The 235,662-nt window shown below is 40.0% G+C and overlaps 1 protein-coding gene and 1 long non-coding RNA gene across 4 annotated transcripts; one reads left to right on the top strand and one right to left on the bottom strand.

Annotated features, from left to right (window-relative positions):
- Window positions 1-55,151: 55,151 nt before the first annotated feature.
- On the bottom strand, window positions 55,152-177,580 carry ZEB1 (zinc finger E-box binding homeobox 1). 2 transcript variants are annotated; one of them, XM_032684047.1, is made up of 9 exons: window positions 177,451-177,574; window positions 79,589-79,789; window positions 74,295-74,357; window positions 72,482-72,643; window positions 69,346-69,548; window positions 64,193-64,298; window positions 61,312-63,122; window positions 59,735-59,915; window positions 55,152-57,624 (listed from the first exon to the last, which is right to left on the bottom strand). In XM_032684047.1, exons 1-9 carry the CDS (start codon window positions 177,506-177,508, stop codon window positions 57,083-57,085), a joined length of 3,327 nt encoding a protein of 1,108 aa, XP_032539938.1. In that variant the 5' UTR covers window positions 177,509-177,574; the 3' UTR covers window positions 55,152-57,082. The 2 variants fall into 2 exon arrangements, 1 of the variants encoding a protein (XP_032539938.1); XR_004356323.1 differs by having other exon boundaries at window positions 57,512-57,624; window positions 61,283-63,122; window positions 177,451-177,580.
- Window positions 177,222-178,235, top strand: LOC116784970. 2 transcript variants are annotated; one of them, XR_004356331.1, is made up of 3 exons: window positions 177,222-177,280; window positions 177,645-177,733; window positions 178,009-178,235. It is a non-coding gene; the product is annotated as an uncharacterized LOC116784970 (long non-coding RNA). The 2 variants fall into 2 exon arrangements; XR_004356327.1 differs by lacking the exon at window positions 177,222-177,280 and having other exon boundaries at window positions 177,389-177,733.
- The last annotated feature ends 57,427 nt before the right edge of the window (window positions 178,236-235,662 follow it).

Here is a 235,662-nt window from a genome sequence, read left to right as displayed (position 1 = left end):
GATCATGTGATGGACACAGCCACAGGGACAGAAGTCATCTGCTATCACAGGCCACACATCCCAGCATCTCTGCCTGCTCCTCATCCCTCCTCTAGAGCATCCCATGGTGCTCTTCCTCTGGGATTGGGGCACTTTGACAGGAAAGCACAGCCACATCTCTGGCCTGGGACAGTCCAGTGTTCAGGGGAGCAGTGGTAGCTACCCAAGATGGGGGGAATTATCATTCAAACTGCACTTCTACAACTGGTGCTACTTCTACAGGCAGCACGGGGCTGTGGCCATCCTCTCTTCCTTTGGCCAGGTCTGGAAAAGAAGCCTTTTATCTCAGCCCATCCTTAGTGACTACTTGAGGAACAGGTTCGCACGATGAATCCCCAAAATGGCAGGACCCATGGCCCTAAACAAAACACCTCCTGGGTGCCCAGTCATGCAACCCCCCTTGAATGATCCTTTTCTATGAGGGCCACAAGCCCATCATAGGGAAAGCAGAGCTAAACAAGGGCTTCACATTCCAAATGGCTAAAGACTGGGTGCTGCAAGAAGTGGCATTGCAGTACCTAAAAGGTTTTGAGTACTTAGGCTTTAGATTCTCGTGAAGAAGCAGGAGCAGAGGGGAATGAAACCCAGCCTGCCAGGCCTTCTTTGGTGGCTGGCAGGCAATGAGTCTCCAACCTCCTCTTTTCCCATCACAAGTTTATTGACTACTGTAATTGTGGCTGTACCCACTGACAAAGCAAAATGAACGTTCATGCCCAAATTGTTAACAGATGTTGGGAACTTCTCAGAAAACACACAAAGCCCTAAATTGGTCCTTCGCTGAGATTAATATTACAATGTCATCCCAGCATGGTGCAGCTCACAGTAATCTGCCAAGCCAAAGAAAGTCAATAACAAAGTTAAGACTGCACTGTAAGTCCAAATAAGGGAAGAGGAAAATAGAGGTTTATCTTAAGCTATCCTTGGCTCACCTTACTCTGCCTAGACATGGCAGGTTGTCAGAGAACTCTTAAGTGCCTTGGGAGCCTGTATGCAGAAGATCAAGTTTTTCAGCTCCCAGCTGAGTAAGACGTCGCTGGTGCTTGGGGGCTGAAACTCACTGGGAACCTCAGCAAAGCATGGTTGGATTTTAAGCCTGTGTTTTTCAGTCTCCTGATGTATTGATCCATGGGGTGAATTTACAAACAAACCCAACACTACAAGTCTTATGCACAAAGACTTTCGTTACTCTCATGCTGCCTTTTGGAAGGCATTTTGGAAGGGTCTGAAGAATGGCTCACTAGAGAGACCTCCATGGACTATCCTACCACCTGTTAGCTGATTTATAAAAGGAAGACAGTTAAGTATCAGCATAAAGGCAATACAAAAGCCATGAAGTTTTGCATTGACACTGCAAACTGCCTACTACACTTACACAAAACTCCCCCCCAAGAAGGAATATCACATCGGGTGCAAGGGCAAAGATGGGTAGTAGGGTTATGGATTCAGCAACTTTGAAAGGAAATGAACACATCCAAAGAAAAGGACCTGAGCTGTTCACAGAACAGTTCAGTCTTCTCCTACATGCTGGTGCTTTTTGAAGCTACTTTGGTGCAAAAGGGTTCTCTTTAAGCACAGGTTTTCAAAGAAAGGCTTTGAGATGTTTTGCCTTAGAAATTAGTACCTAATGCAGCAACAGAAGGAGATAACGATGGGCAAGAGCTGGTTACAAAGAAGGAAGAAGACAAAAGCCAAAGGGAGCTGGGAAGGTCAATAAGCACGAGTGGAGCACAAAGCAGACTATAGCAATTACAGCATCATTTTGCTCTTATGTACTTTAATGTACTTTGAAAACAAGGTGTTTTTCTGTTCTCTGCAACATAACCCACAAAGCCACAGGCTTGCTGTGCCAGAAACCTTCAAGTTAACATGCTGTATATTCATATCACTAAAGAAACAAGAGGCCACTTTATTCATGGTATTTAAGCCTATATATTTCAAGATGTAAACGTTTTGAGTGACAAGGTTTAGTAAGGTTATTCCTTAATTGCCTGCTATGAAATTCTTCAAAAGCTTCTGACTGACTGTTGCTACAGACTGGCACAGCCAGAACACTCACTATAGCAATGTCTCCATATTTGCACACATCCTTATGCTCCCCCTCTCCCTATCTGAGATCAAAGACACTGCTGTGTCCTGGTTCACAGTAGGGCAGGAGCTGAAACTGGAAGTGACATGTTTAGAGAGTGGTCATTTAGTGCTAGCACAGGCTTCATGAGTTTCCACTCGCCTTGACATTAAACAGGTGCTAAACAGTAGGCAATTTTATAAGTTTCTTTTAACTGGAAACTGTCTTGAAAGCCATGAAAACTTCCCAGAGAAGGTTTTGCGAAATGTCAGAGGGAAACATCTGTTATTCAAAAACCTAATAGGAGGAAAGCACTCCAGTTAGAAATTTCTCTTTTGCACGATTTTCCCATGCTGGGAAGTGCTCCACTGGGACTCTCACTCTCGCCTGCCTGCGGCGCTGCTTGTTGAAGGCTGGCCTGCAAGAGCAGTAGGATCTAGAGCTGCCAGAGGTTCAGTCAGGACCTGAGCTACCAGAGAGCAGGTGGGATGAAGCAGCTCAGCATCACACAACCCTTCCCAGGCACACAAGGCCACACAAGAGCTTAGCACCCTTTTGCCTTTCATTTGTTGCACTTCCAGCAAAACTTGTCTTTTAAGCACCGCTGGAGGTGTTGTTTGGCAGAAAAAAAAGATCTCAGAGCCCGTCCCTTAACTGAAGTTTACTGATGACATCAAGGAATATTCCAAATACAGGGCAGGGAATAACAGGTAAGAATGAATAAGGAGCATTTACAGTATAGACAGATCCATCACACTCCTCTCAGCATCTACTATCGGTCACCTGCCATAGGCCACCGGGCAACTCAGACACAGATTATCCTAAGGGATAGATTTGAGATGGCTCCTGAAAAGCTGTTGTTTCTGTCACAGTTTTAGCCCTGGATGCTTTTCTGAGGCTCAAGGAGGGAAAATGATACTTTTAGAGCATCATGTAGCTGGTGTTTCAGCCTCTCCTGACACGCTCTCCTTTTCTGCTCCAACCTCAGGCACAAGGATGCTGTGGGTCGCCAGTTTGTCACAACCTCAGAAACTCTTGACAAGAGCAGTTTGAGAGGACATACAGTGGATCCCAGGAGAGAGCAAAGAGGTTGCTTTTCTATCGAGACCTGAGGCTTGAGCTATGACCTGAGTCTGCTGTACACTTCAATATTACTATATACAAACTCAGGAGATCTAAAGTAGATCAGCAAGACAAGACATATTCAGGTTATTGTTTCTACAGTCATTTCTTTATTTTTCAACTCAGTCTCAGAGCAGCAGGGTTTGGTATCCTGCCACACTGTGGGAGAGAGGTTAGCAAAAGGACTTGCAAAGTTTTTCCTCTCTGTCCTATGAATAGGTGACAACCAAAGCAGAAAACAAATCCAGTCTTGGGGGACTTCTGTCAGCTCCGTTTGGCTTAGAGCAAACTCTCAGAGCCAAAGACACTGGTTGCTTACTACTGTGCTGTCAGCTTTAAACTGCTCAGTGTGACTGTTTTGGGTAGAACAAATAGCTTTTGTTTCACTCCTCTGCTGTCTTTGGCTCCTAAATGTATTGGTTTATTGGATTAAAACATGCAGATTAAGGGGGTAAGATAATCAACAAACAGGCACCGAACTCTGCAGGCTGGAGCAGATGGCGATGCAGTGCATAGTACCAGTTAAGCATCCACACCTGGGAGCATCACTCCTCCCAGTGCCTGCCACTGTTGGGATCACCTCAGCTATCGCTGGGGCATCACAGTCATGAGCAAGCACCACTACACACACCTCAATGAGAAGTCATGTCTGTGTCCTATTCTCCTGGACCCACCTTCTTGTAGGTTTGTGTGGGCCCATTTGGTCTGCACCTGCACATGTCTAGACATCTCCAGGCATAATTTTAGATCCTGACCAAGTACTTTCAATGTCTGTTCTGGAAAAAGCCTCAGGCAAACTCAGTCCAGGGCCCATGACACAAAACTCTATAAATAAGACATGAAGGTATTTGTTGGTCACACATTTTCATTTCATCTTCTTTAGCTAACAACAGACAAATGGCACAGGATAGAGCTAATGTGTAAGGCAAAACCTTACTAGACATCTCTGCACTGACTTTCATGGGCACAAAGATCATGTACTGGTGTGCAGGCTGCTGAGAGGATTGAAGCACTGGCTGACACAAATTTTTACAGCCCTCCAACCTTTAAACAGAAAAGAAAACCCAAAAAAACCTCCTTGTTTTTTTGGGGAAGGGGGAAAGCAACACATGTACACACATAATACACTTTCTTGCCCAGGCATGGTCTCAGCCAGATATGCTGCTTTTCCTCTGAGTAATCTCCAGAGACACTATATGGTTGAGTTATCCCAGCTCTTTGCACAGGCTGTTTGCTGCTGTGTTATATCCCCACGGTATTTGCTATAAGCCGGGCTTCAAAAAGGCTTAGCATGAAGTCCCTTATAGGAAAGTTATTTGACATTCATCTGCTGCTCAGATCCAGGGAAGGTTACCTCAGATAGGCTGCAAAATGATGATGTAAATATGTGTAGCTTTACATTACAGAGCTAGCTCAGCTCGGCTGGGGACCCAACTCTGTGCATGTGGGAGAAACCCAGCAAATGCCTCCACAACCTTCCTGCAAAGTGCTCTGCCCTCCCCAGCAGCAGCAAGGCTGCTGTGTTGGCAGACAGTCCAACCCCGTGCCTCAGGCTTCACAGCTGGTGCAGTGCCACAGTCTCCTCCTTCCTGCACCATAAGTGATCACAGCCATCCTGACTACATTTCCATGCGGCCATCAGAGTCACACTCTTCTCCCCCACACCTCACAGTCCTATTTCCCACATCCTCTCCTGAACCACTGTGGTTAGAGATATCATTGTACATTCATCCATAATTTGTCCACATGCTGGTTTTAAAAGGAGCACTTCTAATACACAGACATCAGCTCAGAGGGCAGGCAGTGCCCTTGAGCACAGAGGATTAACTTCATGAGTTAGTTAAGAATAACCACCCTGTCTTCATTATTATTCTAAAAATTCAGAATGTAGCAGGAAATCTGACCTCTGCAATTGCCATTTTCTCCCAGGCAGAAATCAAATGAAATAAAAAGGCTCCAGCTTCTCACCCAAGGTCACACTTTTAACCTCCTGCAAATACACAAAGGTGATGCACAATGCCCATATTTTTATTTCAAATGTTGCATTGGGCAGACAGTACAGGCTGAACCAGCTGGACACTGGTTCTAAAAGCAAATAACATGTCCTGAAACAGTATTTCAGCATGTGTTCCTATTAGAAACATGGCCAAAAGACAAATTGTAGGTGCACTGATGGACAACTGCAACGTCAAACCTGTGCTTTCCAGAGCCACAGCCACTGCTGCACAAACTAGAAAACCCCAACCCATTCCTATCTGTGCTGTGCAAGCCACTTTCTCCAGCCGCCACCCCTTTTGTCTCCTTTTGAGTGTCTTGATTTTGTGGACTGAAAGATATGGACACTTACTGTAGTAGCCTCTTCCCTTACAAAACCCCCGAGTTTTGAGCGAAGTCATGAGCTTTGTGTAAGCTTAACCTTCACTAATTAGGAGCCCTGTTTTTAAGGATATATTTTTTAGGCTATACTGACATCTGCAGGTGCACCATAATGGATTTTGAAAATTAGGCATGTTATCATCGAAAAATCAGCCTCCAGGTTTGCAATGAAAATGTTGATTGCACCATTCTGTCTGAAGGAGTGGAGGAGCAGGGCCAGTTCCCAGGAGAGGGTGCTATGCAGTGCAGTGGTCACGCTCTGCTGCCAAACCCTCACTGGTGCTGCAAGAGCAGGTTTATTCCTTGTTCACGAGATTGTTCTCAGGCCAGTAGATTCTGTAAGGTGCAGATCTTCAGGATTAGCAGAGAGTTGTGTTTGGGTACATTTTTCCTAGCATTCAAACCTGTATCAACCAGTGTTGATCTTAGTTTAAACAATAGGCACAAAAACCTACATTTAGAAAAATGCTAGAGATTGTAGGTGAGAATGAGGGTCAGATTAGCTTAAGACATCGTTACTTGAATACATAAAAACCCATTGAAATTCAGCCAGAACATAATATGCTTTGCAAATATTCCCAATTTTCTGCAGTTCTGGTGTTATAGTGAAGAAGTGAACACCTCTACTTGCTGCACATATCACTGCAGCAAGATGTCACATGTTCTTCAAAATCAAGAGGGGTTCAAAGTGCCTTGCCTTTAATGAAGCTGTAAACAAAAAATCCGTGAGAGATGCAACTTGAAGTAGTTGAATGACAGAGCAAAGCCCAGGTGCCAAGACAGGTGGCGTAATTCATGCTTGGAAGTTGCAGAACTGAAAGAAATTGCCTGGAGCTTAACTACCCATGTGTAGTAGTATACCATAACAATTTTTCAAGGGTGAGTTGTTCTTAGATAATTTCTTCATGAAGTAAACAAACACACAGAATTATCCTTATTTACCTTCCAAAGACTTTTCTGGCTTCTAAAGATATTATATTACCAATACGAGACTTTCTGTTTTATCTCATCCTGAAAGTATTTCAAGGTGTGAGGACTTGGACAGCTATTGTGTTGCTTCTGGGTATTCTTAAACTATTAAAAAAGAATAAATCAATGAAAACAAGACACAGTCCTTTTAGTTTAAACAGAGAAACTCCCAGTATTTAAGCTGTGATTTGTTTGTCTCACATCAAATTAAAATTCAGGCTCTTTGCCCACTGGTTAAAGGACCTCATGAGACCCCCAGGCCTGTCTAAGCACAGGGAACCCTGAAGCAGGGGCCTACAGGGAGACAATCCCTACTTTATCCCTGCAAACCATGCTCATGCAGTCTGTGCTCAAGACATGCACCTCTGAGCCCTCTAGACACCTTGTCACTCATGCCAGTGGCAGCAGGGACTAATCCTGGAAGCTGTTACTTTTTAAGATGAGATTGTCATGGTTTAGTACCAGAAATTAGGTGTCACACAAATGAAACCTATCAGCTAACACACAGAACAGCAGGAGAAAGTCCGGGATAAAGGCACCACTCTCTTATGCCAAAAGTCAACCTCTGCTCACTTTGGCTTTCCAGATAGCCCCACTGAAGTTAAAGCAGATACTGGAGAAGCTAAAGAGAAGGAAGTTGGACTGCAAGTACGCTAATGTTAGAAGACCTCCCCTCCTCCCCAGCCAAGGCACTGTATCTGTGTGTTGTTTCACTGTTCATGCAGGTGCAGAGCAGCCTTTGCACCATTTATGGGACCTGATTGATCTGGTTGGTGCGTGGAGAAGGAGATAAGCTGCCATTTCTGCTGTGAGCTGGACAGGGAAGGGGCTCAGGCACCTCCTCCTCTGCTGAGGACTAAGTGCCCCAAGTCACAGCATACACAAGGAGGCAAGTCAGCTAACACAGCTGTCCTCTGCACAGCACATGGGAGGACCGTCCCAGAGCTGGATTGAACAACTTTCAGAAGATTGCAGCAGAGCCCCAGTGTGCGTAGTGGTCAGCTGTGGATCAGGGGCGTGTGAGCATGAGAAAGGAACCTCTGCCAACACCACGCTCTCAGTACACATCTCTCAGGGCAAGATGAACGAAAGCAGTTTTTAAGACCTTATCTGCCAATGCCCTCAGTTATGTCCCTAAGCTCTCTGTACACTAAGATGCAGAGTGTTAAGGACTTCTGCATAAAAAATGATGAAAACCAAGCTGCAGGGTAAAGAGTAAACCAGCACAGCAAGTAGGAAACACTCAAGTCTGTCTTATGTACCTGCTTAAGTATCCAGAAAAGATATAGAAGTCCTGCAGCGAGAGCAGTGGCTAATCTCCATCTGAGATTCACACCCTTGGAGCTACAGAGTCTATATCCTTCCAGGCACAGCTGTCTGCAGCCTTTTATAAATTCTGCAATGGCACACTGCCTGGGGAGGCAGGAGGCAGAGATACAGCTCTCCCTGGCTGTAGTGGCTTCACACACATCCCTGGACAGTCCCAGCTGCTCTGGCAGTAAAGATCTGAGTTGAGGGCAATATGAGTCTTCTAGCCCTTGTAGCAGAATTCTTTTCTTTTGCAGCACGATATAGGACAAGGCTGGAGAGCTGGAGCCAAAGTGGACCAAAGAGACAAAATACTTAGCAAATTAGTATGACAGTGTGAGCTGAGCTTCTCTTCTCTATGCATTTAACCATCGCAATAAACTGCCTTACATGGGGAAAGCTGGTCCTTCTGACTTGGCTGCACTGGGGAGAGAGACTTTCAAACATCCTGTAGAGAGAACAGAGGCTAAAACTACTTGAATATCAGCAGATCTTCATTGTTTCCTCTGTTTATATTGGGCATAAGGACAAAGATCTCGCCCTACATGCGAGCTGTGGAGCAGCTCAACAACCCACCAGACATGTTCCAGAAGTCCTTGACAGCACAGAATCTCCTGAGAGTTCGTCACTTAGCCAAAGATTTGCCATATGGCTTCCTTGTGCTTTACATCCTCGTGTTTAAATTCAACAATGCAACAAGCACGCCTCCAAACTAAGCAAACTGGCCATGAACCCATTGTTTCCATGATACCTTTATACATCTGGAGAGAAAAAAAATCTCCTAATCTCTTTGTTTCCACAAGAAAAGCCCTGGGACAGGTAAACCCTGTAGTACATCTGTCACACATTTTGTGCAGCATAGCTGACAGCCATGAACATGGGGCAACCACGAAACAGATGAGGAGAAGATGGGTCCTCTTCCTATACTGCCATCCCAGCAATGGTAGAGACCTTGGAAAGTGGTGCACAGGAGGAACACAAGTACCAGCTGCTTACTTCTGGGTGCCAAGAGGATTGTAGTACAAATCACCTGACAGACAGAAGCATAAAAACCACGGCCCTAAAGGTCAGAACAAGCCTTCCTCCTCTTCTGCTATGAAGATGAAACATTTAATAAACCAGGGAAAATTAATTGCGTGCAAGACCTGCTGAAGCCCTTTGGCTGAGGACCTTACTCACTTGATGACATGACGCAGCTTTAGTTCAGCAAATAGGAACATGAGAGCAAGTAAAATCCTCATCCAAACCCTACTTGAAAGTGATGTGGAGAGAAGAAAGGAAAAAAAAAACCTGAGTCAAGAGCCAGAATGTATGTTTTGGTTTGTGTTTTGTGATGTTCTAAACCTGCAGTCTGATCTGAAAGCATCTAAAATGCAAGGAATTAAAATTCAGGTCCAGACTTTGTATTTGGATCCATTCCAAGCAAAACAAAAAACGGACTAAGTCTTCTGCTGTCTGAAGATTAGACACCTTTTTCTGCCAAACTGTCTGTTACCAAGCATGAATTTAGAACAATTTAAAAAAAAAAAAAAAAGGGAAAAAAAGTAGGGGGGCAGTAGACTACATTTACTCAATATTTAAGCAGAGATTAAATAACCTAGATATGAAAATGCCATTTATTAGGACATAAGACGCTAGCCCAGCTCTGAAACTGGGATTTTTCCAAGCTCTTAAAAAAACACCTAACACATTGTCAAAACAAACTACAGACAAACAAGCAAACAACAGGTGAAAAATGTGACTGCAAGGGCTGTGATGACAGTTCTGTTTGCACAATGCATTCATTTCAAGGTACTTGAGCATCTGTTATATATTTAGTTCCTTCCTGCTAAAGACAATAAAGCAGGTGAGCATCATTTACACCTAAGAGACCATATGCTTGCGGGATCCTGGGAGGTGCACTCAGCAGAGGGAAATGCATTCCCTTCAGGGGAGAGCAAAGTAGACCAAATTTCTTCTTTGCACTTTATTATCATGACGTTATTAATGCAAGCGATTTAAAATAATGTACACAGAATACAGCACCTGGGCTAAATGCTTCCTCTTCTTTTTTGCCAAGACATTAAAAAAGTATCTTGCTTTGGCTTTTGTGGACAAAAAAAATTATGGAAAAGAAAGTTAAGAGTGGCTACTTTCTTCTACCCTTCATAGTGAATCCTCTCCTAAATTGTCAGAAGGGAAAATTGGGCATGAATGGTGGTTTTTGAGCAGGTTTCTACTACTAAAGAGAAGCTCACAGGTGCTTAGCTTAAATATTCAGCTAAAGACAGAAAAGGAAGAGGTTACTTTGTTTTCAAAATTCCTGTTTATGATGTCCCCATTCCCAGTAACACAGCAATGGCTGCTTTTGTTCCCACTATTTGAGATGTTTTTTCATGTTTTGAGGAAGAAACAGACCAAGGAAAGCAGTGACTACATTTTATTCAGAATGTGTGAGGCCACGCTGGGAGTGCCATGTCCAGTTTTGGACTCTCCAGTACAAGACAGACCTTGATATACTGAATTATGCCCAGTGGAGGCCAGCAAGATGTTTGGAGGCTGGTGCCTGTGGATCTGGAGAGGCTGAGAGGGCAGGGCCTGCCCAGCCTGGTGAGGGATGCTTGTCAGGGTTCTTGCTGTTGTTTACAGCTACACAGGAGGTGGGAAGAAGGAAGATGAAGCCAGACTCTTTCCAGAGATGAACAGCAAAAGGCAATGGATCCAGACTGGAACATGGAAAGTTCCAGTTAGCTACTAAGTTGGACATTATCTGCTGTGAGTGGAGTTTGGGTGAGATCTCTCAAGGTGGCTTCCAGTTTACATCATTCTGTGATTCTAAAATTGGAGGAACAATCCACCTTCTTCACAGTTCAGGTTGTAATGGGAAGTGCAAAGAAAGGGAGAGAAATCATATGAAAATGACGATGTGTTTTTATTTGACTAATTCGTGTACAGGACAATTCAGCTAGAAGGATACAAGTAAAGAAAGTCCCCAATTTCTAACTTCTAATATAGTTCACACAGCTCAAAAAACTAACCAGGTGAATGTCTCTCCTCTTCATTGACCATGAGGTCTCAGTCTAGAGAGGAGTTACAAATTTAGAAATTAAATTTAGGTGTGTGCACTAATTGGCCAAATGATTTAATATTAGTGTAGGTGCAAAAGCAGAGCTTAAGACCAGTTTCACTGGAGCTGAAGAAGCTGGTCAAATCATAACAGCAAAATATTGCTAGCTATGAAGATACACAGACTGCTCGCTGAAAGTGTTTTGAAGTATTTAAAAACCAAATAAGATGATACTCTTCTTTTCCAAGTCTAAGAAATTCAGGTCTACACTACAAATCATAGTTATACTACAAATCATAGTTATACTACAAACACAGAAAAATTATCTCTAGAAGACATTCAGAGAGGACTGTGTTTATATGTGTGTACTGAAGTGCAGATGTGCAAGTGTTACGGTGTGACCTTGCACTACAAGTATGTGTAATGGTAACAAAGGGGATATTTTGTATGAGAAAAGCCAATGGATTTACTACCTGAATGGGTTTTGTTTAAACTAAAGCACTGGTATTCTAAATAATACTTATTGTGTGGTTTTTTTATGATGTATTAAATGTTTGTTTAGTAAGGAACCAAACAGTATTACCTCACTGATGTTAACAGGAACTACCGACACATTCAGTCAATAGCTGAGATCCCTGCAAAGCCTTCTTAAAGGACAGAAGTGAAGCCAATCTTTCAGGAAAGGGTTAAACAGACATCCCCTGTAAGGGAGAGCTGGATGGTTACAGTAGGGCTGGCACTGAAATGGGATTATACGGGCATGCAAATGGGGAGGACAATTCCTTTAGCTGAGCACTATCTCGCTGCCTCAGCTTCCTCTTATCAAATCAGGATAATGTCACCCGATCTGTGGTGATGTCCAGCCCACCAGATAAAGACCCTGCTGAGCTGTAGCAGTTGGTCAGGACAGAAATTTGCACTTGGGGGGGCAGCTGGCACAGGAGGAGAAGTGGGAACCACCAGCCAGTCCCATGTCTCATTCCATGAGAAGTGTTAGTGTAAACAGATCTGCCCCACAAACAATCCTGCTTCTCCATGGCCATTACTGGGGGGCAAGGGGGGTGTCCCACTGACAGAAAGGGCAGAGGAGCAACCTCTGGGAGCTAACCAAACCTGTCAGCACTGTAGGGCTATCGATTTCAGGATGCATCTTTGGCATTCCCAAGCCCTTTGGGACAACAGACAGGCAAGGGCTGAACACCATTTTGCTGGGCCAAGGGTTTGGCTGCCTGGGGTTCTGTGCTACTCCCCATACCAGAGTCCTCAGCAAGGCCGTGGTGGCAGAGGGGAAACAGCCCTGGGGGGAAAGTACAGCTACAGGACTGCTCTCATCAGGCGGGCTCCTGGGGCTGCTGGAGTAACACATTTCATTGGCCTGGAGCATTTAGTGGTGAGCAACTGAGCTGTAGAAACTCCCCAGTGCAAAGCCAGTGCTGACCTTCACTGTGCCCTCTCGCTCACCTGCCACCTCCTCCTCCAGGCCTCCAGCAGCCCAGAGCCTGCTGAGCCCTCTGCCTGCTATTTATTTATTTATCTTGTGAAGATGAGCCTGGGGCGTTTCATCTTTCAGCCCTTCCTGTGCCCTTGAGGGAGGAGATAATGGAAGACCTGGCAGGAGATGCACATGCTCATCAGCCCAGGGATCCCCCACACCTTTAGAGAGCTCCCTGGGAGGGGACCACACTGGTATCAATAAACATTTATCAGCACTACACCATTAGTCCATATGCTTTTTAAAATAAAGAACATGAACATAAATAAAGCCGGGGAAAGTGTATATATAAAATTTGCAGGAAGCACTGGAGATTTGGAGTAGCATCTTTCCTGTACTAGTGGGTTTCCTTCTGCATCAACACAACAATAAATAAGAAGTACTTCAACTAGCAGCTATAAATAGCATCTTGTGCGCACACTCAGATGATTTACATGCTTGTCCTGAAGTGATTGGACTGGAATGAGTTGCAGCCTGTTCCTCTTCCTACATGGCAGGAGTTCTCCATTACCTAAGCTTCATTGTTTTTTACACTTTTTATTCCAGGGCTTCAGGCATGGTTTGTTTGCTGCTCAGTTCCTTCCTGTGTCCAGCTTCCCTCCGTGCCAGCATTTCCAGCGGTGGAGATGACACCTGATGGTGAGTTGATCAATGGCTGGTTTCCTTCCTCTGAACTCACCCTGTCCCACACACACCACAGCCCATCGGCTTTGCAGATGTTCCCACTTGTTTTGTTTTCACAGAATATTTGAAAACATTTCAAATCCAACAGTGACTGGAAGAAAATAATTTGTGCCTGAAGCAACTGTGCTGATTTTAATCATATGCATCCTATTGTAGAGGGACACATACACACACATATACTGTACACACTCTTTTCACAATGTGCATGTGTACATGTTTTCTCATGCAAATAACACGTTTCTTCTATTGGTTTCTCTTGGTGTGAAGCACTATCTTTTGATCTACTGTTGCATAGTACCAACAAGAAAATTGTATTATTTGAATTGTTATGGAAAAGGCACTAATAGAAATTTCCCTTGAGAAAATACATGGCACCTGAGATTTCTCCCTACATTAATGAACATATATAAATGAGTCTTGACTGTATGAATTACTAATTGAAAAGATATTGTATAACTCCTCTTGCTATCATAGCCGTAGAATTGCATTTGCCTTCTTTAAAGCTTTCCTGACACCTCAACTAAACAGAGGCCAGAGAAATCAAACTACTTTAGTAAAATACACCTTTGTCCCAGAACAGGAGTTCACAGACTTTGTAATCTGATGTGCCAATTCTCACCTTTTTGAACTGCAGCTCCACAGATGAGTGCCATCTCCTCTGCAACCCACATGTTGCTGGAGGTGATTCAAAGACATATGGGGAGTGAGAGCCTGTTAAAAGGAGCAGACAGCACAGCTTCTGCTGAAGGCCAGACACAAGCCAAATGAGAGCTTATGATGTACCAAAATGTGCTCTCTTAGCCCGCTGCTCTGTCAGCCCTGGCAACTCCCACAGGCAACCACAGAGTCACAACCACTGAGTGAGAACTGGCCTAGGAGAATTCATCCGGTGCTTTGATATTTCCTGTAGGGAGATATGCAGGCAGACCTCCCAGTTTATCCCTGTGAAGCCCTGTGAAGATTCCCATTTCTCAAGCAGCAGTAACAATTGCAAAGAGGATGTGCCTGTGCTAAGGCTCCTCACAGCTGCAGGGTGCTGCAGAAGGGCTGGAGGCACTCCCACTCACAATGACTATTCGCCTGCAGCTGGATTATGCACATGGTTGCTTCCAATGTCCACAAAAGGTTGAAGAATGCAGAGAAAACAGCTCAGGCAATTGTTTATTTGTTTTCAAAAAAGGAAAAGAAAGAGACTCTCTCAGTGGAAAGCATCAATTCATGGCCAAGTACGTGTCTTTGGAACTAGAATAAATGGTGCCTCCACCAAAGGAGATGAATGCTGGTATGTCCTGCCAGACTGGGCCATGACACCACCTCGTGCTTCTGCCTCACCACAAGTGGCAGAACAGCCTCTCCCCGAGTTGAGTTCAGCAGAATTAGGGTCTCAACCTCTTTGTGCATCTGTCAGTAGAGGGCAATGTAGTTACAAATAACTGACCTGCTACAGGTCCACACCCAGAAGAAGGCATAGACCTTACCTAGTATTTTATATTGCCCTGTATGACCTAACAGTGCATCCTGCCTGCTTTGGTGTGTCGTGTTTAACATACCAGCAACACTGTGTCATGCAGCTGATACTAGAATTAAGGTCTAGGGTATTTGTTTATGAAGGCAGGTTCCCTTGTGATCTCTGCTATTTGTGGCAGGGGGAAAGGAGGGGACACAGCACTGGAATGGGTTTCCAGTGGGCGTTTGTTTACTGTACTTTAGATGCACTGGTTTATCAGCCCAGGGAATAAGTTATAGCTTCCCAGCCTGCCTGTCTGGTTACAAATTCCAGTCTGTTCCTCCAGGCTGAATATAGAGAGCAGCTGGCTGAAGCTAAATGAATAATACTGCCTCACAAAACAATAGTGCTGGGCTCAACATGTTGCACAGACATCTATTTTGAGTTTGGATATTTAAAGACTAAGGAGGCATGACAGGCACATTTATGGGGCAGCAATTACCAGCAGCCTGCAGACTGTGCCTTGGATGTGAACAGATTAACACCTTCTTCCCTGTGTGTGTCAAATGCTCCCATAAAGAGTTCACCTTTACAAAGAAAGTGTCTCTGAAGAGATGACAAGTCCTTCCACTTGTACATTCAGCATTTGCCTCTGTGGTAACCTTAAGCAGAAAGTTTCTGTGCTACAATCAATCTTATCTAGAATGAAGAGATGAAATGTGATGCTGTTATTTTACTCCATCCTGTACCTTTCATCAGTGGGAAACAGTAGAAAGATCTAACAAGTCTTTATAGCACATAATTTTCTAATTTCATTCTGGAATAGTGAAAGTACTGCTAAGAATATCCTTAGCACGTAAAGTGCCTCAGTACTCAAAAGCAATCATTGCTACTTGAAAGCTAATGGACAAGGAGGTTATTTTCTGCTTTTCAAGACAATCAGAGCTAGAACATAAAGAGACAGATAGGTTGCTTCTGGAGATACTTCAACTCTTTCTGTTTCATTATCTCACTATAGCTATGAATGTCTATATATACCTATAGTCCAGAAGGAGACTGAATTCCTGCTTTGGGCAGAACCTGCTAATCTCTATTCATTTCAGATCAAGCTGAATGTGTGCAGAAGAGTGATTTGTACAGCTTTGTGGCCTGAGCCAGCAAGTACGTACTGAAAAGCATAGCCCTCTGTCACGCCAGACTAAAACACTCTCATGCAGGGCAATGCAAGGATGAGGCTTTAAAATGCATTTGTTTTACAATTCTGTGTCATAAAATCATATACAAGCAGGCATAAAAACTTGCCTGAGGTTTTATAAGCTCATGGTAGCTTCAGGTACTTGGAAGTTCTAAACTTTGACTATTCTCTTCAGCAGAAAGGAAAAATACTCTCACTTAAATGATGCTTCAGGGAAAAATTCAGTCTTTTTTAACAAGCTCACTGGCCGTGGGTTTAGAGAAAGCTCTAGATCACAATGGGATGTTACAGTATAATCTAGGTTTAGGGGTTGAGATATAAATGAATATGGGATAAGAAGGCTCCTGGACTAGTCTCCAGCTAATTAGCAATGTGGACTGGCCTGCAGGTAGTTTATGCACTGATGCATTAGTAGCTTCATGACAAGTAACTAAAAATACCTAGTAAAAGATATTGAGATAAATTGATAAAAGAATGCTAGGAAATCCTAAACAGCTATTCATGCATGAGGAGACCAGCTCACCAGTTAGCCTGGACAGTGCCTTAGAAACACAGACTAACCTAGGTTGGAAGGGACCTCTGGAGATCATCTGGTCAACCTGCTGTTCAGAAGAGTCGACTACAGCAAGTTGCTCAGGGTTTTGACTATCTGGGTTTTGAACATCTACAAGGATGGAGACTTCACAACCTCCCTGGGAGAATTGTTGTAGTGTCATGACCCTCTTCTGCCCCACTGATGAAAAAGGTTTTCCCACTACCTAATTTGAATTTCCCATGTTCCAGCTTGTGGTTATTGCCTATTGCTGTGTACCACTGAAGAGTCTGACTCCATCTACCCTTTTGGGGAACCTGTCCTGAAACCTTCCCTTCTCCATGCTGAACAAGCCCAGCTCAGTCTCTCCCCATACATTGTCTGCTGCAACCTCCTCACTATCTCCTTGGCCTCCTCTGGACTCAATCCTGTTAGCTGATGTACTGCAGAGTCCAAAAGTGGATGCAGTGCTTCAGATACACTCTTATATCCCCTGGCCTACCATCTCTGTTTCATGCTCACACAGCTCAGTGTGGAGCTGGCTGCCTTTGCTGCGGGGCACACTGCTGCCTCACATCCCACATTTAGTTCACTGGGACTTTCAGATCCTTTTCTGCCAAACTGTTGTCTGTCTGCCTGACCCTCACCCGTCCTGCTATGCGGAGTTTTTCCACCCTAGGTAGCAGACTTAGTGTTTTTTTTGTTGAGTTTCATGAGATTATTCTCAATTCATTTATCCAGGTTGTTAAGTTAGCCCCGAACTGCAGCAGCTCTGTCCTCCAGCATGTAAATGATCCCTCCCATTTCTGTACCCTGCAGGGGATAGAAATAGGAAGTAATTAGTGGGACAACGTGTATCCAAAGCCTCCAAACAAGCCATGCTTGAGGTCTCCTCTGCACAACACAGTGTAGCAGCAGCCATGCACAGATCTCCTGCGAGTTAGCTGTGAGGACAGACAAAGCACCTGGCAGTGCCAGGTCTACTGCTACACAGTGTCCTGACACTTGCAGATGGCCTTTCTGGGTGTTCGTCATGTTTCAGACAGACAGAAGTGTAGGACCACAGTGACTGAATGTCTGGGGAATGCGTCCTGCTCTATCTGAAGGATTTATTGTTGCATTAATGTAATATTAGGACAGTAAGCAGGAGACAAAATGTCATTATATTTGTTATCAATCCTTTTACCATCAGACTGCATTGCAAAATTTTTAATAACCATGGGCATGGGAAATAAGAATCCTTAATTGAGCTGACAGTTTTCCCTCATTTCAGCAGTTCCCTATACCACTTTTTATCCTGATTTTGAGTGTTTTTGCTGGGACCAACTCTGTCCCCCACTGACGAAGTAGCAGCTGGTCCGAATCAGGCGGGTTAAAAGCTCTGTTCCTATCTCTGACAATGTTTTACTGCTCTGGAAACTTTGCCAGGGCCATGTCTCCAATTTGAATGTGATCTAATAAGAGTCACAGTATCTTGATAGTGAAGCAAACTGCGCGTGGAACACACTGAGCCCGAGATCTGCTCACCGCCTCCACAACTCGGCGGTGCCGCACAGCTCCTCACCACAGCCTCCTGCCCAGATGGCTGGGAATGGCTCTTTGTGTCCGGTGGAAGATACCAAACCTCTCCTTGTACCGGGGAGAGCCCTCAGGCAAGAACAAACCACTTGTCCTAAGCTCATGCAAATGTTACTCAGCACAAAAGGTTTCCCAGGGATGTGATTACAAAGCCGAGGAGACACACGCGGGCTACCTATCAGTAATCATTCTGCTAATTAGACAACTTAAGTCTTCTCCCTAAATGCTGAGTTTTGGCAGTGCCGGCCACATGGAGCTCGCAGCTTCGCCCTGCAGTGTGCACAGAACTCCCTGAATCCACAACTAACTCCTGCTGCAAGACCTGAGGAATCACTTGACACTGCTTGCTTATAAATAAGCATACACTTAATCCAAGTGCCAAATTACATTAAACTTAAAAGTATTCTCACAGTCTACACCTGGTTTCCTGTTAATGGCAGCTAACAGCTACATCAGTAAATATTCTTTTTCTCTACCCAAGGTGTCCCCTTCAGGGCAAATCTTACAGAACTCTTTGCTCCAAGCAAGCATGACTGGGATTGGGGATGTACTCTGTCTCTGCCTCACTCGTGCCAAGTCTGCCACCCAAGGAGGCCACCCCTAAAGCCTGCTGACTTTTTTATTTCCCCCAAAGAGGCATACTAAGTTTGGTATTTTTGCATCATGCACAAAGTACCAGCTTTTTCAGAGATGCTGGGAGAATTTATACTGGGCACTTTTGAAAACACAAACTGGTATTTATTGAAAACATCTAATAGGTCTCTAACTAAAATCTTTCATTTTCTCAGTGACACTCTGAAAACAGAGATTGATGACATGACATTGTAGTTTAAGAATTGCTGCATAACTGTTTCCATATAATAATATGACAAAAGATGTTGCTTTTTTTAGCACCTAACTTTGGTCTAAAAGGCCACTTGCTCTCCAAAGAACTGCTACAGGAGAAAACAGCTACTGCCATACATGTGGTTCAGTAGGTAGAGCCTTCAGCTGAGCAGTTTTGTTCAGCTCAGGCTGCCACAGCTTCCTTTGCCAAGTTGGATGGTCCAGAAATTTGCAGAACAATCAAAACTGTTAAAAGTGTGAACAGTGAACTACCTGGGCTGTATCCAAACAGGTTCCCTCAAAACAGGAAGAAAACTTTGAAACTTCTGAATAATTCATTTTTGTATTTAAAAAAAGTAATCATTTTTCATTTTTATTTAACCTTGAATTATGCTTACAATAATGGTAAGGGCAGGTAAGTCAGAAAAAACCTCAAAAAACCAACCAAACAAAAAAACACCAAAAAACAAAGCTTTATCTCTGGTCTGAGGAAATATTTGGGGGTTCACTCTTTTGTAACAGTTTTGTCTGCCAGATTAAAAAAAATCCATTATTCACACTGCTCTTTTCAGGATCTCTCAGCCTACATGGCCCATATGGCAAGGTTTAGGCTTTGAGATGCAGTAAATATCAAATATTTGATGCCATTTTGAGGTGGGGGGAGGAAAGAAAGACTAAACAAGTGTTTATTGTTCAGGTTCTGTTTAACTCGTGTTAAAAAAAAGACTTTGAAAACCACTGTGTAGGCAGCATTTAATGTGTCTAACTGAGAACTATATCTTCTAGCAAGTTGGAACTGAGTAAGAGGCACTAAAAACAACCTTCACAAGCTCTATAAAGCCCTTGTACAGTTCCTTTCTGCTGGTGGTTATGCAGCTTTTTCTCAGTGGTGTGGAAGCTGTGCCAAAAACTGCATCCCTGTAACCAGGACTTGACTTCATCACTTTGGAAATGATAAAATAGCAGTAACACTCGGGGCATACAAGGAAATGACAGGCAGAGTTATGAATAACAGGGATAAAATATTAATCACTTGCAAATTGCCTATTATTTGCTGAGCATTGTGTAAAAATAGAGAAGCTGCCTGTTCCTACAAGCACATGAACTTTGTTTATTTTAGCCAGTAGCTTGCAGCCAGACTGCTGTGGCTGAAGGGTGAACCACTGCTTTCATCTGCACTTCTACCAGCAGACCTACACATTAAAAGCTGCAGCCCAAACAGCAGAGCCACCCAGTAGGAAGGATGAAAGGGAAATTAGGATTTTGAAAATGTTCTTTCTGTTCCTTGCTTTACCTCAGAGACTGTGGGCAAGCTGAAGGCTCGTGTTCCTCATCTTCTAAAGACTGGTGACAACACTTTGCTACCCTGCAAGGATGATGAAGATACGTACATTTAATACTCTGAGACTCTCTGTCTCTAAAAAGAGAGAAGTGTCCTAAACGGATGCAGAGTAGACAGGCTGCCCGGGAAAGGAATGAGTGAGGAATGTGGCTCGGTATTTGCAAATTAGAGTTGACACTTTTTTAGGACTTAGTATTTTCTGGCAATGATAAAGTTCTCAAAGGAACAGACCTACAGTCTCTTGCAAATCACACACCGGAGCAGATGTCATATTTCTGATACTTTGGTCCATTACATTTATTTTTGGAACTCTAAAAATTCCTAAATCCTCCAAATCTAGACTGAACATCCTATCTGTGTTGTAGCATAAATATGCATACCTGAAACCCTGGTTATGACTGTCAATACTAACTAGAGAACCCTAATGTGCTTAAATTTAAGCCCACTTAATTTGCAGAAAGCTATTCAGGTGCTGTCAGTCAAGCTGGGAATTTGAAGAATATTTAAGTTGTTGATTAAGTACTTAACATTAGAGGTTAATGCAAAATCGTCTGTCCTACTTTTCTCGTGGTTATATGGTGACCTGTATAAATATTGGAGGTCTGTCTCATTCCTTCCACCACAATCAGATCCATGCCACTTCAAATTAGCTAGGACTAGAGGTGGTACAAATGTGCATTCCTATGCCAGACTGCCCATTATCAACTCCCTTGTGCTGCTCATTTACTCTCACCAATGAGATTCAGATACTCATTAGTTGTACATGTGAGACCCAAATAAGGCAGGAGCAAGAAGTAGAAAGTCCTCTGAGCTGTTCTTCTTTCCATACCTATAGTGAGGTTTTCTTGCATGGGAAGGGAAAAGGTCAGTGCCAGTGAAGGTATGAATGGGAACAGGAACACTTTTCCAGGAGCCTTGGAAGAGGGTTTTATTACACCTCTGAAGTGCTATGAGTCAAGGTGAAACTGGCAACACTAGATCCCTCCCTGCCCAAAACCACTTCCATCTGAGAAAATCCTGACCCTGTCATCATTTTGCACATGAAAGTGGGAAGGTGAAACCCTCTCCCCTCTGGAGACTGGGGATTTGTGTGCAGGACAGTGGGTCAACATCACAGAGCAGAACAGAGCACTTGTGCTGCCAGCACCAGAGCTTTCATGGTGAGGCTTTGATTTCTTTTTTCTTGAAGTCATACACTCTGCAACAAGGATGTTTTCAGCATAAAAACCCCTAAAATATATACAAAACTCCCCACTAACTTTCTAATCCTTCTTCTCATAGAGAAATGACAGAAAAGATGATCAAATGCCATGTAAAAGACTTCAAATTCAAAAGTCTCCCATCCTTGTTGTGGTCTATCGTAAAATCTTGTAATTCTAAGCAGATGGACAGGCTGAATCTTGAGGCTGCCAGCACTGCTTTGTTGAGCACAACATAGACCAGGGCAATTGTGTACTTCTGGAATTCCTCCAGCCGTTGTGTTAGCAGAACTGTGCTACAAAGCTTCTATGCAGGTGTGTTTCTTGTGAACTTCATGTGGGGAGGAAGAACTTAGATGCCCTTTGTCCTCCCAGGTCTCGCTTGATATGTTTGAGGCCAGGAACAGCTCACTTTTGCCTACTCCTGATACTGTTTCAAGAGACAAAAAAGATGCAGTGTGGTGGTTGAAACTCATCAACTGGTTGGAGCAGAGATCACCCATCCAGTGACAATGTTGTCCACCTCCTCATATGGTCACAGAACACATCTCATGTTCTTCAACTACTGACATGCCATTCCCATAGCTGCTGCAATTACTTGCTTTGATATGTGACACCAGGGAAGAATGTCATTGATTTCTTGCCTGTTTTAATGGAGTTTAGCAGCTAAAAGAGAGGTAGAACAAATTCTGCATCATCAGCCAGTTCTCACAGATAAGCACCAAATGGTCCTCAAACTGTAACTGGGAAAGCAGCTGATAAAGATGACATGCACAGACATATACATGGACTCGACATGATGGAGGAGTTCCTGGAACTATTTTGGGATTAGAATTTTTGGGGTTAGCTGCACAAACCCTGTGCTTTTACTGAGTTACTTTCTCTGCAGTTAAGGAAAACAGATTAGCACCTGCCTATTTGACTCCTGGACTGTTAGGATGCAGTAGGTGTTAAAGTAATATATTCTTTAAACCCTATATGCATGCTTATAATTGGCCTAAAAATGCAGGTCTAGCAGCAATGACACAAGGAGTATGTGCCTTTGTGCTGGTTTAGTCCTGAATGTACGTGGGAATTGAATCAAATGTTGTTCACTACAGTGTTAATGAAAAAAGCTCATGGCTTATCTCTAAGTGTTTTATTCTAGTATGTGTTCACTTCCCTAGGAGTTAGTTTTTTAACTGTATTCCCAGGGTAGTCAGGATGTTGGTAAATATTCATTGGCAAAAACATCCCCACATGACTGGAATTCACTCCCAGCAGGCATTAAATTGGAACAGAGGAACAAAGGATATGCCAAACTTGATCAGACCACTGGTCTGTCAAGCCTGGTACCCTGCCTCTAGCAGCGGCCCACTCTTTATGCTCTAGACAAAAGCAAAAAAAAAAATAAAATAAAAAAAAGATTAAAAAAAATGCACCTGTCTGAAAATGCATTCCAGATACTTAACTCAGACTTACTACCTCATGTTAAAGTAGCTGGGATTAGAGTAACAGAGAATAAAATAACTTAATACGGTATTGCAGAGAATTATTGTATTCACTTTATTTTTGCTGCACTTTATTGATCATTTCATTAGGAGAGACCTTACTTCAATATTTATGCAGTTCTGAGTTTCCCTGACACTGTTTAAACAGAGCTGAGGCTTCTCAGGATGGTTTTGGTGGGTGAATGTTTCAGAAATCAATCAGATTTCACTGGGGCAGTTTGATACACAAAAACTGCCTTTCACTTACGGCTCAACAGTCCCTGAAGTCACCAGCTTGGGTTGCCTTGGCAGAAATAGTTGGATTCCAACAGCTAGGTTATGCTTTTATCATTATAGTTTATCCTGTATTAAGGCTTCATCAGGCCACTCTGCCCAGGACCCACTGTGGTTGCCCATGCACAAGCCTATCTCGGTTCTGACACCCCTTGCCCTCAAAGGTTTTACTGTCAGAAGAGAATTTGTGGCAAGAGAATGAAACAGGTAAGCCAGCAGCGAAGGTGGAGGGTGGACTGGTACATTCATCAGGATAAAATTAACAGGTTTCTCCCATACTGGTACAATGACAGACCTGATATGCTCCTTAAATGTGTAGTTTTATTGGCAGTGCCAGGAGAAAAACTGAGGTTTCAATGACATGGAAGCTGAGTGATGACCTCAGGTATATGGCCTTCTGGAGAAGATGTGAGGCATACTGATGAAGAAGGTGCTCACTGCCCAGGATTGGGTGGAAAATAATAGAGGCTCTTAGCAAACCTTAGAGACCCGCAACTCTGTGTCCTTTATGGGGAACACACAAATAACACAAGTATGCTGTATCTTTGCATGCACCTGTGCAGGTCAGACCTCTTCAGATCTGTGAGCACGCAGAGCATCTCTGATTCCAGGTGAGCAAAAAGAGCATTTAGACATACTTCCTTCACATTTTGAATCCCCCTGCCTCAGACCAGTCTTAAGCACTTCAGCTGAGAAACCTTTGATCCCCACTGTGTTACATTACACAAAATATATGTGTCATGAAGCCCTTGCTTTTGTCCCTAATAAATTGTAACCACGGATGTCGTGTGCTCAGTGAAACTAGTGTGCGTGAAAAGCAATGCTCACAGAAGACTGCTGTGGTGAACGCCAGTGGCGGTGAGTGACTGACTGCTGAGGAAGGCAGGCATGATAAAGGACCAGTGCTTTGACCTTAAAAGCTGCTCTGAGACATCCAGTCTGTATGGAAAACTCAGTCAAGAATGGACATCTGTGTTTTCGGTCTGTTAACTTGTATTTGACAGCTTGGGTTTTGGCAGCCTGAAAAGATTTAAAAAAAAATGCAGCCCAGCCAAGGCTACCCTTGCACTAAAGCAGATAGCTGCGAGGGGATTAGAGGTGGGAGGGAGGCTGAGACGCCAGACACAGCGGTAGTGGTGGACCCAAAGCTCTGGAACAGCCACGCTGCTCACTTATCCTCAGCTGGTAGCTTTTTGAGGATTTGAGCTGCCTGCCCCTGGGTGAGGGTTTGCAAAGTGCCTGTGTGGAAAACATTTCCATCTGCGTTTCTGCACACAGCTGCCAGAGAAGAGGAGCATGGTCTGGTAGTCCAGCAGCGCTCTGCACATCCCATCTCCCTCTGGCATGCCTTGGGCTGAGCGATTTCACTGCCAGATCCAAGCTCTTCCCAGTGCTTTTGGAGCTGGCAGAGCTCTCGCCCTACCTCTAGGGAGCGCTCGTCCACTGAAGATAATTCAAAAGGGGAGGTCACATACCTGAACGGCAGGGGCTATAAAACTGTCTTAAAGAAAAATGTTGAGCCTCCAGCGGGCAACAAATGTTTGAGTCCGTACCTGTGGTCTTATTTGCTGGTAAAGTTTTTTTTATTTCATTGCCCTAAGAAGGGAATCAGGATTTTTGCCTGATTGACCCTGTAACAGGACAGCAGATTTAGAGAAAGACATTTGTCAACTTTTTGCTGCTAGGAAGCCAAACGCCAGGAGAGAGAGGTGCGTACAATACTCACGCCAAGACATTTATTAACGTTGCCACTCTTAGGGCTGTGTCAGACCAAAACACTCTGTATCACACTGAAGTATCTAATGGTGATACACTAATGTCAAAAGATTTTGCAGGCATTTTCCTCCCTCAAGGATCAAAAACCAATAAGCTGAGACCACTGTGTTGATTTTGGAAAGGCATATATCCTGGCAAAGAGGTACTTCCGTGCAACAAGATAGAACCTCAGAGTACTGCTAAATGTCACTCTGAAAAATGTTGATTTGATGGAGGGGGCAACTGTTGTAACACCCAGCAATGTTGTCTTCTGCTGGTGTGATGAAGGCAGCAGCCAGAAGGAAGGCAGGGATCTGCAGGCTGCACTGCTCCAGAAACTTACCCGGTAGCTGAGCAGCAGCACTAGCTGAACCTTCCAGACCTCTGAGAGCCTGTGACCATTCTAGCTCAAGGTCACTTAGCAATAACACCTGACAAAGAGGGTATTTCTTACAAGGTAACATGGTTGCAGATGTTTTGTGACCGAAAAATAATGCAGTCAGTAAAGAGCAATAGGAAATGCCAACTTAACTGGTCATTGCGATTAAACCATTTGTTGAAATTTGTGACTGGTAAGAGGGTAGGGTTACATTCCCAACATCTGTAATGCTTATAATGAAGTACGGAATAGAAAAGCACCATAACAGCCCAGTTCTATTCTCCAGCAAAGACAGTGAACGTTTGGAAGTATTTTTGATTACTTCTCTAGAACAGCATGCACAGCCCTTATGGAGCCCAAGCTGCCATGTGGCTTGTTCAGGGGAGTCGTGAGTGTCTGAGCAGACATATGGTGAGGCGAGGAACCAGCCGGTGTGGGTTGATGCAGACACTGCCAACTCACTTTCTGCCGCTGCTGGGCAATTAGGCACATCAGGAACTCAGCAATTTTTTTTTTTTCTCTCTACATGTTTATAAGTGAAAAGACATAAAGTGTCTGCAGGGCTCACACACACTTCCCCTGCCATTGTCTTCATCTGAGTCTCCCCCAGCAGTCACCAAAAAGTAAGACAAAAATAGCACTGTTTGAGCTGAATGTATCTCTGTGCAGAGGGATCATGTAATGCCCTCCGCAGCATTCAAGCCTTGCCTTGGGACTGCATATGGCTCCTGGGTGAAGCAGCTGCACAAAGGGGGCTGTTGTATTGAACAAGTTCCTTTGGCACAATAAAAGTCTCTGCCGTAAGAATAAAGCTGCTTTGTGCCAGGAGCGGAGCATTTCCAGTGTGTAGGAGTGGAAGGAACACCCCTAGAGACTGGGCAGCATCAGGCATCCTTTCCCAGCATGAGACATCTCTCTCTGATGCTGGAAAGCACGCAGCAGCATTTATTACAAAGAGACAGGCTACCAAAAAGGGCTTTCTTCTGCACCTGCCTCTGCCCCCCAGGCCACAGGCCAGCCAAGCAAGGCCCTTGGTAGTCACACTGCTGCATCAGGGAGCCCAGGGGTGCAGAGCTGAGGATTCGCTGCTGCGAGACTGTCGCTGAAAAGATGAGCTGCTGCTGTGGTGCATCCAGGCCATCCTGGGACCTCTGGCAAGAATACCAGTTATGTGCAGGACACCAGGAGTTGGTGGTCCCTTCTCCTGAGCCCTGTAAGGCCGGGGTTTCAGTTCACATGCAGGCTGGAGAGCTGGAAAGTCCCAAACAAGTGCTCACACCCTAGGCAGAGGTGCCTTTTCTTAAATGTTCTCCTGATGCTTGTCCAGACCCAAATCATGAGCTGAGGGAGCCCCTGCCACTCTTCCCAAATGAAAAGCTCTTTGTCCAGGCAGGAGCACTTGTGAGGCCGGTGCTTGAAACCACATCTGAAAACAGACCAGGTCAACAGAATATCAAACCAGACATCAGCTACCTCTGAAACCACATGCAAGGTCTGACTTCAGCTGAGTCTGCCAAATGTGCATGGCAAAATGGCTGGTGTGACCGACCACATTTCCTGTTGTCCTCAGGTCCGAGGTGCTGCAGCTCCATGAAGCAGAGCATTCATCCCAACAGCACTGTCCAGTGGATGGAGGAGCCTCCAGCACCTCAGTACGGATGCTCCCATTGCTGCCAGTGCTCCCCAGCCCCATGGCTGCTCTCCAGCACTACATGGGTTATCCAAGTGCTCAGTCACTGTGCAAGACCCGATTCTATCTACTGTCACTGGTACAGGGCACTTTGCTGGTGGGCAGGGTGGCCGCAAACAAGTACGGGCTGCTAGACAGGAAAAGCTGTTGGGTGGCTGATGTGGGCAGCAGGCTCTGTCACTGAGCAGCCCAGAGAAAGTTTTTTTTCTGGCTCTAGTTACAGCAGGAGCTGTGGTGGTTAGGAGGTTTCACAGAGGCTCAGGTGATGCAGGCAGAGTCTGTAGGTAAAAGGAAATATTTCTGAATTTCAGGCTTCTCCTTAGTTTGGGGAAGGGATGTTAATGGTGGGAAAGCTGGGCTGAAGAGAGTTCATGACCTGCTGCAATTACTGCTGTTCACACTGCACGAGATGGTCCAGTCTCCTCTCCTTGGCTGAGGCAAAGGCTGCCAGCAACCAGGTTCCTGTGATGGCAACTCCCAGGGCTTTATCTGTGAGCAGTGGCTGCTCTGCACCACTGGAATGCCTGGGGAATTTCTGCCTTAAAACCCATCCTGTCTTCAGAGCAATCAAATGCCAGGATGAGAAGGACCAATTAGAGGGACCCATGGAGACTGGGAGAGACTGCAATGTTATTCACTCCCTATCACTTCAAAAAGGTTTTATTTTCTGTATGTTTAATATGCAAATATTTAATGGGATGTATTAGAGCATTACAACCATAACTTGAAACCTTTCAGTCGAGAGTAAACAGGTGCTGAGTCTTTCTTTTCAAGGCCTAGCACAGCTGCAAGCCTGTCCTCCCCAGTATGTGATTATGGGATGCTGCTGGGACTTTTTCCACATCCCTCCCCCATGATGCTTCATGGGCTCCTGCAAAGACCCTTTTATTGTCTTTCTGCAAGAGACTGTCCTCGCTGTTCAAAAGGAGCAGGAAAAAAGAATCGTGATTTATTAGCTCTGGCATAGAGGGCAAGGTTTTGACCTCAGGTGTGAATCTGAGAAAAATACTATTTTCTTGACAGCCAGCCCTCTCGGAGTGAATTAAAACTGCTATTGTGAGGAAATGGATTAAAGCCATTTTGGTTTTTATGGTAATACAAGGTGGTTACTTTACAGAGCACCTAGAATGTAGACTCACCCCAAGGTGCTTTATAATCATTGGTTTAAAGGGAGAGAATTTGCCTGCAGAGATGAATCAATGGGTATATTTTATGAAACATTAATGACTGCTTTTGTAGATGTAAATTCGGGGGTATGTGCCTGCATCTCTCTGTGCTGTCCTGCAGCTGCAACTTAAGCTCTTTCGCTGTTAGTGAAGATCATAATCCAGCAGTGCAGTTTTGCTGGAGGAGCTTTACATCATCTTCTAATGTAAACAATATTGTAAGAGAGCCCGACAGCCCCACAGGATTTTCATTGAGCTATGATTGATGTGGAAAGGGATGGAGCTGCAGTGATTCTGCATCAGTCACAGCTCTCGCTTGGCTCTAAAACTGACCCTGTTAGCACAGTCTGACTTGGATCATTTGTCTCAGAAGTACCAAGGGATTTTAAAACAGCTGTGGATTCAACCATTTCAAATGGGAACATATTTTTGGTTTGTGGTAAGAACAACATAAACCGTATGTGTTTCAGAACTCAGGCCTCAGCATTCCTGGCTTGTTTTGTCAGCGCGTCTTTGCTCTCCTCGGCAGCATTCACACATATGGCTCCATGGAGGTTTTTTTTTGGTTCTGTTTTGTTTTTCCACTTCAAGTCTTCCTCCCTTATTTTTTCCTCCCATCCCCAAAGAAAGACAGAAAGAAAGAAAATGCATAACCTTTGTTTTTGCAGCCAGGCAAGGTTTAAACTGTGGGAATGCTTAAGCAAAGGAAGCATTTGTTTTTCAGCCTTTGATGTATCCCCCATCTGATGCGTTTTCTCCTAAATGCTGTTGACTACAGGAGTGCCCACTGGTAAAAGCGAGTACCAGGCATTGTGGCACTGCCAGCCCTCTTTCTGTGTCCAGATGGGTAACCTGTTTCATTAATGCAAAATTACTCAGATTTTCTGTTCCTCTCCCCAGCCCTTTCCATCACTCCTTCGACAGGTTCCTTCCCTGGTGACATTGTTCCAAGGAATGATGAACTGAGCTCTGAAGCAATTACCACAGTTTGTGTTTTCCGAACCAACTTACAACCTGTGTATTAAAAACACCAGCACTAAAAGTCAACAGGATGTAAAAGGTAACAGTGTCTCCCACCTCAAAGCTAATGATGTTTTACCATGTGAACAAGAGCTGTGCATCTTAATTTGCTGGCTCCTTTCTCATTTGTACAATTTTAATGAAGCCCGCCAGGTTCCCATGATGTGATATTATATTATCACAATGCTCATGTTAAAGGCCTTATATTTCACCCCAAGCACCTGTGGCTGCATAGCAAGGAGGAAAGATCTAATGTGCCAACTTGGATTCAGATTTTGAAGCAGGGAAAGTAGAATTTTGGAAATGCTCCTTTGCCTTCCTTGGGGCCAAGCGCAGCAGGGGTTGGGGAGCCAGTGAGCTGCTCGGGGTGCCTGCTGTCCGAGGCAGGCTCTGTGCTGCAGCCAGCAGCTGGGGATTAATATCACAGACAGAGTAAGAGCTGAGTTATTTCCGCAATCCGTTCACATAATGGATGTGAATGTCAAGATGTCGCCATCTGAAGTATGAACACCTTGGAACAAAACAAAAAATTACTGGCAGTGTCAGCTTTCAGGAATGCTTTTCAGGGGTGGTGGAAAGCTGCACATGCAGCACCGACTTTCTTCAGCATCTTCCTTTCTGAATAAAGGGTGACCTCAGGCCCTCTCCCCTTCCTCCACGGGCAGTCACGCACAGGTTTCTTATAAAGTAAACCCTGTGCACACTTACTACAACGTGAGCAGCTACTTGGCAGGCAGTTTCTCAGGCAGGCACCCTGCTCAGAGTGGTTTTGTGGCTCCAGTGTATGTTCAGACTCTGCCAAAGGGCTGTGAATAGACCTGAGCATCTACAAACCCTGTCTAAGGTTTTTATCCCCCACTTTGCTGCAGAGTGCCTGGAGCTCATGTCGAACATGTGACATGGGCTGATCTGGCAGTGTCCCATGTACAAAGACACTCTGAATCTGGGGCTCTAGGACCAAACAAGCTGGAGCAAGGTTTAGTGCTAACTAGGAGATGGCTGTAATCACACTGGTACTGACTTGAAGCACTCTGTGCTCACGAGCTTCCCGGCTGGAAGTTTAAGTACTGTCCACATCATCACCATCACTGCAGTTGGTTGGAATAATCTTATTCTGACTGTGAGCTCTGATTATACTGGAGAGCTGTCTACTTTGCAGCTGTTAAAATACATCTTTTTTGTTGTGGGGACACGGGTAGAGAAAGCTGCCTTGCTGGCCTTGGATGCTCAGCAAGCCTTAGCCCCCAAGACTGTAGTACTACTATACGGCATTAGTAGGAAATTTTGCCTCGTATTTTCTGTAGAAGAATGCTACTGACTTTTCTGTGGGTCAGAGTGTGGAAGAGTGCTTCTTCCCATTTAGAGGGATCCTGGCCCAAGCCCTAAAAGAGCTTTGTAATAGGACCATGGAGGACAGAAAGGGAGGTTTCCTGGGAACTCCTATATTTGGTGCCTAAACTGAACAGTTACTGATGTCTTGGAAATGAAATAGCCTGCCTGTTACATCAAAAGAGCTATGAAAATAATAATTTTCTTTCAAATAGACACTCCTACCCAAAAGTTTTGTCAAAGGTCGAGTATCACTCCTTCCCTGCCCCAAGTCAGTTGCAAGGAGATCACTGGTACTGAAAATATTAGATGCAAAGTATTAGATCCTTGGATCAGCCCCTGTCCATGGCCTCTCAGGATCCTTCAAGGGCTGAACACTGTTTCCTGTCTCCCACCCCATGTCGACAACTTTCCCACCATGTAATGAAGTTTCATTTCTAGGAGAATGGGAGTGCCTTGGCATTCAGACCTAATTGCCTGATTTGAATTTAGATTATTCCATCAAGGTAATAACAAGATCTGGGATCATAATCTGCTGGAATAATTTAGAAAACCATGTGAGGTCACTATTGCTTCTTACATATATGGCTTAGACATAATTTACCTGGCAGTAACTTGACCTGGAAGAGAGAGGTTTATCTTTTTGGCATGCTGTGTCTGAGTAGCTTGACAATCTCTACATAAATTTGAGATCTTTCATTCTCCAGCTGGTTGTTATTACTTATAATCTCTTAATGCAAAAAGTATTCCTTCCACAGGCCCCTTTCTTTGCCTTTGTTACCTTTGATTTAAAAAGAAAAAAAAAAGATATATTGCATACTGTTTTGCCTTCGGATCTCAGGCCCATGCCCTTGCAGTCATTGTAATTTGGTCATTGCAACAAAAACCTCTGTTATGCTTTTTGTTTTAAGTGCCTCTTCTCTTCTAAATGTTGCACTGTACTATAACATACAATTTTCAGGAAACATTAATTAAAAGACCTATGTTGAAAACTTTTCCTTGTGGACATATCCTGTAGTGTTGCTAAGAACCCTTTCTGTGGAAAGACTATAAGCAGAACAAGGGATTACAGTCGAAATCTGAAAAAGCTGTTGCAGGGATTCCTGAGGGAGGCCTGATCCTGACCTCTCCCAGGACAGCTACGGTGCAGTTCTTACACATCCCACTCCATTCCTCTCTGTGTGTTTGAGGCTGGCTGTGAGTCACTGTCTACCTGCACCGTACCCTTCTCAGTGTCTTGGGACACCCTTCCTGTCCCTTGTTCCCTTCCTTGGTGCCAGCAGGGACTAAGCGGCTCTTCATCACTTCCTCAGCTCCCTGCCAGCTGCTTCCTTCTGGTGTCTGCAGTGCTGCCCCTTCTCCCTCACCTACTGCTGCTGTTAGCTGACACATCGGGGGATTTCTGCTGCCCTTTAAACCTCTCTGGCTGCTGGAGCATGAAACACCTCCTCAGCATTTCCATGTTCTAGAAAGGGTGGTTTCACTTCCCTTTTGGGTTTTTGAGTTTTCTTAACCCTGGCCACTGGAGCTTCTGCTTGCTGCTGCTTTACCAGAAAGAGCCAGTGCAGAAGAGCTGCCCCATCCTCATGACCAAACACTGTGGGAAGCTCTGCACCACCTTCACCATCATACGGGGAACAAGGAAGAGACAAAGCCCAGCTGGAAGGGATTTGTGCCTCTGTTGTCTGCCCATCGCCGGCAAGACTCACTGTGAACTGACTGATGTGTCTCCTCTTGGTCACTGATGGTCCCATAAGCACATGGTGATTGCCCCATCTCTGTACCAGAGCTTCCTTGTGGGAATCCTGGAGGTATGTAGGGCACGTGCAGGGTGAGTCCCAAGGGACTGAGATATTGGGAAGCATGGTGAGGTCAGCCTGCCATGGTGCTGCACAAGACCCAGCTCCTGAGAGCTGGAAGGCAGCAGACCCTTGGTGTCTGGCCTCAGTTTCACTGTCAGAATAGAGTCAGTGCCTTGGCCTGTCTGGCACCACCACCAGGCTTAGAGGATGCTGACCAAAATGCAGTCATCCTAGAAGGAAAGAAGAAGTTCTCTGGAAACAGTTTTGCAGAACATATTTGCCTTCCATAAAATATACTGCAAACATTTGGTTTGATACAGCAATTATAATTGTTGTCTGGGCTAATACTGTTTCTCTCAGCAATCTTTTCTCTTTCCTGCTCTGAATATCTGGACCCCAATCATTACCAGTGTCTCCTTCCCATTATAATTGAACCTTATTTCAGTAACGTGACAAACAACAGCAACCTCAGAGATGCCAGTTTTACCATGACTAAACTCTCACCCACGCTTTTAAATTGGGACAGCTGAGAAAGAGCTTTTATATAAGATGAAGCAGAGCATTAGAGCTATTCCTCCCCTTCAGGTGTTGGGGTTTTTTTTCCTATTTCTTTCTCTTTGCCTCAAGATGTTGCAATTTTAGCTTGTATTTGCTTTTTTTCCAGCTCATGACTCTACTTCTGACTGGAAGGCAGAGCCTCCGAGCAGGGCTCTGCTGATGTCTGTAACATTAGTGCAAGGCTGTCAGGGAGCAGACGGCATGTGATCAGGAGAGGCTAAACTGGGACGCTGTGATTCAGATAACTGGCTTCCCTATTTCTGGCTCTGCTTTGAGGTTCAGGTTCTGGCACTCCTTATCTTGGAGGTGGGGGTGCAGTACCAGCATGGCCCACCACAGCCAGCAGCCAGTGCCCTGGTCTGCACGGGAGAAGCACAGGCATGAAGCAGAGCATTGGCTATGAAAGAAGAACCAGCAAGGGGACTGGGCTAGAAACACTCCAAGGAACACTAGTCCTATTGCAGAAGCTGAAGTATTTCCTGCTTCTCCAGCAAAAGGAATTGCTTGCCCTGCATGAGGGAGCTGCTCTGTGCCCTCTGGCTCCTCTCCCACTATTTCTGCTTTTGCAATGTGTTTCTCAGCAATTCTCCCAACACACCATCATCCCTAGTTCTTCCTCCCGTCATTCAGTCAAGTGATTCTGATGGATGGAAGGTAGAGGGACGCTCCCAGGGATTTTGTCCAGCAACCATTGAACTAATACAGAACTGTACAACTTCAGCAAAGTTTTAATTTGCCCCTGGAAATTGCAGGTTATTTTTTATTTGAAAAGAGTTTTAACTGAAAATTCAAGGCTATGTCTCCTGTTGGGTTACTACTTATGATGAGTGTAAACGCTTAAAGGGAATTTTACTTTTAAATTATGGGGCTGTGTCATAGAAAAGAGTCATGATTCCAATGCCTTGTCCACAGGCATCTGAGAGTGATGCTCTTCCTACACAATCTGCCAGAGGCCAGAGTCTAAAGTGCATAAATCTACAAGAGGCAGAAAGCAGAAATAAAACTCAGAAATTTTGCTCACCAATCTGCACTGCACAAACTGCTATGGAAAAAGGTTGCTCTACACAAAACATCTATTTAAGCACCATCTACTATTGCAAATATTACCAGGACACCTATTTAAGGTTGTTCTGACATTGCAGAAATTATGGCTGATGACAAAATGGAGTGGGATTAAAGCCACTCTCCTTCAATGTTTAGTAACTGACCCTGGAAGAAGCAGATGCTGCTCCAGTCCCAGAGGTACTTTGCAAAAGCATTAATAGGGCAACAAAGAGTGACAGTCCTGTGTGTCACAATGCTGGCTGCAGGCAGTGTTTCTCTGCCCCAGCCAGTGAGCCTGTAGCATAAGCAGACCATCAGGGCACCAATCTGCCTGAACTGCACTCCCTCTTTGTTTCAAACCCTTGGCTTAAAGCCCTTCATCAAAGGCCTCCACAGCCCTGTTCCCCTTTCTAGTCCCCTCTTGCTGCTGACCTCTGCCTGCGCCTAGCACAGGGTTAGTTTCTTTTTTTCCTCATCTTTGTTTCACAATGTCTGTATTTTCTTTCCTGTAAATCTCTTGCTGTCTGTGTCCTAACAGAGGTGTCTCCCCCACAGCCTCTCTTGCCTTTTCCTACATCTCCTCCCCAAATTTCTGTGCCCCCGGGGAAATGGCACTTCCTGAATATGGGCTGCTTTGTTCCCTCCCCATCAGGTCTGCCCAGCTTCTGCTGGGTCTTCCCTCTTCTGTCTCCTACACTGAAGTCCAGTTCCACTACTGCCTCCCTGTATCCACATTTGCCTCAGGGAAACCTCCTGCTGCCTGGAGGCAGCATTAGACTCAAGAGAACTCAAATGAAGTGGAGATTTGGGGATTCCTTCTCTATCAGCATATGGAAAGAATCTTCAGCTAGAAGATTCTGCTGGACAATTGCCCCAGCAGAAATGGCTTTCTTTCCTGACTGCCTCTCTCTCTCCCACCCTCTCCAGCTGTGCTCTTTGACCCTGATTTCTCATATTCTTCACCACCATCCTGCTACCCACTGTCCATTCCCCACTGACATCCTCTGTGGACTGTGAACGACTTGACAGTGACAGCATCAACTGCACCGTCACCTCTCACTGACAGTCGTGCTGTGCCCTGACTGTCCTCTGCACCTGCCCAGCAGCACCGCACACACATGTTTACACACACATTTACATCCTGCTGTTGCTCTTTAACTCAGACCAGCCATCCACCACGGTGGCAGGATACTGCCAAGAAACCGAGGGGAGAAGCTTATCCTCAATCCCCACCTGTTCTTCCTTTTGCCAGGTTTTTCTTTCCTTTTCCCCCACTGTCCCTCCCTCCATCATAGATTTTGTGTCTTAATATGCCCTGCTTTGGCTTTTCAGTTCACCCTGAGAGGTAGTTAGCTCAGTTTTCTTCTTGATCCAATGTGATTTTATTTTCTCAGGAATTTTTGTCACTTTTTCAGAAACCTTTTCTGCTCTCTCCACCTCGTGCTTTTCTGTCTGCCCCTGCCTCTCGAAGGACTCCTCCCATTTTTCTCCCCTCCCTCTTACATCTTATGCTCAAAGGCATATTAGATTAGATGAACTGGGGAAGCTCGTGCCTTTTGAGTTCCAACAATGCTCTGGTCTTGGCAGATTTCAGTGATGTTGTAACAGATGAATCTATTGCCTGGGAAACTGAAGCACCCCACCTGTGTCCTGCCCTGCCCTCAGCAATGACACACACTTGGACTCGGCTGGGTTTGATGAAATTATTCTTTCAATATGTCTCTCTGGGCTTATTATTTATCCCATGTAAGATTCACTCTTACCTTTTTATTTCTGACACTGACAACATCTCTCCTGCTATGCCATCTCCCTTACCCCCACAACAGCAGATCATTTCAGTTCATTTCTTAGCAAAAATTATGTGTCTTCATAAGTCCGTATCATTGTACTTCTCTTTCCAGTCAAAAGAAAAAAAAGGTGACATGAAATCGAATTACTTCGAGTGTTTTCCTCTGCATATTTGTAATCTCATCTGGAAGAGCACTTAGAAAAAGTTACAGAGGATCTTGCTATGACTAATACAATGCCATCGTGCAATTAGCACCATACTTATTTAACAATCTAGTCTTAGGAAAAAGCTTGCCATATCAAAAAAAACTATCAAACCCCCACAACACTAGCCATCCTGACATCATGATACAGCAATGCATCTTTTCTCTTCAGTCGCTTGGTGCTATATAACCTCAGTTATATGCAGCACATCTGCTTGTGTGAGCCCTTTTCTTCAGAAATAATGGTTTGCCACACAATTCATGAAGAACAGCCCAGCCCAGGAGCTATTCTCCAGCAATATTTGGTGTTGGAAGTTTCAGAGGAATGTCTAAGCTTCACTTGCATGATATAAGGCAAATTTTTTCCTGCCTCACAATAAGGTTATATGCTTAGGGAGAAAGCTCACCTCTCGTGTAGTGTTGCAGTCCCTGGCATAAGCACAGGTACAAATCTCATTGTTACCAGTATATGGACTTTATGTTTTTGGTTTGACTGTTGAAAAAAGCCACTGAAGCCCAACCTGAGCAAAAGCTTTCCTTTGTCCCTGTGGTTTCTGGTGCTGTCTGTCTTTCATCTCACTCCTTTTCCCTGTACAGAGTGAGCTGGGGGCGATCTGGGTGTGCTCTGCTGTGCCTGCAGCATGGAGAAACCATTATAATTTTTCATCTTTCACTGGCGGGGTGGTGAGGAGCCAGCTGAATTTGTATCAGGAATCAAAGCACTTTTATATGCCATGAATCTGGAGGAGAAACACATGCTGCAGCAAGTACAGGGTCTAAAATAATAGACACTAGGGGGAAATAAAAATCATGTCAGTTGGTGGATTGTTAAGCCCACACAGCCAAATCCTGAGAGGTCTTTAGCCCTCACAAACAACTCCTGTTCACTTCAAGAGGACTTCAGGTGCTCATAAGCTCTCAGGGTCTGTACACAGGTCTTAATGAAAAGGTCTTCACTGACTGGGTGGAGAGTGAAAAGGTTTTGAGCACAATGAAACGGTTTTCCTGAATTTGTGGAGCAGGCAGCATAGGCTGGGAATTGTAACAGCAGTACCTGTTCCCTTGGAAATGGTGGACACGACTCCTGGTTTTGGGAATACAGTACTGCTTCTCCACTTGCTATGGAGGAACAGTGCGTAAAATGGGGAACAAAAAGAGCTGCTGTCAGAAGGGCTGGTAGGAAGCAGATGCCAGAATGGCTCTCTGGAGGGAGGAAAATCTCTTAGTTCATATGACCTTGTGCTTCTGACTCTTCAATATGTTATAAAAACCGAAACTTAGATTAAAACAAAGACACTTATTTGTTTCCACGTGGTGTGGAGGGGGTCCCATATGACTCTTCCCAGGGATGTAAAGTGATTGCTTATAAAACAGCATTTCAGTGCTCATGCATCCCACAAAGGGCAAGTCTTTACCACAAGACTGCCTTAATATAATTATTATTATTATTATTTAAAGACAATGAACAGAAGAGCACTAACTCAGAGTATTATTTTCAGTAGTTTCAGTACTGTCTGCGGCACACCTGCTCTCCATGGTCATTTCAAGACAGCTCCTGCTCTGTTGTTATTGGCTCCATACCAAGAGCCAGCAAAGCAAAAAATTTTTCACTTAAGCCCAAACTTACTGTTCTCCTGTCAGCTTCCCCATAATGTATTACTTCACCATGTCCTTTGACTTCTTGCATTTCTTTGTAGAGAAACATTATTAATTGTGAAACATAGCTTAACTCTGGGGGTTCAAAACAGTTTCATGTGTTTACTCAAAACATTAATTTTTTTCTTTCTTTTTTAATTTCCAGGCAGAAAAGATGTAGAAGGATTAAACAAAGCATCACTCCTTCCAAGAGCTTCAAACCTCAGCATGGCTGGAAGGTGCTGATGAGAGGGAAGAGGGTGAGAGGGACAGAGATGGGTGTTTCCCAGTCAGAGCCCAGGAGTCAGAGCTGTGCCTCTTAGCTCAGGTGCAGGAAGGAAAGAGGGACACCTCTACTGCACAAATAGGCTCAGCCTCAGAGCAATAAAAATGAAAAGATGATGATGCACTAGAAAAAAACACAAACCAATCTCTGGTCACCTTATACCTAGGCTCTCAAAGGTATGGGTACAAGGCTGCACCCCCTCAAGAAGCTCTCACCATGCAGGATGAAGAGTGTGTTCTGAGGTCCCACTGAGGGAGCCATGGGGGGACCAGCCATGGTGTGCAGTTCAGGCAGCCCTGGCAGTTCACCCTTTGGAGTGTGGCAAACCTGTTACCTGGTGTTCAGTGCACAGCCTTTGCCTTCTGGCTCCAGAGGGCTGTGAGCAGGAGACCCACAACCAAGACTGTAATTCAATAACCTTGAATTTATACCATGCAGTTAGGCTGTAAATGTCATCAGCATTTTCTGTGCTGGTCTGGGGTGCTGGAAGTTGAGGGCTGGGGCAGCCGGGCGCTGGGGGAAGGCTGCTGCATCCAAGCTGCCACTTTTCCTTCTCTTAACATTATGGTGGTGGATCTATGAAGATTGTTCTGAGTTTTGAGGGAAGATTTGTTTACATGCTGACTGCACAAAAAGCTACTGCTGCCAGCATCATCACTTGCCCTTCCCATTCGGGCTCCTTCATGGGAAGAGCTCAGCTAATACAGTGAATGTCCCAGGTATCCAGGCAAACAGCAGTATCTTTGTTTCTCACTGAGAAATCAGGACACAGAGGGGGTGTTAAAGTGACCTGCCACCTTTCTTATTCACACATTAATTCATGAGGATTTGTCAAATGAATCATGACAAATGTTGTCACTGGAGGAAGGTCTTACTTGTCATACCAACATCATCTGCTTCATTTGTGGATTATTGACCAAAGACTGAGATGTTTCTTGAAGCCATGAAGGACCCAGTTAAGCCACTTTTCCCATCTTTTTTTTTCTGCAGCAGAATCGCTTATGTTGTGGACACACTCACAGTCCATCTGAGAGCAGCTGCTGCAAATCCGACACGTGGGTGCTGTTAATCCCACAGGAATTATTTTAGGAAATGAAGGGGGAAGAGAAGTTGCATATAGGTATGGGAATTAAAAAAAATCTTCATAAAACTTTAGCACACCTCTATTTCTCAGGCATCCAGAGCCACCCAACACTGCAAGCAACCAGTAACTGGAAAGTAATAACGAGAGATACACTTGGGATCATGCTTTCAAAGGGTTTCTAGTCCTTGCAAACTTAACCACAGTCCCATAGCTGATGCTCCACAGAAGATCCTGATAACCCTTTTCAAGTCCAGTCAGCACCTTTCAAGTCAATGACAATGTTGCCACAGTAATAGTTCTAAAAATCTGTGTTGCCTCTTATGTTGCTGAAAGACCATCTATTTCATACCATTCGGGTTCTTTGAACTAACACCACTCCCCAGGCTTTCAGCATCAGACACATCTGCCATCAAGCTTCTTTGTTTCTTCCTCACTGCTTTTCCAAAGTAAAGTCTCCTATAACATCATTTTTTATTGCTTTTAATAGAAAAAAACTTTGTTCCATAATAGCTCCATGTCTAACTTTACAGGAATGTTATACAAACAGCCCTGCTGGGATTGAAGCAGCAAGCATTTGCTGGATATTCGTGTTTGTACATCCTCTTACTTTAATTAATTTTCCTCAATGTCATCCTGAAAACACACTTGCATGGAAACTAGCAGGAAAAAGGTCTAGATTTAATATCAAGAAAGGTATAAAACTAGTTGGAAAACAGATTGTGGGTTGCTTTTTTAAAAAAAGTCAACATTTCATTGTCATATTGGGAGGATTAAATAATGTTCCAACAAGGTTTGTCACAAATCTGGCACAGACTAGGCAAAGGCAGTGGCCCAAAGCTATTTTAAAAGCCAAAGCTGGCATTTAACATCATGCATCAGCTAAGAAAACATGAAGACTCATAACACACTCTGATCTAATCATGATATGTTTGACAGTTGGATGCCAGGAAGTTCTTTGTAGGTTACTTAACGGCATGATGGAGTATCAAAGGAGTTAGAGTGACACCCTGCCCAGGCCTGGCCTGGTGATCTCAGCCTTAAGTTTGTGGAATGAACCAAAGGTTCAATGTTAACTCACAATGCTGTGCAGGAGCAGGATGTGCTAACCTATGAGACTGTATGCCTGAAGCAGATCTTACCCTGGGTCATTTTCAGAATTTTGGGCATAATGAGGAACAAACTGCTCAGTGCTGGACACTCATATAGATCCTACTGTGCCTTGGCAGCTGCTCACCACCTCCCATACTGCCCCAATAAACTGGATGGCAAACCCAGTACAGAACTGAGCTTCCAGGACACATCACATCTAGTTCTTGGCAGGGATGGAATAAAAACCAGTTCTGAAATAACTAGTTGTAGCCAGGGACGAGGGGGAGCAGCTCATGAGGCAGTGACCAACCTGTACATTTTTTTTTATCTGAGAATTGTCCGCTAAATATCCAAATCATTATGACATATAATGAAGAAAGGAAACCAATAGTAATTTATCTGAAGCCTTTTGAGTGAACTAATTCTCCTATCTCTCGAGCATGCAGATTGGCTACTCTTTTAGTACACAAACTAAGATAAATGATCATCTTGTCCACAAGCCATCTATATTGTTTCCCACAGGAAGACAAGGTTGGAATTCAAATTGATCCTGAAAACTCCCAAGGAATTGTCAGAAATCAAACAGATGTCAGTAAAAAGCACTTAAGAGGGAAATGTCAAAGGCAAAAGTTCCCAGGAAACAAGCCAAATCTGTGGTCCTCATGAAGAGTGACCTGCCAGGCAGCAGAGAGGGACCCCCAGCCTTTAGAGATCCAGCAACTATGAGAATTCTTGGTATGGTCTGCCCACAACAAAAGAAAAGGTAAATGTCATCCTGGGACACAGGTGTGTTTCATGCAAGACAGGGAAGAAATTATTGTGCTCTAATTGGCACTGGTGCTTTCTCTCCTGTAGTTTGGTGTCCAGTTCTCAGCATCATACATTAAGGAAAATGGAAGTTGGACAAGGGTCAAAGAAGCTCATGTGAAAGCCAAAAAATTTAGAAGATTCGGCCCAAGACAAAAGGCTGATGGACTGGGAATTTTCGTGTGGAAATGGGAAGATAAGGAAAACTTAACACGTAGCTATCATGCAGAAACCTGACATCTTTTTATTGATTATAAACTGTTGATGTGAAGTGTGATGTCTTCCAATCTCTGTTTTCGTTTGGTACAGCAGGACTGCTTTTTCAGTGCAAATTTAGACTACCTTTTAGAGAATTTTCAGACCTTTTATCTGTCCTTAGAGAAACCAGACCTTCCTCAGATCAAAGTCCCTCAAGATTCCCCTCAGGATCTGGTTTTGCAGCTGACATTCACCATGACCAACTGCTTTGGAACATATTCAGTTGTATGGTTTAGTCCTGAAATCATGCAATGAAGCTGAGACAACCTCTGAGAGATGATGGATCTTACTGCATAGCACCAGTCAGCCTACTCTTGGAGACATGACCTGGACACACAGGGCTGGAGTAATTTCCAACATGGGTATCTCCAGTGGTGTACCTGCCAGGAGTGGCAGGTAAAACACAGGACATACAGAAGACCTACATATTCCTGGACCAGCAGTTGGACTCAGGTGGCACTTCCTAGGGAAAAATGGCAACAAGTCTGTGTCCAAGCATCTAAAGAGTGCCTGCTGCCTAAACAGAGGAATAAGCGTTGGAACATCAGTGTGTTTATTAAAGCACATATAGCAGGGGCACCCAGTGCATAGATGAAGAATTACATCATGCTGCAGTGGCACTGCTGTGCAGGAGACAGGGTTTCTGTTTGTCCTACAACAGAGACTCCCCAGCTGAAGCCTGGGCCATCCTCAAGCACAACTAGTCAAAGGACCAAGAGCAGTGCAGTCCCCAGCAGGGCTGACAGCAGGATGCACATGTGAAACCCAAGGAAGACAGCAGGACAAGAGGAACAACTGGGATAGGGACTATTTCCCCAGCACGTTAGTGCAAGCACAAGTCCCTGCAGGCGCTGCCTCCTCATCCCTTGCTGGAGCCGCTACCACCAAACCCGCTGCTTACCAAGGGTGTGGAGCTGGCACAGCCCAACATCCACCCCAGATCCTGTTTCTGGGCCACACTGACCAAGAGTGCAATCATGCACACTTCCTTCCACATTTATGCAAAAAGTAGCCACCCCACACGTATTTCCACTGTATTTGAGGCCTTGTGTAATCTTGGCAGAAGTGGATGGATTTTGCCCAGAATACACAATTTAGTGCTAATTATCTCTTCCTGCTGGGCTTTAGAGCACAGAGCTTTCAGTTCAAGAACAACAGCTACAAGAGCTAATGGATTGCTCTGTTACCAGGAAGCAAACCCTTTGCAGAGTGTGGAGGATCCTGCCTTGCTGCAGGTCCCAGGGAAACTCCTCAACAATAGGAGGATGGAATTCATTAACTCTTCAGGGAAGGAGAGAACATCACCAGCATCATAATTGCCTTCCACTGGTGCTGCTGGAGAGAACACCCCAACACAAAAGAGCATCTCACCCCTGCCAGTGCATAGCAAATTATGTTGTAAAAGTAGAAGAGAAAAATTCCCGTGTTGGGTCAGTGAGACGCTATAGAAGAGAAAAGGATGGAAAAACTGTGGCTGAGACTCATTCCCTTCAATGTTACATATAGTACCAGTCCATATTTTCTGCTCTCAATAGTGTGAGTGTATAGGACATGGATTAAACTGTTGCTTTCCAAATCCCACTTCTCACTTGCACTTATCTCACATCTAGGATGGCCTATGGGCCTCTCTGCTAGGGCTCCACTGACAAATCACTTTTCTTTTGGTGATACTTCCTGAGACAAAGAAGAGACTTGCCTCACTGTGCTGGCAATTCAGCCCCAGGTAATGAATTAACAGCATATAGGAGTCACGCTGGGAGCCAATAATAATTTAATTCTCCTGCACTGGCAGTTACCCATCCAGCAGTAACCATCACAGAGCTGCTCTCTGCACAGCTAATTTCAGAGCTTTACAGACCTACATATGGTGATCATTTGATTCCAATGTTGACATGTAACCTGAAGGAGAGTCCAAATTACCTCCTAGCATAGCAAGTATTTTGGCTGGTGGCAACCACTTCTTAGCTTTCCTTTCATGTGCAGTCTTTTTGGTGTGGATACTCACCTTCTCGAATATCCTTACAAGTGTAAGAAATAAAATACTGAAATATAGAGCAGATGCTTCAGTCCCTTGGACTAGATCCATTATTGACATAGGACCAACATTACACTCTTCTCAAAGACACTTTCTCACTTGCTCATATGGTGCACAGATGTAGGTTGCTGGCAACGGTCTCTAAGGCAACATGGGCAACTTCTAGATTTTCAGCTACCCCTTGTCTCCATTTCTTGTGCAAGATTCTGGACAATTGATTCTCATTTGGGTCTTTGTAGTTATCACACTAAAATATCGTCATTGTTGCTGTACTTTGGCTCCCCCTTGAAAACAGGGCAAGGGAAACACAGCTGGATGAATGGAACATCACCACTGGAGGTGAGCAGTGGTGGCATTACCGTGGGCCACTAAGATAATCTGTGACCTTCCTGCCCAACATTCAGAGGTTTTAGTGGCAGTTCTTCCAAAGAGCCTGTTACTACCAGTGAAAAAGGTATTCACAGCTTGGAATCATGACAACCACCACCAAAAAGTAAAAGGCTATAAAGGAGTGAGAATATTTCTTCCTGAGTCAGCTGAGGAAACAGCTGTACAAAGCCTGACGCCCCTTTGCTGAGGTGGTTGCAAGCATCCACAATCATGTTCAGATGCAGTTTCCTGTCTCTAGAACAAGTTGTCCAGGAGTAGCTCACTGGGAAACACCAGAAGAAAAAAAAAAAACCAAAAACACCAAGGAAGATTTTCCTCTGTGAAATGAAGGTAAATAATTCTGCTGCTTTATGACTGACTATATGGTGGTTTTACTGTGAGGTATTGCAAAACAAGCTTAAATAATGGCCAAGTATGACTGCCTCCAGTTTTTATCTGGCTGTAGTATTTCTCCTTAGGTCATTGCATCTCAGAGAAGGTTGTTTATGAAGAACAAAAGCCTTTTTGGTCTGCAGTCTATTTGCACATGAACCCTTCTTGCCTGACTGCAGTAACAAGCAGGTGAAGCACATATTGAAGTAATCCTTCTGAGTGTTTTGTCTCATAACATTTAAAATTGAAGTAGGTTCTTTACTTTTACAAATAAATATTGAGCTAATTGCATTAATAAATAGAAAGAAAACCTACATATTTTGGTGAATAAAAGGCAGAACATATTCTTCCTACCCTGCGTGTGTACAGCCTCAGTGGACAGCATGAGCTGGAGGACAACCAGGGGCAAGGACCACAGGGTTAATCAAAGTAACTGGATACCCTGCCCCAAGTGCCCAGGAGCTCCAGCCTGGGCATGCAGAGGCCCATGACTCCCATCTCTCTGCCTGGTTGGTCTGCCCCTTCTTTCACATTTTTAGCAGGGTTTGCCATGCTCCTTTCTATCCAGGCAGCCTCTACCTTAGTACCATCCAAAAAGAAAGGAGAGATTTGACCTATACAAACCTGCTGCCCACCTACTCCAGTAGAAAAAGGAGCCATGACAATGCCATCTTTGAAAAAAAAGCATTGATTTGCCTCTTCTCACATTATACTGAAGATGCTCCACCAACACATTCACGACCCATCTTCTCAAAGGGCAGGATGCTTGTCTTCTCTCCTTTTTAAAGCAAAAAAAAAAAAAAAATTGAAAAAACCATCTGAGACCCGAGTCTCCACATGGAAAACAGAGCTTTTGCAAAAACTGATAAGGAGCTGGGGGAGAGTCAAGCAGGGTTGTCAGACTTTAAATATTGATCAGGCCCAGAGACATCCATCCATCTGCCTCAAGCCCAGTGCCCTGGGGCTGCTGTAGCCATGGGAGAGCTGTGTCATGCATGTGGGATTTCATGTGTTGCAGTAAAAGTGCAGGAAAGCCCCAGCCTGTGGATTCAGAGGAGACTTGGGATTTGAGCAGTAAGTACAGGACAGCCTATATTGCATAGGGCATCTGGCAACTGAGCATCAGGTGACCTCCATACCACAGGCAATACTCCAACCCCATACACACAGCAACAACTTCACTTTCCTAGAGCTCCTACGCTTCACCAGCTAGGTATTACTGCAATTAGATGCCACAGCATGCCTGTGGATAATAAGTTAATGATTAAGAGTTATCTTTCCTCTAAAGATACGAAAACTGGAGAAAAGACAGGTTCTTTTTCCTGCTGTAGAGATGGCTCAATTGTTACCATCCCTGAAAGGGATATTTGTGATCCAGGACTTTCGCCTTCCACCCCGTGTATTCCTGCACAGGGATAGGATGCAGGCACCTGGCTTGCCCCCTCAGCAGCTCTGCCACCTGGCTTTGACAGAAACAGACAATATAAGGCAGCAAGACCCACTTAGATGATCACAAAAATTGTTATGTTGGGGTTTTTTTCCAGTAGGGCAGCATACTGGTCACCTGGAGTCACAGGGAATGAGGCTGATCTTTGGGAATTTTTTAGAAGCTTTGTTGACCATCTGTTGGATAGCTATAAAACACTTATGTGGGGTCAGGTCTGAAAACACTGCAAGGCCATACTCTTGGCTGGAGAGATTTCACATGGAGAAAGCCAGTGAGGCAATGGACACGGATGCATTTTTTTGTTGTTGTTGTCATGGTTGTATGGTTCCGAATCATGGGTCATTTACCGCCACCACCTGCATCTCCTAGAATGCTTCCATCAATGCTGCCTCCGAACAATCCTAAACATCCACTGGTCAGATTATGTGACCAAGACATCTGTTCTAGACAAGCAGCAGTCACAAGTATTGAGGCCATGCTGCTGAGAACACAGTTGCGATGGGCAGGGCACGTCTCCAGGATGAAGGACCACCGCCTTCCTAAGATCCTGCTCTATGGTGAACTTGCTGCCGCATGAGAGAAGCCTCGAAGAAAAGATACAAGGACTCCCTGAAACAACACCTCAGCCTTGGCCATATTGATCATCATAACTGGTCTACTCTGGCCTCCAATTGGGAGGTCTGGAGACACACCATCTATAACGCAGCTGTCTCCTTTGAGAACACACGCAGGATCACCCTTGAGGAGAAAAGGCAACGCAGAAAGAACCGTGTCTTGCAGAATACACCATCTAAGGAGTCTTTCTGCTGCGCCTTTTGCAATCGGACATGTCTATCTTGTATTGGCCTCATAAGTCACCAGCGTGCCTGTAACAAATGTGGATAGAACCTTCCCAAATCTTCATTCGCAAAGCCTAGCCATGTTTAGCCTAGTCATGGTTGACAGAAACAGTTTATGTATTTGTTGACTTGATGTAGATAGCAAAAGCTAGACCTATTGCAAGTGCCTTGGCAGATACCCAGAGGTCCCTGTTGCCCAGATGATCGAGGCCACCTTGGTGCCAGTGGGTCATCACATCTTTCCTGCCCACAGTTACAAGGTGAGAGACTAGTTTCTGAGAGATCCCAAAATCTCCTAATGAGCCTGACCTGCTGGCTGTGCCCTGAGGCCATCTTATGTGTAGTAATGATTTCTGCTGCTTGTGAAGCACAGGCACAGGCTTGGGTGGAGGAGGTACCTGCTCCTTATGCAGCAGCTTGTACTGAGAGCACTCACCAAGGACTGGTGCTTGTCATGTGGCTGAACATGGATGGATGGACCCATCCTTGGGATACAGCAATAAGCACAGGGGCATATTCTCCGCCAAGGGACTGCTCTTGCCATGGGATCAGAGACAGGCTCCCTCTGGTGCCTGTGCTTGATTGTATGACTCTTGCCTCCTTTCTCCACCTTCTCCTCTCACTCAGGTTCTGAAATATTGTCTAAGAGGAAAACATCCGCAATAAAAGGAAAAGGAGCCACCCCAGTGGTGCTCTGAAATAGTCTGTGTCTGCTGGGTTAGAGTGATCAGAGGTGATAATGGATGGATTAATTAGGATGTTGTGTTCCTTCTCCTGACACAAATAGGACACCTTTTGGGCATGGGCAGGAGAAGGGTTTGAAAGAGTGCAGCGAGCCCTGTCCAGCCAGGTCCAGAAAAACACAGATTCTCTGAGAGAAATCCATTTTTTGGAGTGTGCATGGACAGAAGGACCCAAGTGCATCCCTGAGCCAAGGTAATGCCAGTTGGTTTGCATCTCATTTTGGTGCACTCAATTTTCCCTTTGCACTATGTAGCTTCCCAGCAGAGATCCCTGGATTTTATTCCAGGGTCAGCCCTCAAGTCCTTTGCTATGTCTAGACTGCAGTTTCAGCATGATGACATCCTGTTGCCAGTGCATCATTTATAAGCAAGGGAAAACCCAACTCATTCAGATTTTGAATCAGCAAAATGACTAATAGAGCTAATTGTGTCCTCTGCTCTTGTAACAGCTTGAAAGTGAAAAAGGGAGTTGATGCAATAGGGCAAAGGACATTTTCTAGCTCTGACAATAACTCAGCAGCCCAGATCAAAGCAGCCCTGTGACTTTGCAGAGAACGTGCCACACTGCCAGCAGCCCAGTCTTGCTGGGGTCTTGGTTATCTTCGTAATTTATTTCAGTTTTTGGCCTTCAGTGCAATCTTAAGCAACCCTGGTTTTGGCTTCACTTTGGTACCTACAAGAACATACAGAAATCCTGTGATGGGTGAAGCAAACCCAGAAGAGTACAATATCTGTAATCCAGACTCTACTTTGTATTTTTATCAAAAGCAGCAGAATGCAAAGCACAGACATAGGAGTGGGAGAGTGGGGAAGCACTATTTTAAGTCAACCAGCACAGGAAGGGGTTCTTAGCTCAAAACAAAAATGATCTGATTGCATCACAAAATAAATGAAGTTTTTAGCTGGAAGTCTGTGCAGTCACATATATACAAGCAACCAAGACATTCATTTACATGACACTGCTCACTTACATGGCACTTCAGAGTAACAAGTGTCAGTGCAGTAGTAAAAACAGAACAAATCCAGTAGTCTGGGTTTAACTGTGAGCTTTTACTGCTACTGATGGCAATGAGGGGATCCTTCCTAAAATGTCTTTCAATACCGATACTGGAACATGTCTGGGCCAAATAAACTGTACAAGTTGTTGCTTTTTGGCAAGTCAGCTTTAAATTAAAGGGGAGAACATTTTGGAACATGTTCAGTGCCTGCTTTGCATCAGTGTAAAAGGAAAAAATCCACATCCCAACATTCTTTTCTCTTGCTCTGGCAAAAAATTTGGTGTTACTTGGTGAACTGATTCAGCTGAAAAATGGCTGGTTACTTGTTACTTGTTAAGGATCAGACTTGATGGGGCTGTACCGGCCTGGGAAAGGACAGAGGATGAGAGTGGGATGGATTCTCCCTTCCAGCAGCAGCAACACTTGCTAATACTGACTGCAATGGTTGCTGAGTTGCAGGCTCAGAGTTTGGAAATACAGTTCTCGGGGATTTAAACATCTGCTTCTGGCATTCCCAGAAGTGCACCACCATCAGTGTGCTGAGTAATTCATTAGAGCCCACAGACCATCTCTTCCTTCACCTATATCACTTGGGGAGCATGGTGAAACAGGCTTAAACCCACTTAAACCATTTGGACTGAGCTACACACTGGTGTGAAAATAACAGGATAAACCATGACTACATCCATGTTACAGCACTCATGAGGGACGTACGAAACTTGCACTCAGTTTTTCCATTGAAACGAGGAGGTTTCAAGGCAACATGCTCCATTCTGGCCCTCCTGGAAGACAAAGACTCTATTGTTGGGCTAGTTCTATTTTGCATGACAGAATTTCGTATTTGTTTGGCTGGAGAGTGAACAAATAAACATGATTCTTAGTCTGTGATGGAGATGAGGGTGTGAGTCCTGTTGGCAGTGTCCCATATGGATAATGTCCAGACACTATAGTTTGTACCATAATTCAACTCTCCTATTTAAAGGCAGTGCAATACTAAATTACTAATTAGACATTCATACTTGCTCTTTCATGCTTTGGTTTTTTCTTTTACCTTTTGTCCTCTCAAATAACAGCATTAACAAGAGGGCAACTGAACTAATGGAAGCCATTATCACCTTCCCTACCTCTCTTGGCTGGACAAACAGTAGCACATGCTGGGGTTCTGGTTATGAAATATTTGAAATTCTTTGTATTAGATTCTCCAGCTAGTTTTGATTAGTTTTAGATGCAATGAACTGAACAGATTTCAATTTCACTGAACCGAATGTATTTCCATTATCAGAGAGTAAGCAATGCAGTACTGTCCTCACACAATGGTGAGGCAACAGTTATAAAGTAAATAATAAACTACAGTAAAGCAGGAATTAAGTTTCCATTTTCCTTAATGTTAAAAAAAATCAGAATACTTTAATACCAAAGGGGAAAAAGGTGATCCTACAATGGTTTTATTGACATAAGTAATCATGAGTTGAGCAATTTCTGGAAAGAAGGATGGGACAATTGGCAGTTATAAACATACATGTAATTTACTGCACTGAGGTCTTTTTTCCTCCCCCCTGAGGATTGCAGAAGGACCCTCCACTGGGGAGCCACTGGGACCCAAATAACATGTCCCTTACAGGTGGCCTTCACAAAAAACCCTACAAGGAACAAGATAATGTATTGTGCCAACAGCAGCCATAGAGAATCAGCAAAGCTTTTATTCTTTCCCTTCCATAAGAGCCACCAGCAGAATCTGAGCTCCTCGCAGACTGACAGCATCCTCAGCACTTACAGCAGTGATCCCAGCATCAGCCTGTGCAGGGAGCAACAAGGCACAAATATCACTGGTTTCTGGAAACATTTTTGGAAGTAAATTGCTAGTGGCAACTGATCACCTAGCCAAATGTCCCATTGGCCCTTTTTTCAGCATCTGCAAGCCCTGAACAAGACACTTTTACTGTATACAAAGTCTGAGACTGTTGGTTGAGCTGAAGAACTGCCCTCTGACTGCAGTGTAAGAGGATAAGTTTGCCAAGCAGTGTAGCTGCTAAAGGCTGAGCTTCCCTGTGCTGCTGAAAATCACAGAAATGTTCCATTTGCCATAATCCTTCAGAACAAGCTGCACGCTAAAGGCATAAGGCTTTCCCATGTTAGAGTCCTCAGTTCTGTTCCCAACTCTGCCTGAATAACCCTGTGCAAGTTATGCTATCATTCAGCATTTATTTCTATCTGTTTTTTGGTTTGGTTTGGTTTATTCTCCCAAGAGAGGAAAACTCATAATCAGGTTTGGAAAAGATACAAAAATGGTGATAATACTCATCATAGGTGGAAGTGATAGAATTCCTTCTTCCTTGGTTTATAGAGTGCCTTTCACTAAGCTTCAGGACCTTTTAAGAGCACTTGACACAACAGATTGTCTGAGACAAGAATGTCAATAAGAAGCAGCCCGATTAAAAAGATGAAAAGAGGATTCTAAAGACAATGTCATCTTTTGGGCACACACTTTCAAGAATTTGTAATTTACAGAGTGAAGGGTGGCTTTTCTCTGGGCTTGGGTGATGCAGGCCAGCAGGTCTTCCAAAGCATGGCTGTTGACTCCTGCCAGAGGCATTCTTTGGAGCCATCCAAATGGAGGAAAAAAAGCTCACTTGAGGTCAACTTAGTCAGCCTGCCTTGCTGGAAGCCCCTGTTACCTCTGCAATCACATCTGAGATCATTTGCCCTGGCTGGCTTGTGACCATGACCACTTCAAACATTGCCTGCCCTGTATAAGCAGCAGCAGCTCATGGAAAAGTGCTGCTGGTAGGACAACCAACTCTGATCCTTGGAAAGGTTAAACCTTCTTCCTCTTCACTCCAACATTTACTGCTCACAAGGACTCATATGGAGTCTGTCCAAGTCAAACAGCTGCTCAGCTTCTGGTTTGGAGGAGACCAGCAACAGCATTACACTCAGACAGAAGTAGTTGAGGACTACTGTCCACAGAGATGCTTTTCCATTACTGGATTGCTTTGACTGAGGAGGAGGCAGAATTCCAAGGACCCTTTTGTGTACAGCAACATGGCCTTTCAATGCTGTTGGAAGTCCTTGTTATTTTTTGCATGATTTTCCAATTAACTTATTTCTTGAACAATTTAGTTCAACAGATTCTGGACACTGAAAGAGTAAAATGCTCTCTCTATACCTTTGCCATAGCTTACCTGCCATAAAAAATGTATAAAGTTTCACAGAATTCAAGGGTTCTGGTGATATTCATCACCAGTCATGGCAGAATTTGGCCTAAAGAGAGAGCAGCTGAAGAGTAAGAGATGGAAACAGGACTCTCTTATACTAAGTGCTCTCACACTTGTGGCCTTTCTTTGGGCCCACAGTGTGCTAAAAGTGAGCAAGCTTTCCAAACAGAACAGGAACAGAAGCTCAGCAGGAATGATACCAAGTTAGTGTAGGCATGTTTCAGGGGTTTTTGTGTTTAATAATTTATCTCCTTAATTCCTGAATTAACATGCAACGCAAATCTTCTGATTATTACACAAACCCTTGTTTACACAAAGATGAGCGAAACCCAAGGACAGTCCCCAATACAGATATGTTAAACTCTAAAAGCAGAATCAGAGAACTTGAGACTCACCAAAAAACCAAAGGAAAGATAAAAATAGCATTCTCAATATATTTATTCTAAAGATCACTTCCCACTGTCCTCACAATTTTTAAAGATCTTTGGGGGATCTGCTAGTGTAGAGGTAAGGCCTTGGAGAACTTTACCTAGTTGTAGATTAATACTACATGATTTTCACATTTTGCAAGCTACTAGGAAAAGCTCTGTCACAAAAGTGCTCCTGACACCAGCACATTTCATGTTTAATCCCAACTGTCAGTATATATTCTAAATATAGTTAAAAAAAAAACCCAACAGATTATTTTTTGTGAAGCAATGAAATATATTCTTTTCCCTAGGAACAAATATACAATGTGTATGATAGGCATAATACATATATCTGACTCTGTGACAGATTAGTGACCAGGGGTCATGAAAGAGCAACAAAAGTTGTAAATATTTGATCACTTTTATGAGTTAATTTGATCGCCACACCCCTTTGTCATTTTTTTGGTGATAATTAGACTGTGCAAATATTGTTAGAACGACTGTCCAAGAAAAACATGAACAATAAATGACAAAGTCCAGACTTGAAATATACTCTAATATTGAATTTCCACTACGAAATTTAGAGATTATTGCAGGGACAATTAAACAAAATATTCTGCAAAGGAAAGAGAAAAAAAGTACTTTTTTGCTGAAGTACTAGAAAGTGAACTGCAAAACACTCAACAAAATCTCTATCCAAGCAGAGAATTGTGCACAGACTTATACACTGGTAGTTAATAAACTAAAAAGAACACACTTTGAAAAAGTGCTCAGGACAGTGCAGATTAAGCTTTTTCCTCTGTCTTTCTCTGCTCAAAAGCCATCACCTATCTTCACTACAGCCTCCAGGACCAAAATGAACTTTTCTCATCCTCAAATCATTATCTTCACCTCTAATGGTCTTCTAGAAAGTATTTTCATTTCTCTATTATAGATTTCTTTGTTGGTTTAGAGTGTGAACTCCTGATCTTTCATTGCTTTGATGATAAAAGCCACAGTGTAGCATTTTGCTGTGGCAAAAACTGTGTTTTTAGTAGCGCCACATTTTCTCTCTTGTAAATGGCTTAGCTTTCAAATTGCCACTCGGTCTGGTGGCCACCACCATTCCAGGCACCAGGTACACTTTGCCAGCACAAACACTGGTAAAGTGCTGCTTGTATAGACAGTGACTTTGGGTTTACTGTCAATAATTGTATTACAATAATTTTACTCAAGAGTGTGAACACAAAATTTGTTGCCAGTTTAAGCACATTTTACTCGGTCTGAACGATAGTGCTTTTCAGGGTAACTGTGTCATGTTCTGGGATGATATGCCATGGTGCATTATTCTTCTACTAAAATTTAGGACAGTTATGGAAATACACTGTCACTCTGAGATTAGCTACAGTAACAAAACTTTCTAATTTCTTTTTTGAGTATATATTAATTTCTTTGATTATTTGTAATTCAAAACAATTCATTTAAGCTCATGTATCCAGCATTGCTGAATATTGCTGTTACCAATTACACATATGGATAGGCTGCTCCAGAAAACCAGCAAGTAGACAGCAATGAGGCTATGGAGAATTTGAGAATGCCACCAGAATCACCACTGGCACTGGGATGCCACACAAATATTACTCAAAGAGAAGGAGCAGTTACTGCTCCTCAAGGTCTCTTCTACTTTTCTCAGCAGCCTTAAGTCCATCTTTCTACTCCTATTAGCTCAGGATCTCGGAAGGGATTCCACTTCCCAGGGCATTAAATTAGTATTTACTTTTGTAACATTCTTCCTATAGTTGTTCTGTAGTATTTTTCCTATTTTCATATTACTCAATAAAAGAGGACATAGCAACTGACACAATTTTGCAACTGCAAGTGATTTTGAAACAGTAACACATTATATTCTGGAGCCAATGGATGGGTCAGTAGCAGAAAAAGAGCCAGTACATCAGGCACAGCAGTGCTCTGTCCCACACTGCATCCAAAGGACACTTTTCTTTCTGTCAGGCTGGACTGATGCCTGTCCCTGATTGCTGTGCTAAGATGAGCCAGGCACGGTGAGCCTGAGGAAGAAGCAGGCACAGGCACCAGCCTGGGCTCACAGAGCAACTGATGAACTTATCATCTTCCAACCAAAGAACAGGTCACAGGACAGTGGAGTTTCATTAAAACTACACATTCCATGTTTGCTGCTCTTTCCCAACTTTTATTTATGTCTAAAGGACAGAGTGCAAAGGCTTTACACTTTTGCTTTCACTTTTTTTTTTTCCCATGTGTGACTTGCTGTCCTTTAAACTGCTTTGCCATTAATTTAGAGAAGGTCCATGTGGCAGCAGCTGGACTGCTGGTGCCCTGGAGTTTGGACTCCTTCACAACTGCCTGGCCATCTCTACACCACCAGGTATCTGCACTGCAGGCACCTCACTGACAGGGCTGGGAGCAGAGTCTGTGTCTCCTAAGCACCTCTGAGTTCCAGATGAGTTTACTCAGCTAAATGAAGATACATCAGAGTTTTTGCATTTTTCAAATGGATAATAAATGATGTTATAAGGTCACAAACACCAGAGACATCTCTGAGCTTAACAGATAGCAAATTCAATACACAGATCCATCTTGAAGATAAAAATGTTAATAATGGTTTCATAGTCTAAGTAATTAATACAAATTTCCTCCCCCAAACCAATGACATTTCCTGAAGCAAAATTGCTTGGACTTTATTCTCTATCCAAGTTACTGGCCTTTCACATTCAGCTGTCACTCACGTGAGTAACCTTGGGTTTATTAAAATTCTTTGTTCTAATACTAAAGCCAGCAAAATTTTCCCATTTCAACAAATGTCTCACTGGGTTTATTACCATAGACATCTTGGAATATGAAAAATAGGGAAAATCTTCAAATACTTTCAAAAAAGTGCATTTCATTACCTAGAACAGAGTAGAGACAGTTTTACCCGTAAGAAATTCTGAACCACCTGATTAACTCTGTTATGATAATAATTACAAGGCAATATTATTGATGCAATATAAATGGTCATATTTTTCAAAACTGCTTTCTCTTATTTACCTCAATGATACTACTGAGTTGGAACTTACTCCATTTAGAAGTGTAATATTGGAATACTGTACAGCAAAATGCAGACAAAGTAAAACAATTAATATATGGGGTAAATCCTTCCTATGTATTAATGCTGAAATGAAAAGATTGAGAATTATCCAACATTTAAGTATGTAAATATAAAAAAACCTTACATGATGTTCATATAAAATAACCCCCCAAATTAGCAACTGAGATTGAATTTTAGAGACCATTAAAGAACAGAACTTTGCTTAAAGACCGGTCTGTAAACTTTGCTTAAACTGCAAAGCACTGCAAACATGCATATGTAATACAACTTTCAAGGCTTTATACTTACACTGCTGAAATTCTATATCTGTAACGTTGTCACTATTTCTTTGGAAAGTTCAACAGCAATATATACATTAACCTTGTCACGGACAACTAGCTTATTGCTAAGTCAAGAAAACAGTCATAGACTTACCTCATTTAAAAGCAGTCTTATTGAAAGAGAGCATTAAACTGTGTATTAGACAGATACAGCAAGAAAAAACAAATCACAAAACCACACAGTTGGTTCTGAAAACTCAGTTGTTCTCCTAACGCTGGTAAATCAATAAACTAATGCAGCAATCCCTGTGCCTGCACACAGTCCAACCTTTCTTTCACTTCGTGCTCCTTACGTTCAACTGAAACTGAGTATCGACACTGAAGCAGGAACTGTGTCTGAGTAGCATCTCATAGAAATAGTTTAAACCCATTTTCTAAATTACCAGAATAATGACAGTAAGTCAGACTTGTTGACGCATTTTATTGTGAGATGGGGAGTCTGGTAAAAAACTAGAAAATGACCATGATGTAACAAGGAACTTAAAAATGAAGTTTCAGATTTGTAACATACATACATGAATACAGGAACAAATTGGCACGAAAATGTTAAACATTGTTCCCAACACTGTTTATAAGATTATTCTAATTTGGCTTACTAAGGAAATGAGAGTTTTATGGTTAGACTAATCTCTTAAGAAAACTGCAGAGCATCATGCTATTAGTCACACAGTGAATTTCAAAATTTAAGAGCTTTATATTAAAAACTGGGTAAAGGTAAAATGAATTAATTGCAATTGTAAAATTAATACATTCCCATTTTAATTCATCTGTTCTACAGTCCAAGGCAAGTATAAATGTTAACATAACACTGTTAAATCAAATCTCAATGCAAGAGAACCGATTGCATCTCTACTTTAAATCTTATCAACTTTCCAAATTTTCATACTAAAATATATTATTGTATTAATACAAACTACAGTATTATACACTACACTGTGTAATAAATAAAGAAATATAAAAATAAGACACATAAATATAAAAGTTTTCTAAAACTAAAAAGGTACATATGTCAGTAAGAAGGGTATTAATACTGCCAGGTTTGAAGACATACAGTACAAAATGTTGCACAGATCTATAAACTAAAAGAAATAAAATAATACTGATAGGTAAAAATCAGCTAACATTGTTAATAAATGGGGTCCATAATAACTAACATTTGAAAATACTTATGAGCCAGATAACATGTCATGTATGTGTCTGAAATTAAAGTAAACCAATAAAGCAATAAAGCAGATTAGAAAATTTCCCTTGTAATTATTGTAGAGAAATTCTGCAAGTCAGGTATTAACCCAAAATACCACCAAATAATTAAATAATGAAATATACCAGTGTTCTTACTTCTCTGATGGCTGAGTGTTTTTTTCCCCATGTATAGTTTAGAAGTTTGATACAAATCAACAAATGCTAGTTATTGTAGGCCACACATTGGATAAAGGCTGCTTAGAGCCTTCGTAATACTGATAAATGGCACTTACAGCACACAGGTCTTGCATAAGGCCAAAGGAGATACAAAGCTTCATATCATATCCTTCATATTGTTACTACATACTCAAAACACAATTACAAACACTGTTTTTGACGACTTTCCTGTCCTTACCAGTATTAACACTGTTAGTCCCTGCAATCAGAACTCAACGACAATCTTCTCAACTACATTTTTAACCACATGAGTAAGAAACTTCAGTTCTTCTATCATCTGCTTTCTTAAGGCTAACAATACACTTTAAATGATAATATGCTCTACTACAACATCTAATGTCATAAACTGCTACCTTCTAGGTTGAATTTACAAAGGTAGCCAAGCACTGTTTGCAACTGCATTACAGGTCTCTGCAAAAGGGAATTTTGTAGTGCAGAAGTTCTCACATTTTAAAACATAAGAAAATACTGAAGCGGATTTAGGAAATGTTTTACCATAAAAAAAAAATCATATAAATCTCTCCCAATTGTACAGTTTAAAAATTAATCAACTTAAGAATGAAAATTAATACTGATAAAACAAACAATGCCAGATGCTTGTCTACAAATCAGGTTTCCTACAACCTGTTAAATCTTTGCTTCCAGAGTCACTGTATTTTTCTAATCTGCTTCATGTTATAAACTTGTTCCTAACTTTGAAAACTGTGTGAAAAATTACTAAGTTTGAGGTTCAGGCACACCTGGATTTCTTTTTTTTTTCTTTTCATTTTTTTTTATATATATATATTTTTACACAGTAGTGAACAGAAATCACAGTATGCAGGCTACTGCGTTTCCATGAAAAGCATGTATAATATAGAACGAACTTCATTACCATTTTCTTTCCTTATAGAAAAAACCTAGCATTTAAGCTTTATTCATTATTTTCTTCTGACACCTGCCCATTATTTTGTATAACTTCTGGGTCTGCATTGCTTGCTTGATTTACAGCTTCATCGTTCTTGTTACCTTCGGTTTTCCCTTCTTCCTCTTCTACTTCTTCTTCCTCTACTTCTTGTAGTTCCCTACATTCTTTTTCTTCCTGAAGTCCTTCTACATCTTTTTCTTCTTCCTCCTCTTCCTCTTTTTCACTGTATTCCTCTTCTTCCCTGGTTAGACTCTCTCTCTCATCCGAGTCGATCTGCGAGGGAGATGCCCTGACAACCACATGCTCACTACTCAGGACCTCCTGGCCCGTCTCCTCCTGTTCCGTGCTGTCACGCTCCTCTGTCTCTCGTTTGCAATAGGAGTAGCGATGATTCATGTGCTGAGAGTAAGACCCCGAGTGCGAAAACCGCTTTCCACATTTGTCACATTGGTAGGGTTTTTCCCCAGAATGCAGTCGCATGTGTTCGATCAAATGGTGTTTGTGTTTAAATGCTTTTGTACAGATTCCACACTCGTGAGGTCTTTTACCTACAAAATAAAGCACAAACAATGGGCACCTTGTAGCTGAAGTTCTAAAAATTTACCCCGTTGTTTTCATTGTAAAATACTGGTGGTGAATGTGTTAGCAACAAGGATTAAACTTTATTTAACAAGATGTTCTGCTCTACACATTATCAGCCTGAGTTTCCCACCTGAGCCCAAAGGACGAGGGTGCAAGGTTACATTGTCACAATTACAAGGGTAATTTGTGAGTTTTTTCAGGAAATCTGATCATAGAAGGACAAACAGATTCTCGGATATAACTTTTAGCACAAAAAAGTGCAAATAAAAATTAAAAAAGGAAACATTTTTCTTGCAGTAAACTACTTCAACTCAAAACCATTTTAACTTTTATATATTGATGGTAATTTGAAATCAGTCAAGCTTTTATATTGTTTTTTGTGTATCAAGTCCTTCTTCCATGTTACAGGCAAAAGAAAAATCATTCTAAAATCTAGGTTGACACAGGTAAATGCTTTATGTACAAAACTTGCTGACTACATATGTATTGACAAGAAAAATCTGCTTTGTTTCACTCAGTTCATTTTCTGCTCTGTTTTCCAGCTTTCTACTTTGTCTTGTTTTTAGAGTCTCTCATAAATCTATCAGGAGCCTAGTAATGTTATTTTGATTTCAGCATCCAAAGTTGTTACACAAAACAAGTTCACAGTCGTAGCCCAGACATAAAAGTTGAAGACAATGAGACAGCAGCTTTTTGGTCACACTACAGAGATGATCAGCGCATCCATTATGCCAAACGAGCAGCAAGGTGGGTGTTGTTCTCCCTTCCAAAGTAACAAGTGATGGGACAAGAGGAAATGGCCTCAAATTGTGCCTGGGGAGATTTACATTGGATATTAAGAAAAATTCATTCACCGACGGGGTTATCAAGCATTGGAAGAGGCTGAACAGGGAAGTGGCTGAGTCACAATCCCTGGAGGGATTTAAAAGATATGTAAGATGTGACACTTTTGGGATATGGTTTAGTGGTGGGCTGGGCAGTGCTGGGTTAATGGTTGGAATCAAAGATCTTAAAGGTCTTTTCCAACCTAAATGATTCTATGATTTGAACACTTCATTATTAAAACTGGAATGGAAAGAACAATTGTGTTAGGAAAAGGAGGAGTTAAAAGAGTCTCAGGACAGGAAAGGTGTGAAATTAGATATGCCTAATGAATACAACTTGAGAAACTTGATCAAGTAGTAAAGAAAAAAGAGAATTTGTTATCTTTTTAATTCTATATGTGAGATGACAAAAAAACAATAATATGTAGAAATATAATTAATATAATATAATAAAATAATTCAGCTACTCTGCAAGCCAAGAAAGCAGAGCACCATGAAGAGAGCAGCCAAAAGTTCCAAAGAGTTTATTTTCTGGATGTGGGGAAAAAGGAAATATAGAGCCAGCAGGAAAGAAATATATAATACAAAATCCAATATATATTTGGCACCTAACCAGTAAAAAAAAGAATTTTTATTTTAAGACATCACAGAAGAAATAAGAGAGCAAGAGTTACTAATAAAATCCTAAAGATACCAGAACTGGAGCCAAAAGGAACAACTATGAAAAATTAAAAATAAAAATCAAAGTGAAAAGGGTGTTCTTTAGGGGTTAGATTTTATGTCCAATGAATAGCTGAAGCTATTAACTTCAGATCATTACAAATGTGGCTCAGTTTGAAAATCCTTCTTGCCAGACAGATACGCTGCCTTTCATGTAAAGTATCACACACATACAAGATACTTTTTTCCTAATTCATATTTTTAATTTTTAATTTTTCTTAACTTATAACCAGGTAAGGTAAATTAGAAGTAATACTTCCTCAATTACAGGTTGTGGCTTGAAGCTGATTATTCATAAGCCAGATGCAAAACCTCCCCTTTTTCTATTTAGGATTTAGGTCTTACAAATTTAAAGAAAGAAAGAACTGCTGTTCTGTCAAAAAATACACAAAACATGGGTTTCTAAAGAAAGCTGATCACAAGCAATAAGAAAGACTATTACACTTCCCTACAGTGTCTGAAAACTGGATTATAATTGAGATTATCAGTTACACAGAAATAATGGTCGGAAACATCTTTTCCTAGTACATACCTGTGTGTTCATACTTATGTCTCAATAATGAGCTGCTCTTCTGGAATATTTTGTCACATAAATCACATGCATACATCCCATTTTCTGTCTTTCTCATTTTTTTCTTTGGGGGTGTTGAATCAGAATCATTTTGATCTTCTACATTGGATACTCCTTCTGAGCTAGTGTCTTGCCTTTCATCCTTCAGAAAAATTACAAAAAAGGTTGAGTTCAATGAAAAACAATAACTCATGTAAACTGAAGCTGCACTGTTATTCGAGTTCATAAATAGCCAAACAAAATTGGTTAGACTTCCATAGTCAAAATGGACAGCTTTGAAGTCCCTGCCACCTTACAAATGCAGAATTCTCAATGGGACTGGTTTTAATCACATGCAAATCTGACTGTTGGCCAGGTCTAAGCTGCACTGGCACATAATATTTTAGCATCAATAAAATAAATGCATTGTGAGGATGGAAGAAGATTACAGACCTATAAAGTACCTCAGTAAGCTGGAAGAGCAAATTCATCATCTAATTGCATTTTTCAACTAATGTTGGTCACCCACCTTTTGCTGTCTCACAGATTTTATCAAGACTGTACTTTTTTACTGAAGTTTTCACAAATAGGTACTTAAGTTACCATTCGAATTTGCACATTTGACTATCCTCTTCCTCATGAAACTACCACAAATACTACTTAACCCAAAACTGGGGGACTTCAAATGCTTCATTAGTAAATAGTTTTAAAAATACTATAATTGTTGTCTATTTCTAAGCATTTCAATATTTTCTAGTGATATCAGCAGTACCACTACACACAGATTTTAGCATATGTTATCAAATCTGAATATAAAAGTGCACATGTTAGCTACCTCAAATGTCTGTCTCAGAAACTTTAATGTATAAGCAAACTTGTAACTCTTCAAGGCTCAGTCTTTACATGTGAGTCACTCTTCTGCTCTGTCCCTACCCCAGTGTGCACAGGTACTTCTCAGGAGGACTGACCCTGATTAGATCACATCTGGATGTACTCCAGGGAGGAGTAGGACCATATACAGGAATGGCAGATGAAGAAGATAAATACCTGCCTGACTTTCAATTGAGAATTGAAAGTCTGCATTTTGTTTAAAGTGCCATTATGGCATAGGATGAATTCAGTTGCTCTGTAAGCCAAGGAAGAAGGGTAGCATGAAAGGAGTAGCAAAAAGTTCCAAAGAGTTTATTTTCTGAATGTGGGAAAAGAGTAGATATGCAGTCAGCAAAAGACAGAAGCCATGGTTTTATTTTGCTTTTTGATCAGGAGAATTAGAAGAATTAGACTGTCCTTTAAACAGTGAGCACTAATGTCCTAGAAAATTAAATATAGTGAAAAACTGAGTAGTTCATGCACAATAGTTTCTGTTAGTCTGGACTCAAGCTGCCTGAGCTAACTAGCTTTGCAGAAGGCTTAACAGTAACATCTATTACCTATTTACAATCAGTAGCTTGTATTTATATTTTTATTTAATTTATCCTGATAGTTTTCTGTTAGTTCAGTATGGATACAGATTGAATACATAATACATACATCATAGAGGAATACGGGGACCGAAGTACCTGATTTCCATTGGCTTGGATCGGTTTTGGTGGTGTCTCATGAACTGCAGGACTAACTGTAGTAGAGTATGTGTAAGCCACCTGTGGAATCAAAATGGTTTGCTTATTGGCAGCGAGAGCTCTCAAGCATGGAACACTGTTCTGGTCAGCAATGGCAACAATTGTAGGTAACTGGGCAGTGACTGTAGGTATAGCAATATTTATGGGATTGGCACTTGGTGGGATTACATTTACAATAGGATCAGAGTCTGTAACACTGTTGTCCTTTTGTGGTTCTTTTTTTGCACAAGTTAAGTTCAAAGGTTCTTCTTGGACAGAATAAACACTGTTCTGGTAAACACTAGTTATGGTAGATCTTTCCAACAGTTCTCCATGTTGCTTTGGTAGCGAAAGGTCAAGAGGTTCGATTTGTGGCTCTTCTTGTACACCCTCTGCTGTGTACGTGAAACCCTGTGAATTTCTTGACGAAGAAAGGTTTAGTGGCGATGCAGATGGCGTGCTACTCTGTGAACCATTTGGAGTTGATCCCCCTGGTAAAGTCTGAGATTTCGTTGTACTGACAGGATTTTGTGAGTTATTTGTGCTGTTCTGCGGTTCGCTCACATCTGTAGTTGCTGCTTGATCATCATTATCTGCGGGACTGCTTAATTTAACTTGCTCAGGAGAAGATGGTCCAGAAGACGGCACAGAAATTTGTCCAGCCTGCATTTTTTCAAACCACTTTTTTACCACATCCAGTGGCAGGTTTACTGAATCTGCTATTTTTGAAAGCTCTTCTGCGCTTGGTTGTGCATTTAATGCATAATACGCTTTTAGGAGCGATAGAAGGTTCTTTAAAGGTGGCTGACCAGGAGATAAGTTGTTCTCCCCAGTTTCTGACAGGACAGGGGAGTCAGGTTTCTCAGCTTCTGTTCCACTGGGCTGGGGAAGCTGAGGAGGACTTTTTGTTTCATAGTGCTTTAGTTCTTGAAGTGCATTAAGATCCCCTGGACAGTCATCACACAGAAGACAAGTGCTATCATTGGTCTCTCCTTCAAAATTCTTATCTTTCTCAGACTTCACTGTAAGATCTTCTGGTAATTTTTCATTTTTGCAACTATTTGCAGGAACAGAGTTTTCTTTTTTTAGATTTTGTGGAACAACCTGAAGTTGACTTGGCTGCTCCAAGCTGTAGTTGATGATAATTTTGGTTGTCCCATCTTGGTCAACCAAAGGAAGACTGATAGCTGAAATGAGGGAATGGCCAGGTTGTTGTATAGATGCATTGTTGATTGTTTCTTGTTCTTTGGACGCAAGATTAACATGATTGTTTTCCAGTACTTGCCTTATTACATTACCATCCACTGCCACTTTAAGTACATTTTGAATGTCACTTAAATTGATGCTTATGGGAGACACCAGACCTACTGTTGGTAGAACAACAGCTTGCACCACACCCTGAGGAGAACTGGTTGCCTGCAATGGGCTACCACCACTAAAAACCCCATTCTGCAAAGGGGTTGAACAATTAATTCCTGAAGCAACCACTATGGGTTTGAATTCATAATCCACAGGTTCAGTTTTAATTTGGTTAAGAGGAAGCTGCTCTTGCAAAGGTTTATTTTCTATCTTTTGTCGTATCTGTGGTCTTGCTGGGCTACCTGGTGATGCAGAAAGGGAAGGGGAGGAGCACTGAGACATCTTGAGCCCTGTCCGGGCTCGACCATTCACGGGCATCAAACCAATACACTTCTTACTGCTTATGTGTGAACTGTATGAACCAGAATGGGAAAAACGTTTCTTGCAGTTTGGGCACTCATATGGCTTCTCTCCTAAAGACGAAAAAGAAAGAGGAAAAAAACCCAAGGCATATGCAACAGTTTGCTATGTTACAGTGTAAATTCATCAAACAATAGTAACCATAGAGAATACATCAAAGTGATCTCTCAAATAGTCCTAGGGAAAAAAAAATCTTATACAGTGAATTGAACAGTAAGAGTAATTGCATCATCTATAGCTCTGATCCAAGGCTCCCTTAATAAGTGTGTGATCCACTAGTAGATATAGGATGGAGCCCACATGATCATGTGTTCCAGTATTTCTCTGTCTATATGACAATTGCAGATTTCATTAAACTCCATTCAAGTAGTACCACTACTAATATCAGAAGCTGCATAAACTACTTCAGAATGGGAAAAAAGAAGAATATGATTATCTAAAGAAAAAACTACAATAAATGCAAATCATAACTGTATAACAAGCTAGGCATATTTTATTATAGTAAACTCAAGTACAATCTACCCATAGCTTCCTACAATACTTATCAGTTCAGTTAAAGACAGAAATTGAGAATCTCTTTTGAGTGGCCACATTTAACCTATTGGTATATTATATATTAAAATATATTATATATAACATTTTCTATACATTGGAACTTTTTTAATAAATTGTATGTCACTGTGTCCTGATTCTACTTTAATATGACTAGTCTTGAATGGTGACAATCACAGTCATGGTAGGAACACACAGATCTTATGTCCTGATCATTATCAGTTAAAATTCTCTAGCAAGGCTTATAACACACTGACTGATCTGCAAACATTGAATCAAAAACAGATATGTGAAAAAGGACCAGAAGGATGTCCCCATTTCTTCTGTCACAAGTCAAGTTTTCCTTAACTGTAAGAGCTTAAGTTGCAAATGTAAATCCTCTTGAGTTTTTCTACATATTCCCTGCACACAGCTGAAGGCTGCAGTCAGTGCTTTCAGTGTCCAAAAGAGAAAAAAAAATAAGGAAAACACTAGTACTTTAAACTTAGACGTACAAGACTGCTATCACATCAAAGTTATAAAGAATAAAAATGGCAACACTAGTACTCAATTCAATGCTTGATTTATTTACCACTGTGGATTCGTAGGTGCTCCTTTAGGTGATGTTTATATTTAAAAGCTTTTCCACATTCAGTGCACTTGAATTTTCGATTACCACTGGACTGCGTCACATGCCTCTGTAAGAAAGAATTCTTAATTATTGCACAGACCAGCATGTTGGAGAAACATCTTGTATTTTCACATTGTAACGGAAAAAATGCAATACAAAAATGAAAAGAATCAATCATAATTGTAAGAGATTGAAGGTGGTATGGGTAATGCATGAAAAAGAAACAAATTACAAATCAGGTAAAAACTGAGACACGTGTATTCTGAATAAATCTGGTACACTAAAAAGAAAAAACCAAAATAAACCCAAAATACAGTTGCCCCTTCTCCTCAGTTCAGATGGAGCTTACACTGGCAAGTTATGTGAGTAAGAAGCTCCAGGATGCATGCTAATTCTACTTGTGAAAGCAAAAACACCAAGAAAAACCCCAAGCCCACCACCCACAGAATATTTAATGCAGGACAGAAAAACATTAAAGCCTATAAAAGCCTGTTTAAAGTTTAATCAGTTGACTTGGTTTTTCCATTTACATGCTTCCAGTGCTTACTGTTGGCCTTGGATTCCTCTATATAATGATGTCACAGGATTGCTCAAGAGAAGGTAGCTCAGTGACAATAAAGGTACCCTGAGCCACAATTAATTCACAAAGTAAATGCAAAAAACTAAATAAAACTAAATAAAAATATGGAGGGATTTCCCAAGTACATAACATCAAATCTCTTCACTATTTGCTAGTTTAAAAAAAGCAAAAGACAGACATGTAAATACATGTAGTATATATGTGACAATTATATGTAAGATCTATAATTTTATCACAAACTGTACAACTTTATGAACACGTATATTTAAAGACAAAAATTACACGCACTTCAGAAGTCGAAGTAGCTGAATTACCAACATGAAATGAAGGAATTAGAAATTTTTCTGTTCATACAAATTGTTTATTAAAAAAAACCCAGCAGCTCCTTTCTAAGTAGAGTTCACTTGGCAAAAAGATACTCTACCACTATTTGGATGCAGCTGCAGATTTTTGGTAAGCAGAGCAAGTAATTTCATAAACTCATTAATGGAACTATTCACGTGCTGTGGGGACACAGCCTTCCCATGGGTAGCCACCACCAACAGGCTGGTGCAGATTAGCTTCCTCTGGTATGAAACCATGGTGGGGAGCTCCTACCTCTCACTCTGGTTCTGCTGTGGTTGGCAGTGCTGGGAGTAGATGCTCACTGAGTGCTAAGGATCTTCCCTGAGAGCAGACACGACAACTGTGGGCTGAAAACCGCACTGGAGAAACGTGGATGGATAAAAATACAGGATGATGATCCTGTTCTGACTTATGCCTGCAAATCTGAAGAACCCATGGCTGTGCAGGTTGCTGGATGAAAGTCTGAGCTCTCTGAGATATGAAGTCCAAATTATCAACCCTTCCCGTTCAACACCTTGTCCTCCTTTATATGTTACAAATGCTAACAGAAGACAAATTGAAGCAAGATAATCTAAATTACTTCCAAGTACTCTAATTTGACAGTTCCCTTGGGATAAGCGTTTGGTTAAGCTGCAGATTTTACCTCTCAGTAGATACTGCTCCCATCCTCCCCAGGGTGGGCTCCTTCCTGCCTCCTCCCAGGCTCTGCAGTGAGGTCTCCACTCTGACTTATCCTGATTAGCACTTGACCCTTATTCCTGGGTTTATCAGCTGTCTTTTGCTAGTCCATACAGCTTTTCAGCTCTGTTTAACTAAGTCCCTTGAAGATGATGTTTTAGATGATTGCAGCTGATTCACTGCATTTCACTTTAATGATCCAACTGCACTGAGTGTAGAGAACTGTATCAGGATTTACTTAAGCCTGCAGAGAATCAGTTACTACCGTTTGACTTGAGATTACGCAAGTTAACGGCTCTCAGGATATATACAGTTACTGCAGACGCTGGACTACATAAATATTCATACTAAATATCAGTGTGTGTATTCAATCTGTCAGAAACGTTTCTGCTCCAGTCTTTAAAATTTAATGTTCTGTTTCTATGGCATGGAAGTCCACATTTATCTTATCAAATTTTTAATGAGTTTTCCTGTTTTCCTGGTCATAGCTATAAGGTGCTTTGAGCTTTCTACTAGGTAGTGTTTCCAAATCTATTTTGCCTTACCTTCTTATATCTGTAATTCTTTATTCAGCTTTCTTGCTGTCCATACTATACTGTTTTACAAATCCGGGACTTTCTCAGAATTACCTTGAAGGATCTTCTTTAAAACTCAGAAATCATAACACTTCTCTAAAGTACCACCCGTGATATTCTTTCACCTTCATGTTTTCAGATTCAAACGGTTTTCCCTGTCTCAGCACTGTTAAAGCCAGTGATGTGTGATATTTTGTGTCTGTGATGTGTGATATATTTTTAATACACTGTACATAACTGCCATTTTCTGCTCATTAAGGAATTAACTGCAGCAGTCAAAGAATACTCGTCTGCACTCCTTCAAGGACTGAAAGAAGAAACATCAGCATTAAGGTCTGTAACTAGCAACTAATAAATCTCTGCATCAAATATTTACTGTGCTTAGGACTGAAGCAACTCTTTTCACACCAGAGAACCAAAACTAATTATAAGAATCCTCGAAAGCTTTTTGGAAGACAAAAATTACAGGTATATCAGGGTTTTTTCACAGATGGTTTTGACCCTGGTCTTCATAAACTGCCATTTCTCAGAAGTGTGCATGGCACTATGACATTTTGAAAGACTACCTACAGGTGCTTTGTAAATTGATGAGAAAAAAATTCAACCAAATTTAAGAAGCACTTTTTCATACTTCAAAATCTTTTCTGGTGCTTCACATGTCAAGGCAGGCCATACATATCCAGCATCACCTCCTACAAACTGCGAGAGGTGTAGGAGCAGCCAAGGGAGCTGTGAGGGACACGGCTTGGGGAGTAGGGAGCAGTGAAGGAGAAGGTGCAGGCTCTCTGCTGAAGCACAAGTAGCTGCAGTTTGGCATGGCTCAGAAGGAGGTCCAGTGTGCACATACTCCTTTCACTGCCTTCATTATATCAGATTTTATCTTTGCTCTTGCTTCCTCATACAGAACAATTACAAAATTGTCACATGCTGGACATTAACCAGCTAACAAAGCTACCAAAATAATCTACTTTCAGGTGAAGTTCTTTGACAATAAGGCATTATGTTTTAAACATGCAGCTGTTTAAGATCCACAACTATAGGTCTATACTTTACTAAGGACACAACTTCATTTTCCATTACACAAAAGATGTAACCATGTACATGCACATGAAGCCAATTCTGAAGATACGACAACTTTAGTGATAATAACAAAAACAAATACATATTTCAAATTTGCCAAATATCTAAACTTTTGTAGTTTTAATTCTGGCTAAGGCTCTAGAGAAAAGAACACACTTAAACAGGTATAGTATTGAGTTTCAGATACTTCATAGAAACAACATTAATCAAACAATTGTGCCTTCAAAAGTATAAATCCATTAAAATATATCTGCAGGAATACAATTTAAGCTTCCCTTTGTAGCAATTCTTCTGAGACTGCTTACTCACTTGCTATTTTTTATCTTTTCATTCAAACTACACGCAAATATGGGAAAAGCCTCTATCCCCCCCCAACTACTTTATTCTTCTGCTTTTAGGCTTGTAAATGGAAAAAATTTGAAAATAAACGTGGTAGCTCACAAAAAAGCATTGTTTAAATAGCATTCATAGATTTTATAGTTAGAAATATATGATGTATATAAGGTGACAGTAACTTTTAAAGTGGAAGCCAAGCCAAAAAGAGAGCAAGACAGAAATAGGAAATATATTCATAGGAAACATATTTGAATAGAAAAGAACTGCCACACTGGAATACACTGGTGAGGTTATTCCAAACCCTGTGAGACAGTAATATCCTTGCAGCACGATGGCCAATACTTCTTTTACCTCTTTAATTTACCCGTGAATGTGAAGGCTCAGGTATAAAAATGTATAATAAATTTTTAAGCCTGTTACATTCTTGGACTTAGTGATACTTTGTAGAATGGAAGTTAATAGATACTGTGTAAAAAAGCATCTCCCTTACCCTGGGATATAGCCTTTCAGTTTAACAAAATATATGTTGTTTGTGAGCTACCAGAAATGTTGAAGCACTTTTACCTTTACCTTCTGTTTTGTGTCTTTCTGTTATGTTTGTCTCCTGTTTCATCTCTGGAGATTATCAATTTTTCTAGTCTGTCCTCAGAAAGGAACATCTCCAAGCCCCTCTAACCTAGTGGTGGAAAATCTGTACAGTTTTTAATCTGGATAATTCCTGATTGTTTCAATTGGTTCCTGAGCCTCAGAGTGCCCTGATAATCTATGAAAGTATGTGCTGGGGATGGATAATGGGAGAGTGGGGGATACAAGAAGAAAAGAAAAAGAGGGATAGAAAAAGAAAATCTCAGGATCTTCCGTAGTGATCATATGGCTAACTCATGGAAGGCATTTCAGGGAATCATGCCCTCAGGTCAGCCCATGAACCAGAGAAAGCAAGCTCATAACATCCTTAGCCTTCTTTGTTCCTTCATTTAGTAGTGAAACACTGTATTTTATGCATTCATTATTTGTATATTGTCTTCTACCATGAATTGCATTTAAAAACTGTACCTCACAGTTCAAGCAACACAGTGATTTGTTTCTTAAGGGCAAAAATGCTACAGTAAGTTGTGAATCATCCAAACAGGATTTATGAAAGAAAAATGGAAGTGTTTCACAAAAGATTTGAAATTAGGTTTGAGTCCTAATTTTTATGCAATGTTAGCCAATGAACAGGAAAAAACTCCAACTAATTACCTATAAATGTAATAAAGAACTTCTGAAAACTAAAATATAAGCACAACCATACTGCACAGATGAATGAAAACATAGGAATTCAGATCTCAACTTTTGACAGCTACAAAGAAAGCCTGACTTGAGCAGCAAGCTGAAGTGTGCACTTTGGGACTGGAACTTCAGCACACAGATAATCTGGTGTGAACAGTTTACAGCTTACTTGCTCTCGACATTTTTGCCCACATAAGAAATCACAGTGTTGTTACAGAGAACAATAAATCCTTAATTCAAACGCCACTTACTGGATCTCTTCCTGATTTGTGTGATGTCATGTGGCGGTCGAGCTGCGTTCTGTACGCAAACGTGTAACTGCACAAGGAGCAACTAAAGTTATCTTCATTCTTTTCATGGCGATATTTGATGTGTTCCTTCAGGGAGGTAAAACGCTTGTACCCTCGGTCACAATATGGGCAAGTGAGCAGCTGGGAAAATGCATCGGGTGTTCCTACACAGGAGACAATACACCATATTTAAATAAATGTAAGTTCCAAATTTATTACCACCAACAAACAGGCTTTACATTTACATATGTAAATATGTAAGAAAACATGCAGCTGTTAGAATCTCCATTTGTTTTAGAAAAGGACTAATGATAATTTAGATTTTTTCCACAGGTATTATGCTACTAACTGCACTGTGGTATCGTTCCCCCAGTGTACACTGGAGAGAGTCAACACAATATGCTGAAAGGACAAGGGGGAATGGTTTTAAACTAAAAGAGGGTAGATTGAGACTAGATATAAGGAAAAAATTTTTTATGATGCGGGTGGTAAAACACTTGAACAGGTTGCCCAGAGGGATGGTAGAAGCCCCATCCCTAGAAACATTCAAGGTCAGGTTGGACAGGGCTCTGAGCAAACTGATCTAGTTGAAGATGTCCCTGCTCATTGCAGGACTACATGACCTTTAATGGTCCCATCCAACCCATTCTATGATTCTATGATATACAGATATGTATGTGTTAGTGGAATGCACTGCCTGCAGGATAGAAAGGTGAGAGATCAAACATGAAGCCATAAATATGATTCTAATGTGATCTATGGAATATATTTTTTTGGCTTTCATAAAGTTACTTCTGTATTAGTACAAGGAAAAGTGAAATCAGATTGAAGCTGAATAATAATTTCACAAGTCTCTTTCTGACATGTCACCATTTATGAAGTTTTAACTCCATCCCTTCTAATTAGCACACATTTACCCCCCATACATAGTAAATTATGAAAAATTACATGGTAAATTATGAAAAATTAATTTTTTAAAGAGTTGAAAAAATCTTCCTTTGTAAATTGGTAAAAGTATGTTTAAATAAATGTAGGGTTTGTGTATTTCATCAAACCATCAACTTATAGGTGTGATATCCTTGAATGACAATGCTACTCTTCCATGCTCCAAGACAAATAGGAAGCAAATGCTGCAAGGATGCACCTATGCACTGTGCTGAACATGAGCAGGAAGGAAAGGTGGAAAGTCTTTACTGATTAACATTTTATGCTCTGACGCACGAGGGACACATTTGTATGCACTGTCATTTAAAGTTTCAGAACTATAAGAATTATTAATACTCATAAAATTAACCAGTACTCTAGAAAGTACTTCTGAATTATTTACCTTCATGACCTCTTCCAGCAGTTATCACCATAGACTCATTATATGTTCTATGAAGTAGCAATTCATTCTGTTTGTGTGGAACTTACTGGGTTTATTTTTACTGAATGTGTCACTGCTCTTGCAACAGTGAAAAGGAAGAGTCAGACGAGTTTTTGTTATTACTAAAAACCACCACCTTTTCTGTCATATCTGTTCTTTTACACTTGTTACAGTAACAATCAAGTTACCACCCCTACTGCACTGGTTTTTGTTGTTCTATCCTTGCTGCTTTTCCTGGTTTAGCTGGGTTGTCCAAAAATGAATCCATCCCCACATATACAGACACAGTATGCTTCCCTTCAATTCTCTTTTTTCCATCTACAATTCAATTCACCTGACATAAAGAATACTCCATTTCAGCACAAATACAACTCAGCGAAAATGTCAGAAGCATGTTAACCTAAATTCTGTTTCCATTGGAGTAAATAGCAAAATGGCAGTTTCCCAAAAGTCACTAAAAACTCTGATTCTCTGTTGCTTCTCTTGTCCAATCCAGCAGTTTGGAAGCACGTATCTTTAGCAAATGTCACCATATTTTTGGCATTTTCTGTTCCCAAATGATTAAAACAATGAACATTATTGTTCAGCATTGTCATCTTCAGAATACTTCTCTGTGAAGTTATTGGGATAGGTCCACTTTAAAGTACTATTGCAAATGTGTATTTTTAATGACTACGTGGAAATCACATTGCAAAACTGATTTGACAATCTGTGCCACTGCAACCGCAAATTAAAATCGTAAATCAATCATGCACTTTTTTAAAAAAAATCTCTAATACATAAAATCTCTCGAGGAATAGAACAAAAGGTTAGCATTACCTCTTTCACTGTTCTTCCTCAGACTCCAGCACAGTACTACAGCTACAATGACATTTATCTGTTCAGTTATATATATTTTTGAAACTACTAGGACATGGCAACTCCTAACTGTTTATGCAGGATGTTACTTTCTTTCGAAAAATTGTAGATACTCCAATCAAGGAACACAATCTGGGTGAAACTGTAGTTGTCATAGATTATGAAAGCTGAACACTTCAGAAAGCAGCACAAAATGCAAAATCAATCAGAACAGTATTTGCCTTCAAATATTTCAAGATGAAGAAATGAACAAAGTATGACTCCCCATCTCACTTAGAACACCTTAAGCATTAAACTTCCTCAGAGAAAAAGTCCCACATCTACTTCTAAATAACAACAGGTCATTATTTTCCCATAAAGATTTTTGTATAAACAATGCTTCTTTTTTCTCCACTGTTGCCTTTTCAGGCGAAGAAACCCCAAAGCCTGTCATAGACTGGCTACCCAATAAAAGAAATCCTATCTAATAGATTCTTTTGGGAGCTTTGTTTAGAAATACAAAAAAGAAAAGAAACATAACTCCCCTTAAGTTATTCTTACATAAAACCACAATAGCTTGCTTTACTCCCATTATACTTCATAGATGTTTATTCTGTTATAATGATGTTGAATGGATTTATGAAAGCTTGAATTTTTTTTCCAGTTACTTGAGGTTATAACTTAGGTACTCATACAATTGAATACCAGTGCATGCTTTGTTTCACAAATCAAGTAGTAATGTTTTTTGCATGATGATCCCATCCTCTCATAATTATTGAACAAAGGGCTTTTTTCCCTTAAAGTTACATATTTGTCTTGTAAAATGCAACAGAACTTTTGGATGAAGTAGTTAGTAAATTGATTTCATGAGAACTGAACTGGTGACCTATTTACCATTTTCATCCTGACCACTAGCTTCTGGTGTGCCTTGTCTCTGGTCCTCCTCAGGTGCTTCAGGGTAGATAACAGCTGTATCTTCTTGTTGAAGGAATTCTTCAACATTAGGGTCATGATTTTGCTCATTTTCTGCATCAGAATCACATTCATCTTCTTTTACTAAGAGTGAAAAACAAGACACAAATGAAATGAAGAGATCAAAAAGAACATAAATGAGATTCAGTAATTCACACTGCCAGATCTCTCTCTATCCAAAGATTAAAAAACTCTTTACAAATACTAGAGTAGGTCAAGCCCTTTAAGATGCCAGATTATTCCAAGTTTTAAAACATATAACCAGTAGCATAATGATATTTAAAAACTTAACACAGTTTGCCCCTTCAACTCAGTGCATTTTTATCATTTTAGATTTAGCTGTTCCTCTGAACTTCCCTGCAAATCTTAAATGCAATACTAATTATGATTTAACCTTTGTAGTTTGAAGGCCAGTTTACCATCTTGGCTCCTACATTTGCAAAATGAAACGTGTTGCCTTCAAGACATAATTTTTAATGTTATTTATAACCGTTCATTAGCACAAGCTCAGAAGATATTTAAACTCTGAGTAACAAGGGTTGGCCAGATGAAATGCAGCAAACTTGAACTCCAAGTGGCTTGTTCTCTGGTGTTGAAAATGGCTACCAAAAAGGTTTCAGATCTAGTTAACAACCTGCAACATTTTCCAGTTAAAAACTTATGAAAAAAACCCAATGAACAACTGTATTACAAAGTTAGCAGATAATAAATATGTTACTTAATGCTTGTGTAATAAATATTTGCTACCAAGTATTTGCCTAAATACATTGTTCATAAAGGTTATTTTTACCACGGTAAAACATTCTGTGAGAGCTCTGCCTGCAGCACACTAAATCATGACAGATGTTCTCCACTATTAACGTGAGGTATCTTTTTAATAGGAAAAAATTTTATGATTCATCTCTCAGTGTGAAGTCACATATTCAATTTACAATTTGACACAATCCTTTTATGACATGAGGTAGTCTCTCACACACAGACTGTAATGCAATGCATAATGTAGCTCTCCATACTTGTGTGGAGAGGTCTGACTTCACAGAAACTAGAAGGAATGTGTGTATCTACAGTTTTAAACATATCAGTGTTTAGATGTAGGATTAGGTTCGTTAATTGCTTTTTTGTTTGTTTCTAAATAAGCTTACTCTGATAATATCTAGTAAGGGCATTTAAAAAAAAACCAACAACAAACCCAAACAACTTAAAAAAAGCTGGATGGGCTACATGATAACTTTTTGTCAAGAAGAGAAATAGAAAAAATAACAAAGTATCTGTTTTTGTTTGAGTCTGAAACTGAAGTACACATTTAATTTTGCTTTCTGAGTAATCATTACAAACAGGAGTTCGATTTTATTTGAGAATAAAATACAGTATTAGCTTAAGCTTATTTTTGTATAATCCTTACTAGTTTAAAATACTGTCTTTAGACTTGTACAGCTGCATGTTAATCATTGCTATTCCCTGTTTTGCCCTTCAGAGACACGGTGCTGCAGCAGCTCCATGGTCAGACCTGGGCAAGAGGTTGCTCTGTGACACTGGTCATCGACACCTCCAGGTCACAGACACACAAAAGGTGCCTGGATTACTTTTCCTCAGCTAAAACACTGTTTACAATTTAAGACCTCTAGCAATTTTATAAAGAGAGGTGTGGGAACTCCAAAGGTTTCAGAAGGTTACTCACCTAGCCAAAATTCAACAGAACTTTATGATTAAAGGACTCAGATTAATAAAGAAATACCTGTACATCCAATTACATCTGTCTGAGCTTCAGGCCCCAGGATTTCCTTTGTTTCTTTTCCAGCTGAAATAGCACATTTCACAAAAAGAAGAACAACTATTGAAAAAAGTCCACAAAAAACGCCCCAAAAAAAGCTCCCCCCCAACAACTTAATATATTTATTTTTTCAATGATGTTTTCAATGTATGTATTGCTTACATTTAAACACAATGTTGTTTCAAAAATACAGATTACACATTAGTTCAGCAATGTGTGATCAGCTGAACCACGAAGACATTTGATGGTTAAGGAAACAAAATCTTAAAAGGAAGCAGTACTAAACACTATTATTTCAAGAGAGATAAAGACATGGACAGTGCATTTCTCCAGCAAATACAGAATCAGCTACTTAAATGACCCTGTCTACAAATGTAGCTATCTGAAACACTGGAATATTATTTCCAGAAACCAGACTATCATAAAACAAATACATTTATAATATTTTCTCCAATTAGCAGTTTTCAGAAAGGATTGATAATTTGCTGGTAATGTCTGCAAACAGCAACCCAATGTGTTCTCTTTCTTGTAAATCCTCTAGAAACCACTTACAGCTGTGATTGCTTAAACAAAAAAAGGATTTTAAACATGTGCTGCCCACTTCAGAACAACTGTGCAAGGTTTCTGTGCATGCAGAAATCTTTCATATATTGATTCCAATACTCAGTATGAGTTTGCAGGTCCCAGACATCCTCAGAACTAACACTGCAGAGCCAACCTGCCACCCAAGCTCTGCCAGCTCTGCTGAGCTGCAGCATTCAAGGATGCAACGTGGAAGTTTTAACTCACTACAGGTTGTTGGTTCAAATCAATACACGGCCCAAGTTGCTCTTCATTTCGATTCACTGGGTACCCTGGACTGGGAAGTTCCCAAAGGAAAAGCCACTGTTGACTTTTCTATCAGTACCTGCCTTACAGCAGGAGTACATAAAGCTGTGTTGGTTGGTTTGCTCTTTATCAGTCGGATGCTACACTAACATATGTGAAATTAAAACATTATTTCATAGTTCCATTAGGGAAACCTTGGATGCTTCAGACCTATACTGCAGAAAAAGACTCCCAGGTGATCCAGGAGGTTAGACCACACAGCTGCTACGATCTGAAATGGCAACTGTTAGACTGTTATTTACCTTATTTCACTCTACCTCAGTGCAGGAAAAAAACCTTTGGTTTGGCAAGTCAAAAGCCCAGGACGTTCCAGCTTTTTAATTACAAGAGAAGGCAATTTCTCCTTTATGTGGAAGATGATAAATTCTAAAAGAACTTTAAGTTCTCAGATAGTACCAGTTTTCTCAAAGGAAAAGCTTGCTAATTCTGCATACTTTGACCAAATCCCACAAACCCAAAGTATCTGCAAATAGTGACAAACAAGAAATATGTTTAAAAGGAAACTGTAACTCTTTAAACTTACATTAATTTCAATTGTAATCTTAAAAAACCCAAATAGTCTGTATTTTATTGTTCAATATTGGATTGTGAACTAATTACATTTTTGGCTCACAATACCAGACTTGGTTCAGAATTTGTAAGATGGATAACTAGATGCAACGCAAACTTAAATCCAAAATTTAATTTCTTAAAATCAATCATGATGCAAACTCACAATTTTCCTCTAAAAAGGGTTTGTGATTTTTCTCCATTATGAAATAGGGTCTATGGAAGAGGGGTAATATCAATAAGTTATTACTCACAGAAATTTAAATTATAGTGTCTCTAGTAAATTCCACTGGCTTCAGTACTAATAAAAGCTATGCTTCCCAAGGGAACGTGAAGGAATTTATGGCATTATAGATTAATGTTAGTGAAGTTAAAATACCTCTCAATTCTAATAATCATAACCTCTCTTTGGTACTGTCTCTTCCCAACAGCTAAAAGTGGGGTATAAGACAGGGAGGAGCCCTTTTCCACAGCAGGTGATCTTCCCTAATGCCGTAGGAACAATTAATAATTTGAAAAATGTTAAGTAGAGCTCCTTCTTTATAGTTATGTATGGTCCAAAGAGAAAGGCAACTTTGCAGTTGTGCCCTCAATCCCAGTTATCAACCAGCAAATAGAGCTGCTGGGAAGCAACAGAATGGGATGTGAAGATGGGGGACACTGTTCCATCAAGCAGAAGTCAAAGCTCTGAGTTGCAGAGGAAACTCAAGCTACCTGCTGAATGACAGCTTAAATACAGGTCTCCACGAATAGCATCCAGGGCATGAATATCCATCTTGGCATTACATTTGGACATACCAAATAGCTGTAAAACAGGTTCTTGAGTTTCTATATCTCATCACTGCTTACGAACTGCTGCTTAGAGATATGGTGGGGCTTCCGAGGGTTAAACACTAATGATTTCCAGGTCAGAGGGAACAGTGTTAACTAGCAGCAAACATGCATGACAACTGCTGTCAGAGGCTGCCTGTAAAAATCTCAGCATGGCTAAGACAACTTATCAAATTTAAACCACTGGCAAAACGGAAATTTTGGTTGTAGGCTGAAAGACAAACTTCTCTGAAATTTCCACTGCAGTGTTTATCTGCAGAGAAGGGAATACATTCCAAAGCCCATCAAGACAGTTTCTAATTTAAATTCTTTAGAGTTAATTTTCTGATATGCATATAGCAAGCACTATTTGCAGCTTACAGTATTGACTGGTTGTTTGCTTTTTGATCAAAAATATGCCACACTTCTTTAACCTTCCTCCTGAAGACTTTTTTTTATCCCTCAACAACCAACCAAATGTTAGAATACACCCTTGGGCACATAGGCTCTACCTAAATTTTCATGAGTTAAAGGAATTTTTGAGTTCCAGGAAGAGCTTAAACATGAATATAACTTTGTTCATTTTCAAAGGTTATTTCAAAGTCTGGAATTTTTTAAAATTTTCAGTTTTTCAAAGATATTGTAGTTCTAGTTCTGAGACCTCCAGATTTGCTAAATACTTATAGTACATAATAATGCTTTTTTAAGTGTATTAATACAGGAAGTGTAATCCTTGTTTTTTTTTTTTTCCTTTTAATTGTAGCATAGGTTTTATTTCTAACTACAGCAAAGAAAAATCATATTACAGAATCATTGCACACACGAATGCTGGCACACTCTCAACAACTCGTGCAGGATACACGTGGTTCACTTTTTTAAAGCCATAGGACTGTTTCAGTTAAACCTCTTGAGAAACACACCTTATATATAAAACACCTGTTCTGAAGGTCTTTTAGAAATTCAGTTAGAATGACTGGAAACGGAAGGAAACCACTCTGATAAAGAGATGTTACGTGTGTTGTGTCTATTCTCGGTCATTTGCAAATAGAATAAATATGTAAAAAACTCATTCTGTTAAGTTCAGCTAAACTCAGAACTGCTCAGCACTACTTTAACACTGAAACACAACTTAGTAAAACTGCTGTAGTGTATGTTTTCTAAAAATAATTGCCAGTCCTGAAGACGATACTAGTGTTGCACAACACCTACCCCTGTACCTTTCCCTGTATGAGAGAGACCATGCATTGAGTACCTCTCTCTTCAGATTTCTAACAGGCAACCAAGACTGATGATATGATTTTCATCTCAGACATTTCCTTCTAGGAAAGCTATAAAAAGAGTAAATAGTGCTTTACCATAGCAAATCAAAGCTCCATAAAACCTAATGTAGCCTTCATTTTCTCATGTAAGCATTGCCAGAAATTCAAACAATTTATTTAAAAAAACCTTATTATCAAATAAAAAACCCTCCAGCCCACTACAAAAGAGGTTTCAGAATAGTTAATTTTTACAGAAGAAATTTATGGTAGCTGAGCAAGCCTGTATGGCAATTGATTAATTTTTTGTCTGTCTAAGCACCAATGAAATACCGTCTTCATCAGCGAAGACCAAAGCTCAGAGACATTTCCTACATTGTGAATCTACAATCACAGTAAAATTTAAAATTAAATAGAATTTAGAATTTTAGCAAACAAATTTTTAAAGGTTAAAAATGGTCATTTGAAATACTGAGTCAAAAAAAGATGCCTTCATGTGTCTAAAGCCCTGAAAACCCACAGAAGGCTGTCTGAGGCAAGAAACTGTATGATGGGTACATCTCCAGGAAACACTCAGGTCGAAAGGTCTTGACTCAGAACTTCTAGGAGCCGGTGCTCTTCTTCCCTCCCTATTTCAAGTTTCCTACACCTATGCTTGCAGAGTTCAAGTCTACACACAGCCCACTTTAATGTAACTGCAATTTCTGATTGATATAGCCTGCAGGAGAGCAAAAATATTACAGGAGAACTAAGAAAATTACCTACCTAATAATTTAGTTCCAAAATACTCATTTCCCGGCACAGCATACCTTGGCAATAACAGCTATGTAAAAACAGGCTGAGTTGATGCTATTCTTTGAACTCTCAGCTGCTCTCTCTCAGCTGGACTGCAGTTAGGGACCATATGACTGCTTTCTGTTTATTTAGATGTGAGGTCATGCACTGTGCATTAAACCATCAGTTTTAAAAGGTGGATACTAAGAATTGCGGTTGGAGTTCAGACACAAACAGGGATATGCTGGAAAACATTCTGCATCTTTCAGGGCATTAAGGCCAAATTCCACAATAAATTTCATTAATTTATGCATCCCAATTTGGCTCAAATGTAAGCATGCTGTGTGATATTATGAAACTCAGTATCTGATTCCACAGTAAAAAAAGGCCTATTTCCTTATTGCTTAGAATTTTCAGCTTCTAAAGCTGCTGCATAACATGCACAACATCTACCTCCTTCCAGTGTTTTCAAAATAGAGATTCATTATGATTTACATAGCCAATTCTAAAATGAATAATCAAAAATTTTTTTTTCTGTCTATATTTTACAAGGAAAAAGGCAGGAGCAGCTCATGAGGAGAAATTTACATCTGACTATTACTTCTTTTCATGATTTTGGCTTACTGCTTACTCCCCAAGCTGAGCAAATCCTCAAGCTTACAGGGAGCTATGTCAGAGACCTGCTAGGCAAAAAGACTTGGAAAAACTAAAAGCAAGTAGCTCTGATCACCCTTTGGAATGCTGCATCTACAGATCAGAAACTCCTGTTTAACAATGCCAATGGAATTAATGCACCTCTGAATCTGCTTCAAATACTAAATAAAGAATACAAAGTATGTTACAATAAATATGTCAGAAAACCTCCTTTTTGATTGTGAATATTACATGTTATTTCAGTAATAAAGTAATCAGAAAAGTTCTACTGAACCTTTGTTTTAGAAAACTTTCTCTACATGGCACTATCAGTGAAAATAAACATACCTTCATCTTCCCAGCAACTGTTTGTACTCCCTTCTCTTTCACTGTTTTCTGGTAACACTATATGGTCTGTTGGCAATTCATCTTCTGGCACACTAGCATCACAGTCTGCTGCATCCGTTACACTTTCTTCTTCCACTATATGCAATTTATCTTCATCATCCGAATCGGAGTTTGCTTCTACCACGTTATTATAATTGGTGACTGTGGACAGACAAAAACAAAATACTGATCAATATACTTTTAATTGACAGCTTGGAGGTCCAAAGCTTTCAGTACCCTGGCCAGATGGTATTATCTGGGGCATCTCCATGGAGTCATGTTGTTATTTCTTCTTTCCACATGGGGATGGCAGTGCCTTGTGAGCAACTGACAGCTGCTGGGCTTCCACCACTGTTAGGGACCACGGGACCTCTCACTCATGCACACTCAGCATAAGGCTGCACAAGGAAAAGCACTGCACAACTCCAGAGCTGGAGCCACAGTGGAGCAACAAAATTCCAACCAGATCATTCCAATTTGGATGCCAGCATTACTGTACGTCTCCTTTAAGATTATTGTGGTCTGGACAATAGTTTGTGAAACAGTACTGATAAACAACATTTTGTTACAGACAGATGTGTATAATGAGGATAGGCTATATGCACATAGCAATCAGTGGGGCATAGAAGGAACCAAATTGTAGGGAAACAACTGGCACTGAGGACCAAGTGACCTTAGGCTGAGCACCTCCAGAGAGGGCAACTCTGTCACTCTGCTCAGGTCCCAGAGAGCAGGTCCTGGCCTGCTGGTGCACATGCCAGCTGTGCTCACCCAGTCCAGCTTCTCGCTGGCTCCTCCTGCACCCAGTGCCACCCCATGCTCCCGCCGTGTGAATCAAGGAACAATAAGGAGATTTGATTCAGAAGAGCTTAAGTGCTCCTGATCCAAGCTAAAATACTCTTGTAGTTACATCCATTAAAGACTCAGCAGGATGAATGTGGAAGGAAAAATCACGGAGATCACTTCGAGAGGAAATCTCACATAACATTTGCCCAGCCACCAAGAACAGGGAAAAACTCTACTTTTTCAGTCTGGAGAACATACTGTGACAGTCTTGTGGACAAAGGATTATATGACAATATATAAGTTTCTGTCATTTGGGAGCAGATTATTATTAAAATAGTCTTCATTTGTAAGCACAAAAGATCAGTTGCAGTCATTTCAATTTCAAAAGTAAGGAACTGAAAGTAAACTGTATTAAGAAAAAATTACTTTCACAATCTGTTGAAATATCTTGTTACACTGAAGTTAAACTATGAAACATTTATATCTGTATGGGTATTACTTCTTTACTGTCAAGTTTGAACTTCTTACGGAAATGCTTCAAAATACAGTCTAAGAAAGAGAATAAATTTATAGATGAACAACACGTCTTGGCTGCAGCACTCCTTCAGTGGTTAGCAGGACTGTACCTGGAGGCACATAATTACAGTACTTTATGATACCTGCATCCTGTCACTGTTAGTCCACGAGAAGTCAGACTGATTCTTTCATGTGAAATACTGCCCATTAAGGTAGATAAGTAGCAAACTAGACTCCTGTTCTTCTGAAGCTAGCTCTTTTTAAGTAGATATTTTAGTCATTTAAAAATGTACGTAAGGAGGAAAAGCAAGTAACATTATGAATTGACAGGCTACTATCTCATTTCCTTCCAATTCAGGAGAAAAATGGCTCATCTAGAACATGCATGAGCATGACAAAAGAGCTTTTTGAATTTTAAACAATCATTCAATGTTTCCATAATTTACATAGTGTTATTTGAAAAATGTACTAACTCCCCACTATTCATGGTATTGACATCTTCTAAAACCAAAAATGAAGGTAAATTACCTAAAAATCTGGTCCATTTCTATCGATAAATTGTTATTCAATTAATTTTCTGTAACTGATTTTTCAATGTAAAATAGCTACTGTAAGTGATGCTGTAACAGAATGTTGTGTGAAATAGAAGGCATACATGTATTCCCTCACCAAAGCAGAAGAGATTTATGAATTTATTTTCCTGAGAAATGGCAAATGCAATTTAAAAAAAAAGTGTAACAACAGACATAAAACAGGAGGAAACAGAAAAATCATTTTAGCCTTTTGTTTTGACTGGGTTTTACTGTGATGCTTAGATGTAGAGGATTATTAATAAAAAATAACAATGTATTTACATTTGGCACATGTAGAGGAGATCAGTAAGATAAGGGATCAAAATTTGTAGGTATAAGTTCAGATTTCAGTGATATAGATAATGAATAGTTGGTTTTTTAAAAATAAATTTCCTGTTTAGTTTGGGAAAGTAAGTGGAATCCCTTATGTTATATTTGGATAGGTTTTATGGAAAACAAAAACATAATCAAAAAGTTTATCTAGAAGAATTACACTCATGGAGAAAAAACCCATCTTTTCCACATGACACATTTTGTGATTTCAGATATAATCTGTTCATTATGGCTCTCCTCACCATGAAACATTTTCATACATTCTCACTATACTCATGTGCCAACTCTACAAAACTTAAAAACTCCTCCTTCTCCATAAAAAGCAAGGAACAAATGGTCTTTGGGATTTCAGTTCCTTCCACTAAAAATCAATTGTCAACAAGGCAACACAATAAAACCAGCAAGAAATCTGGCCCTAACATTCCTGTTTTCCTCTTACAAAAAGCTTTGGGAAAAATAAAACAGCCAAACCTGGATTTAAAAGGCCTTGGCACACTTGGGATGGCCAGGCAAACCACCCCCAAACACAGTAGAGAGTTGAGCACTTAAAATGATGGAAACACTCATATACCTACATGTAACTCTAACTAAATTATTACATGTTGTTTTCCTACCACAGGATCCCTGCCTCATCTAGTGCTGTGACAGCAAATGTGAAGAGAATGCTCAGTTTTATAGAGTGAACTGAGTACTTGTAGCATCCTACCTCATTTGTTCAGATTGCAAAGTGATTGCTCATTCTTTTTATCCCCTTCAGCCAGCCGTGTTCCCAAAGCTTCACTAATAGGATGTTAGCCAGAATGGGAATACATATTACATATTATAATATACTGTATATGCTCATATACAATATATTATAACTATGTATTGTATCATTACATGATTATATATTCTATATTATATATAATTTCCTTACATGGCATTCAGCAGGAATGCTTCAAAACATATAATTAACTGAACTGCAGCAGGGTGAAGATGATATCTCCACTTTACAGAGAAGAAATTGTCAACTTAAAAACCAGAGGAGTCTTTTGGCAATCCTGGTATAGCCACGTCAGTGTAAGGCACTTCAGGCCTTACTTTTCAGAGGACTTTGCATTTATATAGCATTTCATATATTCAAAGCTCACTTGTTTTCATTCCAAATGCAGCTGTGCCCAGAGCCCAGGTACTTTGGCACAAGTGCCACAGCAACTAGAAACATATAGAGATCACCTCCAAATAAGTGACCTTCCAGAATCACATAAAAACTCTTTGAAAGACAGAGAATAAAATCTAGTCTTTCACAGGAGCTTTCAAACACCTTAGAGAGAGTGCTTTTGATTCCTGGATCCCTCTACTTAAATTACTACGCTTTCCAGCAATTAAGGTAAGGGTTCTGGAGGCAACAGCTTCCTTTAATAAACAGCCCTGATTCATTCTCTGGGCACCATTCCTCCTGTGAAAAAATTATGTGATCACATAATTAAAGATCTTATCATTATGCATACATGCAAGGGACAAATTAAAGCAGTTTGAACAATCTTCATTTTGACATTTTCCAACTTTTTTTGAATGCTCAGCTTTCAAAGTCAAGTGTTCAATTTCAAAGGATGTATTAATAGTCTTTAATAGAAATGATGGTTTAAAAAAACAATAAGCCTCTGTAATTTACTATATGTTTAGCTAATTAAAATTTAAATCTCATTATATGGTACCATACTGATCCCTGCACGGCTGCAAAGCTTAGCTTTAGCAATGTAAATTTGCTCCTGGTGCCCTACTAGACTAAGGGGCAGGAGTAGCAAGTTGCTACCTTAGTTTGGTCAGACAGGTTTTGGCTACATGTTTCACAGCTCTTTGCAGACTTTTAAGTAACCCTGAAACTATGGCATGTGGGATCCAATTCCAGGGGTAACTATCCTCCCCCTCTCCCTTCTTCAGTTCAGTCCTAGAGCCAAATGTAGACCTTCCCTATCTGCACATCATCTTGGGTGTTTTCTCCTCTCATCCTTGATGTTTCTTCAGAATAGTCACCACTGTAAGAAGCCCACAAGCCTTCCTCAATGCCTGGCGCCACTGCTGAAGTTAGGAGGAACACATTTAATTAAACCTTTTTGGATGGAGAATGAAATATACTCAATACAAAAGCAATATGTAGAGACTACTGCTTACAATCTCTGAAAGAAATTCAATTGAATATACATAAATGATGACTCCAAAGGGCTTCTAATTTGGCTAAATATTCCACGTAGAAAATAAAAACCAAATGTAAAACCTCACTTGGAACAGTTATGGCTTCCTGATGAAATAACTACAAATATTTCAGACTTCAGTGCTAGTTACTTTTAGTTAATGTAATTTAAAAGCAGTGACTAGTAAATAAAATAATTCAGCCTGGATCACAGAAAACTGGCACCACCAGCAGTCAGTGTGTCCATGATGAGATACTGCTCTGTGAAAAGCCAGGACAATTAGAGAGGTTACGTCACCCTCAGCCACCAGCACTCCAGGGACAGCTACCAGCCACAGGGGAGAAGAAGCAGACCACTGAAGGGTATCTTATCTTCAGCTGTAAAAGCTAAGTCAGACTCAGATCATGAACCATGGCTGTAAACCACTGAAAACAGGTCTCCAGACAAGCACATACGACTTATCACACACATACGGGCCTATTCCATTCATGGTATAGTATGCAACCTTAGCAAAAAAGTTTAAATTATTAAAGTTTAATTATTAATTTCAGCTTTACTTTCAAAGATTAATAGAAAGTCTCAACAAATGTATTACAAATGACAATGAAGACTATTTATCCTATAAAAACCAATTTTTATATAATTACTATATAACATCTGATATAATTACAAAATAGTAATTAAAAATACATGAAAAATACATTACTTATTCTCCTGTTGATCACTTTCTTGATACAGCATCCTTATTCTTAAAGAATAAATGACTATCTGTAGTTGAAGCTTTCATTGCTCTAAGAGTAAATGACTGTAAAATGAAATGCAGAAAATGAGCTCTGCTTTCTGAATTTTTACAGTCCTAGATGCACAGCAGATGTATGATGTTGTGCAATTCTAATTAAAAAAGAAACATGTTCAAATGGAAGTAGTGATTAAAGAGCTAAAAAAGACATATATATTATTTTGCTGGTTGAATGCAGCTAGGAAACTACGATACATATGTCTAGTCAAATTCAAACATGATATTTAAAAGGAAAAAAGTTGTTAGTTCTTTGATTTAAAACCAGCAGTTCTTTGATTTAAAACCAGGAAATTCAAAGCAAACACTCATATTGTAGAGATGAAAGACTACAGGACTCACTGCTTCCATAACATATACTATAATTGGTGAATCTCCAAAAAGACAAGTGACCTAGGTGCTAACAGAAGGAAGATGGTAGCAGGTACCCACTCACTGCTCCCCCATCCAGATCCGCCCTCAGAATCATTAGATGAAAGACAACATTTCCAACATGAAGAATGACCCCATCAAGTTCATGTCACTCAAATTCTGACAGAAATTTACTCATCTCAATCAGATAAAAACATGTGGTGGAATTTATTCTGATTTATGCATCAGAATAACTTGAGATCAGGTGGCAACAGGACAGAACTGAACTAAAAAGAGAACAGGATTCCACAGAACTAAGCCAAAATGTCTAACATGTAACACCAGGATCTGGAAGCACACAGAAGGGAAGGACGCTCTGAACCTATTGCAACCTGTTCTTCAATACCTGACAATGGTCACTGTCTTTTATGGAGAGTCTGGTCCAACATTCTTACTACCTGTCTCTTTTGAACCTTGCCATACTTAATGCAAGAATTCCACCTACTTCCACTGGGAAAAAACACAAACTTTTAGGAATTTGTGAGTAGATTTTAGGGTATACTATTAATTTCGTTACTACTCCTGAATGAAATGTCATATTTCTGCCTCTCCACTGATAAGCTGCCCAGTATCTTCAGTAAAGTTAGACCTTTACGTTCTTTTCCTATTTTTCCTCTCAGTTTAATATATACACTTGACATACAATAATATTACAGAATCATGTTACCATCTGAAGCAGAAACACAGGAAAGAGCTTAAGGAAAGAGAAGGCATATGTTGATGTTTCTACTAAAATTCCTGCCTGGAGTTTTTTGGCTTCTGGAATTGAGAAAACGATACATGTTGTCTTCATACCTAATAGCTTCATTTTCCATGAATTTGTCTGCTTGCTTCTTGAACTCATGAAAATTTTGGCATCCACATTATTCTGAGGCAAGTAGTTTCACAGCTCTGTGTTGTGGGAAGAGTAAATTTCTTCTGTTGCTTTTGACCCTGCTCTGCACTGTATTCACTGTATCCTCCTGACTTGTGTCCTCTATGCTGTTCATGATTTATGTGCTTCATCGCACTGCCCTCCCTTACAACGTGAAGAGTCTTTTGTCCACTTGTTACCTGTACAAAGGTTGTTCCACTGATCATTTTGGCTGCATCTCTCTAGACCGTCTTCTGTTCTGCTGCATTACTGTGTTTATAGAGGGAGAGGTGACAACCTAGAACTGCACTCAGCATTCATCTTGGATTAGACTGCAGCAACAATGCACTGTTTTCTTCTCGGTCACTTTTCTAATAATGCAGGCATATTCTAGAACTTTTCTTGACTTCCACAAGTAATTAAACTACCATTACTAAAGGTTTATTAACTGTAAACCCAGAAGTTCTGTTTTTGAATGGTAACAATCAGTTCAGAACACTCCCTCACATACATCGTTTCACTTTTATGCACCTAGAATTTTATCTGCCTACTACTGGCTTGACTATTTGGGAACACTTTATTTCCCTAACAAGTACAAGCAACCCTTAGTGAAAATATTTGCTGCTTCACAATCATGTCATTGCCTCCCTCAAGGTAGCAGGTTGACTTCCCATAGCATTGGAACAGCCAGCAGCATTACAGAGAAGAGTGGAGGCAGCAAAAAACATTCCATTAGGTAGCTTGTTGAATTCAGTAAAAATACACAATGAGACCTTGTTATATGCAAAGTGTGAGGAAACTGTATTATACTCTCAATTAAGTCATTCAAGAACAAAAATGCTGCTAGAGATTAGTTTCTGAAACAATCCATTTAAAAATTAATTTAAGAACATAGTTGCAATTTTCGGAAAAGTAATTCTGCTTTTAAGAACAGTATATGTGCTGTAACTGGAGAACAGAACTATATATACAAAAGGTTGTCTCGTTTATTTAGACATATACACAAGTGTGCTCACACAGGAAAAGGGAAACTGGATTCAGTCCTTCTTCTGTCTGAAGTCATCAAACTTACATCTCCCACTTGTGTTTATATAAATATATGAAGTTGAAAAAAATAAAAGTCTAAACATTTACATGTACTGAGCACATTTCTGATAATTTCGTTTAACTAGTAAAAACCTCTTTCAAAATGTTTTTACACCTTTTAACCGAATACTAATGTCCAGCCAAATGCATCTTGACATACACTTTAACTGAATATTCTGACACATTAAACCCCTTAAAATTCAAGAAACTTAAAGAAACTTAGTACTTAAAGTACTAAGGTATATAAATCATCTCAATACACATGTACTGGATTATTTGGTCTTCAGGTCAACTAAAAGAAACTTTGAGTTTAAAATAAATGCTTTGTAAGCACACTGAAGACTAAAAATGCTTTACCAAAAGGGAGACTGGATGTTTGGCTTGGCTTACCCAACACACATTAAATCAGTGGCGTAAATAGAATTTTTCTGCTTGTCAATTTTGAATCACAGTTTTAAAATCAATCAGTATCTGACACTAAAAACAAAGTGACCCTCAGTGTTGATGGCACAGTCTGGAGCAAAGCCTGATGATCTAAGTCGGGATCAGCTCCCCAGAATGAGGGTAATGGCTACAGCTCTGGCATTAGACTCTAAGATGACACAAGTGACACTTGGAGCAAATCTGGCAAATATTCCAGACTCAGCGATTAAATTTTCTGTTAGTTGCCTCTGTTCTTATCATTAGGTCAATTTAAAGTAACTTAGTCCTCTATGCAAAATTACACTGGGACAGGACAGTTTGGTAGTGTACTATTTAGAAACCCAGAAGGAGTTCAAGGCTTCTCAGTGGAGCAGACACAGTGGAGTTTCTGCCATCAATGGTGACTTAATGCTATTTGGTTACAAATTTATAGATCTTATAAAGGTGAGAAACAATTTCAAAAATTAATTCCAGTGCTCATATGAGAATTTAGTTGTGTGTAGAGCTGCCATGAGTTCAGAGAGGACAAGTAAAGAGTACACACACAAACATTTCAGGTATTTAGCCTTGGTCCAATAATAATTTTAAAATACAGGAAAACATATGTTTATGAATGTATACATACATACTTACATATGCATTGTCAGGTTTGATAGCCTAAAATTAGATTTGGAAACGTATACCTATATGATAATAAAAAAATCTGATTTTGAAATATTTCTCTTACTAGGGCTACTTCAGAAAAGTAACTTAAGAAAAGTAATTTTCAGCATGCTGCTTTGAGACTTTTCATTATTTTACAGCTCTTCTGTGCTAAAAATGGAAACTTTATAGCTTTGCAAAATGAAGACTTTCAGTCTTTCCGTGACACAAAGGGACTTGCAATAGTAAAATCTCTATTGGATTTGCAAATGATGCTCCTCTTTCTAATGAAAAAGCTAACTGTTGTCCAAATATTCTCTCCTTATAGTCTCTGGATTGATGAAAATTCTACATGCAAATACGAAAATTCTCAGTGGCAGCATAATTTGAAAAATGGTATTATTACAAGGTGCTTATTGGTTTGAAAATACTAAAAATGGCCCCATAATAAAGAAATTAACATTCAGAAACAAGATAGCCAAAGGTGTATGAAAAAATTAACTGTATCCTTCACCTGTTATCATAACTGTACAAGTCAAGAGCTTTCTACAAATGAGAACTTAACTCTGTGTAATTCTATGTCAACTGCTGCTGTCAGGAAGCTTTACAGAAACTTACAAGAAGTGTAATACTTTAAAGAAGGATTTATAAAAACTTAGAGCAGTGAACAAAAAGAACTATATCCCCTCCATGCATTTTTTAATATCTACTGGAAAAAAATAACTTCAATAATTTCATTGCAGCTTTAAACACTCAGCAGAGGAGAAGCTGTGTGCCTTCGTTCACTTTTCCCTCTCCCTGACTCTCCCATTTTACATGCTGTCCCTCAGATAGCCTCATAAAATGCAGAATAGTGTTAACTCATTATAGGTGACAAAACTTTTCTTCAACATGGAAGTTTTTACAAGTATTTATACTTGTAAATGCATGTGGACAAAACAAATATCAAACAAAAGGTGGGGATAGACATGTAATGCACAGGCTTTTGACTAAATCGCCTTCTCTCTTCCCATTTTTCACTTTCTAAAGAACATATAATTTTCCCATAAAGTTGAACGGGCATAAATAGAAAATCTTGATGTTTATGATTTTTTAAAACAATCTGCATTTTCAAAAATATACTGCAGGGACCAATCCTGGGCAGGCGGCAGCGATACAGGCACTCTCTGCTCCAAATTAAAGAGGAAAAAAGTAGAAACCTTTCCTTCATGTCCTATTTCATCGCTGGAAAGTTTGAATTTCTGTTATTAGAGTTTATCACTTTACTCAGAAGACTGGAAAAAAGAATTTACCCATCTGTATGGTGCCTCTCACAGCCAAGGACAGTCTGAGGGCTGCAGTGGTTTACTGCCTCCAAGACAACTGAGCGCGGTGATCATAAAAATTAAGCATAAGATGCATAAATATCTGAGAGGCCTTCATCTTTTAGTACCTCCAATTACTGAACAAATGGAAACAGTGAACTAAACTGAGGAAAGGCTAAAGGGAAGAAGTATTTCCATGTGTTACATAGTCTGTTTTACTCTTCAAAATCTACCTTTCCACTGATGACTACCACTCTGCTCTATGTTCAAAATGCTACTGCTCCAGATAGTTGACATTTCTTTCCATTATAAAATTTTTCACATATTAAAAAAAGTTAGCCAAAAGAAGCATTTAAGAGGTAAGACCATTACTTACTTTCTCAAAGACACATTTTTAAAAATAGATGATTTATTACTACAGTAAAAAATAACCCTTACAACACAGAAAAATGCCACCAATTAAAGATTAGCCATAGAAAATTGTCTCATCATTACTTGGCACTAGGTCTCAATGGGTTCCAATCACCTGGGAGAATATGCTTGGTAAGAGGAACTTACTTGATTGCAGCAAGATGGAGGTACTAATTCTAAGATATATACAGGCATAAACCACACACACCAAAGTCACATACAAGTTGCCTCATACTGACCAGCTTGCTAAAGAAGTGCAATATCCTATTTCTGTTCACAACTGTAGCATAAACTGAGGACAACTCTAACACAGTTTCTTTAGATTTATCCTCATTAAAGACTTAATCTCAATTACAGTTGGATAATTACCTTAATCCATACTGAAAAACTTGACAGCCACATTTCAGCATTGTACGTACAAAGTCAGGTTAGTAGGAATTATCACCTGTAAGCAAACTTCTCCATGGTGCTAACTCAATACCTTGACCAGTTCAGATACTATTAGGCCAGGTTAATTCTTCAGGAAGACACAGTTGACATGTCTATGCAAGCGTGCATTATATATTTCATAATATTGGTTATTTTACATAATTACCTAGGTTTATATACATTAAATATTTATTTCAGGGATAATAAAAAGACTGCAATTCAGGAGTACCAGTTGGCTTTTAAAGTTTTGAGACTCTCTTAGATACAAGGTGAAGAATGAATACTGCAATGGCACATTTTACATACAAGAATAGCTTATGACAGCAATTCTTTCTTGCCCTCCAAGTTTTATGACTATCATAAGGTGCCACCAGAAAAGTCTTCACTGTTAAGAAAATTATATACAAGGTAGAGATATCACTGTAATCAATCACATGCCTTATGAAGCCCTGACATTTTTTGTTATTCATACCTAAATTATTAGAACAATAAATTAGGCAATTTTAAACAGATGTCACGTAAATATAACCTAAATTATAAATTAGCAACATAAATTTCTTTAGAAAGTATAAATTTGTTTTCATTTCATATTTCACTACATTCTTTTTCCTAATCTTCAAGTAATTTCTTAAATATACCCACTTGAAAGAGAGTTAGTTTGTCAAATGCATAATGGTCACCTATTTATTCTGACTACAGGTTTAAACACTACAGTATTCAATAACTCCCCTGGTTGTTCCCTACTTATAACACAGTGAAGGAATTTTTTTTTTTACTTGCCTTTTAAGTTGACAAGCTACATTTTGGCTTCACTCTAATTTCAAATAGTAACAGAATAGCATTTTAATAGTGCTCAAGGTTTTAGTTTTCAAAATATCTGTCCTGACTTTTGGAGTCAGGTTACCTTATTTGTAGAGATCATATGTTATCATCATGACAGATTGTTATAGTAAACATTCCCAAGTCACTTTTTGTGAAAATAAAGATTATAAAGAGATGCTAGTATACCAGTGTAGGTGAACACAGATTCAGTATGTAATTTGGATGATCTGGTTTGCTATAGGTAGCTTTGCACCTTGAATAATATGAGTTTATTACGCATATTCATATATGATGTGTACATAATTTTTGCATTTATATTCACAGCTAATCAACCAAAACACTGGCAGCAGAAAATTACTGTCTGGGAGTGGTATGACAAGTTTGAAGTCTCTCCAATTTTTAATTATCTACTATATTTTTGCAATACTCCCTTTTAGATTACAGATTTTTCATGTTACTGATTTTCAATTCCTTTAAAATATTAAATCACTGGCTATTTATATAATTTATTTGTGTGAAGTGGGAAATAATGCACCATCTAAATTCTAAGTGTGGCTTGTTCGCTTTGCAAGATAATGAACAGCTATCATTCCCAGAAACCTATTGCAGTGTAGGAGCATGAATAAAGAGACAGTCAAAAAATATGCAATGGATTTACTCTGTTTTACTGCATTTCAAGGGTAGACAATCCCCAGTGTTCTATTTAAACAGGTGGCTACACGAGATTATGAAAGGTCTCATTTATCCTGTTTAAATGGAAGTATAAAGCTTAAAGAATAGTTTAATTTTCAAAAGAAGCATTCCAGGAGGATTACATTACATTGCTAAAATAATAATGGGAAATTTTATGTTAGTGAATTTTTATACATTTAAATAAAACTCTGTATATTTATACAAATCAGAATGAAACCTAATGGGTATTTCTGATATTATATGAAGGAAATAAACATGTTTTGCCATACTAACGTCTTCACTTCAAAAGACTGTGAATGTAGTCCACAGCACACTTTAGCAAGAGCTTATCTTTCTCTGAAAATCAAGTAATTTATGATAGGTGCTTCCAAAGGCAGGGTTAACTTCTTTAAAACTATATTCTGGATTTTTCATATACAGCTACTGAATCTCCCTGCAGAGGCAATTACACGCAGATTTTTGGACCAAAAAATGGACAAACCAACTCTTGGGCTCCCATGTTGAAGAATAACCCTTATCTATCCATTAAAATATTTTGCAGTCATTGTCAGCACATGCTTCAAAGGAAGTCAGGTTCACAAAGAAGGTACGAGAAGAGAATGCCATAAGCTTTCAGGATTTGCACAGCCATGCTGACGCTGGCCCTACAGCTGATCTCCATCAGAGACATGAAGATTCAAACAAGCATTGAGAAAGTGCTGCAAGAATGAAGAGGAACACATATAAGAGCCTCTTGCTGAAATACACTCACATATGCACTCTAGCACAAAGAAATACTAAATTTAGGCACTAGCCTAAATTAAAAAAAAAAACCATTCACTTCTCAATATAAACTACTTAGATGAACTAGCAAGCTATTAGATGTTCTAGCAAACTATTTCAGAATGTTTTCCTTAAAATGTGAAATAACATCTTGAGAAAACAGCACTGCTATCCTTGAAGAATGATAAGTCTATCTATCAAAACAGCCTTAATGAATAAGAAAATATCTTTCAAAGCCAGGAACTTCAGAGCAGACATAACATGATGACATGATATTATCTCTGTCTGAACTTATGTGGCAGAAAAAGCTTGGGAATGAGATGCTGGAGAGCAGTAAGGGAGGTGGGGGTCCTGGTTGACGGCAAGTTGAATAGGAGTCAGCAGTGTCCTGGCAGCCAGGAGGGCCAACCATGTCCTGGGGGGCATCAGGCAAAGCATCACCAGCCAGTCGAGGGAGGGGATTGTCCTGCTCTGCTCTGCACTAGGCCAACCTCACCTTGAATATTGTGTGCAGTTTGGGGTACTACAATGCAAAAAAGATATTAAGCTACTAGAGAGTGTCCAAAGGAGGGCCACAATGTTGGTGAAGGGTCTGGAGGGGATGCTGAATGAGGACTGGCTGAGGTCACTTGGTTTGTTCAGCCTGGAGAGGAGGAGACTGAGGGCAGACCTCACTGGGGTCTTCAACATCCTCACAGGGGGAAGTGGAGGGGCAGGTACTGATCTCTTCACTCTCATGATCAGTGGCAGAACTTGAGGAAATGGCCTGAAGCTGAGTCAGAGGAGGTTTAGGTTGGATATCAGGAAAAGGTTTTTGCCCACAGGGTGGTTGAGCACTGGAACAGGCTCCCCAGGGAAGTGGTCACAGCACCAACCTGTCTGAGTTCAAGAAGCATTTGGACAATGTTCTCAGGCACACGGTGTGATTTTTGGGGTGTCCTGCATAGGGCCAGGAGTTGGACTCGATGATCATGATGGGTACCTTCCAACTCAGCATATTCTATAATTCTATGATTATTCAGAAAAAAAAAAATTACAGTCTTAAATCTAACTGACTACTGAAAATATTGAGTCTATACAGGATCTCTACTAAAATATTCTTTGAACCACTTGTCTAATTCAATACATAGGCACAGAAAAAAGCATGGCACAGGAGAGCACACTGTTCTGCTCCAACATTGCTAACAACACTTGAGCACCTGCTCGGACTCCTCATTGCAGCTTTCTGTGGTCAAATCAAGTGTACCCCTTCCCCTCTCCTAACAGCCATAAGCATCGACAGACAGCAATAAAACACATTTTCATGTAGAAATTGATGACCTGTCAATGAATATGAGCTTGAAACGTGATAAATCCAATTCTTTGAGCTTAAGCCCTGTATGGGTGACCACTGGAGCTGGCAAACGAGGCCATTAGCCACCATTCCTGCAGTCCTGAAGGCAGCCAGCACCTCCAGGGAGGGCTCCTACTCTTCCTTTCCTGTGCATGAGGGTACTTTCCAAATGGTAATCCTTGCCTTTAAACCTTATATTACACAGATTACAGTTTCCTCTTGTATTTCTGAATTCCACCAGGAACAGAAACTCCTGCTAACTGCTGAAAATGTGTGTATTATTTAATGATTTTAGGAAAAAATCTGCCTCCCTCAAGAGAGATGTGGAATTCACAAATGAACACATCAGGAAGAAAGGGCTCTAACTGGCACAAGTGCAAGGATTTTCAATATTTTTATTTATTTTTTACCTAATTTAATGAATTTATCTAGCTTAAAGAAGGAATGGCCAAGAAAGCACTTTTCCAATCAGAAGAGAAATAGCTTTCCTTACTGAACAGAACTGAAGTAATTGGTTCTGTAATGTGACTGAGATCCAGATAAAGCTGTTCTGTCCCTTGTCCTCTGCTGCATCTCTGGAGAAGCTCCCTCAGCTGCTTTGCTTCATTCAGCCTCACATTTATTACTTCATAAACTCCAAAGTGAATTATTCCTTACACTATTTCCTATTTTCCAGTCACAGAAAAAAAAACCACAGGCAAAAATATTTCTAATTCTTTCATTTCGTTTTTTTTTTAATATGAAAGAGAGGTTGTAGGTTATCTATAATTATTTTTTGGAGGGTCAAATTAAGTGTTGGCACAAAACAGGGGAAGGGAGAAACAAGACCTTTTTGACGTTCTTCCATTAGTGTTAACTTGAGTGTAATATGAGCTGAATGAACAGGAGCTAATGAGCTAATGCTAAAACCTTTTTCAAATATTCATAATTACTTTTAATAGTATGCAACTAGATGATACACTGAATTTCCAAGAAAGCATGCACCAATGTTCATACAGGATCAACACATGGCAAAGTAAAGCTTGTAAAAGGTTCCAATAAATACTTTAAAAAACAGTCCAGCAAATGAAGATGATTTAAAATATCAGTCCATAAAAGAAAGCTAAGATTTAATTACGATATTGGAATTTACTGTACTGTACTGAATTTACTGTAATAAGAAGGTGTTCCAAGACTTGTTGATTGTGAGGAATAACTGTATTCGATTTAGTCCAACACCTCCAAATTCCCACTGTCTACACAAGGATGAAGTTAAACATTTTGAGACTTCAATTTAAAAGAGCTTATCTGTTTCATTTGACATTGAAATTCATATGTAAGGTGAATGAACAGCAATAAAGAACAATCTAACAAAGGATCAACTACAGGGTAGCTTAAACAAAGAGACCAGTTTACACCGAAAAGAAAAAATATCCAACCCTGTATTTATTCATGTAAATGACCTGACATGCATTAGAGGCATTCTTCAATTTTGCCAGCCTATTACAAACAAATGAAAAAGACAGTAGACTGAAGAGGACAATAAGAAACATCTGGCTGTCACTTCAAGACAGAGACTTTTCTTCATAAAGATTCTTTGTAAAGGCTACTACAAAAACAGCTGAGCCCTAACAAGCCTCAATGTATGTGGTTTACAAGTAAAGATGTTTTACTTTGGAAGTAAAGAAAAACTTCCAAATACCTTTTGAATTGTTTTTTAATTGTTTCACAGCCAGCGTCTCAGAGATTTCTCAAGACCTATCTGGTTAAAATTACAAAACAGAGAGCTACTGAAGATAGCAAAGGTATAGTGCAACCTGTAGCTACTTTAGAGTATGTAATACTTTAATTTTATAGACAGCATTTCTGTAACAGATTTTAGTTCATATTAATCTTATTTGCTCTATCAGAACAGTGCAACTACAATTCACTGACATACTCAAAAAGGAATAACAGCAATAATAACAATGCTAAAAAATATTAAATATTTTAACTTAGTTAATCCATTGGTGAGTCTTAATAATGGAGAGTTGGCTGTTAATATCTCAGATATTAGACATTTCTAGTCTTAAAACCTCTACTTTCCTAAGGGAAAAAGAGCAAGGAAACACAGAATTTGAAGAAGAATGAAGCATTCAAATGTCATCAGACCTGACTTTTGAATCTTGTGAAATAGGAAATACGTTTCCCAACCTATGAAGATTTTTCCAAGAATATATGCACCCCCATTTTTAAGATCTACCTAATCTTCTGTTTTTCCTAGGAGCAGTTGAGACACCGTTATGGTTACAGGAGTAATTAAAATAAACATGAGTTCCTAGAGCAATCAGGATCAGGGCAGGGGCTACGTCAACCCTGGACTACTTTGGTAGGGGAATTTAGATTTTTTTTGGAAGCTGTGATACCATCCAAGAAAGAGAAGTGCAGGGATTAGAGGATTAGAACACAAGCACAGTCAGTGAGCAGAAGGCTACTGAGAAGTCATCAATGGATAAGAAATCAATATACCCATGAGAGACAAACGGCCAAAATGAAGGTGGAAGGATGAAATGAGAGGTTTAAAAAGAAAAACTCACAAGTCTGTAAGGTTGCCTGACAGAAATAGCACTTCTGGGAAAGGCGGGAGGGAAAAAGATACATTTCCACTGTGCTAAGGAATTTATGGAAAAATTTTGCGCCCTAACTTTCCTTCACCATAGAGAGTACAATACTCAAAGGTGTTATGGCCAGCATGAAACACTGCCTGGTTAAAAGTCTAAAGAAATAGTTGAAAGTATTACACAAATCAGTAAGAGCCAAATACATCCATACTACTCTTGAGATCCAAAATCAGACCTACAACTTTTCTGAACTCCTAGACTGTTAAGAAAGAGAATTATTAGGATGAACCTTTGTAGTTGTGGGCTGGTAAAATCTGAGAGACACCTATGAAATCTCTTCCTATTTTTTTAAGTCCCACTTGAGACATGTGAGGTGAAATAAATATTCCTCCCTGAAAATATGAGTCAATAAATATACCCTTGCCTTCAGATCATCCATCTTTTTGCAAGCTGACATAAACGACACATTGGTTCTTTCTGGAGGACAAGGGAACTAGAGAGATAAAGAGCAAAGAATTTAGAACAGACCCACAAGGCTCCACATTACAGTTTAAATACAACATGACTTAAAAAACTCTTTAGTGTAAAAGCAAAAATCGACTTTGTTTTACCAGCTAAATTTAGATCAATTAGTAAACACTGTACTCTAATAGGAAGCAACTAGTTTTGGCCACTGCAGGGAATCGCTGTACTCCGGAAACCAGCAGCTGTAAAGGTGCTGTAACAATACATCATCTGGCTCACTTATGAGGTCTGTTGATTAACAAACTCAAGGCCACACAAGGAAAGAGAAAAAAATAAAGAGAGAGTAGAGTGGGTAATTAAACTTTTCCTTTACTACACAGTGCACAGAAACACATGTGAATATTCCCCACACTGGCTTCAGTCCAGGTTCCTTCTCTGACTTACTACAATGTTGTTTTACCATTCGTATCAACTTAAAGCCATTAAAAACCATAAAATTAACCAAACTTTCATAACGCAGAAATTATTTAAACTCTCTGTGACTAGAAGTCCTGAAGAATGGTAGTGACTTTTGAGACACAAGACTTTCAGAGTGGCCAGGATGATGAAGAATTTAAGAAAAAATTTCAGATAAATTTAAGAATTTGAGATAAATAGTCAAACTGTAATATGCCTGCTGTCCTGGAAGGACAGCATCACTGCATTTCCAAGTAACCCAGAAGTGAGGTTAAACATACAAGAGGAGATCAGAAAAGTTAGGAACTTTGAAAAAAAAAAAAAAAAAAAAGGCATGACTACATATTGAAGCCAATCCTATGATTTTCAGCTCAACAGCAAGTTCAGGTAATATGTTTTTAGATGACAAAGTAGAATCTTAGGGCATTTTTGTGAGAAGATGACAAAGTAGAATCTTAGGGCATTTTTGTGAGAATAAGCCACAAATATACAACATAAATGCAAGATAAAGCACTTTTAGCACTTAAAAAACCATGCATATTTCTAGAATTTTGATATTCCAAATAATATCTTTTTAAAATGAAATTTTGGGGTTTTTTTGAAAAGCTACATACTTTTGACACTTACTTGACATACATGCTTGAGGAAAATTCAAGCCGTATGATACCCAGATCCTTTTCTCTAGGAGAATTCCCAGGCATTTTGACTGACTACTTACAATTGAAACACTCAGTGCTACAACCCAGCCAACTCCTAGGTGGAACATCACATTCATTTTTGGCCAGCTAAAGCAGACACAGCATATTGAGGAAACTGAGTGAAAAATGTTATTATCAACCAGAATAGCTGAAAAAAATTTATTGTCATAATTTGAACACACCTAGGAAACAGCATCCCCTCTCTGTAAAAAGCACAATCTAGTTCTTGAGAACAGAAGTAATGAAGATTACTAGTACAATGTATATATTTAAACAATATCTAGATCTTATAGTAGTCCATTAACTTGGTGTACTCTGAATACTAATTTTGCACTATCTCATTTGAGTGCCTTAAGGGGTAAAACCTGTGAAACTGTGAGCTAGCACATAGAGAGAGGTATCCTGTATGACAGCATTTTGTTAGTAGCCACTATTAAGAATTCTTAAAGGATCTAGCAAAATTATAAAGTCTATAATTCTATTGTGCCTTGTACCATCAGACATGCAGTAATATCTGTAACATGTTCTTAGTAATAAGGCAATATGAAATTACTAATTTCTGCACCACTTATTAAATAATTTGAATCAACAGTTCTGATATGCACAGTAACATTTAAAGTATGGGCAGGTCACTGCTAAAAGAAGAAAATGAAGAAAATCGAGTACCAATTTTTGGTTGCGAGAAACTTAAAAAGCACATGGAAGTTGTTGCAATATTCTGACATACCTTCTCCAAAATAAGTTAAAAAGTTTCATGTTTTATACTGTTGCCATAGGGTGTACAGACCTACAAGAAACTACAAGAAACTTGGCCCATAGGCCAAGACACAAGAGTGAACAAAGGCTTTAATTACTGTTCACCTTTAAAATAGGTCCACTAGGTCAAATAAGATACCAGTGATGGCAGAACAGAAGCCAGAAAGTTATTTGTGCTTATGTGCTGTATGGATAAACACTGAGTATTATCTGATTATCAGTCTTATCTACAAACTCATCGGTATCTACATATGCTATTACAAAAAACTGAATTACTTCAACATGACATGTAAATAAATGAGTCATAGTTCTTTTTTCCTTGATTCTTATTTTTGAATAACAATGAAGAAGTACCTAGTTGCCTCCCTGGAGTTAGAGATATCTAGAATCCTAATCTCAGATCAAAAACATCAGAAAGACAGATGCCTGACTGCTTGATCAAATGTGTTTGGAGCTACTATTTCTATTCAGGATGAAAACCATCTGATTTTTCCAAGTAAAAATGGATTTGTTCACTCTTGTTTTATTAGCACACTACAGACAGATCATTAGACACAGAGTAAGCAATTAATTAACTTTATGCAGTTAAAGAAATAAACCCAAAATGTTTTCTTTAAATAATAAAAATGTCAGCCACATATACCTGTTCTATGCACTTGTCAAAACGCAGCTTCCTCTCAGAAAAATGAGGTACAACTGAGCAGCATAAACGTTCTAACAGCGGTTTAGCAAACAAGGAGCTGTCAACTTCCAATAAGCTATTATTCACACCTCTTTAATCACTGCCACAGAGTCGATTATAAATAGCCTCATACATTTTTAAATAAGGTCATTCTGAAATGAAACAACAAAGAGGGTAGTAAATATTCCAGTACATAAGCAATTTAAATTCTACAGCATAACAGAACTGTGTGTTCTCAAATACTCAGTTTAAAGAAAGCCAACAAAACCGTTTATTAACTGGTGCAGTGTCAGACACGTATCTCTGTGAGATCAATAAACCAGCCCAATTATGTGGTAGTTTGCAAACAGATCTGAAAGAAATGAAACTATTAAGACTTGCTTACAAAATCCAGCTCCAAAAACATTATTTACAAATATACAGTAATATGAATTAATACAATACACACACTGCATGAGTAAATGTACTATGCAAACATTTCATACGCATATGAAACAGCTTCTCTGTGCTTTCCCAGAACAATAACACAAAGAAACAACTTATGTTGAACCCTGATTCATACGAGACCCTGTTTTCTATTTTTCTTGAGATTTTAAATAATTAGAAATTATACATAAAAAAAAGAAGAAATGCACAGGTAGAAGTGAGTTCTAAGTTTCCCTTCTTCCCCAGATTTTCTCAGATGGAAGATTACTCAATAAAAGTATATGACAAATAAGCTCAGGGAAAAGATAAAAATTAGAAATATCTATAATTATGCAATTTTTTTTCTGAGAAACATTATAATAATTAACCTGACAGCAATTCAAAGAAGTTAATTTAGCACTACCAGGTAAAGAAAGAATTAGAAGAAAAAAAAAAATCAGATAGTTCTCATTTTACTGACCCCTTCCTGAGTTGTTACTGTGAGAAGTACTGGAACACTCCTTCCTATTACAAGTTGCATTTTTCTAACTTGATACTCAGAGAATCATAGAATATCCTGAGTTGGAAGGGACCCACGAGGATCATCAAAGTCCAGCTCCTGACTCTGCACAGGAGAGCCCCAAGGATCACACCATGAACACTGAGAGCATTGTTAAAATGCTTCTTGAACTATGGTAGGCAAGCGGTCACAGCACCAAGCCTGGGGAGCCTGTTCCAGTGTTCAGCTGCCCTCTGGATTAAGAATCTTTCGCCAATATCCAACCTAAAAATCTCACTTGACAACGCTTCATGCTGTTTCCTTGGGTCCTGTCACTGGCCACGAGAGAGAAGAGATCGGTGCCTGCCCCTCCACTTCCCCTCGTGAGGAAGCTGTAGACTGCCATGAGGTCCTCCCTCAGTCTCCTCCAGGCTGAACAAGCCCAGTGAACTCTGCCACTCCTCATACAGCTTCCCCTCTAGGCCCTTCACTATTTTCGAGCCGTTTTTCTAGACAGACACTTCTCTGTGGTTTTCAAGGCCTACTGATACATTGTGCTGTATCCGCCCAAATATTGATAGTCCTTATCTGCTCCACTGTGCCCAAACTATTTCAGAAAAAGGGTTCTGTAAGTTCCTCTCCCCTCCCCAAACCTTCCCGAGGTATTTAACCCAGTTTCAATTAAAGCCTCACTTATTTCTCAGATTTAGCTCAAAGGTATTTTGAACATGAGAGGAAGTTTATTTAGTTCACAGGCTGCTGTATACCTGATTCTAAAAAACCCTAATATTGCCCAGGAGCAGCACAACCATCTACATTTTCCTCCTAGATTGAAACATACCTTAATATTAAAATGTCACATTTAAGTATTCGTGCATCTGGGCAGACACAGGAGGCATAGTTAATTCTGCCTGCACTCGGAGTTGGCTGTGCCCAGAAACTGCATTCCCATGGCACCATGCCTAACCTATCCACCCTGCTTCATCTTGCCTTTTCATGGTCTCACCATAAAGCAACAGTGACTTTCCAGGTAAAGGGTATTCACATCAATTAAGAACTTTGTAACTATCAAAACCTCTACCTACATCCATAAACACCCTAGAAATCAGTGTAAAGGATCCACTGACGGTTGTTCTCAGTCTTTTCCCACAGTGAGGCAGTACTGGTATTCTATGCAGCTATACCTTCTAACTGGATTCCCATGTCTTAAATAAAGCATATTACAGCAGCTTACACAGTGAAGGGATAAAATTGCAGCTGACTACAGCAAGTTCTACATAAAAGCAAGGAGCAAGCTTTACTATTTCAGTTCCTATAGAATAAAGAACTAGAAAAGGTTCAGATGTCAACAGGCATCTCAGAATATGTTCATTTCTGCATTAGGAATGTTACTTTTTCATCTGGCTCAGTGTCATCTCCCTCACAACAACCTTTACTGAATACTTAGAAAACGAAATAGCTTATACAAAGAAATATCCCCTTTCAGCCTTAAAACCAACAAAGTTTGGTTCATGCTCCAAAGCTTTAAAACTTTGTTTTATTAGGTGTATGCCTTCCACCTACCTTAAATTCTGTAATTTGTTTATAAGGACTAGGACAGTATTTCAGATAGCTATAAGTTTTATTAATTGCATTTTTTTAAGCTGTATCAGGGAAACAGATGTATGTTTGAATACAAACTAATTATTTTCCTGCAAAAATATGCACTATCTTATATGCTTTAAGTGCATCATCATCTGTTATTCTACATTTATTGATAACCCACCCCTGATTTTCCCACGGTTTTTCTTTTTTTGTAGAAGATTCTTTATCCTAAAAATTTTTGGTAATGACAAAGCCTCTTACATGCTGTTTACAGCATGTTCACAATTAGAGTTTTCTGGAAGAAACACAGAATCAACTATACATGATTTCTTACTTTAGGAGCATTTTGAGAGGGAGGATTTCAAGCTTTTCTTAATATTAGAGAGGATATCTTCATTGAACTATCTTCAACAAAACAGAAACTTTTCTTCTCATTCAATATACAACTAGGTTTATAACCTGGCAACTGGGCAAAGTGTAGTGTGACAGTAGTTTCAGTGGTTGCTGTGAGTCTCATGATAGTTTGCTTTCAGCTGCTTCACGACCTTGTGGAAGCCATCAAGGAATATTAAATTCTGATAAACAAAAGAAAGATTTGCAATATGTTTCCTGCCACAGTGAGAAGAGCAGAGTTTTGATCCACAAAGCACAAAGAACTGGAGAGGTGACAGGTCTGAACTGTGAAGATGTTTGAGGACAAAGCTACTCAGCACTATCATTAAGAGATCAAGAAGGTTGCAACCTCACAGTGGTATTCCACAAACAAGTATGAAAGGATCATGCAAATGAAACTAGTCAAATCCCATCACCTTTGGGTACCAATAATGATGCTACATATTCCCAACACCAAAAAAGGCAAGTTCACCTCAAAGTATAGAAGGACCTAGTGCAAGATGAGCCCCAAACCCAATGAATAGCAGTAAAGTCATAGAACACAAAAAACTTATACCTGTTATTTGTATTCATTAGCATCAGATGTGACTTCTATGAAGAGTAAAAAAGAAAAAATATGGTTTGAGTTTTATAAAATATATAAAGAATACAGATACACATATATATTTACACACATATACATATAAATAACTATAATTATTTATGAAGTGCTTAATATCCTTGAAAATCATTGCAATCTATTTAACAGTCAACTAATCCTGCGAGGGAAACAATTTTATTATAATCCAGCAAGAGGGATTGCTGTGTTTGTACTCTAACCATCTGAGCTGAGAATAGAAGTGGGAATGGAAAAGGGAACAACGAAGCAGAAAGGATACAACTCAGCTATGAACTGAAAGACTTAAAAATAAACCCAATTCGCATGTGATAGAAGAATATTACTCAATATGTTCAGACTATGACACAGTAAATGAAGAATATGATACACAAATGCAGATGAAAGTAGCACAACAGCTATATGAGCTGTAAATGAGAATGAAAACCAATACTTAGGCAGTAAAAACTTTAAAAACTAGCAGGTGGGCAGCCCACATGGGATGAAATATCAGCTAACTAAATTCAAGTTTAGAGATAACATTCCAAAGAAGGTCTTTGGGCACACGCAAACAGGAATCTGCACATGAACATGAGTTCACTACAACAGGAACACTGACCAAAAGCACAGTCCTCCTTTTATCATGCCATAATAAAATTATCTGTAACTTTATAAATCAGTTATACTAAATTACCCTAACCTATTCAAGATAAACTTATAAAATACACAGTCTTGTGTGCTGACCTGCTTATGAAAAGCCCTGCTTCATTTCTCACTTCTGACTCTACTTTCTTGAAACACTTCCTAGTCATCCCACCTGCTGATAGCACAGTTCAAGCCAAGCTGTTATTATCAATAACATATATCAATGCTTTTCTAAATGCCTATCTACATTATTATAACTCATCTGGTACACAGTTTAATAGATACACTAATGCAAATTACATTGAATTAAATAGTTTAAGGACAGGTATATGTGTCCCAGTCATGATGTAATATCTGGATTGAGATACAGCATGTTATCAATTACACCTTAATAATACTCATGCTCCACTGGATATGGCATCAGGAAATGAGTAGTAAACAACATCTCAAATTATGTTTTGTTGTTTTATTTTCCTCTTTGATGACTATGCAAACAAAGAATGTCACACTTTTTTTATAGAATATATTTGGTGCTTCAAATGGATGCTTAATGTACCCTGACAGCCATCTGCCTCAGGAGAGGTGGGCTGCCCTGCAGGAGTGCTTATTTCTCTCCAAGACTAAGTAGAATGAATATAGCAGGAATATCCCAGATTTCAGCATCTAAAATGCTGACAACTCATTAGCCCAGGTGACTATAACAAGGTACCTAAGGAAGAACATACCTGGGGGAAGACACTGGCAAAAACCTGAAAGAAAACAGACACTTCTGGGTTAAGGTGTACTTGAACCTTCACCCAGGAGATAGACAATGTGTATCAGCAAACTGAGATAACTTCCCTTGTACAAAATCCACTTGGCTTTCAGTTTTATCCCCAGTCTTCTCTAACATTTCTATTTAAATATACTTGGGAAGAGATGCCTGAACTCCCTTAAATGTGCAAAAATTGTGAGTGACACCTGCAGAAAGTATGAGGGGGGGACGGCACCATGAGAGAGTAATCCTGGCCAAGTTTAACTCATTAGGAGATACTACAAAAGGCTGATGGTGTTACCATCACTAAACTAGCCTTGCAGAAAACTAAGGCATGCTGTATACTGCGCAGAAGGGCCTATCTTTGTATACAGGCTCTTCTGCGAGAAGTGAACTCCATCATGTTCCAACTTGCCCTGACAGAAGGCAACATCAAAGCAAAAACCCTCATAGGTGTCACAGCATTGTGCCAGGCCAAGCAAACCCATCCTGCTATTAAGCCTGGTTTATTAGTGCAGGGGTGTTGCCATAGAGAAACAGATCACCCATTTCAAACTCATTCAGAGCAGTAGTGCAGGCAAATGGGAATAAAAAAAAAAGAATACATAACTAAAAATAAGCTTAAGGGAGGAAAAAAGCAAAAGGCAGCAATTTTATTTAGGAGCTCCTAAAGCTTGCAAACAGCTTCACCCTTCTGCTTGTGGGTGTCGTACTCTGAGCAGAGAACTTTTTCATGAGTCAAGCTCTGCCACTCCAAGCCCTCTTCAGACCAATGTATAGACTTAGAGATTAAATGAATGTAAAGGGAGTGTTCAGTCTTATTTCTTTCAAAAAAATGCTTGTCATTGTAGGGAGCTTAATTTTGTCCCATGTTTCTACCTCCATATATTAATGCTTGGGTCTCTAATCCAGTCACAGACTGCTAGAAAACAGCAGTGGGAGAAGCAACAGAAGTTCTAAAACATATCGAAAAATTAAAGAAGTTTTGAGCATCCTAACATGAATGTAATACAGACACCACTTTTCTTATGCTTATTTGCTGCTGTTGTAGAAGAAGGAAGATTTTTAAAGAAAATTTTTATTTAGAAATTATGACACTGATCAAAAATAACAGCTTGTGAAGACATTTTCCTCAGTTTGATGAGATCACACAAATACAAGTTTTATGAACTTATTACACCTACTCAAACTGTAAATGTTTTCTTCAAAAACACAGGCTACAGTAAAAGCAGAAAACAGAAGTCTCAAAGTTTTAATCTAGACGAGTCTTTGTTCCAGGTATGACATGCAAGATCTCAAACAGACTTGCATGGCCCTGTGACCAGTTTAGTTTTTCCCACACACGTAAAATGTTTTCTTGATCACTGGACACTGCTGTGCAATGTTTCTCTTCAGGAAGCCTTCAGTGCTTTCTTATTGCATTTTGCAATAAGTGATTGCAGGAGCACACACACACAACAAGAACTGCCAATGTGCCCAGACAGAAATATACAGTGCCATATAGCTGACTAGTGCAGCACCAAAGGAAAAGGATCCTTCCCAAGCTCAAAATACCTTAATCACAGGTTTTGTTTTCTAAAGTTTAATTTGGTTGCTTTCAGTGTTCCCTACTGCATGTAACTAAGAAGTGTTCAAATTCATTCTGGAGTTAGAATGTGTTGCTTCCTTTGTTTTAATGTCTATGTCTACGCTGCTGCTGTCAGATAATATACCAGGTACAATGGATGTTTTATCAAATCCCTGGAGAAATGAATCAGGATAACTAAATGATATATTTATGATGACTTTAACTTGCCACTAGGTTCAACAAAACAAAAAGGTAGTACCTAATCTTCAGTTCTGAATTCTGGTCTTCTGTCCTCAGGCTAACCTGGGCTACTCAGAAGCCATCCTACACAACTGGCCTCATTGTGGACACATTAGCCCATATTCATCTGTCCTGTCACAAGGAGTACATCTTCACTCAGCTTACCAGCAAGGAATTTCCAAGAGAACATGTAGTTTACCCTGCTGAGCAAAGGAATTAGAACAATGAAAAACGGATCAGTGACAGAATAGCTTAATGTGGTTCTTGCCAATAACATGAAAAGATGAGCCAGTTGTCAGAAAGTATCTATAGGAGGGTTTACTTTGCTTTCTAAAGTCATTCTGAATTAGCTACACATTGGTGCAGCTGGTAGGTCTTCTGAGAAGGAATTTGACAGGAAAGCTTTTTCCTACTCTGTATCTTAGAAGTTATGTGTTCAGAATTATAGAATCACAGAATGGTTTGGTTTGGAAGGAACTTATAAGATCATCTAGTTCCAACTCCCCTGCCATGGGTGGGGACACCTTCCACCAGAACACACTGCTCAAATTCCCGTCCAGCCTGGTTTTGAATACTTTGAATGGGACCAATCAGCCAATTTCTCTCCAGTTTAGAGACAAGGATGTCATGTAGGACAGTGTTAAATGCTTTCCCCAAGTGTAGCTAGTTGACACCAGTTGCTCTTTCCTCATCCACCACCGCCATAACCCTGCACAGAAGGCCATCAAATTTGTCAGACATGATTTGCCCTTAGTGAAGCCATATTGGCTGTCATTAATCACTTCCTTATTTTCCATATGCCTTAGCATGGTCTTCAGGAGGATTTGCTCCATGATCTTGCTGGGCACTGAGGTGAGACTGACTGGCCTGTTGTTCCGCAAGTCTTCCTTTTTTCCCTTTTTAAAAATGTCAGTTTATGCTTTCCCTTTTCCAGGTCCATATTTAAATCATCCTCAAGAAGAAATTAGCTTAAGATGAAAATACATCGGAGTGATTTCTATACCAATTTCAATTTTTTAAACTCATTATTAACCTCATACACTGAAGACAGACTACACAAAGCTTATTATTGGTAGGAAATGCCACTGAATTAATATGATACTCTTGAATTTAATGTACTGCTTCCTGGAGAAAAACTGAACAACGTCATCAAGCGTTTTAGGATCCATATAACCTGATTGCATAAGGAACATAAAACATTCCATTGCTATGGACAAAAAAGCACTATAATATTTCAAGTAGTTCACTAGACGAAGTCTCAACTTAGCACCTATGCCAGAGCTTCAACTAACCTATCAACAAATATTTGTTTATTAAACCTAGTAAAATATTTTAGACAGTAAACCTGTAGCAACTACATTTGAAATTACTTTATATGAATAGAATTTCACGGGTTCCCTCTGTGTTAGGCTTGCAAGGTGCAATGATAAACTGCTTTTATTTTCAGAACATAGAAAAGCACATTTCAGAGAAAGATAATTTTTTCCATCTTTGCTTTTTAATAATTATTCTAAAATATAAAGATAGTCGTACTTGACTAATGACAAAGAAAAGCATGCATTTATAAGATAAGTGGTAAAGAGTCTCAAATTTCTTTTCTCAGCTGCTGAGAACCTTACACAGCACAAGGGAGCTGAGGGGTGCTGAGAGAGAACACAAAGTCCCCCAGATCTCTGCCAGCTTTATGAAAGGTCAAAGCCTGGGTCTCCAGCTTCCCAGAGCTCCTGGGTTTCTGCTGACCACATGAGAATGAGAAGTGAGAGTGGGAAGAAGGGAATTTTCCCCATTAAATGAATGGCTCAAGAAATCCCAGGACAGGTGGAGATGGCAGCTCTAAGACAGGCTTAAATTGAAGTCTGGAATCCACATCTGCAGGTGCCTATGTTTACTAATTAGCAGCTTAGAGTGTGTTTTGTACACATATGAGGACCTTGTCTTCTTCGACTAAAAATTTTTCTGAAGACTATCCTTTTATTTCCTCTAGTGGAATTTTTTCAGGATGTACTTACATGGCAACTCCCCCTCCCCTAGGTTAGTTAAGAAAAATCTCTGTACAAACAAACTTCATTTAAATTGTTCTCTAAAAGCAAATTTGAAATAGTCACATTTAAGCAAATGACAGACAGGTTTGAAGGCGAGAAAAAAAATTATCGTAACAAAAAGTCAACTTTAAACTTGAAACTATTAATTGATCTTAGAGATTACAAAAGAGGAAGTGGAAAGTTATTTTTCCATGGTACCATCTGAAATTAAAGGTTTTATTTAAGAAATGCTTATACATTAACTTTAGCTCTTAAAAAAACTATTTTCTAATTTCAGAAAGATTCTAAAAATAGATTTATAAGAAATGACGCCAAATAAATTCTACCTCCAGAATCAGTGACAAGCAGTTACCAGATCAACAGCCATCTGCCAGCTGTGCAAATTAATTTATTTCCAGTAATGTAATATCCTCTATATCCCAATCACAGATTACCTAGTTCCAACCTCCCCACTTGACTAGATTGCTCAGAACCCCATCCAACCTGGCCTTGAACACTTCCAGGGATGGGGCATCCACAAGCTCTCTAGGTAACCTGTTCAGTGCCTCACCATCCAGACAGTAAAGAATTTCTTCCTAATATCTAATCTAAACCTACTCTCTTTCAGTTTGAAGCCATTCTCCATTTTTTCTCACTATATGCTCTTTTTGTACAGAGTCTCTCTCCATTTCTCTTGTAGGCTCCCTTCAGGTACTTGGAGGTCACAATTAGGTCACCCCAAAGCCTTCTCTTTTCCAGGCTGAACACACCCAATTCTCTAAGCCTTTCCTCAGAGGAGAGGTGCTCCATCCCTCCAATCATCTTTGTAGCCCTCCTCTGGACTCGCCTCCTGTCCAGAAGGGAGAAACCAAGAGCTGGATGCAGCACTCCAGTGGGGTCTCACAAGAATGGAATAGAAGGACAGAATCACTTCTCTCATTAGAGCTTCCTTATTTAATCTAACTTTGGATAGTATCTCAATAACACATTATCATCACAAATCACCATCAACTCCACAGTTCAGAGCATCTCTGCAGGAGTGGCTGAATGTTGTACACTGCACACCCTCCCCTTGCTGTGCAGCCCACCTACTGAATACACAACACATGTGCCCATAAATTTAGAAAACAAATCATGACAACATTTACAATTTTGAAATCACAGGTAAGAGATACTTACACAAAATACTTAAATTTTAAACAGTAAGGAAAACAAACTTCTCCACAATACTGGTCTTTAGGTGTGATAGCAATTTCAAACCCATAAGTGAATTGTGTCTGTCACTTAAACAGACAGAGTCCTTATAGCCCTTGTTAGAAGCAGCTGTGCATTCAGTAACATTCATTTCAACACTGAAAAAATTATCTGCAAGGAGCGATTGAGAAATATAAGTGGTAAGTATTAGCACATGCATGACTAAATTAAGAAAATTCAACATTTTGTCAGAGGCATTTTTATCCTTTAAGCAGAACAGAAGACTGAGGAGGTATTTTGAGTCATGCAAAACTTCAAAAATGCAGCATTTATATAAATGTCTTCTAATTCTCACCATTTGTAGTTTCATTAGAAAACATATTCATGAGCTTCAAAGAAATTAATCACAGAATCAATAGGGTTGGAAAAGACCTCTGAGATCATCAAGTCCAACCTTTGACTGAATACCATCAAGTCAACCAGATCAGAGCACTTAGTGCCATTCTTTCTTAAATACCTCCACAGACAGTGACTCCACCATCTCTCTGGGCAGCCTATTCCAACGCTTGAAAACCCTTTCTGTGAAGAAATTCCTCCTAATGTTACAGAAATCTTACACCTTCTGTTCCAATGTTAATTGTGAGGGGCATTTTATTATTATACACACCAATTTTGGTTGTCCCACCACATTTGAAAGCAACATCCTTGAAATGATAATCTGACATCAGGTGGGAGGAAGATAAAAAAATGAAACACTTCAAGACTAAGCTCATTGACTGTCCTCCTCTGAAACATTTGGGAAGACACTGAAATAGTCTGTGGCTCTGGACGTGACAGTACAACCTCACATCAGCATATTTGGGAAAATTTAATGTTTTGACTGCATTGTTTGATCCCAACAAAAAAGATTCAAGTGCCACACGTAATAGCTAGAACTGTCGCCAGTTAGGGATTTCACTGATAAGAGAATTAAATTAGATCTAATTAAATTAAACAGTAAAAAGAAAAGCTGGTTGACTCTACATCCTACCCTCTCTCTGCACACCACCATTATGACAGCAAACCCTAACAGATTTGAGAAACTCTTAAAGCAATAGTTTCTGCTACTGCTCATGTTTAGTATCTTAAAGCTGAACTATAAAGCATCAGAAAACATACTTGAAAAATAATGTTGCATTAGATAATTGACAGGGAAACTGTTTGATCACCCAATGATCACACTGCAAAGCACCAAATTATAGGGTTCATTTCAGTGACAGGTGGATATTCACTGGAGGGCAAGAGCAGAAGGGGTTTCCTGTGGCACTGATTTGCCAGTTCCCTCACCCTCTTCCACAGGTCTGTCAGCCTCCCACCCCTGACAGCAAAGAACTGTTTTCCTCTCAGACCTTTACAGTTTAGGGTTTTCTTTGTTCCTAGATTTTGCTATAAGAATGGAAAATGAGTTCGGCCTGATTCAAGTCTACTTTCTCCTTCAAAGCAGAAAAAAATAGAGACCAAGGGTGAACAAGTAGCTGGACAAACTCCCCCAATAACAAGCAGGAGTAGGCAGTATGCTAGGATGAAAAAAGTAAAACATTCTTTACTCCTGCTTCTTCCAGGCCTCTGGCTAACTGTATATCTTCTCCAAGACATTAAGTGGCAGCAAGACGGGTATCAACTTGCAAGCAGCTTTTCCAGTGTTACACTGTTCATTCAAAGAAATCCATTCTGTCCTGCTCATTGATATTCTGTCCAATTTTTAAGTTTTTATTTACATTAAAAATTACTTTCAGAATCTATTACATTCAAAAACATCTGTTCAACAGCCTTTGCTGAGTCAACAAAATTGTGATAAATAAACGGGTCCTCATTTTTGCAATGAGGAGAGAGCTCCACATCAGCAAAAGAAGGAACTGCATGCCAGCTCCAAGGAGCCCAGACAGAAGTGCTCCTGGAGTTCTCAACATTATTAATATTCTGTTTTCAAAACTGCAAGACATGTTTCCCTTTTCATGTACAAAGCTACTTTAACACTTTCAGGTTTATTATAGCAATGTATTAACGTCCTAGATACTTAAAGTAAAATCCTGTTACCAGTTGCTATGCTGTAGCTATTAGGTGAGCAAGCTGCACCTCAGAAGGACATGAAAAGGTCTGAAATTTTAGAGGCTAAAAATAGTTGGCAACTTAAAGCAAATCCAAAATTAACAGTATTAAACAGTTTTTAGGCAGTGAAAAAATCCCTGTCAAATCTGGAAACGTGTATTCTAATTTTGATACTGTACTAAATTCCCAATTTTAAAAGACGTGTGACCAGGCATAACTGCTAGCTTTGAGATGAAAAGCAGAAAATCATGCACATTAAGGGAAAAGAAAGTTAAAACAGATCTAAGTTTTGTGTTTGGTTTTGGGGTACTTTTAAATTCTGATTCTACCTTGAATAATTTTTTTAGGTCAGTGCCTAACTTCCCTGACTTAATTAAGTCATCTTTAGAAGTTGATTTTTAAAATTTTTCTGCAGGACAGATTAAATTACTATTTTCAATAAAACTACATTGCTACAAGCATACTTCAGGGGTATGTAGGATGGAAACAGGACAATTAGGAGAAAACCCACTATTTTACAGGTAAGTAAGTTATTTTTAAGACTTGTGCTTACAGTATTCAAGAAAGCGCATTAAAAACTTGAATTCATCTGCAGTCATCATACAGCCATCTGCATCGTCCTCAGGAAAGTTTTAGGATGTACAAACCAAATGTTGAAAGCCACTGGCAGACACCCTCTGCACGGCATGTGATACATCAACATTCTGACTAGTACACAATTGTGGGGATTAATTTGAAAAGCATTGAGCATTGTAGAAGAGATAAGAGCAGACTCAGCATATAAAAATAACTCAGCATAGATTACATAAAACATAATCAGAAGTTAAGCAAGGAAGACAACTGCATAGCTGAGGGGAAAATAATGGCTCCTTCTGGAAATTCAGGTTGAGGCCCTACGACACTACACTACAGTTTTCACTCACATAACCACCTGCTATTTTTCCACAACTTCTGTCTCATCCCACATACAAGACAGGCAATGCTCTCTCGCTAGGCAGGTGGTCAGACTTAATTTGCATAGGTACCACTGAATGATCACTCAATCAATCCAAAATTTGCTGGAGGACCATGACTGCAAGAATGATCAACTCCCAGTTGACCCTGAACTTGCTCAGGATCTGATGAAACAGCTGGATCCCTACAAATCTATGGGACCTGATGGGATTAATCCAAGAATCTTTAAAGAGCTGGTTGATGTCATCACAAAACCTCTCTCGATTTTCAAGCGGTCTTGGGAATCCGGAGAGGTCCCAGCTGACTGGAAGCTGGAAAACTTTGTCTCGATTTGCAAGAAGGAGGATCCTGGAAAATACAGGCCTGTCAGTCTCACTTCAGTGCCCAGTAAAATCATGGAAAAGATTATTTTGGGAAGTACCGAAAAAAACCTCAAGGACAATGCTGTCATTTGTCACAGCCAACATGGCTTCATGAGAGGAAAGTCCTGCTTATCCAACCAGATTTCCTTCTATGACAAGGTAACCCACCTAGCTGATCAAGAGAACCCAGTTGATGTAATCTTTTCAAACTTCAGCAAAGCTTTTGATATTGCCTCTCATAGGATCCTTCTGGACAAAATGTCCAGTACACAGCTGGATAACCATGTTATGAGATGGGTGAGCAACTGGCTCACAGGTTGGGCACAAGGGGTTACAGGGAATGGGGTAATATCAGGACAGCGTCCAGTCACTAGTGGGATTCTGCAGGACTTCATTCTCAGCTCAGTTCTTTTCAACATCCTCACAAATAACTTGGATGTAGGACTCGTAGGAATACTAAGTTTGCCGACAACACTAAATTGGAAAGAGCTGCCAACTCCCTTGAGGGCAGAGAGGCCCTGCAGAGAGACTTTGACATATTAGAGAGATGGGCAATCACCAACCACATGAAGTTTAACTAGAGAAAGTGCCAAATTCTGCACCTGGGATGGGGCAACACTGGATGTTCGTATAGACTGGGGAATGAGAGGCTGGAAGGCAGTGCCATGGAAAAGGACCTGGGGGTTCTGGTCAATAGCAAGTTGAATAGGAGTCAGCAGTGCCCTGGCAGCCAGGAGGACCAACCATGTCCTGGGGGGCATCAGGCAAAGCATCACCAGCCAGTCGAGGGAGGGGATTGTCCTGCTCTGCTCTGCGCTGGGGTGGCCTCACCTTGAATATCGTGTGCAGTTTTGAGCACCACAATATAAGAAAGATATTAAGCTATTACGGAGTGTCCAAAGGAGGGCCACAAGGATAGTGAAGGGTCTGGAAGGGATGCTGAATGAGGACTGGCTGAGGTCACTTGGTTTGTTCAGCCTGGAGAGGAGGAGATTGAGGGCAGACCTCACTGGGGTCTTCAACATCCTCACAGGGGGAAGTGGAGGGGCAGGTACTGATCTCTTCACTCTCATGACCAGTGACAGGACTCGAGGAAATAGCCTGAAGCTGAGTCAAGGAAAGTTTAGGTTAGATATCAGGAAAAGGTTTTTCACCCACAGGGTGGTTGAGCACTGGAACAGGCTCCCCAGGGAAGTGGTCACAGCACCAAGCCTGTCTGAGTTCAAGAAGCATTTGGACAATGCTCTCAGGCACATGGTGTGATTGGGGTGTCCTGCAGAGGGCCAGGAGTTGGACGTGATGATCCTGATGGGTGCCTTCCAACTCAGCATATTCTGTGATCCTTTGTATCTGTGTATTTAAACATCTTCCCAACATCACTCTGAGAACAGGAAGATTAGGCTCCACCTGACAGAGAAAGTAAGACCAGCTTCAAAAAATACATAAAAAAGGTACCACCACAAAACAAAGCGCTCAATAATTTGGAAGTTAAATTTGAAGTACATAAGTCCAAGTTTTTAAAAGTATTTATCATTTTGACAGCCATGTATGTGTGCAGATGAGAAATTCAAGAGAGTGCAACTGCTCCTGTGAACAGCAAGTGCTTCTACTGAAGTAACCTGAGCAGCAGCTAGTCAGGTAGAGCAAACTCTGTTCATTGACCATTGAATGAGGAACAGATGTGATGAAAAGTACACAGACATAATTTCAGACCATTGTAACTGCTACCATTCCAAGTATGGAGTGGCTATACTTCACATTTTACATATATTCTTCTCCTTCAGCTGGTGTCTGAGCTGATTCCTTGGATCTTGTCTGCTCTGCATAACAATTGCGATAACTCAGTGCTCAGACTGGATCCCAGACTTACACCTTTCCTTTCTTCTTCAACACTGTGAGTAATGTTGGCAAATTTATTTTGGCTCTTGAGAGTCTCCAGCTGGAGATCTGAAATAACTTTGCAGGGACGTCTTCAAAAGATACTATTCATTAAATTCTGAAGAGACACATGAATGAAAGCAAAAGTTTGAAATATAAAGCTCTACCTGTACAGAATTCTCTAGTACCTTAAAAGGTACAAACATTTATACTCCTCATGTCCCTCTGCAAGTTCAGTCAATACCAACCCTGGCAAGGAGCTGCAGCTGCTCCTTGATTGTTTCCTCAGAGCCTTCTCTTCCCCATCAGTTAGTTTGCAGGTCACCTCTTTACAGTTCCTATTTACTTTAACCCCCAGAATTCAAAGAGGTTGACAAAATAATAAAGTAATGTGACAGGTGTGCAGAATTTAATTTCAAGTACAAAATACTACTCTCAGCCTTTTCTTAAGTGCATGCATGATTGGGCTAATTCAGATTTTGCAGGCAGTGTTTCCATACTTCTAAAAACCTTTGTTGTTTAATTATTTTTCTTTTTAGGTTACATCCCAAGATTATAAGCAGTTAAGGCAACCATGCTAAAGAGAACCACACTCATCTCTGAGGCCCAGTAGCAAAATCCTGTTGAACAGAGTAGTTTTGCAGCTAAGGATCCAGTTTGGGAGACATTAAGGGACACCTAAAAATAATCATTTTTACGACTCCTGAAATTATAAGATATTATGACTAGTAGTAAAAGAGTTGTATCATTTAACTACTTAAAAGGGAACACACCTTACTTAACAGATCTCTGACAAGAACTAGATCTTAACAATAGTACACATTTATAAACTGCACTTGAGGACCCTCAATTCCAAATAAAGTGTCATTAAAGGTACATTACTAGCCATATTAATACCTTCTTTCCTGACCTTCAATATGCCATCCTTTTGTAACATATAGATATCTTTTTTCAGGTAAAAAGCAAATGAAAAGTCTTAATGGAAACTTGCAGAACACTGCATTCAGAACTTAAGACAAATCATTTGCTAAAATTTCACTTCATAAACTTTGTGAAGTCATTCCACAGCAAAAAGGAATTTTTAATAGAGAAATGCACACTAAGGAAGAAACATAGCACAAACTCCAGCATAAAGACTGAAGTTTTCACAAAGCAATAAGCAACCAAAAATACCACAAAACAAACAAAAAATATTGCTTTCACAAGGTAAAGTGTTACTCAGGTGCTGCATACATTAAATATATATTTTAAGCAATCAGTCGGATGTCAGTTCTAAGATTAAATCTGAGAGTATGGAATTGCTGTTATGAGGAAAATCCGGTGAAGCAGATGTTTAAGAATTGAAAGGAAAAGAACAGATGAGGGCAGTATAGATTTTTGTCAATTAATACTTTAGAAGATAAGGAAATATTTACAGCTATTTTTAGCCACAGTTTCCTGCCGTTTTCCAGACTTACAATGTTTAAATCAAAGTGCTATTTGCAAAGTAAAACTGCAACTCTGACAACTTTCGCCAGCTGAAGCTGTTCCAAAGGGAAAAAAAAACAAAAACAAAAACAAAGAAACAAAAAACCAAACCAAACCAAACCAAAAAAAAAAAACAAACCCCAAATCCAAATGGGTTCCTTCTAACTCCTCTTGCCTAAGCAATCTGTGCCATATCAGCATATGCTAGTTAGGAAGGATCTCAAAGAGTCATGTTTTCAGCATTGTAATGTAAACACTGAAAAACAGGGGGGAGAGAGAGATTGATTCTTACAAGTTAAAGAGGCACAAACAGAAGGGAAGAAATAAGCAGTGCCAAGGAAATAAAAAATTAGCAAAATTTCCACGGAGAACAGATCAAGCTGACTAGTCACCACACCATTTAATTAAAGATGCTCTATATTTTCTCTAAGGAAGTGCACTAAAATGTATTCCTTTTCAGTTTTACAGGTGTACCTAATTTAAAACAGCATGAAACTTATAAATAGGAAAAATCAAATAATCTATTTCCTCAAGACTGTTTGCTGCTCCACTTGTCAGATTCAATTCCAGTTCATGTATCATGCTAGGAAATCCTCTGTTACTACCAGTAATATAAGTTGAGTTTTTTTCAGATTCACTGAAACCAGAAAGACAGAATATATATATATATGTGTATATACTAATATGTGTGCATATGTTTGGTTTTTTTTTGCACAGCCTTAATAAAGAGGCAGAGAAATACAGAAAAGGAACTATTCCTATATATCAAAGGCAGAAGATGTGAAGTTTTCCAAAGTATTTTTTATGTAAGGGCATGTTACTGGGTTTTTTTTCCCCTCTGTGTCACAGGATGGTTTTACTTTTAGAAATTAGATATTTAAAAAGCCATAATGAAAAAAAAAATACATACATACATACAAATGCCCTGCATCTAAGGGGATAAAACTAAAAATCAGTGCACTGAAATTCTAAACTAGTTTTACACATAGTGAAACTTAGGCAAAAGCAAGTGTAATTTCAATAAAGGCATATAGAAACAATCACATCAAAGGCCTTTCAACTACTGCTACAGGCTGTTGGTAAAAGGCAAAACTATGTTAATGAAGTTTCTAAAATAAGAAGTTAAATATCGAAATCAACTTTCATACAGCCATATTAATACAGAAAATTAAAATCTTTGTAAGCATCCACATATTGAGTGCTTAATTCATTGAGAATGCTTTCAGTGCCTTTCATAATAGCTGTTTCATGTTTACAGAGCTCAAACTCAAAACATGTAAAAATCATTGCCTACTTTAACACACTAAACAAAACAATTATGAAGTGTATGGCAGTTCAGGTAGAAACATCAGTTGTTATCCATTAAAAACTAAGTAAGTGGCATTTTAGGTAATTTACTACTATACAAAATAGAGGTTATTACCGTTGTTTTGTCACTGCAAAATCTCTCCCTATGAGCAAAACCCAACAATTTAGAAAAAGCAGAGTGAAATAAAGAGAAAAAAACCAGAAGATTTAAATAGAAAGGCAACACATACACAGGGATGATGAGAAAACTTTCTAGAGTAACCTACTACAGCATACTTGATCATATAGAAGACATTCCATAGAGCAGATATATATAAAACCCCCTAGCTTGAATTTTACTGTATGCAGAGATTCTGATTTGGGAATTTACAGGAACCACACTCTGCTCAATGTGGATGGTTTGCTGTTCTCCTTTTTTCACTCTATTCCCTTAGCATCTGCAGTTAGTAACTATCTTTCAAGTTTTTCTCCATTTATGTTGCAAAATCAAACACCTCATTGGTCAAAAAATTGACAGGGTTTGGAGTCTGAAAGATGGATTTTGAGGAGATGCCAAGCAGAGCAGCACTGCCAACACCCACTGATCCTTGAAGGTGTCCAAGGAGATGGTGAATGATACCCAGTGGTGCCCTGCCCAGAAATGCAAGGTTAGGAAGACTTGCCTGAGATAGAAGATTGCAAGATGTAAGGCAGTGCTTAACTTCTGCAGGAGGTGGGATAGACAAGAAGCATGGGATCCACCAAGGCTAGTTAAATATAGTCCATGGGCTCTTTAGCCTTGGCACTACCTGCCAGAACCAGCACGTGGCATGGTAAGGGGACCTTCAGGCCTCTGTGCAGGGGTGGGGATTGTGCAGCAGCTTCTCAGCAAGGTTTCTCCCCACTTTCTCAATGACTAAGGGGAATCCAGTCATTCTGAGAACCTTTCAGGTTCTGAGATGGTTTTGGTGAAATTGAAATACTGGTAGATCATAATAGTCTTGGAAAAGATCTTTTGATATGAGGATGAAAATCACTTGGTCACATTGGAGCCCTCAAACATGAAAGAGGAAAGGCCACAACAGAATGTTCCATGCAGGAAGCTTCCACCACACAGGAATCTTTGTGGAGCCTGGAAGTAGAAGGTATAAACCCACCCTCCATCCCTGAGGGACCTCAAAAACCATACAGAGAATCAGTGAAGGATATTCACCAGCTAGATCGTTAGTCCGATTCAGGGCACACAGTCCTCATAATCAGATTTGATGACTCAGTTGCAGAAAATGAGGCAATAATTTTTATCTTAAAAGACAACAAAAATCCGAATCCTAGGCCAGACTTCACTGGTTTGGCTCTGGTTGAATCGCACACTCTCACCATCAAGGGTGGGACAGCTGTGGTCAAGGGGCAGAAGAGAGGCTTTAATTACCTTGTCATTATGGTTGAGGCACAGCTCCGAACCAAGGCATTTATTGTTATTCCACAAGAGCTGTTTAAAATTATGCAGGCTAGAAGGAAATTTAAAGATTACTCAACACTCAAGTTGCTATTAGAACATTTTGTTTTCACTTGCTTATAAAAGGTAACATCAACCAATTCTGCTAGAGTTTTGACATACAATCTAATTTGAGGCAAATACTCAACATGTAGCTCATCTGTCACAAAACAGCTCCAATCATTACAAAAAATATTTTAAAACCTGAGCAAAATGCATGTGCACACACACAGAAACTTCATCTTTGAGCAGGGTGGCATCTCTATATTTAGTAGAAGGAACTTGATATGTTTAACAATGTGTAATTTATAGGGTAGGAATTTGCCTTTTACTGTTTTCGTCCCCTAGAGTTGGCCTAAAATACATCCTCAAGGTACTCTGGGAATAAGAAATTTGTACATACTAATGATAATAAAAAAGATGTGATCCACAACACCACATAGCAAGTCTCAGTAGGGTGGGTTTTTTTCAAATTTACCAGCTAAGCTTTCTAAAAATTGTGGACACCATCAGCATTGTCAGGGGTCTCCATGCTCCATTTTCCACAGAGTAAAAGTTTCCAAGTTACAGCATCCAAACAGTTTTATATACTACACAGACACAAGCCTCAGCAACTGAGTAACTTTTGTGCACTGACATTATCTGGAAGAGTGCTGCTACAGTGGCACTAGAAAAAGTTTTGGAACTTTATCAAGAAAGTTTTACAATTTTTCTTTAACAACCATGACTTCAAGGATAAAGTTGGTCTTTTAAAAATGGATTTTCGCCACAGTTTTAGCTCTTTGGTTAGGCAAACACTGAAAATACAATCCAGAAGACAGAAAGTTTCTCCTATGCTTTCAACTACTCTGTGCTGACACCTAGGCAACATAGAAAGGAAAATGTGACTAGAATGCAAAGGGCATGAATGAAGTGAGGAAAAGGAAAGAAGTAGATTGTAGCAGATCTGTGAGTGGGAAGCTGCAGGAAGCTGGCAAGGGAGGATTTGAGCCTCCTTGGCAAGGACAGTGGGAACTGGAGGGCGGGTCAATGGAAAGCCAGATCATTTGGGCAAAGATTATGGAAGACAGAAGAGGTGACTAAGAGTTAGTAAGATGGCAGATAAAGGACTAACAAGAAGTTGGATGAAGAGGGAGAATGAGGATGCCGAGAAAGTGGGAAAATTCTGGAAACAGAAGGAAAGGCACAAGCAGGGACTATCACATAGTTGGGAATGCAAAGGGAGGGACACGGAGACACCATCACTGGTGCTGAAAGGCAGTGGGAAGAAGACAGATTCATGTAGCTCTTTTCCATTTCTCCTGATGAGACACAGGTGAGGTGGAGGCACAAGAAGACAGAACATATCAAAAGGGAGAAATATTTTAAAAAAGAACAAAAGAAAAAAAAAAAGAGGTCCAAGGAAGGAAATAAAGAACCATAGTCAGGAAAAAGGGAGAAGGGAACCAGGTAAGCTTTCATGAAGATACTGGTACAGACTGATCAAAGAGAGTGTGTTTGACACAGGAACTCTGAATAACGCAGTTTGGTACCGTGAACAAGACTAAGACAAACATCCAAAGGTTGAGGAGGAGGAGGGGGTATGAAAGCAAGCTGGAAAAGAGAAATTAGAGCTGCAGAAAAAGAAGTAGAAGCATCTATGCTTTCCAAAAAGACTTTTCCAAAGCTTCTACTAGAATGTTTCTCCTAAGTGTTACCTGTCTTCTCTCTTGGCAAAGACTATACAGTTTGCTTGCAAAACATGCTTTCTCCTACAGCAGTCAATGTAACTAACAGCAACAGCCCAAACATGATAATTTTTTGTGGAATGTAAGGGTTTATAACCTGCTGATGAACTGCATACAGGCTGACAGAATGAAACTGAAAGTTGAGGCTACTGAACTCCACTTCTCCCACTCAACGTGAAAATAAAGTGATATGAAACCATTATTTATGTGGCTCTTCCCACCAAAACTATATTTCTATTCAATGTAGAGAATGCACCTCAACTGGGAAAGAACAAGGAACTGTCCATGACTGTAGAATCTATGGTTCATTAATTGTAGAACTTGCAATAAATGACACCAGGATTGTAGCAAGACAATCTCTTTCTGATATAACCACATGCTGTTCCTGTCTTTGCTACTGTCTCTGTTAAGACAGAGTAGGCCATTCAGATCAGATTTTTTAAACCTTATTAATCATGTTACTTTCTCTTTTTTTTTTTTCAGATATCCATCTGAATTTGCTTCTAAAGCAAACAAGTACTAAATAATCAGCTGCAGCTACCGCCACTGGGAGCTGTTCTTGGTATTGCATAGTATTTCTGTTATTAAGTCCCAAGTAAAGCATGTTTAAGTATTGAAGTATTTAAGAATGTAAAAAAGTCACCCAAAATTGATGGAAAACCTTCTCTTTACAATCACACCTCAAAGCAGCACTGTGAAAAGAGACAGTTGAGAGGTTTTAGGAACACCTATTTAGAAATATTTTTTATTTCAGAGTAGTATTGAACATTACACTGCAAGACATAAAGCAATATGCTAAGATAGAAAATCATCGTGACTAGCTTTCCATTAAATATACGCCCCACATCTGCACTGAAACCTGAGTCCCGTGGAAAAAAATGCAAGTGATCAGGAAACTAACTGCAATTACACACAGACGTGCACATACATTCAGTAATGAATATGTTTTTGGAATGAAAAGACGGAATGGAGGGGAAAAGTAGTGAGATACAAATTAACTACGTAACTTCCCATTTTTTAACCTCTGAATGTTCATTTAAAGCAAAAAAACCTAAAACCATTTAAGACATAAGAGCATGCAGATCAAGGATGGGAATTTAGAGGGGTCTCACTTCAAGGGTTCTTTCTTTCCTTTTAATAGAACAAGGCTCTCAAGTCCTAGACTACTATCTCCAGGTACTCCATTTGCTGTCGTGGTTCCTTCAAAGCAAATTACATTTGACAAGATTCAGATATCAACAATTAATTAAACTTAGAGTGGTAAATTATGTTCACAGCCCACTTAAAACATTAAAAGCTTCTTTTGCTGCTAAAGTTTAACAAGTAAAATTACCAGGAAAAAAACAACGAATTTTTAAAAATAATCCTTTTCTAGTCAGATGTAAGCATTTGTTTCTGGGTCAGAATACCCACAGATCTGCCAAAAGCTGCGAAGAAACTAATGTTATGCAGGAAACAGGTCATGTCCTCTACCTCTGCACTGTGAATAAAGAACAGGTGATGGTGACTCAGTTTATATGCATATCAATGGCATGACTAAGGATGAATTTCCCTGCAAAATATAGTAACTCTTTGTCCAAAATAAACTTCAACACCTGTCAATCACTTCTAGAGAATAAATATAAATTAGCAGAATTGCTGACACATCTTCTCCTTTGCTACATGCATCCGCTTGAGCTGTATTGGAAAAGCTTGGTCTTAAAGGTTTGAAAAAGGATAAAAAAGAAACACAAAGAAACACTGGAATCCAACACGTACTGCATATTTAGAGTGGGTGTGTTTCATCTGAAAGAAAAAATTCCATTCCTACAGCTGAAGACTGAACAGAGAATATATTTTAAAAGAAGTCATTTCATGAAGAGGTAACAGAAAAGAAAATGTTGAAGAATGGTATGTCTTGTACTTGTCTTGAAAAACAAAGAATTTACAGCAACTAGATGGACTCTCTGGAGTCTGCCACACTCTGGTTCAGATGGAGAGTTGCTAAAAATCCACTGTTCTCATTTTTAATGTTATATGTAGTCTCAAGGGGAAAATTGGATTTGACAGTGAATTAATCTGTTCTTCTGGTTCTTTGTAAAAGAGAAGTAATTCTGTGGTAGCAAGAACTGTGTAAAGCAACTATATTGCAGAATTTTTCTTCCTCTATGCATTACACTTTCCTCTTCAACTATAATTTTTCCTTTTATTGTTCTTTCCCATTCTGCATTGGTTTTTGTATCATACTCATTTTAAATTAGATTATGCTGGTTACAGACCACACGAAATGTTGTTGATATTTTTCTTTTATGTAATTTGATAAATATGATAATTTGATATATAATGAACTATAAAAACCTTTTTATTGTGCAGTATCACAATTTTGGTTTAGTTTCATGGTGTGTTATGGTATCTATTTCCTTGGAGACAGAAATTAATCATAACTGCAGTAATCAGGACCATTTGCCTCAAACAAATGCTTTAAATATAAATCAAGACTTCAAGAGAGTCTTAGAAGACTCTAGAGAAGTCAGGAGTTTTCCTACCAGAATATCTACCACATTAACTCCAGTTCCCTCTCTCCAATTCTCATTTCTATGTTTATAAAATTTTCCTTACCATTGGAAGCAGCTATATAGTTTACATCAGGTGATTTTGTACTTCAAAAAAAAATGGATTTTACACTCTTTTACAGTATATTATATTAATACAACTACATTCAATATTTATTTTCCTGTTCTAGCTGCTACAGTACAACTCCTTTTATTACATGAATGTTGAAAAATGTTATTTACTGTGTTATATTTTAGTCTCTCTGAAAGATGAGACAACTACCTGTTCTTTTGATGCATGCATTAGGAATCACAGATCAGCTACTTGTCCTTCATCATAGGACAAATACCCTGCTTCAGTATTAGAGTGTTTAAATACACTGAATTTCATTTGTCCTTTTTGCTACTCTAGTATGAACTCTCTCTGCAATTCCATGTCACCCTTATTTCCACAATCCTGAATAACTTCCTATCATTAGCAGAAGTTATTCTTTCTGCTATCCACTCTCTTTTCCAGATAATTTATAATATTAGCAGTGTATTGAACAGCACAGATTCCAGGAGGAATACTCATACAAATACAGAAAACTATTTTATCACCACTCCCTTTTTCTGGTACCCTCAATTTCAAATTAATTTCTCTGTTCAAAGATCTTCATTACCTTATTGTAGACTACAAGTTAAGAACCTTTAACAAGGGTTTTGTCTAACCACGTCAACTGCATAACCCTCTTGTCAATCTGTCCTGTGACTCTTTTGGAGAAATCAGGAGTGCACCATCAAGCCAGCAAGTTCTGGAGCTCTTGAGACTCATCCCAGAGTCACATCCTCCTTCCCAACTGCCCCATAAGGAAGCAGTCCCAGGTAGTATGTTATATGCCACAGACAGGCCACTGATTTCATTCTCATGTCATTCATGAGGAAGACCCCATTTGACCTGGGGGGTTGCTCACTCCCCTCACCCCCAAATTCTTAACAACCTCTTTTAAGGCACTTTCCTTTTGCAAGGGACCAGAGCTGGACTGAAATGAACTTGCCCCACTTCCTACATTATGAACAGTTACCTGGAAGTATCCCTCTTTTTGTTCTGCAACCTTATTTTCTTCAAGTGCCACTTTCATATATTAATCAGTTTCTAGTACTACAGAAAGCTTCTTGTTTCTGATGCTTGAAAAATAGGCTTTAATAGTTTTCAGGCACCTTGTAAATTGTTTCCAGACTCTTGGTTTGGCCTTTTCTTTGGTGTTTCCAGATTAAGCCTACCAAAACTTACCATACTTTCTATTCCCTATGGTGGGCACCATTTAAACTTTACGAGGGAAGGTTATCTTCCTTTTTCTGTACTTCCATTTATTGTACCATCTAATCACACAAACTCTCTTGATCTTTCATGGAAGTCAACCACTTGCAGGTTACATGACGGTTTCAAGATAAATCACACCACTCTCAGCTGCCCCTTTCCATTTCCTCTTAGAGTTAAGGAATACTCTTACAGACTTCCCAGTTGGGGGGGTGTGGTTTCAACACAACGGCAAAGGACTTGTTTTGGACAGATGAAACATCCCTGCAGGAATGAAATACAGTCTGACTACTCTTAGAGCAATTCCTCGATAGCTGCATTTCCCATATCTTAATTCAGGTTCAGTACATCATTTAGGACAAGTCAAAACCACTTTTCCTTGCAAGATCTCCAACAATCTGGTCCGTGATACTTTTGCTGTCTGATCAAAGTGTCATATTGTGTACTGGGATACCGACAACTTCTTATACAAACTTATCACCTTCTCTAAAAGGAGGACCAAACATTTCTTTGGTCCTTCTGGAATCTGTCAGTCTTACAGTGTAATTTAAAAGGCACCTCCAGATCCTTCAAATCATACTATTGATCAATAAAATCACTGTGGGGAATGATTTTATTGTGACCTTGACGGGACAACAAAGTTCAACTGGGGACGATGTGATTGTGTGTATGTGCATATATTTACATATTAAAGTAGTAGCCTGAAGTGAAAGCTCTATCACTCCCCTTCAGCAATCACAGCTTTTATTTTTGCACTTCTGCAGCTCACTTATGTGCTGCATTCTCCACTGTAAGTACCTAATTAAAAACGTAATAATTTTTCCCCACTATATACTGCATTAAAAGATTCTTCAGTTTGTGAGAACTCAGCAATGTTTACAAGAAACTAAACATTCCTTCTGAAAACAAATTCATTTGGGTTAAGTTTGGGCATTCATAAAATTAATTTATTCTTTTATTTAATAAAAGCACAAAAGACGTATGAATAAGATGACTCAGGTCTATTAATATTGTATTTTCTTTATTTTATTTTAAAAGCATGTCTCCTATTGACATATGCAACTAGAATTAGCTTTCATATCAGAAATACCTAGCTATGGGAAGGTCCACCTCCTTTCAGTGTTATCCAGGTCAGTATTGACTGATGGGAAATAACTACTGAAACAGGATGTTTGGAAGTAATAAGTTCCTCATACCAGCAACACTCGTATTATCACGTACATAACTAAGGGACTTCAAGATCAATACACAGCAAACATGTTTAACCTGAATCCTACAAGTATCAGACCGTACTGTCAGAAGGTCACGTCCCCCAGCAGAGACAATATGCAAGTCTCTATGTACACATAAAAAAATTCCTTAGGGACAGCTTTATAGAACAAAAAATCCTACCAATAGCCATAAGCCATAAAACATGAATTACTTTTATGCATCTCGATAGCGCTCACTGAGATTAAGCTGTAACTAAAATAGCCTGACAGCTCTTCTTAAAAAAAAGTTTTAAAAGTGAAAAAAATGTATTGTCTACTGACATTTTTACAGAATTTCATTTTTCAGACTTTGTTATTCACATGCATTTAATAATTTCCTCTGTTTCCTCAAGTCATGAGGTAAAATTTGAAGGGATTAGTTGCATCCTAAAAACAAACCAAAAAAACCCTACTCAAATCAAAGCTATTTTAAGTCAAATTGACACTAAAATTAAAGATATTCACAGCCAAATACTGACGTTTATTATGCATCAAAAGTAAAAAATATACAAATATTTTGACAGGATATCTTGAAGCTGAAGAAACTCCGAATTTCATATTTTCAAATATCTGAATCATCAAGGCTTGAATACTGTACTGAACTCTCAGATAGGTAAAAATTTTCAGTAGCTGTTTGAATGTATAAATGTGTAGAACTATAATATATTCATTAAACCCCATAATCCTCATCAGAACTACTATTCAGCAATCCATATTAGCAGCAGGAAGTGTTTGCTATACAGAAAATTTCAATATACTTTCCAGATTAAGAAAAATATGTTCTCAGTTGACTAATAAACAAGCTGGGAAAACATTATTCTATTAGATTTTTCAAGCTGCCTCAGTACTGCCAAGTTGCACTGCTTTTTTCCCCTCCTACTTCTGAAGTGCATATTTTCACTTTGAGCGTTCCTAAATTCCATATTGATTAAAATAAAATTCCATTAGATTTAAAGCTAAGTCACTCAATAAGCAAGCCAATTCGCTTGATGATAAACACAGGTATCAGCTTCAATGGAAACTACAGATGCTCTCTAGTCATGAAAATTAGAGTAGCTTTAAAGACAAAAAAAAAGTTCAAAAAAGTTTGAAAGTTGACCAAAGTTCACCTATTCCATTTTATGTCTTTAGTTGCTTTTGAAGAATTTTGCCATAAACGTATCTCTTTCTTACCCTATGGGGATAAAGATTTTTTCATTTTAGACAAATGTTTTAACCTGAGTTTACCACGCATTTTTCAAACAGGACACACAAAAGTTCACCAACTACTACAGGAAATAGAAAGGAAACAGAAAGGCTGCCAAAGGCTGGTTCACTGGAAATTACCAAGCATTCGTAGGAGTAAAGCTGTTGCAGAGCACAGGCCAGTGGGTGTGTGCTGTTCTGACACACCAAAGCAGTATCAGACCAAGAAGACAGCAGAGAACTTCTGGCCACATCCAAGGCCTTGACACAAGTCCCATACAAAATCATCCTGTGGTCTTTCTGTGCAGCTAATAGTAAGATCCCAGCTCTGAGGTTTTGAACGTAGGCCATGGGACATTTGATATGGTTCTAAGAATAGGTGAAACTATCCATTACACACACCCTCAAAAACCAAACCACAAAAAATCCAGACCTAAAAAAACTACAAGATTGTACCCATTCATGAACAAAATAGGGTTAGAGCTTGTAGTTCAGGACAGAAGACTGAAAGCATGTTGTTAATTTATGATGGGCTTAAGTCTGGAATTTAGCAAGAATATGAACTAAAATTTAACATACAGGAGTGAACACTACAGGCAATTTATGTTAACTTCACTCTGCTTCAGGGGCCAGCTAACCAGAAGACAGTGGAGGTGTAGGACAAAAGCTGAGATTTTCTGTTGGCAAGGAGTCAGAAGAACTCCTCTTATTCCCAAAGAGGCAATAAAAAGGTATTTTAGCCTATAATAATTCCTTCTGATTAAGATAGTATGATTAGATTCTATTAGCTTGCTTTTTTAATACAAAATATCCTAAATAGTTTGGCACTGAACCTTTGCTCATGCTGAGGTTCTTACTCAGAGATGCTTCAAACCCTCCTTGAAACTTCTGTCTCCATGTTCAGAGTAACAGGTCAGTTCTCTCAAATGTAATGTTTTTAAAACTTAAATTTGACTTTGCTATCTATTCTTCCTCCCCATTTATACTTCATTTTCATTACTAGTCACAATAATTGCGTACAGTCATATAATCAGAAAATTAAGGCAATATATGCCTCAGCTGTATTGTACTGTTCTTTACTATTCATTATAGTGCATATTTTGATACCTCTATCTATTTAAATAGATAGAGACAAATTTAGTAATACTTTATCTATTGCCATGGACACCTATTCTCTTTGATAATGGTTTCTTGAATGCTGTTGGTTCCTATCTAAACAGTTGGAACTCCTCAATATGACATAGCTGTGTAAAATTACTTTTTATCTTTAATCTGAAAGCACAAAGGAAATAAAATCACTGGGGTTAAAATCAAAATTCTTAGTTCTCGTGATTTGCTCTAAATTAATTCAAAGGAGGAGGAGGAGAATGAATGATCCCTTTTCAGGGGTTGGGGATTTTCCCTTTCAACTTGCATGGGAGAAATACAGAGATCTTTTGCAGTATCAAAGGTAGTAAGTGGGCCTTTTATAAAACTATTTTATGAAGATTTAAAAACAAGTTAATAATAGAACAATATTTTGCAACCAGAGGTCAGGAATGGTTTCACAAGGGGAACAGGAGGGAGGGGAAAGAGTAGGAAATAAAATAAGAAATGTTTTTTAAAAATGCATTTGGTTGAGGAGACAAAAAATAACCTGGATACTACAGTGGCATCTGCATCTTCATCAGTGTGTAACACGATTTTGAAAGGCTAGCATTCTTTACCTAGGAAGTATGGTAAGTCCCTTCTACCAGACCTTTCTGATTTCCATTGAAAAGCCTTATTTAACTTTCTGGAGCCCCTGCAAAAGTGTGCATGTAGGGTAAGTATGTGGGTCACAGAAGATACTGATGTGTAGCTTCAGTACTCAAACACTGAAGAACCTGAAGTACTAATTTTTTTACTTGCCTTTAATAATAAAAATGTAGGACAATATTTCATTAGAATAAAATCTGCTTGTGTTCATACTACACACAAGTATTGACAATTAAAATATGAGTACTGTGCCAAACTTTTCTCCAAACAGACTTTTTATTTGGTATGTGTAACACAAACCAAGCAAGAATTCCTATGAATAAACAGAATAAACAGTATTTTAAAGCAAATGCTGCCCATAGAGTTCTACATGACAATTCCAAAAATGCAATATTTACAAGTAGGCACTCGTTGCTGAAACGAGGGCATTAGTTATAACATGGCAATTGCAGTAGAACATCTGCATACCACCTCCAAAAGGCACATATACATTTGGTGTTGGCCTCAATAGCTCAGCATTGAACCTGTATTACACAATGTCATGTGCATTTCCAGATGGTGGAACTCTTACAAGAAACAAGAAGGTGTTTTACTTTTAATTTTTTAATATTAAACCTCAGCCAGGGCCTGAACAGCTAAAATGCTTCCCCAGTGTGACTATTACAGGTTGTTTAATTACCTAGGATAAACATCTGCTTAAAGAATTGCCTTACTTATACTTAATAAATAACACTGCTGCTTAAGTTTGTAATTCCCAGTTCTCAAGCACTTCACACTGCTCACAAATCCAAACCTGCAAAACAGTCCCATCACTGAAGTTCTCAAAGTAATAACCAGCATAAAAGATCCCGACTACTAGATCAAATTAACAAGGGGAGGCAAGTTTTTACTTTTAAACCCCATGCTAGTTACAAAAAGAAACTAAATGAATCTTAAACAAAATAATTTACTCAGCATGCAATTAAAAGGGCCAACGTGAGAAAGAGATGCTCTCAAGGGTGACAGTGGAATTCCCAGAAAGCAGCACCCCAAAACAGACACAGGGACATACAATGCCAAAGTTTGCTGCCTCTCTCTCAGCACAGGCTGAGGAAAGACTTGCATAAATATTTCCATACAATTCTCTAGGTCAAGACAGTACAGTTACATACAACTGCTCTTTGAAGGACATCCTAAAATGACATGTTTTCTGAGGTTTATTTTGTTTACTTAAGCTTAGAGATACCTTTTATTTAAAAACAAAAAAAAAAGTATCAAAAAGACTTTTTTATGGTTAAGCATTTGTGTGTGTGTGTGTGTGTGTGTGTGATTAACTAATAAACTAACTAAATAAAACCTATGTAGTGCAACCTCCACCAGTACAAATCACAAATAAGTTCTGTATCTCCTAATGCACCCCACAAGAAACATGCTTTCAGAAGTCTTCCTGGAAGACTGATGGCTAAGAAGAGACTTCAAAAAAAGGAATTCTGCCTGTACCTGTTTATTTGTTGGGTAGATTTTTCAGTTCACTTCTTACAGTCACAGAGACAGACAACAGCTGCAGGGAAAACTCTGCATGTATCTTGTTTTCAGCTTATGTCAATGAGGTGCCCACAAGATTCAGAGAGCTGGTAACTCATACATTAAAACCCCACACCCAGTAGACACAATTTTTTCACAAGGAAGTTGTTTCCAGAAAGAGAGGGCAGAAGGCTAATACTGTACTGGTCCTTTTCACCCTGCGTATTATGAAGTAGTATTTAGTGAAAATTGATATTCCCTTACAAGACATTACAGATGCAGTGACCAAAGGGGAAAAACAAGAAGTAATTAAAAAAAATTTACATAGACAGTTTGGAGCAATAAGACCTCCTCTGAACCTTTGAAAAGTTCATGATCTCTCAGAAGTCAATCCAAGCAAAATCATAGCACCCTCAACTAGAAAATACTCAGGGAAGAAAGGGATTTACACTAGTTGCTCCCAGTCCTGTCCCATCCCATCCCCCCACATCTTCTAGCTAATTGACACCAGCAGCCTTCTGGCAATTCTGTTTATTACATTTGCACATGAGCTTTATAAATTTCAAAGCTTCTTGTGTTCAGTAATATCACTCTATCCATGCATTCACCTACTGTTTTCTCTCCTAGTGAGGGTAAGCCCACCTCTCAAACTGTAAATCCATGAAAGATATATGCAAAGTTGAAACAACAGTTTCAGTTGAGGTTTTCTCATAAATACATTAGCCTTTGTAAGAGCATATTTACCCACAAATGCATATATATGTACAGTAAACCAGAAAGTGTACAGAGTTGTTGTTTAGGTTGCAAATTATTCTGTGAGGAAGCGTCAAATGACTTATTGCACACATTTCACACTATGATCCAAAACTCAGTAGAATCATCTGGGTTTTTTTACCTCTTCAGTGTAGCAGTAGAAAACTAGGAGACAAAAGACAAGGTGTGGTCCCATCATTCAGAAGTTACACATATTTTCTTCTGCCTGTCATGTCATGGCTGGGCTTTGCGAACGAAAATTTGGGGAGGGCTCTACCCATGTTTGTTGCATTGGTGGCTAATGAGGCCAATACCAGACAGGCATGTCCGGTTGCAAAAGGCACAGCAGAAAGACTCCTCAGGTGGTATTTTCTGCAAGGCATGATTCTTTCTGCATTGTCTTTTCTCCTCAAGGGTGATCCTGCGTGCGTTCTCAAAAGCATCAACAGCGTTGAAGATGGTGTGTCTCCAGACCTCCCGACTGGAGGCCAGAGTAGACCAGTTATGTTGATCAACATGGCCAAGGCTGAGATGTTGTTTCAGGGAGTCCTTGTACCTTCTCTTCGGGGCTCCTCTCTTGCGGCAGCCAGTGGCAAGTTCACCATAGAGCAAGATCTTAGGGAGGCGGTGGTCCTTCATCCTGGAGACGTGCCCTGCCCAACGCAGCTGTGTTCTAAGTAACATGGCCTCAATACTTGTGACTGCTGCTTGTTCTAGAACAGATGTCTTGGTCACATAATCTGACCAGTGGATGTTTAGGATTGTACGGAGTGGGGAGCTTTGGAGCACACAGAGGTTTGCCGTTCCAGGTTTGGGGGAGGGGAAGGGTGTTGAGCGGGCTTCTGCCTGTAGTGAAACAGGTATATCACTCCTCTTCAGATATTTATGAAATAACTATTTCTGTCTATGGTCAGAATCCACTCAATGTTTAACACTCTTAAGGAAATCTTTATGACTTAATATAACATAAGAGAAGGCCCCTGGACCTCACAGACTAGGGCACTGCTGCCACTGACATACTACCCCTAGACCAGAAATATTTATTTGAAGTTGTAAGATATAGCTGGAACACAACAAATAAAAGGAAAGAGGAGGAAGAAAGTTCAAGATCTGTATCATCTAACAACAATCCTGATGGTCTTCCTGAGTATTTTCCCTAGTCAAATCAAAAATTTTCATGTGAAATTATCTTGGTTCCAAGCCTTTTATAAATCCTTAAAATTACTAGTTAAGGATGCCGGGGGTGGGGAAAAATAAAGTCCTCAACAGCAGTGCTAACAGGAAAAAAAAACTTGTGGAGTTAAATGTAGCCTGTTTGGCTTACTTTTTGGTTTCAAGTGTTCAATATACGATATGAAGAGCCATTAGAATCATGAAACATGGAAGTTATCTTTCTGACCCACTTCTGTGTAACATTGCACTACACAATGGCATAAGGGCAACAAAAAGAGTCAAGCCCTCTCTTTGTCAAGGACTCTGGTTCATTTTGTATTTGTTAGTAGGCTCAATAAATATTTGAAACACGACTGGAAAACTATGCTATCAGTCTGACATTCTTCCCCACCCTTTTGTCCCGCCCAAACAGAGGAGACTGGCAGGGGTTATTGTTGCTTTGCACAGTAGAGCAATGGGAATTAATGCCATCATTGCACTGCACTTGGAACAACTTTATTTCAACTTTTTTTTTTCACACTCTTTAACATCAATATAACACCATTGTTGCAGACTCTCTACTTAGCATACAAAACTTTTGCCAAATATTCTCATTTATTACCATCATTTATTTTCAACCATGAACTGTTACAGCCACAGATATACAGCATAAACTTTTGCCTCTCTATTAACAGTGAACACACTTTACTTTCTGCAAGATTACGCATGTTAAATATTTCTACTTGCCAAACACAAATGCAATAATTGCATCCAAGCCTGTTCCATAGAATGGTTTGGACAAGTGTTCCCAAGTTCAATTGAAAACATGCAGGTTTTAAAAACACACTGCATGGATGGCATCATCTGGAGCAATAAGTGTTCAACCTGTACACTCGATCCATTCCCAGACAGTGACAACTAAGTATAAAGCAATAAAATTCCACAAGCAGGAATGCAACAACTTTGTCCTGCAGAAGTGCTGCAGCAACAGGAAGACTACAAAGAAACACCTATGAGCTGCTACACCAGGTTGTGCAGGGTAGAAACCATAATGCAGCAATTTCCATTAGCACCACTGCTTGCACACATCTTGCAAGAGCAGAGCCTCTCTCAGTAGCTCACAAGGACATTCTGTAACTTGTTCAGCAACTGAGATATGTCCAGCTTCCATTCCTCCCTCTTCCTGCTGCTATTCTACAAGTTGATGAGGGAGATGCAGGCAAAAAAGTGGAGGCTAGTACAAACTATGGTAGTTTACACTGAGAAATACAATGCATAGTCTGAAAGGACTTTTAAAGAACCCTCATAGTACAAAATGACAGTGAATATACATAGTGCAACTTACATCCTTAATCCAGAGCACTGTTCATCTGTAGTCTTTACCTGTGTTTCATAAGGAGGGAGGATGTTTATGGAAATAAGAATAACAATGCTTTAATCTGGCCCAGTAGCTTTACATTTTACAAACTAGGGGTACTTGCAGTAGACTGAAGAGGAAAAAACCTTTAAACCGACTACACTACTAGACTGCTTGTGCCCTTTAAATGAAGCATGGAAAGTTACATACAAACAAGTGCAATTTCTCTAGTTTTCTCTCAATTTCTTCAAAGCAGTTTTTCTTTAAACTTATTTGTTCTTCTAAATCTGTTTTGTTTCATGCAGATGCTAATTTGTAACTAGAAAGTATCTGGAAATGTTACAAATGAGCAAAAGCTTAGTTGAAAGCACCATAAACATAAGTGTGAGAAAAGATTATAATAGAGACAGCTGAAGAGTAAGGCAGGAGAACTAATTAAAATTTGCAGGAACAAAACCCCCAATAAAACCAAACACCCTAAATCTTACCACAGGAATACCTTCACAAGGTATGGGACTGCAAACTATTATACTAATATGAAATGTTTGCAAAGCTTAAGTACCTACTTCATCCATCCATCTTCTCCATGGCAAATAAATGTACAATTTAAGATTTAGTCAAACTGTGATTGTTTATGTTTTGCTGTTATAGTGGGAGCTAGTCATGCTTTTTTACAAATAGTCTTGAATAATTTCAACTTGTTCTCCACTCAAGTAAGTGCAAGAGCACTTAGTTGTGTATAAGTCCAAGTGCTCAGGAAGGATACTGAAATGTCTGTTCTGCATTGCTTTTTAAGTTTTTCCTTGAAATATAAACACTTTCTGTAGCTCATACTTTCTCCAGCAACCTGATTTGCAACTGTTATCTGAGATTAATATGTAGCTCTACACTTTTTTCTGCAAGGTCAACTGCCTTTTTAAGAGATAAAATTCCTGCAGCAGGCTACAGGAAACACACAGTCCTCATCATGATGCTCTTAATATCAAATGACTGCAAGAAGACACTTTCCAAGAGGATAAATGGAAAAACCTAAATAGTTAGAGATGCAAGAGTAGGTTACCTAAACCGAGAAGATGCCCAGGTAGATTACGAAAGACAACAAGCATTAGTACAACAAACCTGTACTAAAACACTTCCCTCTGCCTCCTAAATATGAACATCCTCCCAAATAATCACAGGGTATCCCGAGTTGAAAGGGACCCATAAAGATCACTGAAACTAATTCCTATAAAATGTATATTTAGCAATTCAACAAATTCAGTCACCAGCTGCCAATAAATACCATCACTTGAAGATCAAAATCCCATCCTGAATTGATTAGATGCTGGAAGAATCATATTTTATCCTGTTAATCTTCAACTTCCCTATGAACAATGCAGCTTAGCTAAATACAGAGGCGTGCATAGCAGGTTAAACGCTAATGCTCATGCATACTAACAGAAGTATCACAGACAGTGTTTGACAGATATTAACTGATAGGAGATTTTTACAGAGATTCCAGCATCAGTTCTATGGAAAGGCTCTCCTTTTCAATCTAAAGTCCACCAATCTCCAAAAACCCCCAAACCACCACAAAACTATGAAATATATTGATCTCCACTTTTTTACTGTTTTGAAGAGAGAAATAGAATGCTGCAGTTTAAAAAAAAAGAAAAAAAAAAGGTCAAATATCAGTCTGAATTTCAATTTAAGTATAAATTTTCTAAATTTAAGTATTAACCTTCATTCTGCCCTCTCATTCCTGCATCGCATCTAAATCAGGAGACACAGATCATCACTATATAAAATGGAGCTTCCGAGTCCAAAATCAGTTAATTATTTCAGACTGCAAAACACATAATCCACTATACGAATTAAATACTGTAAGGGCTCTTTTATTGGCATTTACACACAACCCTATTAGTTACCGCACCTCTCAGTTGAAAACCCAAGACAATGCAATTACAGACCAAGGCCATCTCCACACATAATCCCAACAGTGGCTCAACACCATTACACTTCTAAACCTCACATTTGAAACTTCTCTCACTTTCAGTGTGGTGTAAATACACATCACGCTGTCAACAAGCATGTAGGGTGACCATAAACAAAACAATTTCAGCAAAAGGGGCTGTTATTAATGCTCTTGGACAACTGGAAGGATGAGCCAAGCTAACAGGAGGCCACATTGGTTTTGCTGGGAGGCTTCTGCCTCAGCAGAATCCCTGCAACAGAATGAAAGTCTTGTCAATGTTGCTTAAAGTCAGGCTCCTCCTCTCTTCAAACTTTCCTCAAGGAACATCACAAGATAGAGGGGGATATCAGCTTTGCATTGCAAGGTGTTTGTAGTGGGGGGGCTACAGGGGTGGCTCCTGTGAGAGGATGCCAGAAGTTTCCCCTATGTCTGACAGAGCCAGTGCCAGCCAGCTCCAAGACAGACCCACCTTTGGCCAAGGCCAAGCCCATCAGTGACAGCAGTAGCACCTCTGGAATAAAGTATTTAAGAAAGAAGGAAGCTGCTTGGAATAACAGCAGTGAAGAGAGGAGTGAGAGTATGTGAGAGAAACTACTCTGCAGACATCAATGGCAGTGAAGAGGGAGGAAGTGCTTCAGGTACCAGAGAAGAGATTCCCCTGCAGCCTGCGGTGAAGACCATGGTGAGGCAGGCTGTGCCCCTGCAGCTCCACACTGGAGCAAATATTCACCTGCAGCCTGTGGAGAACCCCATGCCAGAGCAGGTGGATGCCCAAAAGAGGCTGTGACCCAGTAAGAAGCCCATGCTGGAGCTGTGGACTCTTGCAGAAAGGAGCCCATGCTGGAACAGGTCTGCTGGCAGGACTTGTGACCCCACAGAAGATCCACAAGGGGAATGCTATTTTAACTTAGTAGGGGACCTATCTTCCCAGAACACACAGATCCTCTAATACATCAGGACACAGACTAATGTAATTAACAGACTACTGTAATTAGTTCAGCAACCTCCTTACCCTTTCAGAATAAGGGACATGTCTAATTTGTCCTGCTTCCCAGATGTACTCCCATCCTAGGTGGATAATCACTCACATACTCTTTCTGCTTCTTGAGCCAATGAGACAATCCCTTACATTGTAGAAACTACTGCTTTGGCTGCTTTTCACACCAGAAGCAGGCTCCCAAGCACAACTGTGAGCTCAGTCAACAGACAACCAGCTGGTAGGGGAAAAATACGAATAACAGCTTCAAACCATCTTTGAAGACTGCTAGCATTAACTTCATTCATGAGCTGAAGCCTTAAGTACAAGCAGAAAGTGGGGGACACAATGGCCCGTGGAATCTCCGCAGGCACAGTTGGTAGCAGTTCATCAAGAGAGCACAGTTCTGCTGTGAGACTACAGGCTCCTGCAGAAGCATTTTTCTTCCATGTACTGAAGTGCCTTAAGATGGTACTTGAAAGCTTGACAAACACAAACTATTACAGCTTGAAGAACCTGGATAATCTGAGTATTTCTTTTAGCTTTCTGAACAACTACACTGCCTAGCTTTCCATGACCTTTACACGTTCCAAAAGCTTTATAGCTGACAGACTTCAAAGCACAAGTATCTAAGGGTATTCATCATTATTATTCCAATACTTTGTCTGTTTGGGTATGCTGTCACTATTTGTCATCCCGAACAGTGTGAGAAATAGTTATTAATACAAACAGACATCAAAAAAGGTTCACATTTCTGCACGTGCCCATTTTCATGTTACTCAAGCCAGAGTATTTCTGAATGTGGTCTCGCCATGAAGGTCCAGTTTTGAAATCATGACAGGTATGATTTAGATCTATTAATACCATAACAGCCCTTATTATACTAACAAAAGCTGCCTTTCAAATTTACTTCGTTCAAGAAATGTTGTAACATGTACCTCTGTAAATTATTATTTTCCTAATATAAGCTGAATTTAATTTAGAAACATCCTCAGTTATTAATAACACCACTTCTAGTTATGTCTCCCGTGTACAGTTGTTCTCCATCAAGAGCATTACTCTGAGTTACACAATACTTCACAAAATGTCTGTAAAACACTTAGAGGAACTCACTCCAGCTCAGGATTTACTCAAACCATGAGTAGTTTTGACTTACCTTCTGAAACTGCATTCATGGAGTTAGTTGATGTGTTCTGATAATTTGTGGTTTTGTTGTATTAGGCATCTCTTGTATCACAGATGGATTTAATACTAGTAAAACTATAATTCAAATTATAATTTTCTGCTTAATTTGGTAAATAACCTGGCTCAAATACTTTAATTTTTTAAAGTAAACAAAATAAAGAACAGCCTTGGCAAAAGCCTAAAATAATTATAATCAATTTTCAAAGTGGTTCTGCTGGAGGGATCGCTCTCAACAGCTCCAGTCCATCACAATCTTTAAAAAACCAGCAAAGTTTAATTTCCCCATCACTTTGTGGCATCTTGAGTTGAACTTAACCACACAATTATTGTAAGGAATTGGCATTTTCTCTACAGTCTGGGAAGATTTAACATCTTTTGCATATGCTTCCTCAAGTAGATTTAAGCTCTAACACATCCTACAACTTTTCTTTAAACTTACAACAAGGATATCATATCCATACGCTGAGAAAGAATCAGGGTAGCCTATGAAACACAGTTAAGCAAACCCAAGTTTTAACTTCTGACCATTTTATTTACCTAAAAGGAACCTGAAGTCAGAAACTAAAAGACATCAGGAGCTAAATACTGCGAGGAAGTTTCTAACAATTTCAAAAAGACTCTTGAAAGAACTTAATTTCTTTCCACTGCTTAAAATGGCCATCATAACTTTTGTTAAGCCATGGAATAAGCAGTATAGACAAAGCAATGACCTATTCATGCAGATAATAACCAAAATGCAAGTCAACGTGAAGAGACTAAAAACAGGTGAAGCCCCTTTGGATCAAGCCTTTGAAGAGCTCTCCATCTAATTCTAGAGAAAGTCTTTCAATTTGGCCTTAAATAGATACATGGAACTTCCTCAATTATCTATTCCACTGTGAGAAGCTGGTATCTTCACCAAAAAAAACCAAACAAGTAATTCCACATTAGCCTATGAAGTACTTCTAAAAATTATGTAAAAATGTCAATCAAAAGCAGCAAGTAATAACCTAAACATTAGATGGGTATGTTCTTGATAAGTACAGAAGGCAGATTATCATTATTGTATAGAATTTTTCAAAGTAACCTAATGCCTAACAGCAATTTGCTGTAAGGGGCTGGATGTTGCTGACAATATTCAGGGGCTACAAATTACCTAATTAGCTCTAAGTTATTGAGTTATATAAGAAGGCAGAGTAAGAGGGAGATGCTCTACATAAAGAATCAGTAAAATTTAAAAAAAAAACAAAAACAAATAAAACCTCACAAAAATGAAACCCCAAAAAACCCAAAACCAAACACATGCTCTTTATTCACTAAGAAACAACCTTAAAGCCAGTGCAGCACAGGAGTCAGACACCAGGAGAAAAATGAAGATGAGATTTATTTTTCCTGGACAGATTTTTACTTACTACTGTCCTTTCAGAGTAGCAAGGAAGAACAAGAGTGTAATTTGTGAGGAAAAGACAAGTGTTTACTATGAGGAGGACATACACCAAACCTCCAAATCCTTCAAAGCAGACAGTTCCAGCAAGGTTAAAAGCAGTCACCTGTTTCACTTTCTCAGCAAGTTCTTTTTCCACATTTGCACATTAGTGGAGGAAGAATAAAAAGACAGTGGAAAAATGACTAACAAAACCAGTAGTGAGATTCAGTGTGGAAATATTGAAGTGGTTAGGTAGAAAAAGCCAGGCTTCCTCACAGCTAGGTAAGTTGAGCTCAACTTCTGCACCTTGTGAAATTTCTTGAAGACTGTAATATGAGACAGGCATTCATTTCTCCAACCAGGCAGATCAAAGTGACTAAAGATAAGTTGGTTATGCTTATTTAAAAAGAATGCTTATTCTTTGATACCACATATCCTTCAATCCTCTGAGACAGGATTATACAAGAAAAGGAAAACCCCTAAGTCCTGCTGATGGTTTGACCATGCTTTCACAAAACTGGTTGTGGTATGCTTCATCCTTCAACTTCTCAGTTTCAATTGTTCAACATTATATACATCATGAATTAACCTTTTTCAACATCAAAAATATAACTTTTACTTTATTCAACATGACAACAAAGGTAACTTGATTGAGGATTTTCTGAGACATGGCCACAACTTTCATACCTACTCACTCAAGATGCAAAGGCTGCTCTGCTTAATGCATTTAAAAGAGCCATTGTAAACTTAAACTCAGGTTTAAGCTGCTGTAAACTCAGGTGTAAACGCTGCCTAGCTGAACTGAGACAGGTTTCTATCACAGCAGAAGCCAACAAGCAAAAAAAAGTGTTATCCTCCCTCCTCAGGAGCTGCTCAGGTGCAGCAACCAACTCACCAAGCTGAATGACTACAGGTAGCTCTGAGAAGCAGATATATTAAAGGAACACCATCCCTTCTTAAACAGACACACACAAATATTCACATAGTGCTTCACAACTTGCAGGCCCATACATTGAGACAGGTAACAAAACCCCCTCAAGCTACAATTATTCAGTCCCAGAAGCATCTGATTGACACAGCAGTATGTGAGGAACACAACCAAAAACTGCAGGGAAAAAAATATTAAATCTCATTTTATTCTGCCATAGAAAACCCAGATCTTCAGTGCACCTGGAACCAGCTTTCTAGAAAGTCTCAAATCTGCTTTAACAGGTATTAAAGCGTTTTATGTGCTACAGATCTCACATCTTGTAAATGCAAGCGATAAATAGAATGTGTATTACAAGTATTTACTGAAAACATCTCTCTAATCCAAAGACTCACTTAAACCATACTGCATGAGCAGCTTGCCTGATCACTTAAAATGTTTTACACCTTCCACAGCCTTCTAGGCTTCTAGATCTTGTGTGCTTTACTTTTAGATGCAAGAGAAGGTCTTGTACTATTCCGTAGAAGAGAATAAAGGCTTCAACATGAAGTCTATCACAAGCTGAACAGAAGGATTACAATAGTGAGGAGTCACAAGGGGTACAAATAACCCATATACTTAATTTTCCCATCATGATTTGTTTTGCTATACAAGGATTCTCAGTGTAACAGAAAATACAAAAGTCCTTTGTGCAGAGGGCAAGTGTAGCTGAAATAGTGCCAAAAAGACTGACATGCTTTTTGCTCCATCTGCCTGCTAAAAACCACAGGAGCAATCAGCCAGCTGTCTCTGCTGTTGATCTCTAATATACTGAAGTTCCTGAAAGACTCACAAAAGTCCCCAAACCCATACCCACATGCAAAACCACAGCAAAGATAATGTAATGCTGTTCTCCAGAAGAGACTGGAAGACAGAGAGATCAACAGGAAGATTGTAAGAAAATCAAGCAAATTTTTTTTCTTATCGTTTAGCAAGGATGAGACGGAGCCTTATATCCTGCTACAGTAGCAAGTTATGGTCCCAGCAGCAACTCAGTGTTTGACTTGCAGCGGCACTACTCTTACAATCAAGGAGATTCAGCGTGCCTATATCACCACATTAAGAAAACAACACATGCAAATCACTGTTTTAAGAAGCAGTTATCTCATGGGCTTTTGGTAAATGCTGCCACTTTATCAGCGAACTCTAAACCAAACAAAACCCAATATACAGGGTGTGGGGAGAGGGGGAGATGCCCACAACCTAAACGCTACTGTCACCTTTTCGTTTTGCAATAAAGGAGTGCATTAAACAGGATAAAGCCTAAACAGACATAAATGAAAAGGAAATCTTACAAATGTATTTAGTACCACCTCCATAAAACCATATTAGTCTACTCTGTTTTCATCTGCATAAGTGAGAGATATACTTAGCCACTGGAATGGGCTCTTAAATCTGAAGATGTACACATTGGTGTTCTACTCCAAGAATTTTTTTTCTTTCTCAGAACTGAGAAGAACAAACTGTGACCCTTCAACATTTAACACCTCTATCACACTTTGATCTCTAACCTATATACATGCTTTGCTTTTAAATACCCTACTCTCCCCAAAAATTCAGTTGTGTGTCCTGGTATCATGATAGGTGGGGCTTTTTTGTAATACAGTAGTAGAAGAGTGATCCCAGGTGCTTAATGTTAATGAAACTGGAATTATGTCTCAAGACTTGAAAGGAAAAAACACAACATGTATTTTTATCAAACATACACTCAGTTCCTGTAGAAAAATACTTAAAAGGGAACACCAAGATATAACCCAGTCAGTTTTCTTCATCCCCTCAGGTTCCTTATTTTTTAGCTGTAGTGGCTTCAGACTCTTTGCCACCCAGTTACTGGAAATCAAATTTCTTCTTGGCAGGATGTGCCACAATTACATGTTCCAACACAGAGGCTTGCTCACTCTACTAGTGATTAGAACTGACTCTCCGATATTTAATACAGACAGAGAGCTTGGGAAAGCCTCAGAAGGAGCTATATTTTAAATTATATGTTCTAAACACATATTGAGACAGAAGAAATAAGACATAAGACACCCTTGCCATTGATATTAAAAGCAATTTTCAGGCATTCTTTAGGCAAAGGATTGCCTGAAAGAATGACATGTTTTAGATAAAGAAACTGAAGATACCTATTTTGATACTGCTCCTGAAATGTTATACATGAGGTGCAAAAACTGGGTAAGAAATTAAAAGACAACATACAAGTTAAAAACCCACAACAAACGACCAAAGCAAACAAAACTGAATGCTATCAACTGTGATTTCAAGTTTGGTAGTAATACTTCATTTACTTTTTTGCTACAAATTATGTTTCTTTATACCACCAAATGTGACAAAAACCTTCTCTCAATTCAAGAACAGCCTGCCTCAACTAGCAGCACAATTAAAAGTACTTGATACTTTTTCCCTTTTCTAAGTTCTCTGCTTCATGGTAGGGTTTGGGGTTTCAGTTTTTTTGGTGGGTGTTTGGTTTTTCTTTTGTTTGGGTTTTTTGTTTGTTTGTTTTTGGGGTTGGGTGTCAGGCCCTGAATATGCTTCTGCCCTGAAACTTAGAATCATAGAACAGATTGGGTTGGAAGGGGCCTTTAAAGGTCAAACTTCCACATGTGCTGCTATTGCCATCCCTCCCATGGTAGAACAAAGTATTTTATTGTGTCTGGCTGCATATTAAAAAAAAAAAAAAAAAGCATGAATATAATAAGAGAGAAAAGTATGTATATATAATAAGAGAGAAAAGAGAAAATAAGAGAAAAGAGAGCATGTATGTCTCATACTTCTGATGCAGAGGAAATATTTCTTAAGTGGACTAAAGTCTAGCTGAAGGAGTTTAGCACTTGTTTAAGTTTTCAGTGGGTGCTTTTTTGCTCAAAGTCAAAACTCAGAACTTGCTTCAAGTAAGCACGGTGTGTTAATTAGTTTTAAGCAGGTCATAAAAGAGTCATAGTTCACATACAAAGTAATTTAACCATTCACTAAAATCCTATTCAACAGGCAATGAAGCCTAACAAACTGCTTCTTCCAGAGGTCTAGCAAAGACAAGTTCCAAACACTCTTGAAGTGAAAATGTATGCATTGACCTTTGTTAACAAAATTTGTCCAATATGCAACTTGCCAAACTGATTTCTCCACTTTGGCTGCCCCTCCAGCAAATGGAGCATTAAAAATCACTGTCAGAAAACTTGAGTGAACTTCTCCACAACTTGTCCAACCATAAAATGTATTTTCAGGAGGAGGAGGAAACCATCATTAACAGTTAACAATTACAAAGAATTACTGCTAATCTAAACGCATTAAGCCAGTCTTGAGTCCATAAAAGTCATCTAACATCTCTCTCCCCCAAAAGAGGGGAAGCAAATGAATTGAAGAGGAAAGGATGGGAGTAGAGAAGACACACAGGGAGAGACTCCCTTGAACATAATAAACAGTTCTTAGATTTTTGAATCATACAAATCCAGTCACTTTAATACTGTTGACTATGACAAGTGTTAAATCTTAAATTTGTCTACTTGCTAAAAATCTCATATTAATATTTTATTCTGTTACGTAATGCTTCCTTCACACAAAGCAAAGTTCCAAAATCTTATACCTTATGTAATACAGAGCTTACAATCCCTATCCTCAACCTTCCCCCACATTTCACAATGAATTAAGATGAAACTAATGTACTCATCCTACAGGACAGAGGCTGCCATGTCTCCTTTCATGCCTGCTTCCCTGTGCACTCTTTTCACTTAAGCCCATCTCCCTGCTCTAAAAGACAACTCAAGGCCATTTCTGGCTGAATCTACCCTGAAAAAAAAAATCTCCAAGGAAAATTTTCCTACTTTTCTTCTTCACCCACCATATGAGACAGGATATAAGCAGCTGAGGAGAAGATGAACTTACAACAAACTAATAGTTACACAGAAACATCTTCAGCCCAGGTAAGTGCAAGGTAAAATTGTTAAAAAGCACATAATAAATGTTTTTGGGAACATGGCTCCTTCTTCCACTGCTTTTCTGGTCACCCCCAATTAAATCACCTCTTCTGTTGCTCTTTGACTAGCATAATGCCAAACAAGGCTGTCAGAGGAACACTGATACTTCAATAAAGCCTAGAGCCTCTCAAGACAGTGTTTACTGACAGTTACATGAATACTTCCTTTAGAGTTTGATGCAGTCATAATGCCTAGCATCATTTCTTCAATGCATCATGGAAACAGGAGGTCCTTACATGACATACATGAGAGGAAAACATTTTGGTTTTTGTACATTAGTTAGACTTATTTCTTCTTTCAAAGGATATGATTGTTCTGATGTATTCTTGTTGCAATAGTGCATAACTCTCTTAAGAGACTTAAGAATATGAAAATGCTTGGCTTGAGATCAGCTTACTATTAGCTGAAAACAAATGACAGCATTCAAATATTAAACTGTGAGGTTTATTAGGGAAAAACACAAAACCAAGTTGGGCCAAAAATGTCTTATTCCAACACTATTAATTCTTGCTCAGGGTTGCTCTTTCACACTTAGGCTTTATAGCGTATGTTGAAACACTTTATGAGTCCCTGCATTTGTATGGAAGTCTTTTCATTCTGTTTTTGCCAGCTACTATTCCCTCAGAAAAAGCACCACACTAACCACCTGTATTTAAAGTACCATTTCTGATAATTCTTCCTGTTTTTCTTATGCTCCTTTTATAAAAAACAACTTATAAATCATTTTTTTCCCTTGAATTAAAGCACAGCCTTAAGTCATGTCATCTCTCCTGCAACTAGGCTGGTTCCCAGAAGCCTGAAGCTTCAGGCCTTGGACATCTCAACTCCATAAACTTCCCCATATTAGCTATGTCTGCCAGCTGCTCTTCTCTTTTCATATAGAAAATAATCTTTAGGCAGCATATGGCCTTGACTATGTGTGTATGTTCTGGCAGGTTCAGGCTAAAAGGGTTACAGGCCATTTGTCAAGCTGTATCACATTTCCTCCACGCCCTTCCTCTCGTGAGTAACCCAACGCCGCTCACAGCTTGACCCAGACGCCGAAGCACGGCCATGACCGAGTGAAGGCTATTACTTGAACTCGGTGTAATATGCCGGTGCACATACAGTGAGTCACGGCTATTAAAGTCAAGGGCATGACACAGCAGAAGTTAAATTGATAAGGAATTAACATTTAATCAGGCTTGAGGAGAAAAGCCTGGTTCTCCAAACTCACAAGAGGTTCAGCCTTCAGTTCTTGTGTTCGACAAATGCTGGAGCCACCATGCACCAGCACAAAAGTGGGGTCATGCTACACCATTCTTCAGATTCATGGGTAAGGAACCCCACACTCCATGTGCTCAAGAATCCCATTCCACTCTGCAGCACGAGATTTGTAACCAAAGGGCTTTGCCATTACGATACAACTAGCCAAGTGATGACCTGCACTGTCTGCCTAAGAAAAGGACAGATCTAATAACATTTACTGGCTTATCTTAGTATCTCCAAATGTGCTGCGGGAAAATCAGAGTTTTGTCCATATAAACTCCTAAGTGATTCAGGGAACTTTTACTGCCATAGCTATATCAGTCACAAGTCATACTGCCACACCTCTTGCCAACACCTTTGGAACCAATGCAGTCAGGATGAGTTTCCAGTACACTACAATCTTGCCTTTGGTGTCCTACTTTCTTGGAAGTACAGCAGTGCTCTGGGACAAGGTATCAATGGATGGCTGGAACATCAACTTCATTTCTCCCATCCACAGCTTCACAGACAATTTTCTGTACTTCACAGTTAAATCCTTTTATCAAGCCAAAATTTTCCCTTCTAAACAGTGCATTTAAAGTAAGTAAATTGCATATAACAGCAGACATCTCTTTTCTTATTCAAAACAAGCAAAATAAATCTTTATATTAACAGAGCAGGTATGACAATTGTGAAAAATCACACCAAAAGCTTTTCCAAGAGAATTCTTCCATTTCGCATAGGTCAGTGAAAATGTAATTTACAAGAAGTGCTTCAGTATCATGATAAGAACTTTGTCCACATCTTGGCCAGACACCTTTGGAGCAAAACAAAAAATTACTTCTTAATACATTTAATTATTGTTGAGAAAATTCTGTGGATGCTTCAATTGGCTTTTAAGTTTCAGAACTTGAAATGTACAGGAATTACACTACAAGATTGAGGAAAACCATTTTGTTTACTTAACGCCTCTAAATTTGATCATTCCTAGATGACTTACACGACCACTGACTGAAGTCATAACAATTAAGTACTACACAGTGTAAGAACATGCTGTATAAATCTGCTTCAATATCTACATGGGGAAATACGAAATAATTGGTTTCATAAAGCAATTTGTGAACAGGTGGCTGTGTTTCAAAGCTTTTTGTCCGAATACAGTGGCAGCCTGATGCTTGAGAAACAGCAAAAAGCCTTGTTTTCTAAACCTTCAGAACACTCCTTTTTGAGTCCACAGAGCATATGGCAATACACATGCTGAACAATGAGACATATCAACATGCAGCAACAGATTCAGGGTTTCATCCTTTTCTACCAGCTTGGTCCGGATTTGTTATTTCAAGTCACTACATAGCACTACTTGGACGATGATAATATAACACAGCATCTACCTTCCTGATCTTACTGACAGTTAGTTCTGAGATGCCCCAAAAGAAAAGTTTCCTCTCATGGCACAGGATCAAGCAGTTATCTGTAGAAAATACTCTTGCCTTGGGACATGCTATTCTTGGAATTGCTTACCCTTTTTCTAATGGAAAGCTATGAGCTTAAATAAAAGTCAGAAATTACAAAACTTGGCTTCTGAAGATACTTCTGTGCAGAAAGTTTGTCCAAATTATTAAGTATACCCTTAAAAGTATTTATAGCACAATAGAAGAACCAACCACAGGAATGCCCACTCAAGATAAGCCTAAGTATCATTCCTTACACCTCAAGAAGTTAAGAGTTCACCAGCTGAAGTACACATACCTGCACGTACTTGTGATCCTCTCTCTCCTCCATCCACTAACGTTCATTAAAATGGAGCAAGCTGGGGGAAGAGCAGAAAACATCTAGGAGGCCACCTATGTCCAGATTTGTACTGTCTGAAAAACAGTTCTTTGGTGCCTCTTGTGTATGACAAAGAGACATCCATACAAATGCTACAGAAGTGCCAAAACATAACCAGATCAACTTCTTGGGCTTGCAATTAGAACTGCAATAGACCTCTCTACTGAGACTACTGATGGCACAGCATCACAGAAGACAATTACTGATTTTGCCTGTCTCACTCCAGGGGTAGACTGGAAGGAAAGGATGAAGGTAGCACAACATATATTTAGTTAAATAGCATGGGAGAATTGCAACAGTTCAATAAGTCTGGTCATTTTAAACAGAACTTATTAGCAAGCTGCATTACAACCCCCAGAAAGCTGTTATCACAACAACATAACAACTTTCAGGTTTGGATCAGTGGAAATACAGCAGCAAAGTTGTGTTCTCATGTTCAAAACATAAATCGAAAATCGAGCTCTTCATTTACATCTCTCCATGGATAACAGTGGAAGCTTCAAACAGTGCCTCTGCCATATCTATACCCATATATTTTATTGGCTGTGCTATTTATCAATATAACAATAGCAGGTGGAACTTGGAATAAGAAATCGCAAAACTAATATCAGTAACATTTATTTCTAAATGTGAATACCTAGATTCTGAAACCCTGATTTACTGAATTGGAGCCTGAACAGCTTCTTACCACCAGCTAAATGCCACACATCTCACCTTGAAATGTGCTGCAAAATAAACTGCCAGACATCTCTGCATTAGTTTGCTTCACATTTAAATTCGGGCTTTTTTTTTTTTTTGGATCATTTAGGTTTTGTTTGTTTGTTTGTTTTTGGAGCTCAAAGATGTAGAAACACTCTTTGTGGGACGTTTTCCAAACTCGTACATATTGTAAGCTTGAGGTAAAAACTGCATTTGTTCCAGCTTCTCATGCTGGTTACACAGGGGGCTGGATCTATGGTAGTACTAACAGTTTTAGGATAAGAAAAGTCTCATCCAAACGAAGCTTTTGCTTGTCCCTCAGCAATCTTTAAGTTCCCAAACCTTGCCTCACAGTTGCCTGCTTTCTACACTGAAAATCTAGTACAGCTCAGGGTATCAAAACTATTGCTAAGCATTTAAAAGAAATTCCTTATGGGTCCTTTTTAGAAGTTACTCCTCAGAGAACACTTTGAACCTACCTAAAAAACTGTCGGGACTCATTTGTAGCTGCTTCACTTGACTAAACAGCTCTGCTAAAGTAAGTGCAGACCATACAGTTTGAAATGGTCCCTTATCATGTAACTGCTGCTTTGGTGGTTCAGAATAGCCACTGGAAAATAGTGACCAGCTGTCCAGATTCCAGTAGACATCACAGCAGGCATCTTTCGTTACAAAATCGGTTGATATACCTCAAAAGAAATCACTGACAGATACAATAATGTTGTTAACAATTAATTCACTCACAGGACAAGAGAGCCTATGAGTTACCAAGACTGTTATTATTTAATTTTTTATCTCAGCAGCAGGAACTTGCTGCTGTAAATTGGCAGCAAGGAAACTATCAAATTGCTGAAGTTGTAAACAACAGGTTTCCTTTTTACATTAAAAGAAACCATGCATTTTTCCGAACGCACGAACATTTACCTGCTCAAAGTAACAAGAAGGTACTCGACTAGTTCAAAGAAACTCCTATTACAAAAAAAATAGTTATTTAATACAGATGTCCCTGTCCCTATCCTTTCACACACAAATATTACACAATTCTACAAGATTGTTACAGGACTGTTCTAGGTCACTACTGACCTTACCAAAAACATTACAAGTTTAACTTCAGTGCACCATCCTAAATTTATACGATCTTCTACACTTGCATGGCTAGCAGAAGCCTTTTTCCTACTTCACCAGAAATTATGTTCAGAGCACTGCTAGAGCTAAACCTACACTAGTTAGGTGGGAGTAGGGGAAAGGGGCAGGGAGAAGAGGAAAGAAATGGGAAAAAAACCTCACACAGGTCTAGAAGCAGTAAGGTCCACTTGGACCCCAAATCCAAAAACCATCCATCTTTCATTACCTTTGGAATATAAACAGAAAATTGTAAAAGAGCATAGCAAGAATGCAAAAACTGAGAGAAAAGAAAAAAGGCACAAAGAAGTAGTAAGTTGACTCTGGAGAATGTTTGGATGAAATGGATACAGCCTGGTTTAAACGTGAGTTGAGTTCTTCTAGTACAGATCATGGGATTTTTCCCCTCCACATGATCAACATCTCAGTGCTGTAGTTATACCAACAGGGACTGATGGTATTGATTCAGTTCAACTACTGTTATGCACTACTACAACAAGAATACACCAGAACAATCATATCCTTCAAAAGAAGAAATAAGTCTAACCAATTTACAAAAAACAATGCTTTCCTGTCATGTATGTCCCTACACTTGGAACAGAACAATTACATTAAAATCCCTACAACATCCAGAATTTGAAGATATTTTTGCTTTATACTATTAAAAGCACAATTTTTTTAGCTGAGAACACCACTCTCCAAAACTAAAAAGAAAATGAAAGTAGCATACACTTCCTAGAGAGATTCTATCTTAAACAAGATGCAGTTGTGGAAAGCCTGTGATGTATGTTATGTGCACTGGATTAGACCTTAAATAAACCTGCTCTTTTCGAGAACTTAAGAACCAGATTTCCTGAACCATAGTAACTATAACACTGTTGCTTGCAACAAAGTAATTTGTGGAGGTGCAACCAATTATGAGATCGTAACTCTTCACTAAATTCTGCAAAAAGTTCTACCCCGAACAGAATTGCACTGCAGGTGGATATTCTTCATTGGATAACTCTCCCTCCCAAAAAACTCTGTTCCTTCATTTACAGGAGGATGTTATTAAGTAGAGTTATGAAATATTCATATCCAGTAAAGCAGATGCTGGTTGATCCATGGGGTGCAAACTCATTCAGTATTGCTGTTACCAAGTAGAGTCCCCCAGACAGCTCCTGCACAGTACAGAGAGCAGACAGTCTCCTGGGGCTGGCAGCATTTCAAAGCTGATCTTGGCCAACACTGGTGCCATTTGCCAGCTGTGCAGTAAAGGGTCACATTGGGCTGTGCTTCCAGAGGGCCAGGCACCTTAGATATGCTGAAGCACAGGGGACATAACCTAAGAGGACACACATTCAGCAGAAAACCAGCTCAGAGAAAAAGCAAACGTTGGATCGGCAGCACTGCAGGTTACAACCATTATATACTGGCTTCCAACTGCACTAGTAAGAGCCTACAGAAGAGTGTATTCAAGAGAGGAATGGGAAAAAGATGACTACTTCACATCATCACTTTGCAAAATAGCTGGCAATTAGAGTTGCAGGGATGCTGATGACCAGCGTAGTTCCTTTTTCCTTTCTGATCCGTTTGAAACACCACAACTACTTTTCTTCCCTTCTGGAGGATAAACCAAAAATACTAGGTATGTTCAGTGCTCTAAAAAGTGCAATCGTAGCCTTTCTTGGTAATGGCAGAGGTTTAAGGTGCATCAGCACATGAGCAAGGATCAAAACACTCACCTTCATCATTTATTCCACTCAATAAATAGCAGAAAAAATCACTGACAGTATTAGTAAGGCATCTTTTCCCCTTCCACACCACTCAACAGCATGTCTTGTTTAAAGCTGTCTTTAAAAAAAAAAACCTCAAACCTCTTCAGGGAAAACAATAAAATAAATCTTGTAACAGAAGATGTTAACAGTATACTCACTCTTTGCTGAGTTTTTTGAAGCCAACAGCAACTAATACATTGTACAGTGGAATTCTCTGTGTTTCTTCCCAATAAAACAACGTAGTTGAAAGAAATCTGGGATACCAGGTGTAGACCAAGAGCATCTCCAGCTTACTGTGGGCAGTCTGCTGCACATGTGACCAAGAAAGAACCTAGCACCATCCAGCCCCCAGAGAAAGTATGGTCAGGTGCATTATTCAAAAACTCAGAGGTCTGATACTTGAACAGATAAGTATCAAATAATTTATAGTTCTACCTGAGTGTAAGTTTTACTTGCTGTTCTCCTGGATTCCCCAAGAATCCAGACATCCTCCTACATATGTTTAGACAACATACAAAACTCAATAGTGGAGTTGGTGTAAGAATCAGCTATTGATTAACTTCCCAGTTTACCTATTGGGGCAAATAATAACTCCCAACATCTCCACTATCTGTGGAAAGCCATCGCAGACACCAACACTACCCACCAACTCTTTCCCTGCAATATACTTTTGCTATGGGAGAGGGATGCAGGCTCGATCATTTTAAACAAATTGTATAAGACATAAGACAAATTATCACATAAAAGAATATTTATGAAAAAGGCTGCATATATTCTCCGCACTTAAGAGATGCACTGCATGCATGTCAGCTTCACTAAACTGCATCTAAGTTTTTCTTAACTTTTCTTAAGCAACCAGTATTTGGAAACATTTCTCAGAACACAAATACTGAAATCCTGTATCTAGACTGTAATTCATTTACAAATGTGCAAAGATTTGTGTTGCCCCCAGCCCTGGTTTAAAAACAGATACCAGCATAATGATCTGGTCTGACATCTTGAGTAGCACAGAACAGAGAAGTTTCACCCATCAGCTCAAGAAGCCCATGATTTCTGGTTAATCTGGAACCTACTATTTAAAAAGGGCTTATGATTTAAAAATGGGCTTATTAAGCCCATTTAAAAAATTAATTTACGAACATCACAAGCCAACTTTTGGTAAATTCCCCAATTTTAACTGTCTTTAAGATCTGGCATGTAGAAGCAGAAACTCTGCTAAAAGTAACTACTGAGAAACAATGCACATCTCCCTTTGCCTGCTAGAACTACCCAACTTCAGCTTTCACATCTTCCTTTGGGCTATGACGCTTACCACAACACTTGCTACCCTTCCTTCAGGTAAACTGCTTCTTTATTCTCAGCAATAATAGTTTTGCTACAATTTTTTGTAAGTTTGGTGTTTTGTTCTGATGAGGTGGTTTTGTTTGGTTTGGCAGTGGTGGTGGTTGGGTTTTTTCGGTTTGGTTTTTTTTTTTTTTGTATTTGCTTGTCAGTTTGGTTTGATTTTTAATACAAACACAGAATCTTTGCTGCACATCACGCTATGCTGGCAACCATTCTGAAGAGCTGGCACAAGAAGTAGGCTTGATATTCTAGCTCTGGTCTTCAGTAGTGACATATACAACTGCAGCACCACCTCCTTAGCATTTTCCTGCAAACAAGGAGCCACTTCAGAGTCCTGGAAGCTTACAATCAGCTGGTCACCACGAACCTCAGGGTCTTTCAGGACCACTATTTCTAAGGTATGCACACATTAACAGCAGCGAGCAACTACAGTTTGAAGAACTTTCTAGTGTTTTCTGTAATTATACTCTAGCTGAAGCTATTCCAGACCAAAATCCCCAAAAGGTCAATTTGAAAAGTTAATGATTGAAGATTCCTTCTGAGTAGATAATCTCACTTACTGCTATATACTGGACAAATTATTTTCAGATCACCAGTTTCTTTCATATTACATTTCATAAGTTTAATTATCAAATGTGGATTTGAATTCTTCAAAAGGATATTTGCAAAAACAAAAAATATGTAGGGGTGTGGGGTTTTTTTGTTTGTTTTGTTGTTTTGTTGTTTTTTTTTAAAGGCATTTCCTAAAGACTTCCTACAATTTACGCTAAGGTAAAAGGATCAGAAGAGAACACTGCATAGACCATTTTCACTTAAATATCACATTTTCAGACTATTGAAGGAATGTGGTGACTAAATAGATTTTTGTGTATAGCTTCAAGAAGTTTTGATTTCTACGGAAATAGATTAGTATATTGCTTGGTTCTTGAAATTAAAGTAGTTCTTTTCAATGGAAATTTGGAAGAATTAATGTAAAACTTCTAATACAGTTGTGCATATAGACTTATCTCCGCTGTAATTTTTAATCGCCAGACAATTTTCAAGTAAAAGCCATGACACAAAAAAAGACCAGCTACATACTGATGTTTCAAAGCAGACAGATTCTACTCTGATACACTTATGGAGAGAAGAAAAGGAAGCAAATATACTTGTCAGGCTTCATGAATTTGTATCTGCAGAACAAGACACTGAAGAAAAAAAATCAATATGAAGTTTGAGAGAAGAGTGGTACAGTCCCCTCCTAGCCTCCTCTTGAAAAATCTGTACCTGAAGGGATGGTTCAAACAATCCCATCACTTAACCTCAGAATCTGAGATTTTAAAAAAAGACAGCTACAGGCTGAATTCCTATAGATTACTTAATCTGTGTTCCACCAGTCCACTAGTCTAATGCCATAGTGCAAACATACTCCTGTTCTAACATAAATCTCTCCATTTCCATAAATGAAGTAAAAAAGACTGTAAAACATCACTGTACAGCATGAAGATTAGAAGATGGAGCAATTTCAGCTAGAACTTTGCACAACGTGGGAGATTTAACTAAAACTATCTATTTGTTTAAGCACCATTCTTCAGGTTCTTGTCTATGTTGCCCCCCACAGTCACTTCACTCACTAAGTACAGACTGTATCTTGTGGTTAAGTGGGAATCAGCAAAATCCAAGCTGTCTGCATGTCCAGAGAGATGCACTCTGGCTATGAAGAAACCTTTAGAAAGCAACTATTAATTTAACAGGAAGAAAAACGGAGTAAAAAAAGACATTTTTCTGCCTAAGTTGCTCGGCTACAGAATTGACTCTTCCTTGATTTGAAACAACTAGCAATTACTCTAACCACATTGAACTCAAGGCCATTGCACTGAAAATTTCACTGTTATTGAAAAAAAAAAAAAATTAGTTCTTCATACAGCTCTCACAATTCAAAGCTTCGAAGCAGCTTTTCCTATTATCAAACCTCCCCGCTCAGATGCTCACAGTTTCACTTATCATCATCATTTCAGTACAAAAGCACTAGTTAGATAATCAACAGAAATTAATATTTTAAGTTAAAAGCTAGTTGTGACCAACTCTCATAGCACATGCAACTGAGCAAGGGACAACAGTACAATTTCATTGCAATTTCCTCATAACAGTTCGAGATAGTACACTGATTGCTCACTCGTTTCCCATTATGAGACAGGAAACCTCCCTTGAGTCAGGTGGGTCCAGCTACAACTTAACACTATGAAATTCTGAAGAGGGCTACATGGGGCAGGGGGAGGCAGGAAGTCTGTTTCCTGGCTGAACTAAGATACCAGTCTATGACCCCCAGAGAACTGAAAGATAAACCTAAGATTAGATCATTAGAGAAAGCTCTGAGACAGGTATCTTCAAGATGTAGCTTTTAGCACTCAGGACTTTCAACCATTATTATTATTTTCAAAAGGAAGTAACATAGGAGAGAACTCACTAAGGGAGCTTTAATAGCGAAATACCATAAGCCAGTTTTTCAACTGTTAGAGATAAAAAAAAAATCATGAGGGTAAGATACACCTCACGATAGTAAAACCTACATTTAGGCATTTCTAAGCCAAATAGCTGCTTAAATTCCCACTATAATAAATTACTTCTAAAGAACTATTCTGCTCACCCTAAAAGCAGATACCTGTGTTCAGTCAGCTGAACAGCTCTTCAGGTCCACTGACTAGGTCTCTGCAGACTATAACGGGAGTGCAGGCAATGAGCTCACACCCTGGCATCTAAATTTAGGAGCTCAAGTCTGTGAGCCAACCCTACAATTTATACAGCCAAAGTACATAGGCATGCTGATAGGCCAAACATACACATGCTGTAAAGCAACTGCTGGGAGAACAGTCCTTTAAAAAAAACCTTCTGTGAAAAAGGACTAGTGAGAAAATACAAGTCAATAAGAAAGCCTGCTAACAGAACAAGAGTTAAATTCCTGAATTACGTTCCATACAAGTTTCAGTCTGCATGAAAAGCAAATAGTTTCTAGATATACATAAGGAGGAGAGATTCTGCCCTACAAAAGTTGTCTTCAAAAATAGCAACACATCTGAATGACTTCCAGCACACAACTGCTCAGGGAAAATATCCCTCATTCATGAATAGGGAAGGGCTGACGTGGATTTATCTTTTTAATAAGTACGCATTATAGTCGTGCCACATTTTCCCCAGCTGCGATATGTACGTACCTAGTGCTGGACTTACAATCTAGAAAAGAAAGGTCAAGTGAAAGAAAATAATGTATACTAAACAAAAGCAAAAAAGAAAAACCTTAAAACTACAAAAGTCAGAATCTGAATTAGGGCATGCTCAGACACTACAATAAGACGACAAAGCACCACTTCCCTGAATTGCTGTAAATTGACCACTTGTTCTTAATCTGTCCCAATTGTGAGATAACAGATCCACTTGTTGACAGAGCCACAGATTGCATCAATTGGTTGCCCATAGAATAACACTGGGACCACTTGTTTGACAATTATGCAGGCTAACATCCTTTTCTCTCTCAGTCCCTCAGTATCACAGAGCCATAGGAAAGTACAGAAGCGGGAAAGCACAGGCTACATTCTTAACCCTTGAGATGCCAACAGTTGGCTTACCAAGGTGTTCATCTACGCCCAGCTTTCTTGGTGACCAGGATTCTCCATGGCAGAGTGGGACTGACACCTCTATCTACAATTCATCAGTTCCTTCTCCTTTGGGTTGCCTGTCACCTTGACCAGGAATGATTTTCAGCAAAGAATCAGAATGTAAAAGCATAGATTCAAGCAGCAGTTACAGGGATATTTGAACTAAATATTGCCATAACTAACATGACAGTGATCCTGCATTATTCTGTCATCTTGAAGTCTCACAAGAACTGTTCATTCCACACTTTCACTTTTTCAACATGACCACCAGAGCTAATACTTTCCCTAAACCTTTGTTTAGCTGAATGTTATTTCCTTCATCTAATACTTTGTCAAGTAATCCCCAGAAGCAAGCTCTCTGTTATTTTGCCCAATTTTGATTGCCTTGTATCCTCTCTTAGCAACTAGGACAGGACTGGCTTCAAGAAATAAGCCAAACCAGCCAACAAATAAAGACCCCGGAAAACAATTCCACAGTACTAATAGCGCAGAGCTGTCAGCTTGTTTCAGTCACTGATAGTTGCTACTTAAATAGGATCAGAGTCAGTTTTAAATGAGCAGCTGAGGTAACTTTTGGAATGAAGTACTCTGCAACATAACCAAATGAAAGTAGTTAACTAAAGCTCAGAGTAAGAAAAGCCTTGGGGCTGTCAGCAGTCAGACATGCTACAGGGCTCGATTCCAATGTTCCCAGGTAGAAAGAAAACTGGGGAGAAACCCACTTGTTTCAATTTTGAGATGAGGCTGTTCACATGCTCAACACACATTGTTTAAGACCTCAAAACTAAAGCAGGTAGCTTACTGAAATCATGGATTTCAGTCTAGTTTGAAGGAATGCTTCATGCCAGTGGGCTGCAGGCCTTGGAAGGCAGGCTTTCCAAATCAGCAAGAAGATTCTGCAGTGTGGCAAGTTGAAGGGGCAGATGAGCTGAAGGACCCCCACATGGCAGGCTTCTGGTCAGCTATTCCGCCAGGAACTGTGGCTTTGAATGCTTCTATCTGTGCCTTTATGATCTAAACTATTTCAAATTAGACAGCCTTTAAGGCATATTAGAGTTCATTTAATCCCCCAGGCACTTGCTTGGGACAGTAAGAGAAACTTAAAATCCAACAAGTCTACATTCCTGAATTGTCAGCTGTTGGTATGATTGAAGTATATAGCTGCCTCTTTGAACTAAACTGCATTTGAGATCAACTGTGAAATTAGATCAGCAGCACCCAGCTAGATTGTTTTGCTGCTTCTATGATGGATTTTCAGCATTGTATAAGTTCTAAAGAAAGAGAGCTGTTACCTCCTTAATATTCATACAACTTAAAAGAAATACTGCTTAATAGCAGGTTTGACCGGCTCTTCCTTGTCCTGCCACTAATTTATTCCCTTGTTTCACCTCTCTATTGCATGTCTTCCCACCTCAAGCTGGCAGAAGGAGAACAGTTATGCTGACCTTCTTGGAAGGCCCTAAGACTATTTCGCAACTAGGTACAAAACAGCAGGTTTGTTTCCTCTGTCATTTCCACTTCAGTTCAGCCTTTTCACTTCCCAGCTGATAGAGATGCTTCTTCAAATCCCACCCTCACTCCACAAAAAATGAGACAACACAGGTTTGGCAGCCAATAGAGAAGCCGCGGGAGCATCAGCTACTAGAAAACCTCCCTCAACATTTCAAGTTTGAAACAGTCTTGAAACAGAGAACATAAAGAAAAGAGAAATTCTTACACAGCATTTAGTTTCATAGCCTGACAGAAGAGGAGGGAGGCAGAAATAAATGAAATGCCATTACATAACAGTATAAGTAGCATTTGAAGAATGCAAGGTTTGATTTACCAATTAAAAAACCTGAAACTGCAAAAGTGAACATTCAACTGTTGCCTTTTCATTCTGATTAGTACAAGCAAAGGATTTTCTGGTATTATTTGCAAGTACCCAAGATAAGTAGATGAGAGCTCATAAACAGCTCTGAAAAACATGTATCAGTTTCACTCAGCTATGGTGGAATTGTTCAGAGTTTTGCTATACTGTGAAACGGCAAACATTGTGGCATATATTTGTAGGTGGATACTCTAGACATAAGTTGCTAATTTACAGCCTTACTCAAGGGAGTTTTAAGGTGCAAGTTCTTGCTGGCATTAATGTTACACAATTAAACTAAGCATGCAACAAAGACACTACATGCAGATTTGTAGGCTCCTCTATGCAGGCTATTGACAGGTATATAAAGTGCAACATCCAGAGAAGTAGCGGATGGCAGGCTGCGATGGGAAGGGTAAACCATCAGGGCAAGAACCACAGAAAAAAAGCACACCATGATGCTCAGCCTGAGATTCTGAGTAAAAATACGTTAATGGAGTCAAACAGAGGCACTAAACCTATTCCTTTAAGCAGTAAAAGACGATGATGAAGTAGGTTCCCCAGAATTACTCTACTAGAGCAGTTAGAGTAGCACCAAGCAGACTGGAGGCTGAAAACATCCCTCTCCAACACACACAAACCTTGAAAGGACGCAACTAACAAGGAATGAAAGCCATTACTCAAACCCTACCAGACCTCTTCCTAACTCTAAATACCTTTTCTGCCCTCCTGCCAGTGACTAGTGCTTCCATAGCCCAGACAGCTAACATAGGCATGGGTCCCGGCCTCCACTACTTTATTTTTAAATTACTCTGCTGGGCTGGAGCCTGTTTGTTCCAGCTCATGTGCAGGGCTGTGACCTGTGGGGCTGAGTACTCTTTCCATTTCTTCTGTGGAAGCAGGACCCAGCTCTGGGTATTCATGTCCTGCAAGAGCGTTGAGCAGCTGCCTGTCTTTAGCCACCCCTGCTTGCCTGGGTCGGGCAAGAGAAGCAGAGCCCTGCTCTCTCCAGAGCACTTGTTCTCTTCTCCAGGTGGACTGAAATAACTCAATTCCCCTTTAAAGAAAACAAACAACAAACCTCAAAAACATCCAGCTCATCAGCAATTCTTCATGTGAAAGTGTTTTAAATCTGAAAATTCAGTGCTGAGGGAAGCGTATCTGTTTTCAAGCAGAATGAACAGGTTTTTAAGTACTTATCCTCTAAGCTATGAAAAGAGAAAGTAAACAATAAAACACATGGAAGAAGCTGAAGGGAACTGGAGATTTAACACAGAGGACATCAAATTTTTAAGTTTAGTTTTAAAACTAAAAAAAGCACACGTTTTCAGAACGACTTTTACTAAGTTTAGTTATTAAAAAAAGAAAAGAGATCTCTCCTTGCTGCTTAATGTGCTTTTAATATCTGAAGTTAATGAAGGTGAATTATTTCTAGTCTGGAAGCCCTTACCCAAAGAAAACCCCTCCTTATTTAAAAATAAATTTTTCAAAATGTAATTAAAAAGTATACAAAAAAAACCCAAACAAGTGTGCATGTAAGGTGGAAAATACTGGCCAAAGCATCAGACTGGGAAGTGCTCACCCCATGAGGTGTGAGGGGCTCAGAGACACATTAAGTCGTTCCACAGAAAGCCTCAGAAGGTGCAGGCAAACCTACACAAGCTGAAACCCCACAAGCTGGAGAGAAATTTCCCACAAGCCTCGTGTGAAAGACTGCCTCCTTATCCTCAAGTCTTTGAATAGTGCTTTTCTTCTGAAACAAAGTGTATGAGGTACAGCGAACAAACTGTAAAGGTAACTAGGCCTTTTGTCATATAGTTCTCCACCCACTTGTACTTTACTGCACAATAGCTCGTTTACAGATTCAGACCACTCCAGCTCCACACAGAAACAATCCTGTATTGTGAAGTGAATCTACCACAGGAGTAAAAATCTAAAAATACTGCAAAAAGTCTATAACAATCATTTAGTAGAACTCTACGGTTCTTCCCTTAGAGACAAAGGCTTTCCCAATTTGAATGGGTAATAACAGACTTAATCACTCCTTTCTTTTGTGACTAATAGCCTGCAAAAGCAAAAAATACATATGAACCCTATGAAGCTGTTTATCTCTTAAAATAAAAAGATGATTTGCACTGAAGCAAAAGTAGCTGTAGTGCAAAAACCCACGTCATTTCCCCCCTGCCCCCACCCCCCATGTCCACTGGGGAGAATAAAGCACTGTGTAGCACAGTGATACCCATTTCTGCACGTGATACCCAAGACAAGCTATATGTGTTTGTTTACACCAGTGGATAAGCACAGCAGCTACAAAACAGTGATGGGCAGAAAAACTAGCAAATCACATGGATCAGCCAGCAATCTGCCTAGTCAGCCGCACATTAATGCAAGTAAATCATGAGAGACCAGTTAGGCTGTTGGGAAAGTCTGGAAGAAAAGGCGGATAGCCTACCTACACTCTACTTGCACTTTCACCTCACAGAGAATAGTTACTCCATCCCCCACAAGCCGCTATAATAGAATAAAGATAAACGCAGGGATTATGCCAAGTTGACCCCAGGCTTTGTTCTTTCCCTCCAAGCACATCCAGTGAAAAGGTCTAAACACACATCTGATTTGACAAGCATTCAGACTCACAAAGAACGTGGTGAAAGTGAAATCATACTTGGGGCATTCATGGGTCCCTATGTCAAAGGTCATTCAGCAGTGTTTCAGCTGCTGCTTGCTAGGATTTGAAGTGAACTAGTTTAAACCCCCATTGCCACAAACATCGACATAGAGTTTATGCCAGCCAAATATACGTCACAGCATGTTTAGCAAAATTTAGCTCAGTGATAATATAATTTTTGCACAAACACTTGATCCTCACAACTGGCACTGTCATCTAGAAAAGATAAATAATTTTCCTTTTTAGCCAGATTCCTCATGCCAACTCACATAACTCATCTGCAGAATATTGAATTATTATTAGAAAGAAGGTCGGAACAAAGCATTTATACACCTTCCCTCTTTAAATAAAAACCCCACATTTTTTTCTACCTAACTAAAGGTTAATCAGTTGATTCAAGCAGAAAAACATCACATTTAAATCACTTAGCTAAACCAGAGAGCTCAAAAAGCTTTATCAAATAACTTGTCATTGATTTTCTCAGTTTATCAAATATTATTCAAGTCTTCCAGCTGCCATTAAGGATGTTTAAAGAAGGTACGTTAGAAACTATGTTGAAACAGTAGCAGGCCAGGCAGCTTCAGGGCTACGAAAAGTGGGGGAGCAGCGACCGAAAACCTGCTGAGAAATAACAACAGTGCAGGAAAACAAATGTATTCTTCCAAAGCCTTTGTGAAGCTGCTCTCAGCTACGGGCAGCACAGTGGTAAGCCCAGCTGTCGATTCAGCAAGCTGCAAGACTGTCACTCCAATACAGGTCACAGTTCAGCAAGCAAGTTGTTATTTGTTTTTACTGCTGATGAAGAGGTCTGCTCTTTAAAAAGGGGCATTTCCGAGGCAATGTTTTCCTAGGAACAACTGTATGCCTTTATGTATTACATAAACTACAGCATTTTGCCACCAGTAGACATCTTTACTCGAGAAAATCTCAATCCTCGCTTTATTACAGGAGGTGGTTTCACATAAGGATGCTGGTTTGCCATAGCTGGCAATCAGAGGTGTTTCTGTCACTTTGTCAGCAACCCAGACTTCTCCAAAGCTGACGAGTAGGGCACCAACATCTCCTACTACTACCACCCCTGGCTCCTATGCCGAAGCATTGTGAGCGCATGTGCCAAAAAGCAGCCTCTATTCCTTATGGTTTTCACCAAAGGCATACGATTCAGTAACAGCAGACGTAGGATCCCCCCACCAACTACGTCTCAAGGAAGCAGCAAGACGGTCATGTTTAGTGGGACGCACGCCATTAAATGACAGGAATTAGTTGCATTACATGCTCTCATCTCATCCACTAGGGCATCGATTTAAATAACCTTTGGGCAGAAGACAGCCTTTATCCTTTTGACAAATGGGAAAAAAACACTCAAGGAAGCACAAAATACGCTTGTTCGTTTTGGCTAAGGAAATATGCCCTCTCAAACCTCTGGATGCTCAGTATGACTTATTCATTTGCACCCTTCCCTATTAATAACTAAGAATCCAGTTTAAGTAGAAGATTGGAACAAAATATTCAGTCTTTGAGGTTATGTCAGAGTCCTCATGCCTAAATGGAAACCCACATGTAATAGGCTTTTCATGAGTGTCACGCCTGCAGAAATGGAGAAAAACAAAAAAATAGGGACACACTTCTAAAGGGTTTGAGACAGGAGAGATGACTAAAAAACCCTTGTTCTTCCTCTGTGAGACTATAAGGATGACAACACAAACATCACAAGGCAATGCAGGCCTCACTTCTCTCCAAATCCCTTCTGTCCTCCTCTGGGAACAAAGCACATTGCTTCCCTAATGCTCGGCAGGTTGTGTTCAGGATGGTACAGAAATCCCTCCTATTCTATCATGCTGCATAAGCAAACAGATTTGTCATGTTGATGCATTTGCTTACTAGTTTTAGAATATTCTGAGTTTTGTAGATGGTTGTGATGGCCACCAGATAGTTTGGGAATTTGCAAGATACAGAGAAATAAGATTCAATTAGCAAAATTTAAAAAAAAAGAATCAGAGGTATTTATTAGGTATCATCAATAACACCCAAGGCAGTAATATCAACATGCTTTTGGCTGTATGGTTTTTCAGAACATGCTTACAAATCAAAAGGAAATCTAAGGGCAAGCACATGTGAATGAACCTGAAAGACTTTGAACACATGCTTCCTCCAAAACAGAACTTGACGCTCCTTGTTCTCATATGCTACAGGCTGATGAGCTGAGGATTACATTTCATTCTTTGCAAGTTACCTAAATTAAAGAGTTCCCAACTGTATCAGACAGTGTCCACTGAAGTACTTTGCAACAGTCACATGGGTTTTACATGATTTGCTCCAAGAAACCTCAACCACCTATTACTATAGCAATAATCATAAGCCTTATTTAAGCTCAAAAACATCAATTTGACTTTTCTAGTAGCATTTTTTTTCCATTCTCTAAAACAGTCTTGCTTGGAAGAGGAGGAGGGGGAAGAATGGAGGTGAAAATACACTGTAGCTCTGCATATCGTAAAATATTGCAGTTCTTAGTTAGATGAGAGAGCATAACAGAGTTCATTGCCTCATGCAAGAGCACTGACACATTTAACTTGTCTTAAGAACTACTCGACTCCAGGATAAGAAAAAAACATAAGGCTTTTTAACATCTGTTTCTGAAGTGCATCTAAAAGACTATTTTCAGAAAAGAAATCCCACAAAACTGGAGTCACCAGGATTCACACAGGGCCTACAACACACAGAAAGCTGGCAACAAGCGATATCTCAGTCATAAAAACACATACTCTAACTTGTCTACTGCAGAAACACAGTTCTGTTCTACCCATGGAAAACATCACACAAATAAAACTGAGATAAATTGCATGGTTCTAGGCTGGACTAGGGAGCAAAAGCAATTCACTGTAAAAACTATGAGTTTCCACATCTTCATAGCACTGTGTTTGTCAAAGAGGGAGGGTACAAGAATGCACCTTGCAGGCATCTCATTTTGTGACAAGCATTGCACTTTTGTTTATACAAGGCCTTCTGTAAATTCATACATTGGATACTTTACAGAGGAGACACTAAGCTTTTGCCACCTCCTCCTCACTCCAATCAGCAAACAAAAGACAATCTGTTCACAGAAAGTTTTAAAATATGTTGTAGCTTGAGTTAAATCTAGCAGTAAATATTCTGAACTGGCTACCTTTTAAGCCCGAAAATACAGATTTTCAGGTTTCTCCCCCATGCCACCTCAGGCACTCCACAGCTCTGCAGCTGGTGGCCTTAATTATCATCCTAAACTCAGGATTCCAAGTCTACTGCACTAGTATTTGCCAATAAAAAATTACAAAGCGATCTTAAGCATCAACACAAAGGCTGATAAAATTGAAAGCTAACCTTGTTTATTATTACTAGAACTACATTTTACTAGTGTATTTTTCAATAAAGAACTTCAATCAGACTAGTTAACTAAATGCCTATTTCCATACTAGCGGGGCCCAGCTAAAGTTCTGAGAAATTCCTGGTTGCATTGAATTTGTCTGAAAGGGACATTTGGAAATGGTCTACAGCTTAGTCAGACAGACTGACGTGTCATATCACTGGCCACTGATGAAGAGCAATCATACAACTCTAGGAAACAAGAACACTAAGTTCCACACCCCTCTCTCCCCACCCACAATGGTATATAACCCATCACAAGACTTCTTTTATGAATGTTTGGAATATTTTAGCACAGATCTTTTCATATCAGCAGACTTTCCTCATGCATGGTGTTTGAACCAGTTATGCCATTCTTGCAGCCTATACAACACAGAAAACAGTAAGTAAAACTATCTGCCAGAAGAATGTTTTTTCTATGTTACCTAAATACTTTTAAAGATAATGAAAGCCATATTTCCTACAGGACTTTTTGGTTAAGTGGAGTTTTCAACTGTTTTACCACTTTGTCTTTGGAATATTTTGCAATTTTCCAGATCTGTCCTGAAAACCAGCTATGGCACATCACTGTAGCCATATCGGGCTGGGTCAGTCCAAGGCAGTTAATACCCTTCTCTGGTTGATGTGCAATTATGAAAATGACATAAAAGATGGGAACAGTTTTAGATTTTTTTATTCATATTCATTAATGCAGCTTAGGAAAGTTGCATTTATGTGCAGCATACTGGTTTCAGTAGTGCCAATAAAGTTACAGATGTTGAAAGATTTGTGAAATAATGTAGCTACCTCCTTCCCCCGTAACACAGTTCACTTTCTTATTTTTACTCAGATGTCTTTACATGACCTACCCGTGAATACACCTCCCTTTCCAGCTATGACTGCAGAAACTAGTGGCTTCCTACTGTAAACCACAGCAATCACATGGGACAAGGAAAGAGGAGATGAGAAAAACCCCACAAATCTCTCTTAATAAACTAGTCTGGAACATATTTTATTTGTCACCAGCTACAGACTACCCACTGTTGGAGATAGTTAACTAAGCTTTAGTTTTATCACCAGCTTCCTTCCTAAGCAGCTACAGTCTTCAGCACCATAAAAAGCTCATATGATCATAGAAACAATTCTGAACTACACAATAAAAATGCATGTAAAGTGAATTGATACTGCCGTAAGGGAGCAGCATCTGGGGAGCTCTGTGATATAATCAGTCTCAAAATCATTCTCAGTTGTTTCCTTTTTCTTGGGGGGACATGCAGAGCTGGCAGACTTTATTGGAGGAGAGAAAGGGAGTATAACTTTTTAGGAACAGTTTTTGCTTAAGGCAAATCAATCCAAGAGCGTGGGGAAAAGTTGGTTTGTAAAGTATGGCTAAAAGGAGATCTTCAAGGGATGTCAACCTTACAGCAAATACCCTACATGTCCAGAACAGTCACAATGAGATCTGGTAGTGGCTAACAGAATGAAAAAAAAAAAAATAACACAAAGCTTGTTCAAACAGTATTCCCATTTTATTTATTAAAAGTTTCAATTCGTACATTTTGCTACTAAAGCACAGTTTTGCAGAGTACACTTAGGTTGTATCCACAGTGACCTATTGAACAGATTTCAACAGTGAGACAGACATTTAAGGGTTTTCTTTACAATTAGGAATTTTAGGACAAGCTTTGCATGTTTTAACATGCAAATGTTAAATTCATTTATACTCTATATAACAAATTGTTTTTATGCTGAATTGCCAGTTAAGTTTGGAAGCTAACATGTATCTGAAGCTGCCTTCATTTCCTGAGCAGATGCAACCCAGGAAGATCTTCCACTTAGCACAAATTAATGTAATGTACCTCTATTTTTTAGTGGGGAGAGCACCTTTTACAGCTTGAATGCCACAAAAACAAGCTAACAAAAAAGTCTTTTTGACAGCTATAACTAGAAGTTGGAAGTGCACAAGTAGCCACTACTACTTATGGATACAAACTGTAGACAATTGAGAGGGTTTTTTAAACACCAGATTCTTACAGTGGGTAAGAACAGCTGTCAAAAAAACTTAAAAGGATTCATAGTTATTTTTCCTGCTACTGTGCTTCTGCACACAGACTCGTGTGTTTGTTTGATCCAACTCTCTACAGCTTTATATTTTATATCTTCCTCCAACATCTGGATTCCCTCTGTTTCAGTCAACCATGTTTCTGGCCCAATTTCCTTCAAATCTGTAATAGCACATCTTCCAAAAGACTTAATAAACCTAACACTCCTGCAGGGGAGATTATGTAATCCTATAACTAAGCAAAACACTTGAAATAAAAAAATTGAAAAGAAAGAAAAAACCACACACACCTGCATAATGAAAATGAAACTGAGCCATCATGCTGTTACTCCCTTCCTTCCCCACACATATGCAGCAATCAGGAATAGCAAGTAGTACATCACCCATTTAGCTCATCAGTATTTTCCTGCTAGAAGCATCTTTATTACTCTGTAAAGCAAATAGGAATACTTTTGACAGTTGCAAAAAAAAAGTTTATTTTACATCAATTAACATGATCATAAGCCAAAGGCTACTCTCCATCTCCCCAATACAGATGTCCTCATTGCAGTCTTGTCACTTTTTGCTTTGTAACTGAATCATTTTATTGTATGCAAAAAGCCCCAGGCACTTTGTACAGCCCATTACTCTTCGCTGCCCGCATTCAGACGGCTAATCTGCTATCAGCCAGAAGCTTGACAGACAAAAGGAAAAGGCAGGAAAACAGCACATGCAGTTGCACATGCGCATATCCTCTTCAGCTACAAAATGTTTTGACAGTAGACCCAAGAATGAACAAGACACATTTGACTGACAGTCCTACTCAACACTTCTGTGGCTGAAGGAAGACACACAAGATCTTTCAAGGTAGATAGGCTGGGGAAATATTTAAAGGAAAAAAAGCTTAATTAGGATGCCCATTTAAGGTACACTACGGCACAAACCTGGAAGACTTTACTCAGTAAGCAAGCAACTTGGAACTTGAAAAGTCAAACATATTTTTGTTCTGAGAATTTGCTATACAAGACCTTCAAAATGCTTGAAAATATTGTCAAAATTAGAAAAATGAAAAAAAGGCTAAATAGGCAACTGTAAACTATTAGAACAAGACATTTGGCAAGTAATCAATTTCAGCACTTCTGTTTTCTTACCTGCTCAGAAAACAACTCAGATCTTTTAGAAAAGTTGTATTTTGCCTATGTGCCAAACTGTTGTGACACACATATATGCAAAAAGAAAATACAGTGAAATGATTTGCATACCATACTGCAACAAGGAGCTTTTTAATTACTTTTCTCAAGTGCTTGACATAAACAAATTGAGAAGGCTTGCAACTTCATACCAAAACAAAGAAGACACCCATGTTTCCTGAAGTTCTTAACTACCTTACTTATTTTGTTTCTGAAGGAAAGCACCTTAGCACTGTCACAGGCAGTACTGGCAAAAATATTTTTTTAAGCATCAGATCTACACACAACAGTTTTCATCAAATATCTTGTAAAAATTTTCTGTCGGGATTATAAACCTCTGTTGCGTGTCATGGTTTTTGTTCAAGTAAGTCTATTTGTGACCTTTAGAGCTGGAAAGACAAAATTCCCCTTGTGTGAACTGGCTTAGCTCACAGAAGCAAAGTCTGCCACTAGTTTTAGTCATTCACACGCTGAGGTAAAAACCCAGCTCATCTTTTTAAGGTGGCTGCCTCCATCATGTAACTACCACATCAGCTATGCAGGCTGATCCCCGAAGGTATGATTAATCAGGTGGTGAAAAAAACAGAACTATGGCACATTATACTGTGTTATGTGTCACTGGAACTATTTCTCTTTTCTATGCCACAACTACCAATTCAATTTTGTTTCTCATTTCTAAGTTATTCCACTTTTGTCCAGAAAGAGCTTCCCAGCATTTTGTTTGCAATATAGAACCAATTCTATCCACTATCGCTCTAAGTCATACTTAGGGTTCCAAGAATACAGTAGGTCTGTCCATTTCAAATACGGAAAAAGTACAAAGTAAGCCTTACCATGAAGGGCAGGAGTTGTCACAACAGTCTATTCCACAGAATTAGTCTTGGTGGTTTTAGTATCCTTACAACACTGTTATGAACAATAGTTTACCTTGTGTTATTACAAGGAGCATTCAAGCAAGCCTAATATATCCAATAATTTAATCTAACTACACATATAGAGATATATTTATGTCTGCAACACAAATATCTATTGCAATTGCAAATACACTTTCAGTAGCTAGAATGTATTAAAATAGGTTGTTATAACAAATTGCCAAAATCTGCTACTATCTGAAGGTTAAAGTTGGCAAGAATATTGCTTTTTTGTTGCCTTTGAGACCTGGAAGTTCTGAAATCCCCCACTGAGTCTTGTCCGGCAGGACAAGTTACTTCTCTCCTCCTGTGGCAGTCTGCAGCACCTCCTCAAAAACAGCACCATCCCCAAGTATTCTGCAACCTTATCTTCTTCTCCCACATGTACAAGGTAAGCAGGAAAAAAACCCCTACATTTGCATATGTAATTATGGCGTAGCTCAGCAGTGAGTAAAAAATTACTGGAAGTTGAGAACAGATATGCCCGATGACCACACCTTAGTTTTTCAAATGAAAATGCTTTGCAAGGAAGGGGAAGGGACAGCAGCAGGGAAGGAAGCCAGTCATTACAGCTCCAAATCTGCTTCAAAGTCCTTATTCACCACCTCATGCTCTTTGCGGGGCCAACTGTACCTAGGTCCTTCCTGTGAACAATAACACAAGAATGAATCCAGTAGTATGTAACTACTTCTATTTTGCCTCACTTTATCAAATAGCTTTACCGGGAATACTAGGAAGAAAAAAAAAAAAAAAGCTATGGAAAGACAAAGAAAACGGGATGGAAGACTAAACAGTCCAGTTCAGGACTTCACATGACTTACAGCAGATAGTTTACAGGAATTTAGGAGAAATAATAAAATGGACTAAAAGGCATGAAAAAGGAAAATCTGACGCATACCTGAAAGCTACACAAGGCAGAAATTCCTCAAGACATCGAGAAAGACTGTTTAAAGACAAGTGTATTTCAGCAATGGGACAGACAACTCATCTTTTGGACATGAAGAAAAATTATGTTAGATCAGGGGAGGGGAAAGGTGTTAGGAAAACAAACAAACAAAAAATATAACCTGCTTCTTTATGTCAAATCTGCCAGTTTAGCAAAAAGCAACTTAATCCCTGTAATTAAGGTCTGATTTTTCTGTTCCTTGGTTTGCCCTTTTTCAGATGGAATAGATTTCCCTAGGCCTTTTTTAAAATCATACCACATTTGTGGTGTTTTGTAACTTCATTTTGCTTTCTCCCATATACATGCTGTGGACAGATGTCTGCAAAATGGAACAGAAAACTGCCCTCAGTGTCTGTCAGTTGTCTATCAAAGAGAATTTGAAAAGGGATGTTTGCTGAAAACATTACATATCACAATAACTGAAGGTATTCCTAGCATCACTGGCCCAACCAGCATTTGATCCTAACAAGGACAGGCACACTAGTTCATAGGTAAAAATACTCTACCACATCAGACTCTCTTAACCCCTTTACTTCAAGTGTTGTCCATGAAAGTTACTCTCAGGCTCATGGTGAAAGGCCAGGTTTATAATCCATTTACCTCCAATGCTCTTGCCAGCCCCTTCAGTGTTCCTGATCTATGAGAAGCTAAAGAACAGAGAAGGTTGCAGAAAGAAGGATATCTGCATGAAATAAAACAAATATACTTAGAAGAAGTACAGAGTACTATGCAGTTAGTTAAGGAACAGTTGTTTCTTTTCCTTCTGATACACAAGTGATTTTACACGTCCTTTCATTGAACAAGGACTGCTACTCATACTCACAGATGCTAAGTGAACAGGATGGAATGTCATCTCAGCAGAGCCCAGAATTTCTCCTTTTTGGTTTTTTTTTTTTTTTTTTTTTTTTACTCTCTCTTCTCAGCCATAATTGAGCACCCCAACACATCCGGAAGGATACATTCATCATTAGATGTTCATTTGCTTTACATAGTTCTCCAAAAATAGGATCAATGGAACACATTGAAGACAGAGCAACGAGGAAGATGCTACCAAACAGAAAGCAAACATTTGTAAAGGAAGCAATAAAGGATGCCAGTTTTCAGGCTTTAACCTTTGGGTGACAGCAGCTGTTAACCAAACTGCTTTGAAACAACAGGGGTAAAGTCCTCACATCAAGGAGATTGTGACAGCTGGGAATGACAGCTGAAAAGGAGAGAACTGAAACAGGCTGCTTTTCAAACTTCTCAAAAATGAGAAAGCATATTTTTAGTTAACTTCTGTTGCTCTGAAAAAGAATGTTAAAATAAAAGATACAGTTACCTTACAGTAATGGCATCTGAGAAAATCACAGAGTGAGGCAAAGTAAAAAAGCCTTCTTTTTTCCCTATTGTCCCTTCTGGGAACAAATATTACAAGTCTAAAGAAACCTGGCTAATATGTTCAGCATTAACCAACTGAAACATCTGAATCACTGCCTAGCTGCTCCACACATAAAGATACAAACTTAGCAAGTTTCTGCTTTCCACTCTACCATCACCTATCCTCCTAACACGTGAATGTAAGCTGCCAGGTACTCACAGGGAGAACTGGATGTATAGGCCAAGATAAAGGAAGAGAAGACTCAGGACATATATTTTTACTGCCTGAAAAATGCTTACATACTGTGGTGATGGGGGTAGTATTTTTCTCAGGAGTAGAGATTTATAAAGCTATGCTGCATTTAACTATAATCAGTATTTTAACCATCAAGTCTCACTCCTCTTGACTGGGCTTCCCATTTTCCTCGACAGAAATATTACTTATCTACACAAGAAAGGAAAAAATGGGTTATTAAATAAACAAACTGTGGCTCAATACAATAGGAAAACTGAAAATAACTCTAATCTTTCTTTAAATGAGGATGTCATGCAAAGATTAAAAAGCTACAACTGTGAATAGTTTTTTAAAATACCCAACTTCTGTTACTCTTTCCAACAACTTAAAAATAAGATGCTAGGAACTGGACAACTAGAAAAGCAAACTAAGACTGAGAAACACACAAGTACATGATAATTAGCTCAAGAAATCAACTCAATCAGAATATTAGAGGCAGTGGTTTATAAGAGGTTTAAAAACCTTGCCAACATAACATGGAAGCAGAAAGCATTACAAAAACCTACACACATGAAACCCCCTATACAACTCAGTAACAATTCCAGTACTTACAGGCATCACTCAACCAGCTGAGGTCAAAGCTATTTACCACTGTGATCTTCTCAGGCAGCAACCAAATGCCACTCCCTGGAAGGCCACCAAGGAGGACCAGAAAGCAGGTATCAGCCCTTGAGTGAGAAGCAAACTACTCCCTTGTCCATTCCATCCTCTCTCCTTCCCCACACATGTTCTTTGCCTTGCCCATGCACTGCTCATACACACAGCCCTCTGTTCTTCATGCTGTGCTTGGAGGTTTGTTCTTTTTTTATTTTTTACTTTTAATTACTAAATACTTAAGACAGCATTTCCCTCCACAAGAAAGAATCCCTATCAAAACTGATCTATTGCAGCACCTCATGACTGGAGCTAACCACACATCTTCACTAAATGAAGATACCAGAATACTCTTCACACCCACCTTGTCTCATGCTGCCCAGGCCCTCCAGGCAGGAGCATCACCCACCTGCACCCACAGCCACTTCCCACATAACTCCATCTGTGACAAGCAGCTGTCATGCTAAAAAAGCTAGACTTGCATGTGTTTGTCCCAGCCAAGTAGACTTACCAGGCCAGACACTTAGTTACAAGTTTCTGGGAATTTTTTTTTATTTTTTTTTTTTTAAGGAGGACTTATGCTTTTTTATTTACCTAGCATTTTCAAGTATTAGAAATACCAGTCACATGCTGAGACTCTTCTTTAGTCACTACTGTCACAACAAAGCCAACATCTGATTAAATCATCTCTGCCCAGATGTTAAACCCCAAGAAAACAGTCCCCTTAACATCCTCCACATAGCAGTATACATGTTGATGTTAACTGCAGGTCTTAAGCTAATTCCCTCCTAATGTGTTTCACTTTTATCTATCCTCATATCATTGAATTTAAGATTTGGGAATACAGAAAGACACCAGAAGACAAAATTCTACTTCTCTGGTACATCATTACATCAACATTGACTATGAAAACAGGAAACATCACCAGAGAAGAAACTATCTTAATACCATCTAAAAATGACTAAACACAGAATTGAGTTTTGCATCTTGCCACTTGTTTGCTGAAAGTACAAATACTTCAATACAACAAATACAAAAGAACTTAAATACTTAAGCTGAAAGGAATAGTAACTGCTAAATGATAAAATTGTTCTTTCCCTTTAAGGCTCTAGATCAAGCTAAATGCAAGGGTAGTCCTGAGAATTAAAAATGGACTGAGACTCAGTCTTGCTATGGACTTCCTGTGCGACCTTGGGTAAGTCACTTGAGAATTCAGTTCTCAAAAATAACAGGCCTATTATAGCTGCCAGAATGAAGGACCAATGTTTCTGAGACCACAGATTAAAGTCAGGGTCCTGCTTACTTGCCCAAAAAAAAAAAAAAAAAAAAGATCCTACCTGGTGTGAGTCCTTTTGAAAGATGTGCGTAACAACCACCAAAACTTCAGGAATATTGATACTTGGCAGCTGAAAGTTCATCTGGAACTGTACTTTGAAATATAGTATGAAAACCTACATAAAACCAGAATTATTTTAATTTTTCAACCTCTTTGTTTTGTGTTTTTGTGTGAAACCTATAACGAATAGAATCTATCTCCAGAGATGCAGTATGTATATGTACTGTTAAACATTGGTTTTACAGTCAACAAAGCACATCATATTCCAATCAGTTTGCAGTGCCAATGAATTAGAGTTTTTGAAATGACTACAAACAGCTAATAAGTTGAAAGCAATAAGCTTATATTTTTGGTACATAATAATGACTAAATTTAGAAGTAGGGATTCTTAAGAGCCATTCAGCCAGATACTGTAGTTGCAGCAGTTTCTCTGAAATACAGAGCAGCTGCTCAAAAATCAGTTAAAAAACCAAACAAGCAAAAAACTGCAATCCAAGTTTCATGGAAGTTAGTTTTATGTCTATAACATAGTAATATAGAGTGCCACAAATATTAAAAGTGTCTGACATCCTTCGCTGGCATCTTAAACCCTATTAAAACATCTGGTTCCACATGAAAAAAGGCATTACAGTCATTTTTTGACTTTAGAATACTCCAGCCTCTCCCCTCACCACCAGAAAACTTCTATAAGAAGAAATGACAGGTTAATACCACAACCTGAGTCCCAGTGGGGAAGGAGGCAGGGGAGAAGTGTAGAATCCCTTCCCCCTGCACCACCAACAGATGAGCTCACACACAGCAAGGAGCTAACTGAAGTCAGTAACGCCAATTAACAGGGCCTGTAATGAAGCCCAAAGTCCACAAAAAGGCTCAGTGAGAAGGGGTATCTGGTATAACAGAAATTATTCAACAGAAAATTTGGACTATGTTCAAAGAAGTCAAAACCTCAGACTAGTAACTCAAATATTTAATTTCAATGACTTGTATGATAGGGAAGACCATGTCAGAAGGACAGTTTCATCGCCTTGCTACTTTTCATCAACCCCTTCAGCAGCACATTTACAGGGTCCTACAAGCAAGGAAAACTGTTTCAGGCAACTAGTCATCTTAAAAAAACCTGCCTCAGGTAGTTAATTGCCTTAAAATACTCTACTTCACAACTGTTAAAATAACAAGCACTGACTACTAAGAGAAAAATGAAGACATAATAACCTTTTAAAGAGTCTTTCCATCATATTTCAGTAGTTAACATTAAAACAGAAGTATTATTTGTTTATATGAGAGAAGATTTCCCTGGACTCAAACAGTTAATTCAGTTGTCCATGTAGACCTGCTCACTGTGCCTGGAATTTTAACTCGGGCTACATTCCACAAATCCCAAATTGCAAATTTGAATTAATGCTACAGTGAAAACATGATACCTAGTCAAAAAGAAAGGCAAGGGGGCAAGAGAAGACAGGCACAAAAAGGAATGTTGTATCCCAAGCGTCACCAACACCTGACATCCTGCCAGTAGTTAACACCTTGGAGCTAACAGAAATACACCATGCTTTTGCCTTGTTCAAAGGCACTTAAGATCTCCTTACAGTCCTTAGCTTTGTAACAAAACTTTATATGAAATTGTTATCTAATAGAAACAAAAAGAAAGGAGATCCAACTGTAAAGCAACTGAAACAGTACTCTAACAAGTCAATCTACATAACCTTTTAACACTGTTACCAGGGGGTAAAAAACCCCAGAAATTAAAAAAGCTGGCTCATACTCTCTCCTCTCATATACCTGACAGCATGCAGAACTTACTCAGATTCATACAGTCTTCCTTTTGCCATTAAATATGTATCTGAAAACCTGAATGCATACTCATATTATTTTCAGAACACCTACATAGAAGATGAATATCTTTTTAACCCTCTAGTAAGGAAAGTTTTAAATATTGTGCTTGTTTTATTTGTCTCACAGCATTGCTGAAGAACAGGATGTTTTGCTGTTTAACAAGAGCTAAGACAATCCTATAATGTATGAGAGAATCTAAGAAAGGAACTAATCGTCACCCTGCAAACCAACTTGGAATGAGAAAACTTTTGCTGAATCTATTTGAAACCTACAAAGAAGTCACATGGCACGGCTATGCAGATGACTAGCCAAAATAAATAAATAAATAAAATAAACCCTCTTTTCTCCTTTTCGTTTCTCTATCAAAAGAAGAAGAAAAGGGGAAGAAGCAGATAGAAACAGGGAATCCCAACCAGCACTACGTTTCTGCTTTATCATATGGCCTCAACACTTCGTTAACTCCTTGGCTGTAGCAGATGTTTTTGTGTATTGGCCAGAACTAAGGACAATGACACAGGATAGTTTTCTTCAGGTAGGAAGTGCCAGATTTCCTGGTAAGTGGAGGTTTTAATGGCAGAGCCAATCGCCTCTTTTGCTGATCTCCTGTAGGGGCCAATAAACAAGGTAGAAAAGGAACCAGCTCTAGAGGTAAGAAGATAAGACTGTCTTTCCAGCCAGAGTTAATGCACCAGGATGGCTCCCCAACAGAGAGAAAAAGCCGGGGGAGGGGAAAGAAAAAACACAAACCCCAAAACAACAACCAAACCTCCACAACAAAAGTTTACAGTACAAGAATAGTTGTGTTAAGTTTAACACTAGATAAACAGAAGAAAAGTTTACAGTATAACAACTCGATGCCATAGCCCAGTATTATTAACTAGCATGCCGGAAGTCAAGTGCAATCTCTCTTTAATAATCACATATTCTGTGGGAAAGCACAGCATAATTTTGTGCTTTTACTTTTTATACTACAGACAAGCCCATTGCTGATGCATCTCCTCTATGCTCATTTCTCATTAACAGACGATACTCACCTGTAAGAACCAAGTGCATTTAGACTCCTAGGAAAAAAAAAAGTCTCATACCTATTTCTTTTAAAGGTTAAAGGGTTAACATTTTTCTAGCCTTTTTCTTTAATAAATATTTGCAAGTCAAAAATAAACCCGCTGCTGAGAAATCTCTATTAACCAGAAGCTATTAGCTAACTGATCCTGATGCTTCAATGCACAATGACTTAAGTTGGTTTTAATTCCTAAAAAAAAAGGAACCGAAACCAGCCTAAAGCAAGACACACTACATTCTACATTGCAGAACTAGTTGATAAAGACTCAGAGGTTTTTTTAAAAGAAAATGAGTGCAGAAACGAGGTCCGAAAGTGATGAAGATGAAAGATACCTGGAATGATACCGCATCTTATACACCTTTTGTTTTCTGAGTGATACACGCTGCGGACAAAACATTTTGTGCTAAACAGCCTTAAATCTGGTTTTCTAATATTAAGCACAAAGGAAAAACACTGACAGCAAGCGTGGTAAATAAATCCCTCCCTTGAGAACGAAAGCAGCAGACAGGAGGGGGCTGACACGCATGCAGGAGAAAACTAAACACCATCTTTTTTTTTCTACCTGCACAAGTTGCCATTTGCTGCAGCGATCAAGAATCCCTTTTCCCCGTTGATTTCAAAAGCTAGGTTTTCAGAAAATTTCTCTCACAAGTCATCTGTTGATAGGCTCTAAGAGTATTATATTCATATCACTGGATCTTTAAGAGAAAAATCCATTTTCTTTCCTGTTCAGGTAAACATGTTTACAGCTCCTGCACAGACACTGGGTGGTTCAGACTCACATGTCACACACATGTCGTCAGCACCAAGAAAAGCCCCTTTCTCTGATCATCCACATTTTTAATAAGGTAAAGAGAAAAGCACTTTCCAAACTTACCTTTAGCACAGCCAAATCATGAGCTAAATATAAATATTTACACAAGGACAAGGAATTAATAACATGAGCGTGCAAACAAAAGTACTTGCTAGAAAACGCACTCAGAAAAAAAATAAGAAAACCCTTTTAAGTTCAACGCAATCAAGCCAACCCGTTAGCCCCTGGAAAGGCCATCATTTATCACCGTTACGCCCCGAACAGTCAGGATTAGAGAGGTGAAGCACCGATCGTGACTCTGATCTATTTCAGAGACCATTCACCGCGTATGAAAACATCTGAGATCGCAGGCAAAGCCTTCCTATTTGTGACCCTGCACAGGAAATGCCACATGAAACCTAAAATTGCCAAGGAGGGTTACAAAATCTCCTGCTTTACATCCTACTGCGAAGAGTCGTGCTACGAGAACCGAACTACTTCTCCATTTTCCAGAAAATAAGTAGAGTGGATGTTACGAGCGTTTATTCCCCCCGCCGTGTACCTTCCCAATGCATCTTAAAGTAACACACGTACCAAAAAGGGGGGGGGGGGAACCACCACCCCACAGCAGCCCTTAAGTCTGAAATGTAAATGTAATTCCTTATATAGACTGCAGCAGCTGGTCACACACGCACGGAGAGCAGAGAGCGGGGGCCCCCGGCCAAACCGTTACCACCCATTATTATACAAACAGGTACCTCCGAAGACAAGAGGGGAAGAAACTTCGCCGCCCGGGCGCAGCCCTCCCTCCCTGCCTGCCTTGCCCACGGCCCCGGCGGGGCGGCCGCGGGGCGCTGCGGGGACCAACTCTCGGCGGGGTGGAGAGGCGGGAGCGGGCGGGGGGGCGCCGGCCCAGGGCGGCCGCGCTGCCCCCGCGCGAATCGCTGCCCGGGGCGGCGGCGGAGCCTCCCCCGTGTGTGTGTGCTCCCTGCCGGGGCTGCCCCCGGCGTGCCCCCACCGCCGCCCCGCAGCGAGGAGCCGGCCCGCTGCCCCGGCGAGGGGGGCACTCCGGCGGGCGGCACGGGCGCTGCCGGGCGGGCGGCGATCCCCGCCCGCGGGGCCGGGGGGAGGCGCGGGGGAGGCCCCGCTCCGCCGGGGCAGCGCGCAGGTAACAAGTTTCGGAGTTGGGGCTGGCGCGGCCGGGCGGGCGGAGTGCGCTCCCCCGGCGCTCCCCGCGGGGCTCCCCGTCCCCACCCGGGCCGGAGGGCGGCGGCGCGGCCGGGGGGGCCCCGATCCCGCTGCCGGCGGCGGGGCGGGCGCGGGGCGTGCGGGGGAAGCGGCGTGTAACGGTCCCGGACAGCGGCGGAGTGCGGAGGCACCGCTAGGCGGAGGAGGGAGGCGGCGGCGAGGGAGGCTCCAGGTAGCGGATATAACGGTGCGGAGGGAGCCGCGCTCCCGGCGGAGCCGCGGCGGGGGGAATTACTTTGGCGCCCGCCCGCCCGACCTCCCCCCCTGCGCGCTCGGGACGGTCGTGCCCGGCCCCCGCCCCGGCCCCGCCACCGCCCCGGCGCTGCCCCGCGGGTGACTGACCGTTGTTGCGGCGCGGGTTCGGCTGCTTCCTGCGCTTACACCTGGGGCCATCCGCCATGATCCGCTCGCTGGTGTCTAAATGCTCCAGTCACCTCCTCCCCCGCCCGCCCCCCTCCCTCCCTCCCTCCCCTCCCCCCCGGACCTGGTTTACGACACTGGGTGGTTTTACTTTTACATCACCTTCCTACACCTAGTGCTCGCCCGGAACCTTGTTGCCAGGGGTGACCGGGCGCTTTACGGCAGCGCGTTTGAACGGCGGCGGGGGAAAAAGTTGCGCCCGCAGGTACCGGGGGCGGCGGCACCGCCCGGGCGGGCCCGGGCACACCGACCCCCGGCCGGGGCAGCGCGGGGGATCCTCGCCGGGCGTCGGTGGGCGCCAGCCCACGGAGGGGGGTTCCCGCGGGGGAGCATCGCCGCGCTGAGGGACCGGCGCGCCGCGGGAGCGCCTCCAGGTGCGACCCCCGCAGCGCCCCCAGGTGCGGCCGGGCCGGGCCGGGCGGGGCTGTCCCCGTCACCTGGAGGGGCTGGTTCGGCAGTGACGGGCGTTCTGCGTTACAGCTCCAATGGAGAGACAAACAGCTGGACGAGAGTGACGCTGTTCTTGCTGAACCTGCCGTTCTTGCGCTTTCCTGAGTCATACTTCCCGCTTTCGCGAAGAGGAGAAGAGGTATAAAATTCTATGCCCCTGAAAAAAAAAACAAAGGGAAAGGAGCAAATTTTCACGAATAATTAATAGAAGACCTCCTTTAGGCTTAATAAACTTATTAAATGTATTAAAAATTAAAGCATTACCACGAAACGCTTGTGCTATTTATTAACTCTTGCTTTTCACTTCAGGCAATAAAATAATTTAGTAAATTTGTTTCTAGGCTTCCTTATTTCTCTCTTTGTTTTTCCCTCCTTATCCTAGGATGATTCTGTAGAAACTGAAATTCTGTGCTTCTGGGGAATTCTTTTATCTAAACAGATGAAATTTCAGTGCAAGTGTTTCTGTTAATGGGATACTTTCAATAAGAACTTGATACAGTGCAGAACTTGAGGTCTTTAGCTATTCTACATCATTTCCACATGCTGTATGTTCACATTCTGTAACATATCACCTAATTTCATGGAAGCAGCATAGTGTGTCTCTAGAAAAGGAACTATTGAACACTGCCAGTTTGTGGGCATACCTTGCATCCTCCTAAAAGCCAGTACAATCAGAAATGCTTAGAAAAGAAGTATTGGTCTAAAATGGAGGCAGAATTAGGTAAAGATCCAAAGAGATATTTTCCAAATTAATGGTACCAGCAAAAGTGTACAAGAGTACACATGAGTGTACAAGTGTACAAGTTTTCACATGAAAACATTTTTGCAGGTAAAAATCGTTTGTCTGGTATATCTAAAAAAAATTGGTAAATTTAGGTGTATTGTTTTTACGTATGTATCTTTACTCAGTGTTGGTTGGCTGCTGACCTCAACATTTTAATAAGGATCTACTCGAGAGTCATTAAAAAAGGTTAACAAATCAAACAATACCATGTGTTCGATGGACTAATAGAAGTAATTTAAAAGCATTAGGAACCCCAAATACACGGATAGCTAAGAACCGTGACATGAAACCAACTGCAAGATAAAAGTGAAACTTGTCAGCAAGATTTTGAGTGAGTGGATTGCAAGGTTTAGGGCAGAATTTTGTTTGTACTTCAACCTCCTTTCTTGTCAAGTTTTTGTGCAGAAGATACCTGTCACTGTGAAGCTGTTTGCAAATGAGGGCTTAAGGTGCTTTGGAATTCTTGGATGCTTTTTATCATTCAGTGGATGAATTAAGCAAAATATCATGTGCAGGTTTTCATACTGAGTTTTTGGTTCCTTAAAATTAGTCATGGTTTTAGAAGGTAGTTGCAAATAAAAAATAATCTACAAATATATTTGTAGATTTGTAACAATATTCCCCTGCCTGCCCACACAAAATTCCAGGCCCTCTTTAAGCAACTTCGAAGACCTTATTTGCTTTGAGTTTTGTCACTTTCCACTTCTGGATAAGAATTCTTGTGTCTTCATTTTTGAGCAATTTCCTAACAGAATGAGGAAAGAGACCGTCTCCTGGTGTTTGTTTTGCTCTTTTTCCAATAGCCATAGTGTCTGTTTGAGCTCTAGTCTCTTGAGATTTCCAAGCAGCTGGGAGAAACTGGTGACAACTCCTGCTGGCCATTAGTTTCTGAAGAGCAGAACTGAAACTGGCAGGAGCCTTGGTAGCTCTACACTGCTATAGTTTCGATAAATGAGATAAGAAAACCAAAGCAATCTTTGTATATGTTATCTTTCATACCAAGGAGGTCTAGAAACCAAAAAAAACCAGAGGATAGTATTTTGCATCAAGTTATTGATGACCCCAATCACTATTCAGTGTGAAAGGTGTCTCATTCACAACTTGTAAATAGATGTGTGAATGGGTTGCTTTTTTGGGTTTTGGTTTTTAAACTTTGATATGTTTAATCCAAGCAACTGGGCGCTTCACGTCTTAGTATACGAAGTTCTCATTATTTACTGTGCTAAATTAAGGATGCAGCCACTGACAAACAATTTTGACCTAATACTTTCTTCTAATCCTGGATGCAAACACACTAGTTAAAGTTCCTGCTATTTTTGTCATGTTCTGCAGTGTCTGAACACACTGTATATGTAGTTTAAACTGGTTTGTGCTGCAAGAATGGAAAATCCTATTTTTCTTTATGGTGCACATCTTTCAATCTGACTTTTCAGTTAAGGATGCAGACATTAATTAATGTATTCCTTGGAAAATCTTAGCAAAGCAGTATATTTCTTCATCCTCCTAAATGTGGCAATCTTGAGAAGATGTCTCTTTAAAGGAGGAGTTCTGATACAGTGGTCATCCATGATAATTAGATGGCTTCTAGTAATTTGTATGGGAATTTAGGCAACCTAAATAGCCATATTGTAGTTGAAACCTGAGATTGCATAGCTGCTGTACTTCACCCTTTTTGAAATTTATTTCCATTGTCTGAAGATAGGAATTAAAATACTTCCATAGTCACACTGTTGTAAGGATGATCAAAAACTAACTAATGATTCTTATAGACAGCTTTTCCTGCTTAAAAATGCTCATGTATGTTGTGTTATGATCTATGATCTCTTAGGTATGTATCATTAAATAAAAGCAATCAGTCCTCTGTTTGTATGCCTACTCCTCATTCGTGTTCATGAAATGCAGTTTCACATCCTATCTTGAGTATTGTAGATTTAATGGTGTTCATTTAGTTTAATGAATTTAGAATTACAGTGGAAAATGACTCAGTATATTGTTTCTTGTTTCATTTCTAGTTTGTGGAGATTCTTTTTTTCTTTTTTTTTTTTTTTCTGATTTCCATTAGTGAAACTGTATTTTCAATTCTATGTATTTCTTGGAATGTCAGTTCCTAAAATTTATTTTTCAATTGATTATTTTTTCTTTTAGGTTTTTTTAAAATATGTTTTTACTCCTCTATAGAAACTGTAGTTGGAAGATTTACCAGGAGAACAATGACACAGAAATACGCAGCTTGACTGCAGCTAGCTGAGGAACTAATCTTGAATAAAATGTTGATTTTAGAGATATCAATATACAGGTTTAGTGCCCTTTCAGATGGTTTTCCAATTTCTGTTTAAGCTTCCAAATGAATCTAATCCATTTTGAAGGTGTGCCCTGGGATGCTGTACAGTCTCAAAAAATAGTAAATCTGCTTGAAATTTGCACATTCACTTAGAGCACAGTTTGTAAACATTTATCAAGAGAAATTATCTTTTCTCACTTTCCTCATCTTATAATCTTGGTTTCTGTTTCTGTACTTTACCATGAATTTATTTGTTAATTTAAAGCTTGAGGCTACGATGTCTAATAAATTGTCATGTCTCGCACAATTTGAGAAGACTGTACCTGCTTGAAAGATGTAAGTGTAAGGATGTAAACTGCCATAAGGCATCAATATGTACATAGCTATAGATAGCTACAATGACTTGCATATATGCAATTGACTTTTCTAACATCTTCCTTGTTAAGAAAAAGTGTTTATGAAGGTCACAAAGGCCTTCAAATCCATTTTGTTTCTCTTGCTCTCTTTTTTGCCCTACTTGTTGCGTACTGCTTTTCTCTTGAAAGCAATTAACCTGTGCTGATACCTGTGTCAAGTTGGTGTGCTGTATAAAACAAACGTTCTAAAACGTAACAAGGACCTACAGTTCCATTTTTATGCTAATTTTAACTTTCAGTGTGATCTCTGTTTCAGAGCCTTCACACATGCAAAAAATTATTTGAGAAAAGGAAAAAACTTGAAAAGGTCATTTCACATTCTTCATCCAAAAGACAAATCTTGCGTATTCAAAATGGAATTGGAATGCAAATTTGGGTATAAGTGGTGGATAGCGAGCAGTTGTGATTTTTTTGTTTGTTTTTAAAATACCTGAAACTTTAGCCGAGAATGTCTACTGTAATATTTTATTTTCTGCCACTAGATGCAGTAGCAAAATGCTGTATCAAATTACTACTTTTTGTTTTAAATTTCATCTGAATTTGTGACTGATCAAATTACCCTTGTAGTGCAGTTAGATTACCCAGCTTTATTAGTAGCACGTTTTCCATTTATCTTTGTTTATGATGACTCTGCATAAGTGTTCTTATCCTTTATATTATCTAATTAAACACTAATGGATTGTGAATACTTTCCCATAGGGTTCATGTTTGTTTCCTTCTGTAACTTCCACTCTATTTCTGATTTGGTTCTGCTCACCAGCCCCCTTGCTGTTTGCTGTCTCACAGTTTTGTGCAATTGCTCATTTGGCTCTCATTTGGGGTTATTCCCTTTGTTATGATGTCTGTACAGCTGGCTCATTCAGCTTTTTAAATCCCAACTTAAAATTGATTTCTTAATTATGTAATTGTATATTCTTCTCATTTATATTTGGGGGGTTTAGTTGCTGAAACACATTCTAATGTTAGGCATTATTCATTTGTTATCTCTCATTTGTCTTTTTTTTTCTCACTGTAAAATGCATAACACTTCTCTAGGGAATGTTTGTTAATACATAAAAGGAAAGCTGTTGTGTTGGAGCTTGCAGTGTGTCTTCTGAATATACAGAATTAACATAAAGAAAACAAGAAAAAAGTATGAGAGTCTATCAAAACAAACAAATAAATAGAGTTAAGAGTCTCATTTTTCTTAAGAGACCTCAGCAAAACGTCAGTCAATGCCATAAGGAGAAACACAGATATTGTAATGGTTATTTCTGGGATGTGAAGAGAAGCTTTGGTGCACTCAGCATAGTTGGTCTGATTTTCAGGTTTGGCAAGGTCTGTCTGGTAGTTAGAAACATATGGTGTTAAAATGCACAATAGTATGTTTGAAACTCGGATACATAGACCAAACTTGTTGGAACTAAAGAGCAGTGTAAAATTCTAGTATAATTATAGCAGAGTTTAGTTTATTGGAGCAGGGGACAGCAGTTCAGTGCAAGAACGATCATGTGTTGATACAGAATTGGAAAGGGATTATGATTTTCATGTGGGACTATGCATATCAAGAATTTTTGGTTACAATATCAAAAAGAAAAGCCTAGCTTGGATCCATCCAAACAGTAAAATTTTCTGTTTTCCCTTGTGGAAACAAAAGCCTAAAAAGATTTTGTGTGGGATCAAATAAAAATGTCTTTTTTTACCCAAGTATTAAAAGTCTAGATTAGAGCAATTGTTACAATCAGAGCAGGTGGTCCAGGGGTTTCTATGAACTAAATTATTTGAAAATTTCCTTTATTAGGTTCCTTGTTCTTACTGGGGAGGTTTGAGCAGAGATGTCTGTGGTGGGCAGTACCTTAAATCCCTGGACTTTAGCTTTTGTGAAGAACCTTCATTTTCTCTTATTGATGCTGACTAGGTACTGTAAGAAGGACGACAGCTCCTGTGTCATCTTAAGGACTTTAAAATACTCTCTACACCACTTAAATAAATGTTCTGGCCATTAGGTTATAGTCTTTCTTTAGTTCCACGGTTATTTTAAGTATTTTATAGAAACCAAAAGCATTCATTAGTACAGATGAAGACCGCCTGAATTATCTTTAGGAAGGTGACTTTAGATCATTGCTGACGGATGATGGAGGGGATATAATCAAACCTTGGTTTTTATTATCCTGGGGCATCTTGGTGACTACTGGGATTTCATATTAAAGATGGATTACACCCAGCATTTCATGCATACAGGGTGTGTTCTGAATAGTCCAAATTGGTTGCTGAAGAGTAGTCAGGTAGAGAAAAGCCAAGCCTCAAGACTGCAGGTGGTCAGGTAGAGTGAAGAGTTAGGCAGATTAGGGAGGACCAGAAGCAGATATTCACATGCCCGGAGAATTCAACTGAAAAATCCTGAGTGACTGGAATTAGGTAGAAGCTGAAAACAGTAAATGAGAGCTTCGTTTGAATTTAGATGTTTGTAGGATCTTGATTGACCACTGTTTTGCAAATGCTAAAAGCTGTCTTGAGTAATACAATTAAAATTTGATGTATTTCAGGTAATTTTATTTAAAGGATTCATGGCCTATTTCAGTAGCTGTTGGTAGATATTCAGTGAAGCAGTTGAGTTCTTGCAGGCAATGACTAATTCCTGTTTAGTTACTGTGGTAAGTGATCATATGTGGGACTTACCTGCCTCATGTGGTTTTACTTCTGGGCTAGTCCCTCCAGACTGCCTTTGCAGTTAGTGAGGATCTGGTCAGTGGAACCTGGGACACCTACAGGCACATAAGTGAAATGAGATGAATTCCAACTGATCTCTTACTCGTGACAACAGTCCAATCAGTGAGGTACATTTTCCTGTCATGAGGTGGTTGGGGGTTATGGAGATGACTTCATCCCTCTACTCTGATTTTTACTCCCAGTTTTGTAGGGTGAAAAGGCCTAGAATTTGTTGCCTCACCTGCAACTGGTGTCTTTTTTGCCAAATATATTTAGACACTGTATAATGACAAGGCCATACCAGCTCTGTGGATTTTCGCATAATTTATCATATATTGTACAACACCAAAGACAGCAAAAGCATTTGTTATGGCATTAAAAAAAAAGCTTTTTTTTTCTTAAATATTTGAAATCCAGACAAATGTTTATAAAACATCTGAGCAGTCTTAACATAGAGAGGATAATTATTCTGCAGAGATGTATAATTCTAAAGCTCAAAGTTTGTTCCTGCAGCCAGATGTACTTGTATTTGCATTTATCATTGCAGCATCTTGCAGAGAAGGGCAGAAGAAATTTGCTTAATTGTTATTAATAATAGTACTTTGGTGCCATGTCATTTATTCTAAATAATGTTAATAACATAATAGGATTCATTGCTAATATTTGTTGTGAGATTAATTTGCAATATGAAAAAGCTCTTCACTTCAATAGCATTCTTCACCATGAATCCAAGACTATACCTAACTTGCATGCTTCACCTTAGACTGCTTTATCTTTAGTAGCTGATTGCTTCATAAAGACTGCTCTGTTCCTAAACAGTGTTTATAGGTTCTGTAACGTTTTTATCTTAACATTGTTGCTTGCTTAAATGTTTATTCCAGAAGGTTTGAAAAATTTTTGCAACTGCTGTTAATTTCCCCTTTGAAAGGTACCTTATGCACAACTATTTTTCAGACTCTTTTTCAAGACATATTAACTACAGCCTAGGCTTAAACTGAGTCAAATCACAGTCACATTTTCTACTGAACAGCAACGCACTACATTAGTTTTACAGCCTCTGTAACTGCATTTTAAGGATATACGCATTGCTTGGGTCTTCATTCTCCTTAATGCATCTCCTGATGCATACTGGTATGAATCCTAAGCAAACTTTTTGGTGCTGTTTTCCCATCCTGTTTTTCCTGTGGAATAGTGACGGATAACCCTTTCTGTTGACTTGGGCAAGATCGAAGAAAAAAAAAGCAAACAGACAGACCTGTCTATGACTGTGACTACCTGGTGTGAAATGCCAAACTCAGCTAACAGGCTGTTCTTCATACATAAAAGAAAATACAGACACAGTATCCAGCCAGCCAGGAATCACCAAATATACCAGAGCAAAATCCATGGCTAAACGGAATGGAAATATTTTATGTAAATTCATCTATTTGTTCTTTTGCTTGCTTGCTACTCAATGCTGTCTCTCATGTCCTCCTACACAAGAGCTCAGGGTGCCTTTCTTCATTAGCTTTTCTAACCTTTCAGAATACTAAAAAATATGCAAAACAATTTTAGATAACGTTTATGGTGTATACCTGTAACTACATTGTATCTGCTTGTATACACACACACACATACAGAAAGCTATTTTTAAAGATTAGGAAGGTCACAAAGTCATGGGCTTGGCCTAGATTCATGATCCCTTGGTTATACCCACATCTGGCTGCCCCATCCCTCTGCAAGAGATTACTCCCACCACAGCTGAGGCTGCTGTTCAAATCCCCATGTATTAGCAAACTGAAAACAACAGTAGTTCAAATTAAAAATGCTACACTGGACCAGCAGCTGCAGACCCAGTCTTTCTCCCATTTACTTGAAATGGCTGAAGAGGCTACAGATTCCATTTGTAAGATCAATGTTCTTTTCAGCTGCTCCAGCTATATCCAGCAGCATTACAAATGGGAATTATGATGAATGTTTCTCTTTTCAGTCACAGAGTTTTAATTTTATGCCATATTATGTTAGCTACATTGCCCCATCTCTTCCTACAGCTTGAGAAGGTGTGTCGCTCAAGAATGTATTAATGTATCTTTCCTCCTTGTTCAAAATAGTTTCCAAATCCTAATCACACAGGTTATCCAAACCCCACTCTGAAGATAATCTTTGAATTTCCATGGAAGACAGTCCTGGGCAGATGCTTACATTTGATTTGGACTTATATGATATGCAGTATATGGAAGGTCATACATCATGTCAGGCACATTTCATTCATCAGAGTTGGCTTCCGAAATGCTTTGAGAAACTAGCCAAAATAGGAAATTCCATAACCAAGAAGGGTGTTTGAAAATTCATTTGGACTTTCTTGTTCCAACAGCTTCTACTATAATGATAACTACCAGCTATGGGTACACATTTCTACATCTCTAGGGGAGAGTAACATCAGGGAGTAGGTAACAGAGAAGTTCCAAATACTTTTTATTCTACTTATCTAATGGGAAAAGATTCATGTTTCTCCAACCTTTTGCTCTTCTCCATCAGAATCTCAACAAATTTATCAGGATGCTCTTTCTTCCTCAATTAAAAGAATGTCAAAAACATTTAATTTCCCTTTTGCAGTCCTACTTGGATCTAAATCTGCATTTGACATTTCATGCTACACCCAGTTCCAACAGATGTAGGCTCTGTGGCCTTGCAATTAGGTACTATGTTAAGTGATATCTAATTTTAGGACATGCCATATGGCTTCCCCTGTATTCTCTAGATCGTGTATGAAAGGTGAGCATGCTGTTTCATTGCAGAGATCCATCATTTCCTGAAGTCATGGGAAGGCTCATGCTTTCTCAGGAAGACACAGTGCTCCTTGGACTTCAATCCATCAGCAGGCTTTCTAGAGCCCTTCCTACCTCCTAGTTAAAGATATGATCTCAAAAAGAAAAAGGATCAATTAATATCAGGACACTGATCTGGAGCCTGAGACTATAAGTTTCAGGATGAGGATGTAGCAATCATTTTTCTATCTTTCGCTTTAGAAGATGCTATTTGATTTTAGGGACTTGTAATCTCCAGTTTTTAAGTTATTATTAATTTCAATGAACAGACTTGTCTTCTGTTACGTGTCTAGCCGGAATCCTTTTATAAGGAAAACATAATTCCAGTATTAGAAAGACTGATTCAGCTTGCCATATTTAATTGAAATATATTGAAGCAAGATGTAAATCAGTATCAGATGAAAGCTAAATTCCTCTGTTAGACGCTGAGTATAACCTTCCTGTCTAAAGAGAGTCAAAAAGTTTAAGAAATTACCTGCTCATTTTTATGCAGAAAATAATAAGGAGCAGTGGTTTAATAATGACACAGTTGAATATAATTATAATAATAAACCACAGAAATATTAAGATATGTTTATTATGATATATGCTAAGACATCTTAAGGGTTAAGATATACATGGAAGAGAGTGTCAGATGTGTCTCCATACCTTTCCCATTAGGTATTAGATCACATTCCACAAGGCTAAAGGTAATCACCTTGTTATCATTTTCCATTATAAAATTTTCTGTGCTGCTCTGTCAAGCTCTAACCATATGTTTCCTAAGCAGAGTTTATCTGACCAGTTGTGAGCTGCTCTGCTTGCTGGTGGTGCATCTGTCACTCGGAGTGTGTCCCCTCCTCACCTGACAGCACTGCTAATCCAACTGTTCCCAGAGTGGGAATCTAGGAGGCACTTGGAGAAGAGACAGAAGAGGCTGTTCCCTGGAAATCAGGGCTCTTTGACATGAACAGAAGAAGGATTTTGGCTGATGCCTCACCACATTTTGCTGAGTCAAGTTAGCATTAAGTGAATACAAATTATCCCTTGGGAGTCCTAATTACAGCTGAGAATCCTAGGAAGTTACAGAAAGAAACAGAAGAGCTGGAGTGCTTTCATAGCCTCTTCTTCTGAATATACAAGGAAAATACAAGGAGGGACCCATTACCCATGGCATCCAGGAATTACAATTGGAGGCCCTACTCAGCATCATTCCCATTGATTCCATGTAACTTGTTGGGGATAATTAGCCTGTAGCTGCCCTTCAAGGTCAGCAAAAAGTAAAAGGAAATTATGGTCCTTTCTTGGAGTGACACAGCTGAAATAAATCCATCACCCAAAACTGAATGGTAGGCAAATTTGTCCGGAGTCAGCCGTGCAGATGGATGGGTGGAAGTGGGTGTGACTGGCATACAGCTGGCAAAGCTGCTGATGTAAAGGCAGAGAGAACTAACAAGAGGAGAAGTTAAAACGGCCTTTGGGGAGAAAGTCCAGCAAAAGAACTTTTTTGGCAAAGTGCTGGCTAAAACCGGGCCTGAAATGGCAAGCAAAGCAACTGCATTCTAGTATTTAATTCCTGCTTCGTTAGCAGAGCCATAAGCGAGAGTTTTCTGAAAACTCTTCTGATGTGCATTTGGCAGCCAACAGCCTCAGGAGCAGCTCAGGGCTCGGAAAAGGATGGGGGGTGGGTGCCCCTGCCTGCCGCTGCTCCCCGGAGCCCCGGGACATCCCCTGCATCCCCGAGCCCTGAGCCTTGGGAAAGCACCATTAGAACCCTATTAGCATAACAAGGCAGCTGGATCACATTGGAAGACATCCTACAGCATCAGCCGGTAATTAAGGATCCTCAATTAGGAAGAGCCTTGAGGCAGGAGGATGACCTGTGTCCAGGAAGAACAAGTGGGGCTGTAAGTCAGTATCAGTGGCTTGAGAACTCTTGGGTTAGGTTTTGTTTGGGTTTGGGCTTTTTTGGGTTTGGAGGGGGTTTTTTTGTGGCTTTTTGTTTGTTTATGTGTTTATTTTCTCATTTTAATTAGATATATATCATTGTATTTATTACTTTATATTCCTAAGTGGTTTAGAATGAACTGCTCCAAAATAGTGAAGAACAGATAAAGAACAAGAGAATTGCCAAATATTCGACTTAGTAATCATTCCCAGAATTTTGAGTACAAATTCTTGATACACAGTGTTACAAAAAAATAACTAAGCTCTACCTGTTAGTGGGACATCAGGGAGACATCCCAGAAAATTCTCTGAAAATGAGCAGTGTCTTGAATCTCTTGAAGTGAAAGTCCAATGGAGTATGAGCTTCATTTTTTGGCATACACTGCCTTTCCTTCAGCCATTTTTTATGCTTCATTTTTGTCTGTCCAGTTTCAGATGTAACTAATCTCCCTTGGGTGGAGATTCCAGCATTGCTGCAGAAACCGTCCCACTGCACATTCCGTAATAAAAAATACACCACAACAGGTTATATTTAACAAGGAAAAGAGGAATAGAAAGTGGTACATCTGCACAATGAATATAATATAGCATTGACTTGGAATTTCCTGACTTCAGCAGTGCCTCCAAAATAATAATGCATTAATAGAATTACACTTAGCTTTCTGCTTTTAAAAGGAAAATATTTGAAAGCAAAAGTATTTTCATCTTCCAAGTTCTTCTGGCTCCGTGTGTGAGATAGTGGAAATAACACAGTACTGTGTAACCACAGCAAACAAGTGGGGTGGGAATTCTGTAGCTGCTCGGCTGGCCTGAAGCAGAGTGGCAGTGAAGCCTGGATTTTGAATTAAATAGGTGAAATAGTTTTCCCCCCTAAACTCCATTCATTTACATGGATGAAAATGAAATTACTCTTGTAGATAGAACTGGTGGTGACCTACAATTAAAGGTGTCTGACATTTCCATTATAAGAGGCAGGTTTTAGTTGGCTATAATTTCAGCTGTTGGTTTAAATTTTAACTGATCAAGCAGGAGTTTCCTTTGCTGGCTAAATCCTGCAGTCTGACTTTTTTGAGAGGGATAAAGTAGAGAAGGAATGGGAAGTTCAGCAAAATTGCTTATCAGTATCTATAAATCAAGTAAGCAAAAATGTATGATTTTGACCACATAGAGAAGCTCTATATTTTAAGCTTGCTTAAAATTTGTCAAAGAACTCACCATCCCATCACCATGGGATGTCTTTTCTGCTTTCTGTGGAATGCCTCAGCTGATATATAGACAATAGAAGTTTGTTCAAATTTAGCACATGGATGTCCAAAAAAAAAAAATAAAATCCATCCACTTGAGCGTGCTCCAAAACAGGGACAGAATTAGATCACTGAGAAACACTCGATTGATCCAGCAGTGAAAATGCTGAAAGGCAGCAGAAATATGTACATATTTAACCTCCCAGCAATTTTAATTTTAGTGGGGCTTAGCTGGTGGAATGTGTGCTTTTCTTCCACATTTTACCAGTAAAATTCCCTGATACAGACAAAACTTTAAAGCACAGATTTTGTTCTCCCTCTTTAAAATGAATATTGTCTTTAGCATCACTGTAAAACCAAAAACATGACCGCCTGACTCAATGACTTCTGCCTAAGTATTTCTCTGGAAGGCATTATCAGATGCTCTTTGGATACTGACATTTTTAACCATAATAATAAAAACATTGACGATTTATAAAGATGACATAATTTTGGGATCTTGGTCAGTGAAGGTTAATCAACATATAGCAGTAGTTCCATTCTCTGTTAAGTCTGTTTTTAATGTCCAGCTCGTTGATAACAAATAGGGATATTATTCATGTACTGTAGTAACAGGGTCTGGTTCTGAAGTTTCTGCAGTGCTCTGCCAAAGTGAAAATCTCTTCTGCTCTTCATTGTCCATGTATCCTTCCCCTGTTTTGTTTTTCTGACATCAGTAAGATCTAAGAAATAAAAAATTGTAGAACTTGAATTACTACTGTTAAAAAAATGGCCTTATTAATCTCCACAAAAGCAACGCCAAACTTTTGTTTCCATGATTAGAGAGATGTGTTTGTTTTCCTCCACAGGCAATAATTTTAGATATTGAGTTTTGACACTTCACTGTTTTCCTATGGGAGTATTTGGAAATAAGTTCAAAAACCAACAGGTTTTAAATAAGACATATTGCTCCTGGTTTGAAAACAGCTCTTAGGGCTGGGTGTACTGGACACCAAACACCAAGGGGCCTGACAGACAGGCTAATGCCATCATTGCCAAGTGCCCATGAGAGGCTGATGGATATCAGACCAGGCCCTAGAAGTTATCCATCTTCTTCTGTTTAACTGCAGGCTTAGAGCAAGCCTGAGCAGCTTTTCCTGTGGTGAGCTTAAGTGTGGGATCAGTGCAAACACATACGTTCTTGTGGCTTCATTGGACCTAGAAAATCTGGTGGGAATATGTATGAAACTTAGTCGTGATTGCTGCAAGCTGTGAGCCTGACCAGGGACACTGCAGAGCTTCAAAACCTTGCTGAAGACTATGTTAAGGTTAATGACATTGGATATTCAGCTGATTTACAGCACGCTGATAGCATCCTTCCTATATAAGATATGGAAGAAAAAGCAATGTGAATTGTGGCTTTTTTTGATGTGCAAGTTTGACACATTGCTGTATCCTAAAATCATCTACAAAGTTTTTTGTTTGGGTTTATTTTGGGGGGTTTTTTCAGACTGAAGATATAATACTGATTTTCAGTAACTAAAAATTGCAATGTGTAGGGCGTTTACAAGTTCTAGAAGCTAAATCAAGGTTTTGTCTACCACTTATGTGGCAGCTACCTACTCTTTGCCCTATTATTTAGCTTAAGGGGGAAAAAATGTGCTGGCATTATTTTCCCATCTGTTCCGTAACCTCTGATATTGAACTCCTAAAAAGCTCAAAGCAGACTAAACAGGTCACAGTCAAAACAGTAAGGTTGCTTTTCATGCATTCTTTAAATCAGATGTTTTAATTATAGCTTTTAGTTTGTTTGCTAATTAGAAAACAGGTCCACAATGTGGTATCTATCTTCTTCCATTTGAATCAATAAACAGAGAAGTCATGAGAAAGGGATCTCTTCCCTTCAGGGAGTCTTTTCTTGTTAATGTTGACTCAGGTTGTTAGTGCTTATTCTTGCCTTCTTTCCTCTTCTGCCTACTTCCCAGTCTTTTCTCTTTCAGTTCCCCCTCTTGTTTCCCAGTGTGAGATCTGTTGCCTTTCACATTAGCATGTGTGTGTTTGTCCTTCATATTTACCTGCTGTGTTGTGAGTGTGCTGAATTTTTCAGTCTGCATTGTGAAAGTAAGGTCTTTAACCAGGCTGAATGAAGCTTTTTAAGCCTAATAAAAATTTCAAATGCAAGTTTCATTGAAAGTTAAACAAGAGAAATACTTCAGCTGTAAATAATGGATATGCACGTTTAAATAACTTGTGAGACCTGTTTGGAATAGTCCCGCAGGTTTGCCTGCTATCTGAAAATCACAGTGCTGGCTGAGAAATGAGTATTTCATGTGCTTGCAACTTGATTAAATTAAGATAAATTAATAAATGGTCTCATTTTTTTGGTTTGCTCTGTTCTTTGGATGGCATAGTCAGATTTTATAACTTCTCTTTTATAGTTAGCTGAATCTGATTCCTGCAAGGACTAAATATGTATATTTAACTTTATTTTGGTTAACTGTCTGTGGAAAGATTTTTTTAGATTTGGGACCATGATTAGTTTCTTCCTTGCTGAACAGACCACTGTAAATTTCAATAGGGAAACAGAAAAGTCCCTTCACAGATTTTAAGGAAGCTTTTAAAACAATGATTTGAGGATGTACTATTTAAAATTAATGGCACCAGGTACTGGGTTATTTTGAAATAAAAGATGTCTGAATAACAGTGACCTGATTTTTGTGCATTCAGACTTGCTACTGCACACTAGGAAATTCAGAAACTAATTGTAGGGAGTGAATAATTAGAAATTCAAGTGTAGCCAAATGCCATGGTGTTCAAGGAGTGTAACTCCCACTTGTTTAACTGTGAGTGCAGGATACAGTGGGTCCCTGCAGACTCTAGATATACCTTGCTTGAACACCATATTGTTCCTGTGTGTCAACTCTGAAGGGCTTCTCCCAGGATCTGGAAATAAAGAAAGGTCAGTTAAAACATATACCATAAAAGGAAATGGTAAATTTTTTCAAATTTTAGAGACATTGTCTATCTTCAAATCCCCTCACTAGACCTACATTAAAATAATGATCACATCACAAATATAGAACATTTGAACTGTCCTTTTCCAGGCCAGATGTGCTATGTTACATAATTCCATTTTAGGGTGATTGCTGGAGCTTGTAGTAAAAGGAAAATGAACATATTGTAGGTATTGCTCCAAAGAGAAAACATCATAAAAAATGTTATAAAACTCAAGGCCTTGAGCAAAACATTTTAGCAAATGTAAGTTCTACACAGAGCCTTGCCTACAGATGGACTGAACTCTCCAGTAAGGTACAATCCAGGCCCCAGAGCTTACAATAAGACACAAATACACATCCCTACACCAGCCCACTTTACCTGGATACAAAAGCACTGTAACTCCTAAGAACTCATTCCTCCAGGCACGGCACACACAACAGAAATTTTCTCCATAGGCTTTTCAAGACTCTAAAAATAAAAACCATCCAAGCGAGTAGTTGATACATGTGTGCAACAGGCTTTCCAGAAATTCTTTGTAAATAGAGCATCAACATTTTCCACTGCTCGCAGGGAGAAAATCTGCTGAGTTCAGATGGCTGTGATCAATCCACATTGCAAAGTCACAAACAGAGAAACAAAGGACAATCGCTGTCCGGTTTTTGCACTGCAGATGCATTGATCAGACTCTGCTTTCTTCACTGCTTTGGACTGCATTCTTAGGGTGATGTACCAGCCTCCTGCCTCCATCAGTCATGTAGCTGTCCCCCCTGTCACTGCAGCCAGAGATGGGACAGCACACTCGCCGCTTGAAGCATTTCACAGTTGTGATCTCAAGCAGAAGACCAACGTCTACAGAGAGCGTTGGAGAGGCAGTTATACCAGGAAAGGCTTGGAGCATCTACATTAAGTGTCCGAACACATATAGGGAACATACCATAAGAGCCACTGAGCTCAGTTGGCTCAGGGAGCATTTCTTCTCTTTCAAATCTCTTTTCACTGTGAAGAAAATTTTCTTCCTTTTCAGGCATTCTGTAACAAGGGCAAAAATAGGAACCCAATTAGGCCTGGCCTCTCTGCAGGGATGAGAGAGCGGGCAAGGACAGAGGGGGCTGTGCTGTGGTTATGCCTAGGGCACAACCTGCACAGGAACTCGCTGTCCCCGATGAGAAATGTGACCTTTAGCTACTCACTTGTTCTCGGAGGGGATGGCAGAGCAGCTACACTCAGCAAGAGCAGCAGGGGAGTCTGTATCTGAGCCCTGTTCCCTGAAGTGCTAAGACTTGGGGTGTTTATATTTTAGGCAACCTTTACTTCCACCTCGTAGACTCATGATGCAAGACAGGATAAATAGTCTTTCTCCGAGCTATTTAAGAGAAACCTGCTTCCTTCTGGGAGAGAGACTCAGCAGTAAATGGGTAGCATTTGCAGGCTATGAAAGTGCCCCTATGACTTCAGACTCTAGACCTGACTAAGCGGTAGGAATAGGGAGGGATGGGTAGGTAGTTTGGGTACAACAGTTATCAGTAATCTGTCAACTCTTCTTGCCCCATGCTCCACCTCTGTGCTAACTGCGCCAGTCCAAGATCTCTGACTCTGCCTTGGGAAGGCTAATGTGCCTGCACAGCTCTCAAGTGTTGTTCAGAAAAGCCAGCATGGGTTTTCAAACCTATTTAGTTCTGCAAATGTGTTTCATTGCCACAGCATTTCTAGATCTGTACCCTCTTTTTTCCTTTAGCATCAATAACATTAATAGGAGAGATTTAAAGACAGCAACTCTATCTCCTATCTGGCTTTAGCTAGCAGATTTTTTTTTTTTGGTCTCATAAGGTAGTTTACTCATAAAATAAACTGCTTAACCTCATAGCCTTTCTCTGCACCTAGCCCAATTTGACTCTGTCTTTTCTAAAGAGCATCCCAGTTATTCAAAAGATGTCAAAAGAGGTATCACCAATGCCCTAGACAAGAACCTGATTTCTTCATGTGCTCTGTCAATACTTTTCTGTATCCCATGATCATGTTTTGCATCCTATATTCATGTTTGTAATTTCTCAGTACCATACTGACTCGGTTGGGCTAATCCTGTGATCAACCAGCAAGTTCATGCTAATCTCCCTCCTTTGTTGTTTCCATTTTGTTCTTGTTGTTAGCTAAAATTCTTGATCTCACACTTTCTACTTTTAAGTTTGTATTACCCGACTCTCCCTTCCTGACTTTTTCAAAAAAAAAAAAAAAAAGTTATGTTGATGATGCCACTTTATCCTCATTATTATCTATAGTTTTTCTGCAGGGCACCGATATTTTATGTAAAATAATACTTTAAGACTCTAGGTAGGAGAATCAGGAGGCCTTGCACTTTTTTGATTTGCATTAATTCGGGTAATCTTAGACAGCGTGTACCTGCTCGCTGCACCGGGGCTGGTAGCTTGTGGAAAACAAGTGTTGCACTGGCTGACAACACATGTAGAGTCTGCAGCTCACAGAGAATCACTTTAGGGAGTTTATGTAATTGATTAAATCATATTGTGCACAGTCATCACAAATGGAGCTTCATCATTACAATAGTTGTAATTATGTGCTTTGTCCTGATATTTGCTTGCATAATATCAGAGGAACATCTACTTCTACACAAAATAAATGTAAATGGATATAACTGAGCCTGACAAAGTTATCAGACTTTCCAAGCGCTGGAGGTAAGACGAGAGAGAATATAAATTCACTATCTTGTTGCCAATAAAGTATTTTAAAAACTCACAGATGAAGTATTTGCTGCTTTAGGGGCCAGTACAGCAGGTCCCTGAGTGGTCACGCAGCAGAAACAGCAGTGATCTGTGTGTTCACGAAGGTGGGTTTGAAGAAGCGTTAGAGATTTTATAGCAGCTGAAATATAAATAAAGGAGAAAGGCAAATGTCTGAGGATGAGTCAGCCAAGAGGTGAATGCATTTACTCATAAGTGGGCTGTTTTGTAGATCACATTGATACTTCTAAACCAAGATAAGGCTGCAGTCTGTGCTTGAACTTTTTAGAAATCTTTGATTAATTGCTAGAGGATGACATCTAAAATGTCCCTGCTCCTTTCCATCTTTCTTTTATTCAGCTTCTATTTCTTCAGGTTTCTGTTCTCTTGCCTTTTCCTCCGTAATTTTTTTCTCTAATTAAATATAAATAAAAAGGACTGCATGTTCTGTGCTGTCACTTACGATACATAACTTCTCAGCAGCAATCCCAGATCCAGCAGAGATTTTAACTGACATTTTGTAATTAAATAAAGATAGAAGGTTTATAGGTTTCAACTGCGTATCTGCACTTCTCGTGTGTTTTTGTTTCAAATTTAACTGTGTCAATCAGGACTTTTTTACATGTGTACATGTATAAATATTTCTGCTTTTCTATCTGATCAGATTAGTATTATTTAGGTCACCTCTAGTCAAGCAAGCCGTGCCGGTATGGCAATATCAGCTGGGGGAGTGATGGGTTTGGTTGGTTTGGGGGTTTTTTTTCTTCCTTTCTAACTGGGGAAAATCTGAGTTTAATGTGCAGTGAAACTAGAAGAATCCAAACAAGGGCAAAACAAAAATTCATGCTTTTCCTGGGAGAGCTAATATTTCTTTGGGTAAAGCTCCACAGGTGAGATTAAGTGTTTCACGCACACACACACATAGACCCTTTCCGATTGTCCGTACGCTGCTCCCGAAGGATCCGGGGCTGCCAGCATGGCTGCGCAGCGCGGCTCTGCCGGAGAACTTCCTGCCGGAGCCAGGACGACGCTTCTCCCGGGCAGCGCTGCCATGGCTGGACTTTGGGAATGAGCCGGATCCTCCCACCGCCGCCCAGGCCGGGAGCGGTGGGTCAGCCGGGGGTGAGCAGGGCAGCGGCAGGAGCCGGCCCTGGGGAGCTTCCCCGGCTGGGAAGGCTCGGAGACCTCCGGCTGCCGTCCTCGCTCCCTGGCGGGAGCCGGCCCTTGGCGGCCGCCGAGCCGATGTGTTTCCCCACGTCCTGCCAACTCCAGGCAGACAGACCGGCCGCGAGAACAGCTGCAGACCAGGAAGCGAACCCAGGAAGAGCTGGAAACTGCTGTTGAGCAGCAGCAGCCGGCACAGAGGATGCCTGATGCAGCTCTGCTCCCTCGACCGTAACGGATTCCCGGTGGGACCGTGGATGCGCCACAACGGCAGCGATCGCCCTCCTGCAGGAACACTTCTATGCTAAACGTTAGGCAGCAAACCTGAGTGCATTCACCTACACTCAAACAGGCGAAAAATCTCAGGACACCTCACCTGTCATTTCAAAAAAAAAATTAATACTACGATTTCACAACATAAAATCCAATGGTCTCAAAGTGAAATGTTCTTCCTTAGCCTTGTAGTGAGTCGTCTTTCTGAGGAGAGGCCTCCTCTTTTGTTATCATTCTTCATTTCTTATGGAGGTGATCTGCACTGTCTTCCCTGGACACCTGATACAGACCCCTCAGTTCTGTGTGGAAAGCCACGCCCAAGGCCACCCCAGCTCCAGGTACGCTTTCAATAGAAGGGGATGCTGTGAAATAGGAAAAATTGATTCCATCCTGGCTCCTATTCACATCTAACTTGGCAATCACACTTCTTGTTAGCAGAAGTACTAAAGACTGGGAAAACTTAGTTTATGCTATGCTGCTTCAGAGCTCTGGAGCAGCTGTACCCTTGCAGCCTTCCTACTTTGTCTGCATTTGGTCCCTTTTAGAGTCAGTCCTGCTCACTGGGAATTTGTTATGAAGTTTAAAAACCTTAAATGCAAACTACTTCCCGGGCCAGTAAGAAATATTTAAACACTCCAGGCATTCAGTCTGTGATTCAGAGATTTATTTATAAAACTGTTGATTTTGGGACACTAAACCATTGCATTTAAACTGCAGAAGTGAGTCATATTTGTGGGAGGTAATTACTACCAGAAAGCACAACTAACTTTTGTAGGTTTCTCTGTAAAATGTCCACTTAAGATCCGCAACTACTAAAAATAACATGCTTTGTTGAATTTCAGCACAAGTTATCTTTACAGAATTACGTGGCTTTATACATGTATTCTGTTTTTCTGACATATGAAGAAATAAATGACTCACATGCCTGAGAATTTATTTGGGTGTTTTATGTGGACTGTCCTGACCAGGTAACTTGTTCAGCTTGTATGGTTTTCATCAAAACCAAAGACTTTGTGGTGGCTTCTAGAGAAAACCCATTTAGCATGGGAACGATTGTAGCCAGCACTTACAAACAGTGTTTGTTCATCAGAAGGGTCTCTGATTTCTTGCTTCATCCAAAACCACAATAACCTACTTAATCTGTTCTCTTCTCAATGGTTAATAGATCTTGGGAGCTGAGGGAATTCCAGATGTCCAACACCTGCAGAAGCTACTTGCAAAGCCAAAGGGAACTTTCCTCATTATCCCTCAGTCATGACTGAGGAATTCAAGTTTATTTAACTTGTGGTCACTTAGCAGCACACCCTACTAGCAGATGAGTCAGATGGTATGCCACCTATCCCAAGAGAATACCCTGCAACTGGGTTCAGAAAAATAATGTTGTCCGTCCTGGTATATTAGGTTTGAACAGTTTTTCCCATGTTAATCAGGGAGAACTTAAGGTGCACCATGAACCCAAGCAGCCTTTCATTGCTAGAAGACAAAAAATGGAGTTGCTATGTAGAATTTAAACCACAGTGCTCCGAATATCTCCTTCCCCTCCAAGGTGGACAATTATAGAAGACATGTTCCTTTAAAAACTGCGATTACCTGTGTGTGATTTGCCAGGAAACAGGTAATGTCTGCTACATTTCCCAGGAATCCTGTGAGCAGATCATGGTCAGGAAGTCTTTCCCCTGTTCTCCTTGCTCTTCCAAAGTGAATCCAGCTGCCACTAGCTCCATAGTCTTGTGAGACCATGGGGTCAGAGATGGGGAGGATGGGACTTGCACTTGCCTTTCCATGGCTTTCTGAGGAAGAAAACTAAGTATTATCATCCTTAGCTCTGCCCCTTTGAGCAGCTCCACCCTTTTCTACCCACAGTTCTTGGACAAATAAGCACTGATTTTATTTTTCCTGTTTTTTTTTTTTCTTCCCCTGGGATCAGGTTTTAATTACCAGCTCGCTCTGGGCAAATGTGCTGCACTTGGCTGCGGCAGGGGGCTGGCTGCCAGAGAGTTTGTCCACATAAGGTGAGTTCCCCATGCTGAGATGCCACTCTGATGTACTCAGGAAGAGAGCTGAGTGACTGACAACCCACACTTGGAGACAGCGCTCATAGAAGGATGTCAGCTGGTGGTCAGGAAATGTCAGGACTGTCTCTCATCAGCATTGAAGTGGACTTGGGTACACTTTACACTTCATGCTTTTGCCTTTACAGGCAGCGGTAAAGGGCTCTTCCCACGTCCTACCTTACCTGGCCTAACAACAAGACCTCTTTGTCTTCTTCTTTCCTCTGGTAAGTTATTGCTCTGAGTTAGAGTGAGCATCCTCCTGGCCTTTGCTACTATGCTGCTTCTTCTGGGCTTCTTCCCACCATAGTCCCACCATTTTTAGCATAGTTAGTTGGCACAGTCTCCTGTAAATTACTGCAGCTAACAATTCCTTTATATGGTACTTCTCCTTTACTAACAAGAAATACCTTGCCAGAGCACTGAGGTGACCGAGCTCAGATCTTGCACCAGGAGAGATTTACTCTGTGCCTTCTTGCTTCTTTGCCCTTCTGACTTTGGTAAGGACTGTCTACCTTTTAGCTTCTGCCAAAATACTTTGGCCTAATATGGAGAAGTGGTAAGAAAGGTTGCCTGCAGACAGACAGACCGACCAACAGAACGAAAACTGCACTTTCGTACAGAGCTTGGGCTCTGCAGTCTCTGGTTTATGTGTTTGTGAAGGGCGTCAGCAGCATTGTCAAGCCACTTGCTTCCAGTGTTTCACCTTCAGGACACCTAGAAGTGTAGTGGGGTTTTGCAGGGATAAAAACCGGTCGTAGGTTACTCACAAAAAGAAAGGTATTTTAGTAGAATAATTTAAGTGTTAGCCAACAATCTATTTGCCAAGTTTTAGTTCAGTCGAGTTGAAACAGCTAAGTTTTTAATGCCAACAATTGAGGTTTGTAAAGGAAATACCAAACCAACCTGGTGGAAAAAGAGGCAGACATTAAATTATAGAGCAAAGACTGACTTTGCTTTGTAGGCAGAGAAATAGACAAAGTACAAAAAAGAAAATCAGGTTGAGTTTTTCAGTTCAATTTCTGTGCCTAAGCAGAAAAGTGTGGGATTTATCAGTAATCTCTGAGCTCAAGTGGACATTCAGCAAGCTGTACAGAACTTTTGGGGAGGGGAGAGGGAAGGGGACCATTATAGGGAAGTGTTGCAAAAATGCTCAGAAACTGTTGCTCAGACTAATCATGTAAAGACTTAAAAAGACCCCAGACCACAAACTCTTGACTGTTCTTATTTCAGCAAGTACCAAGGAGACTTTAATGTACACAATAGTTTTTCTTGGATGCAATGTCGACAATATATATTTGTTATTGGACATTTGTGTAATTTTTCCTGTATAATGTGTAAGAGCATGTTCCTGAATTCCTGTGGCAGCAGCAGGCCAGCTAAATTCACCATGAGCCCTATCTTCCATCCAAGAGGCATTCCATCGAAGTTGGAGAAACTATTCACTGTGTGGGGACTGCCAAGGCACACTGGAGCAAGGAGAGCAAAATCATCTCCTGAAAGACTATTTCGGTTTTGTAAAGGACAGGAGAAAACATTGTACTTTGCATGGGTAGACTTATTTGTCTGCTCCAGAAGGCTGAACGTATTTCATCCAGAAATGACAGCGGTGCCTTAAAAAAACACTTACCAGAATTAGAAGGTTTATTTTGCAGTGCAGATTGCCAAGCCCGTGTTTCTAGACCCAGTAATGGACATCAGAGAGGTCACAATACAGAATGACAAAGTATAGGCACTGGTTCTTGTAGAAGACCAACCCAGAGATAACTTGATTGAGCACATTCTACACCATGGAGATCCCTAACAGATGTGCTATATGTATGGTCAGTGGCAGACACTGGCAAAATTTCCAGAGCACTCTCTTCAGATTACCTATGAATGACTGTCCTCCCATTTTTAACTTCCTAGCTCAATGTAAAGCTTTCCTGTTCAGTTGAGCAGATGTCTTGCTACAGCAAAGTGTTTCTGGGGTTTCTGCTAAATTATTCATATCTGGAAAAAAGCGGCACCAGCTAATATTTGGGTACTCAATCACATACTAGTCACCTGTATGTGCCTTTTGTGATGATTTGCAATAAGCTGCTGCAGTTTTGCTTACTCTGTGTTATGCTTTTCCGTTCTTTCTCAATTGTCCTTTTCTGTAAAATAGTTTTTAATAAATTTTAAATAAATACGTGTTTTATTGTGTGCAAATGTGTAAATTTTGAGGTGCAGAGGAATATACAGACTATTGTTACTCTTGCTTAATCAATGCACAAACTTTGTAGTTTTAATCTACCAAATAAAATCAGAGATAAGTTTTACCGATTAAATGATCTGTAGCAGCAGGAATACATTATTTAGTTTTCCTTATATGCTCCTTGCTAGAGGTAAATGAGATATCATTGCAATACTGTTCATTCTGTTACAGCTCTGACTGTGTCAGCATTTACATTGCAAACCTCTTCCAAAGGCTTATAACTCAGCCATAAAACGCGCTCCAGTCTGAAACTTGGCATGCAAGGTCTCAGTCTGGCAATGAATTTGTTTTACAAAAAGTGAGAACAATGCAGTATCTGTTTGGCTGTATCTAAGTTACAATTGTTTAGATTTTTAGCGACAGAGTGGGCTGTACAGCAAAGCTGGAGAAGTATCCACCTGCCTGACACATTGCTCCAGCCTCACTCTTTATGGTCACCATAAAATCCAACTATGTCAAAGCCTGCAATGCTTAATGAAGTTTTGCACTCTGCAGTGGGTTTAATTCCAAAGGTGGAGTTTCAGAAGTGTTGTGCATTGCACTTCTCCAGATAGCACTGCCACTGCTCCCAGTGCAGGCAGAGCTCCACCAAGATCCCAGACAGCTTTTCGTGGTTCATAACCAACCCCTGGACCTTCTGTGATGTTGAGCAGAGATGCCTGTTTCACTTACACCTGTACCTTCATTCTCAGGACCTGAGTCTTCTCTCCCCTTCTCTCCTTGCATGTCAGCAGGAGCCTGGGCACCTCATCCTGTACCACTCACTGCAGCCCAGGGCTGCACAGAGAGCTGGGCTGCCTTCCACTTGACTAGCCTTGGATTTCCTAGCAATCACATAGGAAAAGGTCCCATAAATGGTGAAGCTGTTAAAGCCACTGGATTTCGTGTTCAGATGCGCTTTTTTTTGCCATGCCCTCCCCTTGGGTTTGCTGGGAATGTTTGATGTTACAGTTCCCAAGGCTGGGTCAGTGGGCGATGGAGAAGGAGTGCCTTCTCCACAAAGCCATAAACCTCCTCCTCCTCAGCAGCAGTTACCTCCCCAAAGTCCCCACCAAAACTTTTGAAGAGAATTCCTGGCATTGTGCAAGGCTTTTTTCTCCTAGTAGTGCTGGAACATAAGTTGGGTGTTTACATCCTTGGATTTGCCATAAAATTACCACTTCCAAAGATGTTAGTGTGTTAAAAGGTGAATATTACTAGAAAAGCAGGCAAAGGACCTTTTTATGGAGCACATCTACTCTCTGCTCTTGCTCCATGCCACACCTCAGGTTTTCTCCTTCAGTTTCAAGAACGTGTTTTGGCTCTCTTTCCAGACAAACTGAGGAACTGAGTGAACACTAGCCAAGTTCACCAGGTTTGATATACACTCACCAACCATTAATTATAAAAAAACATTTAAAGCATATGAAGGATACTAATATATAGATTTTGAGTAATGCTGTTATTAACCATTAAAGAACATGCTTTATTTAAATCGAAAGGTTGATGAGATTTTATCTAGAATCCGTCTTTAAGACAAATATATGAGATGTAGTTTCCAAATACTCATTCACTTTCATCTCATGATATTTCCTCTTGGAAAGCCTCAACCCTTCAGGTTCTCTCCATTTCTGCACAGCAGATGTTGGAAGATTGTGATATTGATTGCATCTGCTTAAAAATGAGCTGTTTGCACCCACATCTTTAATACAAGTAATATAAGACTACATTTGGGAAAAAAATCATAAATGTGGCTTTGAGCATATACACACAAAAGCATAATATTAATAATGCCATCATCTTAAAGTATAACTCAAACAGACACCTACTATTCTATAAAATCTATTTAAAGAAAAACAGACATGATGTTCTGACTTACTTAAGCCAAAGTTTGCATTGGATGTACATTCAGGGCATATTTTTCCTGAATTGTTCAACTATTCATGTCATTTGGAAGGAGATTATTTCCAGTCTTCAGCAATGTAACTCATCTTCCAAACTCACTGAGAATCTGTGTTATAGAAATAGAATCCCAGGATTAGGTGATTAAGTCACTGAAACAACCAATTCAATTAAATATTTGGACTTCATTGTAAAATATAAGTTAACTGATAGTCAAGCTGTTTTGTTGTCTTCTCTGGGGAATATGAAGAAATGAGAAAGAAATAAATCTTAATATTAAAATATGTGAGCTGTCATAACAAAGATTTTGGGAGAAAAATAGATAAAATAAAAATGTGATTCAATTTTTTAAGAATCGAGCAAATATTGTACACTGCACATTTACAGGACTCTTAGAGTTACAGTGATGTACCATCTTTCTCCTGAATGCAGGATAAGATTTTGTTCCATTAAGGTTTTTTTCTGACTGGGAAAGGCATATGCACTTTGTGAGCACAGTAGAAACATACATTAACAAATATATTCACTCTTACATGGGAAAATTGGACATTTTTTTCTGTAGTAGTACCTCTTTTGAAAAAGCACAAATACTAAAAGTTCCTATTGTCACCAACTTCTATTCATGAAGTAAAAAGATAGAGGAAGCCCCACCATGCAGATAGTGTCGGAAATGCAACATTAACAGAAATGTCAAACCTGTAAATCTAAGAAAAAAAATATTTTCATGGCAGAAAAAACAAATCACTCAGAAATCTTATGAAAGGTTTGCTCTGATAAATTGCTAGACTGAGTCTGAAATTGGAAGAGGTATCTCCTTTGTTGTGATGTTATGGAGACGATGTTTTTCTCGGTGCCGAAACCCTTGAAATCACTGGCAAAATTCAAAGAATGAAAATATAGGTCTCAAGTGACAAATTGTATAAAAATAAAATCTCATGAGCTTTCTTAGAAATTTTTCTATGAATGTATGAGATCAGGAAATAGTCTCACATTTTGAAGAAAATGAACTGAACATTTATTTTTCTACCCAAGGCCTTCCCCTTGCTGGGCTTTAGGGTCATGTAAAACCCAGCTGAAAAAAGCATGCCGAGGCACAGGTTTTTCTGCCCGTCCACAAAGCAGCTGCAGTGGGGGACCAGCTTTTTTCTCCCTGTCCTACAAGCAGGCCATCAGCTCCAGCCCAACGAACTAGTGCCATCAGGATAAAGCCTTGTGGCTTTTGTGACATAATAAATCCTTGGTTTTATCTAGACACTTATGGGAAAGCCATCTGGGCTGTGTTGGTTGCAATTCGTGTACGACATCAAATGAGTTCAGCCATCAACTAAGAACAGATTTTGATTGCTACCAGTCCTCAACATATGAAAGGTTTTCTCTTTCCCTAACAGTTCTCCAAGTCATTCAATCCTTCTACTCTGTATTTGACCCTATTTAGGAGTGCTATATGTAAATTAGATTCATTTGCCTTGCAGAGATTGTCCCTCTCCATAACATCTGCAGGCCCAGATTAGCACCTTGAAAATGACATTGTCTAACCATTGGGTGCTGCTACCAAGATCAAAAGTTATCACAATTTAGTAACACCCTTTCACCCATCACCTATTTATGATCTCTCATTTGCTTTCTGGTCCATGATTTCTGAGTGGTTTATTTGCCACAGAACTGCTGTCTGAGCCCTGGTCTGACCCGAAAGAAAGACAGCACTGGTTTAGAACTATTTTATACAACAAAACAAACGTGGGGCAGAGAAGGGAAAAGAGCTTCCAACTATTATTTTCAGAGTTGACAAAGACTTTTTAAGTCCAAGTGGTCAGGTTTTTATTTTAAAGGCAATCTCAGATAAAGATTACTTTGTGGGAATTTTTGGTGAAACAAACCTAAACAGATGCTTTGTATTATGATTCATGCAGATCACTAGCATGTTCTTTGAAAAAGCTGGGGTCATCAGCTAGATGAAATTAATAAGTATCTACGAAAAAGATGCCATCATCACCGTGCATTCATCTTCAGACCAGAGTGAATTAAGCTGAGTTTGAATGCAAATCCCCTGTGAAGGATTGTGTCCATATCCCCAGGAATCAGATCTGCTGGTATGATCTTCCTCTACACTGCTTCCTCGCAACTCCAAGCTCACAGCGACTGCAGTCTGTATATTCACATTTCCACCATGAAGGTGTTCACATACTTTCATGATGGTTGCATTCTGTGTGGCCACCTACCTGTAACTCTCTTAAGAATACAGAAACTAGCACCCTGGATCAGACTCAGCCCCTTCAGCCCCAAGTCCTGTCCCTAATGTGTTTTAGGACCATGTTAGAGCCCCATGGAGAAAGGGGCAACTATAGAATGAGACTTCCTGGTATCCTCCTGTTTTATAACAATCAATATTTTAAGGAATTTTACAATAAGAAGTTCAGTCTGGAGCATTGGGCTCATCATCAATAGATGTATATACCTACTATAATAGTATTCAATTCCAAATAATAAATCACTTTTTTTTTCACTCAACTATAGTTTCACCATTCATAATTTCAGATTTCCATTGCAACCATATAAAAGAGAAATCATCTCCCTTCTGAAACTGAAAATCCTAGCCACAGCAGGTTCTGTCTACAAATGCTTTTCCAGACCTCTGAGCCGCATCATACATCCTTTATTCTTTGCAGTTCCGCTGTGTACTCTCTGAAATGAGATAACCGGACCTGCGTACAGCATTTAAGAAGTAGGAGCACTGAGGGCTGACATAGTGGCACACTGGTTTCTGCTTGCTTTTTCTCTCCTAATAGCTCTTACAGGCTGCTTGTCTCCTCAGCTGTTGCAGAGCATTACGCTGGTGTGTTCAGACTTGGCAGTCTCAGAAACATCACTGGATTTGAGGGATATGGGCTTTGTTTTTTGAGGCGGTGAAGAACCTTCTGTTTGTAGAGCTGCCCTTCAACTTACTGTGGTTGCTAATTCCAATGAAGAAGCATGAGGTCAATATATGGCTGCAGATACAGCTCTCCATTTTCAGAGTGAGAGCAGAGCAGGCTTTGCTAATAGAGTCTTAGGTGAAGCACAGCTGCCACAATTAATCCCTGTGCACTAACGAGTAGCTCTGACTTCCTGGCTGGGACAGGAGGGTGTGTGGGAGAGAAGGGTGCCAAAGATTTGAAGGAACAATTCATTTATTTTTTAATTTCAGTTTTGACTGTAAAGCAAGGGTGTTCTTACTTGCTTTAACAAGTAAATATATGTTTACTGGGAGAAATGGCTTCAGATTACAATGCAAAATTGATCCTATGAAAACATTTTATTAATTTGATTTGTTCAGAAAGCTTTGGAAAGCTGGTGGAGCCCATATCCTTGACCAAATCAGCCTATCATTAACCAAATTTTACCCTTCACCTCTGTAAAAAAGAAAGGGTAGTGTAAATATTGCTCAGTCTCATTTTCTGTATTCCCAGTGTTGCTATTTCTGTGACACGAAGGCCCTCCACATATATTTAAAGTGCATATGCTGAGAAGAGCCCTTTGACTCTGCACTTTTTGTTATTTCAGTTTTCATGAATGAAATACACTGTTTATGTGACTCCAGGTTTTGCACTTGTTCATATGCTGTGTATACTGTTCATAAGCTGGGTTTATAAAATGGAATGACCTCAGCCACCTAATTTTCAACCCCCAGGTCCAGATGTTGACACAAATTCTTCAGACTCAAACACATTTCTTTCCTTTTGCTATTGACAGTTTTTATTTTAAATTTGTATTTTTTTTCTTGCTACTTGCATAATAAAAGTTAAAGAATCTTGGTATTCAGCCTTCTCCTTCACTGAAACTTTAGAACTCCCTTAGAGACCACAATTTCTTCCTGCCTTGTTTATTTACTTTTCCAAAATATGCTTCTAAGAAGTTGTGGTTTCTTCCCATTGCAGAAGACAGACAGAACTCTATTAGTTCAAGATACCAGCCAGATCCTGCCCTGATACAAGACGTGATACATTTGGAGTGGGACCTGCAAGCACCTGTATTGCCTAGCTGAAGTAAACAGAAAAGCCTAGTAGAACTAGCTTTTACTCTATGAAGTAATTATGAAGTCCAAATTTCACGATGTCCCAGCATTCCCTTCCTATCAGCTGACATCCACACTCCACCCCTCCAGGAAAATGTTGTTATTCTTGTTTAATATTAAAATAATTATACTATGACATTTGTTCTTAGCTTGGGAGGAATTACAAATCAGAAGTATCTGACTTTCTAATCTGCCATTTTATCCAACCATCTAAAACTTTCTCTTCTCCCGTCATATAGGAATAAAACATTCTTCACCTCTTTCTTATCACTCACTTTTATTCAAATAAATGTTCATTTTTTTATTATTTACCCCCCGAGGAAGGAGTTGAACTTCTGGAATTTGTGGTTCCCCATTTGTGAAATAGACCCAGACTATCTTGGAGGAATGTTTTAATAGAATGAGTGATTTCAAGGTAGGAGGTCATGCTGGTAGGAGGTCTTGAGCTAGACTCTGGATATATGAACCTGCTTGGAAGCTGGGGGAGGAAAACAGCCTGAAAGGCAGAATATTTGGAGAAGGCAGTAAAAGGTCAATTTGTGTGCACATGGCTCAGTGTTTGCCACAGGTGCGACATCTTTGTATATAATTGACTTTATTTTCCCAGCTTTGGCTGCAACACTTGATACATTCTGTTAGCAGACTGTAGGATTAACAAAGAGACTGCAAGAGTAGATAAAACAGCTAGATAGTCCGTAAAGATACTTTGAGTAGGGGGCAAGTGGCAGCAAAACCTGAATGCTTGTACAGAGCCATGGCCATAGTCATGAAAAGATAAAATTGGAGGTAAAACTTTTTTATTTACTTACTTTCTCTTGCTTTTGCTCTCAACACACACAGGAAATAACAAGGAGTGCGTGAGACTTCAGCAAGGAGTAATGTCCAAACCACAGAACCAGTGGATAAGGGAGTCAGACAAATAGCCTGTTCCAGGTAGATGAGACTACCCAAGAGGAAAATGGAGATTTATACTACACAGATGAGAAATCTGGCATTGACTATAAATTTGGAGATATTAAATATTCTCCAGTTAATGACAGGGTCATTTGTGAGACGTGTTTCCAGCAGAAATGATCAGTGGTAAAACAGTTCTAAACTGCAGATAAAGGCCTCAATATGGTGAAGGCCACTAAACTATCCTGGGAAAAAAATGAACACAAGGGCAGAACAGATATGGAACACCAGAGAGAGCTGTCTGTCCTCTCCTGCACCGTCTGGAAAAAAAACACTCTGGTTGTGGGTGCAACCGTGTGAATGGAGCATTGCTGAGAAGCAGGGTTAGGTGGAGAAAAGCCATCATAGCACAGACGCATGTGGGTCATAGCATAAACGCATTCTGTGACCAGTAAGAAGAGGAAGGCAGATGTTGAGGCAACTAAAGACAGAGCTCTTGTTACCAGGATCACCCACTGCTTCTGCTGAAGGAGAGAGGGTGGGTAGATCGACGGGCAGTATCTATTCAATCCTCCTGGGAGGAAGGCCCTGAGAATCAGCCTTCAAGAGCCTGAGATGTAGCTGAAGTTAGAGATAGTCTCCCCTGCCCTGCTCCACAGAATGGTCCCATGATTGCTAAGCTGTAGACCAGTTGTTTCTGCAAGACAATGATAAAGGAGGCAGGTCTGCATAAACAGGCATCGTTCATCCTCCAGTCAGTGGCTGGGAGAAAACCATCAGGTAACCAAAGCCTCTGAGGGCAGTTAAACTGAATATTGAAAAGAATTACTACACAACATTATTATACCTGATAGTGTATAGGATAGCATGCACCACTTGCAGCAGTGACAGGCACTGGTTTTCTGAGATGGATGAGCCACTGGGCCGCGTGCCAATGCCGAAGGTCAGATGGAGAACATTAGGGCAAAGTTAGCCCGATACTACTCCTCCACATCTGACGTCTGTTGATTTCTGAAGAACATTGATTGACAAGCCCCAACCAGATGAAGAAACCTGCCCTTTTGTATAGACAGGCATCTGCCTTCCCTCACTCTGTAAAGCCCAGGAAGAGGCACGAGGAGATGTTGGGGGCCTCCTCAGTGAGTCATCAGCCTCGGTCTTTATGGGACAACCAAAGCTCCAGTCTTCTGCCTCAACTGTGAATAAAGCAGAGCAAATTCCAGCAGCCCTGGGCATTTGATGTCAGAGTCCCAGCATACTGCCAGGCAGAGCAAGACCAAGAAAAGAGTTTCTTTCCTCTGTTTTCTTTAGGTCCATTAACTCAACTTTGACTTTTTGAGCATCAGTAGTATCCCAGAGAGGTCCTGATGACACATGTAACTACACCAAGCAACTACACGATTTTTAAATTTTTTTTAGTACTACATTGGAAAATAAGGTACTGCCCTTAGAACAACACCCAATCTGCATGTCTATGAGGAAAAAAAATAATGTTTAATGCACAACAAAACTCTGTTAGAAATGTCTAGGCATCTAAAAAAGTGCTGAAGAACTCCAGGTGCTATAGAGATTAAGGCAGTTCATGGTTATTTGTAAAAGGGATAGTGCCAAAGAAACTACCCATGCTGCTGGGTAAAAGAACATCTGTGATCACAGCAATAGGCAGAGCAGTAGTCCCAACAGACTGTCCTCAGAAGATGGACACTCGGGCAAGCCAATAAGTATATCTGCCAGCCAGATTGGGATGCTCAGCTGATGTACATCAAATACTGTGACCACTGAGCAATCAGGCCAGAAAAATACCAGCCCTAAAACAGTCAGAATTGATTTGCTCCATTTTAAAGGTAGGAACTACATGACCATGTAAAATTGCTCCTTCTCTTTCCAAAAAAATAGACTGTGTGGAAGGCATTCAAGCAAGAAGTGAGATCATGAAATTCAAGGTACATTCCTCAGACAGTAGGTTGTAATGCACAGCAGCAAAATTCAAATGATTCAGTACCATGGGAATCTGAGCACAAGACCTCTTCCCCTGGGTACCTACAAAACAAGCAAAAGGCAAGAATGACAGTAAAGAGCCAGGAGCAAAAACTGCACAGACAAGAAGAGATGTCTACTTGGAAATGCTGTGCTCTTGCAGCAATCCTCCCAGGGACTAAACACCAGCTCAGCAAGAGACCGATGAGTAGGAAAATCAAGACCCCAGGGTAAGCTGACAGACAGGCTGTCAGCAGCTACAGACATCAGAACTCTGGGATAGACCAGTGGCTTGCAGCAATAAAGGGAGCCGAGGGTAAAGCCACTATAGGACAGTGCCTGTGTGGCAGAACAGCCATGAGGCACAAGGCAGCACTGTGATCTGCAGCGAGACATGGGCACTGGTGGGTACAATGGCTGGTACTCAGGGCAGCAGTGGAGGTAAAACTGAAGACAGATCAGCAGAAGGCAGCACACAGGAGAACAAGGAAGACAAAAAGATTTCAGGAATTCACTGATTTGACATAGTAGTGCTGGGGAAGTGAATGTCCCAGGAAGCCAGAGGAGCAGCAAGGTACTAGACAAAGAGGCTTGTAATGCCTCATCAGTAGTGATAACACAAACAAGACATGGAAAGCTGGACTGAAGGGGCACACGTGAAAGACAAAAAGGCTCTAAGTACTGCTGGGCAGTAGCAGTAAAAGTCAGAGCCCAGCTCAGGCTGTGCAGAGGTGACTCCGAGCTCAGCAATAGCTGCCAACATGGCGACAATAAACAGCTAAGAGGGGAGATTAATGACCTTCACAGGCCTTGGAGGACTATGTGTGGCTGCAGCGAGGGCTTGGAGGGGGCACCAGGAGCTGCATCTGCATTTGCTTGTCTTGAATGGCTGTGGCGTCTCAGGTTTTACAAGTGTGGAGTCCTTTCATGTTGTTGTCCAGCGCCCAGAACATGAAACACTTGAGGTGAAATCCTGCCTCCACTGAAGTTAATGGGAATTTTGCCTTGAGTCTGGTTTCTCTCTGCTCACACTCTCTGGTATAAGGAAAGACAGATCTCACCTCAAGGGAGAGGGAGGGGAGAAAAAGGAGCCAAAGAAAAGCATTAGTGCAACTTTGCTGGTGAGTGTGTGCCGAGGGCACAGGGCTGGTGTCCCTCACTGCTGGGGACTGAGGCAGGCCCAGGGCTTGCTGAGCTGAACAGAGATGGGGCTGAGAGGGCAGGAAAACCCTCAGCACAGAGGGAAGGAGATGAAGTGGGGAGCTGGGAGGAGAACAAAAGCGCAAACTGAATTAAAAGGTGCATCAAGGAGCAACAAAATAGCAAGGGGGGACCACATCCGTAGGGCAGGAGGGGAAGTAGAACAGGCCACCAAAAAACATGCCTTGGCAGCACCAGCAAACACACAGCAGAGTTGGGAAAAACCACAGGAACGGGTTCTCCCAGTGCTGCTGTCATAGTTTTGCTGATGTATTGGCAAGGCAAAACACAGTCCTGCTGTGCTGCTGGAGTGGGTAACTTCAGGGCTCAGAAAAATGAGTAACTGGAAAGTTATCGCTTCGTGGAAAGAAGGCAACAATGTTACTGTCAGATATTTGAGTGGGATACCTGAATCCTATGGGTTAATGAAAAATAAGTGGTAGAAGCAAGGAGATAGAAAGATCACACACAAAGAGTAGTTCAGTATCTGGAAGCTGCATGAGAATCCACCATACGAAAAGTAGCAGCTACATTTGTCTGAGAGGTCCCAATTTCTTTGACCCGAGCAAGTAGATTTCATTATATCTTTGGAAGAGACACTGTGGAAGACACAATGAAGGACCTTGTAGAAGAGGTCCTTTCCTTTAGATGAAAGCTACAATTGTGATACGTACAATTCCTAATTGTCCCAGTGCTAAAAGTGCTACAAAAAAGTCAGAGAGAAAGGAAATTCCCACAGTAGAGCTGCCAGTGACAGATGACAGCAGTGCTGAGGAAGGTAAAAAAAAGAGCCAGAGCAAGAGAAGTCTGTAGGCAGACCTATTTGGTGCTTTTCTTTTTTCCTTTGACTGGAATGTTTTCTTATGGGAAATGCTCACTTGACTATATCAACATTTCTCTTTTTCCTTTCCTTCAAGAACATGTCTGAAGTCAGTTTCCTCTTGTCTTGCCTAGAAACCTCTTGTCACTCTCTGGCCAAAATGGACATGAATTTCCCAGGAGGCTGCAACAACAGAGTTCAGTGCCTATACCCCACAGGACTGGGCAACTATGCCAGGGTCCCCATCCCACCACCCACAGCACCAACACTGAGGCAAGGGGCTGGGCTGGATCATCACAAGCTCTGGGCAGAGGTAGTGGGCGGGCACTGAGGAAGCAGAAATCTTTCAGTTTTCACTCTTCTCATTCATATGTAAAGTAATTTCTCGGAAAAAGACTGTGGTTTCCATGCTCTTTCCTTGTGGACATAAGGGCGACCATCCTCGGCACAGACGCAGCTCTCAGTGCCTCATTGCTGCTGGGCTATTGTGAGTCAAGCTGGTAGCCCAAACCCTGCCTGTCTCCTCACAGCCTCAGTTCATCCCTCTGCATCACCACAAAGAGTTGTTCCCAGCTCCTCAGGCTGTTGTGAGGCCTAATTACCGAGTGTTTTGAAGAACCTCATTCATTAGAGGAGCTTAAGCTATATAAGTGCATATTATCATCTAGGATACTTCAAGATGAAAGGCACTTAAGTGCTTGACAAACTGGGAAAGCAAATGTATACAGGAGTCATGTCATTCACCTCTGAAATGAAGCATATGGGCTGAGGCATAACAACTGTCCTGGGCAGCAGCATGAGGTGGGAGCAGTAAACCCCCAAGGTCTGGCTAAATGTCCCAAGGCAGCAGCAATCCCACTGCTGGGGGCTCCAGCTGGGGGCTGCCAGAGGGACCCCAGCTCTGGGGTTGGTGTCCCTGCAGGGAAAGTCTGAGCCGAAGAATGGGATGGCACCAGTCGGGCACTCCTGGACCACCAGGTCCCCGCCAGAGGCTCTCACATCTCAAAGGATACTGACAGTGAGTTTGCACCTAAGAGGTTCCCATTGTGGTTCTTTCCTTGGGAGTAGAGGAGGAGGGAGGAGCCAGGGATGGGAGAACATATGTGCCATGTGTCTGCACCAGAGCAGGTCACCTAGGAGGTGCAGTGCAAGTTCAGGGCAGGAAAGATTCATTGAGCTACCCTTTTTATGGCTATTTTGCATGCATAACTTTGAGCTGAAATAAATACCAGTGGATGATTTAAGTCCCTTCTAACAAGCCCTGTAGCCTTTCAGAGGTATTAGCAGTGTGCCTCCAATAAGGAGTGCTCTGTTTTTCCGTGATAAATCCGTGCTACACCATGCCTCCCACGTACACAAGTACTCGATTTCTGCAGCAAGTGGAGATAGCAATGAAGAGGCCTGGAAGGAAACCAGAAAATAGATTAACGAGAACTATAGACCATTTAAAACACATGCTGTAGTGACAGTGAAGCTTTTTAGAGAGTCTTCATGAGCTACATCCATGGGCTTGCTTCGCCCAAGCTAGGAGTCTTGAAAAGCATATATTCCATAGCAATTTTGCCAAGATCCTCAGCAGTATAGGATTAGTATGTATTACTAAATTTATTTTTTTTTTAGTTCAGGTTCTTAAATTGTGTATGATATCCTGATATCAAAGCACTAGCAAAAAGTATACTGAACTATATTTTGGAGACTCATTAGGGGAAAAAAAGGGTGAAGGAAGACTTCTTAAGTACTTTCTAAGTTGCTGAGCCCTAAAGTATGTGCAGAAGTACACAAAAGCCAAACCAAAAGGACCCCACTCATCTGACTTACATATTGTTTCTTAAGATGTGGGACTAATTGTTCCATATTTGCCACCTACTAATCATGGGGGTCTTTATTTCCCAAATGTCAGTGCTCTAATTTGTGTTTTAGTTTAATCCATTTTTGTCTCACTAATTGCACTCACAGAGATCTTATCATTTGCACTGTTCACCTGTGCAAGATTGCTTATTTTTTATACCCTCTGCTCTGCAATCCTCCCCCCTCCTACCAACCTCTTGGCCTGAATCACATTATTACTGAAACTTCTACAAACTTGTATGGTCAAATAGAAAACTTTTCAGTGGGCAGTTTAATGAATGGCTATAATGAATTTTGGGCTGCGTATCTATTTTACTCTTTTTCACTAAGTCCTTTATCTCACAACAAGAGCAGATGCTACATGGCATAACTTATGCTGAGCTGAGTCCAGGGCTGGGAAGGGGGAGAGGGTGGGATCACACCACACTGTGCAGGACAGCAGGGAGTCTCCTCACAGCTCCTGCCATGCACCAAAAGGCTTTAGTCCTTGGCTATCATTCCTGTAATATCCTCTGTTGCCTCTGACATGCTCTCACCAGCCACTGCTGTTATCTTCCTCTATAGACAGGGCACAGAGGGACTCTGTTTCTGCTTTGTGTGTGTACAGGGGCCAGATCCGTTACTTATCTACAGGCCCATACATGAGCAGGACAGTGGTTATCAGCAGGGTACCTTGCAGCTCACCAGCCAAACAGAACTACAGCCTAAGACAATAGCTAACCTCTGCTGGCATCTGTAGTCTACTTATGTCCATCTGTCTTGAAACTCCCTCAACTGGGAGTCTGGAGAGTCTTAAAACTTCCTGAGCTCTCCACTCCAGGTGACTCCCAGGAGAGGCATTTTACTCACTGCACCTCTGAAATTGGCAGTGTTTTTACTCATACTGCTGCATTTAGGACCAAAAATGTTGGCCCATACAGATAAAGACACCTGGAGCTGATAAAGACACACTGACATGACAGTAAGAAATTAATATTATTGAATGCCACTTTTATGTGAAAAAATTTTCTGCATTACATGCAGAAAAAGTAAATCAGCCTTGTGTTGTATAAAATCAGACTCATTTTACAATGAAAGAGCATAGCACAACACAAGGTGACAGGAGTACTGGCATTTGGATGTATCTTTGGTATTTCATTAATATTTTCACATAAAAAATCAGTGATTTAGAGGATTTATAATAGAAAGGATCCTGTGATGCAACAAGTACCTTCAGCTCCCTGAAGGAGAACTGTAGCACCTCTCCAAGAAATGCCCTACACAGTCAGAGATTTGTTCTGAAGAAGATAGAACTCCTTCCAGCATCATTGACATTGAGATTAATTCAGCAGGGTTCTCAGATACGGTTAAATTTCAGCAATGCAGGATTTCTTGCAGCCCAAGGTTAAGGCTTTGAGAACTTCAGCATCATGTAGAACCATTCCTGAATACATATAAGGTGGACATGGAGGAAATATGATGCCCCCCTCTAATATGTAGACACTAGCAAGCAGGTGTCTGTGAGCAAAGAGTAAAGTAGAGGAAGAGAGGATGTGAGGAAAAATCAGAGAAAATGCAATATCCAGGCAATTATCTTGCCAGGGTGAAGGCAAATTCACAAATAGTGTATGATGCAGTACTGAACCCCTAAAGCTCTATAAAGCCCTGAAAGTCTGAAAGTATACAGCTGAAGGCACAGGCTGACTGGATTCTCCCCAGCACTGCTAAAGCTGGAAGATATCTAACTCAGCCTTTAAATATTGACTATTCTGAATGGAGATATGAGAAACACACTTAAATCTAACACAGAGCTGGATCTGTTGTGCCAGCTTCAAAAGAACAGCTGCTGCAAGCATGTTTCCCAAGGGTTGATTAAACATCGGAAGGAAATTTCCAGAGTTAGAATTTACATCGTGAAGAAGTAACTTTAAAAATAAAACACAGCCTAAAGTTTAACAGAATGTTTCTATACCAGCTGCTTCTGGAAACAGTTGCTTAAATGCAGAAAATATTTCTTAATAATATGCTGTGCTGTTGCATAAGAACAGGAGAGGGATATTGAGTAGGCAGAAAGTCAAAATGAAGTAGTTTCTCTTTCTTTACCCAGCTTAACTGATACACAGGAGGGAAACAAGAACCAAAAATTGTTAATAAGTGAATGAAATGTTACAAGTTTTTCTTTTTTTTTCAATGGTAATAAAAGGAGTGTTATTCTGTGCTTGTCATAGGGGTAGGAGTAAGGGAGGATGAAGAAGGGAGGTGGAATATATAGAAAACATTCCACATCCCTCAGGGAAACCAAAGAAACCCAGAAGTGGCACTAGGGCTAGGTCTGCAGGGGAGGGCCTGTTCTACCTGATAAGGCTTCCATCCTTGCCAGGACTGAGGCTAATAGGACAAATTTACAGGTCACCAAAAGTTACATCCCTTCTGTGTTTCCTTCAATCCACCTTCCTTTACTTTATTTTACATTTATTTAAATATGTATGTCTTACATGTGGAGAAGCTGAAAGATGCTACAAGGCAAAACAGTGTGTAAATAACAGCAATTCACTTTCTTTTTGTCAGGTGAGCCCAAGAAGTAAAGAGGAGTCTAATTTAATTTAATAGGGAGACTAATTTAATTTAATGGGGTCTAAGCTATGCTGCTATCATACAGACAACAGTCTAATCATACCCAATGTTCCTTGTATGACCAAGGTTAATAAGTCTTAAAAATAACAGAAGGGGACACTTTTCTTTAAAGAAAAGGGTTTTTAACCTTTACTGCAAAAATCTGTTCCAGTGTTTTGCATTAGAAGATCTGTGAAAACATTCAGTGAAAACAGGGGTTAGAAATCAACCTCCCTTTAACCTGAATGAGACCCTTTTCTAGTAGATTAATAGAGAAGTTTGCCTTTATACCACAGGGTCAGAACTGGTCAGCTCATTTATAGAGTGACTTCAGGAAAGCAGACCTTCCTGCCTTACACACACAGAGATTTTGGGGGAAAAAACACCAAAAACCAACGACCAAAAAGGGAAAAGAAAGAGAAGACATTTGTCAGGCTGTGCTTAAGGGCAGGCCATTTTCTGTGCTGTGAGGACATGTAGAGTTCAGTCACAGCACAAAACAGTCAGAGCTCCTGATGGCAGGAAAGAGTCTGACAGGGCTTGTTCTTCCCTTCCCGGGAAGAAGGAGAGACTTTTCCAGGGACATTCTGTGGGCAGGGCAAGCCATGCCCGCTTACTGGAAAGCAGTCGACATGAAAGGAAAGGGTTTGCAAAGCCCAGTTTGCAGTTTAGTGGGTTCATCCTTGGTTTGCACAGCTCAGAAAATGCATGGGGTTTTCTGTGCAGCTGGGAGAAGCTCAGTCTTACCATTTGAAAAGCCACACTGGAGGGCTTCCCAACTTTCCTTAAAATTTACACAGCGAATAAAGCTGTTAGGGTGATGTAAAGGGTCGTAGTCACAGTATAAATTACTCCTTCAGGAAAACACTGGGACTTTTCCTATATATCTTTGGGAAGAACTTTAGGGCCTGCATAGAGACCCTCATATATCAAGTCAATCCCTTTGGTTTTGTGACTAAATGAAGTCTGCATTTGCAACTGAAGGGCACTTGGAGTATTTACCACGCAGAAGACCTTACATCGCAGGTGATGAGGTTCAAATACTGCCAACCTTTAAAGATTAATAAAGAGCTTTTCACTCTATTCTTTCCCTGCTTATTTTGGGTATGAATAAAAAGTAATTCAACTAAAGTCAGTGAATTACAACAATTACCAATATGGGAGGAGAATGGGCTCTTTGGATAGACTCCAAGATTTCATCATACCAGTCTGCAGTCTGTTTTCTCACCATGATCCTCTTTTTTGTTATTTTGTCAAGTCAGGGTGAAGGAGATTAAATCCCAGCTCCAATAACTGTTCAATAGTTTAAGGTCTATAAAATATTTATGCACTCAGCAGCTTGCTTCTGCATAATAACTTTCAAAGATTGATAATGTTCCATCTCTGAGGTTTTTGACTGATGACATTAACTTTTAACATGCACTGTTTTACTGCCCCAAGCGCTTTCCTTCCCTTTGGCTACCTCCAGCCTGGCAGCGCCCGCGCCACTGTTGCATTGCAGGGAGTGATGAATGCAAAGTATGATGAGGAACAGGCTCAGAAGTGATGTCCAAAGGGAGCCTTTTCTGCTGCTATCATTTGGGTCACCGATAAGCCAGAATCCTGGAACTGGCCTAACCTGAGACACTGGGAATGTGCGATCTGGTCCCTGGAAGATGGTGATCTACCTGCCGCTGGAGACGGCTGCCAGCTCTGTCAAGGCTGGGAAAGGAAGCATGAGATTTTCCTTTCGCTTGACAAGTCTCTGGCCCCCGCAGTTTCAGAGCCCACCCGGGTCTCCTTTCACATTTGGGAACAAATCAGCATCACATACGGGTAAAAAAACATGGACAGGAAAAGAAGAGAACCCCTATTTTGAGGGAAACAAAGCAACAATGGGCTCAGCGAGTTGTTTGTGGTCTGCTTGGCAGGACCCAGATCGCTTTTCTTTCCTAGCTCTGCACAGTGATAGAAGCAGGGCTGCAGCACTTAAGGCCTTGGCACCATCATCTCGGTTGGGATTTGGAGTTATTCCAGGAGGCCCAAGAAACCTGCACCTCAGGCCAAAAACTGGGAGTACACAGGACTGTTCTGGATGATTTAAGGTAGATAGCAACAATCTGAAAAATCTTATTGCCTGGCTACTCCTTCAACCTATGAAAATGTTTGTGGATAGTTCCAAGGTTTCAGCTGCTGCAACAACATGGTTACTTCTCTTTAGGAGCCTTGTTTTTCCCAGAAAACATTTCCACCTGCAAAAAGCTCAAAGGAAAAAATGGGTAAATTCAGAGGAAAATCTGCAGTGGCGTTTGAACCTCTCAGTTAAGAAAGAACATGAAAGCTCTCCCTTTTCATTTCTTCTGAGAAATGCCTTGCATTGGTTATTTCTCAATTTCATGTTGGGATAATGACAAGATCAATAAAGGACAGAAATATTTTTGACCCATTTCCAGGAACAAAGCATATAAAACTCAGCTATGTCCTTGGACTCACACAGTATCATCTATCGTTTGCCATGGTGACTTCACAGTCATGACGGCATTATCTGAATGAGGTTCAAGCAAGTTGTTTAACCTCAGGTGACTACTGGCAAAGCTGCTGTGCTTATGATACTTGCCCATTCTGATTACCCAGTCTTGGGTTCCCAGAAAATTATGAATCATTATGGGTCACTTTACTTTCTGCACATGCACTTTTAGAAGAGACTATTGGTTTTTCAACGTTAGGGGAGTAGAGCGGCATCCTCCTTGTGAGTTCTGTGTATTCCTCAAAGAGTAAGTAGATTCACCTGTCTGAAAAAAATTTTCCCATAAAAAATTACCACTGCAGCTGCAATTTCCAAATAATCATCAGCATTTGGAAGACTATAGGAAAATATTCAGGATTAAAGGAGTCATTGCTTTGCCTGGGAAACTGAAACTCTGAAAACGGCTTGTAAATTACAGAGTCACAGTGTCTTGAATCCACACCTTTCATATATATGTGGGGAAAGCAACACAAGTATCCCAAGATACTCCCTGCCTTATTCTGACACATTCTGCTGATGCTGATTCTGAAAAGCTTGAATCTGATGTCTGCCACATAGCTATGATATGTTGGTCTTAAATAAAATTCTTAAGAAAATACATTATGGAAAAATGTGATGGTACTCCCTGACTGAAAATGAAGGAAGTACAAGGGCAGTTTAAAACCACACCACACCCATGTAATGTTGATGTTTGAAGATGGAAACAGAGATGTAATGGAAGCAAGACATGGTGCAAAGAGGAGACGCGGGATGTGGTGGGAGCCATGGCATGAAGTGCTGTCGTGCTTACAGCGAAGACCTTGATGTCTGGGTCTTCCTGCTTATTCACAGCATTTACCATTGGCTTTTCTGCCAGCAGTCATACATTCCAAGTAAATCCTGGATTGCCAGTCCTCTGCAAACATTACACTAGGGGCTTTAACTGTGAGATAAAACTGATAGAAAATATGGCATTATACTAATGGAGCTGTCTAGAAGGGAAAGAGTTAAACATGATGGCTGGTAGCACTAACACTGCCACTGTCAATGTGCAGAAATCCAGCTCTGGTACTAGGAGGAGGAGATCTATGTCTCAGCCCAAATGGCTTTGGGGATATGTGTTATCTTGGATGTTTTCAGTCACAGAGAGTGATAGTTCATTAAAGAGCCTGCCAATCTCTTACTACAAGCTCTATGTCCATCTTCCACTGTGGTACTCATGGTCAGTGCTAGCAAGTCAAAAGCTCTTTCTGCTTTTTTTCAGTTCAACATTTTTATAGTTCTGGGCAAATTCTAAACTCTCAGTTATGGTGCTGTAATTTTCTTGACATTCACTATAAATATGTGTGTATGAGAGAGAAATGGAAAGAGAACAGGGAATATTTCTCTTTTGGCAACACTGTTATGCCATTCCCCTTAAAAAGGAAAATACATGATGTTTATAAGTTATGGCTGTTGTAAATGTCCTTTTTTATGTACTATGTAAAAAAAAAAATCTTAATTTATATTATTTCAGTAATAACATTCCTACTAAATTCAAAGGTGCAGACTCATGCCCTAAATAGGAAAATCTTTTGCAAGTTTTGTGGATAAATGAAGAGAAAAACAGTGTTCAGAATAACACCCTCACACGTATTGGAAAAATGCTAGTCTTTAGAGAGTTGCTTCAATAATTTCGGGATTAGCATTTGGACAACCTGCTGATGTTCAGAAAATCCCTCTTTAGAACAACGAGACTGTGTGTCAGTGGGGAATGTGCTCCACTCCTACAGAGACAAGGCAAACATATGTTCATCCAGAGCGATGACTGTACCACTTCAGAGAGGTTTCCTTCAAGTGACTGTCATGACTCCCAGTGAATTGGGCTTTTCAAATCCTACCAAACTCTTCTGTCTGCTTTAATTTCAGCCACAGTTTCTATAAAGATTTCATAAAATATTTGAAGATAAGGCAAACTTCAGCAGACAGCTGTTTCCAGGAGATTTGTACAGTAGCAATGATGCTGGACTTCAGAAAGTCTCCTGGAAGGATGGCTATGAGGAAGGTAGTTGGGACTAGGAAGAGGATGCAGAAGCAAGAGTTAGATCTAGCCTGCTTACAATCTAGAGAGGGCATGGGAGGGTTAGGTCTTGGCTTCTGAGGGAGATACTTAGAACAAGGCAATAGGAATGAGCAGAGGTGCCACTGCTCTCTAGAGATACAGCTGGCTCAGAGCTTCGTGTCACCAGTCTTTGCCCAGGCATGGCCCAGAGGTGGGAGCTTCTCCTGAGGCTCAGCACCCACTTGTGCAGCATTTGAGAACCAGATTGCTCCATGACATCTGGTTTTATCAGGTTTTTAGAAATCTGGTTTCAAATGCAGTCATTGCCTGAAGGGGTTCTGACCCTCATCTCCTTTTTCGAAGTGTACCCAGCTGACAAACGTAGAGTGACAAGGAGTATCAGTGAGGCTGTGGAGTAGAAGTGGGATGAAGAGCATTACAGTGACCATACTCCATTGTGGATTTACCCCTCAATCACAAAGGATCAGAACCTTGGTTTGCAGAAGGTTGTTGAACATGCCCTTCTCTCAAAACTATCAGAAGTTATCAGAATTATTCCTCTGGCTGTATGGGTTTGAACAACATGGGAATCCGCTCTCGTGGCAATGAGAGATTGTTCCCTGCAGGATAATATCTGGAACTAATGCAATTTTCCTGCATATTTGAATGAGAGGCTATTAATATGTATTGACTGCTCACTTAGCAATAATTGTATCTACTTCGTTACTAATGACAGTAATGTTGCCATTTAGAAATTTTATTAAAAATTTGCAGCTGAGAGGGTATCCCAGTTTAAATACTGCATTCCAACTTAACAGAGCTTAGACCAGAAGCAGCCTCTTTGATGGTTCTTGAATGCAATGGAGAAAGTTGGATGTTCGTAAATCATTCAAAAATGTTCAAAAAGCCCATCCAAGCCCCTTTAATGATTGACCCATCCAGAAATTACAAGAGCTAGAGTCAGGGTGAAAATCTCATAATCACTGCCATTGTTGTTCCACTGAATTCCATCTGAATTAGAGGACCAAGGGCACTTCCTACCTCACATCTAGCTACGTAACCTGTTGAAATTCCCAAACCATCCAGGGGTGATGCCTGGATGCATTCTTTGTCTGCCGTGGTTTCCAAAGAATGGAAAAGGTAAGGAAAACTTGATTTCAGTGCTCTGGATGACGGAGTATGAGTGCACCAGGGAGCATACCCGCCTAGTCTGGATATAGTTGGCCAAGTCTCCAGCTGCTGAGCTCTTCAGGTGTAGGTCCAACCTTTTAAGTGAGAGATTAAACTTTTAGTCTGCTAATCCTCATGCCTGTACAGGGCTACATGGTCGAGTGTGCCTTTCAGGTGCGGTCACAAGAGGTAAAACACCTCAGATACAGATACTGTATCTGGTTCTTTTTTGATGAGTTTTGCTGCAGGGATCATTGGCCAAAGCAGCAGGAAGCTACTGCCCATTGCCTGCATGGCCTTTCCCACATAAGCTGGCCAGTCTCACCTCAGATTTCATGACCTTCCACCCTTCAAATAGCATCTACAGTCTTGCTAATAATAGCCTTCCTCTATCTGACAGAGCCTCACAATGTGCTCTGAAATTTTAACTAACATCTCACATGCCTATTAATCTCTTGACAAATCAAATAAATTAATGGTGAAATGAAATCTTGTGCCATAAGTGGATGGGCCTTGTAAGGCTTAACTCAGCAAAAATACATTGAGATGTCACTCAGGCAGGCATTGCCAGGATAAGAGGGGACTTTCTAATAGGATTCCATTCCCTCTTCAGTTTCCTCCAACACTGGAGTAAGCATTTTATTGGTCTTGCTGACTCACACCTTTAATTAGGAAAGAGCAATGTTTTCTGTTCTCTGAATAACATGCTTAAATAAAATGTTACAAGTACTCAAACGTATTAAAATATTTAACAAAATATTCCATAATTTAATGTCATATATATTTCTTGGCACTAGTGAACTCCAAAAGCCTGAAGCTGTAATTGAACAATAAATTTAAACCATGATTTCAGCCTAAGTATTATAGATGTGTTCAGGATCTTTACCAAGCTCCTTGCTGACACCATGTCATCAGAATTCCTGTTCCTCAGACAAACTCTCTCTGTGCTTTTTTTATAGAAAAGTCCTGGTGTTGCAACAGTAACGTCTGCAAAGTCATATTTGACTGTAATTTTGAGGTCTTAACGTGTGGAAATTGGATACACCTATGACACTCTTTACTTCAAAGCTGAAAGATAAACACTAAATTTATTTCTCTGACTAGAGAGATTTTTGTGTAGGTTATTTTCTGGCTTTTTATAAATACCTTAATAGTTTATTCACATACAGAACTGGCCATCTGCACATCTTGATATTTAGAACATTTACCATTTCAATCCTTCAGAGATCTTTATCCTCTGCTTATGGAATCAGATTTAATCATTACAGATGCTCTGTAAAGATTATCAGAAATACTATTCAGTAGCTATTCAGCAAGCTAAAAGAAGGCTCCTTTTCCTCCGGCCTATTGTGTGAGAACACCCAAATTCTGTCTTGATGCTGGATCTATAGCCAAGTTAATCCAGACTGCTTCCATTCAGTTTATGCAAAGTGCCTCTAGCTCTGGGAAATGCATTTGTGATTTTGCAAGCACGTATGCTTAGGTTTGAATTCAATCGCTTGCCTCTGCTGTGGCAGAGCAATAAGGAAAGGGAACAAATTCATAGTCTGCTTCTGCTTTCATTTTGGCTAACATTTCTCCTTGAGGCTTCACAGGGCCTTAAAAGAAACTGCTCTGCAAAAAGTCTTCTATGCTCATGCCCTCCATGGCACAGGAAAACTGACCAAAAAAAAAGTGCCAAGCAATGAAGGTTGCCATGTCCACATTAGGGAAAAAAAATAGCTCCTGCTATTTCTTACTGAGAGATTTGGGAGTGCTCTGCTCCAAAACCGTTCCCCTGAGGTTGACCATCTGTTGTTACTGAACGTGCTCCAAACCCCCTGCTCCTGAGCATGACTGTCGAGAAACTTGTGGTAACACAGACGTTGCAGTCTGGACACTCAGTTCTCCCATGACCCCATGCTGCCTGGTGCCCAGCCAGCGAGTGGTGACAGGCTGTCCTACCTGGGCAATCAGGAGCCAGTAGCAGGGCACCTGCCAGCACAGGGAGCTCCAGTGGCCATATCATTCATACCTGTATGTGAGGTTGTGATTCGCAGGAGGATTTTATAAAGGTGTTGTTGATGGGACACCCATTTACCCTGGAGCACTGTCAAATGTTACCTCTTCTTGCTTTGCCCATGAAATTATGTTCCATAATTGGAAAGTGTTTTGGAGACTCCTTCATACTCCAGTCAATGAGAATTAGATAATTCTTGCATTAGGCTGGCATGACTGAGCAAATTCTGTAGTTCAAAGCTAGGACTGGGTCTCTATGAAGATCTTTTGTTCTCATGTGCATTTTTGTTCTCATTTTTGGTACTGTAGGATTTCATCCCTTCCCTTTACTCTAGACGTGAGGGCCATTTACTTCCTTTTTTGTATGGTATTCTGCTATTCATGATGTCCCTTAACATTAGGTCACCAGCTAATTTATCTGCACAGTTCTAATGGCTTTGACAAGACTGTTATCAAAATAATAAGACTCTGAAGTCTCGCCTAGTAACCTCCCTCCAGCCCCATATTTCTTGCATGATTACTCATTGTCTCCTTTTCCTTCACACTCCTATCTCTAAGCCAACTTCTTACTCACCTTCCACTTTACCAACTGACTCCGGCTTTTCCATTTTAAAGAAAGGATTTCCATATGACCTATAGCAAAATATCCTATTGAATTCCAGAGAGTTTGCTGGAATATTCTCTTTATTAAATAAATTTCATGTTTTATCAAAGGTAGTCTGGCAGAAGCTACCTTAAAATTACTCCTGTTGTGCTTTATCACTTTTCCCCTTCACATTCATGTCTCTAATTACAATTTTCTTCAGAATCTGTTTTAAACCATGAATACTGCTGAGACAGACTAATGAGTCTAGACTCAATCTGAGCACTTTGTTTTCCTTCTGAAGCATCCGTCTTGACATTTTTTTGACAGTTTTTTTCAGACCGCAGGGATGAGATCATCCAGTTCTCTCAACCAAGTGCATTGAACTCCTTGAATTTTGTTTCCACCATGATTTCCAGCTCTTTTTACCATCATCTGTGTTTTTCTCTCATGATTAAGCTCATCACCCTTGTGGGAAACTGAGGCAAAGTCTGGACTCAGTGTCTCATTTCTATTTCCTTGCGTTTTATGCTGCTGAAAAACCCTTTTGCCTCAAGCTTTGCAAGATCAATCTCAGTTTTCCTTTGGCAGTACTAAGGTTAGCTCTGTTCCTCTCTTTTCACATATTGTTCCCCTTTCCAATCTTTGTACAGATTTATTCTTTTCCTTACATCTCTCTGTCTAGCCTAGTCTGAAGTGGAAATCTGGCTTCTTGCATTTTACCCTCTTTGGGATGTAGATTTCTGATCCAATTGTTGACATGTTTGAATGTATTTCCTTCACCTGAAAGTTCAGGACTCATCCTTAAACTCCAGGTCACTGGACTGCTGGAGGACATGGGATGCAGCTGTAGCAGACAGTGGTGTGTGTTTCAGCTCTGCTGAGTACCCAAATTTCCCTGCTGAGGTTTCAAGCTGCAGGCTGGAGAATTGTGGGCTATAGTTGGAGAAGGAGGCAATTGCTCCAGGTGGCTGCTGGGGGAAATAGACCTTACTGTGATCCTATCATGCTCCCAGGTGCACACACAATATCCTACTCAGTCCTTTGCCCTGAAATGCAGGTACAAGCCCTGGCAGAGGATTTTCTCAGCCACGGGTGCTCTGTGTTTGGACATGACAGAAAGGAAAACTGGGCAGAGGATGCAAGGTTCACCTCGCTGTGGAGTGGGTGCAAGACACAAAATAGTCATGAACCAGGTTTTTAACCCACACTGTCTGTGAGGATTATTGCAGATGATCATCTCAAGCTTCTCAACAGGGAAAACAGCAGTTCATGCTGAACCAACATTCCATAGGCTGCAGGCCAAAGCTCAGCAATGGCCAAGGTGCAACCATTGTAACATAGGATGAGGAGGAAAATAATGGACTGGTGCCACTCCTAATGATGTAAAAGTAATCCTGAGACAGTCTTCCTGCTGCTCTGTATGTCCCAAGGCCCATGGCAGGGGCAAAACACTGGATGGATTATAAATACATTCTCAAGTAATCATTGTACCTGCTTTGGGATAGGAGGTGGAGATGGTAAAGAAGCAGTTTTTACTGCTAAATAACTCCCCTACAGAAGGGAGTCCTGGGGAACACTGAAGAAAGGTTTTCCCCAGTAAAACAGCACAAGCTATCCCCGCAGAGTAATGGATCTGATACTTTCCTGGATTTTTGTTCCAGCATTTGAGTCATTTATGCCACAGCTGAGGTCTGGGATGACTATGACTCTGGGGTTTTTGTCTGTTTGGGTGCCTGGCAGTGCACGGCAAATAGGGGATGCAGGAGGCACCCAGTGCTGTGCTGGGCCTGGATACTCCAGCACCTGCCATTCCCTCAATGCAGCGTCTAGAAACGAAAAATAGTTTCCCATCAAAGGATTGGCAGCCGAGCATTCAGGAGCTTTCTGAAGAATCGCTGGCTGTGTCACTGGGTGTAAGCACAGCTTTACGTGCGTGTCCCAGTGTTACAGATGGGATCACTGCAGGGGCTGGTCCATGAACCCTGGTCCTGTTGGTCCCAGCTGGTGTGTCTGGTCCTGCACACCCACAGAAGGGCTACACTGTGTGAGCACAGGGAAAATGCCTGTGCAGGGTGCAAGATAGGCTATGTCCAGGCCTCAAGCACGAGGCTTAGAGACTCTCAGGCAAGTGAGTCTTTAGAAGGCAAAACCATGCCCATGCAGCCTTGCAGTGGTCCTTTTGTCAGTGGTCACCGCAGTGGCTGCACAGGAGGAAACATCTGTTCTGTAGACAACACACTGTGTTTCAACATCAGAAATTTTGGAAACATCTGTGTAATCAACAAAACTATGAGTATTTCTAATCTGTAGCCCACTCTACATTAGAGAGACTTCATTAAAGTCATGAAAGCTGAAGTCCCATCTGTCATGAACTGGCACTGAAGTCATGCTGACCTGTAACAGGCGAAGATCTGACCCTAAAGCCTTTAAAACATGTGATAGCATCTATATCTGGGAGTTCTGCAGCACCGAGCACTTCTTTCGTTGTATCTTTTTTTAAAAGGTGTCTTCCTACAAAACCAGTATTGCCAAGAGGAATAAAAAAGGACAGCATGACACACTTAAATAGGAAAATCTTACACTGAGCCCTTAAAATATTTCCACATCTTCTGATCTTTGGATGCATATTTACTGATAGATTAATTCTTAGACTATTACAGCTCTGATGGAAAGTGGATTTTTAAAATTTTATTATTTCAGTAAATGAAACTTCATGTGTGTCATTGGTGTTTTGATCACAGCATAATTTTTATAAACACAGTGGAAAGTCTGAGATTTAAAATAAAATCTCAAAGAAGAATGAATAATAAGATAATTGAAAAAAAAATCTCAAAGAACTTTACATAAGAAAGAACATATAAACCCCACAGCACTGTCTTATATAAAGTAGCAGCAGGAAATTCTATGAAAGTTTCCCTGGGAGGGAGAAGTGAAAAAAAATCCAGCTGCATAAAACTGTTTTGCTGTTTATTAGGCTATTATTTCTTTGCCTAGTGGAATACCAGGCCATGTTTGATAACTAACACAGACTGAGAGCTGTGAAGACGACAGTTTAAATTTCCAAAATAAAAGCCAAACAAAGTTCTTTAGCTATTCAAAGCCATTGAACTAGAAAATCATAGTACAGAATATTATATTCTATCACAATTTATCTACCTTTTAAGCAAATTTATTGTTCTGTTTATTAAAAAAATAACGACAGTCCTCTGCTTGTCATATTTGATAATACACTGTGTTCTTTAATGCCAAGTGCACCGCTGTGAGTGCCTGTAATTTGCCATCATCCCTGAAGATGTTCTTGAAAATGAGATGTTTCGTCTCAGTGGTCATAACACGCTGACATTTTTAAAATAAATAAATTATCAGTTCTGTAGTACTGTTGTCAAGGTTTAAGAGGAATTTACATAGGATGCTGCACTTCTGTGGGAATTGTCAAATCTTAATCTTCCAGTAAGCTACAAAACTATTATTAACATATCTCTAGGTAATGTTGTTTAGTGTTAATATTCAGCGGAATATACTTTTCATTAAAATATGAAAGCAGTCCATATATGCTTTACCCTCAGATATAATATTAGCTATGCTCTTTCTTGGAATGACTGCAATATAGAAATTAATCTAGTCTTACTCAAATGACTTTTGTGTTACTGTACAAACTCTGGATTTTTTTCTGGGTGGCAAGATGAATCGAGACAAGAGAAAAAAACAACTTGGGAGGCAAAGCCAATAAAAAAATGTCTATTAAAGCCAAAGGTTTCAAAGCAAAGAGGTCTTCCCAGTGATGTGCAATGCTGCTCCTCTGTTCCCTATGGCAACATTTCATCTGATCTAGAGTTGCTCTCTAGCACATCCTATTTGCTGAATGCTTATCTCAGCCTCATCATATGAATGAGCTATGAAAGCATAAATATGACGTTCAAGCTGGCCCTGGGACATGGCAGGGGGATACCCACTGTGAGAAGAGCAGGCACCCTATTTATCAGTGTATGGACACAGTCCAGGGCTGGGTCCCTGCAGCTCCCTCTTCCAGATGGCCAAGGAGAAAGACTGAACAGGTTGTTGAGTCATCCAGGTATCTTTTAGAAAATTGAAGTCCCTCCTCTCTGTATCCACAAGAAGAAGTATAAACAGCCTCACATTAAAAAATACAGTAAATATGAAATGATTGTAGGGTGTATTTGCAGCAAAAGTAGCCCTAAAATTAATAACAATTTTAAAAAAACATAGAGAAAAGAAGATAAAAGTTTCTTTTTCAGTGTGCTGTCAACAGGCTGCCTTCAAGGATTCAGTGAATTCATTGAGAAGTGAACAGGATATTTTATTAATGGATGGATAGGGAAGGGATAAATTACATACAATACCATTTTTAGTTTGGAAAAGTTTCTTCTAGCTGACAGTTTGATCAGTGCAAAACTGGTGTGTGTGAATTCAGCCTAATGAAAAATAACAAATGAGAGTAAATGGCTAATTTTCACCCAGGCAAAAATTTAACTGTTGGGCTAAATCAAAATACTGTTCTAGAAAAAGGGGTGATGAAAAAGCATGTTAATAATGTGATTGGACAGCTGGCAAAAAGGAATAGGCTGGCAGGGTGCAAATGAGATTGCAAGAAGTTTGAAACATCTCAAGACAGTTCACAGGCAGCCCTACAGAGGAAGAAAGTCATTTCCAATAAACTGAAGGCTGAGCAGTGTTAACAATGGATTCATTGCTGGGCTCTAAACATGGCATAACCAGTCAGAAAATAAAACTAGGAGTGAGAGAGAAGCTGGTGAAATCCTTGGAGGAAGAGTAAATTTACACGGAAATGTGGTTTTGAATGTCCTGAAACTATTTGTGAGTTCAGCTCGAGGTACTCAAATAGTTTCACTTAATTTCTTTCTTTTTTCTGGCAAGAAGGTGAAGAGAAGGAAGGAGCCAAAAGGGGAGGTGTCATTTTATCCTCCTTCATCTTCTACCTCATCTTGCCCTCTGTCTGGGATGTGGGAGACCCAGCTGTAAATCCTTTCTCCTTCTGAGAGGACCAGACCTCTCCCAAAGAAGTGGCCATAAAGTACTCAAAGGGATGCTCAGTTTCTTACATGGAAACACCAAGGGACTGAGGCCCCAGGAAGGTGTGGGACCAGAGGGATAGTGGTCCCTCCTCACACTGGCTCTGTAGTAACTCTGTACCCTTTCCTCTGCCCAGGGCCAGCCGGGCACTTTGGTGCTGTGGGCATCTTTCTAGGCAGGGGGAACTCAGAGTCTGGTGGGGGTCAGGGCTGCCCAGGAAGTGCCTTGGTACTGCCTGACTGTGGCATTCCTGGTAGTTTGATAAAAAATTGCTTTGATTTGTGTGGGATTAAGTGAGGGAGAGGGAAGGGGGTCTATTTCTGCAGAGAAGAAAGAATAAACAGTTTTGTGTCTGACGGCTAATTTGTATTCCAGCCTCTCAAAGGTGCAGTTTCACAAGTGGGCTGATTTTCATCATAGTCTTTGAGAAGAAGATCACTATCCTCAGATGTTGATCAATACCTTTCCAAAACTAACCTAAAAGACAAATAAAGTATTTGACAAAAGACTTCCTCTTTCCTTGTTTTTCCTCCACTGCTCTGAGTGAACACATTCAACCTTTCTTTTTAAATCTCACAGCCTCCAGCATGCAGTAATAGCTCATTCATTATTCAAGTAAATGTTTCTGTAACTAGGTTAATAATAGTCCTCATAGCTAAGTACAGTAGTCTAGGTGGTAAAGTTCCCACAGAGCTTTTGTTTTCCTCAGTTTGCAATAATATTCCCAGTAAAGTCATTCATGGAAATGACTGTGTCACAGCAGCTTGTGGGTAACACCCAGTGAATTCTTATAACAAGATTTGTTAAAACTGTGGAGGACATTTGTAGTAAGATAGTTATCTGAAAATGATCTTTAAAAAAAAATAATTGTTGAAAGCTTTCATTTCAAGCTATGCTGCTTTCTCTGCTGCAGCCAATTCCAAGAGCTGACGGGATTGCTATAATATCTGAAGGCAGTTTTTGATTGAAAGCTTAGAGAATTTTCCCTCACACAAAGCAGAAGCTGAGGTACTGATGCAAGTAGAAGTGCTCAATATGGAGCCCACATTTAAAAGAGGAGCTAAGGATAATTTTTTTATCAAATACTTCAGTGTGTAGAAAATCGTTAGAGTAATAGAGCACAAGGATCTTTATAACTTGATAAAGACATACTGGCATGACATACATAGAAGTAAATTATGTTTCTCCTAAACTCATGGAATTCTCTGAGTTGAAAAAATAGTACATTAAGGCAAGATGATGGATATAATTTATTTAGAGTGTTGAAAAGCTTTCGATAGGATTCTGCCCATGAGACTATGAAAGAAGTCTGGTAACAAGAAGGTGAGGTAAAACCTTGTCCTGGATTAACAACTGCTGAAGAGACAAGCTGGCAGTGGGAATAAATGTTTGAAGCCTGAGGCTGAAAAATATTAAGAGTGAAGTGCCCTAAGGATGTCTATAAGGACTATTTTTTTTATCTATCCATGTGCAGGTGACTATGTTGTACATTTATTACACTGATTTCCTTCAGTTCCTATGAGGATTTGTTTACAACAGATAGCAGACAAATATGGACTTTGAGATAAGGAGTGTACCTATCAGGTTTTTTTTGAGATTTTTAGAATTATTTCCTATGTCTTAAGACTATGATCATAGTTTCAGTGGATTTTCTAAGTGCTGCATTTCCTAATAAGACTAAGAATTTGATGAACAATGAAATGCCAAAATATGCAGCTGATAAAAGCTTGATCAGAAAGTAAAAGCTGCAAAGGATTTTTTGAAACACCAGACAACTCTAATACCACCAGTGGTTGTCCTAACATGATGGCAGATGAACTTGAACTAAAATGTAATGCATCTGAAAGAAATAATTTAACCTACTCTGACACACTGATGGCTTCTGAATTAAGTGTAATCTCTGGGGAAAAGAACTGAGCATTATTGTGAACAGCTCAGTGAAGACACTAAGCAGCAGAAGCAAAAAAATGTGCCTGAGATGCTGCAGCGGGGGGATGCATTAAGAAGAGAATAAGAATGTACCTACCCTGGTGCTCAGATGTGGCTGCACGTGTAGCCACATGTGCACACAGAGGGGTGGCTCATCAGCCTCATTACTGCCTGTGACTTTAGACACCACATGTACAATGTGAACTTGATAAAAGAACATGTGAATAATTCATGTTTCCCAAGTGAGTGGAAGGGCTGAGGATGATGAAGTTGGTCACTTGCATCTAGGAGCTGGCCAGTGTTTCTGGCAGTGTACCAAAAGCTGGGAGTCTGGAAAGATTTGGATTGGCATAAGGCATCTGAGCACTCAGACTCCTCATCAGCACTGGCCCTACATCTCCTTTTCTGGATATTTCCGATTGCTTCTGTCAAAGTTTCTCCCTCTGTCATTTTCTAACCAGGATCATGGCCTATCTTGCCTCTCATATTATTAATTATTGCCATACTTATGGTCTGAGTTCATAAACCTACATGGAAAACTGAAATGGTGCCAGTCAGGACACATGAAGGAACCATGCAAGGAAGGACTGAGGGATGAAACTGGAGGAGACCAATGCCAGTGAGCAATAAGGAGTGGAGAGGAAGCAGAAGATGGCAAAACCCCACGGGAACCCCCATTTGGTCTGGATCAACCTCTCAGATGGCCTCTCTTCAGCAAAGTTTTTCTCTGTCTCCAGGTCTGTGGCACACTTACATCCCTGACACATTGTTTTACATTTAGTTCTCATTTAAGATAAATAGAGGAAGCTCATAACTCCGTGGTTTAGTTATAGTTTCTCTGGCTTTGACACCAGATAACCTCTGCAAAATGCAAACTGAAGCATGGTTATCTTTGCGACCAGAAGGGCTAAACACTTCATTAGCTTTTTAAATGAAAGCTTATTTTCTGGAGAAAGCAGTCAAATCTGCAGGAAGGACCTAATTCCTCCCACATTTTCATGAGCATAGAGGATCAACATCTTTGCCAGTCAGACACTCTTGTTCTGCCTGTCCTAGAAAACAAGGAAAAGGGAATACTCGCATTTATAAGACAACACTCTTAAAGCTGATAAAGAGAACCATGAATAAGTAGGATAAAGTAAACCTGTGGAATTCACTGATGTAAGTTTTTACTGGATTCTGCAGGATTAAAAAAGCAGCAGTCTTTTACAGAAGTAATGTTTGCAGCTGCACTAGTTATAGTGGCTGCACATAATGTTAAGAACAAAAATGTTTTCCCTGACCTGACTTAGCAGGTTGGGTTTAGTGTAAGCCAGGAGGGCACTAGGAGGTATTCTCTCCTGTGTGACCCTCCTCATTTATAACAAATCTCATCCCAGTGTTGTTTGTTGTGCCCTTTCCCACTGGTGGTAATACTGTGTGAAAATCTAAGTTTTCATTGGAAGAAGGAAGTGAATTTTTTGCTTTCATATCTGTAGAGGCAAAATTGAAAACCTGACTCCCAAGGTTTCCAAAAACCAAACAGAAAAATCCTAATGAAATCTGCATGTTTGGTTTTGGTAAGTCGTGATATGTGAGTGGCTGGTGTCAGCAATACTGAGAATAGCTCCTGGAGCTGATGGGAACTGCAACAAGTGTTTCTGTAGGCATGAGGAGGCACAAGTACCCACTCACATCAAGGAGAGTCTGAGAAAACAGAAAGAAGGGCTAGGAGAGATAAAGTAGCTTTACATTTCCCTGTTCTAAAATTCTCTAAAGAAGGCAAACAAAAGCCCCTGGAAGAAGCCCAAATAACCCAGCAAACAACAAGGGAGGCTGGATTTCAAAGGATTGCTGAGAATGAAGTAACGGTACCATGGAGGATGGCTCAGTCCTGTGGTAGATTAGGTGAAGGCCTCATCACGCTGGATTATTTCATGTTTTGCATGTGTGTTCACTTGGAAGACATGGAGTTCTGATTTAGTGGGGCGGCTAAAATATCCAAATATCAGGAAGAAAGTAGTCATTGGCCAAGTAATCATGATAAAAACAATCTTGTGTAAAGGTTATGAGCTTCTCTCTTCCAGAATTGCTACATAGGAACCAACAATATATGTTTTTTCACTTACTGATGTGACAGAAGAATACTAGAGACAGTGTGCTAAATTAGGGGGACCCATGTCCCCGTGGACAATGAACAAGAATATATGAGATCTCTGAAATTTGAAACATCATAACTCAGGAGCTGAATGTGTCCTTTCCTAGTAAAGCAAGGGAGGCCCAAGGGGAAAACACTTACTTTCTCCTTTAAGTTCTTCAGCAAAAAAATCTAATGAGGAATTGCCATAGGACCCCATTTTGAAGCACAGCTCAGATAAAAACTTGTAATTGAAACTGAGTTAATGGGAAATGTAATGCTGGCTTTCATAATACAAACCATGCACCTGTCTCTGTAATGCTATACCCCATCAGAAGATCCAGTGGTGGAGTCTGATAATGAGCCAACATCATACAGCCACATTGCTGCTGGATATACTGCACAAGGTGCCAGCATCCTGCCAAACTTATTCCCTGAATAGGCATGGCTGATGTTTCCAGGAGCTGTAAGATATCTAGGAGAGTCGCCAGCGGGGAGCAAAACCAATGCTGCCAGTAGCAGGATGGGACAGTGCCAAATTAGTACAGAAGTTGCTGTATGTGCCAAATAGCTTTCTAATTACATTGCGATCAGCAAGACAAAACTGTGTCTCTTTAAAAACATATGTCTGTATTCACAGTGGGTCTTCAATGCAGAAGGGGAATTTAGAGGCAAAATGACAGATAAGAAAGGCTTGTTTGTTTTCAAATGTCCTTGGGCTTCCAGGACCCCAGTCCATAGGGCTGATCCCCTCCCCTCCAGGAAGAGGAAATAAGAGGACAAAGAGGAGGTGGGATCTAGTAGATTGGAAAGTTGGTGGGACTATTTCAGTGTATGGGCACACATTGAAACGTGACTCTGGCAGGTACCTTCTCAATAAACATCAAACAAAACCATTTAGGGTTCTGTTTGGCTGCTTTTATGTTGAATAACGTCTTATTCCAAACATAGCACTAGACCACTGGACACAGTTCTTTTTGTGTGTTTTGATTTCAGCGTCATTTTCTTTCCAAATCAGTGTAGGACATATTTCTAAGAGTTGGGTTGCAGAAGCCCGAACTTGAATAAACTGGTCCAAATTATAAGGATGCATCTGATACTCATTAAAAAGAGGATGCAACAGCTTTTGGAACAGACAGTGGACTCTTAGGAATACATCGTGGAGGAATTTATGAAGAATGAAAAGTGAATCATGTTTCTGTAGAAATAATTATTCAAATATGTGGTAAGCAAATTTGATCTGTATCCTCTGTACTCCTTCAGACTTTCCCTGAGCTCCTCTAACTGGTAATGAGGCCACCATGCAACAGAGTGATGATAGGGTTGATGTGTACATGGGCTTAAGCATCTGCCTCTTCTCCAGGCCATTACCCTTTGGGGGACAAGTGCATTTTTTATCCAGCAAAAAAAAATTAAGAGAAGAGAACATGTGAAAATATTGACTGCTCTGTTGATTTGAT

The sequence above is a fragment of the Chiroxiphia lanceolata genome, chromosome 1, assembly GCF_009829145.1.
Source record: "Chiroxiphia lanceolata isolate bChiLan1 chromosome 1, bChiLan1.pri, whole genome shotgun sequence".
Classification (NCBI taxonomy): Eukaryota; Metazoa; Chordata; class Aves; order Passeriformes; family Pipridae; genus Chiroxiphia; species Chiroxiphia lanceolata.
This window is presented reverse-complemented; position numbering and strand designations above follow the sequence as displayed.

Coding starts and splice junctions, on each gene's coding strand:
- ZEB1 (XM_032684047.1), bottom strand. CDS start 177,508: ATGGCGGATGGCCCCAGGTGTAAGCGCAGGAAGCAGCCGAACCCGCGC. Junction 64,299..69,345: donor ACAAATCAGGAAGAGATCCA/GTAAGTGGCGTT, acceptor TCTTTCTTACAG/AGGCATGTGACGCAGTCCAG. Junction 59,916..61,311: donor TCCAAGCCAATGGAAATCAG/GTACTTCGGTCC, acceptor ATTTTTCTGAAG/GATGAAAGGCAAGACACTAG.